This window comes from Emydura macquarii, unplaced genomic scaffold (assembly GCF_026122565.2).
Source record: "Emydura macquarii macquarii isolate MOO-44397 ecotype Brisbane River unplaced genomic scaffold, CSIRO-AGI_Emac_v2 contig_3348, whole genome shotgun sequence".
Taxonomy (NCBI): Eukaryota; Metazoa; Chordata; order Testudines; family Chelidae; genus Emydura; species Emydura macquarii.
In genome coordinates this window covers 2,403,474-2,662,995 of record NW_027133485.1, presented here as the reverse complement: position 1 = coordinate 2,662,995, position 259,522 = coordinate 2,403,474, and the positions used below count along the sequence as shown (strand labels likewise).

The 259,522-nt window shown below is 54.3% G+C and overlaps 6 protein-coding genes and 1 long non-coding RNA gene across 13 annotated transcripts; 6 read left to right on the top strand and 1 right to left on the bottom strand.

The window, feature by feature from the left end:
• Positions 1 to 68,247: 68,247 nt before the first annotated feature.
• TRAPPC3 (trafficking protein particle complex subunit 3) lies at positions 68,248 to 75,906 on the bottom strand. Its single transcript, XM_067533745.1, has 5 exons — positions 75,699 to 75,906; positions 71,690 to 71,787; positions 71,305 to 71,404; positions 70,674 to 70,856; positions 68,248 to 70,097 (listed from the first exon to the last, which is right to left on the bottom strand). The coding sequence occupies exons 1-5, from the start codon at positions 75,738 to 75,740 to the stop codon at positions 69,978 to 69,980; spliced, it is 543 nt and encodes a 180-aa protein (XP_067389846.1). The 5' UTR covers positions 75,741 to 75,906; the 3' UTR covers positions 68,248 to 69,977.
• A 17,962-nt stretch (positions 75,907 to 93,868) lies between these two features.
• On the top strand, positions 93,869 to 108,931 carry LOC137143739 (angiopoietin-2-like). Its single transcript, XM_067533696.1, has 9 exons — positions 93,869 to 94,174; positions 101,750 to 101,884; positions 102,574 to 102,695; positions 103,210 to 103,442; positions 103,990 to 104,114; positions 104,601 to 104,702; positions 107,023 to 107,189; positions 107,652 to 107,782; positions 108,410 to 108,931. Exons 1-9 carry the CDS (start codon positions 93,869 to 93,871, stop codon positions 108,568 to 108,570), a joined length of 1,482 nt encoding a protein of 493 aa, XP_067389797.1. The 3' UTR covers positions 108,571 to 108,931.
• Positions 108,932 to 112,117: 3,186 nt separating this feature from the next.
• Positions 112,118 to 121,437, top strand: LOC137143733 (uncharacterized). Its single transcript, XM_067533684.1, has 15 exons — positions 112,118 to 112,232; positions 112,796 to 112,971; positions 113,432 to 113,592; positions 113,848 to 114,007; positions 114,580 to 114,750; positions 116,019 to 116,110; positions 116,586 to 116,743; positions 117,238 to 117,341; positions 117,674 to 117,898; positions 118,414 to 118,499; positions 118,815 to 118,951; positions 119,158 to 119,247; positions 119,673 to 119,881; positions 120,274 to 120,480; positions 120,783 to 121,437. The coding sequence occupies exons 2-15, from the start codon at positions 112,825 to 112,827 to the stop codon at positions 121,068 to 121,070; spliced, it is 2,235 nt and encodes a 744-aa protein (XP_067389785.1). The 5' UTR covers positions 112,118 to 112,232; positions 112,796 to 112,824; the 3' UTR covers positions 121,071 to 121,437.
• A 10,868-nt stretch (positions 121,438 to 132,305) lies between these two features.
• MAP7D1 (MAP7 domain containing 1) lies at positions 132,306 to 166,040 on the top strand. Of its 3 annotated transcripts, none has more exons than XM_067533733.1 (18): positions 132,306 to 132,975; positions 150,933 to 151,838; positions 152,261 to 152,329; positions 153,935 to 154,098; positions 154,683 to 154,797; positions 157,016 to 157,126; positions 159,970 to 160,080; positions 160,296 to 160,441; positions 160,937 to 161,073; positions 161,231 to 161,502; positions 161,799 to 161,982; positions 162,275 to 162,410; positions 163,016 to 163,120; positions 163,562 to 163,615; positions 163,950 to 164,013; positions 164,400 to 164,514; positions 164,704 to 164,885; positions 165,217 to 166,040. In XM_067533733.1, exons 1-18 carry the CDS (start codon positions 132,933 to 132,935, stop codon positions 165,225 to 165,227), a joined length of 2,925 nt encoding a protein of 974 aa, XP_067389834.1. In that variant the 5' UTR covers positions 132,306 to 132,932; the 3' UTR covers positions 165,228 to 166,040. The 3 variants fall into 3 exon arrangements, with proteins under 3 accessions (XP_067389834.1, XP_067389832.1, XP_067389835.1); XM_067533731.1 differs by having other exon boundaries at positions 132,307 to 132,975; positions 159,970 to 160,092; XM_067533734.1 differs by lacking the exon at positions 157,016 to 157,126 and having other exon boundaries at positions 132,307 to 132,975; positions 159,970 to 160,092.
• A 5,072-nt stretch (positions 166,041 to 171,112) lies between these two features.
• LOC137143868 (uncharacterized) lies at positions 171,113 to 172,836 on the top strand. The gene is made up of 2 exons (XR_010917289.1): positions 171,113 to 171,223; positions 172,332 to 172,836. It is a non-coding gene; the product is annotated as an uncharacterized lncRNA (long non-coding RNA).
• Positions 172,837 to 173,261: 425 nt separating this feature from the next.
• THRAP3 (thyroid hormone receptor associated protein 3) lies at positions 173,262 to 235,998 on the top strand. 5 transcript variants are annotated; one of them, XM_067533862.1, is made up of 12 exons: positions 173,262 to 173,385; positions 197,527 to 197,614; positions 214,370 to 214,531; positions 218,235 to 219,140; positions 220,892 to 221,632; positions 224,855 to 225,027; positions 225,636 to 225,747; positions 228,147 to 228,231; positions 230,518 to 230,702; positions 232,258 to 232,450; positions 233,101 to 233,250; positions 234,447 to 235,998. In XM_067533862.1, exons 3-12 carry the CDS (start codon positions 214,395 to 214,397, stop codon positions 234,666 to 234,668), a joined length of 2,904 nt encoding a protein of 967 aa, XP_067389963.1. In that variant the 5' UTR covers positions 173,262 to 173,385; positions 197,527 to 197,614; positions 214,370 to 214,394; the 3' UTR covers positions 234,669 to 235,998. The 5 variants fall into 5 exon arrangements, with proteins under 5 accessions (XP_067389963.1, XP_067389961.1, XP_067389962.1 ...); XM_067533860.1 differs by having other exon boundaries at positions 173,266 to 173,385; positions 233,098 to 233,250; XM_067533861.1 differs by lacking the exons at positions 173,262 to 173,385; positions 197,527 to 197,614 and adding an exon at positions 203,185 to 203,361 and having other exon boundaries at positions 233,098 to 233,250.
• Positions 235,999 to 242,244: 6,246 nt separating this feature from the next.
• On the top strand, positions 242,245 to 258,203 carry SH3D21 (SH3 domain containing 21). Its single transcript, XM_067533768.1, has 17 exons — positions 242,245 to 242,481; positions 243,101 to 243,466; positions 244,448 to 244,508; positions 246,572 to 246,687; positions 246,882 to 246,963; positions 247,353 to 247,441; positions 247,853 to 247,928; positions 248,414 to 248,514; positions 249,161 to 249,259; positions 249,780 to 249,816; positions 252,303 to 252,371; positions 253,272 to 253,389; positions 253,513 to 253,577; positions 254,061 to 254,176; positions 255,132 to 255,292; positions 255,932 to 255,995; positions 256,470 to 258,203. Exons 1-17 carry the CDS (start codon positions 242,245 to 242,247, stop codon positions 256,563 to 256,565), a joined length of 1,953 nt encoding a protein of 650 aa, XP_067389869.1. The 3' UTR covers positions 256,566 to 258,203.
• The last annotated feature ends 1,319 nt before the right edge of the window (positions 258,204 to 259,522 follow it).

Here is a 259,522-nt window from a genome sequence, read left to right as displayed (position 1 = left end):
CAAACTGCACCCCCTTTTCAGCACCAAAGTGGCAAAAGTGTAGTCAAGGAGGCAGAGCGGGCCGGGAGGGATGCTGGAATTCGAGTGGCATTCCAGGGTGGTGGGACTGGATTCAGGGCTGTGGCAGCTGGGAGCTTGCCTAAGGTTCCCAGTGCTACAGGAAGCACTTGGCCTCCTGGCTCAGTCCAGTCACATAAGGCAGCCTGGCTTGGCGGGCAGGTGACGGCTCTGGGGACTAGCACTTGAAATCCAGGGAGCGGGGTTGTCGCTGGGAAATGTCTGGCTTCCTTGAGCCCCCAATTCCAAGAATACTACCAAACAAACAACCCAGAAACTAAATCTTTCCCAGGTGCCACAAAAAGCCAGCGTCAAACCAAAGCCACTGAGCTGCCCCGAACTCTGAGCTCCGGATCCGAACCTTCCCAGATATGCCCCCGGCCCCTCATTGCATAACGGGCCAAACTGGAAGAGCATATCCGGACATCCTCAAGCGATGGGGAATTTCGGACCCATGGGTCAGGCTCACCTCTGCTTCTCATCTACTGGAGCTATCCTGCCTGGCTCCCAGAAGTAGCTTAAAGAATAGCTTCAACTAGAGAGTTACGTCTACGTTGACTGCAGGAGAGTGCACGTCCGAAAGTAACTCATCGCAGCCTCCGGAGCAGCCTTTGGATGGTTCTTAGCCTCTCTAGGAACTGCCATTTTATTGAACTTTCCCAAGAGAACGCCCCTGGCCGATGGCAGCTTCCTGTGCGTCGGTTTAACCTTTTCGATCATATTTAAACTCCTCCCAAGTACTGCCATGGCCCCTTCAAGTAAAACCACCTTCAAAGAAGTATTTCTATAGTCAAGAAATGCTTCTATGGACCTCAGTGGGAGTTCGGCCGGAGTAAAGATGTCCGGACTGAATCCTGCAGTGACTCACACAACAGAGTCACCTTCCCTGCCTGGCACGGAGATTTAAGACACCACACGGTTTCTGGGTTTGTTTTTTTTTGGGAAGCATCAGGGGGTTTGCCCCAAAGCCATTCATCAAAACTCCCCACCCCACCCCCACGTGTAATGGTACATGGTTACAGAGGCAAATTACATCATTTAATGAACTACTCAAAGATGCACAGACATCACTGTGGTGGATGTGGTGTAAGAACCTGATGGAATGGAAGAGCACTGCAGTTTATTGTGCATCCTCTAGATAGCCTTGTGCACTTTAGGTTACAGTATAGTCCCTGGTAAACAAAAGAGAAAGCTGGAACTCAAGCTATGTGGAAGGCAATTTGTGACTGTAGCTGTTTTTCCTAACCACCTCCTGTTTAAGAAGGGTGCCGATGCCACATATTGTGACCGCCCACACAGCACACCTCACATTGCACAACGTTGTTTGATTGCTGCTCTCCACCTCAGAAGTGGTTGAATTTCAGTGGCTGTAGATAGTTGTAGCTGTGGGATGGGTCAGGCAGACAGGCACAATGGAGATGCAAGATGTGATTGACTTGTATTGCTTGAGTTGCATATTGAAATTGCTAACGAGCTTAGCCAGCAGCTGTTTCTGTAATTGATTGCTGGTAAGGTTATGTACGAACAGGGACAGATGCAGGCTGCAAGCTGATCCATGCAGATGCACCCCATTGACTCCAACAGGAAGCTGTGTGGGTCTGAAAGTCTCTTGGCACAGACCAGCTTGGGGGATCAGGGCCGAGGTTAAAAATATTCACCCCAAAAGAAAAACACCAATTTCTGATAATGCTGCTCGGAGCAGGAGGGGGAGTTCGAACTCCCCATTGGGAGAGGTATCCTAGGCAGCGTGCAGGATAACCTCCCCCACCCCTCCCCAGCCTGCGGTGTTTGTTTATCAGAGCAAAGCACTAAATACAGCGAGGGCCCTCTGCTTAGCCACACGCAGGCATTAAACTACAGGAAGATCGGCCCTTCTTGGGAGGCCAGCGTCCTCACTGCTGGCTCCTCGCTGATCTCCCAGGGCAGATGACATGCTTCCAACTGGGCTAGGTAGCAGCGGCCCTGATCCCCCAAGCTGGTCTGTGCCAAGAGACTTTCAGACCCACACAGCTTCCTGTTGGAGTTGGGCCTTGGCCAGAGACACGTCTACAGCCACCACCCATCCGGTGCCAGTTCCATGCACGGAGGACTTTAGTCTCCCAGTCTACCCAGCCCAGACATCTACTGACCCACCACGAGCTTTCCCACCACGCGCGCGATGATGCTCTCCGAGCCCCTGACGTTTGCCATCTGGAAACTTCCGTGTGCTCTGAACGAGCACCCGAGAAATGACGCAAGGTACTAGAGGGAACAAGCAGCCTGTGGGCGAGGGGTGGCTGGCCTCCCAGCTCCCAACAGGCAGAGCAATAAACCCAGGAAAATTCTCTGTTCAGGACAATTCTGGGGAAGGGGGTGGGCTCTGGAGCATTTCAACCTCAGGTCATCAGTTTAAATCCAGCCCAGGGCAACAATAATTGGGGGGGGGGGTGTCACACCATCGGCTCTTTCTGGCGTAACTAGCAGCCCAATGGTGGTTCCGAGACAGGGGCAGTAGGGGGTGCTGCAGGACAGGATTCACGTTCAGTGGCAGAATTGTCAGGGGTGGGGGGACTCGGAGCCCGTAGAGCAGGGGGCTGCGGGTCAGGATTGAGGGGCGCCAGCGGAGCTGCGCGAGGAAAACCAGTGCAGCGTCCGCCCCTGCGGATGCCCAAGCAGGAAGTGGAGGGAAGGGCAGTTCTAGTTAGAAGTTGCAGGTGATGCAGACTTGTTCCGTGTATTAAGAAAGTGCCTAGAGCCCCGAGGCAAGACCCGGGCCCCACTACGCTAGGTGCTGTACATGGATCTAGTAAGACTGTCACTGCCTCAAAGCTTATAGTGTCCCTCCCCCGGCCTCAGACAATCCCCTCCATCCCTTTGAAGGGCCACGCTCAGCTCTTTCACCTTGAGTGGCTCCCCCCGCATGGGCAGCCTATCTCCAGTGCAGTCAGGGCAGCACCCTGGCTGATTACGTCCCCAAACAAAGCTCTAAGAATCTGGACTAGCAAATGCTCAGGCAGCCACCGTCCAGCACCCAAAGTCCTGGTGCAGCCCCGTGCAGCCAGGTCGGTTTAGTTTGACAAGAAGAAACGGGAGGAAGATGAAGGCGGCAGCCCAGGCAACCAGTGCAGAGAGAATGAACGGCTGGATTGAGGCCTTAATAGAGGCATGCCCAAGGGCTTGGTTTTAGTATTAAGTGGGCTGCCGTAGGTTGCACCAGACAATTAATCCCCCAGTCGATGCCTCTCTCTAGACCGCTGCCATCCCAGAGACAAACCGGCCTCCCAGGAACGCCGATGTGCACCTGCCTCTGGCCCAGACCCGCAGAACCTCCGGGAATACGGCTAGCGCCCTGCTTTGTCCCGGTTACACTGGTGTAACTCCAGAGCAACCCCCATTACAACAGTGTAACTCGGTGTTGGGTGGGGCCCACTGGTAGCAGGGAAACAGAGTTGGAATGGGGAACTTGCCTAGTGCGGGTCCGGAGAGGAAGGAGAGTCTTGAGGCGTTAGCTTAGCACTCAGGAGATTGGAGTTCAACTACCAGCCACACCCAGAACTCCCTTAGGCAAGGAGTAAAGGGCTGAAAGGTATTTAGCTGCCTCATTATTTCAATGGGATTTAGGCACTTAATAATCTGGTCCTTACTCACTCTTTGCATCAGGTTTGCCTGCCTAAAAGGCGGACAGGATAATGCTTCTTTTCTTTGTCCTGCTCGTGTAAACTGCAAGTTCTCCGGGGCAGGGGCCATCTGTTGCTATGTGCATATACAGCAGCGGGCACAGCGGGACCTTGAACTCTGTGGGGCTCTGGAATAAATACTTCGGGATGCGTGTGGCGCTGTGTGCACCTTTGTGCGGTGTTTCCGGGCAGGCACGTAGGCGTGTTTGTGCGTGGCAGGAAGGCTGCAAATTGCACACCGTAGAGTCTGAGCTGAACCAGCCACACAAGGCCAGAAGCCAGTGGCCCTGCTTGGGAAAACAAAAGAGCAACACCCAATTTCCACCCGCTGCCATCCAGCGAGCCGCACAGGAGCGCAGCTGGGTGACGGGCGTTTATGCATTCGCATTTCGCTCCTCCTCTCCCGGCCCAAGCTGCCTTTCCCCTTCGCACATCGGGCCTGGGGAGGAAATAAAAAAGGCAGATTAATGGGCAGGCTCAGCGAGAGCCCTGAAGGAAGCACTTAGCAGGGGAAGCGGGATTAGCCTGGGTTTAAGAGATCAGCCACCGACGTGCTCCGAGACCTTCCTCTCCTCTGGCCCATGAGCAACTGGAGCGGATCCAGCGGCATCCACTTGGGTCTAGCCGAGAAACATACAAGGGGCTCTGCATGATGCCAGGAAGAGCCGAGCCGCTCAGCCGGCCTCCCCCGCAGACAGGGGCTGTTTTACCCAGCCAACAGACCAGAGCTGCAGAAGGGCCGTCTCACTAACACAACTGCCCAGGTGACAGCGGCTCTGCCAGCCCCACAGCGTTTGCTGTCATGTGTCATTGGGACTTTGGGCGCTTGGTTCCCAGTCACGCTGAGGCCCCTCCGTGCCGCCCCGGCTGGGCGAAGGGGACAAACAATCCCTGGGGACTTTCCTGTGCTGGAAGCACCTGCGAGCAGTGCAGAGTGGGGGTAAGGGGATAGATCGGGGGTGCAGCCAGAGCACACCGCATTATGGCTAGTCTTTTTTCCGGGGGGGGGGGCTCCCTTGGCCTGCAGCAACTCGCACCCAGGAGAAGCCTCCCCGGTGACCGTGCTGGACGCAGTTCCCTCCGCCTGCCAATCCTGTCCACAAGTCAGATCCCCCAAAGGGCTTCAGAGAATCCGGCTGCTGCTTCTGAAGTGGCTCAGCCCTTGCTGAAACGAAGCTCTCACTGGCAAAGCATTTCCTCTCCAAACAAACAGACTCATTAGAGAGCACAGACATTCCTCTGTCCCGCAGATTCCACCGTCAGCTGCAGCATGGTGGCGGTTCCTCTCTCCTGTCATCCCTCAATCTCACTCACGTCTCCCTGTTCCGCTCGCCGGCCTGGGCTGGGGCCTTTGGCAAAGCCTTGAGACCTTTCCAGCCATCGCCTTCCCTGCTCAGCTCCCGAGCTCCGCCCTGCGGCCGCGTCTTTTCCAGCCCACCTGGCTGTCTCCTTCCATTTGCTTTCGGCTCATGCCCCGGCTCTTGGTGCCCCCTAGGCTGAGACTGGCTCCGAGCCAGCTGCAAGAATTGCTAGTGAGTGTCGGTGCCAGTCTCCGGTCACCTGAACGGGGCCTGATTTCCAGAGGGGGTGGTCAGCACTCACCGCAGATCAGCAAGGTCCCTGTAAGGTGTCAAGCCAGGCACCCGCATTCACGGTCACTTCCGAGCAGGGTGACTGTTCGCTTTGGTCTCCAGTTTGGGCCCAGACGGCTCAGTGTCCCATACCTGTCCCCCAGGCTGGGAGCCAGGGCAAACACTTTGCTTGCAAGCTCTCTGGGGCGGGGAGTGCCTTGGCGTGCTGCGTTTGCAGAGCTCCTGGCAGCAGGGCGTCCTGGCACACCGCTGGTCTCCTCGGTGCCACCACAATGCAAACGGGCAGAACACTAGAGACGGGTTTCGTGGGGGCTGGATCGGTGTCTGGGGGTGGTAGCCGGGAGTGAGCTGGGGGCTCAGCTCTGCCGGGGGGGAGCTGTGTGTTGAGGCACCCCACACCCCTTTTTGTTACAACAGAATCAATCCAAAGAGAGACGTTCCATTCCCTCAGCAACATGATTTTCCACTTTGCTCAAGTGCAGATGATTAAACGGAGCCTTTGACTTCCACCCCCCACTGAACCAAGGTGTCTTCAGCTGCATTTCCGCCGCCGGCTCACGAGCTGGCGTGTGGAAAGCCGGCCTGGCGTGCACAGAGCAGGGCCAGCAAACAGCTGCTGGGAGAAGCACGTCTTTAATCAGGAGCACAGTCCTCCGAACTCGTCTCCTGACGTCCTGGCAGGTTGCATGGCTGACTGTCTTTTACATGAAAAAGATCCTAAAAACCAACAAATTCTTTTCCCTTCCCCTGCTGGTGCACAGAGCTGGCTTGCGCTGCCCGCCAGGGGCTGTTCTGAGCCCAGAGGTGAGCACACAGATCCGAGTGGAGTGTGGAATAGCGGTCCCATCCCTCTTCTGCTGCATGGGCACTGGAGAGACAGGCGATTTCTTCCTCGACCCACTGGCCAGAGAAATGAGCCAACTCATCTGATCGCTGCCGTAACTGGTGCGTGTCCGTCCACATGCACAGAGTGAGCTAATAGATAAGTCACTAGAATATGCAGCACTGCCCCGGGCTTTCTAAGAGCAGTAAAAACTATTGCTCTGCACAGCAAATGGCTTCTGCAGCGTGGCTCCTTACGGCTGCCACATAGCGGCTGCTCACGCGATTCTCCGCCAGGCCGAGCATCGCCGAGCAAGGCTGTTTCTCTTGGCACCGCAGCGTCCTGGAGCCAGGAGGCTCTGAGAATCCCAGCTCGCATTTCAAAAAAAGAGGTAGCCGGCACACCTGAGAGGGGCTGGGAAAGGGGATGCCCAAGGGCTCAGAAACCAAGAGGTAAACGCAAGGAACCCAGACCGGCTTAAAAATCATGAGACGCAATCCAGCACCTGGTGCGCTCTTCACTTGGCCAGCTGGGTTTTAAAAGCAGCAGCACTCCAAGCCTTGAGGTCTTGGCATCCTCTCCCCACAGACAGCGTAGCTGAGCCCCATGGGACACACTTCCCCAGGCACTGCACTCTCCCAAGACCTCACGTTAGCAGCACAAACGGCAGCCTGCCAGGAGAGAGAAACGAATGCTCTAGCAGCCTCTCCTCGGCGCCGCGCCGGGCGCTCCCCCAGAGCACACTCTTTCCAGGCACGTTCCATGCAGGTGAGGGTTTTGCAAAACCCAGCCTTGAAATTCAGGCCCCTTTCCAAAGGGCTGAGCGCTGGGGTCACAGGCCCGGTAGCGCGAGGGTGGCTGTGCACGTGGGGAGAGGGAGGTGCAGTGTGGGTCAGTGGGCAGGAGTGCGGCAGGGTGTTTGCGCACACACGACGTGCACAAAGGCGAGCAGCACGAAGGTGTCGTGTGTGCACGCAGCTGCAGGAGCGTGGGGGGTGGGAGGGGGAAGTGCAGTGGAGTTCTGCAGGCACCCATGCAATGCGAGTGCGTGCTAGCGTATGCAAGCGTGCGTGCATGGTGCGAGCATGAGTAGCACGCACGTGACTGGGTGTGGCACAATAGCATGCCAGGGCAGTGGCCTCTTGCATAGAATGACGAACTCATCTGCACCTCCCCCCCCCAGTTTCCACAGAGGCCACAGTTCCTGCTCTCCAGCAGCCCCAGCCTGCAGCATCCGGCTCTCCCAGACACACAGAGCAGCTCAGCTCCGACCCGCTCGAAAGAGAGGGATCTGCCTGCCGGGCTGCACGCTTTTCCCAGGGTGGCTGAGCGTGGAGCGTGCCAGCAGCCAGGTGGGTGGCAGAAGAGTGCGTGAAATGCTCCCGTCCCCGGTTGGGACAAGGAAACCGAGCTGCACCTGGGATTTACCGGCCCCTTGCCGCTAAGCGTTAGCAGTTTAAACAGAGCACGGTGCTGAGGCTCTGCCAGCTACTGACCGTCTCTCCTTGGGAAGAGGGTGAATGGCCAGAGTCCAATAACGCTCATAACAGACCAGATGTTAAATATCCTGCTCGCTGCCCCGGATCACCCGGTGCCAAAGGGCACGTGCAGGCCGATGAGGATAAGGAGCTGCCTGCATCGCAGGTCCCGTGGGACGCCGGATTCCAACCGGCCTTTATGTGCTACTGAAGAAACCCAGGCCCTTGGCCTTGGTGCAGCTGGCAGGCCGGGGACATCTGTCAGCAGCAGGGGCCACGGCCCAGCGGCTAAACGGCACACGCTGCTAAAGCCAGCACAGCTCCCGCTGCCTGCAGGGCTTAGCTCTGAACAGCCCCTCTGGCTCACTGCGTCTCCCAGCCAGCTGGGAAAGGGCAGGGATCTTGCCTCTCCCTTTGAAGCTGGGCACCGTCAGAGCCTGAATCCTGGGCGAGATGGACCCCAGGTCTGACCTAGCCTGGCAGCGCCGACGTGCCTATTGCTCACTCAACTGTACGGGACCACCCCGGAGAGCCGCACTGGCCCAGCAGAGGCGGTGTTGAAGTTTCCAGGGGACACTGTCCCAGGCTGAAGCGCTGCCCCCCTCGGAGCCGCGTTCCAGCCATTCCTGCCGCTCACAGAACGAGTTAAAAAAAATAAATCTAGCGCTGAAAACCCCGTTCACTTCATTGCAGTGGGTCACGCACGTAATCGAATCAGGCCCCGGCGCTCGGAATATCGGCTCGGTGTTTCTATAAGGGGGATAATTGTGCTCTGAAAACAAGCCCTTCATAGCTCAGCAGGAAAGACTTAAGACCGCGTGGGAGGGGACTGTGTGTCTTGGCCGGGCGGCCGAGCGCCGACAATGTTTCTGCTCATTCTGAATTCTTGGCCTTGTCAGCAGGCACAAAGTGCTTGATTCAGCGTCTCCCCCTTGCCCACCCAGACCCCGTCGGGGCGGGGAGCGCCTCCCAAGGAGCAGGTGAGCAGGGCCCAGTCCCTCCCCAGGAATGCTGGAGAGGTCTGGCCTGACCAGACACGCTCGGAGTGGAGCGCTAGCATTTTTTGCTCAGTTAAGGCACGGGATCCTGCGGTGTGAAAACCGAGCTCGGGAGGGGGGGAATAAAATCAGACTCTTTGGCCACAGCAGGGCCTGACCCCAGGGCAGGAATGTCTGGGACAGGTGCCCCTAACCTGCTACTGCATGTTGCTTTCCATCCTTGATACCTCCCTCCACCACCCATCCACACCCATCCCTTTTATGGGACACGCCTTGCATGACTGAAGTGCTAGCTTCCGGGAGCAGAGTCAGGAGGGAGAACGGAGCCACAGGACCCCCCACAACTTAAGGGCCAGCTGGGATTGCAGCCATGGCCCTAGCAGGAGCTCCCTGGCAGTGGTGGGGGGGTGGCCTGCTGGACCCTGCAAGGGTCCGAGCCTGTAGTGGGCGTGCCGGAAGGCACATGGCATCTCAGGTGGAACCCCAGGGCAGGGCTGGGCCCATCCAGCCCACAGCAGCCAGTTAGAAGAAGATGTAAACATTTTCATCTTCAAAGCACTATAGGGCACTAATGAAATTACCCTCTAGCCCCGCTGGCTGACAGGCAGGCCTCAGCGCAACCGTGTCCTCAACAGGGAAACTGAGGCACGGAGCCCTTATCCCATGACCCGTCCAAGGTCACACCACGAAGCAACATTAGGATGAAAACACAGGAGTTCCCAGCTCCCAGCTCAGGGCTCAGACCACTTCCGGGCAGCCACTTTCTACCCGTCCCTCCGGCTCTGACCAGCACCTCACCATGCCCAAGATTAACCCCACTTTACAGACCGGGAACGGAGGCAGGGTCCCAAGACAGGTCAGTGGCAAAACCAAGGCTTGAGTCCAGCCAGCTTCAGTCCCCAGCCAGTCCAACGCCTAGCCCATGAGCCCAGCCCTCCATCACACGCTGCCTTTGTGTGGCTGCTTTCCCCAGCCTTGCCTCGCGCCGACACCCCCCCGCCCCGCTCCTCCCAGCACAGCCCTGGAGCAGCCGCACGCAACAAACACCCCCCAGAGGAAGCTGCTGCACCACATCACGATCCAGCCCAGAGCCAGGCGCTGCCCCGTGGGGCTCATCACGTGCTTGGTACCTTTCAGGGCTGACTAAACAGAACCAAGCCAGCACTTTGTCCTAGGGTCACAGGATTGAAGGCCAGAAGGGAGCCGCTCACCTAGGCCGACCCCTATACACCACAGGCCCCCAACCCCACCAGCACCCACCCACGCAACCCACCAGGAGACCCGAGGCTCCCAGCCCCCAGGAGGCCAGACTATCACACAGAGCAGGCAGAGAAGAGGTGGGACCCAAGGACACCAGTGCCCGAGGCCCCCGCAGCCGCCCGGAGGGAGCGCAAGTCGCTTCCAACCGCAAGCACCTCAGAAAGTTCTGAGAGAAGTTCTGAGAGAAGGATTTAGGCGCCACAGCCCCGGTTCCCCACGTCACATCAGTAAGTGGAGAAGACCCCGTTGCCCAGTTAGCCAGCGCAGCCCTATCTCCGGGTGCAAATCAGGACCACAAATCGCTTGTGCTGTGACAATACAAGATGCAACCCCGTTGAGCAGTGAGGGGCCGGCACCACTCACCACGGGCTGCAGGGACTTGGCCTCCACCGGGAGCTGCTGACTTGAGTCCAGAACCTTCTCAGAAGATTCACTCCAGTCCAGCCACGAGTTCGCTGGCTTGATCGCGGCCCGCAGGCAGCAGGGCAGAGCTGCTCTAGCAGGCATTGGTGGGGCTATTCCCTGGCCTGGGTCAGGCAGGAGGTCAGACTGGATGGGGGGAGGAAGGGGGGCTAGTGGCTCCTTCTGGCTTTAAAAGCTATGCCCTGGGTCCTCAGCTGCCGGGAATTGGTGGGGCCATCTCTGTTGATTGCAGTGGAGTTATGCCAATTTACAGCACCTGGGCAAATGCAGCTCTGCTTGGTGCAGCAGGAGGTGGCTAGCAGGAAGTTGTAAGAAGGGGGAGGGTATGGGGGGTATGTACCCCCTGGCTCCTTGAAACTTCGCATTTCTAGTAGCGGGGGTTCCTCCACATTTATTCAGGGAAGTAAATCAAGAGCTACGTCACAGCATGGAGAGGGCGAGACGACAAGCGCTAGGGAGTGTGTGAGACTCAGAGGGGTTACATCCGGCCTGTCCGTCCAGGGGACCTCTGTAGAACTGCCACGCTCGTGGAGTTCCTCTCTACCTCACAGCAGCCTCCAAGCGTCTCACAGCTGTTGGTGGGTTTCATTCTGCCAACTCCCATTGCCAGGAAGGACCATGCCTGTTTTCCAGAGGGGAACCGAGGCACAGACTAAACAACTTGCTTAATGGCAGGCCCTAGGTCAGGAGCACAGAATGCAGGTCTCCTGCATCCTAGTTCGGTGCCCTACCCACGAGACCATCTCAGAGCCGGGAACAGAACCCCGAAGTCCAGACTCCCGGCCCCTCTGCTGTAATCACTAGACAGCACCTCCTCTTAATCAGGAGAAGAAAGGTCCCCTCCTGCGCAGCTCTGGAGAGCCATGTCTGTAAGAGGAGAACTCAGGACACAGGCAACCGGGAAGCAGCCCTCCTAAAAGCAATTTCATTTTCCAGTTCACCATCCTAATGCACCACCAGGGCAGCTGAGGATCTAATCACAGCGACTGGAACCCCACAAGAGCAAATCCCAGCACAGTTAGCACAGCAGCTTCAGGTTGGCCGGGGGATGGTACACATTCCTCGGGGGCTATAAAACGCTGTGCTGTGATTGTTTGTCTGCCGCGGGTGCACGTGAGGAGCTCCGGCTCCCCGCTCCTTCGGTGCTTGGCAGAAAAAACCCCACTTTCAAGAGGTGTGCTTTGCTCAGCCTTAGCGGGACCCGGCTGTGTATGCATCACCCCCACCCCCCAAAAAAGAAAGCGTAAAGGATCCTGGCTGGAGTTTTTTCCCCAGCATCCTTTACAATTCCTGGAGGACATTTCTGGAAAGGGCAGGGTTGTGTTTATATTGGCAGCTGTCTCGCCTTCTATATACATACGAACGGAAAAACTGCAGTCACCTCACGTTTCCAAGCCCTCCTTCCCAGCCCAGAGCCAGGTGGGAGCTGCCTACACAGAGGCAGCTGTTGGTAAATACCACGCTTAATTAACACTGACAAACATCCCGAGGCTGAGGCTGAGGCTCTCCCCGTCCCTCAGTTTGGAGTGGGAAGCGTGATGAAGGGGACGGGGATGAAGGACGAGCCTGTTGCAGTTCATGACACCTGGTCTGTAGCGCCCCAGTACCACACCTACGGGCCGAGCCATTAAACAAACACATCAATCACCTCATTGCACCAACATCTCGTCCGTTAACAGCCTGTCCCGTTCAGCGCCGGCTCAGCCCAACAGGCGTTGCTGCCTTAGGCGGCCTGTTTCGATGGGCTGCACACAAACTGTCACGTTCAGCACGTTCAGGGCCCAGGCACCCATCCCGCCACCGAAAGGCCCCTGTGAAGCCCGGCCCACTGAGGGCACCATGTCCCTTTGCATGAGTGTCAGGCAGGCAGGAGGCACCTGCTTGTTCCTCGTCAGTGGTGCACACTGGGTAACCTGGGAGGCTCCAGGCGCATCCAAGGCGACTTCCCCTTCAGGTGGGGGTTGCTCTGCCTCCAATACCCAGCTCTGCACTGCAGCGGAATTTCGCGATGCGTAATAATCCCTAAATCCTGCGTTTCCAGAACAGGATATTAATTTCCAGCTCCGACCCGGAGCGGGGTGCAGCGGAGAGCTCCTGCTGCAGAGCCGAGCCGCGCTGCTTGCACACAGGCCGGGGAGTCAGAGCCGGCTGGCGGCCCCGCGGCGGGGGGCCAGCACACCCACCCGACGGAGAGGAGACCGATGCAAAAGGAGAGGCGCTGAAACCGGAAGGGAAATAAAGGGAGCGAGATAAAGAAGGAGGTGCAGGGAGAGAGAGAAATACAACGCTAGGTACAACAAGAAAATAACGGCCCGAGAAAACGAAGGCCCGGAGGAAAGTCAATGAGCCATGAAGCAAGAACGCCCTGCAGCACCAGGGCACACGGCCCTGCAGGAGTGGGGTGGGGGGCTCAGTCGAGGGAACTCCCCCCTCAGTCAACAGTGTCACCAATGCCACAGTGCAGGGCTAGCGGGTGCTGTGCTGCAGGGAGCGGGTGGGGGGCTCACTAGAGGTGCTGTCCCGCTGGAGTCCGTGCTGACCTCCATGACAGTCACCCACCACGTGGAGCCTCTACAGCCACGCTGGGGTGCGGCCCGGAGGGTTAAGAGCACCACCGAAATGTAAAGGCATTGCTGCACTCTTACTGAGCCTGCTGGCCCCGGGATTGGACTTCCCCTCCAGTCCATTCCTACCCAGGCCCGAGGCAGAGAGGCCAGGGCTACCACAGTGCAGAGCATGCTGAATATGGGTACCACTGGGCAGCATGGAATATTTCGCCTCTGTGGAGGGACTTTGCCATCGAAGCACTTTACAGGAGGGGAAACTGAGGCACTGAGGGAGGAAGTGACTTGTCCAAGGTCCCAGAGCAGGCTGGGAAGAGGGCCCCTGAGTCCTGATTGCCTGTGCAGGGCCCAGTACACTGAGCCACGTGACCGCATTTGGCCCTGACATTCCGACCGCCTAGATAAAATGGAGTTAGCGAGAGATCCCAGGATTGGCAAGTGGCGCCGGTGAGAGGCTGCGCTAAAGTTCCTGAGTGAATATGCCCGAGTTCTGCAGGTCTGTAGCATGGCGGATTTCCAGGAGTGCTGGTGCCCAAAGGCCGGAACCCACTGGTCGCTGCTCCTTGATGTGGTGCTCCTGTGTATGCTGCTAGTGGAGATGTGGCTCATCTGCATGGCTCCAGTTTTCAGGTGCTGGGCTGGAGCAGAACTGGATTGTTTTCCAGGTCTGCTTTGGATGCAGCTCGAGAATGAGAGTGCAGCACCTCTCTCCACAGTGTGGTACTGTGCTGCAAGTTTATATATTCATTTATAGCGGGAGTTAGATAAAACCTAGGATGTGTCCAGAGATCCTGCAGTGACAGATTCTTCAGCGGCACGGAAGTCCTTCCGTAACTCTGCTAAATCGTTCTGAGAAAACCATCCAGTGCTGCAGCAGCATTCTGTGCAGTGAGCAGTAGGCATGGCAGAACCATGAAACAGTTCGCTGTCCTAATTCCCTAGGAGGCAAAAATCTGTGTCAGCTTCCCCAGGCACAGCCCCTGTGGGCTTCCGAGTGATCTGGAAACATACGCTGGTGGCTAGAATGCGACCCTAGAACTTCTTACAAAGTTCTCCCATTTGTTATCAAGCCAGAAAGTTCAAAATGGCTTCTTTTCTCATGGGAAATAATTTGGACTGCAATAAAACTGTGTGTGTTTGGTTTTTATACAGAGTCGATTAGTTGATGTCTTTTGACATAAAAAAAGGAAAGCTATGGCCTTTGGTGAATCCACTTTCTTTGCTCGGAGAAGCTGCCCCTTGCCAGCTCTCCAGGCCCATCCATCTCCCCACCAGTTTCCTGCTACAATCCCCAAAACGTTTTCCTTTGCTCTTGCTGGAGCCCAGAGATCATCGTTCATTTGACAGTGTCCAAGGCATAAACCTGCCAGGGCTGCCCCTGAGACCCAAAGACAGTGAGTGGCGGTGCTTTCACTGCTGGCTCACCCAGCTCTCCAACAAGGCGTATCACAGCACAGAGCTCTCAGGACAGTTCTCACTGCTGGGTCGGCTTATGACTCAGTTTCACCTACAGACAATGAAGTTTGGTGACACTCCATCCTTTAAGGCCCAGTGGAGTTGGTGGCAGTCTTTCCCCTGACTTCAGCGGGCTTTGGGTCAGGCCTTAAAGACAGATTTCTGGTTTCATTTTCTTCGCTGGATAGTTGTTATGTCCCATAGGCAGATGGACTTTCTAGTTAAAGAAACCGTTCTGTTGGATTGGTGCTGCTCTCTCCCCGCACGCGGGCAGGACGATGCAGTAAGGAATAAAAAGAAAAGCAAAAAAGAAAACATAATTGGTGTGGTTTCTAATTAGGCCCAAGGTCTCCATCTGGGTGGGGAGGGTCTGCAGAGGGAGGGGAAGACCCCAGTTTCTTGTCAAAGGCAATGTTAGTGAATTTGAAGTAAGCTGGAAAAACATGTTCTTCTCCCCGCTTCGCTAATTTCACCTAATTCAAACCAGCTCCCAAAAATGGCAGCTCCAAAAGACCATTGGAGGGGAATGGGCTGGCCTGAAATCCTCCCGTTACTGAAAACCAGGCTGCTTGGCCCCTCCTGGGGCGGCAGAGACAGTAGTGAGGCAGGATGTTTGCAACGTCCTTTTTAAGTTAACACGCCTCCAGCTGGCTCTGACACAGCCCCCGGCCCCCACCCTCCCCTCCCACATGCTCCTCAAAAACCCACTTCCAAGGGCTGCAGACGTCGCTTTGCATGTCTTGATTAATTCATTGACAGAGGGGCTGGCAATAAATCCACTCGCTGGCACACTGTAAATTCATCACATGCTTGGAGCACACATTCCACCCGACCATAAACACGCCTGGCGAGTAGCTAGTAAATCTGACTCCAGGCGCTGGCCTGTGAACGGAGACACTGTGTCCAAAGAAGCGTGGCCCTGCTTGTTCGGACACAGACCCTCCGTTCACAGGCCAGTCGCTCGCGCCAGATTTACTAGCGACAGACGTCCATTCATACTCACAGCTACAAATGAACCCACAGCCCCGGAGACACGTCTTCAGGTGTACGAGCAGTGCGCTGGTGACAGACGGTGCTGGGAGCCTGGGTCACCGTGAAAAGGGCTCTCTGGAGCGGATAGAAGCATAAGCTCCCCACGGGTCGTGGCTACATTTCTATTTATTTCTCCATTTGTTTGATTTTTGTAGGTGCTGTCCAGTGCTCCAGGTGCGTGTCCCCTCCAATCAAATATAATACACTGCCCACAGATATATTCATCTCAGCCCACAGCCTCCGCAAGGGCCAAGTCTGCAGGAAGGGCAGAGGGGTGTTTTGAACACGTGTTTGCTGGGGGACATAAGCCCTAGACTCTCCCAACCTGCTAACACCCGGTGCGAGTTCCCCCAGCCACACTGCGGTTAGCACAAGTTAAACGCGCACCCCTTTGTTCCTCATGAGGACCAGGCCACAGAGGGAAGGAAGATGGGGTCTGCGGCATGCCGGGCAGGACGAGGCTCTGGGCTCTGGCAGACCGAGAGGGGAGTGAGATCCAGAACTCAGGCGCTCACCCAGACAGTGCCCTGCGAGCAGGTCCCTCCTGTTTATATCGAATGCTTCTGCCGACCCCAGTGTGTCATGGGGAGAGAGGCATTCTGTATGGAGCAGACACAGTGGGTAAAACAGCCATCCCATCTGCTCAGCCATCATTCTGATGAGACACGAAGTCCAGAGCCGCTCCTCTTGTGGCCATTAAAGACCCCCTAGCACTTCTCAGAAGCATCATCCGGCTCCTCGTGTCACTGTCCTGGCCCATTCCCAGCTCAGGTAATTACATTTCTCCTCCACCAGTTTCAGCTGGACACAGTGTTCTTCATCACTGCTTGTCTTCATGCAGCCACATCACTGCCCAGAAGTGGCTGCATTTCAGTGCTTACTGAAATTACTGAGAGGCTGTAGAGGAACATAAGATGCTATTGCTTTTTGATGTGCAGGCTCAATACAGACATTGGTTAATACTCTCAGCACCACGGGAAGTGAGTGCTAAGTATTAACATCCCCATTATAAATATAGGGAGAGTGACCATCCCCTGCATCTCTGGCAGATCCTAGACCCTCTCGACCCCAAGTCCTGTGCTCATCCCTCCAGACCACACTGCCTTATTAGGACAGCAACTGCCATGGAAGGGGCAGTGGTTCAGAAGCTGCCCTTGTCTCTGCTGTGATGCCAAGAGCCCTTTTATGGCTGTATCCCAGCCAGGCCCTGTCAGTTTGGGACCATCTGTTATCAGCAGCAGTCTCCGGCAGCATGAGGGATGCTCTGCTTATCGCCTGGGCCACTGATGACATTTGGAAAGTCAACTTTTCTCCGCCCACTCACCCAAATCTGGCCAGGGCCCAGCTTCCCAGCACTGCATCTGCCGCTGCTCCACCCCACCGACGACAGACAGAACCAGCCTGGCCAGCAAGCGGAGCACGGCGCCCATTCTCTCCACTTTGCTGCGGCTGGAAGCAGAAATCTGTGTGTGAAGGGATATTCTGGCTGTGGCCATCCAAACCCTTTCCCCTTGGATGCCTGATGCTGGGTATTTCCTGTAGGGTTATATTTCCTGTGTGACGATTCGACTGGCAGCATTCAGTTCTCAGACCCAGGAATTTAACATTGTTTAAGGCCATAGAAGCTTATTACAGGCTTTGTGCTGGATCCTTAGCTGGTATAAATCGGTTTCACTCCACTGATGTCAATGCAGCTACATCCACTTACACCAGTTGAGGATCTGGCCCCAGACGTCCTTGGAGCTACGTCAGTTTACCCCTTGCAATGTGGGTATATGAGTATGGTCAATTCCGTGCCATGACTGTGGGACAAAACTGTCAGAGGAGCCTGTATCAGCCCAGCCAGCCCCGCCTGTGTTCTGCGAATGCCATACCAGTGGGACGGGAGTTTTCCAGGGAGTTGAGCTCTTTGATCAGCAGCACAGGCAAGTCTATCAATACACAAGCAGGTTTCGCTGCCTGAACTTCAGAGAGTCTGTGCGCGGAAGGGATCTGCAGTAAATTAGTTGTCAACAAAATAAATAAATAAAGTATTATTAGACGTTGAACAGCAGCTGTCTCATTGCATGGGGGCATCCGCCGGGGAAGCCCGACCCAACCAGGAAGAAGAACAAACTGGTAAGAGGCAGAGAACTGAATGGGATCGTTCTGGCCTGGAGCATGAAATCGGGCTGCGAAGCTGGGTCGTCTCCTCTGGAATGGTCCCCGTTGGGTTGTGATTTTTATCTGCAGAGTTATCTGTAGAGTTACAAAGCCGGGGTGCTTCTCTATGAATTCAAGGCGGTGTTATAAGTCACTGAGACAAGGAGTCTGAAGGCCAGATGGTAGGAGACTCCTCCGCAGTCTCTCCTAGCAGGCTACGAGGCAGGGGCACCCGGCCTTGGAAACGGGCAATTCCCGCAGGATTTTCTCCGAGCTTTTCTCAAACCCTCAGGCCGGACACCTCGAGGAGCCACCGCCGAGCCGGCGATGTTGGCGCCAGGCTGGCTGAAAGCCTGTGGGACGCAAGCAGGCCCGTCACATCTCGCTGGCTTGCCCTTCCTCACCTTTTCCTCAGAAAAGCCGCCCTCAGCTGCTTCCTGCGCACCCCTCCCTGCGCCTACACCCAATATGGCCCTCGGCAGCCCTCTTCCCCCACTGGCGCTTGCCAGGTGTTCCGTTCACCCAGGAAACGTCTGACGTCAAATACACCCAGCCCCAGGGAAGGGGCTTTCAAAATACCTCAGCAAGTTTGCGGACGACACTAAGCTGGGGGAGTGGTAGATACCCAATACTGCAAGGTAGGGATAGGATACCCTAGGCTCTGAGATTCCCAGCCAGCAGAGCCATCCCCATGCAGCCGGCGGAGGAGCAGCTCTGTCAGTCACACCGACCATTAGTCTGCCAGAATGCCTTGCTTTGCTATACGGAATTTGCCGCAGCGCCAAGCAACTCCATCTGGGACAGGGCAGGGCATCTGGGGACCTTGTCCACTGCCCATGAAAAAAGGAGAACAGCCAAACCGCTCAGTCAAAGCTACACTCCCTGCTCAGACTCCAGTGGTGCGCTGCAGCCAGGAAAGTGCTCTTGGCAGCGGCTATTCGCTATGAAATAATTTGTTATTTTAGTTGTAAAACAGTAAGTGGCCCCTTTCCAGACAGGCCCTCAGTGCAAGGGGAAAGCACAAGGAGCCCCCTTCCTTTTAATGACTGAACCATTCAGTCAGTGCTGGCAAGGACTGGCAAAGGAAACTATTCCGCCCTTCCTCTCCCTCTTCCCGACATCCACAGAGGGGAGGTATCAAAGCTGACATTTTAATAAGGAACGCAGTAATTATTAATTCCCAGGACCATCAGCTTTGCTTTCTGAACGGCTCAGGTGCAGGGAGTTAATGGGAGCCTGGAAAATCTACCAGGGCTGGGTGTGGTACTGGGTGCGTGTGTGCACATGCAGGTCTCTGTTTGCACAGCTGAGTGTGCACGTAGGGATGTATCTGTGAGTGTGCATGTGTGTGTGTGCACATATCCTGTGTGCACGCGTGTCTCTCTCTGTGTCAGTTTATGCATATTTGGGGGTGGTATTAGGTGTACACACACACGCGCGCACGCACGCACGCATGCACGCACACAAACTTCCTTACCTGTTTTTTAAAGGGAAGGATTCTAAAAATCTCACCTGTGGCCAGCTCATGAGTCGCGCTGGTGCCTGCCGTGCTTGTGGGAGACCAAGACAATTGCAGCAGATCAGCACCTTTCAGGATTTTCATGGCTGCATTTCACTCTGGATGGGCAAGGGAAAGAGTTTCACTGCTGGTTCTAGTCATTTCCTCTGTCTGGCTCTCACACGCTAGCACCAGAAGCAAAGTTACTGCTGAAAATGATGTTTTAATCCAAACAAACAAGCAAAAATTCCCTGTCTCCATTCAAGTGAGAATAAATATCATGAAAATTCCAATATTGGCTTTTGTGAGATGTTTTTATTGGGCCACAAAAGTTACATATTGACCCTAGACTACCTGGCAGTTGCCATTAAATATCTGCACTGACGGGTGAAGTTCACCCTGGACAGAAGGACCCATACAAGGCCCATGCAACAGATAAGTCCCACCCCACCCCTATAGACTGAAGCGAGACTTATCAGGTGCTAGTGTTGCCCAGGCTTTTTGCTGACCTCTGCCCAGGGGTGAATTTCAGCCGTCGTGCTTTGAGCCCGCTCTCGTGGAGTTCGAATTCGCCCAGGAAATGCTTGCAGGAACAGACAATGAGCATCAGATACGCCTGCAGGGGACTCAGGACTGTAACGTCTCCCCACAGAAATCTGGGGAGTCACGCTGATTGGTAGAAGCTGCCCCACCTGTTTGCAAATTGTTCGCCACAAAAGGGAATTGCTGGTTGTAGAAAAAATTATTCCTAACGAATTGTTCCCCCAGCTGTAACTTTCTGTGATTTTAGCAGCCTGGAGCCTGCGCTCTGCATGGTCTTGCACCGATGGGCATGTTAGTTAACAACCCTCTGAATCAGACCAACGTCGGCATCTCTCCTGTGACAGGAATCACAGAGAAACCCTTCACAGCGCCTGTCGATACAGTCAGTCTCTTCTTTCCAGGGCTGGAAAAATGGAAGAGCCCACAAAGGATATTTACATGATCCTTCCTGAAATTGCAATGGGCATTTTCTTCTTCCGATCTCTCACGGTACTGAAGAGCCCCTATATTGCATCAGGGCTGGTGGCCGAGAGACCACAATAGAACACCCGTTAGTTGTCTGAAGCCATAAATGTTTCATTGCCTAGGCACCCTACACGGTGCTAGAATGGCTTTGTAGTTCAGCCTGTTCTGAGTTAGATCCTTCTCCCCCACATCCCTGCATCCTCCTCTCCCATCCAATCCGGCTAGGGTGAATGCCAAGCAGTGAGGCCTTAAGGGATTCTTTTGGAAGTGGTGCACAGCCAGGTTCACTGCAAAGAAGTGGGATCCTATTGGCAAGCGCCGATTGCTGCGGAATGGTAAGGGAACTCTCCCCTGGTTCCAGCAATACGCCCGCCGGTTACTGCAGACCTGCTTAACTCCAACTAATCCTTAGCCCAAGAGTAACAGCAGGAGGAACAGGTTAAGGTTTAGTCAGAGAGGAAAATTGCTCTCACAGTTAAGGCCTTAGGTTGGGACGCCCGAGGTCTAGGTTTAATTCCCAGCTCTGCCACAGATCCCAGCAGGAACATGGGCAAGTCCCTTCATCTCTCTGTTCGCCAGCTCCCCCTCTGCACAAGGGGGCTGCTAACAATCTTTTCTCTGTCTATTTAGAGTGTCAGTTCCCCGGAGCTCCTGCACTGTGCGCAGAAAACGGGGGTCCCAATGTCAGTGGGCACCTTTAGGCACTTCCGTAACACACCTGACATCCGCTGGAAAGGTGCGTCAACAACGGGCCTGGGAAAGCAGCGATGCCACCCCCAGATGTGAAGCAGGGTGACCAGACAGCAACTGGGAAAAATCGGGCCGGGGGTGAGGGATGGTAACAGGCACCTATATAAGAAAAAGCCCTAAATATTGGGACTGTCCCTATAAAATCGGGCCATCTGGTCACCCTAGCACTGTGAAGCCTAGGGCGGGGGCGGAGGGCAGACCAAGTCAGTTCCAAGTCACACATCCGAGTGGAGATAAGGCTTGCTGGATTGCGATTGCTCCCTGCGTTTTATAGATAAGGACGGATCACACCATCTAGTGGAGGTGAGAAATTCAGCCAAGATGTACTCGTCTAGAACCAAATCTCTCCAGGAAATCAGGGGGAAGAAACCCTCAGCGAGCCAGGCACGAGAGCCTGTGTTAAAGCACCCAAAGTGGATTATGTAGCGAACGAATCTCGATGAGCCCGGATTCGGGCAGCAATCAGCCAATCTCCCACGCCCTGGTCCCTCCCTCCTCCTGTCCCAAGCCACTGAGCTTTGGAAAAGAAAGACAAACACAACAAGCAGGTGACGGGGAGAGAAGGGGCACAAGACAAGGAGGAGGGGAGGCAGTAGGAGCTAGTGGAATGGGAGCCAGGAGACCTGCATTCTATTCCCAGCTCTGCCACTGGCCTGCTGCATGGCCTTGGGCAAGTCACATCATGCTTCGTGCCTCAGTTTCCGCTCCCACCACTTGTCTGCCATGACTAGTTAGATTCTAAGCAATCTGGGGCAGGGACTGTCTCTTACTATGTGTTTGCAGTGTGCCCAGCGCCATGGGGCCTTGATCTCAATACGGTCTCTGGCAGAGGTGGTAAGGAGAACATGGTGTCTAAGCCTCCATCTTTATCCTTGGATTCCAACTGGATTTTCCCAGGCTAATGATGTTTGAGGAGCAGGGTGAGGCATCAGGGACACATTCCACTTCCCCTCCGCCCCTCTCCTCCGTTCCGTACGGCAACGCACGAAAGGCAGCCACTCCCCACCCCTGTGCTCTGGAGAACGCCCGTTCCCAGGAGGCTTGGCCCTAAGAATGTGCCGAGATGGGAAATCCCATGCAGGCCTGAGCCATTTTGCCCGGTCAATGTGGTTCCTAACAAAGGCTCTGCTGATTCTTCCACATTCTCTAGATTTTGCCTTCCCCATATCACTGTACTGGGAGGCACTGGGGTTCATTTGTGGGGGTTTTTTACCCTGTCTGCGCCCAGAGACAAAAGGCCCCATTCTCCACCCCAGCTACTGAAGAGTCAACGATTGTTCAGGGTGTTAAGCTGGGTGCTTCTTAGAAGAGAAAGTCACTTGTGCAGCAATGGTCGCTAGGCAACACTCACCAAATTTCTCCCGGGGGGCTTGAAACTCACCTCTGGGCAGAGGGGCTAGTATGAGGCCTGGTCACCATATAAACGCCACAAGGCCTGGGCACCCAGAGGCTGTGGGGGTTGGTTGCCAACAGTCCCCGTATTATATGGGACGTCCCTTATTTAAATCGAACATTGCCTGTCCCATCGTAAATCAGTGCAGGACACCTTTTAACCTGTATTTCAGCAGCAGGGGGCCAGTGCATCTTCCCACTCCGCACCCGACCCTTGAGGCCAGTGGTACAGCTCACTGCCATGTGCAGTATTTACAGGGAGTTTAGACTTGATTTACTGGACTCAACGTGTCATTCACATAGTAGAGAAGAAAAGTTCCACCCCAGCAGGAATCCCTTGTAGGATACGTTCAGTGGAGTAGCCATGTTAGTCTGCATACAGCAAAAACAACGAGGGTCCTGTAGCACTTTAAAGACTAAAACATTTAATTTCTGCAGGCATGAGCTTTCGTGGGCTGTAACCCACTTCGTTGGATGTAAGGAATAGAAATCAGATAGGAGGTATATATATATACATATCCCAGGGTAAGGAACAACAATGGGGAAGGTAGGTATAGATATAGGACATCCTGTCCTCATTATACAGGAGGTCAGACGAGATGATCAAAATGCTCCCATCTGGCCTTAAAATCTTTGAATTGAGGGGCCTATATCACCTGAGGGCTACTCTGAAAAATAGCGCACCAGCCTTTTGCACAACCACGTCTGGTTAAGGCCAGGGTGTGGAAGGCGAGAGGTCGGTCCTCTGCTTGGATTCCGCGAGGCAAAGCTTCCGAGTGACATACTGATGGTGAGGAGCTCCCTGGCCTTACTCTTTTGGCACCAGATCTAGCCAGTTTTCTGAAATCTCCTGTTTTCTTGCTACAAAATGTTTCTTTAGCCTCCAAAATCTCTCACTCCTGGTGGAAACTCAGGTTCTAAATTGGACCAGCAAAGAGGGATATTTTTTAAAAATGTCCCTAAATCACTGGCAGAAAGAGAAAATGGTCTGGGTTGGGTGTGGGGGTCATTTTGCTTCAGGTGTGAAGCTTTTCAGAAGGCAGATGAGCACCTGCACGTATCTCCAGCTCCTCCCATGCTCCCAGACACCGCTGCTTACTGAAAGGGAGATTACTAGCACCCAAGGGTGACTGACAGAACTAGCCAGGGCAATGGCGGCATTGAGAGTAACCACAGGTTGCATTTCTATAGCACCTTCCTTCCGTACAACTGAAAGCCCTTTGCACACCCCGGGGAGATAGACCTCACCGGGTTAGAGGGATTGTCAGAGGGCTGATGTTACTACCCCCATTTCAGAGAGGAGGATACTGAAGTGCAGAGGGGCGGTGACTTGCTCTGAATCACTGAGGAAATCTGTGGCAGAACCAGAGCTCTTGCCTTCTGGTCTCGTGCGTTCATCACGCTGCCTTCTATGCCCGAGGAGCTGCCTCCTTGAGAACACACACGCCCAGGTGGGGGCTGCTAGATCAGACATGAGCATTCCTAGAAGGCGGCTTGTCACACGCTGTCCTGCGTGGGGACTGAGGAACATTTAATAAATGAGCTGAAGACGGAGCCTCAAAGAAGTGTGACTTCTTTCTGGCGAGGGCGAGGGCTTCCATGGTAACTGGGCCTCTCAGGATTGCTAGGTGGTGCCTGGGCCGGGAGCTGGTTCTCTGCACAGGGGCGCATCTCACAGGCGGTTTTCCTGCATCATGTACCCTGAAGATTTCACAGTTATTAGTTATTTGTAAAGCGGCCCATTCGAGTCTGACTGCTATACCCAGCCAAGCCTTAACTTTAAACATGTGCTCGCGTCTAACCCTAGTCAGCAAAGCACTCGAGACAGGCTGAATCGCGGCCTAAAAAAACAACACCTGAATAACTCCCAAAGACCTCGCAGGCACTGAAACAAAGTGCTGCCCTTGTCATCACTCCAGAACCCTAATAAAACCCCAGCCACACACAGGAAAAGCCTGCAAATCTTCTTGAATTATCTGAGGCGAGTGGAACAGCTATGACACCAGACTGGCTCAACTTTTATCCCATCCCAAAATCAACACGACGACTCTTCTGTAGACACTTTGGGCTGTGAGGGGGGATTCTAGCTGAAGGATCCTTTCCTTGATCTGCTGTTACAATAATAAAGTTTAGATCCTGCTGGTTTGTTTTTATTTGAACTGTAAAAAGCAGCACACACATGTGAAAGGGGGTTTGATTTATGGCCCTGCCCTGGTCGCCTTTGTCTGGAGCTGCAGCATTCGGATGCGCCTCGCCATTGAGTGGAGTCCTAGTTAAACGCCGAGCATGTGGCTTTTGCAATTAATGGGGCTTTCGTTACAAGCTCGTGTTTATACAGATGTAGGCGGCCTTTTAAAATGGGCACACTAAAACCAGGGCCATTTCCTCCTCTCTGTGCAAGCAAACGCAGGCAAGAGCCACAAAGGAACAATGGCATTGCGGCTTTCAGCATCGGGGCCATGCCTTGTACCAACACACCACTGTAAAGAGAGAGGGGGGACATGGACATCAAGGGATGGATTCCCTGGGAGTATTGGTATCGCTTTGTCTTGGTTCTCCTTTGCCGAGACCGTTGAGTTAGAACCACTGCACGGCAAAGTCGCCACCGTCAGATCGACTTATCTGGATCCACTGAGCGGTCAGTGAAGACCCGTTCAGTCGATCCAGAAGTCGACGTACTAAAACCACCTTTGCAAGTGGTGTAGCGCTGCGTCGAGGGGAACGCGGTTCCTGTCTGCGCAGTGCAATGAAGACGGCGCGCAGAAGAGAAGCACAAAAGTTGACAGGAGTTACGCAAGTTCTTTGTGTACTCTGCGTAACTCCCGTCGACTGCTGCCGAATCGCCAAGGTAAGTGTAGACCAAGCCTTAGAAACAGAGATGGGCCAAAGCCAGGAGCCAGGTTCTAAATGCCCCCAAACAACTGGGGTGATTGAATCTGAACATGGGTCTGCATCCAAATGGCCTTCACTCTTTAGGAACGTAGGCACTGCTACATCAGAACAGACTCGTGGCCCATCTACCTCAGTGTCCTGTTTCCAGAAATGACCAGCACCAGCTGCATAATAGGAAGATGGAGAAAAGTTCCCATCATAGACAATTCTGCACTGGCACAGTACTGGGGAAGTGGTTTCCTAATCTCCGGTAGCTGATATAAGTTTTATAATGATCTGATCCAAATGTACCCCAGACTTCGAGTGTTTGAAATCCAGATGCACAACTTTTGACTTTGGTCCATTTTTATTCACGAATTAAAAAAAAAAAAATTCCTAGTAGTAAATCAGCGAAGAAGCGCACTCCTTTTCAAAGCGCTGATAACCTTGTTCCAGCCCACTCCAGCCCTTGGAGATGCACTAGTCTTTCTGACATATTTCCTACAGCTGTGCTTCAAAGGGAATTTAAACAAAAACTCTTACAGGTGTGGCTGGCACAAAACACATCTGCCATCTGTAATCCAGACCGTCCACTTTATGCTAGCACAGCCAAGAGGTGATATGGATCGAAGCAGGTGGGGAGAAAGGGATGAGACACATGTTGCTGATTAGAAGGGGGCTAGCCAGGCAAGCTGCTCTTAGATCCCACAGCATATTCCAACAGACGCTTCCTCTGGTTTGCAAAACTCTGCATGAGAGGAGCTATTTGCTATGGCAGCAGGCTGGGCCTGGCACTGAGCATGGAACAGCTATAAAAGTGCTTGTCCATATGCAGGTAGCTAATAAAGACCCAGAGATGTTGCCAGATTAGGTGGAGTTCCTCCCATCCAGCCAATGAGAAACCCGGCTTGTTGCTCAGAACAAGAAAGCAGCACAAGGAGAACTAAAAATACACAGCGGCTTTCTGAACAGTTCAGCTGCCTCGAGCAGGAAGCAGGTGGGACTTTACAGGGCAGTAAAGACAATAGGCACTTCCCCCGCCTCCCTGAAATCAGCTGGGGCTGGGATGGGGGCACTTTATCCCTCTGCCTCTTGAATGTCTTTCCCTGGGGGGGGAAGATAAGATGAGGCTGCAATTCTCCTAAAAAGGGGTAAAGGGGCAGCTTCTGCCGCTCACCACCGTGGTAGGGAAGGGGCAGCCTCAGACAAAAGGAGGGAGCCCAGCCCAGGGCAGGCTCCAGCGTGAAATAGCGAAGCCAGCGAGTACAATGCAGGCAAGTTCTGATGTGGTTTCCTTCACTCTGGGGCACGTCCAGGAGAGACATTGTTCTGTAATTGCAGCAGTGGGAGGAGGACGAGCTCAGACTCCAGGCACACATTCTGTTCTCTTTCACGTCGCTGCTTTCGCAGCGGGAATGCTTTTTGGCAGGGTGCTGCGCTCAGAGGTTCCGATTTCGCTTGCCACACGTGGGATCACGGCATGGGCTGGCCGTGCCTGCCTCGCTCCATTAGCACAGGTGCCCTGCGTGCATACGCGTGGTCAATGGCACTCTGTTAACGGTACTGAATGCAAGAACTCAGTGCTGAAAGAAAGGGTGGTCGTGTCCCCCCACGCACCAAGGACACTACCCTGCCCGTCAGGAAACCTGGGTTCAATTCGCTGCTCTGACACAGACTCCTTGTGTGGCCTTCAGCAACTCACTGAATCTCTTTGTTGCAGCTCCCCATCTATAACGTGGGGATAACAGCTCAGTCCTACCGCACAGGGGTCAGGGAGGATGGATACATTAGGAGACGGTGAGGAATTAAGGTAATGGGGGGATGGCAGATAAGTGTCTGAGATAGAGTTTAGGAGGATTCAGGAAAGGTGTCACACTGGCTGGATTAGGGGGGCCCTTGAGGTGTATTCAGGAGCTCTGATTACTCCCTGCTACACCAATCTCGCGTTGGGGGTGTAACGCTGGCTGGATTGGGGGGCGGGAGGCATTTATTATATTATTTAACATCAATGTGTCAAAATCATAATAATTTATATGAGATATAGATACCTTGACTTTAGCAAAGCTTTTGATACGGTTTCTCACAGTATTCTTATCAGCAAGTTAAAGAAGTATGGGTTGGATGAATGGACTATAAAATGGATAGTGAACTGGCTAGAGCATAGGGCTCATAGTGATCAATGGCTCCATGTCTAGCTGGCAACCGGTCACAAGCGGAGTTCCCCAGAGGTCGGTCCTGGGGCCGGTTTTGTTCAACATCTTTATTAATGATCTGGAGGATGGGGTAGATTGCACCCTCAGCAAGTTTGCGGACGACACTAAGCTGGGGGGAGTGGTAGATACCCTGCAAGGTAGGGATAGGATACAGAGTGACCTAAACAAACTGGAGGATTGGGCCAAAAGAAATCTAATGAGGTTCAACAAAGAAAAGTGCAGAGTCCTCCACTTAGGAAGAAGGAATCCCATGCACAGCTATAGACTGGGGACCGACGAGCTGGGTAGCAGCTCTGCAGAAAAGGACCTGGGGGTAACAGTGGATAAAAAGCTGGATATGAGTCAGCAGTGTGCCCTGGTTGGCAAGAAGGCCAATGGCATATTGGGCTGCATTAGGAGGGGCATTGCTAGCAGGTCACGGGAAGTGATTATTCCCCTCTATTCGGCATTGGTGAGGCCGCATTTAGAATATTGTGTCCAGTTTTGGGCCCCCCAATACAAAAAGGATGTGGACAAGTTGGAGAGAGTCCAGCGGAGGGCAACAAAAATGATTAGGGGCTGGAGCACAGGACTTATGAGGAGAGGCTGAGGGAACTGGGCTTGTTTAGTCTGCAAAAGAGAAGAGTGAGGGGGGATTTGATAGCGGCCTTTAACTACCTGAAAGGGGGTTCCAGGGAGGATGGGGCTAGGCTGTTCTCAGTGGTGGCAGATGACAGAACAAGGAGCAACGGTCTCAAGTTGCAGGGAGGGAGGTCTAGGTTGGACATTAGGAAAAAGTTTTTTACTAGGAGGGTGGTGAAGCACTGGAATGGGTTACCTAGGGAGGTGGTGGAATCTCCATCCTTAGAGGTTTTTAAGCTGCGGCTTGACAAAGCCCTGGTTGGGATGATATAGCAGAGGTTAGTCCTGCTTTGAGCAGGGGGTTGGACTAGATGACCTCCTGAGGTCCCTTCCAACTCTAATATTCTATGATTCTATGATTCTATATGCCGTGTCAGGTACCGTTAGAAAGGCTGTAATGTGCTAAGTAAGATGATGATGTTTATGTTCATGTGTTATATGTGCAATGGAAGTTATGGATATATCTGTATTTCAACTTGTGCTGTGTCTGGGCGACACCCCAGACAGGATGGCTGCAGCACTAGCCTGCTTAATGGCCCATTAAGAAATTCTCAGGTACAATGGACCCAGGGGGAGAAGCCAGGGATATACCTGATGAGTCACCAGGACTTACTCATGTGACTCTGGACTCCATCTTATTCCTGTAAAATTCCACAAGCAGCATGGCAAAGGCCAAAGGACATAAAAGGCAGCTGCACCACATCCATTTTGTCTTTATTCTGTCTAAAGTCTACCATCTACCTCTGGATCAACTCATCTACAACTGAACTGAACTTAAGCTGTGAAACAAAGGACTGAGACCCATCCAGGTATTGGGTGTACACCAGAGGGACTAAACAAGCCTGCAAACTCCACAATTCTACTAGAAACCTGATCTATATGGACTTTCAAATCAATTGTATGTATCTGATTGCTTTAATCCTTTAACATTTCTCTTATAGTTTGTTTCTTTTTATAATACTTTTAGTTACTAAAGCATTGGCTGGCAGCGTGGTATTTTGGGTACAATCCAAACTTATATTGATCTGGTGCTGTGGCTGACCCTTTGAGGTCAGGAGAAACCTTTTTGGTAAAGAGCATAGAGTTTTAAACAACTGATCTCTTTACTGGACCTAGTGGCTAATTGGGAGCCAGAGACTGAAATGCAGTAAAGGGGGCTGTGTGTATTTTTGTTTTAGCTTCTTGATAACCAGTGTGGGGAATCAGAAGCACGGTTTGTGGCTGGTTGGGAAGTCTGACTTCAGTGTCACCCACCAGTGCTGGGAGAATCTGCTCTGCTTTTACAGCCTGCCCTGACCTTGGCATTCTCAGGTGGCTGCCCTAGGCACGGATGAGTCACAAAAGTATGAGACATTTCTATGATAACAAGAATATCCAGAGTTAAATGGTGAAGAAGAAGAAAACGACAAGAAATGTGGCAGGGATCTAACGGCTCCTGCATCAAGGCATACCTAGCCTTGAATTGATGGTGGAAAGGGAAAATTCCCGGGGGCAGGTTACCCCAACAACACAGAGGTTCAGTTTCTTCCACCTTCCTCTAAAGCAGCTGGGGTTGGCTGCTGTCAGAGACAGGATACTGGGCCCTGGTCTGCTTTTAGTGGGGAAGCGTGCAGCTAGTGAATGTGATGGGCTGTTTTCCCCACAGTTAGTAGGACCATGGCATTAGCTCCCTTCCTGCCGACAGACTAAGCAGTGACCCCAGTAAGGCAGCACTGAATTGCATTTCCACACAGATCTCCTCGGAACATTTTTATCTTGGTTTGGGAGCGAGGTAAATTTCTTCTCTGGGTTCCAAAGGATCGCACCAGGCTGACATTTCAGGCAGCAAAGAGATTTCGCTTGTTTGTTTGCTTGTTTCTTGCGACGTGCTCCCCTCAGGAACCATTGGCTTCATCTTGGCATCTGGTTTTCAGCATGAAGTTTCTGCGTTTTGCCCAGTTTTACAGCTGCATTGACTGAGGGGCAGAGAGAGCGGGTGATATGCCAAAAGTCGCAGTGAGTCAGGGCCTCAGCTCCCTTTCAGAGACCTCTGGCCCTCCTGTCCCCATACCACCGGTGGAACATTTCGCCCTCATACAGTCAGTTAATAAAAGCAAAGGCATTTTCCTGCACCTCGTGTACATTTCACTGGGGGTCTCGAGTACAGACTGAAGGTGGCTGCAGTGCTTTGCTGCCAGTTGCATTTCTTGTAGCTCCCCGTCCATTGCAATGACGATCTCAGGGCCGAGAGCCCGGAACAATGCTGGTGAGCGAGCACCAGATATGAACAAACAAGACTGCCGAGCATTTCCTCGCGTTGTTCTCCAGGTGGCTCACTGTGGTTTTGCAAAGCTGCCAGCGAACCCATGTCAGAAGGGTCCTTGCACGGCTAGCGCTCCAAAGGCTTTCACGCCCCTTCCCTAGCTTGCCAGAGCTTCAGCAAGGCCGTGCCAAACTCTCCCTCGGCAGCCCAGACAGCGTCCCTGCCCCGATTGCAGACTCCAGGCCTCAAAAATCCGAGAAGAATCCAGGTTGCCCTACCTATTTTTGATCTTTTCACCGTTGCTGTAATCTGGCTCTAAATATGGCCACATGTCTGCAGACCACCCAGAGACAGTCACGCACACAGGGGTTGATGCTCCGCCTGCAGTCAGGCCAGCATTTGCTGTGAAACCCAGGGGTAGGCAGGGCTGAATGAGCCTTCAGGGGGCGGAGGGGAGGAGCCCTTTGAGGAACACCTGGATGCAGGGAGACGCATAGATGATTCCGCGAGGAGGGCTCTCCCCTCTGCGTCGGCACCGACCCAGCCCCCCAGACTGGTGGTAGGCAGCCCCTTGGAACTTATCACCCTTGCAAGCAGTTATGAATAACCTACCCACAGGGTAAGTTCCTTCCTAGCCCCCATGGCTTAATGGTTGGCTTATGACCTGACGCACCAGGGATCAGCCAGAGCTTTCGCACTGTGAGATAGACGGGTCACAGATCCAGACCGTCAGACACCGCACCGCCTGAGCAGAGCAGGCCAAAGAGGTTGGCTCGTGCCCAGAGAGGTGGCCGCTCCAGAAGGATGTTGGCAGGCCACAGCGCAGAAGGAGTCTGGACGGCTCTGGCTGGCTCGTGGATAGAAACCCCAGCCTGTTATCCAGCACTATCAGCTCCCTTCGTAACAAGACTACATCTGCGGTCAGGTAACTACAGCCCACTGGAACAAGGAGACAGAGGCTTTACCAGCCACTAGGAAACCTCATTGCGTCTTGTATAATCAACTATAAATCAGCTGTTCAAAACTGACTTTAAACACTGCATCTTAAAACGACGCTATGCCCGTTTGGCCCCCTCGCTCCCGTGCGACTGTGTGTCAGACTGGATTCCTGCCACCCTTGGTGACGTGGTTTTGTGTCTGACAAGTTGCTGCATTTTTTTTATTTTATTTTTTACAGGAGGCTTGGGAAAGCAGCAACATCAAACAGGAGGGAAAACAGTCATTTTAAATTTATTACAGGTTAGCGACCGCATCTCCAGAAAGCCAAGCAGGAATACGTTGGGATTAATTTTGTTTTATGTATTGCAACGGCAGAGCCAAGGAAGAAAGAGAGAGAGAGAGAGAGAGAGAGAGAGAAGCTGTGAGGCTTGTAAATAACATCTTGATAGTCTAGTGGCAAAAAGTGACTCTCCAGAGCTGAAGGGGGGGGAGCCGAGCCGAAGGAAGGGCTACACGTATCCAACGGGAAACAGTTGGAAAACCCTGGTAAAGACATAAAGAAAGAGACAGAGCCTTCTGAGGCTGGGTGCCTGCAAATAAATACAGCTGCAGCTTCCCAGCACATCCAAAGAAAGGAATCCGCAAGGAGGTACAAGGGGACAGGAGCGCGGAGCCTCGCGGACAGAATGAATAAATAACACAAGCCAAGGCAGCTCAGCCAGAAGGGTGAGAGGCACAGAGCAGGGAGGGGCCCTAGCCGGAGGGGGAAGCAGAGGTCTGAGGAGGCAGACAGGAGGGATACGACATCGTGAAGGGCACCGGGTGGCGTTCACCAATGTGCAGCAGGCCAGCATGAGGCCCAGGTGCTCCAGGGTGAACTGGGCCCATTTAGGGTCATTTCCCTGCCGCACAGCTTTAGCTCTGGCCTTTTCACCCCTTCTCACCTGGCCCTGGCCAGGACGGCTGTGACTGGCCGTGGCAGCCAGTTGTCCTGTCCGCACCAGGGCTCCCGGCATTGCTAACACTGGCAGAGCTGAACCAGCGTTCGCAATGGGGGGATATTTTGCCAACGATTTGCCCCCGAGTCCCTTTCCCCCTGCCCAGCACACGGGTGACAGCAATCATAGCATCGCCTGTGGCTCTCCGGGCACGTCACATGCATTCATCATCTGGCCTCACAGTGCCCACGTGGGACATGCCAGCGTGATGGGCCCCCTTTGATGGGGGAAACGGCGGCACAGCCAGGCCAAGCCCCTTGCCCACGACGGCACAGTGAGTTGGTGACTGACCCAGGACGAGGACCATCCCCAGCGTTAAACTCCAGACCACACTGCCTGCCCTTCAGACCCCTTCAGACCCCTTCCGATCGGCTCCTCCCCTTGGATGCAAGGTGCTCTGCGTCGGACACGTCCCAGGGTGGCAGCTCCAGGATACTCCAGTGAACACAGCAGCTCCTCGGGCATGGCTCACTCAGGCTCGGCAGCCCTGGGAGGCAGCATTTGTCCAGGAGCCACACTCCGACCATCCCTCTTCTTGCTCGGGCCGTTTCCTGTTTGGCTGCAGAGTTGAGGTTTGGGCCATAGTGTGTGTACGAGAGCGAGGAGCAGGCGCGCAGCAGGCCCTGGGTTTTACACTTCCCGAGGACAGGGGGGGAGTGGAGTGGGGTGAGGGGGGGTTAAATAGTTTCCTTTCATTTTCTACTTTTGGGGGGCTGAATTTTTAATGCTTGAGAGAGCCAGGGACTGACGTCAGCGGATAGTGTCAGGCATCAGGTGGGCAAATGCTGCTCACCCTCAGACCCCCAGCACTGGCAATGCCCTCCAGGCCAGGCTGCAGCGCCTGCTATTCCGCAGTCCTGCCCTGCACGGAGTCCCGGCTGCTGTTCCAGTCCTGGCCCCCCCCCCCGCCACTACACGTCAGCCCTGCCCTCTGCTATTCCACCCCTGGGCCTCTCCTTGCCCCAGGCAGCAGATTTCGCTCAATGAGACCAGAGCCTCGTTTGAAACCACCAAACTCATTGTACTTGTGCTGTGAGCCGGCCGGCTGGCAGCCCCGGGCTCCGGAAACAAGCGGCTGGTGGAGCAATCACCAGTCAGGAAAGCAGGGCTCGCTGGCTGGACCAAACCCGAAGGATTCGAGGCGCCTTCGCAACATTGCTGCTGAGAACCGTGCGGGCTGCCATGGGATTTAGATGCCAAAAGTCAGTGAGGAAGGAGAGAGGGAGGGTGTATTTTCCTTTCATTTAAGCTCCAGGCCACTCGCTGTTGACAGGAGGTGAGAAACGGCTCCATCCTGTGCTTGTAATTCATGGGGTGGAGAGGTGGCCCTCCATAAATCTGGGCGGTGGAGGGGGCACGCACAGCACCGCGGTGGAGCTGGAAGTGGGAACACAGTGCATCTGACTCAGTCTCCGGTGAAATTCACTCCTGTGCAAAGGGATGAAGTCCTACAAGGCCGAAGCCCTGTTGAAGCAGAACCCGCAGGGCCTAGGCCTCCGGCTGACCTGTCCTGTGAATTTAACCCCCTCATAATATACCTGTCGTCCCAAATCAGTCAGAGCACATTCTAATGCCACTTATCATGGCCTCAACCCAGAGTAACTGCACTGAATGCCGGGGAGTCACTCCAGATTGACACCAGGCCCTAACCGAGAGCAGAATCTGGCTCCAAGCTGACCTCTTAAAGCGTGAAAAGAGAAAGGTTTTCCTCTTACATCAAGTGCTCAGAACGGCTGTCCACTCCACTGGCTCCCAGAGGGGATGTCTACACTGCACTAACACACCAGCACCTGACCTGGGTCAGCTGCTGCGGGCTATAAAATTGCAGTGCTCAGTGCACTGGGCTCAGGCTTGAGCTTGGGCTGTGAGACACCCTAAGTGGGGAGGGTCCTTGAGTCCAAACGTCTACATGGCAGTTTGATAGCCCTGTAGCCAGAGCCCCACAAGCCTGTGTCAGCTGACCCGGGCCAGCCATGGATGTTGTCTTGCCGTGTAGACATACCCAACGTGATATCTGTAACTATGTCCTGGGTTGAGTCCTCCGCAGGGATTGAATCGGGGATCTAACAGCCAAGCACTTACTGCTTGGGCCCAAAGGACTGGGTCTATTCGGGCAAAGGCAGCAGTGGGCTCCAAAACCCAATGCGAGAGCTGGTTTGAAAAATATCCAGGTTTTTTGTTTTATTTCCACAGAAGTGAACATTTTCATTTCAGTTGAAAAGCCAAAAAACGTTTCGACCAAAAAGTTCCACCCAGCTCCACGCTCTGAGTGGTCTAGCCACTAGAGGGAGACAAAGCGCCAACGGAGGTCACGTGGGTGACCTATTCTCTACCATCAAAGCGCCAGTGGAGGTCACATGGGTGACCTATTCTCTACCATCAAAGCGCCATGGCTTCTGCAAACATCTCTCCAGTGACATGATCTCCCACAGTGAACTGCCAACACAATAACAATGCTTTGCACATAGCTGGGCATCTGGGGTTCTGCGAGAGCTTCACAAAACAGCAATTCATCCTTGCAGCAGGCCTGTGAGATAAGGAGCATTGGTCCTGTGCACATGGATGAGCTTGGATGTGGAGATTTTCAGCGGCTCGTGAGACATCACACAGCGAGTTGGCAAACAGAAGCCTGGAGTCTCAGGCCTCTTCTATGCCCACTAGGCATCATGGCTTCTCATACAATATGAATCACACATCAACGCCCTAACCGATTATCTGTGATATAACATCTCATTACCACGTTCACTATGGATTCACTGGCTCCTGAGACCGGACTTTCAAACACATCCTGTTTCTCATTCTTTTCTTCCATGTGGAAGATTCCTCCTCCTCCTCCCTTTGAAAAAAGAAAAGAACTCTCTCAAATAGGTGAATGGCTTTTTTTCCCCCCTCCTCTTACTGCCCACCAAATTGAGGAAGTCGCAACCGCAGAGCTCTTGAAAGCATTTTTTTTGGTGGAGACCACCGGTACTGAGAGCTTAAAATTGTTGTTGTTTCTTCCATTACTCAGCTTTCCTGAATTATGGGGTGTAATACTCAGGGAGTGGGAATAATTAGGGGAGAAACAATGGCAGGCTTGATGGCTTAAATACACTTGTGTGGTTCTCCGAACAAGTTGAGCCTGCTGTGACATTTCGCTAGGCCTCCATTTTCCATAGCTGTTGCCAAGAGCTTCACAAACTAGGTGCCCAGCCCTTAAGTTCCTCATTCCACAGGCTCCCATGGTGATGATGATGATGATTATTCCTCGCTTCCTGACTTAACCCTGAGTTCTCTGTTTTCCTCAGCGCTGAGGATGCCTCACCTTGGTTCTCGCTCCCTGACCCCGTCCCACATGCCTGGGGCTCAGGAGAAGCAGGGCCCGTGGTTCACAATGAGGTGGGCAGAAAGGGGCTGGGGGTGAGGAACTACGTGCACGCTCAGGGAGAAATTCCCACCTGTGCCGAGGACCATCTCAGGGGCCGCTTGAGGCCCACGGCAGCCCTACAAGGCCGAGGCGCCACTTCAGTCCCTCCTTATTCACCGGCTTGATATCAGCCATTCAGCTCTCGGGGTGAGGGTGGCACAACAGGCCCCAGCCATGCCCTCCTGCTGTACGACTCCCTCGGTTCTCTCGACCCGTGGCACAGGCCGCTCCGTTATTTGCTCCCCCAGCTGACGGAGAGGTTCAGGGGTGAAGAACCCTGCACACCTGCTCCAGCTCATTTTTACTCGTGGCTTAGCGTTTCTGGCCCCCGGATGTCCCCCCTCACTCCGAGTCCTGTGGCCTCCTGTTTCCACCTGGGTGGCGGGGAGCTTGTAGACTGGCTGTGGCAGCGGGTTTGCAGTCAGGAGTCCTGGGGTCTAATCCCAACTCTCCCTCTGAGTCACGTCTGTTCCCCCACTGTAAACCGAGGAGCATGCCGGCCTGCCCCTCGGGGAGCCCTATTCTGTTCAGGGTCTGAGCCCACCCACAGCACCTGAGCAGCTTCCAGTCCCGCACTGAGCGACGTGACCAACGTCTCTCACACGTGGATCGTCCTCTTTCACCCTCTCCTCCCAGGAGAGCTGCGTGTACAGCAAAGTGGTTTTGTTCCGGGCGCATTGTGTCTTCGAACACGCCCACGTTGCTCACTGTTTGTTAGGGAAAGCCAGTCAGAGAAGCCCGCCTGGCACTGGGAGAGGAAGCTGTGGAGGGCCGGGATGATCCACAGCTCCTGGGGGAGCTGGTTCCATGTTCTATCACCTCCACACACAAGCTTTATCCTGCTGGTAGAAAGATCCAGCCAGTCCAAGGAGCAGAGCTAGCAACCACAGTCCTCAGCCTGGAGCACAGGTGATCCTTTAGGAATGCGGGGCCCAGGCTGTGGAGTGCTTTGCAGATAAGGACAACCCCCGTGGACTTGACTCTCACCCATGAGAAGGCAGCATGAAGCAGAAGACAGGTCTGAGGTGCTGGTGGTAGCCAGTGCTGCTGAGGATGTGCTACTGACATACAAACAACACACCGTGGTTTGGATTGTGGCTACGACCCATCGTCTGCTGAAGGTCGCTGCAGGGTTCAGTCGGTATCTTTTCCTCCCATCACGCTGTGCGGGTTGAGTGACACGGTGCTGCACCGTCTCCCCCGGGGACAGGCCGGGAGCTTGCCTGGGATGTCTCTCTCCCAACAGCTTTCCCAGCAAGGTTTTAGCCACTCTGCTAAAAGCAAAGTGGGTGGGAGTATAAACTCCTCCCTGGCAGGGTCTCAGAACCCAAGCTCTGGCCTGCGCCCAAACATCTACACTGCAATTTTATAGCCCCGTGAGCCTCAGTCAGCTGACCTGGGCTAGCCACAGGCCTTTAATTGCAGTGTAGACATCCCCGAAGTGACTGGGGGACACAGGTCCCCAGGAAAGTCTCTGGGATATGTTCCTTGCCATGTAGGCCCTTTGGAAAACCCAGCCTTGATGCTTAGCAGTTGCTGGCTCCCAGTCCCATGTCCCTCCTCTGTGCCAAGCTGCCGCACCTACCCTTCACAGGATCCTCCCCCTGCACATTCACAGATCAAGCCAGGCCCCCACAACTCAAGAGATCAATTTTAAAAAAAAGACTTAAAAAAATAAGAAGTTTGGGGGGTTGTTTATTGGTCTTCTGCATGCTGAGCCTTCCAGGGTGACATTCTCAAGCTTTTCTCTGCAACCAAAAAGGGCTAGAAACTCACTTGGTTTGAAAAACTGGACGCTGAGATTTTCCCAGAATCATCTGACTCCAGGAGCTGGGGCTTTAAGAAAATATAAGACTCTCAACAAAATCGTGGGAGTTGGCAGCCCTGCCTCACCCCCAACACCCCCTGAACCTCCATTTAGTTCAATATTATTCTTAGAGCTCTGGAGTCACAGCCACTGTCACGGATGTCTCAGCCCCATTGACTGCTCCTTCCCGGGGCATATCTGCCCATCCCATCTGCAACCGCTGTGCCACATGCAGCTCTTTCCCATACAGACTCAGCCCTCAGGCCTGTGCTCTTCATTACCGTACAAGCCCAGCCCGCCAGCTTGTGTGCTAAATGGCACTGCACGTTCCCAGCCCCGAGAACTCCATTCACCCTGACGCAAAGAGAAAGCTCCTGACAGCCCTGTGCCGCCTCGCTGCCTGTTCTGTCTAAGCGCCAAACTGTGGCAAGCACATTGGAGTCATTAAATAACAAGGAAGAGCCGGCTTGGTTTTTGTAAGCAGGCGGGAAGGCCACGCATGGGCCATGGGGGAACACTCCCATGTCCGGGTTCTGCTGCAACAGCCGGTCAGCGAAAGCATCCTGCACACGTCACCTCACTGTTCTTAACTGTGACAGAGGGTGCTGCCCTGCACCAGACGCACCTGGTCCTGCACCGCATTCCCATGCTCCTTTCCCTGGGGTTGGAGCAGATCTGGGAGGCTGAGTTTTTCCTCTCTCCTTTTTCCCCCAAAACTTTGGGGGGAAATTTTGAACAAAACTATTTTTTTCCTCATTTTTGCAGAAAAAAGAATTCTTACTTTTCAAACAGCCTTCTTCCTACCAGCCCACCCGGTCCAGTTCTCAGCCTGGTTTACAAACATTAATGACCACCACTGGGGGGTGAATGCGGCATCATCCCCCACTTAACAATGGGGAAATTGAGACAACTCACCCAGCATCCCGTTCTAAGGCCGGGACAAAGCTGGAGATGGAACCCAGGAGTCCTGGTTGCCATTCCCCTGATCTGACCACAGACATGCTCTAAAGAGCTGGGAATGAAACCCACGAGTCCGACCTCAGATTCCTCGGTTCTAACCACGAGAGAACCCGGCTTCCTAATCCAAGAGTGTTTCACTTGCTGCTTTGCATCTGAGAGCGCATCCGCACTGCTGTGGAGGTGTGTGGCTGCGGGACATGGCGACACGCCGGAGCTAGCTTTCATCTAGCTGGCTCAGGTCCTGACAGCAGGGAAATGATGGCAGCGTGGGCTTCATGAACCGGCTTGGGATCCTGGGTGAGGATTTGCTTTGCTCACCCGCACAGAAGCCCAGGCTGCAGTGCTGCAGTGTCTCTGCCAGCGCTACACGAGCTGGCTGGATTATAGCTGGCGTGGGGACGTCCACATTGCTGCAGTCCCGCCCCCAAATGCGGTTCAGACAGACCTGGGGGCAATGCCTGAGGTTGCTCCCTGGTGGAGTGTCTGGGTTTTGCCAGCCACCTCGGGCAAACTTCGCTGGAAGCTCTGAGACCTGCAAAGCATCCCCAGAGGACGAGCGTTCAGGTGGGTGATGCTCCATCTCCCTTTGTCCTCTGGGGCCTAGGGAGCGGAATGCCCTCCATGCTTCCCCACATTAACCAGGGGCACCCGCTGTAAGGGCCCGTGCACTTCACCTGGGGGCGTTGCAGCTTTCTTGGCTCCCTCCTCTGCAAACAATTGCTCGAGATACGCATTCTGTCCCTCGAGTCCTGGCCTATGCAACCCCCGCCTGGGCACTTCCAAAAGCACCTCCCCACCTGTTCCCGGCTCAGGGTCCAATAGATGCAAAGACCCATCCCGACTCGCTCTTTGCACCGCTGCCCAGGGAACGACCAAGTGGACAAACCGGAGCTCCTTTCACAGAGCCAAGCGATGGCCTCTCTCCCCGCCACCCGCCTCCCCCGCTGTACTATTTCAGCTGCTGTCCAGATGTAGAGAGCAAACAGTGAGAAATACTTTCGAGACTGGCCAGTGTTCAGGCTCCATGCGGCCAGGGCCTGGGCTCAGCTCTTGTTTGCCAGGGACAGATGGCGGTTGGATTAACGGACAGATTAATGACAATAGGAAAAGAAGAAATCAACAAAAGAAGCCGAGAAGACTCCGTGATTTGGATTTGGAGAAACTACTATGGAAACAAATGGAATGAGTGGGGGGCACCAGGGGCAGCCACAGGTATCAGCTGGCTTCAGACCTCTTCAGAAGGTGTAAGTAAGCACCGATCAAAGAGTGAAGATACGAAGCCATGAAGCCAGGCTGTGGTTCTGTTACATGGTAGCTGCTGCCTACAATGCTGATGATCAGGTCAGGGTTTCTGGAAGCTCCCTCCCATTTTTAGCCACTTTTGGACCCGCTGGTCATTCTCTTTTTCCACCTCTTTTTTCCTGTTTTGGGTTCGTCTTCCAGACTCGCTGGTGGTTATAGTCACAGGAGAAGAAACGTTTCTACAGCAAGGAGGAAGAGGGCAGCCCACCAACACGAGGGAGGGCGGCAGAGAGACATGCAGGAGCCTGACAAATGCCCAGATCGGGATCATTCAATCCAGACAATGGGGTTTCAGTGTGGTACAATCAATCCCAACTCCTCCCCACCACAGAGCAACCTACTGGGGGCTGCAGGTGGATTCACCAGTCCTACCATACCAGCAAGAAACAGACCTTAGACATTATCAATATGCCAGTAGTGCCTACCGTTGTGCTAGGTGCTGTACATACACATAGCAAGAGACAATCTTTGCTGCAAAGAGCTTGTCATCTAAATAGGCAAGACAGGCAAAGGAAGTGTCGTTATCTCCATTTCACAGATGGGGAACTGAGGCACAGAGAGGTCAAGGGACTCACCCAAAATCACACAGTGGCATAGCCAGGAATTGAACTTGGACTTCTTGAATTCTAGTGCATCACCCTCAAGACCGTCCTTCCTCTCACAGTTAAAGCTGACACACATGGTAATACTCAGACTATCCCAGAATTCCCCTTCCCTGAAAGCCATAGCTAAAAAATAAACAAAACAAAACAAGAGTTTTAATGGAAATGTCTCTTGTCTGCTGCCTCATCAGCCTTATCACAGGCCATCTAGCTCTTCCCAAAATTGCTGTTGTCCAAACGCTTCCCAAATTGCTCCTCATCCCCCAGAACTATTTCTGAAAGCCCACTCCCTCACTATGTGCCTCTGCAGGTCCTTGTTGCATTTGCAAAGATGGCCTCTGAAGTTGCATACGATTATGTAGGAAATAATGGATTTGTAATGACTGCCGTGATCCTTCCAGGGTCTTCCAATTCTAATGAATAACATCTTCCATTTGCATCACTCCTTTCATCCATCATTCCAGCTCTCATCTTGTAAACGCGTCCACATCCGCTCAGCTTTCTCACCATGACTAGTCCCGTCACCCCGTTGCGCTACCCATGGCAGGACTGTACTGATAAACCTATGCGTAAGAGTTCAGGAGTCACTTCACGCTCCATTGAAGGGCAACTATCTCACTGCCAAAACAACGTGACACAAGGGTTTTAAGACAGGAAGTGGAAATGAAGATTGTATCCAGCTGAACCAACAGGAGGGGTTTAATTTCGGCATTATGCAATCACCTAAACTGGACCTGAGCTAGTGCAACATCCCCCATCCATCTGCAGGGCTTGACCCTGGCTCCTTCAGCACCAAAACACACTCCAGCCAAAGGAGGAACCTGGCCAGCTGGCAGTAGTAGTTGGTTGTTACTTTAGCCAGCGTAGGTAGCCTAGGCTCATCAACAAACGAGTGCACAGAACCTTGCTTTTGTGCCTCACCAAAGTACAGCACCTCCAGCAGCACAGCATCCCTCCTCACAGCACGTTGTTGTTAGCGCGGTACCGACTCAGTGCCATCAGCAGGGGCCCTCTTCCCTCTAACACCATGTCCTGTCGCGCCTCTTCCCTCGGCTCCCTCAACCACAGCTGGAGACTGGACACAGGACAGGGTATGGACCAGTGCTCTGAGGTGGTACAGAGAATCTTCCTTCCAGGGGGCTGGCTGGTGGGTCTCGCTCACCTGTTCAGGGTCATGCTGATCTCCAGCTTTGGGGCTGGGAAGGAATCTTCCCCCAGGTCAGATCGGCAGGGACGCTGGGCTTTTCACCTTCCTCTGCAGCGTGGGGCGTGGCTCGTGGATCGCCTGCTTGGATTATCTGGGCATACCTCACCTAATCAATTCCCTGCCATTGCAGGGCCTCAGGCAATGGTGGCACCTGGGTCTCTCCCATTCTCTGCCTCTGGCACACAACCACGCTGTCTTCCGAGGGCTGAAATGCTTTGGTCTTACTAGTCACTGGGCTTAGTATAGGGATAGCTGGGTGGCATTCACTGGCCCGTACAATATAGGTCAGACTAGCAGATCTAATGTCCATTCTAGCCTTAAACGCCATGAATGCTAAATTTCATGTTGCTGGGCATGTTTTTAATTATTAGCATTAATTGTGTCAAGCATGAGAAACCCAAGCAACGAAACCACAAGGATGGAGACAAAACCATTTCTTTTCACCTCTCGCCCACTTGGAGCCTTCTCATACTCAGGGAAGAGGCTGAGCTGCTTCCCTCCCATTGGAAAGACCACTGAATAGCATCCTAGGGGCACATGGAAGGGAAGACGACCTCCTGGCTTTGCGAGACGTAGGAATCCCTGGCATTGCACAGCCCGGGACATTCCTAACAAGACTTCAGGCAAAATGTTCAAAAACGTCCACATGACTTAAGAATGAAGCTCCATTTTCAACGGGCGTTCCGTGGACTGCTGGGCCACGGCTCTGTTTCTTAGGCACTTGGAACATTTCGCCTGTAGGCTCCGCAGCCACTTTTGAAAATGGGCCGTGGATTCTTCTAGAAAAGGTCACCACTCCTCCTGAATCGCTGCTCTGGACTGCCTTGTGCCCCCGCTGACGTGAAGGGACGTTCAGCAACGCGACCTCGCAGCGCTACAGCGGGGACGTCCGCGTTCCGCACAGCCTGAAATCAGATGTACCGGGGAACTCACACAGATACTTGGCTTCCCAGCTGCAGTGTGAGTCCAAACACAGAGGACCGGGGGGAGCAGCATAACTCTAGGACGGCGCTCTGTCCAGCCATTAACATAGCTGGTTTGGCTTTGTCTCTGGGGGTCAAATCGACTATTATTATTGCTGGCTGGAATTTCCAAAGGGGCCTAATAGGATTAGGTGCCCTGCTCCTACCGAATTCCAAAGGGATTTAGATACCTGACAGCCTGAGGCTCCTCTGAAGAGCCCAGCCTATGTTACGATGGTACCCAGAGGGTTCAGCCCAGACCATGGTCCCCTTGTACCAAGCACCCTGCAGAGATACAGCAACAGACAACCCCTGCCCAGAAGCACTTACGGGCTAAATGAAGGAGACAGACAAAAGGTGGGAGACAGGAAGCCGAGCAATCCTCCTGTTACAGACACGGAGCTGTGGCCCAGAGAAATTCAGTGACTCACCCAAGGTCACCCGGCTGAGCTCGAAATTGAATCCAGATCTTCTAAATTGCAGTCCAGGGCCTCAGCCACAAGCCCATCCTCCACCTCTGCTGAAGCTGCCAGGCTGATGGCATTCTCTCCCCTGCCCCTTCACAGCCAGGCCTCGCTTCAGACCAATCATGCAGGAAGGTGGGGTTTGAATCAAGTTTTCTGGGGCTGTTTTCTCTCAGCCGTTGAAGGCAGGTTTTGCTCTCTCTACCCTGCATGGTGCACACATCTGCCCGCCATAGCACCTTTTCCTCCCTACCGCTGCGAATTTCTGCAAGTCTCAAATTCTTCCAGCAGGAAGCTTGGAGGCAGAGCTAAGCAAACTTCATCATTCATGTCCTGGAAATTCCAGCCCCGTGCGGCGTTTGCTTTCCCTTCCAAACTGGGACAAAAAGTTGAACTGTCAAAAATGTTTGCAGAACAAAGTTCCAGAAAGCTTTGGTTTGGAAATGTCAGACCATTTTGTTTTGGTTTATTGAATGAATCTGAAATGCATCACTTCAGTCTGTTCAATATTAAACTGCGTTTTCCCAGAGTGGTATATTGCCTTATGGGAGTTGTCATTTGGGAGTCCAATGCCCCCATTTTCCCTAAGGGCCAGGCTTCCTGGCCAGACTACATCTCCCATAATGCACCCAGAACCATGCGACTCCCATGATACACCATTTAGTGCCAAAATCTGCATTGCATTATGGGAAATATAGTCATCTAGGGAGCCTGGCCAATGGAAGAGAATGGGGGCACCGGGCTCCCAAACTACAACGCCCATAAATAATAAACTTCCACTATGGAAAAATGCAGTTTAATGTTTTGTTGAACTGGTTTGAAAAGAAATATTTTGGGTCAGTTAAAAAAAAATGATATACTCTGATGTGGCTGGTTCAACCTGAATCAAAATATTTCATTTCCATTTCCCGATGGCAAACTGAAAATTGTCAGCAAAATTAAAGTTTTCCCAAAGAAAATTTTGATTTTGCGGAAACAGCATTTTCCATCAGAAAATCATTCCAAGGGCAAATGCCCAGCCAGCGCTACCCAGAAGCCACTGCCACTCCCCTGGGAAAACTTGGAGGCTGCCAGCTCCTCCCCCAACTCCTACTGCAGAGCATTAGCTACTTCGGCAAGGGGCACTGCAGACATACCTTAAATAGGGGGGTCGTCCCCCTTTGCCATTGGCTGATCCACCAAATATGCTGCCCCTTGGTGTTTGAGCATTTCCCAGAAGCACGTTGGCTTTGGATCCTTATCCCAGTTCATGCAGGTTCCGACTGCATAAAAACTGTGGATGGGGAAATGCACTCACTCTTTGCGTGCCTTGGTCATTCAACGCCAAACCCTGAGCTCCAGCCTGCCACCTTCCTCAGCCCTTTCTCGGGGTTAGTCAATGGACATTTTGCCCAAGTCAGCACTGGGTTAAGGAGTGAGCTTTGTGCGTGGTGACTATTAGACTGTGAACTCTGAGCATTGTACAGATGAGCAACATGAAGCCTAGGGAGGCTAAGGTCTTGATTCAGCCATCCCTCCCTTGTCAGAAAAATGCTTCAGTAGGACTTCAGCACATGCTTAAATGCTTTGCTGACTGTGGCTGCAGTGACGTGCCAGCGACAAAGAGCAAGTCAGACAGAAAAGGAACGAGAACCCAGGAGTCCTGATTTCGTGATTGGTAGGCAGCAGTCTCACCGGTCCTGCTCAACTTGCCAAGGCCCAAATGTGGGACGCAATGCGTGAGAGAGACCCCAAATGAGCACCACAAACAAATTATTCACGCAGGAAACTTGAATCGGGGCGTTAATGCTTCCTTTAAGGTAAATAGCTCTTCCCATAGCCTTACTCTGATGACTAATTACTGTAATTACTGCTGGCAATTATTTACAAGAGTAGAAGTGAGGGGACATCAGATTTATGTGCAATGGATGTAATTGGGGGACATTTGAGAGGTCCGACCCAACCTCTGAGAATCCAAATTTTAGATGTTTGATCTCCTGTCAGCTCCCTGAAAGAACTGGGAGAATTGAAACACACGTGATTAAATATAAAACAAAAACAAAACCCACGTACCAATCCCCTCAGCTGTTTTAGACAATTTTGGTATCTGATTTCACGCAGAGGAGATCAGGCACAGAAAACCGTCCATTGGAATTTCACTTCTGTTTCCTTTTTTGTTTTCCATGGAATGTCCCGCTTGCATCTGGGGTGATGGATGGTTTGGATGAGCTGGATTTCAGATGGATCCCCGTGTAGGCAGCCTCTTCCTCTGCTGGACAGCACACTGCAAAACTTCTCCAGAAGAAGTACGGCTTGTTTTCCAGCCACTCCACTTGGCTCAGGGGTTGACACTCATCTGAGATTATGAAGTCGTGGCCGTTGGGCTGGTTACAAAAGGAGAATGGAGCACGGGCTTGTGATGCTTGAGCTTGGCTAAGACTGGCTAAGACTGTTCCATGCTCACATAACCTGCTAGAGGAACATGGTCATCGTATTTTTTGATTGCTCGCTTGATAACCAGATAGATCCTGGACACTGAGGACCAGATTTTCAAAAAAGCTCAGCATCCAAAGTGCTGAGCACTGGAGAATCAGTCCCAGAGCTGTGTTCAGCTAAGGGGCTGTCTACGTGCAGAGTTGCCCCAGTTTAAACCAAAGAGTGATTTTAATCCAATTTAATTAGGACTATATGGACACTCTTATTTCAGTTTAAACAAGGCTTTTGTTGTTTAGTTTTTTGAGTCCCTGTCTACTTGGGAAAGTTGCACCTTAAATAACTTAAATCATTTGTTATCAGTTAACAATTGCAAACCTCTTTGGGGAGGTCCTAATTTTTGTTGAAGACTGGCTCATTGCAGTTTATCTTAACCAGATTCCTAATTCATGTAAACAAGCCTGAGACAAGCCTGAGTTAAATGGAAATCATAGCAAGTGCACAGCCGTCAGCATTGGTTCAACCGTTACCCGTTTAAAATCACACCCCTAGTTTACCTGCTGCCACTTTCTCATGGTGACAAGGCCTACCCTCAGAAGGGACAGGTTGAAGCTAAACCAAAACAGAGCCAGACACGAGTGCTTATACAGGGTTTGTGCTGACTTAACCAAACCAGAGCAAGTCTGTGTGTAGACAAGGCCTAAGCCTCACACTTACAGCTGTATCGGCACACCTGTGCTGCGGTAAGAGCACTTGTGTAGCCACATTCTGTCACTGGGAAAGAGCTCTCCTGTCGACATCATAACACCACCTAAACCAGCAGCAGTAGCTGTGCTGGTGGGAGATGCTCTGCCCCCGACGTAGCACTCTCTGCACAAGTGCTTATGCCAACAACACTTACGTTGCTCGGGGGGTGGCTTTTTCACAACCCTGAGTGTCAAGAGTTTTGCCAGCATAAGTGCTAGTGTAGACAAGGCCTGAGCCTCTCTAACCCACTGGAGGGAGTAGGAACATCCACTGAGCAGTGGGTTACACCTCCACTACAGAAACAGCCCGCACCCTTGTTAACAGCCCTACAAATTGACTTCAAATACGAGCTGTAGGAGAGCACAATAGACACTTCACCCCCCCAGGTGACTAAGACCCTTCGCACGTGGAGGTGATTGTGCAACGAGGACCCGGTGGTGGGAAGGTCAGAGGAACAGCATCGTTCTGTCTGAAGCTGCTGGTCCGACCTCTCTTTTCCTGCCTGTTTCAAGTGATTAAACAACAAAACCCTCTTCCCAAGGGGAAGCCGTATTCCCAGGTCAGTGCTGTCTGGTACTTTGTATCTGAGCAATTCATAGTCACCTCATCCTGTAGCCACCCAAATTTGAAGGGAAAAAAAAGGAGGGGAGGTGGAAGGAAGGCTCATTGTAGTGAAAAACCTGGGACATGTCATTGGTTTTCACCCAAAAACAATCCTGGTTTTGAGCATGAGCCTCAAAATTTCACATTTTGAAGCGGTGAATGGAATTTTTTTCCCACCCGAAGCTCAGTTTGCTCAAAGCCTGTGGCAAGGAGAATTGCTGCATGTTTCGAAAGAAAACCGGCTATTTGGTAAAATACGGCTCCAAAATGGCCCGGAGCAAAACTACTAATGTTCTCAATGAACCTTTGTATTTCCTTCGTCACCTTCACCCAACCCCGACGATTCCAGCTGCCTGAGACACCGGGCAAGTGACTTCCCCCACTGGCAAGCTGGAGTGTTGTGAAGGCACAAACTACTCGCACGGGCCAAGGTTATTTAAGTGACTAGAGATTTTGGGTGCCCAGCCTGAGACAACATCAACAGGCCTGGGTTTTCAGAAAGTGGTGGGTATGGAGTATCAAACTGGGCACCAAAAATCACTAGCCCCTTCTGTCTATCTTGGTCTTAGGATGACACTCACCCCTGTCAGCGTGAGGCATAGATACCACTAGCGAAGGCTTTTGTGGCACTTGAGAGCTGCACAGGCCTGGGGCTGGGATTCAACCACAGAACTGCAAAACCTGAACACCGGACTTCCAGACCTGGGGGCCCTGATAAATGTGGCCTGATGTTCACAGGTGCTGAGCACTTGAAGTTCTCAGCAACTTCCACAGGATTTCTTGATGCTTAGCACTTCCCCAGACCGGGCCACTTTTACATAAGAGGCCTAAATGCAGATTTAGGAGACTCACACAGGCAGCCAGCATTGGAATTTTTGCCCACACACTCTCCACGGCCTTAACAGACACTCCAATGCTCGCAGCAAGCTATGCAGCGTCCCAGTGGCACAGTAAACTCACTGCCAGCTGAGTGATGTGTGTTACTAGGGCAGCATTATTGAGCAAGACCTACTGCATGTTAGCGCAGCCTCCAGAGTGCATCAGAAACGAAGGCCGTGAGTAATCATTGTATATTCCAATGCCATTAACTACACTGGCCAACTTCTACATTCTTCTCCAGCGCAGTGGGGAGGTCTCCCTTTGAGTGGAATTTATTTTTCCATCTCCCATTCATGATGATCCTTACTATGTTCCTCTGAAATAACCACGCGGACGGGGGAAAAAGATAGGGTTCATTTTTTGTGTTCTTGAAAAGGTCTCCATGGGCTTTGTACTCTGCAGGGATTGTCGGCGGAACAATTTTTCCGTAACAGTGGGCTCATTTCTTGAAACGGTAATAACAACATTAATTAGAACTCTAATAATACCTTTCCTCACGCTGCCATTTCAACTCTTTTGGCACAGCACAGCCTGTGGAAGGATGCCTAGTTTTCTGAAAGTAAAGCAATAAAACTTGATGTAATTATCCCGTTTTGGTTTTGATCCTTTTGTGCTGGGATCTTCCTTTTTCCCCTGAGCAATGTTCAGGACAGCGGGCAAAGGATGCACCAATCCTATCAGTGCCAATAAGTAAAGTTATACTCCCTCCTGCCCCGCTGCTTTTTCAAAGGCTCTTGGAGTTTGCAAGCAGGAGCCTTGGTCGATGGTCGCTGGTGTTCACAGGCTTGACTCTTGTTCCCAGCCATGTGCACATTCCATTCCCTCGACTGGCAAGGTTGTGTTTTGTTGACGCGCACAGACATTGGATTCACAGAGGGAGAGATTTGCCCTGGTGCACGTGGCTTGCACTAGCCCTATGCACTACTTAAATGCTATCTTGAGGACTCTCATGGCACATGGGACCTCCCCATGGGGATGAATTCCACCCACACATCAACGGGAGAAAAGAAAACCTTCTTCTCACCTCCTACACCCACCACAGGAGTTCTCCCTACTGCAAGCTCTCCGTGGGCTTTGTCCAGTCTAGTTTTACATTCCCCAAGCCGTGACGCTCCCGCTGTCTCCCTCCAGAGATGCTCCTACAGGCTAACAGCTCTCACTAGCAGGATATTTCTTCTGATATTCATCCCAAATGTTTGTTTGTTCAATTTCATCCCCATCTGTTACGGCTCCAAACAATTCCTCTCCCACCTCAGGATTCACCCCTTCAGTTATTTGCAGACAATTATTTCCCCACCTCGTTATTTAGCTAAACTATCCATGCCTTCGTTATTTTGTACGAGCTGTTCCTATACCAGTGGAATCCTTGGGATACTTGCCATGGGAGCAGGATCTAGCTTCTAATCTTTCTTGATAAGCTCCCTGCCAGTCACTGTTTATCTGAGTGTATCCAAGCACTTCCAGTCATTCTTCCCCGCTTTCACTGATACTTCCTAGCTCTCAAGCACTGTTTGTGCACAGAACAATACGCAGCAGCCCTGCCATATCGTCCCTGCTTCAGTCTCCTTTATAGCTGGAACAGCAAGCACTGATGGCTGTTGGCTTATATGGTCTCCAACAGACTCAGCCAGGTACCCGACATTCAAGATGCAAAGGACCACAACAGTTTTTTATACAATGTATTTATACCAAATTGCCACATTCTAATCTAGCCAGAAAATATATTTGATAACCCCATCGATCAAAGTATTACCAAGTGGCTTGGTCCTGTCCCAGGACTAAGGAGCCAGGTACTTCTTAGTTCTAATCCCAGCTCTGGCACTATCTCCTTTACTGGCATTGGGCACGACCACGATTGGCGAATTCAGTCCTTCTAAACTAGGAGACGGTTATTAAAATAAGCAGCTCTGATCACAGACCCAGAGAAACAGGCTTCCCCACAGCTTGAGTTCCAGATGAGTCTCCCTGGTTTACCAGCCTCCACACTTGCCTGGAAATATACACAGCACGCAGAGACATCTTGTGACTGCAGGCACGTATTAGTACACCTACAAAGGAGTCAATCCTGGCCTTCATTTCATACGACCTTTTATCTAGACAAGGGAAATTTCCTGAAAATTTCCAAGCAGTTTTAAAACTGGCTCAGCTAATTCAGTGTTAAAGCTGGTTAGAGCCCCCTAATTCCTCCAAGGTAAAACAAGCCAACGGCTTACAGATTCTGACCTCACGCTAGTGCGACTCCATTCCATGGGTTGTTCTAATTTAACCCCAAATAGGTGGGATCAGAACCAGGCTTAGAGAAGGTAGAAATAGGAAAAGCCTACTGTGCCATCTGCTCCATCCCTGGGCTAGGGGAGAATCACCCTCTACTATCTATTCTCTAGTGCCCTGTCTGCTCCAGCTTTAAGAGACCCAAGCCATAGACAGAGCTTCCACCACTTGTCTAGGGAAGAGCGTTCCCTGGCTTAATAGATCCCAGCATCAGGACACAATAATCAGCTCACACTTCCCCTTTCTTCACAGAATGTCCCATTTAACCAACTAATCCATCAGTCCGTGTGTTTAAGGTTTAATGGGCCGTGACTAGAGGGAATGCCCCACCACAGCTGAACCTGACCAGGAACTCGCTGTCCGAGAGCATGGGGTGAAGAACGTCCCCACTCGGAATTTGGCTTCTCTCTGTGGCCCACATTTAAGCGCTGCTCCCTCTGCATTTGGCGGTTCATCCGCGTCACCCATGAACAAAGCAAACCGCAGTCTGGCCACACCACCAGAACAGGGCTTCCTCACCCACATTGGTCCCATCCAGCCTCCTTCCCCATAATCCGGCTGCTCCACCTTCTCTTGACAAAGCACTTTCAGCGTGGGAATGGCCAGGGCAGCCCACCCGCTGACGGACGGCCCGGCTCGGTTCCCAGGGAGAAGAATGTGCGTATTTATTTAAACTGCGATTCTATCAGATCCTGTTCCGTGCAACTGTTTTCATATTTATTTCATCTCGGGAACGAATGGGGACATGCGCCCAGTGCTGGCTGTCATGGAGCCCCATGCCCTCTGACAGGGACAGCTCATTTAACCCCGCGCTGGTGATTAGTAAGATGCAGGGCTACATGTGAAGGAAAGCGATGGTTGATGTCCTTCCCATTTTAGCGTGTTTAATTTCAGCTCCTGGAACTGGAATTCCAGCAGTATTATTAAAACCAGACTCATTACTTTATCGCAAAGGAGAGTTGGAAAGTATTTGGCTGAGAGCCTCTGGGGTGGGGTGGGGCCTGATTCAATAATGAGTGTGGAATGCATTTGGAGAGGCACCATTCCTCTCAATCACTCTTTTCACTGTGGAGCTTGGGGCTGGGGGGGCGGGTTCTTGGTTGACCCGAATGCAAAAGGGGAAGAGAGAACGTAAGAGCTACCTACTGGGTCAGACCATGGTCCATCTCATGCAGTATCTTGTCTTTGACAGTGGCCCCTACCAAAGCTCCAGGAGGAGTGTACAAAACAGGGCAATTATGGAGTCAGCCACCCGCATCTTCCCCTCCCAGCTTCTGGCAGTCAGAGGTTGAGCGCGAGGTTGTGTCTCTGATCATCTTGGCTAACACCCATTGATGGACCTATCCTCCATGAACTTATCCAGGTCTTTTTGGTACCCAGTTATGCTTTTGACCATTACAACATCCCACGCCAGTCAGTTCCACAGGTTAGCTGTAAACTGTGTAAAAAAGTACTTCCACTTGTTTGAATTAAACCTGCTGCCTATTAATTCCATTGGGTGACCCCTGGTTTTTGGTGATGGGATGAACAACATTTCTCTACTCACTTTCTCCACACCAGTCAAGAACTATGGCCAAGAACTATTTCTCCAAACGTCTTCACTGTTTGACTTTAACTGGCTCCTATTGATTGGGCTGATTGTGACTCCCTAAAATGTGAACTGATTTGCTTAGCTGTGATTGATTAGATAAGTCACATGGCATTGTTTCAATTTCCCTGATTGGCTGACATTTGGCATGAATTTATACATGCAGATTCCCGCAAAGGCACGTGCATCTGACTTTGAAATTCCCCCCATGAAACATTTTTTACATCAAAAGTTGATCTCTCAAACATTTGCAAAAAGCAAAATATGACACGACCGAAGCAAGATCACTTTAAAATGTGAAGGAATACAGGCAGAATGTCTTATTTTGTCTTCTGATTGCTTTCTACGAAGAGGTGACGGGCTCTGTGGATGTGGGGAAAGCGGTGGATGTGATGATATACCTTGACTTTAGCAAAAGCTTTTGATACGGTCTCTCACAGTATTCTTATCAGCAAGTTAAAGAAATGTGGGTTGGATGAATGGACTATAAAATGGATCGAGAACTGGCTAGAGCATAGGGCTCAACGAGTAGTGATCAATGGCTCCATGTCTAGCTGGCAACCAGTCACAAGCGGAGTGCCCCAGGGGTCGGTCCTGGGCCGATTTTGTTCAACATCTTCATTAATGATCTGGAAGATGGGGTAGATGCACCCTCAGCAAGTTTGCAGATGACACTAAGATGGGGGGAGTGGTAGATACCCTGGAAAGTAGGGATAGGATACAGAAGGACCTAAACAAACTGGAGGATTGGGCCAAAAGAAATCTGATGAGGTTTAACAAGGACAAGTGCAGAGTCCTGCATTTTGGATGGAAGAATCCCATGCACAGCTACAGACTGGGGACCGACAGGCTAGGCAGCAGTTCTGCAGAAAAGGACCTGGGGGTTACAGTGGATAAGAAGCTGGATATGAGTCAGCAGTGTGCCCTGATTGCCAAGAAGGCTAATAGCATATTGGGCTGCATTACTAGGAGCATTGCCAGCAGATCATGGGAAGTGATTATTCCCCTCTATTCAGCATTGGTGAGGCCACATTTGGAGTATTGTGTCCAGTTTTGGGCCCCCCACTACAAAAAGGATGTGGACAAGTTGGAGAGAGTCCAGCGGAGGGCAACAAAAATGATTAGGGGGCTGGAGCACAGGACTTATGAGGAGAGGCTAAGGAAACTGGGCTTGTTTAGTCTGCAAAAGAGAAGAATGAGGGGGGATTTGATAGCAGCCTTTAACTACCTGAAAGGGGGTTCCAGGGAGGATGGAGCTAGGTTGTTCTCAGCGGTGGCAGATGACAGAACAAGGAGCAACGGTCTCAAGTTGCAGGGGGGGGAGGTCTAGGTTGGACATTAGGAAAAAGTTTTTCACTGGGAGGGTGGTGAAGCACTGGAATGGGTTACCTAGGGAGGTGATGGAATCTCCATCTTTAGAGGTTTTTAAACTGCGGCTTGACAAAGTCCTGGCTGGGATGATTTAGCTGAGGTTAGTCCTGCTTTGAGCAGGGGGTTGGACTAGATATCTCCTGAAGTCCCTTCCAACTCTGTGATTCTATGATTATTCACCCAGCTCTAATGACCCCTACAAACCCTTGGTTCTTAAGCCCTATTGCTTCAGAAACATCAGCACAAGCACTGGAGAAAATGCTTTTCAGATTAAGCAGATATTAAAGATTTTTAAGAGGATAAAAATGAACAGAAAAATATTCCAGCAAAAATAATGAAAAAGTCCCCTGTGGGAGAAGATGGGCTGATAGCTAATTAATGTTTGTAACTTGTACAGAGGAGACGCCAGAGCCAAATGGGCAGGGTAAGGCAAGGGACTAGACTGGAAGTTTATTGGTCTTGGATTATTCACTAGGGATGTATACATTTATCCTGCTGCTCCCAGAGGATACAAAGACAGGGCCCTTTCTCAAAACATTCCTGGCTGACGCCAAAGAGAGCCTGAAACACACACCCTGCATGTGTGAAAAAATGCCCTGTCAAATGTCATGTTGGAGTGAAGAAGATGAGAAAACACACGAGCTGAGGGGATCTCATCCAGCTGCCATTCAGCCATGGGCCAAGCGGAGCACGGGAGGCTAGGCTGGGCTTTCACACACAGGAACTTTAATCACTTTGGAGACTTACTTAATAAACGAGCTGTAACTCTTTGCTGCCTGCTCCACTTTCCCTAAGCCTGAGCGAGGGTGGGCAGCTGCATCCGGCTCCTAACCTCAGACACTCGGGCCTCAGCCAGGGGACATAAAAACATCTGAGCCCTAAATCCTTCCTTCTCCCCCCGACCCGCTACTGTCAACAGGGCTGGGTTTCCTCCTCACCCATCTTGCTCCTGTGCTTCCCAGGCTGCTCAATCCACTCCTGGTTCTAACCACATCTGCTCCAGATCCCCTTCTACACCTGCTCTGGGAAGGACTCGACACCATGGGACTTCAACGGCAGCAGCTCCCTGCCATCCCCCGCCCCGCATTAATGCTCCCACTGCTCTACCGGTCTGAGACCTGCTCCTATGGGAAGATCCTAGCGTCCTTTCCAGACACCCTCTTGGTAACCTTCCAGGGCCCTCAACTGATTTCCCATCTTCTCACAAGGCCAAAGGCTCCATACCCTATTGCTAATGTCCCTGTGCAATCCAGCCCCCCCATCCTGCGCCTGAATCATTTCAGCATTGCTCCTCCAGGCCTGGACTGTGACCAGACCAAATCCTACTGCTCTCTGTGCAACCGAGAGCAGGAGTTAGTGCAGTGTCTTCCCCTTCTCCTGAATCTTCTTCCTCTGCTCCAGTCCGTTCAAGCCATGCCCGATCCCAGTCACTGCTTCTGCTGCACTGGACGTCAGGCTCCCTGCTCGCCCGGCTGCACTGGCTGCACCGCTCAGCATCGCTGCCCTCACTGTTGCCCATGTTCTTGACGTTATTAATCCCTTTTCAGGGATGGTTCCCCTGACTGTATCCTTGCCCATTCGGCCTGTGCTCTCCGCTCAGCAGCGTCTCTTCCATCACAGCCCAGCCCAAGCGCCACCGTGTCCATCCTCTCATGATGGAACCATCGCCTCTCTGGGTCTTTCCACGGCCAGTCATTGTAGCACAGGCTCTATTATGCCCAGATAATATTGCGATGGGTACGGTAGGAAAACTTCTCTAACAGCAGCCCTGGGTGGTCATCTGTGGGGATTGAAGCCAGGAGCTCCGGAGTTAAGACCATTAGTCCTTAACTGGCTGAGCTAAAAGATCGGATCCTCCTTTATCTTGGAGACAGTAGAAAAGCCATATACCTCTGGTCCAGCCACTGGAGAGGGACAAAGGCACACGTGGCCAGTCTGTTGATGGATGGATGGATGGGTGGATGGAGGGATAAACAGACATATAAGCATGGGATGGGTGGGCTAGCTAGACAGACATACTCATGTGACTCCTTAGAATCTGGTTCCTAAACTCTGGGGGAATCCAGCTCCGACATGGAATCTCTCTCATTCTAGTGAAACCCTGATTCTAGCCCATTCAATTCTTCCCACCCTCCTTTCTGAGGCCATGTCTACGGCCGTACCAATGCCACGGTGCCACTGCAAGCTCTCTAAGGGAGCTGCTCTAAACCGATAGGAGAGAGCTCTCCCGTCAACATAATGAACCTACCTCCAACCAGCAGCAGTAGCTACGTTCGTGGGAAAAGCTCCCCCACCAACATCGCGCTGTCCACACCAGCCCCTATGTCATTGTAACGCGTGTCACTCAGGGGTGCGCTTTTTTCACATCCCTGAGCGAAATAAGTTATGCCAATGCACGTGGTAGCCTTTGTGGGCAGCATGCCATGCTGATGTGTCTCAGATGCCCTTGGCAGCAGGTGAAAGTGGGTGAGTAGCTGACCTCTGGCCCCTTTGCTGCAGGAATATTTGCAGAATAAAAGAGCTAAATTCTGCAGCTAAATTATTCACTAGAAATGATTTGCCCTGATCTGTGTGTAACAAGGCAAATACAGGCACTTGCACCAACTCCACCAGGGCTAATTTGCCTGAGCATCAGGATCAAAGGCTCCAAGTGATATTGCAATAATCAAGTACCTTGAAGTCTTTCCACAGCCCCATGTTTGGTCTATCTTTCTACAGCCACATACACTCAAGCAGGATATTTTCCCAAGATTAATGTAGGATATTTTGGCAGCAGCGTGGACCACCTCCCACCACTTCCAGCAATAAGGAGTGTAAATCACAGCTCTCCGCGCCGGTCCCACGGCTCCATCCATGTCCAGAGCCACGCCTCCGCGTGAAAGAGCCGCTGGAGTTTCGCAAGGTCGCCCTTTGCAGGATGGGAATGTCCATGCCCAGTGCGAGTCCTTTATTGTTTCATGCCCTGAAAGGTGCAGATCCAAGGCCCTGCTGGATGTTTCGTCCAGCTCTCCCTCCTCACCCGTGCAGGGCGCTGGGCGGAGCACATTTAAGGTTTTATCATTTAGCTGCTGCCAGAAAATAAACTGGAGCCCAGGGGGACAAACTAAAAAACCACACACACACACACACACACGTGTCCTTTTAAAGCAGCCCGCCAAGGGCTTCTTCCTCAACCGTTTTATATCCACCGACGTTAAACCATCAGCGAGGTGGTCGGTTTCCCCCGGTGGGTGAACAGGAGCTGTGTCACACCACGCTGGCACTGGAGTTCAGTGCGGAGCAGCCCTGGCATTCAGAGCTGATGAGCGACTAGTGACAGTCCTTGCAGCCCAGCGGGAAATGGGGAAGCTTACTTACTTTCTTGCCCTTTTTCCAGTTGAAAAAGCAGTTTTAAAAAAAAGTGTGAACGTGTGAGAAATGGGTTCTCACCCCCCAGCACACGCACACACACATCCTTATATTGTAACTTTTTTCCATTGGGGAAAAAAGGCGGATTTAAAAAAAAATACAACCCTGAAACTGGCAAACCAAAACACTGCAGTTTACAAAAGGCGAAACAACACAGATCTATCCATTGTGATTCGCTATGGAATTTCTTGCAGACAACTAACATTTTTCAACTGAAAATAACTTCAAACATTGTGTGTGTGGAAAATGTTGGCGTTCCAACCTGCTCTGCTCTGCAGAGGGATGGATGGACAGATGCACAAAGCTGGACTGATTTGTGACCAGAGAAAGGGGCTGTATTTCTCAATGAATATTATTCACAGTGAATAATTCAGCCAGTCCTAAAAGGCCCATCCTTTTACCTGTTTTGAAGAGGGTGAAGGCAGCTGGTTATGGGGAGGGGAAATGCAAAAGTCCCTTCTGTTTGGTTACATTGAGAGGGGAGTTTTTCAGAGGCGTTGGAGGCCCTTGCTAGTTCTATTGTTTCCTGAAATAACATTGTCAAAGGAGGCAGGGAGCAGTGCTTAAAAAGCCTGATAAATCAAAAGGAACAGAGCTGAGACGTAAATAAAGATCGAGACACCACATGGTCATTGGATAAAGCACTGGCCTGGGACTCAGGACAATCTGGGTTCAATTTCCAGCTCTGTCGCCGACCCCCGTGTCTCCTTCGACACGTCACTTGATCTCCCGGTGTCTTGGTTCCCCAGCAGTACGCTGGGGACAACAGTGCCTATTTAAACTAACTCTGGGGTGGGGACTGGCTCTCACCATGAATCTGTACAGGGCCTAGCACCACGGGGCCCTACCTCAGTCGGCGCGACTGGGATAGAAACAACAGTATTAAAACACGGAATGCACCGGCCTCCCGGCCCAGCCGGCAGGAGACGGGGGTGGGAACGCAACTGTGGTTGGCACTGGCTGGCAAGGAAATTAAGGGGCGCACCCGGCTCCACAGTCAATGCAGCTGCAGCCCTAGGAACGCCAGTCTGGACTGCGCCATTCAGAGGTCACACAGCCAGGGCATTTCAGGCCAGAAGGGACCATTATGATCAGCTAGCCCAGCGCCGGCCAGAGAACTGCTGCCTTAAACCACTGACTAGTGTCTGGGCACTGTCTTCAATCCAGATCAGCTCTTTGGTACTGAGCCAATCACTTCAGTGGATGGATCAGGGAAGGGCACGAGAGAGAAACCCAGTGGGTGGGAATCGCTGCAGGGAAGGAAAAGCAGAGGGAAGAAAGGAGAGAGACAGAGGAAGGAGGATAGGAAAGGAATAGAAACCAAGGGCAGAAATATTAGTGGCTCATTTTCGCCCAAAATAGGACTAGAACCCAGCAGCCATGACGCCCAGTCCACCCCACTCTAGCCACTAGACCCTACTTCCCTCCTGGAGCCGGGAACAGAATCTAGGATGTGCCCAACTCCAAGCGCCTCCTGCTCTAACCACTAAACCCCAAGCCCTGTAACATTCTGGGATTCTTCTAAGCAAATCCATGATCAAGGGGATCAGAATGAGACACACATTCCACATGTTTCTGTATGTGTTACTGATCCACCTGAATATGATACTTTGAGATCAAGGGTAGAAAACACCAAGTGCCCTCATTATTAGAGTGTCTGGTTGACAGTCCATTATACTGGACCATATCATCCTTTATAGACCAGTCCCATATAAGCTGAATACTTCTTGTACTTCCACCAACCTCAGTTGTTCAGAAATCATGAATAAGACCCCCAAAATCATGGGACTGGCTTAATAATCCTGGGACTGGGGGCTCTGTATTTGCCTTCTGGCCAGGGAACTTTTCAGGGTCACATCCTCCAGGCCTAGAAACTCACCACTGGTGTGTAAAGGAAAGCGGGGAGTCTCCTGAATCCCCTGAATCCATGAGCTGGGGCTTTAAAGAAAGCCCCAAACAGCACATGAACCGGTGATTTTAAAAAATTGAAACCAAGCATCAGTCGAACCCAAGCGAGAGGATGAGATGGAAACACCGGCCCTGCCCCAAACAGACACCGGCCGGTCTGCAGGAGCGTGCGCGTTACACGCAGCCAGCCAAACATCCCACTGCCCCCCGCACGCAGGCAAGTCCTCCACAGCAACAGCAGGGCAGGGGTTAAAGCTTCCCAGACTCAGTCCCTGCATGGAGCTGTGAACCCGAACCCGGGCACAGCTTTCCCCAACCAAGCCAGCCCCTGACCCCACAGGATGAGGCAACGGAGTGAAGGAAGGAGGGCGGGGGCTCTGGCAGGGCTCCTGTCCGGGGGTGAGCGGGGCTAATGCGGAGTCACGCCCCGCGATTTACTTCTGCCTGGACGGGAGCCGTCCTGTGCGAGGGAGGACTGCAGGGGAAGGCAGGAGAGCTGGGGCCAGCATGGAGCAGGATCCCGGGGCTCCCACAGCCTCAGTCCCTCAGATCTCTTGGAGTTTGCGCCTTCATTTACTGGGGCCTGGAACCAGTCAGAGGCTCTCCCCCGGCCGTGCAGAACTCCGCCAGCCTGGGCCGCAGCTCCTGCACTCAGCAGCTTCCGCTGGGTCCTGGCCCACAGCACCTCTGCTCCGCCTGACGCGGGCTCCCACACAGCTCTGCCCCTCCACCTCCAGCCTCAGCGATGCTCAGGCTCAACCCACAGCCCCCTGCTAGCCCACAGCTCCCCCCACAGCTCTGCCAGTGCCCCTCAGTCCAGACCCACAGCCCCTTGCTAGCCCAGCCCGGGCTCCCCCCACAGCTCTGCCGGTGCCCCTCAATCCCGACCCACATCTTCCTTTGCAATTCCATGAAAAAGCCCCTTGGCACCCTGCAGTTCTGAAGCTCCTGCCGGCCAACCCAGTCCCCCCCCAACCCCCTTGCTGCATGACCCAGCGCGGAGAACAGCTCGCATCTCCGCCAAGCAGAGGGGTGCCCAGAGAAACGTACCGTTTGCAGGGCTTACTTTGTGACGACAGAGGGGCCGGGGGGCTGGTGCCACTTTTTGCCATTCATCCCTGACGCAGCAGCCAGAGGTGCCAGGGCTCGGACCCAGCAGGCCTGCAGGTCCCGGGGCTCAGCCCTGGCACTAATTAAGCACTGACCGTTTATCTCGCTGAGCTGCCTGGATGCCTCCTGGGCGCCTCAGGGGGCTGCAGGAACCCAATCCGCCTCCTCCCGGCTGCTGGGCTGGCCTCGCAGGCCGGGGTCTCCCATGCAACAGGCTCTGCCGCGGTGCAGGCTCCTCGCGGCCGGAGCACAGCACAGCCCACACCCAGCAGGACCATGAGCCTTTGACTCCCACGCCCCGGCCCCAAAGAGGCATCCCACAATGCCCTGCAAACTCGGTCCAGACTGAGGCTTGCAGCCGGGCAGGGCACCCTGCACCATGCAGCCTGCTATGGCTGAGAGAGAGACAGCATGGGGGGCACCCCGTATTATGGGGGGGGGCAGCGTGCTAAGGCGTGTGCATGTTCCATGGCTGTGTACATGGGGTATGTTACTGCGGAGGGTGTGTTATGGGGGAGGGGTGTGCATGGGGCTCTGTGTGTGCGTGCCGGTTCCATGGCGGTGTGTGTGTGCGTACAGGGTATGTGTTGGGTTTGGGGCAGAGGCCCTAACGCCAGGCAGAGCCAGCCCGCTCTGCTATACCAGCCCTGCGGTCAGGAGCCCAGCTGGCCCGGGGAGCGGGCCAACAAGCAGCAAATCAGGTGGAGTGGAGACAATTTATAAAAAGAACCCAAGAAGCAGCAGGTTTTGGCCAGACGTGGGGCTGGGCCCAGTGCAGGGAACCACTGGTTTAAAGTGACCAGTTCACAACTATTTCAATCCGCTTTTAATCCAGACTCGGCTTCTCTTTCAAGTTGGGTGTGTGAGAGGTTTTCGTGTGCTTGTGTGTTTCCTGGCTGCCTGCCTATGTAACTTTGTGTGTGTGTGTGTGTGTGTCTGGGTTTTGGTGTGTGCCTGTGTGTGGGTGTGCATGCGCGCACCCGTCTGTATGTTTGTGCTTTCCTGCGGGGTTGTACATCTCGAGGCTGGAGTGTAAGTTTGTGCGTCTGTAGAGGGGATTGTGTGTGTATGCACACCACGTGTTGCCGTCCAGAGGCAGATTTTTATGCATGACTCGGCTGTGCATTATACCCTGCCTCAGTCGCTCTCGCTCCGTTTCTTTTCTACATATTGCTATTGTCATCTTTAATATCAGGCCTGGATGTGAGAAGCTGAAAGTTACCTCTTTTCCTGCCAGGTTAGATTGTTCGCCAGGAATGTTTATTATTCCCACACGTCAACTTTCCCCTCCATGGTCTGTGTCCAGGGGTCAGGCCTGGCAGCACATGAAAGTGAGGGGTATTCAATAATCTAAAGCCGTGGAGAGGTTTCCTCCGAGCTCCAACCACGGATAAGGCTTTATTGATGCCGCATTCCAGTCCCCATTTGTTTCCTATAAACAGCACGTGGTAATATTTAGTAGGTTTCAAACAAAGCTTTTTGCATATTCTCCCTTGTTCACAAGGAGCTACTTGTTAGCAGGCACTTTTCATTTACTTCATGCAATTTCTGATTTTTGCTCTCCCAGCGGTCTGGGCTGCTTTTGACCCAGACGCCCCAGAACATTACTCCACAACTTTATAATTCCCGTGCGGGGTGAGAGTGAGATTCCATAATCTGCTTTTCCACAGCCCGGCTCCCTCCCCGGAGGGGCTGGAGGAAGCTCGCTCGCTTTCTCCCTCTGATGAAGAAGGAAAAATGAATTGGAGCAAATCATCCATTGCAACATAACCTCCCTGTGGTTGCAGCGACGTCAATGGACCAGGAACCTTGGCACTCCAGCTGGGCCTACATTTATAGGGGACGTTTAGTCCAGTCTTGCTTCCCCCCAGCCTCCCACGTAGCCTGGGGTAGTCGCATTCCTTGACGAATCAAAAGGTTATCTTAGGAGAAGCTGGGCGCGTTTCAAGGCTGCTGATGTCGAGGAGGTTCTGGCTGGCAGGCCCCGGTTCTATTGCTACAGGCTGGGTTGGAGAGCACGTGACTCCCAGCTGCTCCAGTAAAAAAGCCACTTTATTGCAAAAGCCTGTTCTCTCTCCGGGCTGGCGGGATAGGACCTGGGATGGCTGTGACAAACTGGACTGGACTGGCTGTAGGAAAACGTGACAGTCCTGCCAGAAGAGGGTAGAAATGACCCACAGCCATTCTTCAGTGTCTCTTCCCCAGAGCAGAAATCACTGCTAATCACTCATTAGTACTCTGCCTTTCTCATCGGAGGGTCTCCGAGCGCTTTGTAAATGCTAATTCATTCTCACCACCACACCCGTGAGGACCACTACCTCGCTTCTACACGTGGGGAAACTGAGGCACAGACTGGGGCCGTGACTGGTTCAGTATCACACAGTGACGTGTGTAGCAGGGCTGGAAATAAAATCCACGAGTCCTGACTCTGTTCCTTGCTCTAACCACTAGACCCCATTCCTCTCCCAGTGGCAGGACTCACACCCAGCAGTCCTGACTCCCAGCCCCCACTCTAACCCCTCATCCACCCCTTTGAGGCCTGTTCTGCAGCTCCAGCTTCGACTCTGCAAAGTAAATAAAGGCAGCGGAGCTCAGGCTTCTAAGCCGGGTTAGTAGCAAGGAGGGACTAGGCGCAGCCATCGCTCAAAGGTGCCGCAGTCAACGCCTGCTCTGGGGCTGCTGTAAGGGGCCGGGACGCCCAGGGGTCACTGAGCAAGGACGGGCCAGGAAGGTGACAGGAGGGATTTTGGCATCCGCTCTTCCCACGTTAAAAGCTCCCCTGGCCAAGTCAGGCCAGAAGCCACCCCACCACCAGCTGTGTCCGTGGGAGAGCCGACTGGGCAGTGTGCTGTGACCAGAACCCCAGGGCCCTGACTCTGACCTCACTCGTACTGGTGTAAACCAGGAGTGAGTCTGCTGAAGCCGATGGGCTTAGAGCAGTGTAAATGAGATCAGAATCAGCTCCCCTGGGTGCTGTGGGACTCTTCTCCTCTCCCTTTATTCTCAGGCGCTTTCTCTCCTGTCTTTGCAAAACCCTGCCAGCTCCCAGTGGGGAGGTTCCCAGCAGCTGGCCTCTGCCAGATGTGTCCTGGGCTCATCCAACCCAGCCCTGCAGATCTCCTCCCCCTGCACGGCCCCCACACCACCTCTCTAATGCCAATCGCCCCATGGACAGTCTCGGCTCCCATCCCAATCCCTCGTACCTGAAGGACCCCCCTGCCCCGCCACATCCCATTTCACGTGGACTGAGCATGCTCAGTAACACTGCTGGAGCCAGCCGCCCCCATCAGCAGGCATAGGCCATCTGCAGAACCCCCATGACAGGCACACGCGTGAATTCAGTGTGCATGCGGCCTGGCTCTTGATGATGCTCCAGAGACCCACAGCTGCTGCTAGTCCGTCTTCGGAGAAAGCTGCGACCAGGCCGCTGTAGGCCCAAAGCCAGGAGTTGCGAGTATGTTGGCCGTAACGCAGTGAGTGGGATGCTAATTCACCCTAAACAGGGGAAACAACTCCCTCCTGTACCTGGCATGTCCTCCGCTCGCACCACCGGGGCACATTGCTGCTGCTGGGATTCCTTGGCTCGCAGAAATACAGCCAGGATGGCTCAGCTGTTCCCGCGATTGGCACAGTACCTGCCTGGGTCCCAGATTCCCTTAGCGATGGCACTACGGATGCAGGCACTGTTATTACCGCAGCACCAGCACTTTTCACACTAACATTCAGCCTTTCGCTTTTTTCTGCTTAGAGCTCTCCCGGGAACGTCCTTGGCATTGCAGCCGGCCCCCTCAGCAGACAGATTAAATAGAAAAGGTTTTGGCTTGTTTTAATAGCTGTTGGCTCAAAACACAAACACTTTACAGACTCCAAGGCTGGCCCAGCGTTTGCACGTGTCGAGGGGATTTTGTCCAGAGCTCTGCAGCTTGCAGTTGCTTAACAAGGCAATGGCCATCATACCAAGTGCTGACAAGCAGCATGGCCTAGTGGCTAGGGCACTGGACAGGGAGATGACAGTTCCAGTTCCGCTGCAAGATCTTCAACAAGTCTCTGGAGCTGTTCTCCCACACTCTGTCTGGTCTAATTAGACCAAGCTCATCAGGGCAGAGATTGCCACTTCCTACAGGTCTGGCTCTGGAAGCCTCTGTCTGCTGGTCTAACAACATTTACTCTAGCCCCCCGAGCCAGGTTTGACTGATCGCTTTTCCCACCATGCCAGCTAGTGCACTGCCAGCTTTTACATTCTGCGTAAAATACCCTGTCTGACTTCGGATCTGATTACTAGCGGCCGCCCCGAATCCCATTACGACAGCAGACTCTGCTGACCAGCCCAAAACAGAACTGTGAGTGGACCTAGACTTTTCTCCCTGGGGAGTGAAGATTTTTGTGGTGTCACCAAACTGACTCTTCAAAAGAACTCCATAACTACCAAGACCTGCAACCCTGGGACAGAACTGGGTTAGCTCAGAGATGGTGGCTGGGCTAGCTACAGCCGCAGCACAGACGTGCTGTCAATGCCCTCTGCTGGCCGAGATATTCAGCAAGAGTTCTGAGCAGGAAAAGCACACTTCAAGCTAGCAAGGGGTACAACGGAGAGGGAGAGATCTCAACAGGTGCCTTTCACGCTGTTCGGCTGAAACGGCCACAAAGCAAAGATGAGGAGGTCTTAGCACTTAAAAGAGAGGGAGTGAGAGAGTTCAGACTCTCTCCTGCATGAGATGAACCGCATCTACAACAAACCCTACCTCTGCCGGGATGCCTACAAACTCCTCCCTCTGGAATTGCTCAGACAAGTGGTGAGCTGTGACTCCTGCCCCGCTTTATTCACCGTGCACTCTCATTCTCCCAATGCACCCTCTCCACAAGCGTCGGGTCCGTCCTGCCTGAGTTCTTTGGGGCAGGGACCGTCTGTTACTTGTCTGAGCTGGGCCTGCCACAATAGAGCCCGGCTCCTACACAATCCTGTCATTATGGGGGCACCAGGCCCAGCCCCATGGTTAGGGACACACAGAGCTTTACACTTAACTCTAAGCAGTAACCACCGGGGTATAACACGCACTGGAATTCACGTCTAGGGAAGAAATCTTTCCCCAGAAAAAAGTAAGTGCTGGCCTGAGCGTGACGGACAATGCAATTTGCTCATCACCAGGACCAGAAACAATTCGGAGCTGGCATTCTACTAAGCTCTGGAGGGAGTGTCACAGCTTAGTCACCGGGGGAAATGGACCAGAATAGCTCTCCCAGAATAGCTGCCCCTGTGGACACACATTCTGAAGTCATTAGTGGACTCTGTGAGAACACCCATTACTCCAAAATAAAGTGACATTTTAGTCCCGAACAGAGTGAGCTACTCTGCAATAGCTAGTCCAGTCCATCTTCCCATGTAGACAAGCCCTCGGTAATTCAAGCTCATGACAGGCTGGCTCCACTCTGGTATAAATCATTAGCAATTTCTACTCTCTCTCTACCAGAGCACAAACCCCAGCTTAACACCCATACATCATCTCCCAGGGCCAATTTAACCTCAGGATCCAGCTCTGAAAACCCTTAGCTCTGCCCGCTGTGGCAGGAGGTGAGAAAATGCTTTTTTCCCCTTTCAACAACTCAGCAAACTAACCCGGGGGACGTTTTCCTTTTCCTGGTTCTAGCAGCTCTCTGCTACTTCCCCACCTGCCAAGGCCATTCAGCAGGAGGCTGCCATGGCCTCCCTCCGCCAGGCTAAGGGGCTCACTCAGCTTTTCTAATCTACAGGGGAAACATACTTGAAAACTGGCATTTGGTGATGTTTGAATTGGATTCAGTCCCATGGGCAGCTGAAAGCAAAGGAGAGCTCCAGTGCTGTAAGAAGTGTTATGGCTACAATAGAAGCAGGCCATTCAAGCTTGCACACAGGGCGTTGTAATCTTAACACAAAGTGCCGTAATGGAGATCGGATCTGGCTATTCTTTGTGTGAAATGGGTGGGTGGGTTTGTTTTTTTGCAGGGAGCCAGCTGGCAAAGGAAGTCAGACTCTGGGCCTCTGGGGAGGCAGATTTGAGTCCCAGCTTTGAAGTATGGAGGAATCAGCTTGGAAACGTTGGCGTAGGCCCCAGGGCATCATGGAATCAAAGTCTGGCTCAGGAGAACGGGAATAGCTGGGGAACAAAATGCAAAGGCTGAGTCCTTTGGGGAGTAGAAGAGCTGGGGGGCTGCACTGAGAGGCATGAGAATTGGACTGGGTGGGGCACAAGATGTGGTCTCAAATATTCTACAATGATCTGAACATTTTACCTCAATTTTGATTTTGAAGGTAGCTACTGTCACACGATTTAAACTACGCCGGTTCTAGTGAAGGCCTAGCGTTCAGACTTTTATAGTCATTATCAGGTGAAATACAATTTTAATAACGATTTAAGAGTTTAAGGTCAGGGATTTACTTCCCATTGGCTCTTTAGTGCAGGGATTGTGTGTGGATAGTGATATTGCATCAGGGTTGCTACCTAGTACAAACAAACAGCTTTAAAGGATCTCCTCCTATGCACTGCTGCCGGTCAGGACCGAAATGCACTGGCAGAGCTGTATGGGAGCTCAGCTCAGGGCTACCAGCACGTGGGAGAAGGTGAGGATTGAGGTTCATTAGCAGAAAGAAGCTTGTATGGCACTGGGGTCCGCATCGCCCAGAGCTACTGGCTGTCACACAAGGTTCCTAGGCGGCCATTACAGAAAAGTGCAAGTTGAGATTTCTCTCTCAAGCTCTTTTTCTTTGTAGCTGCCGCGGTGATGGTGAATGAGGGATTTCTGCACCATGTCCCCCCGAGGCCATTCTTCCCATGCAAAATGGCTCCTGCCACTCTGCAGCTTGTCACCCGTGTGACACTAATGTACTATCCGTATTTGGACACATCGACACAGCCACGAGAACGCATGCTGAGACTGCCTCTGTGACCCCCGCCGGGCACATGTGCGCCATGGTTTCCATGGCCACCTTGTTACAGTTCGGCACTAATCTTTTCCAGCAATGAATCCTTCGCACAAATCCTACCTGATGAAGTATTTCAGACGAGATTTCCGACAGGGGCAAAGACTCAGCTGAGAAGAAGTGTCCATGCTGAGAAGGGGGGAAGGGTAAGCTTTTTTTAAACAGAGTATATGCAAAGTGAATTTGACAAACTGCTCAAAAGCAGAATTTGGATCCCTTGGTCACTGGGTATCTATTCCTGTTAAACCTGACAGCATTTTGCCCCTGCCAACCACAAACGCTGCTTTGGTTCAATCCCTTGCAAATCTCACGCATTTATAGACCCTCATTGGGAAAGAAATACAGGCCACTCCAGAGCAAATGAAAGTGTCTTCGATTTTTAGGCTAGTTCCTCTCGTAATCATTTACAGTGTACAACATTACTCAGTTAGCTACATCATCATCCCTGCAGCCTTCAGACTATCATCGTTGAGTTAGAAAGTGCATCACAACCTGCCTTCTGCTGCCTTTCAGGACCTGTGGCTCTGGGCACCCATTCACTCATCTCAGCCTTCTCTCCCCATTCCTCACATTGTGTCATTTAGTGTGGGAAAAAGTTTTCTGCATTGTTTCCAGGTGAAGTTACCTTCATTTTAGTTCAGCACATTCTATTTTGGCCATAAGCGTAGGAGCATATTGTAGGCAATACAGGAAGCAAAGCACTGAGCAGAGATAAAGTATCAAAGAGGTTGAACCAGGAATGAAGTTAAGCTGTTTAGTGCAGCAAATAGTCATGGTACACCTCCAGCCGGTACGCCTGGCATTTCTTTAGAGACCGAACAGACAGAGGCGGCGGGGGGGGGGGGGGGGGGCGGTAAGGACCAGATTATCTCCTTGCAGTATGACCAATGAATCTCACGATGGATCATATTTTCCTAGCATAAATTTCCAGCACATAGCAGCCGCTTGTGAAGTTAGTGACTGTTTTGCACACATGGGCCCAGGCACATGGAGTGTGTATTGGAGAGGGTGACTGTGCCAGAATGCCAGTTCTTGAATGTGTAAAAACAGAGGTTGTGCCATGCTCCTAATGGATCCGATGCCTTGCTGGGTCACACACACAAAAGCTTCTCCAAGCTACCATCCTTCTGAGCAAGAATTACTACACAGGCTTCCTTCAAGATAGCCAATCGTTACTGTTTCTCAATTGCCCATGGCTGAAATCCCTTCCCACCATACACACACAGCACTTCTATCACCTTGCCACCCCTAAGAAAGCCCGTTCCCCACACCTTACAGAAAGGATCAGGAGACCACTGACAAATCATCACTGGAATTTTTTTTTAATGTAATGGCTTTAAAATGCAGCCTTAAAATGGTTTACAAGGACCAATAAAGGGGAAAATGAGCGATCCTTACACAGCCTTGGAACACCAGAACACGTTGCAGTGCACACCCACTACACATTAACCATCAGCTCTGTCAATGCAACTCTTAAGTTTCATTTTAAATATAGACTCTTACTGCTTCCTTACGGGAGAATTGCAAAACTCCTTTTTGAGCATTCAACTCCTGTAGCTATCGGAATTCATTTGGGTGAGACAGGAATTCCAGAATGGGTGACATTCCTTACAGCTCTGTGTTCAGAACAGGAACTTGGATCCCAGAGAGAGATATAAATAAGACAGTAGATGGACAACACAAGAGCATTCACAATCTAGACAGTTCCATTTCAAACCCTTCTGCAACCCACTCCCTGACTGGGTGAAATGAATTTGGTGACTGTAGTTCACTTCATAACCATAACCTACTTTCCACCCCAGGAATCAAGTGTAAGAGTCAGGATTTGCTCAGAGTTGCAACTGCAAGGTAAATTGTGACTCAGATAAGGGGAGCCTTTCAGGGTCGCAGAAGTACACAGCGACGTGACTGAAGGGCATTTCAGGCTAGTGAAAGGTGACAGATCTGTAGCCTCTATCCCCAAAACAGACACAGCAGAGGTGGCAACACCTCAAGCTTCACTCACCCCATCTTTCAGTGTATCACATCTTCAACTTGGAGACACGCCCCAACTATGGATGAAAGGGGACTTGAGTCTGCACAGTCGAGTCCATGACTTCCTTGCTAGGGCTGACATTAAGGTAGTCATACACAACTGGTGTCCCAGAGGGGTTCATTCTGAAAACGCCGGCTACAATTTGTCTCTTTCAGCTTTGCACTTAAATGCTTTTTATCCTCCAAGCACCTTGCAATGTTCAACTGAATTTACCCTTTGAATAAAGTGTCAAAAGGAGTGAATTTTCCAGCCTCTTGGTTTATTTTAGACCCATAACACTACTTCAATGCATTCAGTTATTCTAAACAAGAGCGGATGATATACATTGCTGTATTTTACCATATAAAATAATGTGGAAACTTCTATTTTAATCTAACTATGCACATCAGAAACCACCAAAGCCTCATTTCACACTGTACAATATTTATACATTACAGGGGAGAAACAGAATTACATTGGCTGAAATGCATTTAGTACTTTGTAATGTTTAGATTTCATATCTAGATATTGTCAGAGAATGGAAATAAAATCCAGGCTGTACACACTATGAAATGTTGAATGCATTTCAGCCACTAGCGTTTATTTTTTTCCATTAAAAATATTAAGTGCATTATAATGCAATTTACCGGTCCCCCTATCAACCTTATCACATAACAGAGTCAGACCACCATGGCACAAGATACCCAGATGAAGACTGTTCTATAGCACCTGCTCTCAGAAAAATTGTTGCAGGAGAAAAAATTAAAATTCTTGCCTCCAGAAAGGAGGAGGATCCAGGTAATTTGAATCTCTTGAAATGCTGGGTAGGCTCTTCATCTTTCATACCATTCTCCTCTGAAGGAAGGCACCTAGCCTTCCCTGGCTAATCCTTAAGGTAATGATGAGGTTTGAATTTTATGTGAATTTAACTATTAAACTTCGAATTAGTTAGGAGTTGTTTGCTCTGAGTAAAAACAATGAGATCAGTTTAGTGTCTTTGGAGAACAGTATTTAACGACAAACCCTTCAGTACCAATTACCGATAGCAAGTTAACCACGGCTATTTCTTCAGCAAAGACTGGAAATGTTCTTAGGACTAGTGCAAAAGTGAGAGCCTCAGTGTTCAAATACGGCAATTGAAATTCTGTTCTGCTAAATGAACTAAGAGCCTGATGCGGCTGACCCTTAAATACACTACTGACAAACCAGAACTTTGCTCTGCCACCAAATCCCTCTCACCCAAAGAGCGCCATTATCCCAAATGGAAGCAGACCATTTGCACTGAAAAGCCTCCATGTTTTATTCTGGATAAAAAGGGCTGGTCTGAGGTGCATTGCCATCGCTTTTTCACTCAAGGAGGCTATTGCAGAGTTTTTAAAGAGACAGCGTGCCCTCAGTAAGAAGAGGCACAGCTGGAAATAATGAGACCTGGTGTGTGCTCCATTGGGCCCCCCCATTCCTTTCACTTCATATGCATCCTTTGCTGCTACATACAGTGTTTTAAGCCAGTCAGTCACATGCTTCACCCCCTCCATCTGCAAACACAGCTCTCAGAAGCATCAGTGGGAGCAATGCATGTGTCTCAAGAAGAAAACAGCTCCTGTGGTGGGTTCTCTTTGTGCTCAGTCTCCAATTTTGGTTATAAAACTCAGTCCCATATTTGAACCGCCTGGAGATCTTTTAGAGTTTAAGGAGCAAACTTTGCACACAGCCAAATATCCAACTAAAAACTGAATGTAAAAAGAGTCTCTGTGGGTCATATGAAAAAGTTATCCACCCTATGAACATTTTTAGAATGAACTGATGGGATAAGTAGAGTAACCCAGAGAGTTGTCTTCTATGCAAAATGGAAATATAACAACTTAAACAGTCAGTGAGTCCTTAGGAGTTGGAATTTAAAGGAGGCACTAAATCCCTATGAATCCGTGACAAGAGATACAGGCCACAGCCGCTGGTCCCTCCAGTCCCTTGTGGAGATTGCGCTATGACTCACTCCTCTCCAGCCGGGAGATTGTCTTCGATCCGCCTGACAAATTTCATCCTTATTTCTGTGACGCCATCTCCTTTCAATGTATCCTGGACAAATTTCACATCCACGGCCATCTGAACCTGGGGGACGGAGGAGAAGGAAAACCAAAAGGCAAGTTGCTATAAAGTTAACAGGGAAGCTGTTAGTTTAATTGTTCACCCCTTAAGATAGTGCATCCAGGACACAGGACAGAACATATCAGCTGGGGTCCTAGGAAGGGCACTGATTACTGTATCAAAGGTCACTGGCTTGTCCCCCCCATGCCAGAGGCAGTCAGATACTATGGTGACGGGGCCATATCGTTCCTTAGACAGAACGCCCAACAAGAACAGTGGTTGGGATTCCCTTCAGAACTTTGCATTGCTTCTAAAAAACAGAGTTCAGCTAACCCTAATCCCCAGGGCCTCTGCACACACTCCCCGCTAGGAATCAAGGCATCGAGGTAGAGACACAGCACAGACTTCCCTTTAGACAATACCAGCCAACTGGCTCCTCCATCTCTACTTCACTTTTGACAGATTCACAGCAAGAGAAGACATGAAGACTACAAACTTGCACAAGGGGGTTGAAATATCTGCAGAAGACTCCATATTTTCATTTCCAGCCAAGACCTCCACAACTCCACCACCCCTCCTGGGAGAGAAGTGAAGCCTCACCATTTCCAGGGCTCCTCGCAGCACCCCACACAAGAGGTTGGAGTAAATAAGAGATGAGTGGTTATCGGGCAGCTCCACAAAGTCCACCAGAGGGTTATTTTCCAGGACGAGGGAGAACTCATCGCCGGCTGGGCTCCAATTGGTGATGTTCGGAGTGACGCCCAGATACATTTTAAATGCCACCTATTGAGTTACATGGAGCACAGACAAGCAAGTGACCCAAATGGTAACATTTCCCCTTCAATGCTGTTCATCAAAGAGTCCTAAAGAGCTTTGGGAATATTTACTAAAGAAATTCAGTCCTCAACTCCCATTGAAAGGTAACAGGAGTCAGGCACCTGACTTCCTTAGATGCTTTAGAAAATCCAACCCCAAGCCTCATGCCAGGCCTGTGAATAGGTTAATTTTATCCACTTCTTATGGTGGGGGGTGGACTCAGGTGTGGGGAAAGGATTGAGGGACGCAATAAAGAAATCCAAGAGCACTATTTGAATCAGATTTTGCCTGTTTTGAAGCAGTTTCCATTTCCTTAGGTTACTTTCTCCCCGTGTTCAGGAAACTCTAGGTTGGATACAAAATGTCTTCAAACCAGCGTTAATAAATGCTTGCAAGGCTGTACTTGGATGATTACCTTTGCAATTACATCTGCAGTTTCTCGGAAATCATGGCATCTTCCTACACTGGACCGGGCCAGAAAATCTTCTATTAGCCGAACTCCTATGTTGTAGCCCCTGTCAATGCACCAAACAACAGCAAGCTATAGAATCCTAACAGCACAGCTCAGTTTCAGGAAGATGTTCTAAATCTATGCAATAATGTTGTTCTCTGAAATTAAACATGTACGGAAATACCAGAGGAGGGGAAAATATTTTGTTTCAAATTATGAAAAAACCACAAGTGAATAGTGTTCAGTCTGGCAGTTAGGTTGGGTGCAGGAAATAAGAAACAGCAGCTTACGCAGTTCTAATACAAACTTTCAGTTCCCAAAGGACTCAAACGCCTCCATGTTCACTTACATTTTGTCAAGCTGTTTGTTGACATCTTCGTCGTTCTCATAATCCTTACACAGCTGAGTGACCAAAGCTCCGTACGTCAGAGTGAAGAGCTCCGAGCTCTAAACAGATTCAAAAGGCATTTACCATCAGTTGGGCAGAAATATCCCTGGACACTTTGGGGTTTTGTTCCCACCATTACTTTGGTTGGCCTGGAGATGGGGCCAGAAAGCTTTGGTCTCAAAGGAATCAGTTGCTGAACCAACTATGTAGAAGTCCCAGATTTCATATTTTAGGGAAACAATCTCGTTGGAACACAGTAAACTTTAGTATATTTTAAAACACTTAAGGTACTGCTCAAAGGTGACAAGTTGACAATTCCAGAGACAGAAATCCTCCATCTCCAGAACATGAACAACATGGGCAAAGGCAAAGCACATTCCCCTTCTCCCCACCCAGTACACACCCCACTAATATGTCCCAGCTGTGACCTGAAGGAGCCATTTATAGGGCTGTTTAGCCTGCATTGTCATTCAATCCTTAGCCTCTGTTGGACTGCCAATTAGTGTCTCTAGATCATAATCAGCACACCCCAGTAAGATCTGGTGTGAAACCTCCAAGTCATTTCCTACAGGTCACTAAATAACCACTAGGACTGCAACAATTTACAACTACTAGCAATCTGAGCTAGATTTGGACTGGTGATCTAGAAGAGATACTGTACATAGCCCATAAAAGCCCTCAATCTCTGTAATCCATGTTTTATCTATGTCAGATGTTTGCACTCTATTTCTCAGACTCCACATGTAGTTCCTTTCATTAGAACATAAAACACCCCTCATTCACAAACTAATTTTTGTTTGTTTTCGGCCAGTATGATAGTTACAACCCAACCCCCAAAGGTAATTTGTCCACAGAGCATAATTTAGCACAAAAGGCTACATCCGCTCATAAAGACCAGGCCTGGAACAGCAGGGACTATGTCAGGTCAGGACTCAAGTTCATTGGTAGATCATTCTATGCAATGCATCTGCACTCCCTATGCCCAACGATAAACAAGATTCCCCCCCCCCCCCCCATAAGTGCCAGATTCATATAGAAGATGAATAAAAGAGCAGATGCTTTCTCATAGCTGCTACCACTACCATTTCCTGAGCCTGAAATGATCAAGTGTTTTCTCAATAATCTCATTAATCAGAACAGCAATTACAAATTCATTCTCTCCTAAGCAGCTGAAAAACAAAGGCAAAGAATCTACACCCAAGTTAGTTTTTTAGATTATCTGAAATAAATGTAATTACTCAAGAAGTCATGTTCCAAAGGGGTAGCTGTGTTAGTCTGTACACAGCAAAAACAATGAGAGTCCTGTAGCACCTTAAAGACTAACACATTTCTGCAGGCATAAGATTTCATGGGCTGCAACCCACTTCGTCAGATGCAACTGATGAAGTGGGTTGCAGCCCACGAAAGCTTACACCCGCAGAAATCTGTTAGTCTTTAAGGTGCTACAGGACTCTCATTGTTTCAAAGAGTCATGTTATTTTTAATATTTAAGGCTTTTGATTTCATTTTTTGCAGCAGTTAGAAACATCATGGAAAGTCTAATCTCAGATTATGAAACCTATCACCTACCATGAGATGCATAGATGCAGAAGGTGAAATGAATGGCAAATACCAATACTACAGAATGAAAGCAGCAGGCAAGCAGAAAGGAAGGGAAAAGAGACAACATCAGAGTTAAGTAAGACACACTGATCACACCACATTCTGAACAAGTTCACGCACAGCCAAGTCTGAAATACAGGAAGGAATCACTCCCAACATTCAATGAGCAGATCTTGGATTTGTTAGAAGTTATAGAGTATTCTGTCCTATCATTAAGATCTAGTGTTAATTAACATGCTCAACAATTGGAGAGAATACACATCTAGGGTCTCATGTTTGGCTAAGACAGAATCAGCAAAACCAGTAGGAAAGCCCCTAGAATTACAGTTTTAGAGATCTAGCGTTTATTCTCTGTTTAGCATTTACAATGCTAAATTCATCACTGAAAATCAAAAAAGAAGATCCTCTCAGTTTACTGTACATTACTCAAAAATGACAAGACAGAAGGCTCCTTTAACTCAACAGGTATAGTCAGGAACCTGGAAAATAATTTAACAAACATGTCAAAAAGGTTAAATTATTGTTAAGGAATCAAGTCATTTTAGTGAAGTCACATGCCTGGCAGCTGGACAGAGCAGTGTGTGAACAGATGGAGAAAATCCAGCTGTTACCAGTCCAAGGTGTTTTAATTAACTGCATCATGTCATCAAGCTTTAATTTACTGTTATCAATCTGAAAGAAGTGTATAAAAGGAGCAGGCAGTTGAAAGGAAGAATTTGGCCAGAGAATCCTATTTGGTAATGTTCATATGTTACAATCAATGCACCTACACAATTTTAAAAATACCTCACATCGCAGAGTTCTGACTGGTAGATCAATTCTTGGTTTTTAAGTAATTTGACAGAATCCAATTGCTTAGAAGCTTTATGATATTCTGTATTTCATTCTCATTTATATATGAAAGCATGGCAAAATAATCATTCATCCACGTTACTTGGCTGCTTGTACAATTTTCAGTACCGTTAACAAGAGTGTTTGAATACTAATTAAATAGACCCAATGCCCTACCCACTTGAGTAAAGCCCTGTCCACACAAGAAAAATGGAGTCAGTGGCTGACAATGGGGGTGTTTCAACTACTACTGAGTACAGACAAAGCAAATCCAGCATCTGCACCCATGGGAGAACCCTGCAAGCTGCCACAGATACTCACCCTAGCATAGAAAAAGCCAAGGAGGGAGAAAATAAAACTAATGGATGAAGTTTTATTTAAGTCAACAGGCCACATTCCCTTGCGACTTAAGGGAGTTATTACATCAAGGATGGAAGAGCGTGGCTCCATTTATCATAGTGCTGAAATGTAAGCGCTACACCTTTGTTCCTCATATCTTTTGCACTCCAAGGCTTATCTGGAGTGATAACACGGAGTAAGAATATAGACAGGTAAAACACAAACGTGGCAGAAACTTGTCCGAACAGCAACGTGTGGTATGTGCAGTACAGTCATTTCTATCAACATAAACCTTCCTGCGCTTAATCGAAGGAAGTCAGGCTCTTGCAGCACTATTACACTCAGCATTACTTCAGCTCCTTAAACTGTGGGTGTTGCTCTAAGAATGAGGAACAGGATTGTTTAAGACTGATAACGCCACACATAAAGGCTAGCACAAGACCCCAGTATATTGCACTGGCAGGACATCCACCCCTGCCAGATGATGCCAAGTTGCTAACACAGCAGCAGCCTCAAAGCTCCGTGGGGTGTGTGTCGGGGAGACGCTGCAGGGATGGGGGGTAGGATATTTAAGCTATCACCCATGTAAAGTTATGCGAGCTACTCACCAGCCCCAAGCAGATACAGGTCACTTCTGTGGGGAGCGGCCCTCCGGGGCTTTTCCCGGGGAAAGGGGCGTAGGAGCCTGGGTCGTGTCCGGGGGCTCGTCGGCAAACAGGGCGCCCCGAGCTCACCCCACGACCCTGTCCCCGCCAGGCAGCGGGGGGGCGGCAGGAGCGAGCTGTGCCCGGCAGGATGAGCCGGGCTCCCGCCAGCCGCTGCCGGGCAGTGGGCAGCGGGGCCGGTCCGAGCGCAGCGCGGGCCCTTCCCCGCACACAACCCGCGACAGCCAGCGACCGGGGCAGGGGCGCAGAGGGCCCGGAGCCCTCGGGGCGCTGAGCCACGGCTGGCGGTGAGCGAGCTGCCCGAGCGCCGGCTGCCGCGGGACGGAGCGGGGCTCCCCGCCTCGCAACGGCTGGAAACCGCCAGCAGCCGGCCCGGGCCGCGGCTCCCCGGTCCCGCCCCCCCACACCGCCTCTCCCCTCCCCCGCCCAGCCCCCCTCCGCCAGCCTCCACCGACCCCCCCAGGCTCCCCGGTCCCCCGCCCCGCCCCGCCCCCAGGCACCCCCCCAGCCCGGCCGCTCCCGCCCCCGGTTACCATTTTCTTGCTCTCGGTGCCCCGGCCGGCCTGGCGCGACATCCTGCCGCAGGCGCTGCGTGTGGGCCCGGCCCGGTCTGCTCCGGCCCAGCTCAGTCACTAACGGCGCTCGCTCGCTCTCTTCCGCCCGCCCGGGGCGCCGCAGACCTAGGGGGCGGGGCAGGGGCGCGGGGCACGACGGGAGTTGGAGTCCTCTCGGTTCGGAGCCGCCGCGAGCCCAGCGCGGCCGCTCTCCGCCCGGAAAACTGCCACCCCCACAATGCACCGCGCGCCTCCCCTCCCCCCCGCCGGAAGCATGCCGGGAACGAGAGGCGGTGGGGAGGAAAAACGTACCACTCCCAGCATGCCTCGGGAGAACAACAGGGCCGGCAGCCGCAGGCACTACAACTCCCAGCGTGCCCTGGGCGGGCTCAGGGTGCAAGGACTACCATCCCCAGCATGCCATGGGGAGGGGGGGCGGTGAGGTGAGCAAATCGGGGGCGCGTGCGGTCCCTGCAGTGCGGCTCGCGGGCCGTGGGGCGGCGCGCGGCCCTGCACGGAGCCGGCCTGGCTCGTGGGTGCGCGCGGGCCGGGGGAGGCCGGGCGGGCGCTGCGGGCTGCTGCCCACGGGCCGGGTTAGCGCCCTGGGCAATGCCAGGCGGCGCCCCGCGGCAGAGGAGCGGGACCTGGGGCACGCCTGGCAGCGACCCCCGGGGCCCCTCTCTGCTCCGGCCGGCTCGCCAGGGAGCTGCCCGCCGGGGTCCCTGCCTGGCCCCTGGCCCGGGTCCCCCCCAGTTGTTCCATGTATGGCCGAGCTGGGGCGGGCGTCGTGCCCAGCCTGCAGCCCGGGCGATGCAGACAGACAGACAGACAGACAGGGACACCGGGCCGGGGCACCGGGGTTTCACAGCGCAGCTGTCGTCCCCGTCCCCGTCCCGGTCCCCAGCGAACGGACGGGGCGTGGGACCTTCCGCCGGGACTGGTGCGGCTCGCTCTGAATGGAGGGGGCTGGGAGCCCTCCGGGTGCACGGCGCTGTTTGCTGTTCACGCACCGAGCAGGTCGCGTGTCGCCGTTTGCTGGGTGCAGGGCAGCCCGGGTGCGCGGCGGGAGTTGCCGGCGCACAGGTGTAAAGCATACGGTCCGAGAGCTGGGAGAAGGGGAGGGACGAGTCCAGGGAGAGCTTGGAAACCCCGGCGGCCCATGGGGAAGCGGGGTTGGGGACTGCTGGGAAGGATGCACTTTTCACGTGTGTGGCTGAATCTGAGACGTGGGAGTCGTCTCGGGAAAGTTACAGTGATTCACTTCAACCCAGAGCTGCTTCCGGGTCCTAGGCTCCCCAAACATCTCTCCCCGTGTACCCCCTTCCTGACCTGCAGCCTGCCCCTCTTCCAGTCCGCCGACCGTGCACAGCTCTGCCAGGGCGCCTCATTCCCGGCCTGAAACGCCAATTGCCGTGTAAGTCCCGGCTCCCCTGGAGCAGAGACTAGACAGACATAGGCGTGCGCACGGGGTGCGCCGGGTGTGTAATGCAAGGGTGTCACGTAGCAAGATACAGGGAAGCACCGCCGAAATCGGTGGATCAGCGCGTTTTTTCCCCCGGAGAGAAAGATAGGATGGGAAATTGAAATGTGAAACTGACAAGCTGCCGCAGAAATTGAAGGAGCTGGCAGATTTTGCAGCGGTGGCTGAAAAATTCCCTGGGTGCACAGACCAATGAAATGTGCTGCGCACGCCTATGTAAATACACCAGGCCAAGTTCTCTGTGGGATTTGCAATGTGAACCCTGGACGATAGGCTAGGAACCCACACACATATGAACTTGTGACCCGGGCTAGGGTTTGGAGTGTGATTTCTCAGAAAGAGAAGGCTGGTTTATTCTTCTATTTCCTGAAATTGCTTCACAGTCATCACATACCACAGCTAAATAACATCCCTGCAAGCTTATGGCCTGCAGGACTCCCCGAAGCAAAGCAGTCAGCTGCATCCAAGGAGCCCTATCACAAAGTATCTGATGGGTGATATATGCCATATGCGATATTTGGCCAACCTTCGGCACTCACATTCTCCACACTACACGTTAACAGACCATAACTGGCTCTTAGCAATACGGGACCCAAAGTGCCTGTGTTAATACTGCGTAATCTCATGGAGAAATAGTGTTAATAGTGCTAATGCCAGGGCTTTGGGGCACCTCTGCTTATTCTTTGCAAAGACTGTGTAATTTGGGTGATTATTTCACGCCTAGAAGTTTGATTCTGCTAAACAAAAGTTTAACCAAAATTAATCTGACCAGAAATGTCCCTGTCAGTTTGCATAACGATACCAGGGCAGTCCCATTTTCTTTGGTGTAGTCAGTTGGAACAATAATCTGTCCAGCCTCAGTTTTCTCTTAGCCACTCTTGAAGTCTAAAATGCAGGCTTCTCCCTCTCTGTCTACTCGACCCAACGTTGTCGGAACCATTTCTAACTTGTTATCGAAGTCTGATATGTTCTTAGTGTAACATACTGGCAACGTATGTACGTACATGTGTCTGTCTGTCTGTCTCCTTCCAATTCCTGAGCCACTTGAGCAGAGCAAGCTACTACTGCAGTCTGCAAACAGTTATTCCTTTCGTGTAAGCTGTAGATACCTGTGCTGCACTATAGAAGGTGCCAGGCTCATACTGTGTTGATGCCCCATGCGGAAGTGGAGGAGTCATTATCACATTACAAAGTAACGTTAAGGTATGAAATAAGTAGTTTTTTCTCTCCAGAACTATATAAAAAGACATTAACCAATAGCCTGAAGTTAGGTCAACAATGAAAGCAGATGGCTTGGGAAAAGCTCACTCCCCAGGTTCCTTTTCCATCTTGGCTCATCTCCCCTCTTCTGTCCCAATCTACTTCCCTGAGGCGTTTGGAAAGCTTTTTACCCAGATGTCTGTTCCTGCTGATCTCTTTGTAGCACCACACCACATCCGGCAGCACAGGTCACATTTGCAGATGGCTACCCCCACTACAGTGCCATGAAGAGTCCGGCCCTATCTCTTCCCGAAGTACATTTTCCAAGTCACAGCTCTGCAGGGCAGAAGGAATCTGGGCCAGGTTCTAATCCCCTTGCTCATCTGGGGTAGCACTGACTTCAGTGAGACTATTTTATTTGTGGAGTGAGGGCTTGTCTACACTTGAAACGTGCCACTGCAATGTAGACACGACCTGCATGGACAGGAGGGGTTCTCCCATCAGCATAGGTAATCCATCTCCACGAGAGGCGGTAGCTAGGTCGATGGAAGAATTCTTCCATCTGAATTCTGAAGAATTCTAGCGCAGTTTACACAGGAGGTTAGATCAGCTTAACGATGTTGCTCAGGGATGTGGATTTTTCACACCCCTGAGTGATATAGCTGGGTCGACCTAATTTTCTAGTGTAGACGAGACCTAAGGGACCATTCAGAAGGAGTAAAGGGATCAGAATCTGGGCCTCTCAGTGCAGCGCATCAAGACTTTTATTGTAATCACTCAGGTTCTTGTTTGTCAAAGCACCTGGACTGCAAGAGATCCCACACCCCCAGCCCTTGGCATCGGCAATGTTTTAACTCCTAAAAAAAACAACAACGGTCTGACCCCTGCTGAGGAAGGGTGGACAGGTGCACAGCTGTTTGTCCTGACGCCACCGGAATAACAGGAAGTTCTGTTGTAACAATGATACCTAAGGTCCTGGGAGAGTAAAATGCTTTATGTGCAGCTGGGGAGGACGCAGTGGGGTCTGGAGAGAAGTCAGTTACTGATTTTATATCTACCGAGAGAGGGATACCGGATACTGGACTGCAGCACACACACAATGGGCTACGGGACACGCACAATGGGCTACAGGACACGCACACTCATGAGCTCATGATAACCCCAAGTACAAAGCTTTCGAGGTGGCCGTTGTCCCAAGGGCGCTGACAGGTTGTGCGGGAGAGCTCTGTTCCTGGTTTCCCTGGCCTGCTAGGTTCCACACTCCATTGGCTGTGTGGCCTGAGCAAACCACTCCCCATGAAATGGGGTCAGTGACACAGGCCCTGGGAGAGGTTGGTCATTCATTTAACAAAACGTGTTGGGAGCCTCGTGTGAAGGGTGCCAGAGGGGTGCTACCAAGAGGCACACTCATTAATCTCCCTGCCACAGCTCCTCACACTCAGGGCTGGCATGAGGGGCCAAAGCCTTAGACCTCCTGCTCCCTACAGGTGCCTCTTCTTCGGGGCTCTGGGAGATCTCACAGAGCTCAGAGCAGCAGCACCAAAGAGATGGGGTGTGTAGTGGAAGGGCCCTTTACCAGGCTAGTTGGCCAGGCTTGTGATGTAGCTACGGCACAGCGATAAACAGGTCTCTGGACATAGCCATGGGATTTACACTTAGAGCGGCAGACAGAGCACTTTTTGCCCATAAAGCAAAGACACGTATTCTCTTTTCCTTACAGGCGTCAGGTGTGTCAGCCTACGGCAACAGAAAGAAGCTCCAGAAGCAAAGGTTAGTGGCAGATGCTTTTATTTCAGCTTCCAGCTTCAAGTGCCATACATACTTTATTCACTGCATGGAAAGCCTGAGGGCTTCTCATGGGGTTGAGAGCCAGGCAACCTGGGAATCTGTTGCCCACTCCACAGCAGTCTCACTGGGTGACCTTGGGCAAGTCACAGCCTTGCTCTGTGCCTCAGTCTTCCCATCTGTAAAATGGGGGATACTGATATTTCAGCAGGGTGTTGGAAGGTTCAGTTCATGAGTGACTGCAAAGCGCTTTGAGATCTGCTGGAGCACCAGGTGGCATTCAATGCAAGGTGTCCCAGAGAGCAGAGACATTAATGTATCTGTACTCCTGGGCCTATGACTCTAAGAGCAGCCAATTTCTGGAAAGTGTTGGATCAAACAGCCCAGTTGGTACAGTTAGAAGAAAGCTCAGTATATGTTGGTTTAATGGTGGACAAAGGCATCCCTCAGGCATGTTTGTCTTTATACCTGCAGGCATAGTGACTCGTAAATCTGACCTCCCCATTAGAAAGGTATTGTAGGTATTTTTTTCCCATTGGCTTTTGAGTTCCTGGAGTCTGCATGGGTGTTAAACTAAATATTCTTACATGATTCTTATGACAGCTAGGAATAGTCCCATTCAACATACAGAAATGAGAGCTGAGCTGTTTTCTACTGACGAAATTGCTAATGTTCCATGTGATGCTTTCCAGGCGTCTCTTGCAAATTAAGTCAAGATGGAAATGAGCAATCCATCAGAGCCCCAGCTTCAAATGGGACCAGCAAATATCGGAGTGACTCTGCAAAGACTCCTCAGTGCCCACTGAGTTTTAATTACATTTTTGCCTGATGAATAATATTGAATGGGAAATTACTAAATTTAGGGCCACGTTTATTAAAAATCAGAAACAGTCCCTCACACATACCTGTGCAGACAGGTTGTGTTCTCTCTCTGCCAATGTTTTTTCTATATCTCATGTTACACATTCAGTGCGTGGTTAATGATGAGAAATGTCGGGGGGTTACGTGGATCCATAAAGCATGCATGGCAAAAAGTGACTTTATATGCAAGTAGCTCACGCCCTGGTCTGAGCCTAGATCGATGTTTACTGCTACCGCACATTTCTCTGCGAGTTTCTTCCTATAAGTAACAAAAAAGATTCTCCAGATGCAACGTTTATTCTTAGGTTTTCAGCTTTTCAATGAACATGTGATCATTAAAAAGACGTGATAAGGATAATAAATAGATCAGAATAAATCCCTCAGATCCAAGAGATTCAAGGTGAATAAATCCCTAGCTGTAATAGACTAAGCTCCCACTGAACAGACCTCCCTTAGACCACTGAGATTCAGCCACTTGCCTGCCACCCACACCCCAGAAGTGGCTACATTTCAGAAACATTATTGGGACAGAGTTTAGAAAATGCTTGGGGTCCATATATAAATGTAAATCGTTCTTTTTATTCGCTCAGTACGTTTGGGCCCCAATCCTGCAAGTACTTAACTTTGCTTAACTTTAAGCCCACAAATAGCCCCCTGAACATGAGACCACTCATGCTCTTAAAGTTAACGGTTGCTTACTGAAGCCCAATGTTTCCCACACATCCCAAACACAAAATCTCTTGCATGCCTTTCCGACAAAATAAAACCACACAAGCTGTTCTTCACCCTCCCCGCCTCTCAAAGCAAAGCCTGCACCAGATGAAACTAGCGTGGGAAACACAGAGCTGGTAGCCCATGTGATCCCTTTATAAAGAACCATCAGCCTGCGGTGACTGGTTTAAACCTACAGAGACCAAGACATTCATAGTGGAGGCTGAAATTGTGCCCGGAGTTCTACACTTCGCATTCTCAGCAGATGTGGATATGGTACAGGACAGTGCTTATACATTTAGTGCCTTCTTGGCCTGGCCTGGTCGGGGGGACAGCGGGCGGTGTCAGAGAAGGATGGTTGGTTTGTCTAACGGATACATCTTGCAGACTCTTTGCCTTTCATGCTGCTTGGGGTGTTTGAGCAATGAGGCAAATTTGTTACATCTCTGGTACTGCCCTTTAATCGGGTGTCAAAGCTCTTCTGCTGGGGGATGGGGATCAGGAGCTGGAACTGAGATGCAGAGCTGTTCTGCTGACTCACCCTGGCAATCAGACCAGGTGGATCTCATTAGCACCAATCCAAGATATACAAGGGTTTGAGCTGGGAGAGGGGCAGCTGACAGGGCTACTGTGGGTTTGTAAGGAGCAGCCCCGTGCAGGAGCAGCAAGCAGGACATTTTAGACCCTCAAAGGAACCCCCAGGAAGGGGGTCAGTTTGGCCCTTTACCAGTGTGATAGAGGCTGGGTGGGAAAGCTACTTGCTTTCAGGACCCTTAAGTAAGTGGGGCTCAGGGTGGAAAGACTGGCAGATTCCTCCTGTAGCAGCAGCACCAGCCTCCCGAGTGCCTGGTGGGATTGCGATGTGAGGTGTTTGATGTACCCGTGTGAGCAGTCACAGGCTCCAGGGAGCAATGAGCTGGCTGCTGTGAGGTGGAAAGTCTCGCTGGGGGATTCTCTGCTCTTTGAGCAGAGCCATTTTCCACCCTCACTGCACGCCTTGGCTGCTCCTGCTTCAACGTAATGCCGTGCCTCAGACAGGCCAGGTGCAGGTGTCTGTTCTCCCTAGTCTCCCTGGAAATCACAACAAAGCTCAGATGCCTCTTTGCAGACAGCGAGCCAGGAGAGACGTCATCTTTGCTCTTCTCCAGAGCATCGTGGGGCAACGGCCCCTTCTGAAATGAAGGCAGGGAGAGGAAACCGCTGCAGCAACTTGCCCTAGAGGAAGGTTGAGAGTGGAGATTAGTGCATTGTGTCGTATGCTTTGTAAGGATTAAGGCTTTCGTGTCTCCAGGCATCTGCTGTGCATGTGTTTAAAAGGAAAACGAGTGCAGTAAGCATCCAAGGCCCACCTACCGTCATCGCCAAGTGAGGTAATCAATTGGGCTCTGACACCTACACAGCGTTTCCCCCTGATGGCAGAAGGTGCTGAGCACCTCCTGGGGGACAGCAGGGACTCTCCCCATCACAAAGGCGGGAGCTTGCAGAGCCGTTCAGCTTTAGCCAGTGGCTTGCATTTGCCCCACTGTAGGTAGCCATGGGTGGCTGCGAGGTGACTTCTAGGAGTTCTCAGCCTTGTTCCTAACCGGCCCCAGGCTGGGTCCATCTCACACAGCCACCATCCGGGCGAGCAGCCTCAGCTGAGACGCTAAAGGCCACATGGGAAACCTCGCCCCAGCCTGTAACCCCCACTGGAGGCATGTTCCATCTGGCTGTCGCGTAGCAGATCACCGGCTCTCGGCAGTTTCCTAGCTGCTAAGTTTTAACAACTCTGAATGGGGACCAGGCAGCAGTGCTGGGGCTGGGAGGGCCAGAGGCTACCCGGCGTGCTTTATGTGTATCCCCAAACTCAGCCCGGGCCTTCCAAGGCTTCACCATGATTTCTCTTTTTGGCCAGGCAATTTCACTAGGCTTTGAAGATACAAGAGGTGATGAAGAGCATGGCAAAGCCAGGAATATGTCGAGCTGGGCTCGGAGAGAGGCTGGATTAGCAGGTCTGGTCTACAATTTATGTGGGTTTTCCAGGGACCATATGGAAAACATCAGAATGGAGCTTTTCAAGCGAAGCATTGCAGGGAGGCAGCATAACTTCCTCCATCGATCAAAGGGGTTTGAAATCCAAACCAGCACGATGGAGGAGGGCTTCCAGCACAGGAATAGCAGCACTCTGCTGTCTGGGGCAGAAATGGGGAGAAAACCCCGTTGTAATGTCCGATCTCCACTGACATTGCAAATGACCCTTCCTGAAAAAGCTCTTCCAACGGCCTGTTAGCTGGCCTTCCCTTTATAACTCCCAGCGGCAACCCGTTTCAGCAGCCGTGCTGTTTATTAACCAGCTTCCTTCCCTAGTGTCAATAATAAAATAATGCTTTGCACTTGTACGGCATCTTTCTGTTCAGGAGATTTGTGAATTATCATCCCCGTTCCGCAGATAGAACACCAGAGGCTCAAAGAGGGACGGGGCTTGCCTGAGGTCACACAGTGGGTCAGTGGCAGAGCTGGGAACTGGTTCTCAGTCGCTTGTTCTAACCCCTGGCCCAGGGCCCCTCCCTCACGCTGCAGCAGAGCAGTTGCTGTCATGTAGCGTAAGCAGGAAGGGGCATGGATGCAATTCACCCATCGCTGTGGGGAATATGGGATCCATCCCACGTTCAGCGCTGTCACTGAAGCAGCAGAGGAGAAGGTCCACGATCTGTACCGCACTGTGACTGGGTTATGGTCAACATCGTGAGCGTCCGCTGTTCCCTTCCGAGCCGGAACAAGCCCTCGCCAGCCTGAACTGTCCCTTTGGAGAGTCGGGATTCCCAGCCCCGGAGCAGAAGGGAGTCTTTGCTGTCTTTCCACGGCTTTCTCCTCCCTCAGCTCCTCCTGCCTTCTGGCTGCGAAGGACACAGCCACAGCAGTGAACAGGGCCAGCCAGCCTTTTCGCCTGCCGCTACGCTGGGCTCTGTGCGCTGTGGGGCTTTGCTGGCCTGTCTGGAGCATCACACGGTGGTGCCATCCCAGACCCCTCCTCCTGCAGTAGCAGCTGCAAGTCTTTAACCCGCCCGTCTTCTTCAGGAGTCTCTTTCTTTCTACAGGGCCATTCAGACCCTGAACCCAGATTTCACAATTGGCCGAACCAGCCCCCATCCCACACCTGCGGACAGGATCCTCACCTTGCGGCCTGTGACCAGCTCTGCAGGAAGCCGAGAGGCACGTTGGACGTCTCGGCGAGGATGGACCAGATCAGGTGTGCAATAGCTGGTCCTTGCCAGGGTCTAAGGCCACGGGCCTCATCAGATGCCAGACACTGCAGCCCTGCCGGACCCATCTGTGCGGCCTTGTGCGGCTAGAGCCGAGGGAACCCTGCAGAGCTTCACGCCGCTCCTTTGTGTGTTCATCTGTTCTGCCTCCCCGACGTGAGGAGAACACAGATGAGGTAAGAGCAGCACCGTCCCACCTGCTCCGGACGTCTGTCTGGTGTGGGCCAGAAGACATAAGAACTGCCATACGAGGTCAGACATGGTCCAGCTTGTCCCATAGCCTGTCTCCAGCAGTGGCCCATACCAGAGCTTCAGAGGGAATGTACAGAACAGGGCAATTACGGAGTGATCCACCCCTGTCTTCCACTCCCGGCTCCTGGCAGTCAGAGTTTTTGGGTCACTCCAAGCACAGGGTTGTATCCCTGACCATCTGAGCTAATAGCCATTGATGGACCTAGCCTCCGTGATCTTAACCAGTTCTTTTTTGAACCCACTTATACTTTTGGCCTTCACAACATCCCTTGGCAATGAGTTCCACAGGTTAGTTGTGCGTTGTGTGAAACATACTTCCTCAGGATCAAATTCCAACCTGCGGATCCTCAGGTGTCCATGGGCATGTGCTCCAGTGAGAATGAATGGAATACAGGAACAATCACCTTCTAAACCAGAGGAATAGCTGCTCCGCTGGACTATGGTGAGTGTGTGTGTGTGTGATTGTGAGTCCATTCTCTGTTCCACGCCCCTTCGCCCAGGCCTGGAATCGGTCCGCACTTCCCTAAGGGTTTAGTGTGGAGCCCTCTATGCTGCCAGCCAGGTGTATTAAGGATAGGGTAGGGCCAAAAAGTTTCACAGCGCATAAAAGAGACCCTTTAAAGCACCAAGGGGCTATTTCCTCTCAGCCCCAGACAGGTTCCTGTGCTGAAAGGCTGGGACCTGGGGAGTTGCTGTCAGATTCCCGGGGGCTCATCCCATGCGGCGAATGGTTTCCAGGGTGCGTGAGTTTGAAGAGCAGGCCTCAGAGCAGGCGCTGACACTTGCTGGGGGTCTCCTCCCCCCGGAATGCTTCGCTGAGTGACTGGGCTGGATGGAGCCCGTGGGAGCAGGGGTTCCCCTGAAGACACCCAGGCCCAGTTGGGTGCGTATTTCATGGCGATGACAAAGTGAGACTCATTCCTCCAGACTCAAAGGGCCCAGGGATCTCCCCTCCCAGCAGTTCAGCGCTGAAGCAGCCCCCGCTGCGCCACGTGGCGTGTGAGCTCGGCATTAGCGCATGGTAAAATAACACCGACAAACACTTCCAGACCCATTTCCATCTCCCTAGACACCTTCAAAATACCGTAGAAGGAGAGAACTCCACATCCATAGCTCCCGCCACTCACTGCATCCCAGAAACACAGCCCTAAGTGCACCCCGGGGCATTCCCACCTTCCTTCCCTGGGCCCCAATTCAGCAAAGCCTTTATGCCTATGCTTTAAATTCAGCACGCAGCTAAGTGCAGTGCGGAAGCAGCTCTTGGGTGCTGGTGTGAACGGGACTTCAACATGTGCTTAAAGTTAAACGTGTGCTCAAGTGCGTTGCTGGAGCAGGGCTCTCCTGGGGTGGCTGGAGAGTAGCTGCCCCCCGCGTCTACACACACCGGCCCAGACTGCCTTCCAGAGGCTGCACAGCCCTGGCCCAGCTGCAGAAGATCTCTGGGGCTGGGTGACGGGAACATGTTGGCTTTGGTGTAGAAGGTGGTGAATGAGGGTTCACTGAAGAACCCTCAGTGTGCTGCACCCCCCTGTGTTTGCGGGATGTCTGGCAGGTCTTTCTGCTTGGTTTCTTGCAATGGAAACCTAATTAAACATCTCTTCCCAGGGGGTTCTTAGTGTTTCCCTGGCTATAAAACACCTCCCCTCCCCCCCCCCCGCACGCTACACACACACACTGCACCTAGCGAGGTGAAGAACCACCATGATTCTGATACTATTTCCCTGACACCTGGTGGAATATGAGAAGCTTGGTCTGAAGCTATATGTAACCTCCAGGAAATATGACGTTGTGTCTTTAATCAAGACTACATTTATCATAATTATGGTAGCGTTCCAAAGCCTCAGTTTGGCTGACCATGAGCCAGAAGGAATAAAATATACGTTGAATGTACATGACATAATTCCCCAAGCAGACTTTCCCTGTTTCTTTTTCCAGCTCTGGGGCTTGTCTTTTCTATGAAGCTCAGACAGCTGGCATTCTGGGCCAAGCTCCGGTTTTCCAGTTTGCAGCAACGTATTACACCTGTCGTTTCTAAACAGACGCCATCTAATTCGGGAAAGAGAATTCTCCATTCAACGGTGCTGCTTAGTGAGCATGAAAAGGGAGGAATCGCCCGTCTGGAAACTGGGAGCTGCTAAGGCCCCAATCCAGCAAAGCGCTTAAACACCTGCTTACCTTTAACCACCTGAGCAGTCCCATTGAAAGATCAGAGGGGGAAACGGGCACTCCCCATTAAAGTTATCGGGACTGCTCACGTGCTTAAAGTTAAATCTCTAGATCTCGTATTGCCCTGGGCTTTCAATAGCCGAGCAGCTCCCCATGCCCTGGTGGGAGCTGGGAACGCACACAAAGCCTTTTAGAGAAACACTCCATTAAAGTACTAGAAGTCAGGACTCTGCCACAGACTCTCTGTGTGACCTTGGGCAAGTCACTCCATCTCTTCAGACTAGTCCTGTGTGCATTCCTCCCCACACTGTCCCGCTGGCTTCAATGGACAACCCAAGATATGCCACTTTAGGAGCAAATCCAGTATCTGGGTCAGGCACAGGGCAGACGCCCAGAGGGAGGGATTCTCCTTCCAGGTCGTGGAGCCTTCCACTGCCTGGTTGTGCCCTGTGTCTGGTGGGACGCCTGAGTTTTATTCCTGTTGCTGCCACTGGTTTGCTGGCTGACCTTGAGCAAGTCACGTCCCCTCCCTGTGCCTCGGTTTCTCAATCTGTAAAATGGGGATAATGACCCTTCCCCCGCTCCCAGTAAAGCACTTAGTGATTTAGGAAAACTGCTAAATCAGCGCTAGGTGTTATTGCATCTCCCCCCGTTTGCAGTCTCTGCTCTCAGTCTCCGCAGCTGAATCAAGCCCAAAGTTTCTCTAACTGACACTTGCAGCTGAGGTGTCGCCATATAAAGAGAGAGCGAAAACCTGCCCAGAAAACATTTTTAACTCCGCCTGGCATCCGTGTGCGTCAGGCCTCGGGAATTCTCCACTGGCTGCCCCTGTGTCTGCAGGAGACGGGGGCACCATATACGGTAGTTCCCAGCTCAGTAACACGGGCGTGTCTCTGGCTCCCGCAGCAGCCAGGCCAGACCCAGCCAGGAGGAGCCCTGGCTCAGGACTCCGCATACCCACAGCGCAGTTTGTGAGCCGAGGCCTGCGGTCTCTGACAGCCATTCGGGTTGCACACACCGCAGCCTCGGCTCACCGCTGCTCTCACCAGTGGCTGCTGACTGGCAGACGCAGACCTGCCAAAGGGTGACTGTAATCTGCTCCGACGAAGCTCAGGATTGGAATGACACAGGCTGTCGTAGGGCAAGACTGAGGGCCACAGGCAGAGCTGTGGAGGGGGGATGCACAGAGTCCAGGCCTGGAGGAGCCGGTGTGTGGAGACTGGTGTGTGGAGACTGAGGGAGCTCAGGGCTGCAGGGCAGAATGTCGGCCGGGCTGCTGTGGGGCAGGGCTGAGCTGAGCTGTGTGAGGGACTGTGCCCCGCACCTAGACACGCTGGCTTGCCCCGACAGCACCCTCTGCCCTTCGCTTCCCGCAGCATTAGGAGCCTGATCCAACGCAGGCAGTGGGAAAGGCTCCTGCTGCCTTCAGCTGGGGGTTGGATCAGGCTCTTGCAAGCTAAAACCCTCAGGCGTGGGGGGCGCCCGGGTTCCAGCCTGGCTGTCAGGGGATAAATAGTCGAGCCCGGTGAGTGACGGCCGTGGCAGGGAGTTCGAGGCGCTGGCTGTGCCGTCCTGGGCAGTGGCTGTGCCGGGCGACGTGTTTACAGTCTGGCGTTGTTGCAGCGGCTCATTAAGAAATCTGCCCCGTTTACTGGAAGTGCTGCGCTCCCAGCCACTGGCTTGTGTGTCTGCGGCACGTTACTCATGGCCGGGGGGATGTGGAGGGGAATCAGGAGTTTCTTCAGATTCCTCCTTTCCAAGTGCTCGGCTCCTTCCTCGTGTCCCCCCTACCGCAGCTCCCATGGGCTGACGGGAGCAATGAGCGGCTCAGGTCGAGATGCCTCATGATAAAACACCTCGTCTGAGGTGACGAAGTGCCCCCCGATGCTGACCCTGCGGTGAGGGGAAGGACGATGCTGTGGTTAAGGGACCTGGCTGGGACCCAGGAGATCTGGGCTCCGTTCCTGGCTCTGCCAGACTCTGAGTCACTTGACGAAGTCACTGAGTCTCTCTGGTCCCTGTTCCCTGCCTGTGTCTGTCTGCGCTAGTTAGACTTGGAGCTCTTGGGGCGCGTTGTGGTGCCAGTCTTGGTCTGTGTCTGTAGGTGCCACCGTCAAACACATAATGAAACGTCTCCGTTTGTGGCATGCAGGTACCGCAGGCTCTAGGCTGCACCGTGCTGGGGGACTCAGCGAGCGTCCTGGCAAGGGCCTGCCTGAGATGCCGCAAAGGCTGAGTTTGGGGTCAGGGTGAAGCGTCCATTCACTCGCTTCCCCAGCTCAAACTGCTCAGTGGGCCCCAGCATCAAGAACCTCCCTCTGCGTGGCCCTGAACTGGGAATGCTGAGCCGCGCCGGCAGGAGCAGCCCTGCCACGGAGCTGTTGTTTCCAGGCCCTGGCAGTCTGCTCTCGGGGCTTTGCCATCACCAGGGATCCCCTGGAGTGTGCACAGAGCGCGCACGGATCCCTTGAGTATCGGTTAGCTCCCTGATGCACGCGTCCAGCCTCTGCTCTCTAGATGCAGGGACAGTGCTGGCTCCCATCCATCTCTGGGGTTAGACAAGCCGCTGGGGGGGCGGGGTGTGGGGCTGGGGCATTTGTTCTGACCAGGTTCCTCCTGAGAACTTGCCCGAGCAGGTTCCTCAGCCCCGGGCTGGCGGCTCTGCATCACTTCTCCGCAGACAGGACACACGCACAGGCCTCTGAACGGCGATTTGCAAGCTGCCTTCTGCACCAGAGCCAGATAACCAGACCAAGTGAAGCCAGGCTGAAAACCAGCCAGCAACGAGGCAGCGTCTCAGAGAGGAAGCAGCCTCTCTCGTGGGCGCTGCTTCTTTGCTCCTTGGAAAGCAGTCCAGACCTTCCCATGTTGCTGGGAGTTTGCCAGCTGGATTATTAATCGAAAGCAAAATAAATTGGAAGGTGAAAGAGAATTTGAAATGAGCTTCACTCTAGTCTCTCAAACTGGAGGTGCAATATTTCACACCAGGGGTTTTGCACATGAAGATGTTCCCTGGGGCTGGGCTGTCGCGGGAGGAAAGGCACCGAAGCCCAGCAGAGATCTGTGCACACACAGGCCAGGTGTGATAGGGGCAGCCCCACATGCACGGGAGAGTGGGTTGAGTCAGCGGAGAGTCTGGGTAACGCTGGGAAAGGACACAGCTGTACAGGAGTTTGATACAAGGTGGGACGAGGCAGAAGCTCCTGCTAGACGTTGCTTTACGTAGGCTGCATTTCGTATCGATTTCAATGCTATTTTTCTGCCCTTCCTTTGCACCTTGTGTGCCAGGACCTCAAAGCACGTCACAAACATTCACGCTTTCAGCCCCTCGGTGAAGTGGAGCCTGTCACCCCCGCCCTGATAGACAGGGAAACTGAGGCACAGAGCAGGAAAGCGACTTGCCCCCATTACATAGGATGATTGCAGCAGAGACAGGAACAGAGCCCGTCTCTCAACGCCTGCTACTTGGCTTTACTCTCAGGACCGTTCCTCACTCCCCCCCATCTCGTTACTAGACGGTGGGGAGCACTGAACAGATCTGTTGTGACTGACGGCACGTGGGGATCCCATGGAGGGCGACGTGCCACGCTCCTCTTCTCGGCCAGCCGGGGGCTCCCTGCGGGGGTGAGGCTGAGTGTCCCCAGGAGTGACTGCGCCGTTCTGTTGTTCGCAAGCACGCATCGCTGTCTTCACTCCGTGGGATGCTGGGGCCGTGGGACTTGCTTGTGAGCAGCCTCCCCTTGACTGCCCACGGCTGGGGTCCCTTTAGAAATGGGCAGAGCCTGGCTGGTGGGATGCGAATTAGCCCAGTGACTCGAGCGCTGTTTGCTCGTCCCAGACTGACCACTGCAGCGTTGGTGGCTACTTTGCTCTTTGGAAATACAGTAGGGTGCCTCCGCTCTCGTCAGCAAAGGCTACACGAGCAGCTCTCCCGACCGACGTCATCTGCCAGGCAAGGCGAGTGGTCTCTGACCACGGGCCCGGCGGTAGCAGTGCCTTTCCCAGCGTGGGGCCGTCTCTCCAGCGTGGGCCGGGCCGTCTAGCACTCCGAGATCAGACAGGGCAATGCACCGGCCACACTTCCCCTGCCGTGCCCGCCAAGCCTGCTGCCATCCTGGGGCCTCACGGGCTGCAGGCGGCCCCAGCGCACAAAGCTGCCTGAGACGCCCCCCCGCTGTCGGCCTGCTGTGCTGGAAGCTGTAGGGCACCTTCCGCCTGTCCGTCCCGGCAGGCAGGCTGGGCTCAGCTTCAGCAAGCCCTGAATTCAGGTGAGGGATGTCTGCAGCCAGGGGTTTCTTTCCTCACCTTCTCACTGTGCCACAGAGTGTGCCAGCCTGTCCTCCCTGGGCTGGGGACACCTGCTTTGGGCAGTCCCAGACCTTCCTTTTGTCAGCTGGCACCAGGCGCTCGGCTGTCCCGAGAAGGAGGCAGGGAGGTGGGAGCCTTCTCCTCCCGGGAAACAATCCTAGAGAAGACTCCGGCCAGCGCTGGCATCGGGGAAAGTCACTGTGGCTGCAGCAACAGACAGGGGTGAGCAGGAGGCATATTCATGGGAACTGGAAACATTCACATGGGGTTTTCCTCAGCTGAGACGCATGAGAAGCAAACACGGCCCTGCGGAAATGTGGCAGAGGGCAGGGGTGCTCCGGAAACGTTCAGCTCGGAGCTCCATGGAACTGCAGTAAATATTTACGGGAACAAGTATGCTGCGAGCGACCCTTCCAAGACAGAGCAACCCCTGCTAAATTCACAGGCCGCTCTGCAGGCGCAGGATGGGCGGGCGGGGGGATTTTTTTAGAAATGCTGCTTGGGTCACGAGTAGGAAAGAAAGAGCCACTTTGGAAAGTACACGAACCCGTCCTCCTTTCTAGAAGCTGAGCCAGTCCTGAAATGTCTGGGGAAGCATCGAGCCAGCAACTGGAAATGACAGAATCCCCCCAGAGAGCTGCTCGTTAGCCCGGCTCTGCGAGCGGGAGACATTTGGAGTATTCAAGAACCCAGCCTTGGGAGTTCCTCTGGACCACACCCCGAGTCTGAACCTTCGGGGGGGTCGGTCAAATGGCGCGGGTGCGTTGGGAATCCCGGGAGAGCCACCTTCCCCGGCGGAGTCGAGAGGTGCCTGAAACACGCCCCACGGCCTTCTCTGCGCTGCTGATGACACCGATGGCAGGAAATGGGTTCCCACGGCTCTGCGCGGCTGGCATCATGGCGGTGCCATTCCCTGCGCGCTGCCCCCTCTGCAAAGGGGCTCTGTGCACCAAGCAAAGCCTCTACTGCCCTTATGGGTCATCCGGGTACGACTCAAGGGGAGTCAGTTCTCGTCTCGCCTTCGGCTCACAGCCACGTCTGTCTGTCCAGCCCTGAAACACCCAGAACGATGGCTTCCAAGGGCCCTCCCGGCATCAGCCCCGGCGATTCTCCCCAGCAGTAACCCTCTCGCTCTGGAAACGGAGAGGAAGAAATCCGCGGGTCAACAAAGCACCTCCCTCCTGGCTGGGGGGAAAGGTCACCCAGAACCGTCATGTCCATACAGCAACCGGGGCTCCGGCAGGTCAGGGGGCGCGTCCCCCATCGCAGAGTGCAGTCCCGGGACCCTCAGGCGAGTGGGGAACGTTCTCAGGCCATGACATCCCCCTGGGGCCGGCTCAGCTCCTAGCCCCGAGAGCTGCATCCAGACCCTAAGCACGTCCCCTCTGAGCCTTCTCCTCACTGGGCCCAAGGGTCAGAGCTTCGCCCGTGTCCCGGCGAGGCAGGTTTTCCTGCCCCGTGGGAAGCGCAGCAGAGCGCTGGGACGGACAGGCCCCCGGCGAGCGAGCTGTGCATGAGGGGGGTTGCCAGGAGCTGAAAGCGGGGTGCTAGGAAGCAGTCTTGGGCCCCCGCTCTGCCCCCCCCCGGAACTGAGACCAATTTGTTCTCCAACCTCTGCTGGGCGAGTGAGTCTGCGGAGAGGGACAGGAAGGAGGCGAGGCCAAGCGGCGCAGAAAGCCCCAGGGCTGCTGACCCTTGCTGGGGGCTAAACCACATTCTTGTGCCTCATTATCTCCGCCGAGGTGCTGGGTTCCAGGGGACACAGCATCCTCCAAGCGGGCTGGGATGTGTTCCAAAGCCCCGCAGGAGGCGGGCGAGGAGCTGGGGGGGGTAGGGAGGGGAAAGGGGAAGGCTTAAAATAATAGTAATAATGATAAAACTTCCTGCAGTTGTCAGGAGAACGTGGGCCAGAGGCATAGGAAGCAATCGGCAGCCTTTCTCCTGGAAAGCCAGGCTCCGGGAACAGGGTTCCCGGCCAGCTGCACTCCAGCCGAGGAGCTGTCAGACGCCACATGTCAGCAGTGCCGGCCAGCAGCGGGAGGAGGACCCAGTGTCCTGCCGCAGGCCAGCAGCAGGGACCCGTGTGTGCGAAGATCAGAGCCGACTCTTCAGCCGGGTGGGAATAAGCCCACAGGCAGGCGAGGATGGGCGCCGGGGGAGCCCTGCCGTGGTTAATGCTGGCGGCCCGGGCCCTGCTGGCTCTGGGGCTTGGTTCCCCCCTGAAAGGGAAGGATGGCCTGGACAGACCTCAGCACCGGGTGCAGCACGGGCCCTGTAGCTACACCTTCCTGCTGCCGGAGATTGGGGGCTGTCACCCCTCTGCTGCTGAATATCCCGTCTCGAACTCGCTGCAGAGGGACGCCCCTTCCTTGCCTGAGCCCAAGTGGCCAGCCAAGCGGCTCCAGCAGCTGGAGAACGTCCTGGAAAACAACACGCAGTGGCTGCAGAAGGTAAGATCCGGTCAGGGCCCGCTTGGCCCACGATGGTTCTGATATAGATCGCAACAGTGCCCACGGCAGGTCAGGCGCTTTCCAAAGACAGGGCTTGGCCGGCGAACATACAGCCTCGCAAACCTCCCCCTGGGGTCTGAGAACCCAGCGGCGCTCCCTCTGCCTCTTGCACCAAGGTGCGACCGCTGGCACCTTGCTACCTTTCTGCTGCTGATGCATGAGCCAGATGAGAACCCAGCTCGCTCTCCCCTAGCTGTGCCGCCTCTGCCGCTCAGTAATGTGAGTACGTGTGACTCAGGGACTCACAGGGAGCACCCAGCACTACTGTGTAACCAGGTGGCGCTGGCTGCCTAGAGAGGATCCTGTCGAAGTCTGTACATGGGAACTGCTGTATAATTCGTTGGTTAAAGGGACCAAACAGGCTTCTCGCCTTTATCCAGACAGTTCCAGAGGGGTAGCCGTGTTAGTCTGTATACAGCAAAGACAAGGAGAGTTCTGTGGCACTTTAAAGACTAACAAGTAAGTTACCCCTACAGATGAGGAAGACAGGACAAGGGCTTGGATCATTTCAATGGGCAACTGATTTATTGATCCTGGAAATCTGTCATCCCGCCTCATATTAAAATACCCCTTTAAAACTGTTTAAAAGGTTCATCTCTGTGAGCCCCCTCCTGAGTGTGCCGGGCTTTGTCTCTTCTCAGACCCGGGGCGGGTTCTGCTGCTTAGCTGTGTCTGATGTCCCTTTCCCGGGAGAGCCAGAGCGGAGGAATTCTCTTTCTGTGTTTCTTCCCAGTTGCTTTAAAAGCCAGGAAATCAAAACTCAGTTGGGTTCATGGGTCTCTCTTCTTGAGCCAAAAGTTCGAGAGTGACTCTGCTGCCAGTTACACTGGTGTAAACAGGGAATAACTCCACTTACACCAGTAAGCGTACATGGAGGTAAAACCAGTTTAGGAGCAAGATGGGAATCGAGCGCTGTGGGTGAAATCTTGACCCCATTGCTGTCGCTAGGAGTTCTGCCACTAACTTCTTGGCCAGGATTTCACCCTGTGCCTGCAGGATACACATGCCTCCTTTCTAAAGCAGAAATACCCGTTGTGTAGAGTGCAGGCACCATTCACGCAGTAAAGGGGTGGCTTCCTTCCTCTTTCTTCCCAGGCTGCTATGGGGGGGCATCTGTATAATTCAGACCACATTGCAGCTCTTTCCAAATATACCATAGGGCAGAATAAACGTCTTTACACTCTACCAAAGCAAATTCTTGCACTAGGGCAGAATGTAATTAAAAAATAAATCCCTCTGAATAAAAAAACCCCATCAGATCAAAGGCAGGGGGCATCTGAGCAGCGCAGGGGAAAGTGTCTGCACGTGATTAATACTGCCCTTGCTGTTTAATAGATGTCCCTGACCACACAGGGCATCCGATGCAGCCCTGAGAGCTGTGCTGTTTGCTCTGTAGCGGTTTCTGGCTGAGACTTTAGCACCCAGGGTCCTGCTGGCCCGGTTCAGCCTGAACTCTTTCGGAAGGGTTGGGGATTTGCCCCAGAATCCTTAGCTGCGTCGCATCTCTCCTATCCTGCCCCAGTTGTGGCTCCTTCCGAGGCAGCTGAATTTTAGTGGTGCCACGTGCAGAATACGCTGCCGGCAGTTTGGGAATTCTCTGCAAGAAAAGCTGCTGCCGCCACATAACCTGTAGGATTCTTGTGCGTGTGCCATATGGCGGTACGAGGCCTCCTCAGCTGACCCCGAGTCCAGGCAGGCATAAAGCGTGGGTCTGGGCTGAGGCAGCGGTTTTGGGAAGCTGGGATTTGTCTTCAGGAGCTGGGGGATTTTGGTCGTCGGTGCTGCTGAATCCTGTCCGTGGAAAAGGCCCCTTCTGTCTGCCACCCCAGCAGCTCTTGCGGCAGCTTCTGCTTTTACAGACAGGCCAGGAGGGAGGCATGGGGACGGCAGGGTGGACAGAGCCCGGTCTGGTCGGGAGAGGGAGCTCCCCAGGCTGCCTGGGCCCTGCCGCCCTGCAGGGGTTAAATGGAGATGCACAGAGCCGTAGGAAGTGGAGGGGAAAACATTCATCTCAGCTGTTTCCTCTCCCTGGACACCCAGATGTGTGATTATTGCCCAAGGGGCCATGGATCATGCTGGCTAGGGTGGACAGCAAACAGCGCTGACATTTTCCCTGCGGAGTGACACACGTGCAGCGGGCAGAGCCGGGGCGCTCTTCTTTTCAGCACCAGTGGGCTCCCCCTGAAGGACACAGGGATGGGGGATTTTACAGCTCCCGTTGATGCTGCCTGCACTGCTGTATTGTGAATGACTCTGCTTGGCCGTCGCTTACTAACAAGAACGAAGGTCTCGGGGCTGACGCACAGGGCTGGGTGTCAGGAGACCTGGGATCTGTTCTTAGCTCTGCCACTGATTCAGCATGTGACCTTGGCCATGTCACTCAGCTTGTCTGTGCTGTGAAAGACGACCCTGCTGAATTACAGTAACGAGCAGACAGGGACGAGCCAGGTTTAACAGCAGGTTGCCTACTCCTGGCCAGCTGGCCCAGTGTTAACCGTGGAAGTCAGTACCTTAGCCACCTCCTCTGGAGATGGGGATCATGACCATTCATTGATGTCTGTGAAGTGCTCTCAGATCCGCCAGAACACGCCCCCTCGTACGATTGCCAGACACTCTGCTTCCTGTTTATAATCTGTTTTATGGCTGAGACCCTCCGCCGACTCTCCCCAAATAATCTCCACCCTGCCGCCGCGGCCCCTGTAATTCCTTCGCGCTCCTGCTCACCCCACAGCATGTCAGCCCTGGAATGCGAGGGGCCGGCTCCGTTGTTCCCACATGCCGCCTTGGGCTTGTTGTTATGGGATGCGTTCCTAGAAAGAATGGCCGAGCAGCCCGGTCAGACAGTGCTTTCCAGCCATTGCGACTCTTTAAACAGAAGAGGCCAAATTAGGGGGGGCATCAGAGCTAGACTGATGCTTTTTATTGACCAGCTCCTGTTTCTGGGATTCATTATCGACCTCAGCCCGTGGTCGAAAATCAGCTGAAATCTAGCCGGGGTTTTTTTTATGATGTTGCAGTTTTGCAGGACAAATCTGATCTGAATCAGGCGTTCCTGGCTGCTCGGGACTAAAACCCAGGGGGAGTTTTGCCAGTTCAGAATAGTGTTGGTGGGTTCGAGGAACATAAAACAGACCCAGGGTGTAAAATGAAAGGGCATTTGCCGAGTAATACGCCGTCTGCCAGGGGCGCTGAGGCCTTGTGGAGGAGGGAAATAACAGTGCAGCCTCCTGGGCATTGGCAGTGAAATCAGCCTGGCGTGTCCTGAGCAGCGTGGGAGGGGGGTGCGGTTAAGGCACTGGGCTGGGTCGCAGGAGCTCTTGGCTCGGCCTGTGTGAGCCTGGGCAAGTCTGTGCTGCCTTGTTTTGTCTAGTTGGACTGTGAGCAGTTCTGAGCCAGGGACTGTCTCTTGCTATGTGCCCGTGCTGTGTGCCTGCCGGGGGGCCCCGTGCTCAGGTGTGACTCCTGGGCGTGACCGTCCCGCGGGTGAGAAGATGGAGGATGCCGTAGGCCATGCAGTCCCTGCGAGCAGCCCCAGCGTACTGCCTGCCCACGGCAGATGTTAAATGTGCCTCGCTCTGTAATTCCCCTAGAGATTAGATTGGCCCCAAAGGTCAGTATCATCCCGGTTTCCAGTGGGGGTCGATGGCCTGGTTCCTAGCCTGCTCTCCAGGGCTTCTGTTGCCCTAAGAAAAGAGAACACGACGCTAAAAACCAGAAGATGCTCTTTAAACAGCAGCAAGGGGCCGGATCCTGCAGGCACGCCCTGCTGGGAAGTGGGGTTTTATTACCTTGAGCCTCGGGGGCTGTGACAGGAGAGACGGCTGCTGTTCTCTTCAGAGACGTCATTAAACTGAGCTGCCATCTGATAACTGCCCCAGCAGACGGCCAGGATCCCAGATGCACTCTCTGGAAAGGGGGGGGCTGGGCCAGCAGCCGCGTTCAGACACCTGAGACCCAATAGCCGAGCGTGCGCGTGAGCCGTCGAGGCACAGTGCGCCTGTCACAGCTGTTGCACACCCAGGACTGCTCTCTTTCTGGGGTAGGAGAGGTGCGTGGAGAACCTGCTTCCATCCTGAGGTGGGTGTGAGGGAGGGAATCACGTTCATCCCAGACCTGAGGGTCTCTGAGGCTCTCCCAGCGTCACCTGGAGCCCAGCAGGGTTCGTTGGTTTTATTTTCTTTTTTGAAATCTCTCTACAAGTTAAACCGCTCGCTGCAGAGCTGGCCCGGCCTGCGTCGCTGGGGGCTGGGCTCTGTGACTGAGGTTAGGGGTGAAACAAGGCCTTGTTTACAGCTGTATGACAGATGAACGCAAAGCGATGCAGTAAAACAGAGCGCTGGGCTGGACTCGGCATCGACCCTGGGCCACACAGGTCTGTGCCCGTGTTATCCTTTATGCAGCTGCTTCTCCCCATCCCAGGGCCCCTCCAAAACGTCGGCATCTCTCAGCACTCGGCGCTGTGGTCGTGGTTTCAAAGTGACTGGCCCTGGGGCGGCAGAGCTGAGCCACAGTGGATGTCCCCTCCTTAGAGAGCCTGGGCTACGAAGACTCGGGCCCAGATGGCAGGACAAACACAGAGCCTCCCTTGTGCCTGGTGGGGGGCCACTGACGCAGCTCAGCGTTGGCGATCCGGGCTGCTTCACGCAGGGGCAGCAGCTGGAAGCGCCACCTTGCAGGATATCTGCATCTGGAGACTCAGACCTGGCCAGGCCCTGGGAAGGCTAGCTTCTCGCGGCCGCTTCGGTTCTGGGACAGGTGACCAGCAATGCCTGTTTCCTGCGGGTGAGAGCTGCAGAGGAGTCCCGTGCGTGTCTGCGTTGGCTGCAGCATCTCGAGGGGAGCCGCCCCGTTTAGTCTGCGAGGAAAGCTGTGCTGCCCCCCCGACCAGACCCAGGCAGCTCAGCCTGTCTGCCCGGAGCAAGCTTCCCACGCACAACCTGCCTGGGGAAGAGGGGAGCTCAGTCCTTGGCCTTCTCCCACGACTGCCAGCCAGGAGCCAGTCAATACCCACTGGCACTACCCTGAGACCCGCAAATCCTCTTACACCTCAGCCACTGCTCAGCCACCGGCCGGGTAACAACTTCCAGTCACTGCAAGCGTGGGCCAAATTCAAACCACCGCCGCCTAGAGATAACCAGCTTCCCTCCCGACGGCCCAGGCCCCATCCGCCCCCAGGGAGCTGCCTCTGCCTCTGACAGCTCCGGTGCAGACCTGGGCTTGGCTGAATAACCAGCGTCCTAGGAAACCTCACAGAGCCACAGACAGCCAGGCCAGTGAGCGCCCCCAGCCGAGCGCTGCGGGGTCTAACAGCCAGGCGCTGAGCCCTCCTTCACCCTCGCTGCTGAACTGCAGCTTTCATGAGCAACCAAAGCGGCTGGGCGCTGCCCGGCTGCGACTGACCCTCTGCCATTGCCTTACGTGGCCACGTCTCCCAGGCCCGGGGCAGCAGCCCAGGCAGCTTCCTGTTGGTGCTCTGGGCTGGCCCGCAGGGGCTGCGGCGCCGACCCGTGAGAAATGAAGGCAGGTGCCATCAGTCGCGGTGTCTGAGCTGTCCCCTGGCGTCTGGGCCGGGGACCTGGCTGGCGTGAGGTGCACGGAGCCAGGAGTCGAAAGGCGCCTTTGCTCTCTATTTTTGTGACTGTTCCAAGGTGCAGCACAACAATCTCGTCTCTGGTGAATGAAGGGTTAACCCGCTGCGTTGTCTCCTCTACCCCTGCACAGGGCTAATGGAAATGGCTGTCTGGGGGAAGGCAGGAGCCGGGGGGGGTCCCCAGCTAGGGTGCTGGGGCAGCTTGAAACCCAAGAAGGGAATTTCCTGATTATGCTTGACTAGGACCTGATCCAAAGCCCCCTGGAGTCTCTGCACTGACCCAACGGACTTTGGACCCGGTGCTCCTGTGCGTTCTTGTTACAAACGTTATCCCCCGAGGGGTCAATCTGGCTGCTGAGCCGTCCCATCCACAGCTGGGACCCAGATCGCCCAGACTGCGCCAGGCAGCAGCTAAACAAGGCTGGGGGAAGGTTTCGGGGGGTTTTTTTTTTCCTTCTCTTCCCCTTTTAAAGCTGAACCCCCCTCCCCGTGAAAGCTCTTCGGGACGAGCAGCGTTTCGCAGCCGTTCCCAAGGCCATTATCTTCTGGCTCGTCTGCGGGTTCCTAGGGGAGAGTGAACCCCGGATCTCTGACGGTCCAGCGTGAGCCTCTCCCACCAGCTAAAGTGCCAGCTCCGGGGCAGGTTCAGCCTCACGCCCCCTGTGACCCTCTGCTTGGCTTGTGCCCTTGGGGTCAGGGACCGTCTCTTCCGTCACGGGTCTGTGCAGCGCCTAGCACCACGGGGCCCGGGGAGCTTCGGCGGCTGTCCTCGGTTTGTGAATGGGAGGGACGGCGTGATTTAGTGCTGGGTTATGGCCAGACCTAGGAAGCCCAGTGACGGCCCAGGACTCCAGCGTGCCAGATGCGGTACGGACGCCCCCCAAGAAGGCTGCGTACCGAAATGCGCTGCCCGCTATGGACCGGGTTGATCCCCTGCCCTGGCGCAGGCACGCGGAGAGGAGCCAGGAGCGGGCTGGTTGGGCGTGTGATGAGCAGGGTTCCCTTCCTCACGCCCCCGTCACAATGGAAGGAAGCGTGGCACATGCCCGCAGGGAGGGTCGTGTTTATACATGGGCTGGGCGCATCATCTGCATAAACAGTGAGGAGAGAAATATTTACACAGCGAGGCCCTGAGAGCAAAACACACGCTGCCCCCCACCTGGGTCTTTGGGGCGGGGGAGTCAGGGACAAAACAATAGGCAGAAAGAAGCGAGTGAGGCGTGTTCTCACGTTCCCAGCCCCCCCTTCGTTTACCACTTGTCCCCTCCGGTGGACGGAGCGCAGAGAGGGAGAGCTGTTTAGTGGTTAGCGCACAAGCCAACCCCTGAAACCCTCTCCCAGCTCTGCCATGCCCTGGTGGAGCATGACTGCGGGCAACCCCGGCGCACATCTCTGTGCCTGTCTCCTCGACTGGAGACCGGGGGATCGGTCGCCCTGCCTGGCCTTACCCGGGTGGGAAGGGAGGCTTGACCAAAGCGTGCAGAGCAGCTCGGGCATGTGATGCTAATGTACGTGCTGGGTGATATTATTAACCTGAAGACGGGGCACGTTTCCTAGAGTTCATGCTGCATGTTTCACAGACGGCAAGTGCCTAAATATCATGGAGAGGGACGGATGGATGGATGGATGGAGGTGTGTGTTGGGATCTGATGGCTGGCTGGATACAGAGGTGCGGCTGGGGATAGTAGAGTGGTGTGCAGGGGGTGGGCTGACTGGCTAGATCGAGGTCATGTAAAGGATGGATGGATAGGTAGGTAAGTAGGCATGCAACCAGGTCAGCACCCTAAGCTAACCTTTTTCTTATAGCTACAGCATGGCTTTTGTCTACCAGTGTAACACGGTTACCACCGTGTAAACCCCCCAGTGCTGGGGAAAATCATTTCCTACACAACCCTTTCCTTGGGTTTTTTGTGTGTTGTTCCCAGCTGGAGAACTACATCCAGGAGAATGTGAAAATGGAGATGGCCGAGATCCAGCTTCATGCGGTGCAGAACCACACCACTGCCATGATGGAGATCGGGAGCAGCCTGACCCGCAAGCTCACCGAGGTGGAGACGCAGGTAAGTGGCTGGCTGGGCTGTCTTCCGAGCTGTCCCCCAGGCCCTGAGCCCTGGAGTCGCCACGTGTGACTCCACGGACTTGACTGAGATTGCGTTCGCTTACACCGGCTCCCAGCAGAGAGCATGTTCTGCTGCATCTCGCTCGTCTCTGTGCGGTGTGATTTGTACGTTTTGCTGAAGATCTTTATAAGAAGCGGAGGGGATTTGATGCCATTTCCAAGGCAGACGCCTCAATGACAAGCACACACCTGAAGCTGCTGTGATTTCAGGCAGCTACTCCCTGATCCCTGGGGAGGGGAAGGTTTTAGAAGGCACCGCCCAGCTATCAGGAGCCGTAGGCTGGACGCTGCGGAATTGCTCAGTCGTTGCGTGCAGGTTGGGTTCTGGGCTCTTGTGAAAATCTGGCCCTTCATTTTGGTGCCTGAATGGGAGCCGAGCTCTCTGGGAAATCCAGTCTCGACCGTGGGTGCTGAGCCCTTAAAAACCTGCACCGAGGGCTCTACCGTGAGAGGAAACCTAATCCCCGAGTCTTCCTCATCACCCAGATTTGGGCCAAAATCCATTTCCCCGTGCAGGCTGCTCCTCTGGAGACTGGGCTTTGGAGAGTGTTTCCCAAACCCACATTCCCTCAGATCCCAACCCTTCATGACCATCCCGGTCTGGTTCCTTTACTTTCATTTCCCCTCCAGGTTCTCAATCAGACCTCGAGGCTGGAGATCCAGATGCTGGAGAACTCTCTGTCCACCAGCAAGCTGGAGAAACAGCTGCTGCTGCAGACACAGGAGATAAACAAGCTCCAGGAGAAGAACAGGTAAAAAAAAACCCTCTCTGGTAGGGCTGTACCGTGTTGGGATGGGGCTACCTGCCAGACAGAGCAGGAACAGGAGAAGCCAGGGTGGGCTGGGACTTTGCAGATCCTCAGCTGGTGTAAAGCCACAAAGTTCCAGTGACTTCACCTTCCAGTGGGGATCTGGCCCATAGGCCTTGACAAAAGTTCTGGGTTTCAGGGAACTCTTTGGCATGTTGTGGAACATTTTCTCCCTTTCGTTTCAAATATTTTCATGGCAAATTCAGACCAATCTCATTTTATCATGGTATCTGGGCTCCTCGCAGGTTTAGTGTGTTCCCTGCCACGGCCCCTCTGAGGTAAGGCTGGGCAATTGTCCCCAGTGTGTAGATGAGAACTGAGGGTCACACCAGGAGTATGGCAAAGCCAGGAGATGAAGCCAGGGCCCCCCAGGCCCAGCCCAGCACTGGTCCACCCCTCCTTGGCTCCCTCTCTGTGAGGCTCGTCTTCTCCACCCTTCTTGTCCCCCTCCTCCCAGCTTCCTGGAGAAGAAAGTCCTGGACGTGGAAGGCAAACATGCGGAGGAACTCCAAGGGATCCAAGCCGAGAAGCTGGAGATGCGGGGCCTTCTGTCCAAGCAAAGCCAGCTCATCCAGAGGCTGGAGCAGCATCTCACCACAGCCGCCGCCAACCAGACGGTGCTGCAGAGACAGCAGGCGTCTCTCCTGGAGACCGTGCACCGGCTCATGGGCCTGGCCTCTCAATGCAACCGTTAGTACGGAGGGGGCTGGGAACGGCTGCTCGGGTGTCCAGCCCAAACACACCCAGCTCACGTGGTGCAGGACCGGGGGAGGGCCGGGGGAGCTGCTCCCCGACTCTCAAGCTGCCCCACCCCAACTTAATTTGAGCAGCTCTGGGGTTGGCTTTGCTCACTATGGAGCTGTGGGCATAGCCTTATCACCACCATGCCCCATCCCTTCCCAGCATGCCCCTATGCTGGGCTTGGAGGCCTGGCCGAGGAGCCGGCTCAGCTGGATTTACACCGGTTGAGAATTCCCGGCCTGGCCGATGCAGGCAGATTCGGGGCCGTTTGCTCCGCTCAGGCGGCCGGAGCCTGGCTCGGTGTCCGTGTGGTCGGGACCGCGGGGTGTCAGCTGCACAACTGAGCAAGTCCCCCTGCAGCCGCCGCCTGGATGCAGAGCCAAAGGCTGTGCGGGGCTTAGAGGTTCTCAAAACGGGGGGTCGGTCCCCCAGGGCAGTATCTGGAATTGAAGCCGCTGGGGGAAGAGCTGAGTGTCCTCTGGTCTGCTCCACACAGAAATCTCCCCGGCCCCCAAAGACGAGCAGAAAGTGTTCCGGGACTGCGGGGCCGCATACAAATCGGGCCTCAGCGCCAGCGGAGTCTACACGCTGCGCTTCCCCAACTCCACAGCCACCACCAGGGTGAGTCTCCGAGCGTGGCGGCCGGCCGGCTGGCTGAGCCGGGCCCCTCGGGCCCCTCCCCGGCCCAGCCCCTTGCAGACGAGGATATGCGAGCCCATGGCTGCTGGCAGAGCCCCCGCCTTGATGTTGTTGTGTACACCCAGTCGGAGGGGAGTGGGGTAAAGCAGAGAGGGGGCCGGGAGTCAGGACTCCTGGGTCCTGTTCCCATTTCTAGGAGACGGTGGGAGGCCACGGCCCTGAAAAATGGTGCTTGTCAAACCGGAGCAACCCCCGTCCATTGCCCACTCCTCAGATCCGCTCTGCCTCTCCCGGACGCCACAGCCCGTTCCTCGCGGGGGCGGTTGCTCACCGGTCGTCAGCCACCGGGGATCACAGCCTCGCCCCTGCTTGGCCACGGGGCCCCGCACACGCAGAGGCTGGCTCCAGCTGGCGCGGGCCGCGCCGGTTTGCGGGGCGGCTGAATGTGTCCCACTGTCCCTTTCGCAGGCGTTTTGCGACATGGAGACCAGCGGGGGAGGCTGGACTGTCATCCAGCACCGGAAGGACGGCTCCGTGGACTTCCACCGCACCTGGAAGGAATACAAACACGTAAGGCTCCCCCATCCTGCTGGCAGCCAGCACCCCCCTGCCGGGCCCGGGTGTGGGACCACCGGCGTTTCCTCTCACCGGGGCAGGAATTGCTTCCCGGGGAGGCTAGGAATAGTCAGGCTGCTCCCAGGGGCAAAGAGTCTCGCTTCCCCGCCTGGTGCCCCCGGCGGCCCACAGCGTGTGGGGAGGAAGGTGAGGAGCAGAGGTTACTGGCCTGTTGTTCAGGGCATGACGCGGAGGCCTTGGCCGGGATACATGGGAGGCCGCAAACAGGAACCCTGCGACGGGGGAAGGGACGGAGAGCGGGGGACCCCTGGCACTGCAGGGCGGGAGATGAGCCGCTCCTGCTGCAGGGTCGGGGCAATTTTCCCTGGGGCGGAGGGTGCAGAGTCTGTCCTAGAGGCTGCAGGGTCCAGCCCAGACCCTTCCCCCAGCCCCCCTTCACCTACTCATGCTCCAGACCCAGTGCGGGGAGGGTCCCGCTGTGAAGGGTGGGGGAGAGGGCCGTGTTGTCTGGGTGGGGTCACAAAGCCTTGTGCTGGCTGGGAGGCCCTCCCGGAGAAGCTGTGCAAAGACCCTCCCCCAGGGCCAAGGCAGAGATAGTCAGACTCGCCACACAGCAGTCCCTGCTATTCTGCAAGCTGAGACCTCTCCACTGCAAGGGGCTAGCTCCCTGCTTTGTGCCGAGATCCGTCTAGAGCCGAGAGACGGCTGGAATCGCTCCCTTCCAGGTGTTTCTAACCCTGGGCGTCCCACACACACCACTCGGCAGATGCTCCTCGGTCCCAACCTGCAGCCCCCCCCCCGGGCTCCGCTCGCACACACAGTCCTGGCCCTGCTAAACCTGGGCAGGAAAATCCGAACAAGAAATCAGTGGCTGGGTGTCAGTGGAAAGGGCTTGGGGCTCTGAGCGAGCGAGGGAGGGTGACTGAGATGAAGATGCTCCAGGGGCCCGGCCCTAACCTGGCTTTGTGAGTCCCTGCTCTGCCACAGGCCGCCTGTGTGACCTTGGGCCCGTCACTTGGGCTGAGATTTTCAGGAGTGGCTGTCGTGATTTTTGGGTGCCCCACTCGACACCTGGCCAGAGCCTGATTTCACCACGTGCTGAGCGCCCGTCCTCTGCAAACGAAGCCCCTCCAGGTGTGACAAGTTGGGCCCCCACAGTCACCAGCTGCTTTTGCAAATCCTGGCCTGGACTCTCTGGCCCAGACCCACAGTGGTATTTACACTCCCAGCTTCCACTGAAATCCAGGAAGCGCCTCAATACCTTTGAGGCTCTGGGCCTGCACTCCCCGTCGGTAACGAGGGCTGGTCTCTAGCACGGCGCAGCCTCCCTGGCTGTTGGGATGGACATATGGGGAGGTGCTCAGCCAGTGTGGTAACGGGCCACATACATACCGCAGACAAAGAGCGGCCGTGACCTGGGGATCCTGCGCTACCCGGGTTATTGAATCAAACCAGGCCCTGCTTTCCATGCGTAGCCCAGGGGTCAGGGGTGTCAGACGTAGCTGCCCAAATTACGAACTGGCCGGAGGGGAGCGAGGGAGCGCTCTCCCCATTAGCAGTGGCTGGCCCCTCTGCTGGGATGTGTTGTGTGGAAGGGAGCACTGGAACCAATATCCTTGGCGTTTGGAAAGACTCCAGCTGCTCCCAGTGAAACCCAGACTGTGCGGCTTCTTCCGTATCGAGGGAGAGTTGTAGCAGGTGATATCTCAGCCAGCGCCACCCACAGCCAGCCCCAGGGTCTGCCTGCTGCAGCCAGCGGAGATGCATCATGGATCACAGGCGTGCACAGCCCATTTCATTAGGGTGCTCACCCGGGGAATTTTCATCAGGGGTGTCAAACTCACTTCCGCCGGCGGGCCACGGTTGAATTTCAGCCATGCACACTGCTGCTGGCACTCGTGGGGCTGTTAGAGCCAATGACGTGTTACAAAACCTTGGGTGCTTCCAGGTTCCCCCTTTCGACCCACCTTGGGCACCTCCTGGCCGTCGCCTGGCTGCAACGCAGCACTGCAGTGCCAGAGGCTTGGTCTTTGGACAGCCATTCGAGCCAGGGCCGGCTGCCAGGCAGCCCAGCAGCCCCGAAATGGGGTGTTAATCCCCCAGCGAAGCTCTACTTCCAAAGCTGTGCCATTCCCCCAGAGCAGAGCAGAGCAGAGCTGGCCCCTGTGACACAGAGATCACCAAGCAGGACCCCGGGGACTCTGTGTGCTCTGGTCGCAGCCACTAAGTGTGAAGCCAGGCGAGCCCCATCTCCTGAGCCGCTGGCTTTTGTCAGCCTCCCCCGGCTTCACTAGTTTCTGTTCTTTCCATGCAGGGCTTCGGGTCCCCCTCTGGAGAATACTGGCTGGGAAATGACTTCATCCACCAGCTCACCACGCAGGGCTCCTATTCTCTTCGCATCCAGCTCCGGGACTGGGACAGCAACGAGGCCTACTCCCTGTACGAGCACTTCCACCTGGCCGGCGAGGAGCAGAGCTACCGGTGAGTCGCGCGTCGCCCAGCTTCCTCCAGGCGGTTCTTTGTGCACCAAGGGTGACCCCATCCCTCCCGCAGTGGAACCAGGCGTTGCCAAATCCTCTCGCCCCACCTGCTCCTGGGCAGCAGGTTTCTAGAAGGAATGTGGAGTTTGCAGGCTTGTATAGTCCCCTCTGGTGCACATCCAGTACCTGGATGGGTCTTAGTCCTTCGGTTCAGTTGCAAGTGAATTGATCCAGAGGCGGGTAATTGTCAGTAGCTGAACAGGAACAAAGGCAAAATGGTTGCTGTGGTTTGATCTTATAAACCCTCTGTCCCTGGCCCTCCTGGGTCTGCTCCCCTTGTGCGGCCCGTTTCCCTGCCTGCCTTGTCCTGTGCCCAAGTGGCCGCCTGCGTCTCTGCTCTCCCGAGAGCCTGGCCCTGCCCCGGCAGCTCTGGTGGGACTCGCCTGTGTCTGTCTCCCCCCAGGCTCCACGCGTGGGACTACAGCGGGACGGCTGGCAGGACCAGCAGCCTCAGCCTGCCGGGGATGGCCTTCAGCACCAAGGATGCTGACCACGACCGGTGCAGCTGCAAGTGCGCTCAGATGGCGACCGGAGGTAACCGCCCCCGTGTGTGAAGACCCCTGGGCTCTGCAGCGCACGTCGTGGGGGGGCCGGTGGGGTTCTTAGCGCGCTTGGCCTTGAGCAGTGAGGCTGAGGTTGGTAGGCATGGAACTGGGCCGCTTCTGTCGTGCACCTGTTGGCAGAGCCCAGCTAACTCCCCAGGCAGGACTCTGATCCCGCTCGGCCCAGCTGTGTGTTCTGCGGGGTCTCGGCCCCCGGTAACATGCCGCACCTGCTGCCTAACCCCGGGCCTGTGTGAATTACGCTCCGTTGCTCTCCTTGGAGCTGCAGCCAGCGAACCATGGCCCTTCCCTGCCTGGCTAGCGCCCACTGCTTCTCACACCAAATTCTTCTCGTCTTCGCCCCACCCGAATGACCCCCGCTCTGGCAATGGCCTGGCAGCTCCCCCGTGGGCGATAGCACGGTACCGAGAAGCTGCACAAGCAGACACAGAACGCGCTGAGTTTGCAGCTCCAGAGGGGGGGCTTCTCTGGGCAATGCTGGGCAAGAGCCGCCCCCCGGCAAGAGCTGGAGCCAGGAGAGGAGGCTGCGACCCATTCCCCGCGTGGCCGCTCTGGGGCTGTGGTGTGCTGCCCCTCTGACCCCCCCTCTGTCCTGCAGGCTGGTGGTTCGATGCCTGCGGCCCCTCCAACCTGAACGGGATTTACTACCCCGCCAGCCCCACCACGGGCCGCTACAACGGCATGAAGTGGCACTACTGGAAGGGGCCCAGCCACAGACTCAGGGCCACCACCATGATGATCCGGCCTGCAGACTTCTGAGAGGCCCGAGAGCGGGCAGCCAGCTGGGGCCAGGCTGTCCCTGCAGGGGAGACGGGAGCAGCATCACGGCAAAGGCTCCTGCGTGGCGGAGGCTGTGTCAACGGGCTCCCGACTCGAAGGGCCAGCTTGCAGAGTGCTATAGACACCGGCTGAGCCCTGGCCTGGATGTGGGCCCTGCTCCCTGCGGGGCCGGGACTCCACGCAGCACCAGAGCTTGTTCCCGTGGGCCGGCCACCGAGGACAGGCCTTAGCACAGGCGGCCCCCTCCCGCTCGCCCAAAAGCAGCCTGCGGAGACGTCCTCATCTCCTCCCGGGTCCCACACATCCTGCTGGTTCCTGGGGAGCCAGGGCGGGGGCCTCACGATACTTGTGTCAAGTTGTTCGGCTAAAGCATCGCTGGAGGGCGCGGCTGTGCTGGAATGAGTCCTTGGGTGTGAGCGGGCCGGATGATCCCCCCAGTGAGGAGCAGGGTCTACATGACAGATAAAAGGGGGGAATGGGGTTTCTCTTATGTACCCACTGTGCAGATTAAACCCCACAGCTACTGCAGACTCTCCATCGGCCGCGTGCTGCGCCTGCAAATCCCATTGCCAGCATCCCGGCAGAAACCGCGGGGCTGGTGCCAAGCAGGGGTCCCAGGCAGGTCCAGAGTTAGTGACACGTTGCAGAAAGTCGCCCTGCCCTTTAGACAGGAGTCAGTCCTGGGCTCCACGCTTGAGATGGGGGTGAGGGAGGATGGGCAGATGCAAACGTGCATTTCTGTGCATGCAAAGGGTGTGCTGGGAGATTTTGTGGGTGCTTTTCAAAGGCCTCTTGGCCACTCCAGGAGGTTAGTTTCCGTGTCTTGGCAGCTGCTCTCAAGGCAGCTTTTTAATCATCCACGTGGATGGGGCTGGCGTCCTCAAGGGCACCTCTGACCTCCAGGCCCTTGGTCCTAGTCAGCAGGGAGAGGTGAGAGCTGAGCCAGGGCAGGCGCTGCTGGCCAGACTCGGCCCAGTGTCTGGGGAAGGAGCCAGCCGGGTGCGCAGGGCAGTCGCTGGCCTGTGGGAAAAGTGGGGCCTTTATAGGGAGGGGAAGGAGCAAAGGCACAGGCCGCCCTGGGAGCAGGTATTGGCACTGAGCCAGCCAATGCCAGACCTTGCCTGAGCAGCTACCCTGCCCACACACTGCCTGGGCCATGGTGCTCCAGCGGCGCCCCAGCCACACTCCTGTTCTCCAGCAGGGCAGCTGCTCTGCTCCAACGGGGAAGGGAGATCCAGCTGGTCGAAACAATGGGCCCGATCCTGCTGCTGGTTACACCCGTGGCGACCTGAGGCGACCTCACGGGGGTGACGCCGGTGTTCCCAGAACCAGCGTCTCCACCTGTGGGCTGAGTTGAAGGCAGTGGCGCTTCTCCAGTGGACAGCGGCTGTGCAGAGAGAAAGCCCAGGCTTCCAGCAGCCCCGACAGACCCACCCCTACCCCTTGGCCTTGTCATGGTGACGTTGGCATGACAGGGCCTATGCAGAGTCTGCAGTGACCCGGAGAGAGCAGGCGCCATCCTGCAAGAAGCTGCCTGGAGACCACCACGGTGCAACCAGCGTGTGCAGACCCCTGGCCCTGGCTCACTCCTGTCCCTCTTCATGACTCTGCCCAGGGTTTAAAACAAACAGACCTTCTTAGCTAACCGAGTTCCCCTCTCCCTGACTGCTTTGTCAGTGCAGGTTGGCCATAAACATGGCTTTGTTATTGCAGGGCTGCTGATGAACTTGGTTGGCTGTGGTTGCTCCTGCCACTTTATTATTGTAGGGTTGCTGGCAGGCCCGGAGCTGGGCCCACTCGTTATTGTGCGGCTGTTTGCAGGCACTGCTGCCAGTGCTGGTTTGGTGGGTCACTGGGTTTGTTTTTTAAGGACGAATCACATTGAAGCATCTGCCTGAAAACTCGTCGTGCCGGAAATTCCCAGGGTGCGGAGGCCCCACAACGAACCCCTCGGGGACCTGCACATTGCTGTCAAACAGGAAAGCTGGGTGTGGGCTGGAGTGCGGGGTATTCTCCTGGCCCGCTCCACACAGCAAACATGATGGCACCCGCAGCCACCCTCCAGCGTCAGCACAGCCCCAGCCGGGCAGCTCCTGAGTCTGCCCCGCGCTGCGCTCTGCTCTCTGGAGTCAGCCCATGGGCCTCCTGGATAACTGCCCTTCACGGAGGGGCAGGGGAGTCACAGGGCATAGCCTGAGCTGCCGGGGAGAGAGGGGGATGCAGCTCCAGAGGCAGCGTGTGCTGTTTCCATCCCATCTCTACGTCAGCCAGTTCAGAGCAACTCAGCCCCCACCTCCTCCCCAGCAGGTGTGAGCGCTGCCGGGCTGACATCTGGCCCCCATCAGCCCACACGCCCCAGGGCTGAGCCAGGGCCCCACAACGCGCCCCTTTAACCTGCTGACGCTGGACGGGGGAGGAGGGCAGCTTGGAGGGGTAAGGCCCGTAGGGCAGTGGGGCGTTCACTTTGCAGTCGCTGGATGTACCCTGGGTTCCGGGGGCTCCGAGCCCGGCACGGGGGGACGTGATACGTCGAGGGGGCGAGTGAGCCAGGGAACAACCCCTGCCCCCCGGTGTCACCTGGAGGCTGAGAACCCAGGCCTGGCCCCGTCACACCGCGGCTGTGCCCAGCCCAGGCCTGGCAGGGGCTGCTGGAGCCGAGAGGTGAGCATTGCCGTCTGCTGGCCACATGGGGCAGGGACCCCGAGCCAACACAGCCGGATACACGCCAACGGGATGCCCAAGGCCGGACGCCTGGTTCTCATCTCCCCTGGCGCCAGGTAGGGTGACCCCGCCGCTGGACTGCGTGCAGTCGCTCCAGCCTCCAACAGGCGTGAGACCAGAGCCGGGCCGGGTCTCCCCGTCCAGCTGGGGTTTCCAATCCACGTGGAAATTACCAGGACTCCGCACGAGGCTCCCCCCAATGCCCGCCTCCCCCTGCCGTTGGCAGCTGTACTGCCCTCGGCTGCCTGCCCGTGAGCAGAGCCCGGCAGGGCTGGGACCCGAGGGAAGCCGCTGGCCTGGCGCTCATTTCTTTGGGCCCAGTACAAACTGGTAACACGGGCCCCCTCACACAGGTGGTAATGGGGGCTGCAGCCTGGGCCGGGCTCCCCAGGGCCTCTGGACCCCAGGTAAAGTGTACCCTTCCCCCTCCCCATGTGGGGACCCTGCCAGGATGCCCTGCCAGCGCAGGCCCCCCGGATTGCGGGCACGGCCCCCTGCAGCCCAGCCTGCTTGTAAAGAGATGCCAGGCGCAGGCAGCAGCGAGGCGGGCTGGCTGAGCAGGGTCTGCGCCCCGGGGTATCTGCGCCAGCAGACGGACCCCGCCGGGCACAACCGAGAACCCAAAGCCGGGGCCAGGCGGAGCCCTCGGGGGAAGCGCGCTGCGCCGCGCCGCGCCGCGCCGCGCTGCGCCCTCCCTCGGTGCGGGGCTTCGAGCGCGGGCCTGGCCCGGCCGGGCAGGGCAAGTGACGGGCGGGCGGAGCCCTGGGCAGGGGCGGGACCTGCCCCCACCAGCCCGGCCCGACCCTGCGCTGCGCTGCGCGCCGCCTGCGCCCTTGGAGAGGAGCCGGGAACCCTCGTGATCGCTCTTCCGGAGCCGCCATCGGAGCGCAGGGGCCCGGCCGGCCCGCCCCGCTCTGCCGGTAACTGACCCCGCCGCGGGGCGATCGCTGGCGGGGCCCGGTGCTCGGCGCTGTCCCCGTGCGCCCGGGCCGTGCTGCTGCGGGGGACAGGGACGGGGCTGCCCTAACGGGGGCTCTGCGCTCCCCAGCTGGGGGGTGCTTTGGGAGGGGGTCCCTGTTCGTGCCCCGTGCCGTTCATTTCTGGGGCCCGGCAGCTCGATCTCCTGCGGCTTGGGCAGCCGAGGCCCCCCCCCCCTCTCCTCCCTGGGGGCCGGGCATCGGGCAGCGCTGACGGGGGGCGCTCCCCAGCGTGGCACGTGCCGCACGGATCGGGGCCAGGCACCCACTCCGTTGCTGCGTGCGGGGGTGGGGCCAGCCCCACTGGGAGGCGACCTGTGGGAGGCTGGGGAGCCCCAGAGGGTGGGTGCAGGATTTATGGGGGTCGGTGGGAGAGGGGAAGAAGGTCTGGGAGCGCCCAGCCCCGCTGGAACCAGCTGCCAGGGCGGCCCTGGCGCACGCTGTGCCTGGGCCCACGCCCATCAGGTGCCCTCTGTCCGGTACCGACCAGCGTGTTCCCTCCTCAGCCGGTGCCCTGGGCTGCACCCCCAAAGCCATGGCCTGGCTTGGCGCTGCCCCCCTGCTGCTCTGGGCTGGGCTGGGCCTGGCCCAGGAATACCCGTTCCAGGACCCCACCCTGCCCTGGGACCAGCGGCTGGACGACCTCATGGGCCGGCTCAGCCTGGAGGAGCTGGTGCTGCAGGTACGGAGAGGGGCCGCAGCGGGGGGTCTCTGCGGCCAGCAGAGCGATTGCACTGAGGGCTGCATCCCGTCTGCAGGGTGGTGACGGCAGCCTCTGCCCTCCCCACGTGCAGGTGAGGCAGGGACTTGGGGCCGTGGCGTCCCACTGCAAGAGGCCGGGCCTGGCAGGGCACCCTGTAAAGGACCCTGGGTCCTGGGAGTGAGACGGGTGGGGTTTCTGAATGGGTGGGTGCCCCTGGAATCTCCCATCGCACAGCTCCGCCTGCCCTGTCCATGGCTCCTGCTGGGACGGGTCGGAGCTCGAGGTCTGGCATGGAAGAGCAGAGCTGAGCAAGCCAGCGGCCCCACCCCTCTGCCGGGCCGGGCCAGGCCAGGTGAACACGGGGAGCCCCCTGGCAGAGAGCCTGGCCCCGCACGTCCCTCACTGCCCCCCTTCACCATGGGCGTCTCTGCCCCTGCAGATGGCGAGAGGCGGCGCTAAACGCAACGGGCCAGCGCCCCCCATCGAGCGGCTGGGGATCAAGCCCTACAACTGGAACACCGAGTGCCTGAGGGGGGACGGGGAAGCCCCCGGCTGGGCCACGGCCTTCCCCCAAGCGCTGGGCTTGGCGGCCTCCTTCAGGTACTTGCTGAAGCAGGGACTGGACGGGGCAGTGTCTGGGTGACCGACCCCCCCACCCCCCCGGGCCATGCTGGGGCCTTGTCCAACACGGGCTCTGTGCCTGGGCGTGTGTCTCCCTAGCGCTGCCCAGGGCAGGGGCAGCTGCTGTGGCACTGAGGGGACCTGCGCCCTCTCTGGGCACAGCTCTGGCTCATCCCCCCCGATCCTTCAGCTTCCCCTCAAATCCCCCCCCACCTCCCCCGCTCTTCTCCACAGCCCCGAGCTCATCCACCGCGTGGCCAATGCCACCGCCACAGAAGTGAGAGCCAAGCACAACCACTTCATGGCCACGGGCAACTACGGCGACCACACAGGCCTCAGCTGCTTCAGCCCCGTGCTGAACATCATGAGACACCCGCTGTGGGGCAGGAACCAGGTAGCAGCCGGACGAGGGGGCGGGGGGATCCCAGGGCTGGGATAGCAGGGGGCTGCAGGTCAGGACTGAGGGGCCCGGGCCCCGGAGTCCCCTCCCAACATAAGAACGCCCACACTGGGTCAGACCGATGGTCCAGCTAGCCCCGTCTCCTGGGGGAATGAAGAGGAAGCGATCCATCCCGGCCTTTGGCAAAGACAGCTCACACTCCCTGCCTGCCTGAACCCCGCTGTGCGGGGCCCCCAGCAGAGCCTGTCTGCTCTCACGCGCTCTCACTTCCCCGGGGCTTATGGCCTCTGGGCTGAGGCTCCCCTAAGTGCTCTCGGCGCTGGTGCTGTCCGAGATGTGGACACCTGCCCATGAGGGACTGGACTGAGCCCCCCCCCGCTGGTCTCATTTCCCGGGAGTCCCCAGGCGGTGGCAGCTCCAGGCGTCTTTGGAAGGGCAGGTGGGGAAATGGCAGCTGTCCCGAGCAATGAGGGATGGGGGCGGGGGAGAAGGCGCCGTGTCCCTACAACGAGTGCCCTGGCAGCTGGCGGGCGGCAGCAGCGACGCGTCTGTCGGTCTGTCCTCAGGAGACGTACGGCGAAGACCCCTTCCTGAGCGCAGAGCTGGGTGTGGCCTTCGTGCAGGGACTGCAGGGCGACCACCCACGTTACGTCAAGGCCAGCGCCGGCTGCAAGCACTTCAGCGTCCACGGGGGACCCGAGAACGTGCCCGTCTCCAGGCTCAGCTTTGATGCCAAGGCGAGTGCGCCACTTCCGGGGGACACCCAGGGCTGGGAGGCACCTCGCTACCACCTGCCCCTAGCGTGAGAGAGTCTAGTTTGTGCTTGCCAGGGGTCAGCCCCCCAATTCCACTGGCCACGGGCAGCACAAGCGCTGCCCTCTCGCCTCACAGAGCCCACCGGCTCTTTACAGGTTAGCCATAGGCACGCTCCAGCCCTGGGCCACTCAGCCGCTGGGCGCGTGCAGCGTTCACAGACGTGCGGCTCCCAAAGACGCAGACACAGCTTGCCGGTTCCACCTGGGCTCACCGCCCCGCTGCACAGCCGGCACTCGGACGTCTGCAGCGAAAACCAGTTTCTGTAACAAAGCCCAGAGAGTCAAGCGAGAGCAAGCAGCACAAGCGGCTTGGTGTGGGGTCAAATCAAATCCAACCTCCTGTTCTACAGCCGGCGGCAGGTCGGCACGGAGGCTCCATCCCTGACCAGCCTGACACCCAGATTGGCTGTTTCTCTGAAGATTTGCTCCAGGAATTATTTTTGGGGCGTTCTCTGGCCTGGGTTTTATAGTGGTCGGCGGGCGGAGCAGGGCAGACACATGATCACAATGGTCCCTTCTGGCCTTGGAAACTGGAGCAGTGAAAAACCAAGACTTGTTTAGCTAGAGACCTTCTGCCGGATAGGGCAACCCTGGCCCGACTTCCCTGCAGGCTTGGCTGTGATCCATTCGTGAGACAAGCCACGCTGTCAGCTGGCCTGCTGGGTGAAAGGTGCTGTGCGTTTCCTTGCAGTACCTGATCTGCCATGCTATTCCTTTGATCTGCCTCAGAAGCCAGACACCCCTCTTCCCGCCTGCCAGCTGGTTGTTTTTCCTGTAGGTTTTCGCAACCGTACGCCTGGTGCCGGGTTTGGCATGGAAATAGCCATCCACTGTAAGACGTACTATGTTCAATGCGCATGTGACCAAGCATCTGTCACCCCTGCCTGAAAGAAGCCTGGCCGAGGTGTGTCACGTCCTGGTGACCTGACTTACCTCCAGAACGGACTTTTCAGTGCAGATACAGAACTCCTGAAGTGTGACCGGCACACGCGTTTTCAGGAGAGACCTCACGGGCCACCCTTGGGGGAATTATCATGCAGACACCTGGTCTGGAGCATCCTTGGGCAATTCTATGGCCCCTCTTGCTCTATGCAAGTTGGCACCAAAAGCTCCCAGGGTCCCCGTGAGGGCCCAGTTGGGGGCCACGGAGGGTGGCCCTGACCGCGTGTTCCGTGTCCTGGGCCCTGCAGGTACAAGAGCGGGACTGGAGAATGACCTTCCTGCCCCAGTTCCAGGCCTGTGTGCGCGCCGGCTCCTACAGCGTCATGTGCAGCTACAACAGGTACCGGGAGGGGCGGGCACACGGCGGGACAAGCGCCAAGACAGGGCATGCCGCTGCGGGGCTGGGCGCTGGGTGGGCACCTGGGCAGGCCGCGTCTGCAGGCCGCTTCCGGCACATGCTCAGCCTGGGTGAGGTGAGGGCTGTCCTCTCCCATGTCCCCTGCTGTCTCTGTTGTGCCAGTGCCCTGCATGCTGCTTGGGCCGCTGTCCTCCAGCAGAGACGTCAAACCTCGGTCCTCTCCATCTGTCATCGCTAATGATCTCCCGGCACGTCAGGAGCCCCGTGTCCTGGGGTTCCCAGCTGGGCCATTGGCTTCTGTTGAAGTAAATTTGCCTGCAGTTTCACCTGGGAGCAGCATTCTCCTTCACTTCCTGTCCCAAACTTCCAGGCGCTGTTAAACAGCTGCCGCGCCCCACCCCAGAGGTGGCTGCATTCGGCATTGCACTAACCCAACTAACGTGACCCAACCCGGCAGGATCAACGGCGTGCCCGCCTGCGCCAACAAGGAGCTGCTGACGGACATCCTGCGGGCAGAGTGGGGCTTCCAGGGCTACGTGGTGAGTGACGAGGGCGCCATAGAGCTGATCATGCTGGGCCATCACTACACACACAGCTTCCTGGAGACGGCCATCGGTGAGCCTGGACGGACACAACCCACGGCCCAGGAGCCTTGCTCCACTGGGCCGGGAGCGGCGTGGGCTGGGAGCAGGGTGTGGGCCAGCCGCTGCTGGTACTAGAGCAGAACCGGCATCTGAGAGCACGTCCTGCTTACAGACGGGCACAGTCAGTGACGGGCGGTTGAGGGGTGGGGCACTGGTTTGGCAGCCAGCACTCCTGGGTTCTGTTCTCAGCTATGCCAGTGACCTGCTATGTGACCCTGGGTGAGTCATACACTCCGTGCCTCAGTTTCCCCTCTGTACAAATCCTGCTGCTCCCCTTCCCAAGGGCCTAGTGAGGCCGAGTTAACAAGGACGCTGGAGCTTCGGTTCAAGAGCTGAGCTCTTTGCCCCCCAACTGGCAGGCGTAGGGGCTGCTTGGCCACGTTGGGCTGGGGGCCTCGGGGTGAGGGGCAGAGGCTGAGCCCCGGTGATAACACGCTGTTCCCCCATCTCTCCGCCATGCTGCAGCCTCAGTGAACGCTGGCTGCAACCTGGAGCTGTCCTGGATGCTGACGGAGAATGTCTTCATGAGCATCAGCAAGGCTGTGGCCATGGGCAACATCACACTGGAGGTGAGAGCCTCCAGGGGCAGCACAGACAGGTGGATGGCGGGACACCCCTGCCACTGTGGGGTGACAATACCGGAGAGGGCACAAGGCAGGGAAACTCAGCGCTAGGGGCACCCAGCCCCAGGGCATGGACCTCAGCTGGCTCCCCCTGCTTGGGGCTGGTGGGATGTGGAGGTGAGAGCCCGTCTCCCCCAAATGTGAGCTGTAGCCGCCCCCGGGCCGGTGCGACTGGGATTGGTGGCAGCGGTGGGATGTGCTGCGACAGTCAGCCTCCCCGGATCCGAGCTCTGGCTGCCCCCTTCACCAACGTAATGGGCTCCCGCTGCCCTTTGCAGACGGTGAGGGCCCGGGTCCGGCCACTCTTCTACACGCGCCTGCGGCTGGGGGAGTTCGACCCGCCTGCCATGAACCCCTACAGCGCCCTCGACCTGAGCGCCGTGCAGAGCCGCGCCCACAGGGCCCTCGCCGTGGAGGCCGCCATCAAGAGCTTTGTGCTGCTGAAGAATGAGAGGGGGACGCTGCCCCTCAGCGCCCAGGCCCTGGCCGGCAAGCGCATCGCGGTGAGTGTCCTGCTCGTGGGGGGACCCGCTGGCAGCAGGCAGGCCGGGGGGAGCCCAGGGTGGGACTTCCTGCCCCGGGGTGCTGCCAACCCAGCAGAGGAGTGAGTGATGTCAGGGTGCCCTGCCACGTGGGCAGCCTGTCGGGGTCCTACAGCCGCACCCCACCGGAGCCCCCCCTTCAGTACCGAAGGGCAGCCCCTGCATGCACTGGGGCCTGGCCGAGGAGAGCAGGAGGGAGCGTGGCACAGTGGGGCCCGGCGGCCTGTGGCAGGCGTGGCACAGTGGGCTCCCCGGGTTGGCGGCAGGGCAGGTGCTGCATGGACGCTGGAGGCTGCCAGGGGCTGCGCTCGGCCAGCACATGGCCCACCCAGCTCGTTCCAATGCCCCCGACTGCCTCCCCGTGGCCCCCCGGCTCTTCTCCGCCCCGGCTCCTGTGTGCCGCCTGGGGCCCTGGGCCTGGCTGGGTGGAGCGGGCGGCTCCCATCCCACCCTGGGCTGTTTCCCCTCCTCTGCAGGTGGTTGGCCCCTTTGCCGACAACCCCCAGGTGCTGTTCGGGGATTACGCGCCCATCCCGGACCCCCAGTACATCTACACCCCCAGGTAGGGTAAGAGCAACCCCTCCCCCGCCCCTCGGTTACCAGGATCCCTCCAGCCTGGCTCCATCGTCTGGGGAGGGTGGAACGGCACATCCCTGCCCCGCGGGCTGGGCACACGGCACCAGCCGGTTCCTGGTCCGAGCCGTGCAGCGGCGGCATCGCCGGCTCCCTCGGCCCACCCCTGCCTGCGCCCCTCGGCCCCGCGTGGACCTGCCGGGTGGGGGGGTGTCTCGGGGTGGAGGGAGGCACCCGGACGGCGTGGCAACAGCCATCCTGCCAGCGGCTCCGCTGATGGCGCGCTGGTCCCGTCCCGGTGCAGGAGGGGCCTGGAGACCCTGCCGGCCAACGTCAGCTTCGCCGCAGGCTGCAGCCAGCCCCGGTGCCTGTGGTACTTGCCGGGCGAGGTGGAGGCGGTGGTCCGGGTGGCCGACGTCGTGGTGGTGTGTCTGGGCACAGGTACCGGGGCGGGGTGAGGGGCCAGGTGTGTGTGGGGGGGAGCAGCAGTCTGGGGGTGAGCTCAGAGCGTGGGCGGCTCCCACCACGTCATGCCCCCGCTGGGTGGGGGGCGAAGGTGAGGCGGGGGCTCGGCGGGGAGCGGGCAGGCTCCTGGCAGCCTGGGGCAGGGGTGTCACAACTGACTGGCGCTGGCTCTTCCGGCTCAGGGACTGACCTGGAGACGGAGGGGAACGACCGCCGGGACCTGTCCCTGCCCGGGCACCAGCAGGAGCTGCTGCAGGACGCCGTGGCCTGGGGTGAGGGATTCGCACTTGGGGCCCGCAGGGGGTGGGAATCTGGGCACCTGTGGGGAGCTGCCGGGGGGCAGGTTGTGTGGGCACAGGGCCCCCGGGAGGCTCAGCCTGACCCGCCCTCGGCGGGGCCCATCTACGCATTGCCCCTGCACCTGGATTGCTCTGCAGAAAGTGAGTTCATTGCCCTCCAGTGGGATCGTGCCCAGCCCAATGACCCCGGTGCTGGGCTCCCACACAAGAGCCCAGAGGGACAGGCAGTGGAGGTATCTGGAGCATCGCAGGCCTCAGCCCCGCCCGGTCCAGGGATGAGACCCCAGAATACGCTGCCCCACGGGCCACGCTGAGCCGGCGGGGGAGGGGGGGCAGCCCCTGAGCCGCGATGCCAAGGGGACTGGCTCTGGAGTGACGTGGCCTGTCGTCCCTTCCAGCGGCGGGGCGCCCCGTCATCCTGCTGCTGTTCAACGCGGGGCCGCTGGACGTGGGCTGGGCCCAGGCCCACCCCGGAGTGGGCGCCATCCTGGCGTGCTTCTTCCCGGCGCAGGCCACGGGCATCGCCATCGTCAAGGTGCTGCTGGGAGAGGAGGGGGCGAGCCCGGCGGGCCGGCTCCCAGCCACGTGGCCAGCTGGCATGCAGCAGGTAAGGCCCAGGCAGGCCGGCTGCTGGGGAGACTCAGAAACCTGCTGGGTGCCCAGTGGGGGAAGCCGGCTGCCCTGGTACGGCGACACTTGGTCCAGGACGCGCAGGACCTTTCGCCAGCCCCACGGCATCTTCCTTGGAGCCGCCTGCTGTGGGCGCAGAGCCCAGCCGTCCGCACAGCCCCAGCCCCACGGGAGAGGGCTGGGAGCCCCTCCCAAGGCTGGCCTGGCACTGCCAGTTCCTCCATGTGCCCATAGCCAGTGGGGCCCCAACCCCCAACTATTCACGTGGCTGGCGTGGCACCGTGACACCCTTCCCTCCCCCTCCCCCCCCCCAAGGCCAGCGTGGCACCGTGGCCTGTGGCTGACGTCTTCCATCCCTTCTGGCTGCAGGTGCCTGCCATGGAGAATTACACCATGGAGGGGCGCACGTACCGCTACTATGGGCAGGGGGCCCCGCTCTACCCCTTCGGCTACGGACTGTCCTACACCACCTTCGGCTACCAGGACCTGGCCTTGAGCCCCACGGTGCTGCCCCTCTGTGCCAACCTCAGCGTCTCCGTGGTGGTGGAGAACACGGGGCAGAGGGACGGCGAAGAGGTGGGAGTTCTCCCTGCCCCAGATCAGTGCGGGGAAGGGACGGGGGTGTAGAGGGAGGGGCCTGTGGCTTGGGGGGAACGGGACTGCCATCTGGCCCCTCTGCCAGCCTGTGCCCGCACTTCGCTCTGCCGGCTCCTGTCCTCAGGAGCCAGGAGAGGCTGTGCTGTGTGTCTGCCCCCGCCGGGGGCTCAGGCTTTCTGAGCGGTGGCACTGCGCAGGAAGAGGCAGCACCTGGCAGGACCCCCCCTGTCCCTGCTGGCCTTGCCCTGGGTCCTCCTCGCTTGCCTCTCCCCTCCCTGCAGGTGGTGCAGCTGTACCTGCGCTGGGTGCAGCCCTCCGTGCCGATGCCCCGCTGGCAGCTGGTGGGGTTCCGCCGGGTGCCCATTGCCGCCGGCCGGGCGGCGAAGCTGCTGTTCCAGGTGTCCTACGCGCAGCGCGCCGTCTGGGCCGAGCAGTGGCTGCTGGAGCCGGGCGCCTTCACGCTCTTCGTGGGCGGGCAGCAGCCGGGACAGGAGACGCACGCCAGCTCCGAGGTCCTGCAGGCGGAGTTCACCGTGACCGGCCCCACCCGACCCCTCAGCCGCTGCTAGGGACAGGGCCGCTCCGGGGAGCAGGGGGTGCCCTCGGGGGCCGGGGCAGTTCCTGGAGCACGGGAATGGGAGCTGCCACGCCGCGGTGGCGTCAGATGTTGCCTGTGCCATGGCCCGGCGTGCCCACACCAGGATCTGCAAGGGGCTAGCGCGTGGCCATATGCATCGGGGTTGGGGTCTGGCCCAGCAGCTGGCTGGCTGTACCAGGAAGCAGGGGCCCGTGGCTGGCTGTATCAGGGCTGGGGGGGCCGGCCCAGCACCTGGCTGGCTGCACTGGGGACAGTGGGCGCTCATTCACTTGATGCACAATAAAGTTTGCCCAGCGCTGACCCCCATGGAAGCTGCAGCTGGGAGTGGGGCACTGAGGGACTGGGCACCCCCATCTTCCTCCGCCTGCCCCTGCTAGGGCCTGGCGGCACTTGACTCCACCCGCAGCCACATGCCGCAGGCCAGCCGGGGGCGCTGGAGCCGTGGCAAGGGCTGTGAGGGTTCGTGGCAGGATTGCATGGGCCACGGGGCTGTGCACACTCCTGTGAGCACCGGGTCCACGGGGTGGGGCACCTGGGTGCTGGTCGAACCCCTGCTTTGCAGGAGCCTCCCCCCAGACCGAGCATCCCTCCTCTAGCTTCTCAGACAGGCCCCCAGACCTGACCCCCCCAGCAACAGCACTCCCAAGGGGGCCCTGTCTCACCCTCTGCGCCCAGGTGACAGGAGCTGCACAAAGTTCCTGGCACCAGAGCAGGGCGTGCTAAACCGCCCTGCCACCGGCCACTCTCCTCCCAGCTGCTGTGCAGCCCTTTCCCCGCTAGATGGAGCCCCCACCTTCCTTATGGGGGCTCAGGGCCGTGGGGCTCTGGGGGAGCCGGTGCAGGGGCTGGGGCGGGCGGCTTTCCCAGGCACTGTCGCTGGACCTGCGGCCTGCAAGCTCTGCTGGATGCTCGCTGGAGGGATCAGCCCCTGGCTTGGGCCCCTCCAGGGCCGGGGGCAGAGCAGGGCGGGTAGCCAGCCCTGGGCTAGCACCTGCCAGGGGGATTGCTCAGTTTGGGCCGGTCACGCTCCAGTGCCTGTCCCCGTGGGCTCTGCACGGGTCAGCGAGTCCCCTCGCACCAACGGGGCAAGCTGGGTGCAGAGAGGGGCAGCGACTCAGCGAGGGGCAGGCGGGCAGTCTGTAGCTGCGTCCAGAGAGCCACCCTGTCAGAAGAGACCTGGAGCCCAGCTCCCTCCTGCCCAGCCTGGCCCATTTCCCCCCTCGCCGCCCCCCCCCCCCCCCGCTGCGCCCGGTTCTGCTCCAGAGCCCTCGGGCTGGAGCTGGGCTGCAGGGACAGCTCGGTTTCCAGACCGCGGTGACCAAGGGGGCATCTGAGCGGCAGCTGCTGGTGCACGTGGTTGGGGGGGATGGAGCAGGGCCCTGTCTGCGCCCGGGAGGATGGGGACGTGAGCTTGCCACGCCGCGAGGCCACGAAGGGGCCCTGGTGGGGCCCTTGCCAAGGGCTTGGGCCTGCCCTGTGTGGGCTCTGCTCCCCGAGCCATGCTGCAGGCAGGGCCGGCTGGACGGTGCACGGTGGCACTCACGGGGGTGCTGCTCTGTGCTCCCGCCCCCCCAGGAGGTGCAGCCCCTTCGTGGCAGGAGCAATTGGTACTAGGCGGTGGCAGCATTGTGTCCTGCTCCATGGGTGCCCCCGTCTCCTCCGTGCCAGACCCTGTGGGGACAGGTCTGGGCTACCCCCCATCTCACTCTGCACCAGCCCCTGCCCCAACCACAGGGACTTCCCCGAGGGATGAGGGCTGCGTGTGGACGTGGGGCTGAGCTCTGAGGCCTTTGCTGCCCCGACGCATGCTCTGCCCCTGCGGCTTTTCTCATGCCAAACAGCTCAGGTTTGGGGGTTGTAGGCGTTGATGGGTGAGGACGGGGCTCCTTGCCCAGCTCTCCCCAGACTCCCCATAGGGACACAGTGCCATGCAGGGCTCAGTGGCACGGGTGGCCTCGTGCTGGAGGCAGCACACTCCAGCTGAGCAGGCCGGGTGCTGCCCAGTCCTCTGGGAGCGGTCAGAGGCTGCCGCGGATCCTTTGTCTCCCCCCGAAGTGCAGCTGGCTCTGGGATCTGACATGGAAGTTCCCTACTGGTACCCAGCCCATGGTGCACAGCAGGGTGGGGCGGGAATGGCGCTTGGTGCTGGGTCCCCTGGGAGCATGCCTGGGAATCACGGGCAGAGCAGACTGGGTGGCGCTGGGGTTTGGGTGGAACGCTGGGTGCCCGACCTGAATCCTACCTCTCTGCTGGCGGGACACGGCTCCCAGGGAGGGTGCAGGAGGGGCCTGGCAGGAGTGCTGGGGTCGAGGGCTGGGCCCGTCCTGCTGCCAGCACTTCGGCTTGTGCGTCTGCTGGGAAAGGCCCAGAGGTCCAGCCCGTGCCCGCCCGGCAGCTCAAACCTGCCCTCGCTCCAGAGAAACCAGCTGGCCAAGCAGGAGTTGGCCCTTGCCTGGGTGCCTGAGCTCAGGATCCCCGTGACAGCGCAGTGACGGGGCATGGGCGTGCTGCGCGGCCGTGTCCCGCGCTGGGTGGGTGGGGCTGACTAGGACCCTGCGTGTGCATAGCGCTGCCTGCGGGCGGGTGCACCCACGTTTGTGTGCACATGAACATGCACGCACACGGCTACACAAGCGTGTGGCAGGATCTGTCTCTGGCTGGGCGTGTGCGTCTGTGTGTCATTGCCCCGCCCCTGCCGCCAGCAAACTCACCATGAATCCCGAGAAGCGGGCGGAGCTCGGAGCCAGCATCCTCTCTCCCAGCCCGAGAGACACCCGGGCGCGCTGCAGAGAAGATGAGAGGACGTGGCTGGAAATGGCCCAGCAGGTGTGGGTGCCCCTCAGGCAGGGCCGCTGGAGCCTGGGCCGGCTCCCCCGCCCGCAGGCCAGGAGAGAGATCCCAGCTCCGTGGGCACGGCGGGCGAGACGCTGGCGGGGCTAGTGCCATGCCCTACGCCTTGCCCAGCGAGGCTGGCACGCTGCTCTCCCACGCCGCCTTGATGAGCTCACCCTGAGACACTCGTTACAGGAGCCGCCCCATCATTGCAGAGCTGGGCGTGTGGCCACGCCGGGGCGGGGTAGGAGCAGCCAGCCAGCCACTGGGCCCTGGGCCCCCCCCTCCCCGGGAAACTCACACCAGCCACACCTGCCGCTCGGTGCTCGGATCACGGCCCTGACCGAGGATACGGCAGAGCCGAACCCACAACACCAGCCGCCCAATGACAGCTGGGTCCCCCCCCACCCTCTCCATCTGTCTGTCTGTCTCTCTACCCCCACACACAGCCCATCTGGCTATCCATGCTCACTACCGTAATAACTGGGTATCAGAGCAGTTTATCAGCTGCCAAGAGCAGCAGGCTGAGCCGGGAGCCCTAGTGGGGTACACCACAGTGGTATTCTTGGGGGGCCCCCTGCCCCCCTGTGCCGGGACGCAGCTGGCGGATCTCCTCGCAAGTGACATCCGCGGGTGTTTCTGCTCCATTGGGCCATGTTGATTCTTGAGGCTATCCCGGAAGCAGGGGTGGGGCTGGCTGGCAGTGGGGGCACCAGCGGGGCCCCCCGCCCCCCGGGGACAGGCTTGTGTCTCGTGCAGCTCACGCTGAGCTAACGGCTTTCGGCTGCCACTCAGCGCCGTCCTTACACCCAAGGTCTGGGGTTGGGGTTGACCATCCGTGGACCCGACATTCCCCTCCCCGCACTGCTGTGCAGTGGCTGTTCGCCATCCCCCACCCCAGAGGTGGCTGCATGTCGGTGGTGTGGGGTGCACAGGTTCTGAAAAGCTCTGGGATGAAAGGTAGGAGGAGAGCTGTGACGAATGGGCTAGAGGGAGGGACCCGCAGGCCAGGAGGGAGGCCAGAGCCCTGTGTGTGGGAGAGAGGTACCGGGCCAGCCAGCCTGAGGCTGGGAGCGAGGAGCCCCGGTTTCAATCAGCGATGGCTTTCCTGTGCCGGACAGGCAGGCCGGAGCTGTGTGTGTGTGTGTGTCTGGGTGGCTCCGGGATGGCGCAGTCGGCAGGTCAGCGACTCAGCTGGGCACAGACTGGGAGAGGAGCGTGACCAGCAGCCCCCGGGCACTGGCAGGCCGCAGGGGGAGAGCCCCGGCCAGTACTTTGCTCGATGATCTCAGCGCCGCCTGATGTTTGCCTTTGGCTCAGCGCGCAAGGCCGGGGAGCCATCCGCACACGGCCAACGTGCCCAGCTCCTCGGCTGGCTTGAGACTTTGCTCGGAGGCCGATGATGAGACAGCGCAGCCCTGACAGCGGCAGGCTCCTGTGGGCGTTGGGGTCGTTCCCGGGGCGGCTGCGGGGAGGCTGTGAGCCAGCCGCCCGGACTGCTGGGGACGGGGGCCCTTTGCCCCAGCCCCCCTTTAGGAACCTGTGCTGGTGTCCCAGGCTTCAGCACGCCCAGATCCTGAGGCTCACGGGTGCATCGGCCAATCACGGGTCACCCCATTGGCACACGCTCTGCCCAGCTGACTGGTCATCCTGCGGTGCTGGGCACCTTGCACCCACGGATTAACTCCTGTGGGCTGGGTGCCAGGAGTGCTGAGCCCCCACAAGGCCCCCTGAAGTCAGTGGGATCTGAGCACCCGTGCAAACCTCACCTCTGGCAGCGTGCAAAGCTCTGGGGCGCAGGGTCGGAGCCGCGATCCACATGCACAGCTGCCACTGGCATCCTTCCCCCTCTTCCCGGTCAGATCCCGCTGGGAAAAGGTCGGGGGTGGGGGGACTTTGCCTGTCACCCCTACACACACCCACACACCCCCAGAGGCAGCTGTCTCCCAGGTCTCAAGGTCGAGCATGCCTTGTGACCGGGCTGTGCAATGTGCACTCAGCGCAGAGAACGAGGAACACGCTGTCTCTGCCGGGAGCACCAGGGGCTTTCTGTAGCGGGGCCAGTTTATCCCGTGCGGTCACAATCATAATTAACTCATAGATTTTTCCATAAGGCTGGGCTGGCTGTTTGCTCCCAGGTCGCCAGGACCCAGCCGGCAGGAACTCAATCTACAGAAGAGCCATCGCTAGGCAGCGAGGTTATTCTATTAGCCTATTGCCTGTCTCCACGTGCTGCAGACTCCATTGGGGAGGGAAGGAGACGCTTCCTTGCTGCCTCTTTCCTCCATGTAGGACTGAAATTGCCAGGCTGAGAGCAGAGGGTCCTTAGCTCGGGCTGCTCCTCCGTTCTCATGCGAGCATCCCAGGCAGCCGACGGGCTCCCTTCCGGGAGAACTGGTCTGCCAGGAGGCAAGGCACATGGCAAGGAAGCCTCCTGGTAGGGGTTGGTGATCACTGGTCCGCTCTGAGCAGGAGTCACTGGACCAAGGGACTGAAAGGTTATAAAAGGACGCGATGAGGCGTAACCCCCATTACCTGCAGGGCAAGGGAAAAAACTCTAATTAGTGATGCTCTGCACCTGGGGGGGCTGGGTAACTAAGTGCCTCTGGGCCTGAGGTGGTGGCGTTAGGCTCCACGGAGCTGGGAAGGCAGCTGGCTCAGAACTGATCCCTGGAGTGGGCCCTGGAAAGGGGGTAAGAGATTGCAGAGAGGGCTGGGCTTGTCTGAAGAGCAGAGAGGGGTTGCAAGGGGAAGCAGATGAGACAATTGCATAGCCCCAGGGGACAGAGGAATTATTCGGCTTTGGTTGCATTGTCAAACCCCAGAAGGGGATTGAGTTTAATATGTCTTGGCTGGCGGGGCTGAGCCCCGGTGGATCTGGCAAGGAGCAGGAGGCGCTGCCGTGTGTCACTACCTCACAAAGGACTTATGGGGTGAGGGGGGCAGCTCCCCCCAGGAAGGGTGGGGCAGGAGAGGAGAAGGGGTGGACCAGCAAAAGTCTGAGAAGGCGAACTGGGGGGAGAAGGCTCCGTGTTTCACAGCCCAAGCCGCACGTTGCCACAGGAGGACCCTGGCCCCAGCCCAGAGGATGCTTGGGAGTGGGGAGGAAACTGAGGCAGGGTTTTTTATTGTTGCATCTCCCTGGATAGTTCTCGTACTACTCAGTACAGAGCAGTGGTGGTCCAGAGTCTGGTGCAAAGCGTGTGTGACCCCTGCCCCGTGCCCGGTGGGAGAGGCACTGCCCCAGGCTCGCCGGTGGGGCTCTGGGCGAGGCTGGGAGGCATCTGAGGGGCCAGCGTTGGCTCCGGGGGTTGGGGCAGTGCCAGTGACCTGTATGGCTGCAGCTCGTAGGACGAGGTGCTGGCTAGAAGATCCGCACCCCAAGCGTGTGCCCACCGGCCCTAACGTGGGAACAAGGCTCGGGCTCTGCTCAAACCACTGAGGAGCTGGTTCCTGTCCTCGCAGGCTGGTGCGTGGCTAAGGGGGGCGCCCGGCTGGCACTAAGCCCTTTCCGTGGCCCAGTCCCCCCTCGCCCAGGCGCCTGACCCCATGGCATGTGGAAGGAGGCGCCGGGGGGCTGCTAAGGGAAGTGGGGCTGGCTGAGGCCTGAGTCCAGCGAGAGGAGCTGGCCCAGGCCTGAGGGAGGAGGGTGTGGACGAGCGAGGCCATGGGTCAGCCGCAGGGCAGGCAGATGAGGCCATCCGGGGCCTGGGAGGCAGAGGCAGAGGCAGAGGGGGGTGACGGCGCTAGGACAGGCCAGCTCTCCTGTCCTGCTCCGACGGGTGCAGCGACACCGAGTGTGAGGCTGAGCCTGCCCCAGCAATCGGCCTGCACCCGGGAAGGGGCTGAGCCCGTTCCTAGCGGGGGACGGCCGCCTCCATGATCTGCTTTGCTTCCTAGCAGACCCCACGTGAGAGCCGAGCCATTGTGGTTTGAACACCCTCCCCCCCGCCCCCCGCTGTCCCACGGGGCTCAGCAAAGCCACGTCAGCCTGGCAGCGGAGGAGGGGGGAGGAGGGACCCCTGCCCCACTGCTGGAGACTCCCAGGGCACCACTGAGCACTGCTGGGAGCAGCCCCTCTCCCTGCCCCTGCGGCTGGGGAGATGCAAAGCCCCATCCCAGGAGCCTGGACGGGGGGGGTGCGGGGGGAGTTATCTGGAGATGCACAGGGGGTCTCCTTGCCCCCACTGTGCCCTGGAATGACCCCGCCACAGGTGCCGTTGCGTCACCGAGCAGGAATGCCTTGGAGAGCTGCCTGGTGGCCTTGTCTGGGCCGCCGGCGGGTCTCTGCTGGGGGTCCCTCGTCCGCCGGCATTTGTCATGGAAATGGCAGAGCGTGGGGCTGCCAGAGACCCCGGCAGGGCCGTGACAATACAGAGACTCACTGAGCCACAGTCGGAGCAAAGGCTGTCGCTACCCAGCCTTCCCGCAAGCCGCCCCCGGGGCCATGGGGGGCGGGTCCGCTCGAGCCAGGCTGGGCCCAAGGAACAATCCTGCCCCCCTCGGCCTGGCGCTTCTCTACCCCTGTGAGCCACAGCCGGGAAGTAGACGGCAGAGTCCGCCCCCCCCCCCCCTCGCTGCTGCTGTGTGCCCCCCTGCGCCGCCAGGCCCCTGCTCGCCCCCAGCCGGCGTGGGGCTGGATGTTTGACTGGTGGGTAGGGGATTGGTTGGTAACAGGGCAGCTGGGAAATTGGATATTTGGGGCCGATTTCTCCTTCCCACTCCGCATGGCAGCGGGTTTATTCCACTGAGGCCAGCACATGGCGAGGAAGGGTCCTGCCCCCTTCTGCTCCCTGCTCCTCGATGCTGAGAGAGTCCCCCCACCCCCAGACACCACAGGGAGGGGCTCTGCTGGGGGCACAGGTTGGCAGGGAGCTGCCCAGCTCCCCCAGGCTCTGTGCTGAGCTCCACGTGCTCCCGGCACGCGGCTGCCCTCGCCAGGATCAGGTTGCGTGGCTCTTTCCTCCCCGTCTGTCCTACAACATTCCCGGGCGCGGAGTCAGCTGGGAGGGCAAGGCCGGATGGGGTTTCGGGGAAACCTCAGCACTGTGCTGAGCTGGGCGACACGCCCCAGGGCTGGGAACGGGGGAGCCAAGGGAGCTGGAGCTGGAGCTGGCCCTGTGCTAGGAGCTCAGCTCAGTCGTCCCCGCTCCTCCCCAGCCGTGGCTGCATCCCTGCCTCTCCCGCTTTTCAATTCACTCCTCGGCGTCAGTGTCGCCATCACCCGGCCGGGCACCAGCACAGCAAGACCCGACGGACTGTGCCCCACGCCAGCGTTTCCTCCGGCGCAGCCGCTCGGCCCTGGTGCGCCAGGAAGCTCTTTGCGTTGCCCTCTCCCGGCGCTCGGCTCTGCGGCCTCCTCGTCCTTGTCATCACGGAGGGGCTGGGGCCTGGCATGCTCTGCTCCAGCTGGAGCCAAACAGTTGGCCAGGGTGGAGTTGGGGGGCTGGGACAATTCATTCAGTGGGAGAGCCACTGAGCCCTGCGTAGGATGCAAACCACTGCAAGGCCGTTCCAGCACCTCGGGGTGGTGTGCCGCCCGCGAGGGCCGCCCGTGGGAATGGGTGGCTGCCACACGCTCCATTCCAGGTGTGGCCCTCCACTTCCTCCTCCTCCCCCCGCTTAGCCAGCTCATGGGCCACCCGCCCCGAGTCACTCCCGGCATTCCTGGAGAGGGCAGGGCTGGGCGTTTTGGGAAGCCCGTGTGGCGGTGGGTTGAGCCAGATCACCTGTAATTTGATCTCCTGTCCTCATCCTGCCAGCACCCCGAAGAGGCGCCTTTAAATACGCCCCACAGAGAGGCACCGTCCATCGAACAATCCCACGAGCTCTCTGCAGCTAGCTCGGAGGGGCAGGCCAAGTTCTTTCTTGCTAAGATGCTCCCAGGTGATGGGACGCTCGCCTACGCCTCGGCTACAGGAAGGATGCGGTTACTGGGAATGGGCTGATCACAGAAGCTAGAGACTGGGACGGTTGGGCCCCTCTCCCAGCAGGGACCGTTCCCTACAGCCTGTTCCCAGTGCAGCTTCAGACCATGGGGGTGAGCGGGCGATGGGGTGGCTGCTGCCCCTGCATTTGCCGATCGCTTGGGGGACCTGGCCCCCAGAGCAGCACCGCTCACACGGAGCACTGCCCTCCCCTCCCCTCCCACGCAGCAGGAGGCCACGTCCCTACATCTCCTGGATCGTCCCCTTGTGCACATTGCCCCATCTGCTTTGGTCAAGCCTCCTGGGCTGCTCTCCCCATCTTCTCCCTGCTGCCGGATTGCTGCCTGCACAGGCAGGCCGAGTGCTGGCCCCAGAGCCCGTCCTTAAACATGCCACCGGGCCCCAGCCCGCTGCTGCCCGTTGATAACCTGACCTCAGACCGCCACAGGCAGTTGAGCTGAACAACGTAGTGAATCGAACATGGCCCTGGGCCAGGCAAGTGGCTATCGAGCTCAGCTCTAGCCCTGCAGCACAATCAATGGGCCGGCTGATCCCAGCGAGCCACTGGCTGCTTCAGAACACACAGGGATGGGGCTAGCCGGGTTTTTGGTTTTCATCTTTCACTTTATTCCGCACGTTCCCGGCTGGATTCCAAGGGGGGTAATTCGGTTCTGCTGGCAGAATGGAGCAAAGGTGGCTTCTCCTCTGGCCAGCTGTTATACGGCGCCCCTGAGCCTTTGTGACAGCACCATGGCTCCCCATGCACAAGCCACAGGAGGGCACCCAGCAAGGCGCAGGCTCAGCTGGTAACACGACCCAATGCCAGGCGTGCTGCACCGGTTGGCACTCCAGCCTTTGCAGGAGATACTAGCCTGAGGTCCCTGCTGCTAGTCCCTGGGGGCTGCCCCAGAGGTGGCTGCATTGCAGTGGTGGGTGAGAGATACAGGCCCTGATCCCCGTCACCTTCTCAGACCACAGGTGTTTTGTGAGAATAAAGGACTGAGTTTAGAACGCCACTTGCCGGCCTGTGTAGCACCCTGGGGGATGGAAGTTGCTGCATAAATGTCCTAGCGCATTGAGGTGGGAAGGAAAGGTCCCCCTCATGATGAGAGAAACACAGGGTGGGCTCAGGGTGTGTTAATGAACGGCTATTGGTCAGAATCACCTGCAGGTGGGGGAAAGGGAAGCCGTCAGAGGATGGGAACCAGCAAGTGAGAGACAATCATTAAACTGGTGATTATGACGCTGGGCCAGGAAACCAATGTCTTGGCGGGATGATTCCAAATCCAGCAAATGCAACTAAATGGCAGGTGCTGTGTGTAATAGAGCACGGGAGCCCCCCCCCCTTGCTGCTGGGGCCGGGGCCAGGGCCAGAGAGTAAAGACAGGGCAAGAGTGCAAGGCCATGCACAGACTAGGCAGGGAAACTAGTTTACCAAAGAAGTCCCCTCGGGAGAGCTGGGTTCAAATCCTACCAAAGATTCAAACGGAGGAGTTGAGATTAGAGCCCCTTCAAATATTAGGGGGAGGTCAGATTGCTCTGGCCCCCCACAGGCTGGGCTCTGGGTTCAATCCTAGCCCCTCAAGGGGCTGCTTCCCAGTTCAGACACAACTGGAACCCCCTGAAAACACCCACCCTTTTGGCTCCAGACAGTGAGACTACCCTAGGATCAGCGCCTGGGATTCTGGCCCCCTCAGATCTGAATCTCAGCCCAAAGCCAGTGAGCCTGACCCGAATGAGACCGACCCAGTGAGCGTGTCTCCCCCCGGCAGCTGGCTGAGATGAAGGGGGTTGAATTCCTTCCCAGCCCCGACTGGGCATTTGTCTACATCCCTAAATCTCCCTGCACTGTCTGGACAGCCTGGAGGGAGGGGCATGTGGGTCCCATTGCAGTGGGGTGGCGACCAGGCAGCCGCCGCAGTGATGCAGTCCGAGAGCACTGCTTCGAAGTGGGGGGGCCGTGTCTTTGAGGAAGTCCAAAAACCTTGGGGCGGGCGGGGGCCTTCCTAGCCCCCCAGCGGGCACAAACAACCGGACCCACCGGTACCGCGCTGGCACAGCGGTAAAACAGAGTCTGGCCAATGGCTCCGAGCCAGAAAAGTGGGGTGGCCCCCGGTAAAACCGAGGAGGAGCGCGGGCGGGCCAGTGAGTGTTGCGGGGGGGGCGGGTGCCCCCCGGGCTGCCCCCCAGCTCTGCAGCATCCCCCTCACCCACGTGCACCGGCCTTTCCCTGACCTTCCCCAGTATTGTCATGGGCGAGCAGCCAGCCCCGGCCCCCTACCCCCAGCCTGCTACCCCCAGGCCTGGGGAAGACTGCCCCGCCCCGCCCCCCGGCCGGGCCCCCCCCCCGCGAGTCCCTAGCCAGCCTCCAACTTTCCCTAGATAGTCTGAACACGCGGCCGGGCCCAACCAACAGGCGGGGGGGGGGGAGGCTGGGCGTCCTGGGGCCCCCCCGCCCTGCTCCCCGGCTGGCTCCCCGCGACCCGGCTGGGTTGCCCCGGTCCGCGAAGAAATCCGCCCCCCGCCCGGAGCAGGGGTTTCCCCGGGCCGCCGCCTGGCCTGTCCCGGGCCGAGCCAGAGACACCGCCCCCCCCCCGAAGTGGTAGCGGCCGCTCCCGCAGGCCGCCCGGGCCGGGCTGTACAATAGCGCCGCCGCCCAGCCCGGCCCGGCCCGTCCATCCGCTGCTGCTGGCGCGGGGCCGCTGTGTCCGTCCGTCCCCCCGCCCAGGCCGAGTCCTGCCGGGTGCTGGGCTCCCCCCTCCCCTGCCGGGCGGATACCGCCCTCCACCGCCCCCCGCCCGGCTGCTGGCGCTGGGGAGGGCTGGGGGCGCTCGGAGCCGCGTGGGCTGGAGGAGCCGGAGCCGACCGCGGCCCCCCCCCCGGCCGGGAAGGGGCTGGGCTGGATCCGATTCCGGGGGCGGGTCGGGATGAGCCCGGCGGCGGCGGAGCAGGGGCAGAGCAGGGGCAGGGCGTGATCCGCACCCGCAGCCCGGCCACGGCCCGCCCGCCGCGGGGGAACCGAACCGAACCGACCCGAACCGAGGGCCCGCGAGCGGCGCCCGGCCCGGCCCGGCATGGAGCGGCGGGAGGCCGCGGAGCTGCGGCACCGAGACCCAGGTACATCTCGGCTGGTGTGTGTGTGGGGGGGTGAGATACTTTGGGCCCCCCCCCCCCGGCGGTCTCCAGCCCGGGGGTGTTGGGGGGGGGGGGAGCAGCATCAGGTGGCAGCCGGTCTGCGCTAAGCGCGGGGGGCGGGCAGGCCCCCTCCATTGTCTGCGCCTGCCCCCCCCCCCGTGCGGGGCTGGCTGCCCCGGGCCGCCCTCTCCGAGCCCGCGGGCGGCTCCCTGCCGGCCCCGGCCCGCTCCTCCTCCCCCCACCGCAGCAGGGGAAGCGGGGCCCGGCCCGGCCCCTCACAGCGCGGGGATGAAGCTGGCGGCGCTGCCTGGGCGCCGGGGGTGGGGGTGGGGGAAGAGCCCGGGGTGCGGGGGAGGCTCCCGGGGGGAGGGAAGTTCCCGGGGGGGGGGGGGTTCCCCCGGCCCGGCTCGGCTCGGCTCGGCTCGTCCCCGAGCTCCAGGGCAGAAGGAGCCGTGAAGTCATCGGGCCTGAGCTGCCGGGTCCCGCCCCAGCCGCCTCTCCCTGGCCGGGCAGCGGGCTGGGCTGGAGCATCTCTCGGGCACGGCTGGGCACGGCTGGGCCGGGCCGGGCCGGGCCGGGCGGGCGGGGGCTGCGGAGCTAACGGAGTGTGAACTGGGGGGGGCGCTTCCCGTCTTTGCGCCACGCCGCTGCTGGGGCTGCGCCGCCCAGACCTGCCCTGGATGGGCTGGGGGGGGCGGCCGGGGGGAGGGGGGGAAGAGCAAGAGGAGCGTGGAGGGGGGAGCTCCGACCCCTTCCCTGGAGGAGGGGCGGTTGTGGAGGGGCAGGGCCCCTGGTCCGGCTGGGAATGGGAAGAAACCCCTGCATTGTGCCCTGGACCCGGGCTTTGCGCGGAGTGTGCGGGCTCTTCCCCCAGCGGAAGCAGGCGCTGCTGTCTTGGAGAGCCCGGTCCCAGAGACTCGCTAATTTAGGCCAGGCCCGAAATGTCCGCCTCGCCCTGCAATGTTTGCAGGACAGACGGGAGCTGGGGGCACAGGGGCTCTGCGAATCAGGAGTGACTCCTGCAGTCTGGGACCCCCCAGCTGGTGTGAAGGGGTGCAGCTCCCACTGGAATCGCTGCGCCAGATCCACTGCCCTCCGCCGCGCTGTGGTGAGTTCACACCAGCGGATTTGTGCAAGGCGGGAGGAGGATGGGCAGCAGCCTTGGCCGCCCGGCTCCAGCATCCCACATGATGGAAAGGAAACCCAGGAATAGGCAAGAAACGGGGCCAGGGGTTCTAGAAAAACGTGGGGTTGCTCCCAGCTGCTGGGGTGGCAGGAATTAGCGAATAAAAATAGAGGAACTGCTTCAGCGCTCGCCCGACCCAGTGTGAATCAGGAAGGAGACGCTCCGAGATGGCGTCGGATGGAGAATTGGGCCCCGGGGGGGGTACGACTCACTCCAGGCAGTGAGACCGGCCCAGGATCTCCGAAGAGGCCTCCTCACCATGGCGGGCGGGCCAGTCGTGAAGGATGCGCTCGCTTCCACGGGTGGGAGACACAGGCCCAGCTGCGCAGGCAGACCCGGTGGAAATGGAGGGTCGGGGGAAGGCAGTGCCCCCTCCCTGGGGTTTTAGGGAGCAGGAGGGAAGGCCCGCACAGAGCCATGCCTGCACCACTTAGGGGCTAATTAGATCCACTCAAGTGGCTGCAAGATAGAAGTCGCCCTTGACAAGACCTTTCCAGATAGCAGCCGCCTTGTGCCATGGACTTTGTTTCAGGGTGTGCCCGGCCCCCCACTGTACAGCCCTCTGCCCGCTGAACTTAGGGGGCATTGGGGCTGCTCACGGTCTGGGCTCCTCTGGGCCAGGCCGGTGTCCCCCCAGGACCTGCCTGCTCCTTCTCTCCCTTTCTCCCGGCGTGTCGCTGGCATGAGTCCCCAGCCCTGCCGCACGGTTGGGGCATGGGCCAGACCTGAGGAGGGGTGGCACTGGCACGGGTCAACATGAGTCTTGTCCTGCCCACCGGCCCCCTTTCTTCTGCAGAGTTGGGGTGGAGGGGGTGTTAATTTTGTCCTCCCCATCTCTGGGTTTCTCCCTACCCCAATGCCAGGCTTCAGCTCCCCCGCACACGGGTGCAAGAGCCACCTCTGCCAGCTCATGACATCTGGAAGCAGGCACCAGCAGGGCATTCTGTGCCCATCTTGCCCTGTCTGGGTCCTGGCTCTGTCACTGCTCCTCAGACCCCAGCTGTGGGGGATGGCAGAGCTGAGCCAGCCCCACTCAGAGCTTGGTTGGTCTCTGTGCGGTTAGTGGTTGGATCTCTGAGCGTCACAGCGCCCATCTCTGCGGCATTCCCAGACTGTCTGCAGTGTCGGGTCATCCTCAGACACTGCTCCATCTTGCCGTGGAGCCGGCAGTTAGCTGTGTCGTTGAGCTGTGCTACAGCAGCTCTGCTTATCCAGATCCTGGTATGGTTTGGAGTCCTGATTAAAAGGCTGTCAGGTCTTGTCTACACCATACGGTGCAACAGTGTGTTAGCTCGTGACCGGGTCCCGCTGACATGGTTACCTGTGCAGCATAGCCTCCTAGATCTGAGTGAGGCAGGCAGAAGGCTGGTCTCATGAGTGGGAAGGCAAAAGGCCTTTCGTGATGGCTGCATGGCAGGAGCTGTCTGCATGAGAACATAGAGGGAGGGATGCTGAGAATGCAGCATACATGGGGGCTGGGCTGGCTGCATTTCCGGGCTGGTTTGTGGCATTCTCAAGTGCCGTGCTGCTCTCCCTCGGTCCCAGAGCGGGTCACGGGAGCAGCCTGGCCTGAATCTGCAGCTTTGCCCAGGCTTCCCTCTGCTGAGTTCTCTTGCCCCCGTGCAGCCGGAGGATGGGCAGCGGCAGGCTGGAGCTGCGTCGTCTGGAGCCAGGGTTTGTTTTGGCTCTGGGCCTCTCTCGGGGACCCAGCCAAATGCTCTTTGGCCCGGGCTCTGTTGGTATCTCTTGGTGCAGGCAGGGCAGCGCTGTGACTAAGCATGGCTTTGTGGCAGGCCTGTGTCTTTCCACTGATGGAGGAAGAGGCAAGGCCCGGCAGTGTGTCGGGTGTCGTCGTCGGCCCCCCCCCCCCCCCTCCCCCCCAAATGCCCTGTTGCTGGAGTGGGAGGGACAGCTGCTGTGATTCATCCAGGCCTGAGTCTGCCCTGGCCTTTCCGGGGAGGGGAGGACGACGCTGGCAGGGGAAGCAGACGAACCGCGGCCCGTTTATCAGCGGCGCTCGCTGCTCCTGGTCGCCGGCGGGCGAACCGGCCCGGGACGCCGGGCTGCAGCCCTGGGATCCTGGAGCGTTTGATAAACAGGGTGTTTAAAAAGAAAACTGCAGCCCTATTGTGTCTGCCCGGCTCCTCCGCTCGTCCTGGCTTTCCATTGTTTAGAGCGGAGCACAACCTTTCTTTCCCTTCCGATGGTGTCCTGTGCTGACGGCGGGCGCCTAAAACGTCCATGCAGCTCAGGCTGGGCTGTGGTGGCAAGTTCCCCGCTGTTAGCGGGAGGTGCCCGTCCCTGGGAATAGCGCCCCGCTGCCGGGAGCGGGAGCCCGCGGACACCCAAGGGATTTTTAGTGTGTCCCACCAATACGTTGGGGCGCTATTGTGTTGGTGGTGGTGGTTCTCCTAGCAAGGAGACCGTGGGAATGGGGGTAGGGGTGCGAGGGGAAGAGAGAGCCAGATGCGTAGCAAGCGAACTCCTTTTGCCTTTTCAAAGGGATGCTATCAAGTCGTGTTGGGCCCCGCTTTGTAGAATGGGTCCCTGCAGCCCGGCACCAATATAAACGGGTTTGTATTTTCCGTGGAAAGGGGTTTGTTTAAACATCTCCCCCCTTTTTATTTCGTTTCGGTCAGTCCAACCCGCCTGGGAAGTGGAGCCGCCCAGCCTCTGCCCATTGCTGCAGCTGGGAAACAGCCTTGAGCCCATGGGGAGGAGTGAACGCGCGGTGAAATCCGGCCCCAGCTGAACTCGGTTTGCCATTGGCTTCAATGGGGCCAGGACTTCACCCGCCCGAGGTGTTTGCGCTTCTCCTGGGGATGGTCTCGAGCTGGCTGCCGTGCAGGGAAGGGCGTTTTCCAGTGCAGCTGGACAGGGTGTAGGGGAGGAACAAACGGGTGCGATGTGGCCCCTCGCAAACCAGCCAGGACGCTTGTAGCACAGATTGAGGACTGGGTGAGGAGGAACGGCTCTGATGTGGCAGTAAATGCAAGTGGCTGGCCGAGGCTGGGGCAGAGCAGGCCCAGGCCTGTTATCTGTACGGGTCTCTTTCCTGGTCACTGCAGCCCTTCCTCCCACTGGGGCTGGGGGCCCAAAATGCAGAGAGCTTGGGTCAGCCGGCGAGGCAGCGATTCTGGAGGAAGCCAGGTCCAGGAGAGGAGGGAGGAAGAGCTGGGCTGGGGTGGAGTCCTTGGAGGATTGCTTTGAAACCTTCTGAGCGATGCAGCTGGAGCTGCGGTGTGACAGCCCTGTCGCGCGTTGTCCAAAAGACTCACTGCAGCTTTCACTCCGCAGAGCTCTGAGCGGTGCTGACTCCGGGACCGAGCAGCCCTGAGCAAGAGCACAGCGCCGGGGAAACGGCCGGCCCAATCGCTGGGAGAGCAGCAGGACGTGTGCGCTGCATCCTGCTAGCAATCTAGGGCTCATGCTTCAAGCTTACACCCATGGTCTCCTTCGCAGAGACGCTGTCCCTGCTCCAGCTAGTCAATGGCCACTGCAGATGCTCAGCACCTCCGCAGATTAGGTTGTGAGGTCTGATTTTGGACGGAGCGGAGCGCCTAGCGAGCACTTGGAGAAGGGCAGCTGTGTGGCACTGATGGGCCGGTTTTCTCAGCAGCTCAGCACCTGGCTCGCCGAGGTCGGCTGGAAGTTCTGCTGACAGCCGCTGCTGATGGCCTGCCCAGAGCTCAGGCACTTCCTGACCGGCGGCTGTTCCGTGGCTGGCCCGAGGGGGGTCAGGGTGAGGAGCGTGCCCAGGGACCGATGCGGACTCTGGGATGGTCCAGTTCAGATCTAGCTGCGCCGTGAACCCAGGTTGATGGGAAATTTGTGATTGGGGGCCATGGGGCTTGAAAGCAGCTCAGGTTCTCGGGCCCGTTTGCCTTTAGGTCTATTTTAAATTTAACCATAAACAACCCGAGGCCCCATCCCAGGACTGCCCTGAGATCCTGCCTCCCTGATTGTCCCCGTCGCTTCTCGCTCCTCCTGCCATGGCCAGGGCACGGCTGTGCGGCGTGGCTGCTCTGCCTTGCCCTGTGCAGTGCTTTGGGGTTACCAGCTCCTGCCCTGCAAGCAGTCCTCCCTCGCTCCTCCACGGATTGCTTCGCTGCTTCACGAACTATGGGGATGCAGCAGGGTATCCATCGCCCAGCGTTCCCCAGAGCGTCCTCCTGTTAGAACCAGTTCTTCTGGGTTGGTCTGTGGAGCAGTTAGCCCCAAATCTCCGCGATAGTCCCTGGCCACGCAGAGACGGGCCCCTTGCTGCGGTGCGGCCTCCCTTCCCCGATCACGGGGCGGTTTAGCCCCAGAGGGATAGGAAGGTCTTTGGGGCAGGGTCTATCTCTCCTCTGTGCTCGGTGACAGCTCTGCAGGCTTCTGTGCGCTGGGTGACAGCTTCCGGCTTGGTTCCCAGTCTGCTTTGTTTTCGGGTTCCCTGGCTCTGATCCCTGGAAAAGTGGCTGCCGACGGGCTCTGGACCCTGACGTCTGCGCTGAAAAGAGTGCCGGGGAAGGTTTAAACCCAACCCCTGAGAAATCCCCGGCGCCCTGTCTTCCCTGGAGGGATGGATGAATGCCGGACCGCGTTTCTGTGATACTCCTCAACCCAGCTGCAGCTCCCCTGCAAGGCCGGGGCGTGATCAGGGCTGGCCTGAGCTGCTGCATCCCCCTTCACGCCCCAGGGGAGTTGGGAGCCAGACCTGAACGGGAGCAACTTAGTTTTCATTTCTGAGTTTTGGAAGACGGTCCTAGGGGGATGTTGGCTTCCTCTGGGCAGGGAGCCCGGCTGGTGTGGGATCTGGCTGCCAGCCCATGCCAGCTGACAGGGACGGGTCACACTCTGCTTCACCAGCCGCCCTTTGTGTGGCATCTGTCCGTGCTGGGCCTTGCGGGGCTGGGGGTGGAGAGGCACGGAAGGGCAGCGGTTCTGTTCAGCTCTTTGCCCTCCGGCTCATTGTGGGTGCTGTCTGGGTCGGCCGCAGGTCCCCGCTGTGGGCAGGGCGTCTGGGCGGCGCTGCAGGTGGAGTCACAGTTGTACCTGCCAGGAGCTGCGCCGCAGGGCGTGCGTGGGGGGGCCGGGCTGCTTTGTTGTACTCAGGTGCTGTCATCCAGGTGTGATGGATACAGTCGGTGGTGCTAATCCCCCGGAAGCGGCATGTGCGTGTGTGGGTGGGTGAGCAATCGGGCGTCTGAGACACGCTCAGCCGCTCCTGATAATCCTGTGGGAAGACGGCATGGCTGCAGACTGGGGTCTGGGGGCTTTTCCCTCTAGGGGTGCTGGCTCTGACCCCGCCCCAGGGCAGGGGGCTGGCTGACTGAGAGGCAGGGAAGGCGATGGGGGGGCTTTTCCCCTCTAGGGCACTAGTTCCAGTCCTCCTGATGAGGGGCTGGTCCGGGCCTGCGAGGTGCCTCAGGTGATGGTGCCTGGCCGGCCATGGTGGTGAGGAGGCCCAGGACTGAATGTGATCCTTGCCAGCTCGAGTGTCCCTCTGAGCCACTGAGGCACGTTGGCCGAGTGGGGGCAGAGGAAGTGGCCCTTGGCTGGACCCTGCTGGGGATGAGTAGAGGCATCAGGGTGCTGTTCTCCAGCACTGCCTGCTCCTCAGTGAGGGGAGAGCCCGGGCATGTCTGTCCCACGCAGGAGCCGGGTGCTGATGGCCTCAGGCCTGAGGTGGTCCAGTTGCTTGGCCTCCGCCCAGGATCCCTCCTCTCAAGGGCCAGCAGCTCCGCGGGGCTCAGGGAGGCGATTGCCGCTCCCCGGGCGCTCAGCGTTGGGCTTCTTCGTTTTATTCCCCCAAACAAACCCTGCAGCCTGTTGTCCCGGAGCAACGACAACCCTACGATAACGAGCCGGCCCCAGGGGCTGGGGCTTCTTCCAGAAACCAGCTGGCCATGCAGCCCGGCTCTGACCCGAGCATCTCGCGGAATTCCCGGCTGACTCGGGCCCTCGGCTGCCGCATCCGGCATTGGAAGGATTCAGCTGGAAAGGGGCGTTGACAGGCTGCCCCCTCTCTCCACCCCCCCCCGCCCCCATGGAAGCCAGCCTTGGGGCTGGGGATCCCTCTGTGCGTTGCATGGTCCTGGCTGTCGGTGTTACGGCCCGGGGGGGCCGGGAGGGAGGGCAGCGAGGTGGTTTGGTGTGCCGCACGGCTGGGCTCTGGAAAGCCACCCGTTCACTTCCTTTGCTTGACTCAAAGCCGGGGCTGCCCACCTGCCGCGCTGTGACAGGGACCCTGCTGGAGCCTTCCCGTCCCGGCCGCTCGCGTGCCGAGACCTGACGCCTCGCCCCGCTGGCTGCCAGGGGCCCCCCGAGTCCTCAGCGGCTCGTGGAAGGAGCCGGCGAGGAGCTAGGCGCAGTTAGGAGTCGCTGCGCGGAGAGCTGAGGTCAGCAGCAAATCCCGCAAGACTCTCCCAGGAAAGCTGTGCCCTGCCCTCCGCCCGTGCGTGCGCTCCGGGGCGGGCAAGGATCGGCTGCCCTGTATTATCGCTTGGGAGGCCACAGGTGCCCTCGCGGGGGCTGCTTTCGCACTCGTGACCCCCAGGCCCTGCAGTGTCAGCCCCGCACAAACGGCCAGGGCAGCTCCGAGCCGCCCTGTGGGATGGAGACTGGGGAACCCCGAGCAGGACCTCGCTGTGCTAGGTGCTGTACAGAGACGACGAAGCGATGCTCCCTGCCCTAAGGAGCTTCCAGTCCGAGACGGGCCCTGACGGACGAGCGGGGGAGCACAAGGAAGCGGGGAGGCAGCGTTGGTCCAGGTGAGAGGCAGTGGTCTCGTGGGTGTTGTCGGCGTTACAGCGAAGGAGTGTGAAGGAGGGCGGCAGGGCGGTCTGTGGGGAGCATTGGCGCCTGCGTGAAGGGGCTTGTGAAAGGTAACCCGTGGGTGAGGATGGCTGGCACCACTGACAGACGGGAATGGGAGTCTGGGGGGCAGAGGAAGATGAACCAGGCCTGTTCTGCTTCCCAGGACTTCGGGGAGGTTGAGGGAGCGGCTGGGACTGGACTTGCAGGCTGGGCTTTAACAGCTGCCCTGGATGAACTGTGCAAAGGCCCCCTGGCTCCAGGGCGAGGGCTGGGCTCGGAGGCTGTGGCTGGCGCCCGGTGCAGAGGGAGGCCGGGGCTGCCGTCTCTTGGGGATCGGCCGCCTTCTCCTCTCCTGGAAGCAGGCCGGGGCGATGCAGCCCCCTGGCTCGGGGCCAGGCCTGGCGTCATGCCAGGCCTCGCCCTTCCTGTGCTGGGTAAGGGCGTTAGCCCAGAGGGGCCTTGGCGCGTGTGAAGCCTGGATCTTCCCCTGCGCAAGCTGCTGACGCTAGAAGAGACGCTGGCACAGAGCAGGGCCAGGTGAGGGCGCAGGGACCCCGGCCTGGCGTGCTGCAGCCTGCTGGGGCCAGGTGACGTCAGCCCGAAGGCCTGGGAAGCGGCAGGGCCCCGGGACGGGGGATGCTCTGGATCCTTGGTGCGTCTGGCAGCTCCCTGCCGGGCCCTAGAAAAGTGCCTCCTCCTGCCGGGCCGAGTGTCCCTGTCCCCTCCGGTGGAGGCCCCGCTGGGGCAGAGCACTTCGCTCAGCACCCAGGCCGGGGGGCCGCGCCCCTCCACCCCCAGAAGGGATCCAAGGCCCCTCCTTGACCCCTGCGAGGGTCCCAGCAAGCATCCAGTCTGTTAGCAGCGAGTGTCCCTGCCTCTCTGAGCACTGCCCCATCTTACCAGGCTCAGCTGTGCCTGCCATGGGGCCCAGCGCTGGGCAGCGTGGGGAGTGCAGGCAGCAGAGGGGCGTAGGCACCCTTAGCCCGAGGGCCTGTGCCCAGCTCCGTCTCCCTGGCTGGGGCCCTGCGGGAGGGCACCGCAGCCGGCGTTCATCAGATGCCGGGGCGACGCTTGTGCACGGAGCTGTGCTGCGTGCTGGGAGAGAGCGTGGTATCCCTGCGCTCGGCTTGTTGCAATGCTTTCTTGGTTAGTGTAGATGGGGCCTGGCCGTGAGAGGTGTTCCCAGCCTGCTTGTGTCATGGCAACGGCCAGGTTGTGGGCTGGCTGCCGGGGAGGGGGGTGGGGGGCGTCCTGCCTCACCCCAGCAGCTTTGCCAACGGCGCTTTGCCTGCACCGAGCATCCCTCCTGGCGCCACCAAGGCATCCGGCGTGGTTGGGAGCGAGCGGGCCCCGCCATTCAGCGAGTGCTGCCCCCCGTCCCGCTGGACGCCAGCCGCGGGAGCCGTGTCGCTGTGGGCGCAGCAGGCAGGGGGTTGCCAGGCTGCGTGAGGCAAATGGGAAGCACCTGTGTTTGCGGGGAGTGCACCCGGTGGGGGGAGGCACGGGGGGGGGGGTGGGGGCTGGCTGGCTGGCTCTGGGCTTGCATGGGGGAGCTAATCCCCTCTGGAATTCCCACTGCTGTCCCAGCAAACACAGTGTTGGGTTTCAGGGCAGCTGCTGGGACGAGACAGCGACAGCTGGCGGCCGGGCAGGGGCCGACACGGGCACTGCCCCGGCCGAAGAGATTCTGGCTCCCTTGGTCACCTAGCCACGGGCGGCAAGAAGGGTCTGGCCTGGCCGGGGAGATGGCCTCGCTGGGCCCTGATGGCTCTGCCTTGCTACCCCAGCAAGAGGGTGGTTTTCTCCGGCTGGCATTGCCTCGCTGACGCCCTGCCCTGCCCGCTGGGAGGGGAGGGGAGGGGAGCTCTCTGCAGTGTCAGGTGCTGTTGGGGGGCCAGGAATCCCCCCCCCCCCCCCCCCCCGGCCTGTTCTCCTTGGGCTCTAAGGGAGGTTGAGCTGAAAGTGAGGGAATGGCAGGTCCCTAATGGGCACCCGCAGCCTGGTCCCTGCCCTACGTGTTATCTCGCCCGTGGCCTGTATGGCAGCGTGGTGCAGTGGGTTCAGCAGTGGCTGTGAGGGGAGAGCACCCCGACTGCGTCCCCCCAGCCTGCCCCCCCCAATGCACTGCCTGGGCTTTCCTGGGGGGTTCCCCTCCAGGGACCCCGCCCAGCCTGCTGATCCGGCAGCCCACAGAGGTTTGGCTGTAGGTCCAAGAGGCCTGAAGGGGAATCTGTGTGTGGGGCACCCTGGTCTCGGTGTCAGGCAGGGACTCCAGCGTGTTTCTGTGCTGGAAACCCAGGGACCCCCCACATTGCACCACGGGCCGGTGTGCCCTCCCCCCGCATAGCTGCTGCTCCCCTACCCCAGCGAAGGGCCCGTCACCAGGCCCTGCCCCGCACACTTAAATGTGCCCTCCTGGCTCGCCCATGCCCCGGCCTTGCCCTGGGTAGCTTTGCGGAGCTGGCAGAGAATTGCCAGCTGTTCTGAGGCATCATCTTGGGCTTGATGCTTTCACTCAGCTGGCGGCTGTGGGCCCCGGGTGGGACCCGGCTGCGTCTCAGAGAATCTCTGGTTCGGCCGTGGAGGGCCGCTCTGTCCATGCCCCCCCCCCGCCTGCATGCAGTAGGCCCGTGCTGGGCTGGCCACTTCTCTGAGAAGCGCTGGCGCCTGGTTCTCTGCAGGCCGGGTCCCTGCCGGCGGGAGGGCTCGGGGAATCAGGACAGGTCAGACGGGAGCTGCGGAAACACGCGGGTGTCTAACCCGTTGGAGCAGCCAAGCTGGTCTGCGCCATGTGCAGCGTCCGCCAGGATTGCAACACAGGAGCCCCCTGGCGTGTGGGGCGCAGCCAGTCCCGGCCTGGGGGACTCCACTGTTCTCCAGCCTGCCCGCCCCACGCACGGTCACGCTGCCGGGCATTGCTGTGCTGGCATGGAGGGCCTGGTGCTGCGGGCAGAGGGCTGGGCAGCTGTTACACGGCACAGCTTGTCCTGGCCAGACAGCCAAGAGCCCAGGGGGCTACCAGCTCCAACCTGGGGCCTTCAGCTCCTTTCCCCCTCCAGCCGCTGGATGCCCACCCCTGGCACGGGCCGCCCTGGCCGCGGCTGGCGGGCTGGGCCCAGCTGCCAGGATGCCTCCCGGTGGGAGCTGCAAAGCTGGTGTGGTGTGCGCTGGGGAGGGAGGGGGCCGTGCAGGCTGCGGTAGGGGACACGGGTGGGGGGCATGTTGGGGGAAGGGGGCGTGTCACTGGCGGCTTTTCCACCGTGCCCCTCGGAGCTGTGAGCCTTGACCTGCTGGGCTGGGGGCAGCTGGGAGCCGGCTGGAGCCCCCGTCTGTGTCTCAGCCTTTGCTCCCCCCATCATTCAAATGACGGGCCAAGCCCTAGCGGGAGCAGTTTGATCATGGGGGGTGGGAGCTAGGACACGTGGTTCTGGCATGGGCCCCACGGTGGTGGTCAGGTGGCATCCTCTTGCCACGGCCGTCCTGGTGCCAGTTTCCTGTCGCCTCTGGCACAGAGGGCAGGCTCCCCGAGGGGACAGTGGTGAGGGAGGGCAGCCCTTCCCACGGGCCCATTGCAGGGAGAATTGTGCTCTCACCGGTGACTGCGGGGCTGGCCTGGCCATGCGGCCACCTCTGGGGAGAAGCCCCCCGCCATCCTGCTCCCCTGAGCACCGGCTTCTCCAGCCGCTCCTCAGAGCAACTGGGCCCCGCAGCTGCTTCCCGGGGCAGCTTGTGAAAGCTGAGGGGCCCCTTGGTTGGAGGAGAGGCGGGTGGGAGACGCCCCCCCCTGCCTCGTACAGTCTGGAGGCTGCGCGGCGCGACGGGCCATGGCACTCAGTGCAGTGATGGCCCCACGCCGAGGGACAGGCCAGGACCCTGGTTCCTGTGTCCGCAGAGCCAGCGTCCCCCTGGATCTATGCAGGGCAGGGCTGGCTCTGCGGGGGCATGTGGGGCTGGCTGGAGAGCTCTTGCCCCAAGACTGAGCTGTGCAGGGGAGGGGGCTTTCTGGCTGGCCGTCCCCCAGGGGTGCAGGTCCCCATGGGAGCTGTAGGGTAGACAAGGCTCTGGCTCCCCAGCATCTGTGCCTGGGTGGGTACCAGCATGGGCTGGGAATGGCGGCTCCGAATACCCAATGCAGGCAGCTGCTGCGGCTCCCTCCCTGTCCCCGCCAGCGTCTCTGACCAGCTGGGCTCTGGGGCTGCCAAGGAGACTGTAACTGAGTCCACCCACCGTGGCTTCACAGAGCTAGCCCCGGCCGTGTGCGGCACAGCCCCACACCCTCTGTATCCCCAAGGACCCTGTCCAGGACCCAGCAGCGCTCTGGCCCTGGCGACTTGCAGCTTGCTGCCTTTGAAGCCAAAGTGCCAAGACAGCAGAGGGAACCATCCTGGCCTGGCAGCCCCGGCCCTGCCATCGGGAGCTAGCCAGGGCTGGTCCCTGGGTGTTGGGTTTTCTCTCCTGTCCTGAGGCAGGGCGGGGAGCGGGGCTCTTGTTTATACAGCCCCTGCATTGTCCGTCTCGGGCCCGTCTTGGGGTGCAGGCAGAGCTGCTCTGGGGCCTTTGATTCCACCAGGGCCTGGCTTCTATTGGCTGCATCCCCATCCCGTCCTGGGCACGCTCTTTGGGGTTCATGGGATCCCAGGCCAGATGAGGGGAGGGAGGTGCTCAGGGGCTGGGGCCCCATGGGGCAGGGGCAGCGGCGTCTCCCAGCACCATGACTGGCCAACGCTGGCACCGCCGCTCTGATGTCTAGTGTGCACACCACATTTCCCCCGCGCGCTGCCCCCGGGGCCAGGGGAGGGCTTGGCACTGGCTGGGCCTTTGGCTGCAGGCACACCAGGTGGGGAGGAGACGAATGGCGCCAAGGATGAGATCGGGCCGCCCTGGAGTGACCTCCCCCTGCCTGCACACGGCTGCCGGGGCTGGGTCTCCTGCCCCTCGCTGCAGCGTTCACTGAGCTGGGCAGGTGGGGGGGGCGTGGCTGGCGTTTCCTGCTGCTCCCTGCTGGTTTTAGTCCAGGTGATTATTGCGTAGCCGCTGTCCGAGGGGCGGGCCGGCTCCGGTGCTGTGCGTGGCCTGGCAGGCGTGTTCTCCGGGCCAGCCTGTGTGTGAGCGAGCGAGCCCCTCTGAGCTGGCAGCCCTGGACGTGGAGAACGGTCACACGCCCTTCCCCAGACGTCTCCACGTACTGGTAGTTTCCTCCCTCTCCTCCTTTGGCCCCGGCCCTGGCGAATGGGTGAGCGGGGGCCTGCGCCCCTCAGCTGTGTTGCCCTGGGAGCACGTTCTGGCTCTCCTCTCCCGCGGCGCTGCCTGCTGCTCCGTACCGGGCCGGGGCAGCCGAGCGCTTGCACTGTTTGAGCAGGGGCAGGGAAGGAAACCGCACCATGAGCTGTGTCTGGCGTGGCTGGGGATCCCGCTGCCTGGGCAGCCGTCCCCAGGCCCAAATCCTGCCAGAGCCGAGCCGGGGTGCCCCAGCCGGGCCCTGGTGCTTAGAGGGAGAGGAGCAACGGGGGCAGCCCCCATGGACCCCCGGGGGTTGGGATGTGTCACTTTTAAACCTACCAAAGCACCTGGGGTGAAACAACAGCTGGAGAACCTAGTGCAGCCACGGGGACCCCCGGCCTGGCATCACATTGTGGGGGGTTTTCTACCCCACGGCAAGCAGGGGCCGTAGGTCTGGCTGCCCCGCTGGGCTCACAGTGGGAGCTGGGTTCTCCGGAGATCCTGTGTCCCCCGGTGGAGCAGCTGGGGCCTGGGCGTCTGGCTGCGAGCGGAGCCCTGTGGGAATCCAGCCCCGTGGAGGGGTGCTGAGCACTGCACGTCCAGCCCAGAGCTGTGTGAGAACCTGGCCCAGCCCAGGCCCCGATTCTCCGGGTGCAGCTCCCACTGCCTGTGCTGCAGCGGTGCTGGGAACCGGGTGCTGTGACGCCAGCGCTGACACCCCTTTGATCCTCTGTGGGACGCGCCCCCGCTGCCGAGGGAGCCGCCTGGCAGGGGAGGCACCTGCATGAGCAAGTCCTGGCAGAGGCAGCGTGCCAGGGTGGGCCGGGGGGAGTGGGGAAATGGCAAGTGAGCCGCGGGGGTGGTTCTGGGGGTCGGGGACGTCCCTGGGCAGGGAGGCTGGTTGGACGTGCTGGGGCCAGGCCAGCGCGCTGGAGCAAAGCAGAATCAGTCACTGATCTTCCCGCCCCAGAACCCAGCACCCCCCCCCCCCCCCAACTCCCTAACCATGAACTCCAGTGTCGCAGCAGGAGATGGCGCGTGGGGGGGTAGGACCGACTCCCTCCCTTCCCCCAGCTCTGCCCGGGCCCCCACTCCAACCCCACGCAGAGGCAGCCATTCCTGAGGTGACAGCTCTGTGTGGCTGGACGGGTCCTGTGCTGGGGGAGCCCGTCTGGCTCCCCCTCCCGCCTGGGGGGGCCGGTGCTGGCTGTCCTGCCCCAGCTGAGCTCTGGGGCAAGAGGGGAGAGCCCAGGCGGGGAAGCGAGGGCCCTGCGGCTGCCTGCACGAAGCAGAACCGAGCCAGTCCCGGAGCAGAGCTCTAGGCACCAGCGCCGCGGGGGTGGCTTTGCCTCGTCTCGGCCGGGAGGGGGTTAACACGGGGTCCTCGGCCCCCTGACTGCCATGGAAACCGCCCGAGTCTTCGGGGGGGGGGGGACAGGGACAGAGGGAGAGGTGTGGGGAGCAAGGGACCAGCCACGGACAGCCCCTTTCCCTGGGGCGTTCTGGGGCCTTCACTCGGCCGGGAGCCATCACGCTCTTCCCGGTCGCGGCCGGGTCCCACCAGGGACCAGTCTTTTTCCCCACGGCATCACAAGTCCCCTCAGCCCCCAATCTGTGGGATCCTGGCCCCTCCCAACCTGCCCAGCTGTTGCCCACTCCTGGCCCGCGCTGCCGTGGCAGGGGCGTGTGGCGAGCTGCTGCGTGGGCCGGCCTGGTGAGCGGTGTCCGCTCGGCCCAAGGGCTGGACGCACTTTTCCCCTTGTCCGTGTCACCGAGGGGTGTGTCCTGGGAGCAGGGGCCAGCCAAGGGTGCTGGTTTGTCCGGGGGGAGGGGCGTCGGCAGAGCTGCTTCTGTGTGTCTGTCCCGTCTGTCTGACTCCTCTCTGCAGGGATGCTTTGGGGCCTGGCATTCAGGCTGCACTCCCAGCAGCTGGGGTCCCTGCCCCGTGTGCATGCGCCGGTCTCCTGCCCCTTTCCACGCTGCCCCACGGGGATGCGGCCCTGCTCCCCGCCCGGCCAGCTGCTGGCTCCAGGGCCCAGGCTGACCGAGTAGGGTTTGCAGGCGACCCCATTCCCCAAGCACCCCCTCCTCCGCGGGGGCCGGTGCCAGGCTCAGCCGCGCCCCGGGCCCTCTGCCTGCAGGAGCACAGGGGCTCGCTGTGGGGCAGGGAGAGGGGTGAGGGCGGATAACGACGTGGCCCTGCTGTTGCTCTGGGCCCTGCCCACCCCTCGCTCTTGCAGGCCCATGCGGGGGAGCCCCATGCCCAGCAGGCCTGGCCCGGCCCAGTGCCAGGCCCCAGCAGAGCCCAGCGACTCCTTGGCCCCGTCTGCTCCAGCACGGCTCTGCCCAGCGCCTCCTGCCCGTGTTTCTGGTCTGTCCCCCGCAGGCTTGGATTGACCCCCCCCAAAGGGCGCCTCCCCGTGTGGGTGCTCCGGAGTGACACCCCAATGCAGCACCCCGGGACCCAGGCCCTGCCCCACGGGCTGGTGTTATTCATCCCTGCCTGGCAGCCCTGGTGCCGGGGCTGGAATAAACTGCACCCCAGGGGACGCGCTTGCCAAAGGTGGGCGCCTGCTGCAGCGGGGGGGGGTTCCCCTCACCCGTGTCTGGGGGTGTCAGCGGGCAGGGGCCCCGGGCTCCTCCAGCGAAGGGGGAAGTGTCCCGAGCCCCAGGCGGCAAACGAGTCGTGGCACCCGAGCTACGGGTGACCTCTGGGGTCCAGGCTCCCCCAGGCACAGCGGTGCCCCTTAGTCCCGACCCCCAGCTCGTCAGTAGCGGGACCGGAGCTGAGCGAGCCGGCTCTGCCACGGGCTCTGAGCTGCCCTCTCCGCACGCTCCCTGCTGTGGCCGGGGTCAGCCCCAGTTCTCTGCTGACCCCCGGCGACCCTGTAGTGGGGGGGCTTGCCCCAGCTTTGTCTCGCTGGCCCTGGACTGGGAGAGGCCTGGCGTCGGGCCGGATCCCATCCGTCGCTTCCTGTGGGTGCGGGAGGCGCTGGGCGGCCCGGGGGCTGGAGATGCGACGGCCGCACGGGGACATTCTTGCAGCATTAGTTCATGGCTGTGTGCCGGGCGCTTGGCTCTCGCTGGCCTGGTTACGTAGGGGGACGTCACTGCCCTGCTTTCATCAGCTGGTGGGGAAGGGCGGCTCCCTCTCCAGCCCTGGGACAGGACAGGATGGGGCGCTGCACCCCGGGCTGGCCGGGGGCTGTTCTTTGGGGGTCCTGCCTGCTGCTGCGCAGTCTGTCCCACCCCCGGCCCTCCCCTGCCCCACCTGGGAACCCTTCACTTGCAAAGGGGCAGGCTGGGTTCTGGGAGCAGGGCAGGCAGCTGCCCCCCGGGACACAGGAGGGCTTTGTGCCCTGCCGGCTGGCAGTGCCTGGCTGGGCAGGCCCTCGCAGACGGGGGCTCTGTGCGTTGAGAGAGCGGGCCGGCGGGACGCGCCGTGCCTGGCACCTGGAGCATGGGGCTGTGTGACTGGCGGGGCGCGTGAGTGACTGCTGAGCGCCGTGGGGCTCTGCCGTCTGGGGGGGACACAGCTGTATGGGGGGGCTGAGCAGGGCCGGTGGGACCCAGGCCCTGCGATGCCCTGTTGGCCAGTGCTGCCCTTGGGGGTCATTCCTGTCCCCTCGGAGGCCAGTGTCTGCAGCTGGCGAGGTCGAGCCTCCGGCAGGGCCCTCCCGTCTGCCTGGGGCAGCAGGGCCTCTCTGATTCCCACCCCCCAGCAGTGGCTCTGACCCCCACCCTTCCCTCTGGGTCAGCGCTGGCCGTGCCGATGCGGGGATGCTGTCCATGCAGCCCTTGGGAGCAAGCGCCTGGTTTCCCGCACCCAGGCCCCCTTCGCTTCCTTCCTGCCCCCCCCCTCCGACTCACCCCTTGGCTACTCGGGCTGCCCCAGCTCCTGCAGGGGTGGGTGCCGGGGGCTTTGTCTCCCACGGTCTCTGGTTCTGCTCCAGGTGCCCCCTGCGCATCGCAGTCCCACGGGGCTGTGGGGCAGGGCACAGGCCAGGTGGGGTGGAAACTGCCACGGGGTGTGGGCCAGGCTCGCTCCCAGGGGGCTGGGCTGGCTGGGGTCCCCCTAGCCGCCCCACTAAGTCGCTTTGGCCACCTCCTGTCCTGGTATGTGGCCGTCTTGTCCCGAAATCCGCCCTGCCCCACTCCTGGGGGTGACCGGGGGTTTGAGGCCCGGCCCCCTCTGCTGGGCTGTGAGCGCAAGCCTGGGGTAGCCCTTGTGTGAGAAGCATGGGGGTCCCTGGGGCTGCCCCCGCCTGGCAGGGTGGAGAGAGGTGCCCGGGGAGCTGGGGAAGGGGAGGGGGCGCAGGCCACAGGCCCGGTGCTTGCGCGGGAGCCAGCAGCTTTCGGTGCCGCTTCTCAGGTCCCCCCTCGGCTCTTGTTCGAAGGCTAAAATCGTCCCTGGCCGTTGGGTAGGCAGCACCAACCGGCCTCCCTGCCGGCCTGGCCCAGTGCCCCTGGGAGCCAGCCCGATGCCAGGACAGCCTTGTCTGGCCACTGAGCACCCCGGGCTTTGCTGGGCCTGGCCCCCGAATGCTGCCCCGTGCAGATGACAGGGCTGGCTGCTGCGTGACGCCCCTGGCCGGCGCCGTGGGGGGGGTGTGGGCAGGCGGGTGGGGCTGTGGCATGGGGACCCCCCCAGCCCAGCTCCCTCGTGGCTTGAGATCCGGCCTGGGCTCTTGGCGCGGGAATGACCTTGTTCTCTTCCGCTTCTGTATTTCAGCCAATGCAGCAACCCCTCCCCGGCCGAGCGTCCCCCCCGGGAGTGACCAGCCAGCACCTGCCGCTGCCCCCCCACCTGCAGGAGACACCCTGCCCCCCAGGAGTGACTGGCCTGCCCCTCCCGCAGTGACCCCTACGGGAAAGAGCCTTTCCCCCCGGCGCAACCAGCTCTCCCCTGCTCCAGTGACCCCTCTGGGAGACCAGCCAGCCTCTGCCCCCCCACCTGCAGGAGAAGCCCTGCCCTCCCAGGGAGACCAGCCAGCCACTGCCGCTGTCCCCCCACCTGCAGGAGAAGCTGCTGTCCCCCCACCTGCAGGAGAAGCCCTGCCCCACCAGGGAGACCGGCCAGCCTCTGCCCCCCAGCCTGCAGGGGAAGCTCTGCCCCACCGGGGAGACCAGCCAGCCTCTGCCCCCCGACCTGCAGGAGAAGCTGCTGCCCCCCGACCTGCAGGAGAAGCCCTGCCCCACCAGGGAGACCGGCCAGCCACTGCCGCTGCCCCCCGACCTGCAGGAGAAGCTGCTGCCCCCCCACCTGCAGGAGAAGCCCTGGCTCCCCAAGGAGACCAGCCAGCCACTGCCGCTGTCCCCCCACCTGCAGGAGAAGCCCTGCCCTCCCAGGGAGATCAGCCAGCCTCTGCCCCCCAGCCTGCAGGAGAAGCTCTGCCCCACCGGGGAGACCAGCCAGCCTCTGCCGCTGCCCCCCGACCTGCAGGAGAAGCCCTGCCCCACCAGGGAGACCAGCCAGCCCCAGTGGTTGCCCCTGTGGAAAGGACCCCTACAGGAGCAAAGAGCGCAGCAGGAAATGCCCGGCTTTTCCCAGCTGCAGCCACCCCCCCCAGAGAAGCGCTGCCCCCCAAGAGCGACGGGCTGTCCCCTGCTGCGGCCGGCAGCCCCAGGCCCGAGAAAGGTGCGTGTCTTGTGTCAGGCCAGCGCAGCGCCCGGGGTACCTCCTGTCCTGTCCCCCGCGCTGGGGCAATTCCTGCTTGGCGGACAGGCCCAGAGCAGGGGCTGGGACAACCTGGGGGCCCCTATGTGAGGCCTCCCCATCCCGTGGGGCTCCTGCAGCCAGCTGACCCAGCCAGGGGACTCCGCAGGCTAGCCGGGGACTGGGGCGGGCGTGGGGCCCAGAAATAGCGGGAGCGTCCTGGCCGGCGGGGGCTCGTGGCCCAGCAGCTGCGTGTGCTCTCATGCTGGGCTCCGGCTCTTGGCTGAGGGCGCTCGCCCGGGGCAGGGAGGCCGGAGGGCTGCGGCTGCGGGGCGGGGCCGGCTCGGAGCCCCGGGGCCGGTGCAGGGCCCTGTGCTGAGCAGATTTTCTCTCCTCTCCCCCAGGTGCCCAGAAAGCCGAAGCGAGGCAGAGGCAGGCCAAGGAGCGGCGGGAGGAGCGAGCCAAATACCTGGGTGAGGAGCCAGGGTGGCTGGTGTGGCCCCTGGCAGAGCGGAGCTGGGGGGAGCGGCCGGCGGGGGGGGCATTGCAGGGCCGGGGCCGGGATAAAGACGCCCAAGGAGAGGAGCCGTGCGGGGTTAATGGGGAGGCTGGTTCACTGGGGAGTCGCAGGGGCTGCTGGTGAAGGGGACGTCTGCGAAACAGGGCCCCTCGCTGTGCCAGTCGTCGTCACCCCCCCCCCCCCCCCCCGAGTCCCACCGCGCGGGGGGCAGCAGTGTGTGGGGCCGGCAGCCCCGAGGAGCAGTGTTCCCGCCTGCGAGCGAGCCAGGGCCTCGTGCTGCGTCTGTCTGTGGCGCTGCAGGGCCCCCCGCGTCCCCACACAGCAGCCTCCTTGTCTCCCAACTACTTCCACCCTCATTCCCCCATTGTTTCCCTGAATGTGCTTTTCAGGCCGGCTTCCCGCTCCCTTTTGTGCCGGCCCCAAACTCCTCCCTCCGCGCTGAGCTGCGCCCTGGCCCCAGAGCCGCTGCTGTGGGTGCATCTGCCCCAAACCCTCCCCTGACGCCCACCGGCCTCAGGGAGGGGGCTGGGGGCTTCTGCCTGTGGGGCAGAGCCGGGCTCTTCCATGCACCTGACCCCCCCTCAGCAACGCTGCGTCCCCTCCCTCCCCAGCTCTGGGCCTCTGTAAAGCTTCCCGCGCCAGCACTGCCTGGGGGACCCTGAGGGAGGGCAGAGGTGCTGTGCCAGCTCTTCCCAGCCGTCCTCAGGCAGCGCCCCAGGCCCTGCCACGCCAGCGAGCCCTCGGGTGGCCGGCGGACGGGGGAGAAGCCCGTCGTGCTGTGGCCAGCAGTGTGGTGTTGAGGGCTGTGTCCCGGGCAGCCCTGCCTCGCTGTATCCGCCTTGGGCCATGACGGGGCGCCAGACCAGGTGGAGGACCCCCGTCGTGCTTGGCACTGGCTGGCCCCAGGAGCCGAGCGGCTCAGGGTGGACAGGGCAGAGTGTGGGCAAGGTGCCCTGGCGCTGCCCTGCACCATGTGCTGTGGAGGCAGCTCTTCGGGCTGGGTCTCCGAGTGCTTCCCGCGGCAGCTGGCTCCGGGGACCTGCGCTGCGTGGCCTGGCAGAGGCCGAGGTTCTGGGCCAGGGGCCGGGGCCTGTGGGCAGCTTTGTTTGTCCAGAGCAGATTTCCAGCGAACGGGGCAGGGCTGGGAGCAGGGGGAAGGGGCGTTGCTGGAGGCCCTGCACTGCCGTGACTTGGGGAGCTGCAGACTCTGAGCCCAGCCACCCGACCCAGGGCCCGCTGCGAAGCCTGGGGGCCGTGGCAATGGGCAGATGGAAGAACGAAGGCCTCTGCCCCAGCCGGGGTTTGGGGCCACGCCCGGCCGTGTCCTTTCCCTTGCTGCTGCCAGGCTGTGGGTGTCCCATGGGGCAGCCCCATTCTCCGTGCGCCCCTTTAGCATGGTGCAAACTGGCCCATGGGCCCTGCCTGGCCCTGGGGTGCGGAGCGTGTTGGGAAAGCCAGCAAGGTCCCTGGGCAGGAACCAGGCCGAGCCTGCCCCTGTGGCCCAGCTGGCCGGGTGCTGCAGGCTCCGGCCCCTCACTGCTGGCCTCTCTCTCGGCAGCCGCCAAGCGAGCGCTGTGGCTGGAGAAGGAGGAGAAGGCCAAGCTGCTGCGAGAGAAGCAGCTGGAGGATCGCAGGAAGCGGCTAGAGGAGCAGAGGCTGAAGGCGGAGAAGCGCCGGGCCGTCCTGGAGGAGCGGCAGAGGCAGAAGCTGGAGAAGAACAAGGTGGGTGCGGGGATGGGCCGGGCAGGGGCAGCCGCTGGTCGGCCGATAAAACACCCCTGGGGACGAGATCTCCAGGCGCAAACCGGGCGGGAAAACAGTCTGCAGCCCTTAGGAGAATCCCCCCAGCCCCCAAGCCCCCGGGCAGCTGCACCTCCCCCCCGCGTGCCCCCGACCCCCATGCACCTGCAACCTCCCGCATGTGCTGGAGCCCCAGCCCCCCTGCACCTTCCCTGTGCACCTGCAACCCCCCCCCCCCCGCATGTGCTGGTGCCTCAACCCCCCCGCTTCCCCCAAGCACCTGCACCCCCCACATCCAGTTGCTCCCCCGCCCCACAGACCCATGTCCTGCACCTCTCTCCACGTGCCCTGGCAGTGCTGGGTGCAGCCAGTGGGAGGCGCTTGTCCCGGCTCGCTCTGGCTTGGGCCCACGTCATGGCTCCGTCTCCTCCCCAGGCACCAGTTTCAGAGCCAGTCCCTTGCCCCAGTCCCTAATGCTGCCCCCCCTGCCTCCCGGCCAGGCCCTTGTGCTGAGATGCTGCTGCTCCCCCCCCCGGCCCTGCCCCTCACCCCCTCCTCTCTCGCAGGAGCGGTACGAAGCCGCCATCCAGAAGTCAGCCAAGAAGACCTGGGCCGAGATCCGGCAGCAGAGGTGGTCGTGGGCTGGCGCGCTGCACCAGAGCTCCCCCGGGCACAAGGGTGGTGAGTCGGGGGCTCAGACGCGCCTGTGGTCGGGTACAAGCTGCCTGGGCCCCCCGCTGGCATGAGGAGATGAAAGAGGAGATGGGGGGGGGGGTCCTAGGAAATCTCCGCAGTCGGCTGTGCCGGGCCTCACCCACCGAATGGCCGCGGGAGGGGCGGGGTGGGTCTGCAGTGTGCCCCCCTGCCCCCTCGCTCTGCGCAGGGCTGTTGCTCTCGGAGCCCTGTGTGCGGGTTCGCAGTGTCCGTGCGGCCCGTCGGGTCGATGGCTGGTGTCCTGTCCATGGGGGGGCGGCTCTGACGGCTGGCGCCCGGTCGCTCCCCGTCTCCAGTAGCCGGTCCCGGGCAGCTTGCCACCACCCTCTGGGCGGGAAGGGAAGTGACGTCGGCCCGGCCGGTCGTTTGTGGACGTGCAGTTGTCGGCATGGCGGCCGGTCTCTGCCTCTCTGGGCGTCCGGCGCGAGCGCAAACGGCAGCACGTCTCGGTCCCCACGATGGCCCTGGTGGAGACCGGGCGCGGTGCATGTCTGCTCTGCGTGGGGGAGCTGGCACGGCTCAGCGCAGAGCATCGTCCGGCGCATTCGCTCCGCCTTCCAGGGAGCCCCTGGCAGCCAGCTGGGCCGGGCACTGGCCAGGATTGTACCGCCGCCCCAGGGCACGGGGTTGAGCAGGGGTTGTGTGGGGGGAGTACATCGCCGCTCCGGGTCGGTGGGGCAGAGTGACGTGGGGCGTGACCGCGCCATGGCTCGCCTGGGATCAGCTCCTCTTTGACGGTGGGGAAAGGCATCGCCCCAGTTCCCCCGCCGGCGGCACCATAGGTGTGGCAGTGCTGGCGTTTCGGTGATTGCCGCTGGGCAGTGGAGGGCAGGGGCGGGTCGCACCGCTCCGAGCTGGGACTGCAGGCTCCAGCGTCTCTGCCTCAGTTGCACGCTGGCCACGGGTGTGGGGTTTTCTTCGCCGGCCGCGATGCTGGAGAGCCAGGCAGCGGCATGGGCCGGAGGGGGTGCGTGCTGGCTGGGCCAAGCCTCGTTTGCGGGGACCCCTGGGCTCCCAGGGGAGCTGGGGTGGATGGCTGAGTTTGGTTTGGTTTCTGCTGGGACCCGTCGATGGCGCTGGGTGCCCAGGCAGGGTCCCGACCTGACCCTGCCCAAACTCTGCCAGGTGCTCGAACAGCCTTCAGCTACCCAGCCAGCTGGGGGCCCCGTCGCTCTGACTCTCCGCCCCCTGGTTCTCGGGAGCCCAGCTTGGGATGCCCTGGCCCCGATTCTCCGAGGGGCTGTGCACTCACAGTGGGGCAGCCCCTGGGGCATCTTGGACCAGCTCCGCAGCCATTCCGGCCCTGGTCACTTAGCTTGCCTGCCACCCCGACCCTGCCGCCAGGGGTCTTGCGTGCGGCCAGTGGGACGTCGGGATGCACCCGCCCCTGCAGGAGGTCTGCTCCCTCGGGCTCGCCTGGCATCTGGGCAAAGGGAGATGCCCGTACCTCCAGGGAGGCTGCCTGCCCTACCCGTGGGCGCTCCGCCAAGAGGAGACTTGCAACACCCTGGAGCCCCGGGCGGAGTGCTGCATCCCAGCCGCTGGACCCCGCTCTGCTGCCCGCCTGCGCTGCCCAGCGGCTGCTGGCTCCCACCTCCCATCCACGCTCTGCCGCTCTCCCTCTGCTGGCGCCGGAGACGCTGCCCCCGCAGGATTGGGATTCGGAGGAGGCGAGCCGCCCTTTGACCCCAAGCTGGCTTTCGCAGCCACCCCTTTCTGAGCCACAGGCCCAGCTGTACAGGGCCCGGGAGCGCTGCCCACCAGGTCCTGGCAGAGGAGACCCCTGCCCGATGCGCAGAACCACTCACGGGCCGTCCCGCCCCAGGAAGCCAGAGCGCCATGGAGCACGTGATGTTCAGAGCTCCCTCCAGCGGGTGCTTACCCTGGGCAGAGGGTCCAGCAGGTGCCAGCTCTCAGTGGATTCCAGCAGCTGTCCCCCTGCCCCCTGCGTGCCGCTCCCTGGCCCAGGGCTCCGTCTCCCGTCTGCGCTGAGCTGCTCCGGCGCTGCCTCTCCGCACCTGCAGTCCAGACTTCCTCCCGGAGCCCCTGCGCCGCCCCGTGCCCGTATCCCCAGCCGAGGCCAGCTCCGTCCTGGCACCCGAGGGGAGCCCAGTGCTGCATGCAAGGGACCCCCGGCTGCCAGCCGCTGTGACCCTAATGCCCTTGTGTCTTTTCCCTCCTTTAGGTGCGAGCCGGTGCTCGGTGTCCGCTGTAAACCTCCCCAAACACGTGGACTCTATACTCAACAAGCGGCTGTCCAAATCCTCCGCCACTCTCTGGAACTCTCCCAGTAGAAGTAAGAGACCTTTGCCTTTCCCACCAGTGCATGGGGCCAGCGGGGAGAAGCAGCTGAGGGAGCTGACCCCAGCCCAGCACTAGGGAGGTGCCCCCTTGAGTGCCAGGGAGTGCCCCCCCCCCACCGCCCTTCCTTGCCCTCGCAATGCGCCGCCCGCAACGAGGGGAGAAGCCGTTTGCTGATTTCTCTTGCAGGGAGAGACTGGAGCCCGCGGGCATCGCCTCGCCTGCTGGGCGAAGCGCCCTGCCCTGGCATTACCTGCCCCCCTTGCTCTGGGAGGGGCCCTGGAGGTTCCAGGTGCACCTTCCCCAGCCGCAGGGGGCAGGCCGGGAGCACGGCGAGATGTGCCCAGTGCCGCGGAGGCGCCTCCAGCAGCCTCAGGGCCTGTGACCCCCCCACTGGCGTCAGGCTGGAGCTCGCTGCGGACTGGAGAGCCCCTGGGCCTGGCCGCTCCCCGTGGGCCGAGGGAGGCAGAGCCGTCGGGGGCGTTGGCCTGGCCTGGCAGCGCGGAGCTGTGCGGGTGGCGCTCGGCCTGTGAGCGAGAGTCCGTGCCCCCGGGCATGGCTCCCCGGCGAGGGTCTCTGTGTCGCCGCTGGCTGAGCGCAGCCTCCATCCCGGCGGGGACGGGCTGGTTCTCGGGGAGACGTTCGGTGGGCACTGAGGCCCTGTTCGGGCACTGCCCCCCGTCGTCAGCGGGAGCCCTGGGGAAGCTGCGCGGGGCTGGTCCCAGGTGTACTGGGGTCCTTGGTGCCCCTCAGGCTGGGGGGCGAGCAGGTGGGCTGCTCGTACCGCCTCTGTTAGTGTGACAGGCATGGGGGACGCAGCAGGGAGGGAACCCCCCAGGGCGCACAGGGTTGCATGCATGTGTGACCCCGGGGACGGGGCACAGTGTGCTGGGCTCACGGCTGGACTCCATCAGCTATGGGGCGGGGGGGAACCACAGTGCTCGTTTGGGAGGGGCTAGCTCGTGGTCCGGCTCCACCCCTGCCACAGGGGTCTGGCGGGACGGGACGGGGCCTGGGAGCTGGCCTGGGCCATGCCCCTCCATACGGGCTCCCAGGCACGGCGGCTCTGCTCAGGAGGGCTGCTGCCCGCCTGGCTCTGCAGGGAGCTTGCCCCGTGCCCGGCCCCGTGCCGCAGCCCCCAGGCTATTTATAAGCCCCTGAGCGGCTGCTCTGTTTGCCTGGTTGCCTAGAGATGGGAGTTTGCAGCCCAGCGGAGGTATAAATAGCCCGGGCAGCTGATGGGGGGGCAGGGCTGGCTCGGCTGGTCTGAGGGGACCTGGCTCTGCCCCCCTCCTGCGGGCACACCTGCGCCGGGCCGGGCCGCCCTCCAGGCCTGTGGGTCCGGGCGCAAGCGGCAGCTGCAGCAGCCTGGTGGGGCGTGGGGCAGGGTCTGGGTGTCGGGGCGCAGTGGGACAGGTGCAGCTGACCCCTGCGTTCAGGACTTACTGTCTGCGATGGGCTGAACCCAGAGCCTGACCCCCGGGAGCCGTGGGGCTGTGTTAGCCGGGCCTGGGGCAGAGAACGCAGGGGGTCCTTGTCTGGTGCCCCCCCTTCCCTCTCTGGCTCAGTCACTCGTGTCCCTGGCCTGGAGGGGGTTTGCTCCTGTTCCCCCCCCCCCATGAGAAGGGATTCCCGGGAGGGGGTCTGGCCGGTGTCTGAAGCTGGTTTGGGGGGGCGGTGGTTGTGGTGCAGGGACAGATGGATCCCAGCCGGGCCCAGGACGGGGGTGGGGGAGGGGGAGGCTCTTGGAGCTGCCGTGCCCGCCCTGCGGAGCCGTCGCAGGGAGAGCGTTGGCCGTCCAGGGGCAGCTGGGGCAGGAAATGCAGCTGGGAGGTTCCCCCTGCACTCTGAGGAGCCAGGAGCTGGGCCCAGGGTCCGTGGGGAGCCAAGGCCGGTGCCCCCTGCCCCACAGCCCGGCTGGTGCAAGCCGTGGGTCTGGGCCCAGAGCCAGCGCTGCTCGGGCACGGTGTCGGTCTGCGCAGAGGCCTGGGGGATGAATGCTCTGGGGAGTTGGCTGGGCGCTGCCTGCCCCACTGCCATCCTGGCGGCACCTTTGCCAGTTGGGCTCCTCTACCTGTGCATCTGTCCGTCCCTGGCTGCCCGTCTGTCCCCCACTTCCCTGGGGCTTCCCCCAGGCGAGCGCCGTGCTGGGGAAGGTGCCGGCGAGGGGCGAACCGGGCAGCAGCGGCACCAGCTACCCCAGCCTGGCCTGGAGGGGCCCCAGTGCTGCAGGGGCGAGGGCTGCATGCCGGGCTGAGTCCTTGGCCCGCTGCTGAGACCGGCCTGGCTGGTGACGGTGACCCCAGCTCCTTGCACCGGCTGGGCCTGGCGGCGCCTCGCCCAAGCTGTCCCCTGGAGTGCGATTCCCTCCACAGCCGGCCTGCCGGGGCTCCCCCTCCCTTCCCGAGCCACGGGGGGGGGGTGTCTGTGGGGTGCCCGGCTGAGCCCCCCCGGAATGGCTTCAGCCGGGCTGACGGGCTGGGGCCGGGGAGAGCAGCTCCCCAGGGCGCTAGCGAGTGGGACGCTGGGAGGGGTCCGGCCCAGCTGAGCCCATCCAAAGGCCTTGAAGCCGGGACTGCCACCGAGGGGCGTGGGCAGGTGTCCGGGGGCCCCGATCCAGGCCGGCCGGAACCTGGGCCCAGGGGTGGGAGGAGGGCGTGGGGCGTCGCTTGCTGAGGCGTGGGACTGGCAGGCAGCAAGGAGGCCAGGGAACAGGGAGGGCGGGGAAGGGGCGAGCGTTGAGCCGGCCGGCGCCAGCGTGGGCACGGCCTGAAGGCAGGGGCGCGCCTGGGCCCCGGGAGGATCTAAGGTCACCCCAAGCCTCTGTTTTTTGGCCAGACCGGAGCTTGCAGCTGAGCCCCTGGGAGAGCAGCATCGTGGACCGGCTCATGACGCCCACCCTCTCCTTCCTGGCCCGCAGCCGGAGCGCCGTGATGCTGGCCGGCAAAGGCAAGGAGCCGGGTGAGCCGGGCCCCGTGGGGCAGCCGGGGACGCGTGGCACAAGGGAGAGCCAAAGCCGTGGCGCTGGCCGCAGCCCCCGCAGGCCCCCTGCTCCCACCCATCCTGGGGTCGCCTCCGTTCCCCTGGACACGCCCCACGTGCTAGGGTCCCCCCGGCCCCTCCCGCCCTGCAGCCCCCTGACCCTGTGTGCTCTCTGCCCCCAGCCGTGCCGGTGTGCCCCCGCTCCGCCTCCACCAGCCCCCTCAGCCCCTGCAACAACCACCGCCTGCAGCACCGCTGCTGGGAGCGCCGCCGGGGGGTGGCCAGCAGCTCGGACACGCCGCCGCGCCGGAGAGCCGAGTCCTCGCCCGTGAGTGCTGCCTGTCCCCGGACGCGGCTCGCCCTGAGCACAGCTCCAGAGTGGGGGCGGGAACCGAGCCCATCGCCCCCCGACCCGTCCGGGATGGTTTGCCAGGCAGGGCCCTGCTGCGGGCTGGCCTGGGCCGGGCGCTGACCAGAGCGCAGAGCCAGCCGGAATGGATCACGTCACGTTCTGGGCAGACGCCTGCCACCCGCCAGGACCCAGCCACCCCTCGAGGGACCGGCTGGCCCTTGGTCTCCCCTGCAGAGCAGGCCTTGCCCCTGGGGGGAGCGGGTCTCAGGGCCGGCATTCAGGCTGTGCCCCACAGAGACACCCCAGTCCTGAGCTGCTCCCAGGCCCTGGGCAGGTCTCTGTGCCTCGGTTTCCCATCTGTGCTGGGGGATGACAGCCAGGGGGCTGTGCGAGATTCGCATGCCCCGAGCCGCCCAGGCCGCCCAGCCCCTCGTGACGGTTCAGCCCGTTTCTCTCCTTCCCCCCGCGCAGAAGAAGAAGGAGAAGAAGGACAAGGAGCGGGAGAACGCCAAGGAGCGCAGTGCCCTGTCCCGCGAGCGGGGCCTCAAGAAGCAGCCGCCCCTGCCCGGCAGCCAGCCCAGACTCCCCCGCCCGGCCGTGGACAGCAGGTCAGGAGCCCACGGCTGTCGGTGACCCCCCCCCCCCAAGCCTGGGCGCCGTTAGCCGCTCCACAGCCGAGCGCTGGGGCCGCTGGCTGCCTGGGGGGCCGGCTCACGCTGGGGGCTCCTCAGTTCCCCTTGATGCCTTGTTCCTCTTCGTTTACAGCCCGGGGCCAAAGAACCGGCCCTTGTCGCCTGCCACCCCCAAGCACCGGCCGGCTTCCCCCAGCCCGGGCCTCGGCTCCCCCCACAAGCCGCCACTGCCCCGCAGCGCCCACTCCTCCCCCAAGGGGCGGCCCCGGGCCAAGGAGGAGCGCAAGGAGCGTGAGAGCCAGCCGAAGGCGCGCGAGCGGAAGGAGGAGGAAGAGGAGAGGGGAGCAGCCTCCCCGGCCCTGCCTGACGTCCCCACGCCCCCCGGGCCCGCCGAGCAGCCCCCAGGTCTGAGAACACGCACCCTTCTCCAGCCGCGTCCCCCAGCGCCCCCCACCGGTCCCCCATGCTGTCAGGGTGGGAAGTGGCTTCCGGTCCAGCACCGAGCCGCGGGCATCTGGACGCGGGCTCAGGTCTTCCTGCATCCAACAGCCTCACACCTCCCTGCTCGGGAACGGCCCTGCCACGCCGTGGGGCCGGGAGCCAGGACTCCTGGGTTCTCTCACTGCCCCTGGGGACGTTTTGTGTGTGTGTGTGTGTGTGTGTGTGTTGAACTTGTCGGTGAGGCTGTGCGCGTTCTGCAGGTGCTGCTGCCCCCCCGGGCACTGCCAGCCCCACGCCAGCTCCTGCCCCGCCTTCGGGCAAACCCACGGCGGGCACCACGGATCGAGAAGAAGCCGCCCGGCTCCTGTCAGAGAAACGCCGGCAAGCCCGCGAGCAGCGGGAGCGTGAGGAGCAGGCGCGCCGGGAGCAGGAGGAGGGGGAGAGGTGAGTGGCCTGGCCCCGTAGGGCGGGGGGGGGCGGCTCGTCTCTGCCTGCCGGGACGGGGAGGCGAAGCTCATCCTACAGCCGGGGGCCCCCACACCCTGCCGGGGGCCCAAGAGGTGCCACTGGAGCCTGACCCTCGGGGGTGCCGACCGTCCCCGGGGGCTGACCCTGGAGCAGCAGGGCCCTGTGCCCGGGCTGCCGGCCCCACCCAGCTCCCTGGGGAGCCCCGCGCCGTCCCACAGGCCTGTGGGGGGCCGGCGGGCAGGAGGACTGAGGGGGCCCTGTGCCGTAGGCGCCAGAGGGAGGAGCAGGCCGAGCGGGAGGCCGAGGCCCGGCGGCTGGAGGAGGAGCGGCTCCGCCAGGAGGAGTGCCAGGCCGAGGAGAGGGCCCGAGCCGAGCAGCAGGAGACGGAGAGGCTGCAGAAGCAGGTGCGGGTGCCCGGCTGGGGCGGGAGGTGGGCGCATGGGGAGTGAAGCAGGATGTGGGGCTGGGGGAAGGGGAGGGACAGGACGGGCACAGGGTGGCGCCGTAGGGTCTGTGGTGGCAGGGGGTGAGCGGGGGCGACTCTGGGTCTTGGCCAAGGATCCCTGAGCCCCCAGCGTGGGCGGGAGCCACGAACGTGCCCTGCCACCTCGCCCTGGAGAGCAGCGTGGGGGGCCTGGAACTGCCACGTGGCAGCCGGCGACGCCTGGCCCTTCCCGACGGGAGGCTGGGCCGAGCCGGGCCAGGCGCCGTGGAGAGCTGGGGTTTCTGTCCCGGCCTGCGCTCCCCGCTCGGCGCTGCCGGTGCCCCTCACTCCCGGCCCGCAGCCCTTGTACCCGGCCCGGCCCGAGCGGCTGCCGGCCGTGCGGCCCTGTGAGGTCCCGCGGCAGAGCCAGAGCTGCGCCCGCGCCCTGCACGCAGACCCGAGACGCCCACTCCAAGACACGGGAGGGCGGGCGAGGCCCCGCGGAGGAAGACGCCCCCTCTCCCGGCGGGGCAGGGCCCTTGGCTGCGTGCTGACCCCGGGGGCTGGCTCCCCCCTGTCCCGCAGCGGGAGGAGGCAGAGGCCCGGGCGCGCCAGGAGGCCGAGAAGCAGCGGCTGGAACGGGAGAAGCATTTCCAGAGGGAGGAGCAGGAGCGGCTGGAGAGGAAGAAGGTGAGGTGGGGGGAGTGCAGGGGGGGCCTGGTGTGGGGCAGGTGGGGACGGAGACGGGATGGGGAAGTGGGGCAGGGTGGCGGTGGAGCGCAGCGCAGGGCAGGGCAGGGCAGGGGGCGGTGAGAGGGGAGGCCAGGTGGGTCCAGGCACAGTGGGGTAAGGTGGGGGGCAGTAGGGCAAGGCAGAGCCGTGGGGATGGGGAGCAGCTGGGGACAGAGCTGGCGGCTGGGAGGGGGAGAGCCCCTGCCGGAGAGGGGCAGCTGGTTGTCCAGGGCCCCCTGCCCTGCTTTCCCCACGGGTGTCTGGCGCAGGGGGGCAGCTGCCCCTGAAGCCCGCGTTGGGTCAGCCAAGCAGGCTTGGACCCGGCCTGCCCGGGCCCAGCTGGGGCAGGTGTGGGGCGTCAGGCGAGGGGTGGGACTGACTCCCCTTCTCGCTCCGCAGCGGCTAGAGGAGATCATGAAGAGGACGCGCAAGTCGGACGTGGCTGACGCCAAGGTGGGGGCCTGTCGGTGCGGCGTGGGGGGCTGCCCGCCCTTCGGGAGCCGCGGTAACAGGCCTGGGGGGAGATTCTGGGCCCAGCCCTTCCTGGTTCTTCGGTGGGACGGGGCTGGCGGCTGCCCGGGCGGGGCGGGAGGGGAGAGGGCGGGGGCCGGGGCTGTGGAGGTCTGCGTCCCGTGCGGGCTGCCAGACTGGCCTGTGTCCCAGCAACCTCGGGCTCACACCCTGGGCTGGGGCTGGAGGAGTTGGGGGGCTCCCCCCCCCAGCATGGGGTCCTGGCTGCAGGGCGTTTTCCTTGCCCCCGCCCGTTCAGCGCTCCTTCCCCCCGCAGAAGAAGGACGAGAAGAAAATGGTGAATGGGAAAGACCCCAGCCAGGAAGCTGACGCCAGCCCAGGTAAACGCAAGGGCCCCGGGGCTCTGCAAAGCTGCACCCCTCCCACCCCCCCCAGCTCGCATGAGAGAGCCCCAACCCACCCCCTGCCCCTCCGGCCGCACCCCTCGGCCCCATCCTCACCCTTCCAGGTGACACCCTCTGCCCCCAGCCCAGGCAGCCCCCTCCCCAGATCCCTCCCCACCAGGCCAATCCGGCCGGGCCCTCCCCTGACCCAGCCTAGCCCGCTGGCCCTGTGAGACCCCCCCAGACCCGCACACAGCAGGGCTCCCGGGCCAGGCCTGTGTGGGACACCCATTCTCCACTGGGCCTGCACATGCCCCTTCCCCACCCCCACTCCTGGGGGCCGGTCCGTGGGGGGGCTGAGCCGTCTCTGCTCTGGGCCTCAGGCTGCGGGAAGCGAGCAGGGCCGCTGGCGAAGGAAGAGGAGCTCCCCGAGTCGGCGACGCCCAGCACCGAGAGCCAGGGTGTGCGGAGCCCGGGGCCCGAGGGGCCGCAGCCAAGGTATGTGCCGGGGGGGAGGCGCCGGGCAGGGCAGGGCAGGGGAGCTGGGCCCACGCTGGGGGCCAGGGCGGCTGGGAGCGCCCAGCCCCGGGGCCAGGGGTGGCTGCAGCTCGGCAGCCCCTGAGGGTTGGAGCAAGGGGGTTTGGGGCTGGGATCTGTGAACCCCGATTCCCCCGTGTGTCACTGCAGCCCCCCCAGCAAGGAGGCGGCGCCCCTGGTGAATGGTTTGCAGTCCGGCAAGGAGGCGGGCCAGGCCCTGCAGGGCGTCCTGGAGCTCTCGCAGCACAGCGGGGGCAGCGCTGACCCCCTCATCTTCCGGGAGGAGGAGCCCTTCCTCAAGAAGGCCGTCGTCAAGCCCCCCCAGGTCACAGGTAGGAGCCTCCCCTGCCGTTTGACGCCGCTGCAGGGGCGTGGGGCGCGTGGCTCGGCGGTGGCGGGTTAGAGGCCCAGCAGGGTGGGGGTGGGCTCGGCTTGGCCCTGGCAAAGCCCCGGAGCAGCAGAGGGACAGCATTGGCCTGCAGCAAACCTGGGCGGCGCCGTGGCCCCTTGCGTCCGGGCTGTCCTGCTGGGCCTCCCCCCGTGGGCGCTGTCTGGGCCGGTGGACGCTGGGCCCGGCTCTCCTCGCCGGCCAGGCTGGCAAGCGGCGTCCGTGAGCCGCCCCGGCTTAACCTGGCTCCCCGTTGTCTCGCCCTCTGCCTGCAGAAGTGCTGTGAGGGGCAGGGGCGTCTCTCCGGGCCGAGCGCCCGCGCCGCGGCTGCCCCGGCACGGGGGCAAAGAGAAGAAGTGCCAATTCCGGACTGTCTCACCGAACTGTAGCTGTTACCAGAAGTAAAACCACGTCGCCCCCACCTAGCACCCCCCGAAGAGGATGAACTGGGCAGGGCGGGGGGCCGGGGCGGGGTGGGACTCGCCCGCCCGCCAGCCCCAGGGACTCTTGGTTTCTCTTTTTGTTCGTTTTTAACATGCACCTTATCAGACTGACGCCCCCCCGCAATTCCCAGCCGCGCCGCCCCCGCCGTGTGGTGTAATCATGTAGTTATTTAACTTGCTGGGTACCGTGTATGTGAATAATGTAAATAAAGCTCCGTGTGACACCAGAGCCGGCAGCCAGGCCCAGCTCTCTCCGTGCAGCAGGCCAGGCCCGGCTTGTGGCCTGGGCCGCAAGGGTGGCGGGTGCAGGGGGCTGGATGGCAGTGTGTGCGGGAGCCCCGGGGGCTAGGTCTGTCCCACTGGCACAGGCCGGCTGTGTTCATGGGTCTCGGGCGATCTCCTTTAACCTCCCATGGCCGGTCCCAGCCAGCCCCTGCGTGTGTGTGTGTGTGTGTGTGTGTGTGTTGCGCGCTGGCTCGGTGCCCCTCTGACAACTGCCGCTGTACAACGTGCCACGCTCCTTGGCCGCCGCGGGCGCGGGTCTCGGCGCTGTGCGTGTGGGAGGGGCTGTGGGGCTGCGGCCGCCTGGCTGGGCGGCGTTGTGACAGTGTTATGCCTCTGAACAACCTTCTCAAACAATAAAACGGAAGAGCCGCCCCGCCTCTGCCTCTCTCTGTGCACTCAGCTCCTGCCAGCCGCTCCTGGCCCCTCGCTGCGGCTGCGTCCCACTCTGCACCATGGGGGGACGGCTGCGGAGCCGCCTGGACGGAGGGGAGGGCTCAGCAGTCTCTTAATACGACGCCGGCGCCCCGACCCAACGCTGAAGACAAATGCACACGGCCCATCCCTGCCGCGTTGGGCCCAGCAAAGGGAGACAAGGGTCAGCGGGGCCTGTCCCAGCCCCTCACCCTTTGTTCCCCTCCCTTCGAGCTGGGCTCTCCAGGCACAGCAGTTCCTCCTGGAACCTGAGCAGGGAGATGCTAACCCTGGCCCCCCGGGATCACCTCGCTGGGAGCAAAATCTGGGCTCAGCAAACCCAGCGTAACTTACGGAGGATGGGGCGGCTAATGGCTCTTTAATCTTTTTGTCTGTGAGAGATTTTGCTGCAGGAACTGAGCTTTCCTGACACGTTACCGCTGCAGGCCAGGAGATGGCAGCAACTTTTCTGCTCTTCCTTCTCTGCTGACGGGGAGGCTGGATCTCAGCAGGCCCCGTCTTCTCTCCTGGGCAGTTGCCAACATGCGCTGGTGCCTGGAGGTGCATGAAGTTAGCTACAGGATCCTGGGTCACAGCCCTGGTACAACTCCACTGAGCCCAGGAGATGCCTCAGAGGAGCAGAGCAGGCCCCTGGAGATCCATCCAGCCGGAGCTGCTGGACCCAGCCGCTGATGAGGCAGGCCCGCCGTGTGCAGCTGCGTCCCTTTCGCAGAATTCGCCCCGACCCAATTTTTTGTTTTTGTGAATTTTTTTTTTAAACAGTCACAGTTACTGAAAAACCTTCCTGAGATTCTCCATCCACCTGAAAGCCCCTAAATGTCCCTTTAAACCGTAAACATGGGCTTTCAATCAAAGGGGGGAGGGGAGGCAGATAGTTTTCTGATACTTGAATTTTTCACAAAACACAAACTTTCAATAACGACCAAGTTGCTTGTATTTCTCCCACCACCGTGAGCAACTGCCTGCGACCAGCCCGGCAGTCCCAGGGCTAGAGATGGGAGTCCGGTAGTTCTTTATGACGGAAAGTTTATTGCAAATACCCGGCAGGTCTGGGCCAACCGCCAGCGTAGTGGGTCTGCGGGCACAGCCCAGCCAGTCCTAGGAAGCCTCTGTTATCCAGACCTTCCTCTTAGCTGCAAGGTCTGTCGGTTATAGTGAAGGTCCCTTGGATTAGCGGGAACGTGGCGAACGCAGTGGGTGGAGATGCACCGTAGACAGCATGACCTCGCTCCTGCCTTTGTGTGGTTTGGGGATTCTGAGGGGCAGACCAGGCAGCCTTGGGCTGGGCAGACGCCTCCGCTACGTGCTACATACATTACCGCCGGTGTAAGCTCTTCGGGGCAAGGACTCTCTCGGTGTGTGGCCGTGCAGCGCCCAGCGTCTCGGAGCTACGCCAGTGCCAGTAAAACTAATAGCAGTGCTGCGAGGCCGTGGGGAGGTTTCACCTTCAGCCTCTGCCCTGTGTCGCTGCCTCCCTGCCTGGACCATGCAAGCGGAGAAAGGGAGCTTTCAGGGCCAGGGGGTGTGTGAATCACGGAGATGCTGAGGCGCAGTCATTTGTGCCCAGCTGTGGCTCCTGGCGGGGGAGCCCACCCGTCCCCATCGCATCTCAGAGTGGGGGGCTGTGGGGTCAGCAGCCTGGCTGGGGCCCCGTGAGCCCACTGCTCCCTCCGAGGAGCAGATTTTCTCCAAGGGTTACGTCTACTTCCTAAGCCCTCCGCCCTGCCCCCACCCTGCCCCTCCCCTTCTAGCTGGCTGCTCAGCTGTTGTTCCCGTCTAGTATGTCGATGACCCCTGGGACGCTATTTTCGGTCCCCTCCTGGCACTTCCACCATGTTCCCTGGGAAATCAGCAGATGAAGGTCAGCCTGGCTGGCCCTGGCAGGGCTCCCACAGGCTTCCTCCCCTGCCCACCCCTCGAGCTGGCCGCGGACCGGAAAGGGGCCTGCAGGCGCGTTCTTTCTGCGTGTCATTGGGCTGGAATGCGGCAGGAACGGGCACGGCTGGTGCTGGCTCTGCTGATGCGATGCCAGGAGCAGAGCCAGGACAGGTTCGGCTGCAGTCTAACGCTACAGCAACAGTGCTGCTAATAATACCAGAAGAGCGAGTCCCTTCCATTCAGCGGGCCATGCCCCCATTGGGGGGGGGGGGTGGAAACTGAGGCACGGAGAGGGTCCAGTGTCACACAGCATGGCAAAGTCAAGCACACAAAGTCCAGCTCTCCTGGTGCCCAGGCTCCTGCGCTGCTCACGCTCAAAAGCAGCGGCAGTGTCTCCCAGGGCAGGGCCCCGCTGTCCGAAGCCAGCCCAGGTGCCTTAGGAGCGGACGCAGACCCAGCGGAAGCCAGGATCCATTCCCAGCTCTGGCAGCTGGAATCTGACCTTCCCAGTCAGCTCCTACCAGCCCTAGGTTGTTTCTTAAAAGGCCGGAGCGCCCGGCAGCTCCTTGCCAGGGGGCCGCATGTTTGATCCTCTCTAGCAAACTGCATGCATGTGCCTGCACAGGCCGGAGAGGAAGGTGGCGGGTCACAAAGATCAATGGTGCCCTCGGGGGAGGAAGTTCTTGCCCAGGCCCACCCTGTGGGTCATATGATGCACCCCTGCCCCACAGAGCCAGGCAGGGAGGTGACCAGCGGAGTGCCAAGGCTCTGACTTCCGCAGCAAGGCACCTACGCTCCCAACGCTTGTCTGAGGTGCCCCAAGAGCGCTGCTCTGCTGCTCCCCGGGGGGCAGCGCTGCCCCGACCTGGGAGCGGGTCCCCAGGGGCCTGCATTAAGTCTCCAGCGTTGCAGACTTCCTTTGGGTGTCTGATTTTAGCCATTGCAGCAGGGATTGCTCCGGCGCCCGGCTCAGGGTTGCTCTCTCAGCTGGGCCTGCTCCGCTCCGGCATCTGTCTAGATCAAATGGCCCATCCACGTCACAGGAAGGGAGGGGGGGTTCTCCCATCACTCAGACCAATCCTGTTGGCAGAGCAAGGAGCAGTGCTGGCCTGGCTCGGGCCCAATGCTGCTGCTCCGGGAAGCTGCTGGCAGGGACAGTGCGGCGAGCTGAACTCCCCCCCCGGCCCCGCGAGTAGCAGGTGGGGCAGGAACCATGGGCCAATGACGGGTTTTATCGGACACGTCTTTTATTGGCCCAACTCCTGGGGGTGAGAGATGCTTTCGAGTGTGCAACAGGAACTCGGGGTGTCACAGCTAAATGCCAGGCGGAGCAGCTTGGCCAGCGGCAGGAGTTCGCACACGTTCTAAGAGACCTGCCGAGGTGAAGGGACCCGTTACCACTTCTGCAGCCATGGGACAAAACCAGGACTGTTGTTAGACCTTGGCACAGCCCCGCAGGCTGCTTTACACCCAGGAACGACGCTTTCTAAGGGGACTGCAAATGACTGAATATTCAGTGTATAAACAGCACCTAGAGTGAGGCCCCAGCTGAGATCAGGGCCCCATTGCGCTAGGTGCTGCCCAGACACAGAGACAGCCCTTGCCTCAAAGGGCTTAGAACCTAAATCGACAACACAGACAAGGGCTGGGCGATAGCTGGGGAAGTGAGGCACAGAGAGGCTGGTGACTTGCCCAGGGTCACACACGGAGTCAGTGGCAGAGTAGGGAATTGAACCATGGCATGTACTCCAATGCCCTCCACTGTGCCTCTGGGAAGTCCTGTTAGTTCTGTCCCGACAGAGGACACAGCAGGTGTTATGCTGGATCTTGGGGAGAAGGCTGGGAGGTGAGTTATTGCCGTGCTACATGAAGACATTTGAGGTCTTGATTTTAGCACCACGTCACCAATCCAGCCCTGATGACGACGGCGCACGGGCTTCCCGCAGCTCTTTGAGGAATTAAAACAATCCCCTCTGCAGGTGGAAAAACCCACCAGCTGTGCTGGCAAGCCCTGCCATGCTCGGCAAAGCCAGGAAGCCTGTGAGTGCGGAAAGCCCCAGATTTTCCTTTCACACATAAATACCAGGGATCAGTTGGGTGTGTCAGTCCAGTGAAGGGAGGGGAACAACCCAGGCACTGGCTCCAGGGGCGGAGCAGCATTAAGTGCAGTGCACGGCTCACAGTCAACTCAGGGATCGTCAATGGTTTCCCACAACTTGTCCTTCGCTTCTGCACCTGCCTGTTGGCTTGTCCCTAGGAAGGGCCTGGCTGCTCTGGCTGCCCAGGGAAGGGACAGGTAATGCTTGGACAGCTGGCTCTGCTGCAGTTAGCTGGATCCTGCAATATCTGCGCAAAGCAGGCTGGGCAGCGACGCACCAATGGGCCCAATCCAAGTCTGCTGCAGCCAGTGCCAGACTTGCCCTTGGCTGGCTTGAGCCCTCAGTGCACATAGCTGGGTTTTACCGGGTGAATGCTCAACTGGGCAATAAATTAACCGGGTCCTGGCTCCCAGCAAAACTCCCCTGAAGCTCCACTTAGCCCCACAGCTGTCTGTAAAGGGAGTGCTGGGGCAGCTGAGCAGGTACTAGGCATGCTCCTGAGATTTCAGGCACCAACTGGAGTCCAGCTGGAAATCGGCATCAGCTGAGCTGTGCTGGGCCTTTGTTTATTTTGTTGTTTGCTATGGGAACATTACAGCTGCCCTTCAGCATGACTAATCACAGAAATAACATTCAGCCCCTTCCCCTGTCTACACACACACACACACAGGAATCCAGCCTCATGCCCTTCCCCCTTGAAGAAGGCAAGTCATTCTTATCCCCATCGGACAGGTAAGAAACCTGAGGGACAACGAGATGAAGAGTCTTGCCCAGGCCCTGATGGTGAGTCAATGGCAGAATCCTGAACCCAGACCTTGTTCTGCTCGCCAGACATAAAACCCCCTGCAGGCCAGCCAGGAAAGCGTCGTGACTCAGGTGCATGGCACAGCATAGGAGCAGCTCAGTGGGGCAGCAGCGGGGCCCTGCGGTGGCCACACATCTTTCCAGGCTACAAGGCTTATGAAGAAAGAAACAACTGCTTGGGCTCCTGCTGCTGTGGTGCCCCTGTCCCAGGGCAGCTTTCTGACAGGGACCATCCCTCACTGCCAGCAGGCCTAGGAGGGGAGGCAACTCCCAGCTGTTTTCCCCCAGCTGATAGTTTGGGGTCCTGTGACTCATACCAGCAGCCCTGGTTAATTTCAGAGGTCAGTGGAAAACAATCCAGGCTCCTCTGGCTTGGGGCCTGTGAGCAACAGTGGCTGTTTGCTTAATTGCTTCTGAAACCAGCTGCTTTTTGGAAAGGAAGGCAGGAGTTCCACACCCCTTGTGCTGCCCCCCCAGCTCCCTGCCCCTGCAGAAGGCAATGCCCTGCTGCCCCCAGAGCCAGACTTCCTGAAAGCCATAGGGACAGTTCTTAAAACTGCAGCATGCAGCAAAGGCATCACTAGGAGTAGGCACCTGCATGGGGAACTTCACAGCTTTGGGAGGGGAGAGGTGGCTTGGAACAAGCCCAGCCCCTCCAGTTGCCGCCCAAGGCTAGAACTGAACTATAAATACATACTTGCTCAGTTTCCAAAACATCAGGCAAAATGGCCTGATTTCCAGTTTCAGGCAGAGGCAGGAACCTGAAGGCTGAAAAACCGTGAGTCAGTTCTCAGGAGATTCCCAGCCTGGTTTTGCAGACCTAGATTTGGGAAGAAGCCTGGGCAGCCCTTTACAAACTAACCCTCACAGCCCTGCTAAGGGGAAGTGCTCCGTTACTGCTATCTCTATGGTGAGAAAACTGAGACAAAGAGACCTGCCCAAAGCCACACAGTGAGGAGTCAGGAACAGAACATGAGAGTCCAGACTCACTATCCTCTGCTCTCACCCAGCCTCCTAGCCGGACTCCAGTCCCGGGAATTTGCCCCTCACTAGGCCACTTTGCACATTCCCAGTGCCTGTTGTGAAAGCTGCCTACATCAACACATGAATGTTTAGGCTGCAAGAACATAAGAACGGTCATATTGGGTCAGACCAAAGGTCCACCTAGCCTAGTATCCTGTCTTCCAGCCATGGCTAATGCCAACCCATAATTTGGGTTTCTTGTTTTGTCCTATTTTAGTGCAGGGATGGCTGCAGAAAGGGCTGAGGAGGACCCTAAACAAAGAAGCAGCGTCTGCACAAAGTCAGCCACAGCTGCTCAGCGCAGGCCTGTACTGAAACTGCTTACTCATTGGACTTTGGCAAAAGACTGCCTGTGTTTTCTGCAGCCGACTGCTTCATGTGAACTAGCTCTTTCCCTTTTAACCTCCTCTGTGGCTTCCTTTCCAGATTGGCATGGCTTCCTCCCAGCTTCGGTGAAGGTGCCCTGCGCCGCGTGGCGCATCGCAAACCCCTGGTGGAAAGGCCGGATCATGTCTTGTGGCCTGACATTTCCTTCTCTATCACATGGGGAATGAATTTAACCCTGCACGGGCCAGAAGCAGAGTATAGACTTCTGGATCTTCTCCCTCTAACATCCATGATTCCATGGCTCTCCGTGCCCTGCAGGAGGGTCTGGACCACTCACTGAGCCGCCAAATCCATTCATAGCGGGTGGATGGCCTATTCTCTAGTAGTGAATCTTCCCAAGTCCAAGGGCTCAGGCCCCTGCACAACGAGCCCTTCCCGGTCACATTTAGTGGTTGCCGATACACTCAAACAGAACGTGCTCTCGGGTGTGTCAGAGGTAAGAGACGGTGCAGTTCTGGCTTCAAAGGGACAAGCCGCACTTCGCTCTGAAGGCTTTTCATCACACCGGTGCTAAGCAGCACCTCAGACGGCTGGCCACTGAGAAGAGATTGTTTTAAAATCTTTCTCCCTGCCCCATTCAGGATCCAGAGTAGTCACACGGGTTAGCCACCCCCCTCTTCCCTTCCCTGGCCATATCCCCACTTAGGGGGTTTAACACCCCCATCCACTCCATTCCCCATCCAGCCCCACTTAGGGGGGTTTAAACCCCCCCCATCCAGCCCCAGCCCCAGCCCCACAGAGGGGGTTTAACATCCCCCTCCCCCACCTAGCCCCACCCTCTGTTAAGGCACCTTTGACCCCCACCAGAAGCACCACCCCCTCCGTCCTACGTGCCGTGCGTGCTGCGGAGGAGGCAGGCTCTCGCGCGGGTCCTGCCGGGAGTTGTAGTCCCTTCCGCCGCGGCGGCCAATGGGCGGGGGCCGCTCGGGCACCGCGTCTCCCAGCAGCCAGCGCGCGCGTGTGCGGGCGCGCGCGCGGGAGGGGAGTGGGGCGCCGTCGCCGTGTCCTGCGTGAGGCGGCGTGACGCGTAGGCGAGGCCAGGCCAGGCGGCGGTAGCAGCAGCGGACGGAGGCCGCTGGTTGAGCCGGAGCCGGTGAGTGACCGGGCCCAGCCTCCCCCCCCCCCCCATGTCCCCGTCGTCAAGGCCGAGCCTCGCGCGGGCCGGCCCTGAGGGGCGAGCCCCGCCGATCCCGGCCCGAAGCGAGCCCCCTTCCCGGGCGGCTGCCCGGCGCCAGGCGCCTCGTGTCGGCAGCTCGGGCCCTCGCCCCCGCCTCAGAGCGGCCCCCTCCCCCGCGGCTCGCAGGTCCCGGCCCAACCGCGAGCTGCCGGCCTGGGGCCCGGCCCGGCCCGCCCTGCGCACGCGGCTTCGCCCGCGCTGCGTCAGCCGGCCGCTGTGCTGGGCCCGGGCCGGGGCCTGGCAGCTCGCGGCTGGGACGGGCTCCGCGGCCGGGCTCCGCCTGCATCCGTGACCGGGGGGGGGTCACGCTCCAAGTGGGGCGGCCCCCCCGTGCACTGGGGACGAGGTAAAATCGCTGGGGGGGCTGCAAGCGGCCGCGGCGGGCTGGGGCGGAGGTGGCGGGCTGGGGCGGCCCGAGCGGCAGCGTCTCAGCCTCCCCCTTCCCAGGAGGCCCGGGGGGGGGCGGATCTCTCCCCCCTGACGGGAGATGGCCAGCAGCAGCAGCCCCAGGGTATGGTGCAGCCCTGCGTTGCACGCCCGTGCACACGCCGCTGGTCCCGTTCGCTGCTGTAACGGCATCTGCGCACAAACTTCAGGCGTAGGTTGGGCCCGAGGAAGCCTATCGCTTTAGCTGTCCCCAGGGTGACCGGTGTGTAGCTGTGACTCCTGGAGAGGCGGACGGCTGCCTTCTTCGGCCGAGAGGGCAAGCCCGAGCACCCGTGTGTACCCCCTTTTTAACGTTTGTCACGTGGCTCGTGTTCAAACACCGTTTACTCGGCCAGTGTTGATGGGGCATGAATTGGTCTAGACCAGCGTTTCTCAGCCCACGGGTGGCCCCCCTCCCCAAAGGGCAACCTGCTCCCCCTCCAGCCTCTTCACTGGGTCCTGACAGGCCATCAGTGTTTGCAAATTGGTCCTGAGCCCAAAAAAGGCAACGAAACCACTTTCCTAGAAGATGTCTCCCTTTGCCTGTATCCCTCCAAACATCTCAGGATAACGTTTATAGCCAGTGCCAACATAACCTTATAATATTTGACACTTACGCTGCTGTATAGTCTAAAGGCCACAATAAGGTTAGACCTCCTTGTGCTAGAGACACTGTTTTGAACACCTGGTAAAGGACTCCTGGTGACATGGATGTGAAATGCTGTGTATTGCACTTCCAGTCTCTTGAGACAATGGGGTTCCTCGGAATAATTTAATAACCTATTGTTTAGGGAGACAAGGTGGGTGAGGTAATATCTTTTATTGAACCACTACTGTTGGTGAGAGTGACAGGCTTTTGAGCTACACAGAGCTCTTCCTCTGGTCTTCTGTAAAAGCTAGTCTCTCTTGTCAACAGCAGTTGGTCCAATAGAATATACTACCTCACCCGCCTTCTCTCTAACATTGGGACTGACATGGCTGCAACACTGCATATAACCTGTTGTTTGGACTCTGGTATTCAATAATATATACTAAATTCAGTTGCTGAAGCAGGATGTAATTATGCCAAATATTTATCCTTTGAATTTTCCCCACCGTGTTTAGAAGTCAAGGATCTGTAAAACTGCAGAGAATGTGATAATTGCATTGGAATTTTACTCTAAATGACTCTGTCTCATGATCACACTCATTTCTGTATAGGAGGACTAAAATGGACTAGACTTTTATCTAAGACTATTTAGGATAATTTTTAATAACCCACAAGGGGACATCACATTGTTATGATTTGCTCAAAAATGAAATCTGGTCCCCTTCTAGTCAGTGTTATTGCGGGTATGGAATGATCTAAAACACTGAGTTGGAGTCCAGCAGTTGAGTATATTGTCACTAGGCTGTCTGACTATCCAACTTTGCCATTTCTAAAAGCAAAAGATTTAAAGTTTGATTTCACAGTGACTATAAGGTTTAATTTGGCAGATGTATTTAATGTAATCTGTAAAAATATAAACCAGGCTAGAATCCTGTGTAACTGGGCTTGCTCGTATAATTTAGACCTGGAACTTGATGCTTCCTGAAGCTGAGTCTGGTGAGGCTAATACCTTCACCCTTTCTCTAAATATAATAAATTATATATATATTTAAGTCCATTCTTCACTGAGAAGTGCCTAATATGGGCTTTGTCCTCACTTTTGCTTTCTGCCAAGTACCCCAGTGTTCCCTTAAATTGAGGGTGATGTGACAGCCACTCTGCTAGGTAAGATCAGAAGGAGTGCTGCTCTGAATGTGGCAGGTACTGAAGGTTCACACCACCTCAGTGAACCTTTCTTATGGGGTATCTTATCTGCCTGTGCCCAGATAATAACTGTTTATAGGCTCAGGAGCATGAGGTTCACCACTGCTTTGTATAGCAGCATATCTCACTAGCCTACTGCAGGGGTAGGAAACAAATGTTCCAACATAAATCTTTTGATATGCCCCAGGAAAACTGTTTCTACTCAGGGAGAAACATGGGCAAACTCTCTGAATAGAACAAGGAGCAAAGTACTTTCTGACATAATAGATTATCAAACTACAACAGTTTGCTCACTTCAGATATTGAACAATTTGTTCCAGTGCTAAAACACTACAGTGATGGGTGTTGTATACTAACTTAAATAATTAAAAGCGTGGACAGAGTCCTCTGCCTCATTTTGCTGCTGCTTTTGTGGGAGTGCCAAAACAGTGCTTTTGGGAGTGAGTATTGAGTCACAATAGCAGATGCAATGCCTGTGCTGCTCTGATGTGCTTTTCCTCACATGATAATCAAATCTCACATTATTGTTCGGCAAAGGCAGTTACTTTTTTTCCCTTCCCTGTGGCACCAAAATCAGGGAGCTAGTGTGCATGCTTCTGGTGATAAGCATAATATATGTACTTAGTAAGATAGTATGCACATTATCATGTTAAGGCATGCTGTGTATGTCTACAGCCATCTCATCAGTCAGATACTGCTGTCAGGAGAGACCGTCTTCTGTTTCTCCTATGTGTTGCTTTGAATTCTGACCCTTTTTGCAGTCCAGGAAAAGGGTGCATTTCTCCACTGTTGGCTTATAAATCTTAGCCATTCAGAATTTGTTGAAGGAATCTAGGGTCTTCTTTCTGTGATCTAGTGCTTAGCTATCACAATGATAAGGTACCTTAGTGATACCTGAGAGAGAACAGGCAAGAACTGATCCACTGGGAGAAAGCAAAGCAGTGTGAGGAAAGGGCTGAGTAATGAAGGGCATTGTCACCTGCTCTAAGGTCAGCTGAAAGGGATGTGAAGCAAGGCAGTTATTTTGGAGAGTCATATGAAATGCATATTTTGAGGCACAGAATACTTCAAGCAGTTTCTGGTGCCTTGGCATAGTTTAGCTTTCCTTGGAAACTGTTTTTCTTCCTGTTCCAGGATATCTACAGTAGTACGAAAGATAGTGCTGGTCTCTTTTTATCAGGTACAGAAGACACTGCTGAGAGCCAAGGAAAAAAGAGGTGTCTCAAAAAGCTTTGGATACTGCTATTATAGATGCTTCTGGTTATGAGACTATTGTCTTAAAGCAGAGGGACTCAGTGACCTTGGTCAGTTTTTGAATCACACTGATAGTTTTAACATCTAGAATCACTGTATTTATTTATCTCTCAACAAATCTTTTCTGGTCCTTTAAGGTTAAGAACGTGTCATTAAGCTATGAGGAGTAATTCTCCTTGCACTGAGGGGAGAATGTTCTAAAGCTTTGGACTGATAGTTGTGGTATTATATAGCTCTATCTTCATCCTGGGTTTCTCTCTGCAGGAGGAGGCAAAGTGATTGTTCCACTGCATTGCTGTACAGCATGCAAAAAACAGTGAAGATGCAGAAGGTCTTATTACATGCTAACTGGAGTGCCCAAACTGGTGTGCCGGGTACCCAAAGTGATTTCCTGGTAGCCCTGGGAACTAGGAAGGAATAGCAAGCTTGAGGAATGGATAATTGTTTTTCTGAAGGCAGAATGACAGTGCAGAAACATTTTGCCAAGCTGTCTCTCCTCCTGTCCGTAGCCCTGTGCTTTTATTCACCATCCAACTCTCTGTAAGGAGACCAAATCTGATCCTGTAAATATGGGCATATATCACTACTCATCTTGTGCCTTTTTAAAATATTTGATGCTTCATGTGCTCCTGAGTAGTGGCAAATTATACAAGCTATCTGGTAGTCAGTGGCTTGCCGTGCATTGGCAGCTATTAGATACAAGTTCTAATGTTGTGTGGCCAAATGTGGTGCTCTGTACTTTACTCAAATGGTTATCTGCTCTTAGAAGTCCTGTCCATGTTCATGCTGAGATATGATGTGCAATTTCTGCTCATCTTACCTTCAAAATCACCCTTATCTCTAAATTACTTTACATCCCCTACCTCCCTTTGCATCTCTGCCCTGTTCTTGACAGTCCCCACATTTTGGTAACCCATTCTGTGATGATAAGCATTGTGTAGAATAAGGAGGATTGCTTGAGTAGTGCGTCAGGCGTTGTCCTCCTCCCTGAGCTGTACACACTGCCGGTTTTGGGAACTTGAGAACCAAATTTAAACATGCCAGATGGCAGCCTTGCCTATATGGTGAAGTAGGCCCCTTGCTAACTTTTTTAAAATTGCTTTGCTTTAGTGGAGCTACTCTGTGATATTGGTGTTTCTAAATGAAATGTGCATAGCCTGTATTATAGTGCTTTAGTACCAGTTGGGTGGGCACAAAGGCCATTGAGACTCATCATTATAATCCAGCTTGGTTAATTCAAATAGTTTTACAAATTCCATTTTAAAATCAAGGAGTCAGCCTTTCAGGTTAAATTAGAGCTGTATTCTATAGGTTTGTTACCAGTCAGGTGTTTTGAAATCGGGTAACTGGATAAAGAAGTGGGTGGATATCCTGTAATGTGGTCAGTCTGTCAAGGGTGTTAGTAGAAGATAAAATGTGAAATTTGCCACTGTCATAAAGCAGGTGCAACTCTGCTTAAGTTAATGTAGTTGCACCCATTCACATCAGAGACTGATTTGGCTCATTTTATGTAATGGAAAAGAAAGCATGCTGTTGGAGGCCATGTAAGTGTCTAAGTGAACAGATTAAGAGGGTGTTTTTGGCCATGGCATTCCTTGTGCACTCACACAACCAGCTGTGTAAAATAATAGTGGCCAGTTGCTGGATTTTCAGATCTTCTGGTTTTGTCTTTACAGAATGACAGTTTGGCTTTTCAGAACTTGGTAATTGTTTAAGCAGCCATATAGCTTTTTAATGCTTTTCTGTAGCTGGAAAAGATTATTTATTTTGAGCTGTTTTTAATAGCTGCGTGTGTTACATAGTAGCTGCCTGGCACAGAAAACGTGTGAGATCATCTAACTCTTTTGTTTCAACATTAATTATGGTGGTGACCGTCAGGTTGTTATGTGTGAGAGAAAATATTTTTGCTTTACTTTTATATAGACTAGTGTAGGTCTGTTGGCATTGACAGATGTGTATCTGAGAGATTAATGGCATTAGGTTTCAAAAGCTACTGTGACTCCCTGGAAAATATTTGGAAGATAGCTGTGTTCACAGTGTCTCATGAGTTAATTGTAGCCATTACAGCCATGGTGTAGCGCTCCTTGTGATCAGTATGTGTGTCCTTCAAACATGCTGCATACTTAGAAAAACGTATTGCTAGAGTCCCTCTTTCAGCAAAGATAGACTGACTGGTCTCACCACTCAGCAGCCATGTAGGGGTGATTTAGAAGCTGGTCTGTACATTTTGATGGCAGATCCCTGAATGAGGATGTAAGCACGTTTAAGTGACTAGAGGAGCTTATCTTGGCCTACTATGTCAGTTTTTTTTACTGCTCTGAAGTGGTGGCTGGAGAGAAATAGCTGCCATTTTGAAGGTTCTCTGGGTGACTACTTCATTTTAACTCCCTGGGTCTCTTATGCTGAGCAATGTCTTTCTGGATTCTCTCCTTTGGTGAAGAGCATTATTGCATCTGAAAAAGAGGGGCAGGGTAATGAAGGTGATCACTGCCACTAGACTTGAGGAAGCTTTGAATTTCTACTTCGTTTCACTTTGTGATGTTGGAGTTATGAACAGTGATAACAACATGGGGTTACTTTTTAGCTGGCATGAGATGCATGCTTACATTGTTTCACACCATGGTAACCCAAAGCTGCTGTTTTAAAGCACACAATGGCAGTTGAGAGAACACTGAAGTAGTGGGTAGTGATGGGCGGAGTACATTAATCTCAGTGAGACAACATTTGTTTTCTTATCAGTCTTTCACTGACCTTTTCTTTTCTTTCAAAATGAACAGGTTCAGAAAAATTCAGGCCTCTTCAAATATGAGAGAATATGCAGGCTTCGTAGTAAATAATTTATGATGTACTGACCGTTCTGGTCAGTGTGAATAGAGCCATGTAATTTTATCCTAGAATAATGCAGCATTGTGAAGGGATGATTTGCAGTTTCTGGAATTGTTCTCAGGAACACCTTCTGAGAATGAAGTTCCATTCTGGCTCTCCCATGTAATGAGTCAGGTGTGCGTGTGGGTTTTCCCCTTAGGCTTGTGTACCAGCTAGTAGCGTGCATTTTGATTTCAGCTCTTTTGTAGCTGTCTACAAGTTTGCTAGGACCTTGTTTTGTATCATGCTGTGGCTAATTTGCATATCCCATTTAAAGTTTCAGCATTGTATAGTCTCATGGCAGTATAAAGAGAGATTAACTGGTACCTGGTCTGACAGGAAAATTTTAGAATTTGTTCACTATAATAATGATCACCCTTCAGTTTTCATTACCACAGCGCTAGTGTATCCTCAAACCACAACGCCCATCACACAGTGCACTGTTGCTGTAAGAGGAAGAGGGAAATATTTGTGTTCTTGAAAGTACCTATAAGCCCCAACCAAAGTTGGGGACCCCCTTGTGCAAAGCTGTACAGACATAGAAAGCAGGGCCCTGAAGATAAGGACTTAAATGATAAGACAAGCATACAGGAAAAACAACAAACTTATCAGAAGTTACAGTGCAGTTTCTCTCCACTTGTTGCTCCATAACAACCCTCCCTCTGTCCAGCCATCTCTACCCATTCCACATAGGACACTCGGCCTGTCTCTGGTTGTATTTAACAACAACAACAAAAGTTAGAATTGCTCCTGGTCATTTCGAAGGGTCCTCACTACTTCTGAGAAGGGGGATGTTCAGAGGACCAACATGGTCTCTTCCTGCTCCCACATGTGTCAGTTGGCAGCCCTGGTTCCCAACCACTTCGATCATTCTGTTGTGATTTCTAGTAGAAATGTGGCTGTAAGAAAGTATTGGATATAAGGAGAGAGGAGCTGTAGTTTCCAGAGTGTGTGTCAAGCTCGTTCTCATTTGTATTTCACCTTAGTAGTTTTGCTCTTCTCCCAGCAGAAACTAAGCTTAATGAATAGGCCTCTGGGTTTCCTATTGTGAACATGGAAGCATAGCTTTTCTGCTCCTTGTTTCTGATGTTTAAATTCTGCCCCCAAGGGAATTAGATCTGTTATTAATGGAATCAGTTCCTATGTGGGGGCAATAATTATAAAATAAATTGGCAACTAGCTTCATTTATTGTTTGTTTGTATAGTGTCATAGATGTGATCACTTACTGACTTAGGGCTTTATATCTAAACTGCTGTGCTGATGCAATTGAATATTTGAAACTTTTTAGTGCTTTGTTGGGAGTATGGGATGAATGACTTAAACTCAGTATTCTGTCTTTCTTATCCCAGCAAATGTACATTGTTGCTTATAATGACTTCTTTTCTTTAGAAATTGGGGGAGAGTTTAACCATTTGCGACAAAGATTAAGTGTTTAAGAGCTAAGAACCACAGTTAATGGGAAGCTTACATGAGGTACGTAAATACATCCATGTGTCTGGTTAGTTTTCAAATGTAACCTGTTTGCAAAGAATATGTGCTCTTAAAAGTGTGAGTAAGGGGTGTGGTGCTGATACCAGAATCTCACTGAAGGCAAAACCAAACAAACCATTAATGTAAATAGTCATTTTTAAGAGGTAGACCTTTGGAGAGTCCTGAATGAGTATCTCACTGCCTGAAATGGGACAACTTGGGTATTTTAAATCACTACATGGAAGTTACAGTTGTTGTTCTGCTAGAGGGTATAAAAATTAACTGCAAACACTATTCCTAGGGCTTCTCTACTCATTGAGGCTATCACACCAATAAGAAAATAATTGCTTTTGACAGTAGGGTTGGCAATTTCCCAGGAAAAGCTATTTTAGGACAAGATGCTGGTAAATACCAGCTTAACACTGGGAAAAATTGCCTCAGTGTTCAGTAAGTTCAACAGGCATACAGGGAATCTCTTCAAACTTCAGATAAGTCCATTCAAAACTCAGGAGTGGGGTTCGTCTATCCACTGCATCACAGATGGTCTGCTACAGAATGCTGTATGGCCAAATGGACCTGGATTAGTATCTACAACTCTGTGTGCTTCTGATTGCTCGATGCTTCCAGCCTACACTCTGCATTATTGTTGTTTTCATATAATTGAATGTTTCCATCCTTATTTATGTAATACTGAAATATGAATCATGACATAAATTACAATAAATACATAAATACAATCCTAAATTAAATCTGTGTATCTACTGCCTTACGTAACCTCAATTAGAATATTTAACTAAAGCTAAGTGTGATGTGGTGTGCATTAATTAAACACCTTTTTAAATAGACAGTTCCTTAAACAGGTACTAACTAGTTTTTCCTGGGATGGTAGAGACCATGTTTTACTCGGTAAAGACCACCTGTGGTAAATACAATGCCATCCCTGCTTGGCAGCCAAATCCCTTCTCCAAATGCACTTCTGCTGCATTTCCATTCAGTGAGCCTCTTATCCCTCTTGCTTTCTTCATTGAGAACTATGTAAACAAAAAACCACTCAGAAATTGACATCTTCATTAAGACTTGTTTCCTGCGTGTATCTGAGTCAGTGATAGGTGCCCTGTAAATATCTAAAATAAAAGATATAGATACAGGTATAAGTATAAATGCACACATAGTTCTTGTAAAAACATAGGATTTGTTTTCTTTCTTTTGTTAGTCCTACAGAGACAGTACAGCTTTGGGAGAGTGATCTGGATTCTATAGTGGCTCATGCATCATCCACTGAATTATACTAAATTCCAGACGCAGATAATTTTTATCACTGGTGTCTGCATGAGCCAGAAAGAACTCATCTTGACTCTGAAACACTATAAGCCTGAAACAGCACATGGAGCTGCATAATCTCATTTTTAGAGTCACTTTTCAGAATATAAGAGCACTTTGACAGAGTGGAGCAGTGGGTGGGAAAAGAGTTGCAGCAAGAGAGGCTATCAGCCGATATGTCCCTTCTTTCTCTATAAGAATGGGTTTATAAAGAGTGCTTTAAAATAGCAGTGGGACAGTCTGGAGTGGAGTCAGTTTTCCTCTAGCTCAAGGGGGATGGGAAATGAAGTACTTAAAATGACCTATAACTTCTAGCAAAAACAGGAGTATGGTATATTCTGTGGCAATAGACCATACTCTTAAATATGTAGTATAGGATTACATCATTAAAAGATAATCAGTGCATAGTTCAGGACAATTGCATCTCTATTTTTCACCCTTGTGGTCCACCAAAGGCACCCACTCTAGTCTCCCGGCTCCTCAGCCATCACCTCTTTTGGGAGGAGACCTTCATGACTCTCCCTCTTGGTCAGGATTTTTCCAGTCTTCATAGTTTCCAGCCTACACTATGATATCCCCGTCTAGCCAGGCTGCCTTAACTGACCCAGCATCTGCACTTTGGTTCTCTCTGAAGAGTATAAACAGCATAATTGCCAGCAGTTACAAGTTACCAGACAGGTAACTTTATAAGGAAGCACATTTATTCTTAAGGTGGCAACGTTACAGAGAAAACATATTAAAAAGACATAAAAGAACGGACTCTCATACTAAAAAGCTTACCATCGGTCACCCCAGCTCCGACCTCGGCCTCTCTTAGCTGTCAGTCCTTCAAAACCTGCAACTGGGTTTTCCCCATGGTTACAGATTCATAACTATCTTATTCAAAACCAGAACAAGCATGAATTGTTCACTCTTTCCTTTATACAGCTTGGGTCTTTGATCTTGACCTCATATAACAGGTGATTAGCAAACAATAACCATCTCCTCAGGGCCTAGCTTCAAAAGGCTTGCTTTCTGCATAACCAGAGACAGAAAATTTTCATTAACCTCTCCCCAGGTGTTCCCAAGGAATTCTCTTTTACACATATTGTCCCAAAAGTCAGTTTTTGGTACATTTTCCATATATTCCTTTGAGCCTGCCCCCAGATCTCAAATCTGTCATGTTTTTCCAGTTTGAGAGTTTATATACGATCCCAGGTCACAATAATACATAAACCATTAATTTAATACAATGGCCCCAAAGATACTTAAACTTGTTTCAGTAAGGTCTTCTAAGGATATTGCAGGGAATTACTCTTCTGTCACAATCTGAAACCATTTTGGCTTTCCCCTTTTGCTGATGGGGAGGGTGGGAGTTAAAGTCAAGGTTCAAATAAGCAATCAAAATGGTTTTGGGAATAAACATTTGAATAGTTTTACAGCTTGTAAATAAAAGCTGTTTGGTTTCATCTTTTGTAGTCTGAATGCCTACAGGGTCTTAATTTTCCAATATTGGCTGTAACTGTACAACATATGCATCAGAAAAAACCCCAAAGGGATTGGGATTCAGTTTTTAGCATTACTCACTATTTCTTTGGAAACATAATTTCCAGAATATTGCATGTAAAGTTGTGCAATTTTAATGAGGTAAATGAGATGATTATGTGGAGTCTGCTGGTTTCCAGATTACACTGGAATTAGTGACCTGTGGAGGTTGGGAACTTCATTGGCAGTCACACAGTTTATTCTTCTTTGGCTGGATAGGGAGTAGCACAGTAACTTGAATTATGCAGGAGAGTCTGGTCTTCCTTTCTGTGAACTGATTGGTGACTTTGTTTTCTTATGCAAAACAAAGGGGATCTTTTTGGAGCATTTCCTGCTCCTCTTATGGAGTGTGAAAATCTAAACAGAAGGATTAATGGGTCCCCAACTGCTTCCACATGGGTTCAAGTCACTCTTAGCTACTCAGTATCAGCAAGACATCACTATGAGGAAACTATTAGTTGTTTTGAAATTAGAGATTTTGGTGGCAGTTCTTATTGCTCATTCACCTCTCTGTTCCCTTGCGTGTGCATTTTTTGTTTGCATGTCTGCAAAATCCATTTTTTCCTCTGTATTGTGTAAACTTTTCCTTTGTTCACTTTTACTGTTGTAAGCAAAATTCCAGGTCTCCAGCTTCGTATTACAAATATCCAAAAGTTCTGGACACCTGATTAGGTTTTCTGTTGGATGTGTTGGTATGTTTGGGGACCAAATTATTTAATGTTTTTAATGAAAGCTTAAGGTTTCTTACTCCATGTGATTTATTCAGTCTTCATTTAAAAATTGCCAGTGATGGAGAATCCACCACAGCCCATAGTAAATTGTTCCAATGGGTAATTACTCGCTCTGTTAAAAATTTACACTTTATTTCCAGTCTGAATTTCTCTAGCTTCAACTTCCAGCCATTGAATCCTGTTATACTTTTCACTGCTAGACTGAAGAATCCATTATCAAACATTTGTTCCCCACATAGGTATTTATGGGCTGTAATCAAGTCACTCCTTACCCTTCTTCATTAAACTAAATGTATTAAGCTCCTTGAGTCTGTTGCTATAAAATATATTTTTAAATTCTTTTATCGTTTTTGTGACTCTTCTCTGAACCCTCTCCAGTTTATCAGCACCCTTTTTGTTGATAGTAGAACTGGGCACAGTATTCCAGCAACAGTCACACCAATGCAAAATACAGAGGTAAAATAACCTCTCTACTACTCAAGATTCCTCTCTTTATGTATTCAAGGATCACATTAGCCCTTGTGGCCAAAGCATTGCACTGGGAGCTCATGTTCAACAGATTATCCTCCATGACCCCAAATCTTTTTCTGTCTCATTGCTTCCCAAGATAGAATCTCCATTGGATAAGTATGGCCAACGTTTTTTGTTTCTACATGTATACATTTAGCCATATTAAACAATATATTTTTTGCTTGAGCCCTGCTTACCAGAGGAAGACTCTTAAAGAGAGTCTTTAATGCTCTTAATCAGTGACCTGTTCTTTTCATTATTTGCTACTCCCCCAGTTTGTGTCATCTACAAACTTTATCGGTGGTGATTTTATGTTTTCTTCTTGGTCATGGATAAAAATGTTAAACAGTGCAAAGCCGACAACTGATCCCTGCAGGGATCAGAAAAACACCCTGTTGATGATTCTCCATTTACAGTTACTTTTGAGATCTAGCCAGTTTTTAATCCATCTAATGTTAGTTTTTTCATCTTTCAAGTGTTTTAATCAAAATGTCATGTGGTACTAAGACAAACACCTCACAAAAATCTGAGTATATTATATCAACCCTATTACCCTTCCTTATCAATCTGACTTGTAATCTTTTTTGATGAGATTACAAATTCTACAGAATCTATTTTCTGTGAACCCACGTTGATTGATATTATATTACTCTCCTTTAATATTTTATTAACTCATTCCTGTATCAACCACTCCATCATCTTACCCGGATTTGACATCAAACTGTGACAGGCCTTTGTAACTTACACTTTTTAAATATTGACACAACACTACCTTTCTTCCAGTCTTCTGAAACTTTCCTAGTGTTCCAAGATGTATTGAAAATCAACTTTAACAATCCAGAAAGCTTCTCAGCCAGCTCTTTTAAGACTCATGGATGAAAGTTATCTGGACCTGCTGATTTTAAAATGTCTTATATTAATAGCTGCTGTTTTAATATTCTCTTGAGATACTGGTGGGATGGAAAGAGTCTTATATGATATGACTACATCATTTGTTTTTCTTCAAGTAGAGGACAGAAATTTATTGAACACTTCTACCTTTCTGCATTATTATTGATAATTTTACCATTTCCATCTAGTAATGAACCTATACCAACCATTGTTGGGATTCTTTGTGTTCCTAAAATACTTACAGAGCTAAGCATAAGAATGTAAGAATGGCCATACTGGATCAGACCAATGGTCCATCTAGACCAGTATCCTGTCTTCAGATAGTGGTTGGTGCCAGATGCTTCAGAGGAAGTGAATAGAACAGAACATTTTATTAAGCGATCCATCCCCTGTCATCCAGTCCCATGTTCTAGCAGTAAGAGGTTTAGGGACATGCAGAGCATGGGGTTATGTTCCTGACCATTTTGGCCAGTAGCCATTGATGGACCTATCTTCCATGAACTTACCTAATTCTTTTTTTAACCCAGTTTCCCCTGATGAGTTCCACAGGTTGACTGTGTATTGTATGAAGTACTTCCTTAGATTTGTTTTAAATCTGCTGCCTTTTAATTTAAGTGCGTGACCCCTAGTTCTTGTGTTACGTGAAGGGGTAAATAATACTTCCTTATTCACTTTCTCCACACCATTCTTGATTTATAGACATCTATCATATCCCCCCTCAAGCATGTCTTTTCTAAGATGAACAGTCTGTCTTTCTAATCTCTCCTCATATGGAAGCTGTTCCATACCTCATTTTTGTTACCCTTCACTGTACCCTTTCCAATCCTCCTTATAGTCTTTAAGTCTGCTGGCCATAGTATTTGCCTTTGTCCCTTTGCTTCCCTTATCACTTTTCTACAGTTCCTAGTGTCTGACTTATATTCATTACTATCAACTTCCCCTTTCTTTTATTTGTTATATATATTATTTTTTTATACCTGCCTTCACTTCCCATCTAAACCAGGGTTGTTTTTTTTTTAAACCTGAACTGCTGCCTGTTTGATTGTGGCTTTTGGGGCATCTTGTAAAGTGTCCTTTAAAATTTACCAATTGTCATTCACATTTTTCTGATTAAATTCTTCCTCCCAGCTGATTTTTAGCTCCATAATTGTTTTCAGCTTTGTGAAGATAGCCTCTTTAAAACATCAAGTAGATATATTACTGGTCTGGGCTTTATTCTGTTTGCACATTATAAATATGATCAAGTCTTGGTCATTTGTATTCTAGTTTTGGATGCAACACTTCTTGAGTTAGGAAATTGTCATCTGTAATGTTTAGAATTTCCAAGGATGTTTCAGTGCTGACAGCATGAGACCTTCAGCATATCACTCAAATTGACATGCCCCATGATCATGCAGTTTTTTCCCCACATTACTTGTGTAAGGAACCAGTCATCCTGTTCTCAAGTGTCATTGGGGGTCTGTAGCAAACACCAACTAATACCTCATCTCGTGCTTTATCTGTTAGGACATTGATCCAGGAGCATTCAAGATCATTTTCTTCCATTCTAAAATAAACATATGAACTGCATCCCATGATGTGTTGTTTTATCATCCACTTTATTATGCAATAGTAACTTGCTCTCCATGAAATTTGTATGATAGTATGCCTGTTTGATTCCAGAACCTGTCTGTGAAATGGCTATTTGGAGTTATGGATGGAGTTCCTTGTGTAAACATGAGTTGTGGCTATCTAATGGAAGCACACATCTACAACCCCTGAAATTAGATTATAAACTATTAGTGGAGTGTGATGTATGTTTAGGAAGGGTGGTCTTGTAGTTAAAACACAGGACTGGGAGTTGGGATATTTGAGTTCTGTTGCCAGCGCAGCCACTGACGTACTGTATTACCTTGGGCAAGTTGCTTGACCTCTTCATTCTTTAGTATCCCCATATACAAAGTGGGGATAATACATCACCACCCAGCAGTGCTGAGGTGCTACAGTACTGCAAAATATTAAAAAACGTGTAAGTTTTATAAGGAGCTCATGTAAGTCACAGAAAATTGTTTTCCAGTGTGGAGGTAAATTATATGAGGGCACAAAAAGGGGATAATTTGGGTGGGAAACAGAAAATGTAACTAGACAGTATGTCTAGTGAGAGCCATTGACTTTGAGGGTAAAAGCCAGGGAATTTTTTTTCCTGGCTCTGCAATTGATTTTTGATGTATGTTTGGAGAGCTCTTTTTCTGGGACTGGCGTTTTTCTGATACATAAAATGGCATTGATTAAAACTAGTGGTGTAACTGGTACAATTTATGGATCCTACTTTTTGGTAATCTAAAGATTTTGATTTATAATCTTTAAAATATGTTGGGTTTTCTTTTGTTATAAAGCATTCAATTGTGAAACTCAGTCTTTTGTATTTGTCATACCTTGGACGCAAATTTATTTTCCAGTAATCAGTGGAATTTATGCTTTTAATTATTTTTTCACTCTCCATTGTTTGTCACACCCTTTTGGGAGTTTGAAAATAATTTTCCCCTGCTGCTTGGCAAACAGCTTCTCCTTCCTATCCCCATATTTTTAGTGGTCTGTGTTTTTCCTTTGATAGGGTCAGGTTGGCTTTAGGGTCAGTTTTTTAGTTGCTGCAGCAGCAGGAGAAACACGATCATGTTTCTCTTCTGTTGGCTGCTCTTATTTCTTGTATAGTAATAAGTAAAAAAGCATTTAAAATCTAGAGGCCATTCCCAACTGGTTTATGATAACTAGGACACATTTTGAGAATGTTCCTTTTAAAAAGAGCCAGCCATTTGTTTTTTTGTTTTGTGTTTTCTAATATAAATTTGACTTTCGAGTATCAGTCCGCCTTCAGCTGCTGTTTACTGCTAACATTCTCAGTATATTAAAACCATGGATACGATTTTGTCATGGTCAAATTAATCAAAATTCATGGAACAGTGATAGGGAAAAAGGAAAAAATAAGATTATGGCTGTGGCAGAGCTGACAGCTGGAGTCATGGAGATTTGTTAAAGTCACAGAATCCATGACCTCTGTGGCCAAATCATATGCTTAATTACAACCAAGTGATTGGGTAAATGGGATTATAATTTGCCCTTCCCAAGGAGGTTCCTTTACTTCTCACTTTGTGTCTAGCCTTATGAGAGTTCAACCACAAAATTTTCCCCTCCTTTCTCCCATTCAAAGCAGTTTTAAGAGATGCCAGTTCAGATAAGTTCTTGGGGTTTCACCATTCTTCTGTATGGGTCACTGTTACACATCATATTCTACTTCCCAGCTAGAGATTTTGCATGATATTTTCACCTATTTTCCAGAAACTTTATGTATTGCAGCATCTTTAAACTGTTGGTGAACTTGGCTACTCAAGTGCTGATTTAGCTTTCAGGAGCTGATTTTTTAATTATACACAGCTGGTAAAATACAATTAACCACCATTTCCTTGCTTCCTGAAAAATAAGATGAAATCTGTCTGTACAGCATGGGCGACTTTAAATTAACCTTACATTGATTTTTAGCTTAAGGCACCATGCCAAACATCTAAGGGAGATGCTGATGTCCTTTTTTTCCAAACCAAGATTAAGAAGAAATAAAATTGATTAAAGTAGGTGCTTTTAACAAACAGCATCTTTCAAGCAACCTTTGGAATAAAATGCATTAGCTGTTATAATCAGCATTACACATCCAATCAGACATCATATGATGGCTGTTGTAGTTAGGTGAAGTAATAGATGGAATTCCTAACCTGGAATTTGCTAAGGGCTTTTAGAGTGAAGGTTTCTGCTTCCAGGAGGCATCAGGGGATATTTGACAATTGAGTGGTCAGGACATCTGCTCTGTGTCATCCAGAATGGCACTGCCAGAAGCACAGTGCTCCCAAATACCATTTTTTGTAAAAAGAGGGTGTTGGATAAACTGGATTGCAATGCATAGAAAGTATTTGTTGTTGGGATACAAGTGATCTTTAGTTAACTGACTTTTTGAGAATGAGACACTATACATAAGTATTAATTTATGCTTTTGGATGTTCTTCAGATATTAAAACAGGGGATCCCCCTCTGCCTTGGGATAAAAATATGTGATGCCTAAATTCTTGCTATGCCAAGACATTGATTTATGCTATCAGCATCATAGACAGCAAATACTTAACCTTAGAAACAGAAGTTCAATTCCAGAATGCTTAGCAACACAATCTTACAGCAGGAAGTTATCAAATGATAAATCATATGATTTTTATTGCTGTGCAGCAAGCTGTTTGTTGCTGGAGGCTTTGTGTTCTGCATTTCATGTAAGCTTGCAAGCATGTATTTTCTCACCATGTTTGTAGATGTAAAATGCAATAAGATTGTAATGGCAACTTTTCCAAATCAGTACATTCCATTGGTTATGCATAACGACCTTGCTCAGCAGTGACACCTCTTGCAAAACAAACAATTAATATCCTTAAATAAGAGATTGGACTGGATGACATTTACTCCTTAGGAGGATTCTGCTAATCTCATAGTTCCACTTTTCAAATGCAATTTAATTGCTGGAAAAATCTCTAGTGCTTTGTCTTTCGAAAACTATTTACCACTAAATATCACAGAAATAGGTGAATTTTTAGTAGAATGAGGAATTACACTAAAAGAGGAACAGACATGTAAGTGGTGGCAATACCTGAATTGGACTTGTTTTGTTCAGAGATGTTCATTTTTCATGAAACAATCGCTATATATGTTGTGTAATGAAAAGTAACAAGTATTTGACAGTGTCCAGCAAATCCAACGAACTCAAACCAATTAGCTGTTTCTATCCTTGTAATTTCACTTGCGGGGAGGGGAGGAGGAAAGCAGTGCATCAGGCTGCTTAACAAATACATAGATTGTTCTGTTCCAATGTTACATCAAGAGAACAAACATACTTAATATCAATAAAATAGATTTATTCTGTTATTTCATAGGTTTAGAATACAGTTGGATGGGGCCCCAATTTTATTGTGTCTATAATATAGACACAATCCCACACTATTAATCCAGAGAAAAAACACTGTTTTGCTTTATAATATGGAAGAGGCTGTTCTAGAGACCATAGAATACTGACCAAGCAGTTCCTCAGAGCACCATGTAAATTCATAATGCATTTTTTTAAGGCTCATTGATGCCACTGCTTAAAACATACTTTTTTATAATACTTTGTAACTGCGATGCAAAAATGTACTTCTCCCCTTGCTTGAAGAAGGGTAAAACATTTGTTGTGTGAATGCAGTAGTAAGAGTGGGCAAGTGTATAATGATTATATCCCTCTTTTATTTGAGGGGATGGGGCTGATTCTGCAAGTTACTGACTATCTCCATTATGATTATAGGCTGTCAGGAGGTACTCAGCAATCAGTGTTTTGCAGGATCAGGGCCTTTGTGGCAGAGCTGGTAAATTTTCAGAATAATCTTACAAAGTATCTGTAAATCACTTTTCTACCATGCTGTGCACCAAATTTTTGAAGGCTTAATGCCCTTATACCTGTCTTAAAAGTAGGTTAGTTACAATGTTTCATATAGAAAGAATCAATCTTTGAAAGTGACTAGAAACCAGAGTCAGTGGAGCTATATTTGACAAAGCTGATGTTTCATTGCAGTAGGCAAGTAATTAGAACCTTGTTTTCAAAGCAAATTTGGCATGAATTAAAGTGGCAGTGTTGTCCAGGAAAGTACCCTTTCAAGATGGTAGGGCAGGTGCAATTATTTTAAACCACTGAGTACATTACTCTGTTTCTCTCATTAATCTCCATTACGTATGCAGTATTTTGCTTTTATTCTAATCTGTAAAATGGAATTGCCACGTTCTACTCCCTTTGGAAGGTCTCAGTGATGATAAAAAGCAAAGTCTGATTTAACATTGCTAAGTGGACAGGTTGTGTTTGATAAAAACAAAATTCTCTACAGAATAATAACATTAAAAAAAGACTAATGTGGGATGTCTGAAAGGTCAACAGACACTTGTATAGTTATCTTCTTAGAAAATTCTTAAGATTTCATACACCAGTAAGGCATTACCTGCAATACCACTTTTTCTTTTTACTTTGGATTTACTGAAAAATGCCAACTGTTTTTAAATTGTGTTTGAATTCTGTTGTTGCTAACGTTCCTAACATTTTTCCCCCACGCTTTCAAATAATGTCACATTTTTAGTAATATGTATTAGAAGTGTTCAGGCTTATGTTGATCTATTCAGTCTTTAGCGATGTCTGCACGACAGGTGCTACAGTGGCACAGCTGCAGGACTGCAGCTATGCCATTGTAGTTTAGACGCGTCCTGTGTCGACAGAAGGGATTTTTCCGTTGATGGTAGTCAGCTCTCTGAGAGATGGTAGTTACATTGATGGAAGAATTATGTTGATCTAACTATAGCTCTCCGGGCATGAATTTTTTCACAGCCCTGGGCAATATAGCTAGGTCAAACTAATTTTTAAGTGTAGACCAGGCCTTAATGAAGTTTGTGGACTGTGTGAATGGAAGGTCTTTTAATTATGCAAAGATCTGCATAAGAGGTCCATTCTGCTGACTTCAAGGGGATTCTGCCTGCATGGTTTCCATTGTAAGATCAAGCTTTAACTTAGGAAGTAAAAACCTCCTAGAAAAGTAAAATAATACTCAGACTTCATTTTCTGAAGTAACAAAACCAGCTGATGCTTTCAGTGTTCTGTAAGATTTAAATGTTTTTTGTATGCTTCACAAATAAGAAAAGTAACTTTGACATGTAGTTAGCTAGCTGTCTGTGCCTCTTGAATTTCAGACAGATTTTACTGTTGCCTTATCAGAGTTGCAGAGTGACACTTGCTGGTAAATAGCTTTTATGCAGCTGTCACACATAGCAGATATAATCCTTTTTTTATGAGGCTGGACTGCTCATTTAGAACAGCAACTTTCATTGGCTTCGTGTCATTAAATTTGACAACTGTCTAGGATACTGAAATAAGACCTTGTCTTTTCATCTTTTATTTAATATTATGTAGATAATTCAAGCTCGTCAAAAACTGTTCCAATAATGTTTTTCTTTCTTCAAACTGCACTGAGATGGAGGCAGTGATTTTAGTTCAGCTTTCATCCACAATCACTAACGCAAATGTAGCTTTGGTTAAACACTAAAACAAAAAGTACCCATGGCAGACTCAGGGACTATAGTACGTTCTGTCAGAGTAAGGACACTTCTCAAAGATTCTGAGCAGGATAAATGGCAGTGCAGTCAGTACCTTTTGAAGATTGCAAACGATCACTCCTTGCTGACATGCTTACATTCTGTGGGAATGGGCCAACAGGATAAATCCTTCTTTGAGAAACCTGGTTTGAATCCAAATGTTGCCTTTGGGATTCCTTTCTCAAGATTGATATGGAAAGTTTCCCAGGTCTTGATGGGGGAAGGGAGAAGAGGAGGCAGGTATCATATTTCTTAGTGTGAACAGTGCCTGTGGGTTTGAGAATGCAGGAGAGAGTCCAGATTTTGAGTGTTCTCTAGACATTTTGATGGTTGCTCTGAGTTTGACTCACAACTGGTCATACAGCAGACATGACAAGTGCAAGTGGCAAATGAGCCTTGGACTATAGTTTCTTTCATTCAGGGAGTATGAAAAATATCCCACTTGGGCACTAGAGTAGAATGGGAAAGAGTGCCCCCTTCTCATTCCTTTGGCTATTCTGTTTTAATATAATCTGATTCTTATTCCATGCCCATCACAATGGTATATGAGCTAATACTTCTCACTCCTACTGCACCTTCCATCCCAGGATCTCAAAGCACGGTACACATGCAAAGTACATCTCTGATCCCTACCCCTCCTGCGGCCTCTGTAGAAGGCACGTAAGTGTCACCATTTTTTTACAGATGGCTAACTTGAGGTACAGTGTGTAAGTGACTTGTCTAAGGTCAGATGAAGAGTCAGTAACAGCACCAGAAATAGGGCCCCGGAGTCTTTAATCATTTGATCAGATGTCCTCCCTCTGCTAGTAGTTGGTTGTTGAATCCAAAGCCTGTTGTTGCAGTTAGTTACCAAGTTGGCAAACTGAATGTTTTCAAAAAGAACTGAATGGCTTAATTTCCACTCATGTCAGCAGTATAGAACCCTGACTCCTTTGTGGAAAATACAGGTCGGGAAATTGTGGCAACCAACAGTAAGTGAACTTCAAATGATAAGGATGCAGCTCTGTGGCTGTGGGCAAGGACTAGATGAGTTGAAGCAATATAAGCTTTTCAAGTCTGTAATTTGGACATTGGAAAGTTGCTGGTTTTCAAAGAAAATGAAGTTTCAAATTATCTTCCTTTACTCTGAAGTTTTGTTAATTCCCTGTTTAGGCAAGTGACTGCCACTGCTTAATTATTCAAAGTACATTTTGTACTTAAAACAGCTGTTTTTGTGGTTTTCTATTTAGCATGTTATTGGAGTTCAGATTTGCAGAGTACAAATATGTTAAAGCAGAATACATTTTATCTTCACTGAATATGAAGTGAAGGCTAGCTTAAGCACATAAAGTTAAGTTTAACAGTTGCTGCTAAAAGTGAACACACTTTTCTGGCAGTGAACCTTTTACTTTATAATTAAGTTGTGAGCTGTTTGGGTGAGGCAACTGCCTTTCTCTAGGCAGCATGTAGTTCATTTTGGGTGCTATTATAGTATAAACAGTCTACGACTTTTCTTTATTTGCTAAATTGGTAATAAAATAGAACTAGCCAGACAGGGACCAAGTAAAAATTAATTTTTCTTTCCTAAATTAATCGTGCATTCCTACAGAAACACTACAAAGCTTTATTCTTTTTCTTGATCTCTGACAATGCAGAGCCTAATTGGTTCTTGTCATTTTGTGGCCATTTGAACATTAAGGTGAACATGTAAGCTAATTTTTTTTATTCCATTCATTACTGAATGTTCCTAGCTTTATGCTAGTTGCTTTACAAACAGATATGAAGACAAATGAAGTGTTTATTTTGGTAGAGACCAATATGCTGTGCTTTTGCTTGTCAGACTTGGCAAAGTATGGTGATCTATGGTATGGCAAATCTCTATTGGATTCTTGAGTCTGTCATCTAGCAGGCTGAGTGTTTTCAGCTGTGATAGTGTCTCCAGAGTTTGCCTGGATATGTAGAGATTCACTTCTGCTTCAATACTTTCACAAACGTTAAACTTATAATTAAAGATTCCTTGAAAGACATTCCAGAAAAGGAATTGGGGGAGGGTGGGAGAATTCTAACAGGTAATGCAATAGAGGAAAAAAAGAAGAAACAGTTTTTCTCTCAAATCTGTGATTCTCTATTCTTCTGTTTTTAAGAAGTAGGCAAAAATGTGACTTCACTTCTAGTTATCAGATGAGTCTGTTTTTCCGAACAGGTGGTGCCAATGGGAAAGTTATACACAGCAAGACTTTCTTTAATGTGCATAGCTAAATATAGACCAGAGCAGAAAGCAAGCATTGTCTGGTGGGTAAGGCACAGAACTGAATGTCAGGAGATTTGGGTTTTATATTCAGCTCAACTACTGACTTGTTATGGGACCTTGAACAAGTCATTTCACCTCTGGGCCTCAGTTTATCCATAGGTAAAATTGGAATAACATCCTTAAAATGGAGTTAAATTTTAATTTATTAATAGGTTGTAAAGCATTGTAAAGTGTGAAAAATACTATAAAATGCAGTATTAATATTTCCTGGACAGATGACTATTTTGTTGAGTTTTTCTTGCAGCTTTGGTCCTATTAGTCTTTATTCAAAATGAAATAATTAAAATGTATAACTTCTTATTGAAAAATCTCTACTGTTATGTAACTTCTTAACAGACTTGGTCCCCAAACAAAACAGGCCTTCACAACTTAATCTGTCTTGTTACTCGCATTGATGTCAGCAAAAGCCTTAGGTAAAGAAAGTTTTTAGTAGATTTCCAATTTAGATTTAGGATCCAATTCTAACTCTAGTTACACTCATTCAACTGAGGGCAGAATGGGATCTTAATTGGGTGCGGAAGGGATGGATGTGTCTGTGTCAGGGATGTCATTGACACAGATGTTTTGTCTTCTAGTCAAAAGACCTTATTTCACTTTGAATAAATAGCTAATCTAAAATGTTGTCCCAAAAGAATGCTTGTGCCTCTGAATTTTTTTCTCTCTTGTAGCTTTAATGTTGTCCTATTGTCTCTTGTAATCTGTCTTTATATTGGAAATAAGACTGAAATGTAAAGAGAATAAATCCCCATGGCATTCTAGAATTACAGGTACAATAATCGTTTGTGCCATTTCATGGATTAGCATGGCTGTGGTAGTGATCAAGTGTGGTGCATCCTGCTTTTTCGCCTTCCCAGGAGACCATACGCGTCTCCTTTACAGCACACCTGGAGGGGTTGGATAAGTGCAGAGTCAGGCTACTTCTTTTCCCTGTTTGTTAATGCTTAGTGCAGATAGTGTTTTTTTTTATAAAGAGCCTTAAAGATAAACATTACATTTGAAATCTCTCTTAAATTTGTACCTAGTAATCTGTGTACCTGCTTTGGTTTAAAGCCAATGTTAATTCTGGTTTGTGGTGAAAATAGCAAGAGTCTGAAAGTGGCACCATGAAATAATTGCCACAGTTTCTTATGCGTGAAGCAATGATCCATTGGTAGTGATGTTGGATGGCTGCTCTGTGGGCAAAGGGTAGCAGCAGGGAGTGTCGTAGGAACAAAATACTGTTCTCACTGAGGCACAAGCCATACTAGTTACAAGCATTTTCACATGTGGTTGTAACCAGCTCAGTTTGGTGCTTCAGTGTGAACAAGGATTGTACAAAAACAAACAAAAAACCTACCCACATTGCACTGTGCTGGCCAGAACCAGGCAATTGACTTCTAATTCAGCTTGAGCAAGATTCTAGCACCGTTTATGAGCAGTCTGTTAATGCAAACCAAGTTACGATTTTGTTTGAAGACAGAATATGAATATTTGTCTAGAAAGAGGCTGTATCTACAGTGGTTGCCAGAAGTCAGCTGTCCTTGCATGCACTGGCATGTGGGGAAGTGTGGTAGAAGTGACCACTTGAACAGTTGTAGCTTGGAGTTTGGGATTAGAAGAGAGAAAAAATGGTGACTCTGAATGAAGGTAAATGGATTGACCTCCCAAATTCCTTTTTCAGAAGGTGAGCACTTCCCATGTTTAAGCTGATTATGACACATCCTTCAGTTTTGTTTATAAAACTTCTTGCCACAAAATAAAAAAAATAAGATAAAACCAATGGTGTATAGCTTAAATATACAACTGCTTCAATACAGTTTTTTCTTTTTTGCAGAATTGTTTCCTGATTTCATAATTACAGAAGCTGAAACAGTGACAGGTTACTGTTGAGGGGTGGAAGGTGTGAGTGTTCCAGTAACAAGGTAGGTTTATTACAAAAATAAGACCTAATGTGGGAGGAGAAAGGGAAGGGAGTGCCTCTCTTTGGGACTTGGACTATTCCGTATGGCAGGGCTTTACAGCTCTAGCATTGTTGCCTCACAGTTTAAGCGCTGACTCTGTAAATTGAGTTTGTTTTGCTCTCCAGCATTGTTGCTGTGGAAGCAAGGCAATGTGTAGTATCTTTGAACCTGCAATCTCTTAATCAGTATAAAAAGGAAAATTTGCATCTCCTCTAGTTACTGTATTGGGAATGTACTTGGCTGATTCTGTACTTCCTGCTCTTGTTCGCAACTGCTTTACAAGGTATAAACTCATTCTGCAGAATGTCCTTAAATGTCCTAGAAATAAAATATTTTTTCATAAATGTTTGTAATGCTTGTTTGAGTACTTACTACCCACCAATATTTGCTGGGTTAAAGTCCACGTTTTCCCTTCCCTGGGCCTTATTTGGGCATTGTGTCATCAACTTAGGTCAGAGTAGCATCTAAATTATTTTCCCTTCTAGAAACTTGGCAATTATTGTGTTAATGCGTCATATCTTAAAATTGACTGGAAGTCATTGTTCTTTGAAAAGCAGAATACAAAAACCTGTAAATTAAGTGACAAGGATATCCTGAAAAAATTAAGTCTAAAACATTGGCAGCTAATGGGAATGCATAGCAGTGGTAATCTTTTGACAGTAGAAAATTCTCTGGGTTACTGGAAACTGTCCATTTAAAGATGAGGTCACATGGGGAATAAAAGATGGGGAAAGTCTTTTTTGTTAATGCCAAAAATCTCTAAAATGGTATTGAACCACAGTAAGGCTTAATTAGTTTTAAAGTAGTTTACTCCTACCAACAACTTGCTTTTCTTTTAGATTGAGGATCCTGAAGAAAAACTAGTTGCTGTTTAATTGTATTAATCTGCCTACCGTGAGCTGTGAATTTTGTAAAAGAGCAGCATGTTCATGAGACCTCTTAGCAAGAAAAAGGGGATCAAGATATTTCAACCACAAACTCAAATGTTAAGGGGGGAGAAAATAGCTACAATGTGTGGGGATATCTGAACCATGGGGCTTTTAAAGGATTAAGTGTAAAGAAGGATTTGCCTTTTGTCACTGAAAAAATTTTCAGCTGTCTAAGTTCAGTTGCAAAGTTCAACACTTGTAAAATATTAACCTCCCTTACAGAGTGTACATATTGCAACAGCAGTTCTCTGCCTTCTGTGCCAAGTTTTGATTAGTAGACAATTGAAGCTCTCCCATTTTTTTTTAGTTTGAATGCTGTGGTGTCCTGTAAATAAAGGGCCTTATTTGTGAGCTGGGACACCAAAGGAAATAAAATCCCTGATTAAATTATGAAATGTGAAACAGAGCCTCCTAACCCGAGGAAAATGTCCCCAGTTAATGGGCAGAAGGCATTTCAGACACAAAAGTTAATGTTGTGTTTTTAAGTAAAATTTTGCCACACAGTCAGTTTGAATTGTACCAACATCTTCATTGCTCAATAAATCTAATTCTGTGAGCAGCACACAGTAAAAGCCAATGGTTGTGTCCGTTCAGTACAACTTGTAAATCAAAGGATAATTTTTTAAATAGGATAAAACTTTGATAAGGGAGGGTAGTGTTTCTTACATATTTGGAGGGACTGAGGCAAGTACACATTGGGAGTTAGGACCCCCTGAGTTCTGATTTTGGATCTGATGCTTTTTGTGATAGCCGTTGGCAATTTCCAGGATTTCTCTCTGCCTCTGTCCTTAATCTGTAAAATGGGACTATTGACCCTTGTCCCCCATTATAAGGCACTTTCCAATATATAGAAGTACTTAGTATTATTGTTATTATTAAAATAGTATGTTTTAACATTTCCCAGATTAGCTATTTTTAGTAGACGGCTACCCTAACTTTTGTTCTAGTTTTTAATAAAGCACAGGAATAGCTACCTGCACTCTGGAGAAAGCTGCCCACAGCTGTTGTTTTGCCGTAACCTTTAGTTTAAAATAGTCTTCCTGGGACCTCCTTCAAATTGCAGTTAAGATTGACTCTGGCCTTCATCCTTCCATGGTAGATTAACTGAGTTCCATTAACTCTGTGGTGGGGAACAACTCTGGGACAGGACCCTTAGAAAACAGGCTTTGCTGCCTCCTCTTCATGGGTGTTAAAGACCCTGTGACATTTTTGTAAGAATAAATCTTTGTCTCCTACCATCTGGCCAAAATTTGTTCTTGTTTCACTCTTGTGTACCCTGCAGAGCTCTGCTTGTCTCCCACCTCTGAGGTAGCAGCATTTTAGTGGTGCTGTACCAAATGCATATTGTTTTTAGCACTTCAGAATCCTTTGGGATGTCAATCTAAATAGTATTAGAGCTGCACACAGCACTGTGAGCAGCTTATGTTTGCTTGCTCTCCAAATACATTTTTTGTGGAAGCATGAGCCCCCAGTGTGTGCTTTTGGTAAATGTGTGAAATGAAGTTGAGCTTGATATGTGGAACTTTGCTGCTAAGATGGAGATAAAATCAAGTGCGATGAGAATTACTATTTCTGAGAAGCCAAATTCTAAGAGTCACCTCCAGTTCTGAGCACCAAGTGAAATTTCCATTGTTCTGGAAAACACTAACTTAATTTTCCATATAAACCCTTACCAGGGGAGAGCTTTTCAAAAGAAAGTTTGTTCCAACTGGAGATTATTGCCATCTGAATTTCACAGTACAGAGAATTTCTGGATGCAGCTCATTATTTTCAAAAAAGTGAATGCGTTACCTAGCTTAGCAGTACGCATGGCACCAAGTGAAAAGCAGGCTTTAGCTGATGGCTTTTTTATACCTTCTGCAGAATGACATAAACTACACAGAATAAAAAGGTAAAATAACCTTGCCTAAATACAAGTTCATTAAATGCATTTTACTCACATTTTTGGGTATATACACACTAATGCTTTGTTATGGTAGCTATACACATTTTGCTTTGAATTATTTGCAGAAGTGTCTTAATATGGAAATAGATGAATCAGATGCGGTAATTGAACTCAACAACTAAACTTCATGTTAGTCCCTGGAAAGCCAGTGACTAAGTAAGTTTGGCTTGATTATCATGAACTCAATGATGCAAAGACATACCTGAAATATTTCCTTCTAAGTGCTGCTGCTTGCAAGCATTTACATGGAACACAAAAGGAATGACTATTGGAGATACTGCAACTCCACTCTCACTTGGCCCCTGGGTAAGTCCTTGAAAGTGTCCTTATTTTATTTTCCATTTATGCAGGAAGTATCTAGTTCAAATTGTTTGCCTGCCAACAGAATGAACAAGAATTCTTTTCAACAAGTCAAGCAAATAATATTTTGACCAGATCCAAGGAACTTCTGCTGTTTAGCCACAAAAAAAAAAAGACAAAGTAGTGCAATTACTACATAGAATAAAAACTTTACTTGAAGTTTTGAAAAGACAGTTAAATGGCCTGTTTCTGGAGGTTTTCTCTCTTTGTAATCTGTGGTAAAGTAGAGGGGAGCACCTTTTCTCTGAAGTGTATCTTGAAATCAGAAAAATCACAGCACTTTTTTGTTAATTTAGCAATGCTAAGTAATATCTACTTGATTTTAAAATTCTATTACTGGAAATGCATCATATTTCATTTAGGAACTTCTCATTTTCCCTGTGCCACTAGCTGAAAAAGAGAACACCTTTCATCAACACTACAAAGTGCAGGAAGGCACGGCCAAAACTTGACCATACTGCATTTTTGTTTGAGCTTTGGCCTTCTAGAGTGGAATTTCTCAGCCATCTTTATTAGAATTGTTTTATTTAATAAAATACAGCATTAGTGTTTCACCTCCAAGACCACGTCTCAGTTTTTTCTTGTGATGGTTGCTGACTTCATTCGTTATTGAGGTGACGGAGTAATCAGACTTCTAATGGCCTGTATAATCTCCCAGTTTCTGCAGTTCAGGTGGAGACCAAATAGATAGACACAACCGGGAATCTCCGTTGCATCTGCTTGATTTATAAAGGTTCTTGGCTTGCAGATAAAAGAACTCTGATTTCAGATGTTCAACATCCTTAATCTTGCTCAGAATATTTAGCCAAAATTAATAAAAATTCCTAACTCTTTTCAGACACGTGTTTTTACGTTTGAGAAGTGTATTTAACTTGGGGTGAGCACATTTTATTGAGATATAGCAACTGTAGGTGCTATAGAAATACGCAGACTACAAGATAATTAGTCTAATTGGTCAACAAGTACATGATGTATTCCAGGAGATGTTCTCAGCTGAAGCATTGAGGAACCAGAGGCTGTGGACCATCTTGATGATCAGAGGCTAGATGCCATCAGTGGAGAGCGATGTGGCAGTAGCTAGTTCTTTAGAGTGCTTCCTTTCTCCACCAATATCTGCTCTATTTTACCCAAGTTTAGCTTCAGCCAGCTGCTCTTCGCTGAGTTGCTGATCCTGTCCACCTGTCACAGTACATTGTAGATGATGCTGACTGCATTTGATGTAGAACAAGTTGGTATCCGCGTATTGATGTTCATCTGAGCATATCTCCACTAACCCGTATACCTGCAAGGTGGAGCCGCATTCTTTGATCAACAGGATCAAATACCACATACAACAGAACTTGCTGCTACTTTTAAATACTTTGAGAATGTGAAGTACGTATGAACCAACTAGACAATTAAGCTGGCTGGTTCCTGTTAACTAATTATTCCGATTCCTTCAGCAGTGTCAAATTCATTGGTATCAGAATTTGTCACTGTGGAAGAAGCTGTTATGTTTTATACCACTGAAACATGAATGACTTTACTAAGTTTAGCTAACTCTAAAAGAAAAAGCGGTTTATATTCCAAGTTAATTTGGTAGTTGCTGTTCATACGGTGCCAGAAGTGTGTATGGCGCTTTACAGACCAGTAAGCCAAGGTCCCTGTACCAAACATTTACTACAATAATCAGCAACAATTATCAGAAATGAAATGTCAAAAAGTTCATGATATATTTTATTTTAATAAAGGTTTTATTTAAGATTTCCAGTGTGGCAGTAGTATTTCAACTCATTAATACTCTAACTGTGCTGTGGAGTTATTGAGGCTGCCAAATGTGTTGACATGAAGCCTCTGCTCCGATTTGTTCTCTCATATTGAAATAGTTACAATCCATCAATAGAACTACTTTAAAGTTTGACTCTGAAAGATAGCTTTGGCTGTATCCTGTTCCTAGACATCAGACTAAACCATCATTTGGGAAGATGCTTTCAACATTTAACAGCTTTAACATAAGGTTGTAGCCTGGTTTCCAGACAGAACCAGCAGCTTTGGTTGAAAATAGGCTGTAAAACTGGCTCCCTCTGTGTGAAAACAGTTCTAAGTGCTACACACAAGTCATGGTCCAGCCTTGCTCTCTGCAACAGATCAGGCAGGATCACCAAAGCTTTTTTCTGCTGCTAGATGAGACCTGCTTTTCAATGGAGGAAAACAATCCTGGCCCTTTAAATGTGGAAGGGGGTGGAGGTTGAAGTGTCATGAGGACTGAAAGCAGGAAGGAAATGTGACCTCTCGCAGACTGTTTGCTAAAGAGGAGCCTCCATAGTTCTCTGTGCAACCCGCTTCTGCTGCCCTCTCCAGTCGCAGGGCCAGGCAGGTTTTCATTTTCTATCCACTCCCAGACCTGCTTTCCTCTACCAGCTGTGTCAGGCATTGTGTGTAGGTTTCCTTTAGGTGGATTGCCCCGTATCCAATCAAGAAATCCAGACAATAAGGTAAGTGAGCAGCCAGGGCCGTTTTCCTAGTTGATCCCTCTCTTCCATTTTACAGGTAGCTCTTTTCATTAAAATCAGAGTAAACTTCAGGAGTCTTGTGTCATGGTAAATTCCTTTGAAACATTTCCTCAGTCAAGCATCTGAGAATTTATTTCAAATTTCGATAAAGAACAGAGAGAAGCAACAACTTATATTCATAGGATTTTTGTAGCATAAAGTTCAGAGGCAATCTCAGTAAAAAATCATTAACTCCTTTATGACAGAACTCCAGGTTGAGCTGTTCCAACCTTACAAATGCTGTGTTAGCATGGGGAGGTGAAGGAGTCTCCTGTACTCTTCTTTTGTTTTAACCCTTTTAGTACAGACGGGCTATTTAAAAAGCTATATCTAGGAACCAGCTCACTTGCTAGGAATAAGTTCTGGTTTCTGTTTTTATTACTTGTAGTTACATTGATGGTCAAAGAAGCAATCAAAACAGCTCTTCAAGGAGGAGCGTTTCTGGCACTTAAGCCAAACAAAAGAATGACTAGTAAATGCTGTAGACCAAAGTAGACTCTTGGTGACATTAAACAAAACAAAACAAAAAAAAAAACCCCAAAATCCCTAAAAGTATTTAGTTTGATTAAGCAAATAATACTCAGCTCTTTTAAGATCCTGTTTTGTGATCATCTCGGGTCGCTTCATGATCTTGTGCATGAAAGAGAAGCATAAACTTAAAATCACTAAACAGTTGAAAGTAGCATCTTCCTGTTTTAAGCAGGGCCATGTTCCTGTTCCTAGTTCTGAGATATGAGAGGCTGGTATTTCTCCAAGTCTTGTCAGTAGTAGTTTGAGGAGATGGTAGCGTTTTCAGACCTTCTAAAACCTGGTTTTGTTCTGGGTAAAAATTAGTCTTTTTGTAATCAGGACTTCATTAAGGCTGGCTTCCTAATGAGTGAGTCTAGCATGTTATAGATCGGGGTAGTCAATTATTTTTTGTCAAGGTCCAGACTCCAGAAAAAATAACAAAAAGCCCCCCAATAATGATAAGTAAAAAGATTTTGGGGTCTGCTGAAAAGCGACTGGCAGTGCGGATTTGACCGGCGGTCTGTCTATTGACTACCACTGTTGTAGATATTAATATTTAAAGTGAATTAAAAAAACAGGGAGAAAGAAAAATAGATTCAAGTCCTTATTAACATAAGGAACTTTGAAGGTGAAGAGTGCTAGGAAGTACAGAGCATTATCCTTACTCTTCAAGGACCATTCTAGGTTAGAGGCTTGGAGTAATTTGTCAAACTTTTTTTTTTACTTGTGTTAGCTTTGTTTATTGAGTCAAAATAGACTACAGTGTGACTTAACCCTGTTGGAAGCAATCTGCATTTATGCCAGAGTGGGTGTTGGGTGAGTGAGTGGTGTTTCAGCCATTTGAAGTGAGCTCTGGACTATAATGGTGCCTATTATTAGCTAACATAATCCAGAAAAAAAGGATGCCTAAAATTACTGTTCTTCCATCCCACTCCTGCACCTAAAACCTTAGAGAATTTATTTTCTATAGGGGCCTCATACCCCAAATTTCTGCCTTCATGCATGCAATTAAGCTTCCATGTTAGTATTCTGTCATTGCATTGTAAATGTTCAGTAATCTCTGCCTCACACTGTATCTTAGTTAATGTCTGGTGAGGGCACACCCAATTTACTTGCATGATTTGTATCAAATTAGTGAAATGATGATATCAGATGATAAAACACCATGTCCTTGCATCTACTCGGACATTAAAAAGGTATCATATATGACTCATAAGATTACAATTTGAACTGTTGCATAACTTCCATTTTTGTAAAGGCAATAAATTAATCATGACTAGGACATAAACATCATTTATGTAGCAGTTTTAAAAATAATGTAACAGAAATGTGTTGATTATTAATTCAATAGTGGTGTGTGCCAGGAGTGTGTTGTGTTAAAATGTTTCTGTTGTTAGGGGCTTGTAAAAATGTGCCAGGCTGGTATGATATATAGCTAAAATGCAGAAATTGGACACTTCAGGTGTTGTCTCCGAGAGAGACTGGGGAAAATCTCTTACACAATGTCAGTTTTCCGAGTCTAAATGGTAAGCTATTTCTTCGGCATGTTGTCAGTTCTTCTAATGCATAGTGCAGTATGCTTGCACTTGTGACAGTTAGAGGACCAGCCATTTTCACTTGTGCTCTGTCTAATCAGTTTTTAGCCATGTTTCGTTTACTCTGTAGAAGGGACATAATATATTACATGAGAGACTTCATGAAATTATTGCAGTATTGACTAATGGAATGATAGCTTTTGTAAAGACCTTGCATTTTACTGCTAATCCTCTTCAATAATTTCATTGACATATTTCTACTAGTATAAAACAGTTTATAAATATAATTTACAGATCTTTATACATTTAATTATAGTTTAGTTCTTGAAATACTGCATGGTAAGTTAATGGAAAACAGTTCTGAAGTTGCTAAAAATGTTCCATAAGTAGGGTAACTTCTTTGGACAACTCAGGGCTTGCCTGCGCTTGAAATGCTACAGCAATGCATCTGCAGCTGCTTCAATGTAGGCACTGCCTACGCTGCCAGGAGGGCTTTTCCTTTCAACATAGGTACTCCATCTGCCCAGGAAACAGTGGCTAAGTTGAAGAAAAAATTGTTCTGTCAACCTCCCACTGTCTATACCAGGAGTTAGGCTGATTTAATTACGCCACTTGGATGTGGATTTTTCACATCCCTGAGTGATTAGTTGGGTCATCCTAACTTTTTAGTGTAGACCAGGCAATAGCTTCTTGTTAGTTTCCTTATATATATAAAATTAATAATTAATTATAAATTATAAGTTATAAATTATAAATAACTATAAATAAATAATATAATTATGTGAATATATGATTATAATGTATTCATGAATATACATCCATTCATATATTCATTACACATATATTCATTATATATTGTTCATTAGTTCTGTAAGGTGCAACTTGGACAGTCTCTTGTGGCTTTAATATCTTTTTAAACCCTGTGGCTGTTTAATTCCTTCCATTTCTATATTTTACTTACATCCTTTGTTTCCACTGTGTTTTGAGTTTGATCCTTTAATCTTTGGTCCACATTTGGCTAATGGACATTTGAAAAGCTGCCAATGTCTCAACATAATTATTTTATAAAGATTTTTTCTTTTAATTTTTATCTAAAAACTGCCATCACAAGTGTTCTCTCCTTGAAAAGTGGCCATCAGTTGGAGCTTTCCTACTGTGCTGATAATGCTTCTCATCTGTGATCTCTTACTGCTGTATTTTTCGGCAGCCAAGGCAAAAAACAGGAACAGTTAATAGGCAGACCGTGGGCCAAATCTGGACCGCCAGACACTTTTCAACAGACCCCGAAATCTTATTATTTATCATTTTTTAAATTTTCTCTGGAATCTGGACCCTGACTATACCTTGATCAAAAAATTTGGACCTTGACAAAAATAATTGACTACCTCTGCTTTATCATCTGGAATATTATAACCATTATTAATTGATTTACCATTACCAGATTTTTTAAGGAGGAGGGGCAGAGTCTGTCATAATTTTAAAAATGAAATAACCAAAAATAACTTCTGTCCTGATAACTTAATCTGTTATTCTTGAGCATGACCTGTGACCCATCTGTGCCTAAGGTAGCCACCTGAAAATGCCAAGGTCAGGCAGGCTGCAAAAGGAGAGCAGAATCTCCCAACATTGGTTGGTGACACTGAAGTCAGACTTCCCAACCAATCACAAACAGTGCTTCTGATTCCCCACACTGGTTATCAAGAAGCTAAAATAAAAATATACACAGCCCCCTTAATTGCATTTCAGTCTCTGGCTCCCAATCAGCCACTAGGTCCAGTAAAGAGATCAGTTGTTTAAAACACTATGCTCTTTACCAAAAAGGTTTCTCCTGACCCCAAAGGATCAGCCACAGTACCAGCTCAGTATAAGTTTGGATCTTACCCAGAATACGATGCTGCCAGCCAATGCTTTAGTAACTAAAACTAAAGGTTTATTATAAAAGGAAAGAAACAAGCTATAAGAGAAATGTTAAATGATCAAAGCAATCACATACATACAAATAATTGGAAAGTCCATATATATCAGGTTTCTAGTAGAATTGTGGAGTTTGCAGGCTTGTTTAGTCCCTCTGGTGTACACCCAATACCTGGATGGGTCTCAGTCCTTTGTTTCACAGCTTCACTTCAGTTCAGTTGTAGATGAGTTGATCCAGAGATAGGTAGGTAGCTGAAGACTGAAGAAGACCAAATGGATGTGGTGCAGCTGCCATTTATGTCCTTTGGCCTTTGCCATGGTGCTTGTGGAAATTTACAGGAATAAGATGAAGTCCAAAGTCACATGAGTAATTCTGGTGACTCATCAGGTATATATCTGGCTTCTCCCCCTGGGCCCATTGTACTTGTGAATTTCTTTAACGGGCCATTAAGCAGGCTAGTGCTGCAGCCATCCTGTCTGGGATGTCACCCAGACACAGCACAATTTGAAATACAGATAGATCAAACATATTCATAACTTCCATTACACATATAACACATGAACATAAACATCATCATCTTACTTTGCACATTATAGCCTTTCTAATGGTACCTGTTAAATAATATAATAAATGCCCCCCATCCAGCCAGCGTCACATGACCCACTTTGTGTAGTGCTGTTTCTGTGACTGCCATAATGCTGTTCCTGCAAAAGGTGTTGGTGCTAGGGGTTGATGGAGTATCCCTCAATAACACCCATACTTTGGACTCAGAGAGAGCAACTGGAAATTAAAACATTTCAAGTCAGTCCATTGGAATTCACTTTAAATGGACAGGAGCAGCAGAGAGAATAATTTCTTCTCTGATGATTAAAAATAGAAGCATTAGCTTATATAAACAGCAGGTGAAGAAAGAATAGGCTGTTAGCTGTGTAGTTCCTTTTTTCTTGTCTCATACAGCAAGTTTTAATATTTTAATCAGATCCACAAAAAGGTTACAGGAGCTTGTGTTAAGTGGTCAATCTTCCATATTCAGTTAACGTTATTCTTAGCTTTAAACTACTTGCTTATTTTCCACAACCCAGAAGTAATATTGTAGTGCACACATTGCAGGTGTATGACTAATGAACCCAATTTATTTATAGATCAGTTTACTATGCAAACAAGTTTTAAATGCACTGTTTTATGTCATACTAACATATTTTCTCATCATTTACTTTTAGTTTTTAAGCATCTTAATTTCTTGTACTACAAGGACAACTATGTGATATCACATGTTTAAAAAATAGTCATATCTCATATGTTACTTGCTGCTATAATCTCCACCGCTGTTTACATTTTTCTCACCATGCTACAATGAAAAATAATTGAAATTGAATTAAATAAATGAAAGAATTCTGACTAAATATTTGTTTCACCAACACCCAATTTAATAATCAATTTGAAAAGAATTGCTTGTTTCTGATTTGAAAATTTTAGTGCCATTGAACCATAAAAATAACTAACTAGATCATAACTTGTTAGTCCTTCTAAGAAGAGGCAGCTGCATAATGACACCTGTCTACATGTGCTGTAGAGTCCCGGTAGTATTGTCTTTTGCCACCCTAGGGACATCCCAAAGCTGCTTTTAATCTTTCTGTTCCATTTGCCTAAGAAGAGCAGATTTTTGAGTCTCAAGACTCTGAACAGGTTCTTAGTTTTGTATTGTAAGTTTTCAAAGCAAATGTAGGCCCAAAGACACACAAGCCAATTCTGCAAATTGTGAATTTCTGTTGCAGCAGCTCTTTAATGAATATTTAACTGCCCGCTAATGATAGACCGGAAGCAGACTTAATTAATTGGATATTTTTTAGAAACCTCAGTTTTTACATATGAATGGTATTCACCTCTAATTGTCCTTCCCTTAATGACTTTTTGGTATATTTTTAGCCCTGGCAAAATACTTTTCAGTCTAGTTTTATTTTTGTTAATTGCACTGAGTAAAGTCTCAGTTTTCATAAGTTTTGAACAGAATATCTTTAAAGCTGCATTAACATCTGCTATAAAGCAGATAAGTTTTTTTTGTTTCAGAATTTTAGTTTCAGGGTTAACAACCTCTGATTTCTATTTTTTTCCCCCTCACCATTCCTGTTCATTTTAATATTTTCTGCATAAACACCATGTCTGAAAGAGCCTTTGGGTTGTACATCAGTCTGCTGTTTGGTTATATTTTAAACTGAAATCAAGTAATGATTAATAAGAACTTTGGTATTAACTATGCTATTTAAGTCCCCTGCGGTAATAGTCTACTTCTGCGGTGTGGCTTGTCTTGTTTTAAGGATGTTGATAAATTGCTCATACTCAGTTGTCTCAAACATTACTACTTGTTCAGATGATTGTGGAGAAAATCACTGAAAATAAAGTGGATGTAAAACTTTTTTTTTTATAAAACAAGGCCAAGGAATAAGGATTTATAAAACTTTTCAGGTGGCTTTCAGCAATGAAAACCTATTACTTAATACTGTGAGCACTGGCAATATATCCTAGTAGAACAGTGTAACACAGATTGATTCCTTGCACATTACTGTATGTACTTCCAATTAAGATATTTATTTGATGATCTTGAGAAGCAGGTATATGACTGAATGTTTTTGGAAATGTTCTGGATGACTGGTGTAATCTTATTGAGTCAACATGATCTGGTTATGTAGTGACGTAACTTCCACTGATCTTCCTCCAAAACACAGATTTATTTCTGTGTCCGAAGTTCATGAGGGTGTAGAGTTAGGTTTTGTATGTGACTGACTGACTAGGGAATTGGGTGATTTAAAACTGAATATTAAAACATGGCAGTTTTATTTTTCCTACTTGGTTAACATTATTTACTTCTCAGTCTTGGTTATTTTTATTATAAACTGATATTTTAAATTGTGCGGGGAGATTGTTTATGCAGTTTCACCTCATATTTTAATAAACTGAAAAATATTTGTTTTAACATGACTTGAGAGACAAAAATTTCTTCACACAAATATATATAAAACAATGGTGACAGCTAAGTAAATACATGTGTTGAAGAGACTGCATGCATAAATTTTAAGTAATACAATTATCCTTTATTGTAATTCAATCTTGGCATATTGTGCTCTCATATTTTATAGCCAAAGCAATTAATGGAACACAGTAGGGAGCTTTTCCTGTAACAAGATCAGGTAATGCTACCATTATTTCCATATGTTTTTGCCATAAATGAAGTAAACAGGTGATGCCAGCCTGTCCTGAGACCCAGCTTGACTATCTATGGGCCAACACAGATTTTAGAAAGAGGTAATCTTAAAATATAACTGGTAACACTTAAAAAGAAATTCCAAGTGATTATATTACTTTTTATATTGAAATTACAGCGACAGCTGCCACTGTCCATGAGTGGTTTTGCTTAGGGAAATGGATCCTATAATCTGTTCCTTGTTTCTCTTAAGAGGCATTTTTATTTTACCAACGTTTTCCATCCCTGTATCCCAAGCAGTAGCCCTTGCAGTAGCCGCAACCTTTTTGTCAGTTAAGAAGGTCAATTCCCAGATAGTTACGGACCATAAGCCCACTTCAAAGTAGGATCATAGAAATTGAGCAAGAGTTCTACTGTAGGAAAGACTGCTAGAAAGGGTGATCACTTTAAACTAAGGTGGCGAGATTCTGCTTATAGATAGCGAAGAGCTAAGTCTTCTACATTGAAATATAACTGAACAGTATTCCTGTCAGACTGTCCATGACCTGATATGGGAGACATGCTTATTTTGAATCCAGAATAGAATCTTTCCAAATTCTTCACTCCTGATCACTTCTCAGTTTTCCTGGGGTACAAATGGAGAAATACCATGAATGATTTAAAAACATATTCTGCTTCATTTGTGCCAAGTGTGAAACTACAACCTTGGCTCTACTTTGGCCAAGTTGGCAAAAAGGTCACCATTTAAGTGAATAAGAAGGAATATGTAGAATAAGAAGTAATACATGGTAAAATATTGATGATGTATCACAGGGCTTATTTTGTAATCTGATTCAAAATAAAAATCACTGAAATCACCCAGGTGTGTATACGGTCCTTTTGTGAAATCCTGACTGTAAAGATAGAGATGACCTTCAAAAAAAAATCAAGAATTATAACTTTAAAGTGTTTCATGCTCTGTAGCCAAATGTCAAGTAATCTACAATGTCTGCCAGCCCCCTGGATAATACATTCAAATTCTTTAGTCTTGATTTTATAGTACTACATGGCTCAATAAGGAGAGGACATGCTGATTTTTAGTTACAGAATAGGTGTTAATTTAATGGAATTAAACTAAATAAATTGGAATAAAACTAAAGCATCTCATTAATCTTCATTCCAGCTAAGAATTGTAACTGATTGTGGGGTACTGATGATTTTGCTGGAAGGCTTCCTGAAATTCTCAGGTCTCTATTTTGAGCACTCTCTGTTTTTTAGGTGGTATGGGGTATTGAATCTTCAGACATCCATTCTCCCAGTGCTGTTTAGATGTTAAAGTGAAATAGGTGCAAACAAAAAAGGCCCAGTATTAAATTAAATTAAATTAAATTAAATTAATCCCTCCCCTCTTGCTTCTCATGTGATTTCATAATATCACTAGTGCTCTAGTTGCCGTAGGATGTGCTTGAGTAAGCAAAACTTGAATTACTAATGTAAAAAAACCCCCCAGAATATCTATTATACAATGAGCTTTAGGTTATGTATCATAAAGAAGCAAAAAGAACAAATCAATTTTTTTTGTAGGGAGGTCACCTTTAATGGAAGCAATTCAGGCTTAATGATAGAGGATTTTGTAACAGATTGGGAAATGAATACAACTTGGTGGCAACCCTCTCCTCCTCCACTCTCCCCATCACTAACACAGTTCACATTAACTAGTGTCTCAAACTGACCTGCCTGTGGCATTTTGAAGAAGTGAGTATAATAAATCAGGGTCTAAAATAAAGGGAAAGTTAATAGCAAATCACTTTTAAAATACACTGATTTAAATTAAGGTCAGGTTTCCTTAAAACATCAGTGACAGCTCTGGAAGCTGCCTCTGTTTTACTGGAAAGGGTTTTGCATTCTAAGTTTCATATGAGGATTAGCTAATATGAAAGAGTCCTGCTTTGCTGTCTCAGATTGCCACACACTTAAAGTGTATGTGTGTGTGTCTGACTGTATTCTGATTGGCACAAAAAAGCAAGAATATAAAAGCTACCTCAGTTTTCCAGTTGGTAAAACTGGGGATGCTTCTGCCTACAAAGCCTCTGGAAAAGATGTACATAAAATCTGGAGAGAGCTTGTAATCTAGAGATGCATGTAGGTGTGATTTTATATTGTTTTAATGTTTAATTCTTCAGCAGCCACCTTCTTCACACATGAATTCTGTGCAACATGTTCCAAAACATCCAGAGACACCAAAGACACAAACCTATTTCAAGTGACGAATCAGCACTAGCATAAAGAATGTGTAATGAATTTGTAATTTTGCCATTGTACTCACATTGGTGCAAGAACCCAATTTCACATTTATAATAATAAAACTGTATGAGGGATCAAACGGTGCACTGGTTTTTTGCTGCTATCTGTATCTAAATCTAAATACTTTAGTTACAGTTGGGGGAAACACAGTAATTCCAAGATATCCTGGAGAGAATGTTATCATACCTGTCATATGGATGCAAATATTTTCTAGTGTTCCTCAGAGACCTAAATGGTTCTTTCTTGCCTGTCTGTTCTCTTAGGGCTCCCTCACCCTCCCCCAAATGCTGAACTACGTCTTAATACATTAGAATTCCAAAGTAGAGTGTGAGGGGCAAGTGAAAAAAAGAAGAGGCAGGAGGTTGTTGAAACTAATCCAAAATCTCTTCTCACTTTTCAGACAGAAGTTGAGTTACATATCCCTCTGTGGTACCTTTTTCCAGTCTCACTCCCATTAAAGTTCCACTTAATGGGGTCTGCATTCCACCAGCTGAGAATCAATGTCCTGTTACATGCTAAATAATTTGGTGCTAGTTCTATTACTGAATGAAATGTAGAGCTTGTTGAATGACACACAATCCAGTTTTCTCTCTCAAACTGGGAGCTCTTGTTTTCAGTTTTGCTCTGTCAGTTGGAGGTAAAATTTAACTGCTTGATGCCAAGCACCAATGCAGAATACTTAGACATCCAGATACATTAGCATTTAACACTTGTTTCATCCCAGTAAGAGCTAGCTGAGAAGGAAGAGAGCAGAGGGAAGAATAAGAGAGTTTACCTTGAGGACTGGAGGAGCAGCACTTTCTTACTTTCTTCCAGTTACTGAGAGGCTGGAGCATTCTCACTTTGAGTGGGAAAGTTTGCTGAAGCCAGTCAGAATTGAAAGTGGTGTATTCTTTGCAGCACTATGGAATTTGAGTTGTAAAGATTTGCTTTATAGCTGAGCAAAATGATGAATGAGACTGACTGTAGCATTGGAGCAGTATAGATAGAAATGGTGGTAGAGCTTTTGTGACCCATGCCTGGGGTATGCTTAAATTGTTTCCAGTTCTTTTTGGAAACGAGTATACAAGGTAGGTCATTTATAACTTGCACGATTCGACTTTCTCAGATCTATATCTGGGCCTTGCAAAACATGTACCAAGACTTTGTGACTTAATTGGGTACTAATAAAGAAAAATAGTTGATCAATTTTAAATAAAAAAAAATCACATCTGAATTCATCTGAATTATATTGGTAATGACACGGGTGAGATTAAATAGCTCACTTGTCTGGAACAAAAGGATGCTGTAGCAGAAGGATGCTTGAACAAGCCCCTTTTGCTTCCTGTTTCTGCGCTAACTTACTTCTCCAGTTTTTCTTTTTTTCAAAGAGGAATCAAAAGGTTTCATAGTTCACCAGCAACTGCATGAGTCTCTGGAAGTGTCAAAACTGCCAGAGAGAGAGGTTAACAGAGCTGTCAGCTATTTGCTTACCGGTTTTTTTATTTTGCTTCCTCCATATATCAACAGGTGTAACTGAAAGGAGCTTGCAAAGATGTCGAAAACTAACAAATCAAAATCTGGATCCCGCTCGTCTCGTTCAAGATCTGGATCGAGATCACGCTCCCGATCTTTCTCTAAATCCCGTTCCCGCTCCCGTTCTGTCTCACGATCAAGAAAACGCAGGCTCAGGTAATGTGTTACATCCTTTAACTGCAAAGAGTTTTTCTTTTCCCTCTGTCCTGCTCAAATGGTGGCTGCACAAACACAAGCTCTTCTGTGAAAAACCTTTTGTTAGACTCTAGAGTAGTGTAAGTGTTCTATGTCTTGGGTTACTGATTTTGTTTGCTCTCTGTTCTGTCTTGCAGCATTCTGTTGATAGGGCATCCTACCAACAGGCATGTTTCTTGCATTCTTGTGCACTTTTTAGTAATCGCTGATCATATTAATGTAACATTCCCAGGAGTTTGATATAAGTAGTTGCAGCCCCTCAGAATGCTTTGCTGTTAGTGAAGGAATGTTTGCCCTGTATTACTGACCTGAACTAAGTGGAGGAAAGGTTAAATTTTATTTTGTTATGCAGAAGATAACATCTGTACACAAGACTTCATTTTAAATCTCTTAACAGACCTAAGTTGTTCTTGATACATTTTTTGTGAATTATTCACTTTTGATGATTTAAGGGGCTGACATCAGAAAGAGAGTTGACATTTTTGGCATCATTTCTTGTCAGAACTGACAAATGGGAAAGACAGCTGAGCATTTCCACAATAAAACACACCCCTTTTTTCATTTGTTAGCTTCTCAGTTTTTTTCCCCTTAGCTTTATTGATAACAGCTTTAAAAAAGATCTGTAGGAAAAGTCATTCATTTCTTAGAGTTGAGTTCAGAAGGGTCTCTTCCAGAGTGTCACTCTGAGCCTCTGATGGGAAAGCTAGACATGGGGATTTCTTTTCCCTCATAAGGAGAGTCAGTAACTGAATTCTGCAATGGATCTCACTGCTGAGACCGAAGGTGAGAAATCGTCAGTGGGCATGAAAGTTGCTGCCTCTGAATTACTTTTGCCTGGACCAATTTAAGACTAAATAAAAGAAAAGCATGCATTTCCATCACCTAGAATCCTAGGTGATTCGTTAAGGCTTTTGTATCTGGCAAGGCCACTACCATTTGGCAATGTTACTTCACTTAAAAAAAAAAAAAAAAAAAAAAAGAAAAGAAAAACTAAACTAAAAACACCTCTATTCCAGGTGGGCTGGATGTTATGATATCCTTCTGCTTTTTCATGAACCTTAATGCATCGTGAAGATTCGGAAACTGATTCTAGGCTGTAAACATACGCAACAGTTAATTATTAAACAGGATTTTTAAGATGCAGAAACATAACAATAAAAACACAATTGGAAAGAGGAGGAGACCAGGACAAAACCAAATCAGAGATGGAGACTCAAGTGGAACTGAGTTCTTTGCAGAGAAGCTGAAATGTTAGGAAGGGTGCAGTAGGAGCATCTGACCTGCTTTGAAGTAGATATGACAAATGGAAATCCAGATGCATTATATCAAATATGGCAAATCTCTCTTGTCTTGAGTTGCTGCTGAAACAACTTGGGTGTTGTAAATAACTTGGTAAAAAAGAATTGAAATGGAGAGGATTAATACAGACAAGTCATCTTGCAAGGTTTTCACATACTCACTGAGGTATGTCTAGTGTGATATCTTTGGGAGAACGGACTAGAAAATTAATCTGTTTTTTTTTAAAAATTGGGGACATCATTTTTCTTTCCATGTCCCTTGGTGGCTTGACTTGTATTCCATGCTCTTTTCCCAGGTTTACTTCTCGTACTTAACTTTTGTTTGTAGGATCAAGTATGTTGCAGTTTCTTTTCCTACAACAATACTGTTATAGGAAAAGAAACAGCAACTGTTTCTTCATTGTTGTAAAAAGAGAGGAATTGTCAGAACTTGAGAACAATGTATATTAAATTAGCTGGCTAACCACGTAGTCCAAAAGATTTGGAGAATAATTATAATTTCTGGCACATGTATATTGTATTTCACATACTGCATCCTTTTAAAAATGATTTCTTGTAAACAGGATCTGCAGATTTTGGAGTGAGATTTTCATATTCCATGCCTCTATAAAATGACAATGGATTTTGGAAGCAGCATGCAACAGGTCCCTCACTAGTAATTGGTAACAAATGCAGTAGGCGCCTGGGGATGGGAGCATGTGTATTCTGCTTAGAGCTTTCGGAGCACCTCTCTTAATCAGTTCATTTTCACTGGCTGTATTTGCATGTATCTTTTCTTCTTTCTTGTGTTGATACTGTTTTCAAATGAGAAAATATCTAAGGTAAGTTGCATTGGTTTTTTGTTTTGAATAAAGGAGCACAAATTTTTTCAGGAGATGATTAAGCAATTTATATTAACACAGATTCATAACAGATGTTGTTAGTGCCGTAACACAAGCTGTTGCCTGTTAAATACTCGTGTATTTGATAATTGAACCAAAAAACCTCATTTAAATCTCACTTCAGTTAGTTTAGTTAGACTGTAATTAAAGCTTTAGAAACTTCAGCGGCAAAGTATTGTGTACAGTTACTAATATTTGTGGGGGAAGAGAAGTAGAAACTGATGCCAGTCAGGATATCTAAATATTACTACTGCAAGAGTCAGCCAACTCTTTAGATTACTGGAACTTTATTAATACAGTAGGAAAAGCGTCTTAATGTTTTCAGTAAATATGCATCATTATAAGCAATCAGTGAAATTTTCTATAGGGATTTTTTTAATCCTGTGTAGTGTGGGAGTTTTCTCCATATTTTACAAGAACACAGTTGCTAATACCCTTTCCGATGAGTACAACTTTGCAGTTTCTAATATTCATAAAATACATATATATTAATCTGATTGATACTGAGCAATGATGCTACTTTATAAATGGCAGCTACTGTGTTTTTTTAAATACTTGATAAAACTAAGGGGAATTCAGTTATATTGGAAAAACACCTTGTATTTCTCCAGCTCTGATCAGCACTTACATACCCCCTGAAATGTTGTGTATTAAATTTGTAACTCCAGATATGAGTGCTCCCATTTGGTCCTATATTCCATTCTCTTCTTCCACTAATGACCTGCACGCTCATATCTGCCCCTTGAAAATCAAGCTAATGTGTGTTGATAAACAGTGCCATCATGTGGTATCAGGCTAGAGATATATTAAATGCTTTCAGCCATCTTTTCTTGAAGCTCTGTCTTTATTTTACTTGATGAAGATCAAAATTATGAACCACAGCAATTCATGTATGATTTGAGATTAGAAATATAGAGAAGTCTGTCACTGGTTTTTCTCTTCAGTGCAACCATTTTCACTCTGAAGTATTGAAGTGCATTTAATTTCTCTGGCAAGGAAAGGTTTTTTCCACTTGAAATCCCATTTAAAATTAAAAGCATATGAGATATTTGGGGGCTGCAAAGAAGGGAGAATTCAGTCTGTTACAAGAGTCAGCGCTGCCCTTATGAGCTGTCCATGCAGGAGACCAAGGATTAGGGATAGCCTTGGCATTCTTTGAACTGTTGAAGACTGGGCATCTGAGAAACATGCCACATTAGTCCAAGCACAGTCAGAACCAGCGTATCTCTTTTGTGGTCTTAGCAGTGATTCTAAGGACGTTGCTCACCTGTCCAGCTGTCATGAAATTACTGCCAGTGATTGTGTGAATGGGGCAACGGTGCTCACTGGGAGATAAGGTGTAGTGTTCACTTGAGCAAAGGAAAAATCACTTAAGGAGGCTGTGAACCTTTCACAGAACTAATAAAATAACATTTAAAACACTTTTTCAAATAGAAGGCTGCATTGAGAGAGAGAGATTTCCAAATACTGTTTTTTCCTTTTCAGTTCTAGGTCCCGTTCAAGATCATATTCTCCATCTCACAACAGAGAAAGGAACCACCCAAGAGTGTATCAGAACCGGGATTTCAGAGGTCATAACAGAGGGTACAGGAGACCATATTATTTCCGTGGGCGGAACCGAGGATTTTATCCATGGGGCCAGTATAACCGAGGCGGCTATGGAAATTATAGATCAAATTGGCAAAATTATCGCCAAGCCTATAGCCCTCGTAGGGGGCGTTCACGCTCTCGATCGCCAAAGAGAAGGTCTCCGTCACCAAGATCAAGAAGCCATTCTAGAAACTCTGATAAGTCATCTTCTGATAGGTCAAGGAGGTCTTCATCTTCCCGGTCTTCTTCGAACCACAGCCGAGTTGAGTCTTCCAAACGTAGATCCATAAAGGAAAAAAAATCCTCTTCCAAGGACACGTGGGCATCACAGTCTGCGGGAGATAATCAAGGTGATGATTCAAAGGAACAGCCATTTTCAGGAGGAGCTGCTCAAGATGTCAAGGTGTCTGAAGGGTCAAAGCAGTGGCAAGACATGACCACTTACAGCACAAGTTCAGTGTCAAGATCATCTGCTATGCCTGAGCTTAGCCCAAGAGAGCGCAGTCCTGCGCTAAAAAGCCCTCTCCAGTCTGTTGTGGTGAGGCGCCGTTCTCCTCGACCGAGCCCATTGCAAAAGCCCAGTCCTCCACTGTCAAACCCCTCACAGTTGGGGTCTGTTTTACAAGGCAGTGCCTCATTTCAGGCAGGCTCACATCAAGGTCCGTTTGACCATGGTTCATCAGGATTGAGCCCAACGAGGAAGAGCCCTGTGTGTAAAAGTCCCACGGCAATCAGTTCAATCTATGGTGCCTCTCAGAAGGAGGAAGCAGCAGCTTCTGGTGGAGCAGCCTTCTCAAAGAGGCAAGTTGTGTGTTTCCTTTGTGTTCAGTCCACATGCTGATACTCGGAAGGGCAATTGGGTGTGAGTGTAACACTTATTGATTACTAGGCCTGATTCTACGTTCTAGGAAATAGTTATCTAGTTTTGTTTTCTTAATGTCATAATTTCGTTAGTGTTGTAAAGATGACACAGATCCCCCAGAATTCCTTTTTTAGCTTGAACCGTTTTTTATAAATTTAAGTGCCCAAGGAGCTTTTCCAGAAATGTGATTTTTTTTAGTCTAAAAATTCTCACATTCCTAAGGCACTGTGCATATAACTTATATATATATATATATATATATATATATATATAAAAATTAATTAGTGGTTGTATATTCCCTAGCTCACTTATGGTTAATTACTTATTTTGGGGGCATTTCCCAATTTTAGATGGACTTTAGATCATTAAAAATTCAGTTGGTGCTGCTGATGTTGGACTTACTGATCTTGGGGGAAGAGATGCTGATGTAGCTAAGAACTTCCCTTACAGAAGTCTTGTTTGCTTGCTTTTGGGCACTGTCAAGTTTAACAAACAAAATATTGATTCCCTCTTGAAATCTATCCCAGAAGTGTGGCAGTTGGACTCCAGTAAATGTTACAAATTTGCAAAGGCACAAATTTTGTTTAAAAAACTTCAACACATCTTACTGGGTATCCTAACAGAAACAAACCAGTACAAGCACTGAGAGAGCCATGGTGCGCGTGCATTGGAATAAATATCATATATGACTAGAATCAGGAAAGAAAAGATCTTCTGTATAGTCTGGTCCAGTCAGAAACTCAAAACCCCTGACAAGTGTTCCTCCTATTAATTTAATTAATAGGAACTCCTCATTCAAAAGGGTACTGTTGTGGTCTCAAATGCTTCTTAATAATTTTGATTTCTCTCTTGTTAATTTAAGATTATTTGGGGCAAATTCTATTAATTATCAGAGGCCTCTGATGAGATTAACAGAACTAGTTCTTACTCCACTCTAGACTTTTAAAATAGTGTGTTGAGGTGCTTCAGACTCAATCCACATTTATCCCATTGAAACAAATGCTGATAATCTTTCACCAGCATAGTTTTACACTTTAAATTGGCTTGGGGAATTGTCATTCCCAGTACTAGAATAAAGTGTGTCTGTTCTCCCAAGAGAAGAAATATTTTTTTACCGTTAACCTTTTTTTTTGCTTTTATTTGTGTTTACAGTATATGAAATGTTTAGCTTTCCTAGGAAACTTGCATCCAAAATGTGAAGTAGCTTTTGAGGCATTTATTTCCAGTGTGTTGTTTAAAGCAGAACAGTCCAAGTTGAAAGTTTTGATGTATTAATTCTCCTGAACCAGGTTTGTAAGTGACTAAACAGATTGGGTAAGACCTTAATATTTTCCTTAGAAAATGTAGGTAAGTCAGTTCTCTTTTTATTTGCTCAAAAAGAGCTTTTGCTGTTCCACTTTGCTCTTGAACCTCCCATCATCCATTTTGCATACCCATCTTCCAGCACATTCGCTAAATATATTAATTTATTTATGTCTTCTAAAGTAAAAATTGGGGTAGCCTGCTTTACATTTTACCTTATTTATTAGGGATTAGAGAGAGCCTTCCGTATGTTTTTAAGTCTGGGAATTTTTCCGACTTGTTTGCTTGCTTTGAATTTTAGGAATTAAAGTCTCCTGTCTATAATTTAATAAGAGAATTGCTTAAATGTGTGTGTGTGTGTGTATGTGTGTGTTTGTTTTATAAATAGGTATTTAGAAGAACAGAAGACAGAGAATGGGAAAGACAAGGAACAGAAACTAACAAATGTTGAAAAGGAAAAAATGAAAGAGAAGGGAAGCTTCTCTGAGTTGGGTTTAGCAGATGGCAAGACAAAATCAGATCCATACACCTCCAAAACGGACCCTGAAAAGCCTTATCGCAGCAGCCAGTCACCTAAACGCTATAAGCTTCGGGATGACTTTGAGAAGCTGAAGATGGCAGAGTTCCACAAGGAAAGTCATTATGGCAAAGAGGAGATGGATGAGCAGGATAAGAAAGACAAGGCAAAGGGCCGAAAGGATTCCGAGTTTGATGATGAGCCCAAATTCATGTCTAAAGTGGTAGCAACATCAAGCAAAAATCAGGATGAGGATAGGCCAGGTAAATGGGAAGGCATGGTGTTCTTACCATCTGCAAAGGAGAAGCAAAGGAAAGCTGAGGAAATGGAGGATGATCCCTATTCTGAAAGGTCTAAAAAGGAAGAGAAGCTAGCATCCAAGAGAGCCGAAGCTGGTCACAGGGGGTTTGTTCCCGAAAAGAATTTTAGAGTGACTGCTTACAAAGCAAGTCAGGAAAAAAGTACTTCACCACCTCTGAGAAAGGCATCTGAGAGTCGGGAGAAGCCAGGAACCAGAGGAGATGGTTTAGCCACTGGCAAATCCTCCTTTTCCATTACCCGGGAGGCCCAGGTCAATGTTCGAATGGATTCCTTTGATGAAGATCTTGCACGGTAAGGATTTGCCTTTTAAGTAAAATCTAGGTAGTGGCTTCACTAACCTATTTTCCCCCAACCCTAACCCTTGTGGATCTCTATAAAACATAGGTGGGTTAAATAAAGAATAGCATACAATCAGCTACTAATACTTCATTTGTCACAGAAAGCACTTGCATCTCTAAATGTTAACACACTAATATGACTCTCCTATGTGGAGGTGAGTCGTTATCCCCATTTTGCAGATGGAGCAAGTGATGCATAAAGCTTAAGTGACTTTTCCTAAGCTACACAGGAAGTCAGTGCAAAGTTTATAACTTGGGAGCTCTTGGATCCCAGTCCTTCATTCAAACCACACCATTCTGTGTTCAAAAGTAATCAAATTCTGCTCCCCACTTAGAGCTACTCAGAAGGTTGTGATGTCAGTATTACAACTTTAAAATGTATGTTTGCAGGGCGCTTTGCTCCTCTTCTCAATGTATGGTAACATTGCTAGTGAAATCCTCCGAGAAGCCCCAAAAGCCACTTACAGAAAAGTTTAAGGCAGTGGCGCTTCAGGAAACTAGTAGCGGATGCTCAGAAAAGTTTGTTCTGCTAAAGGGAAGAGCTGGCAGTCAATAAATGTCAGTGTGCTGTATGGAACACTAGAGGGAGTGCTAAAACTCAGGAGGAATGAAGAGAAAGGAACTAAGATGGCTGCTAATAGTATGTGAGTCACATGAGGACATGCAACATGGTTTTTAGGGATTAATATGTGAACAGCACTTTGAACATGCAAATAAGAAGTGATCAGAACTATCATTACAGCGTTATAATACAGTTTAAATATGCTTTAAAAACAGCCTTTTCGAGCCACAGGATTTGCTTTTACTAAAGCAATTCTATACATTGGATGTGTGCTGTGGAGATGGGTGGATTATATTCTGCTGCAGAAGGGTGGATGAAAACCTTCACAAAATTTAAAAATCAGACTTTAAATTAAATACATTTTTTTCTTTAAAAATCAGCTTAAAATTAAATGTGAAATTGACAACCTATGTTAAGCCCTGAACTTAAGTTAAAATAATTTAAATAAACAAATTACTACATCAGTGAGCCCTCTTCAATTTTAATGAGTTAAAGGGTGCTGCTTTTTTACAATATACAGAATCGGAGGGAAACAATGTTGTGTACTATATTTTCATTATTTTCAGTTTGGAGTGAATGTTTTCAGCAAGTGCTTTTGGTTTCTGTGGGGCCGGAAAGCATTTACTTTAATTACTTTTGATTTCAGTGTAGCAAGCAGGTATAGCGAAACAATTGTCTTCATTTGGACTAGTTCATTCAAAGATGAGAAACCCATTAAGAGACCAAAAAATAAAAAAAGGAAAGCTTGTTTTCCTCTTCTAGTCTATGAATAAAACCCTGGTGGGAGAGAGTAAGATCTGCTAGTTCTAAAAACTTGAAAACATGGGGCCAGAGTTTCAGAAAGATGTAAGTGCATACTGGGATTACAAAAGCATTTAAGCATGTTAGGTATCTAACTCCCATTGACTTCAGTGGGAGTCAGGCATCTAACTCAGGTGCTTTTGTAATGCCACTACACACTTACTACATCTTTGAGTACCTTTGAAAATCTGGCCCATGGTGACCATAAGCAGTCAGTTCACTAACTACAATTAATGCTTCCTTTATTTAATCAGGTTTAAATGCAGAACGTGTTTTGATAAACATTTTTCTTATGTATCCAGCACAGTTAAGGTAGCTTTATTTAATAAAAAAAAAAAAAATTCTAAAATGCTGGTTTTGTGCATTTTAATTGAATTTCTGTTTTCATCCAAATGCAGCTTGACACAAATCACATGTAAAAAATTATCATCTAGTATATAGAAATGTCAGTCACCATTTTATAACGTCACAATGTAAAAATGTGAACACATGTAAGTAATACTATATTATTGCTTAAATTTGTATAGATACACTGTGTCCTCCTGGATAGCAAAAAGTACCAAATTTAATGTCAAGGCTATATTCAGTTCAGGGCTGACAAATTTGTTTTGGAGCAAGGAGCCAGCCCAAAAATGAAGGAGCCAGACAATGTGGGCTCAGCGGCGGGGCGCCCTGGCCAGAGTGCAGCAGCCGCCCTCCCCTCCCAGCCCCGCCCCGCCCCACTCCCATAACCTGGGCCCAGCGGCGGGCCCTGTCAGAGCACGGCAGCCGCTCCCCCCCGGAGAAATATTAGGCACCAGACTTAAATTTCTAGGCACCATGGTGACCTGGCACCCGGGGTTTGTCAAGCCCTGATTTAGTTGCAAATAAACCTGTTTTAATGGTTCATTCTCATTGGTTAGTATAACCTTTCTTTAGGAAAATAACTCAAGTACAAATGTAAAACAAGATTAAAACCAAAGTTTAAAGTTCCTGCTCGGTGCTTTAAATCACTTTGGTTTAAATCAGTCTGTGCTGCAGCAGGTTGATGATGACTTCTGTTCTGTCCCAGGGATGTAGGGAGAAAGCAGAGAGTTGATATCATGCGTGTTGGAGGCGGGGGTATCCATGATGTGATGACAAGGGATTGACTTACATACAAGAACTGGGATGCTTGTTGAGCAATACTGGACAGTCCGTTTCTGAATAATCTTTTGTTAATGCTACTCTCTCATCCTCAGCGTGGGTCTGATTGCCCATTGAGATGAGGCATGTTTATTGTTAACAGATTCAGCTTTCATTAGATTTATTCTAGGGCAATATTAAGGTCTTACCCAACCTTTTTAGGGCTTTGAAGTTCCTTCTTCCATCTTCTGTGGTTGCCTCTGCTGGTTTTTGAATACTTAAGATACCTGAGTGTCTGAGATGGGCTTCTGGCCCTGATCCTATCCAGTTCTCCCTCCTGCTTCTGAGTTTAAAATCTAGCCCTAGATGTCAGGGGAAGGAGAAAGGTAAAATAAACTTACTCCTTTATCAGGCTGATCTAGACAGCCCAGCATTTGCATATCGCAACAAGATCTGGCTACAAATAGAGAAATTTATGATGAACCTTGGCAGAAAAGAGGAAACCATAGCTCAGAAGCCATATAAGGGGGCAAACACAGAACCATTGAAAATGGTATTGCAGATGACTTTCTAGTAGTACATGAAATGCTGTGGCTGGAATAAGTCCAGTTTATTGCTTTGAAGGCTGTCAGTTTGCAGCTTGAAAGCTGCTTCTGCTTCGCTTGCTTTTACGATGGTTCTATTTTAAAAATGTGTGTTCTTTTCTAGTCCAAGTGGTTTATTGGCGCAGGAGCGCAAGCTGTGTCGCGACTTAGTACACAGCAACAAAAAAGATCAGGAGTTCCGCTCCATTTTCCACCATATACAGTCAGCTCAGTCTCAGCGAAGCCCTTCTGAATTGTTTGCTCAGCACATAGTGACTATAGTCCATCATGTAAAAGGTGAGTCAAAAGTCCACGCGTTCTTGGTTGAAAGTTCACCTCTTGCTTCTACACCCCACTATGTCTGTCCCTTGGAACAGTGTTGACAAGCTTTACACAAATTTCATTCACACTAGTTAGTTACCCAAGAGAATTGCAGACCAACAGGGCAAATGATACAGTAGAATAGCAACTGTGTGGGATGTTTTCCCCTAAGTTCTTGCATTTAGCTCTAGGAGTGGAAGGGGGAAAAGCAGTCTTGCCTACACTTGAAACAGCAAAAAGGAATACTCTTGCAGTAGTATAGTTAGGAAGACTGGCATGGGATCTGCAGATATTTGGGGGTATTCTAATGGATTTGCATACGTTTTGTTTGTGTTTAAAAATATGTTCATTGTTAAACAAATTTGAAGACGAATTCATCACTGACCCAAGAAGGTGCCATTTCTTTGATTTCAAGGGAGTGGCCTCCACTTTTGCTAGACTCAGTGACTCTCATCTCTTTGTCCTCTAGCTGCACATTTTTACTTTCTAAACCCACTGCAGGCCCATGGTAGAGCTCACTTGCCTTTCCCTAAAATATGACTTCTTTTAATTGTGTGATGTTTCTTCACTGAAAACTCCAACAGAGCATCACTTTGGGTCTTCAGGAATGACACTGAATGAACGCTTTACAAAATACCTAAAGAGAGGAATGGAGCAAGATCAAGCTAAAAACAAGAAGAGTCCCGAAATCCACAGGTAGGAGGCACATTATTTCAGTGTTTTTCTAAAGCTCTAGTGGTATTTTTCTAGTATTTAATAGTTAACTGTGGGGCATAAGCAGTCATGGGATAAGAGGGAAGGTCCGTAACTGGTTAAAAATAGGAAACAAAGGTAAGAATAAATGGTCAATTTTCAGAGTGGAGAGAGGTAAATAGTGGTGTCCCCCAAGGGTCTGTACTGGGACCTGTACTGTTCAACATATTCATAAATTATCTGGAAAAAGGGATAAACAGTGAGATGGCAAAATTTGCAGATGATACAAGACTACTCAATATAGTTAAGTCCAAAGCAGACTGAGAAGAGTTACAAAGGGCTCCCACAAAACTGGGTGACTGGGCAACAAAATGGCAGATGAAATTCAATGCTGATAAATGCAAAGTAATGCACAATGCAAAACATAATCCCAACTACACACATAAAATGATGGGGTCTAAATTAGTTGTTACCACTCAAGAAAGATCTTGGAGTCATTGTGGATAGTTCTCTGAAAACATCCACTCAATGTGCAGCGGCTGTCAAAAAAGCCAACAGAATACTGGGATACACTAGGAAAGGGATAGATAAGACAGAAAATGTCGTATTGCCTCTATTCATCCATGCTACGCCCACATTTTGAATGCTGCATGCAGATCTTGTTGCTACATCTCAAAAAAGATGTATTGGAATTGGAAAAGGTACAGAAAAGGGCAACTAAAATGATTGGGGTATGGAAAAGCTTCCATATGAGGAGAGATTAATGAGACTGGGGCTTTGCCACTTGGAAAAGAGACGACTTAAGGGGGGATATGGCAGAGATCTATAAAATCATCACTGGTGTGGAGAAAGTAAATAAGTTGTATTTATTCCTTCTCATAACAGAAGAACTAGGACTCAGCAAATGAAATTAATAGGCAGTAGGTTTAAAACAAACAAAAGGAAATATTTCTTCTTAAACACACAGTCGACTTACGGAATTCCTTGCCAGAATATGTTGTGAAGGCCAAGCCTATGACGTGGTTAAAAAATAACTTGATAAGTTCATGGAGAATAAGTCCATCAATAACTATTAGCCAGGATAGGCAGGGATTGCTGTTTTCCAGAGGCTGAGAATGGCTGGAGGGATGGATCACTTGATGATCACCTGTTCTTTTCATTCCCTTTGAAGCATCTGGCATTGGCCACTGTCAGACCACAGAATACTGGGCTAGATGGACCATTGGTCTGACCCAGTATGGCCATTCTTTGTGTTCTTATCATTCAAAAATACGAAAGAGGAGCCAAGAGTAAACACAACTTACCAGCCATCTTCTAGTTAGGCACATTAATTGCCATGCTGGCTTCTGGGCCAGGTCAGTAATTTGTCTAGCCTGATTTCCAGATTCTGATTGTATCAAATGATTCAGAGGAAGGTATAAAAAATCCTATGAGGACAACTATGGAATAATCTGTCCCATGGAAAGGTTCTTCATCCTTGTCATTTAGTTGGATGGTTTACACTGAAGCATGAAGGCTTATATCCCATATCAAATTGTTTTGATTACATCTAATGTAACTGGGTGTTCATGTCACAGAAATGCCTAATTGTCTTTGAATCACGCTAATTCCAGGCTTCTATTTTGAGGAAGTGAGTTCCACAGGTTGATTAGTCATTTAAAAAAAAATCACATACAAATTTTTCCTCTTTATCACCTTCATGTTTCTCCTCTTTCAATTTTATTGAATGTCCTCTTGTTCTTGTTGGTCTTGTTTCTCACACAGTTTTAATCCACAAAAGTAGGTGGATAGCCTCTGTGACATGGCTATTCCAAAATGGTATCATTTTAAAATAGACTCTACCCATGTTTCTGTCTAAGTATTGTTGTTTGCACTGTACGTGTGATCATCCATGCTATTAGCTAGGCACACAGAAGTGTCACTCTAGATTTTCATTCCAAACCCAGTTTAAATTTGCCAGTCTCTTTTTTTGTAAATAAATAAACCTCTTTACCATATTTGCAATATGCTAGATAAGTGTTTATTTGGAAATATTGGGGTTTGCCATTGAAGTAGGCTGTGAAATATTATACAAGAGACCTGGGATTTGTGGGGGCCAGCACAGCAACACGTGCTCAGCAGGTTCCCAGTCAATCATGGGTAAGAAAACCACATTATATAAGGACCTTTAACACACTATTGATCAGTTCATAACAGATGCATTACGTTGGTGGTCTGAATATCAGATTGTGTGCGCAGCGTCTCACTTTCAGGGAGTAATGGTCTGCACAACTTTGCTTTAAAAAGAAGTATAGTATGTATATTTATAGTGGAGGAACTATCTGTTTTAAAATGGGATCAGGATTATTGGAATACTGTATATGGGAAGGCTATAATAGCGTTATGCTCTGCTTTATTTTTAGGAGGATTGATATTTCTCCCAGTACTTTTAGAAAACATGGATTCACTCAAGAGGAAACGAAGAGCTCCAGAGAGCCTGGCAACAAGGTGAACTGTTGATCTGATCAGTAATTGAACACAATGAGTGCATTGGGCATGAACTTAACAGTGATGTTTTTGTTTAAATTACTCTCTACTTAAGTTTGTGTTTTTCTTTTAAGGATGGGCATAATTCTAAAAATGAACTACAAAGGGTTAATTTTTATTAAAAATGTATCAACAACCTTTGTGAAGTGGTTAGAATATGGTAAATGACCCCAAAGTCAATTGAGGTGAGCTTGAGAAAAAAAGAGAGGATATTTGGAACAAGTGCCCATGATGAGAGAAGAGACTTTTTGTGATATTTTTCTGCTTGTAAGTATTATTAAATCAATTGTATACATGCGATATTTCCAACCATGTTTTCAAAAGACATGCATGTCAAAAAGGAAAGTAAAACTAAATCCATATCTAAACCAAATACACTATTTCTAAGCAGATAAGTCTTGTTCTAACACTTTGCTGTATCATTTCTGTTGATTGCTGTTACTTTAACACTCAGCACCTGTTTTGGTAGAACAGGCCCTTGGGAATCCAGTCTATTAGCTATTATGAGTAGAACAATGTTAAGCCATTGTACAGTCTATAAGCAATCATAAAAATGGTTTAACCTAAAATGTTAGATTTTGGAATTTTTAACCTTTGTTTGTTCACCTTCATACATATTTACAGTGAAGAGATTTAAACAGTCCTGCTGAAACCTTACTTGTTTCATATATTTGTTTCTGATTTTTTCCAAACACACTTGTGGCTTGACATGGAGACGATGGTGAGATGAATTTGATGGGCCTGATCTCTGAGCACCAGCTTGGCAGTGTGTATAAAAACATGGTTTTCAAACAGCTCTTCAGCCCTCCATGAAACAGATGTGATCTCACAAATGCAAATAGTTGTCTGCTGCACTACATAAGGGAGCTGCTGCTGATTTTGTCACTTACCTATCAACCATCGTGTTGGGAGCATTTTTGCTCTGAGTAGCAATTAAAGCCCTTTGCCTGGGGAAAGCAGAAGAGCAAACAATACAAACAAAGCACCAACTCCCACTCCTGCTGTTAATTGAATTTAATCTTTATTTAAACAAAAAAAGTGTTTAGAAACTCATGTAAGTAAAAATTTAATAGCTAGAGAATTACTAATACCTCTTTTTTATTTAATTCAAGACAAATCTAATCTGGTGCATGCTGTGAATCAAGTCATGCAGTTCCCAAGCATAGCTCTGTGTGCAAATACTCCAGAGCCTATTCGGTTAACCCAGTAACTATTTTCATTTTCCAAAGGAAAATTTCTTAATTGGAAATTGATATTAAGACAAGTGTTACATGCCCAGAAAATTTCCTCTTATTAACTAAATTTAAAAGATTGTACCTAGTGTTGAAGATTTTTCTGCATACAATTGACTGTACTATTCTTGACTATATCTTTTCTGGTTATTGGCTATTTTCTTTTCATGAAGTACCATATGACTTGAATTAATAAACCTGTTAGACACATGGAGGGGAAAATCTTTTGAAGAATGTCCCCTGGTTCTGTGAAGTAAAGTGCAACTGGTGTGTCATTCAGAGAGAAGATCACTGCTAGTGAGGATGTTTGATTTCGATTGACAGAGATTAAAACAAGGTTTCAAGAATGTTCATGATATTTCCCAGAATAAATTCAACAGCTACGTTTCTCTGGCCTCTTTGTAACTCCACCACTTGAATCAGTGACCATAATGTTAGCATTACATCTCCCAAATGGCAAACAGCTATTGCCTCTTTCTCCTTCAGTGTTTCCTTCAGGCCTAGCACTCTAAAATTGCTTCTCTCCTTCAGGGAGATGTCTGTCTGTCTGAGGAGTGAGAGGATGGGGAGGAATTCTGTTGTTTAGTGGCAATCCCTTGTGGGATAGGAGAAACATAAAATACTAGGACTGCAAATGCACCCCAGTTCTGATACATAATGGTCATACTTGACTTCCCATTAGAGGACCGTTAGCCACTAACATTCTCAATTTTCACTGGCTGTGTTACATAACCCAAGTTAGGCTTTGATCTCCCGATGTGTTCCCTCCTGTTGTAGTACCAAGCTAGGCTTATACTATTTTAAAGGGGAAAAGTGTATCTATAAATAAAATATGTAGGAAAACTGAAGCCATCATATAAAGGTGTTACATTCTTGTAGTGAAACATTCTGCATTTTTGAACGGTTGGTTTATAAACTCATGCCCTCCAGAAGTCTCTGCAGACGTTAGCAAAGTAATGGTGCTGAAGTCGCTATACCTTTCTGTTAAACTCTCACCCATTCCCTGCCTTTGCAGGCTGAAGGGAAATATAAAGACGACCCAGTTGACCTGCGCCTTGATATTGAACGTCGTAAAAAACATAAGGAAAGGGATCTTAAACGAGAGAAGTCAAGAGAATCAGTGGACTCAAGAGATTCAAGCCATTCAAGGGAAAGATCAACTGAAAAACCAGAGAGAACTCACAAAGGGTCAAAAAAGAAGTATGTGAGAGGCTAATCTTCACTTCCTATTGCGTGATCCTTGCCACTTTTACTGTGATTGGAGACAAGACCTTGCGTTATGAAATTGGTAGTATTCCTGCTACTGTAACTAATGGAGCTGAGCTGTGCTTGCCTTCTGTGATGAGGAAGTGCAGCTATTGTGCATTGTGAACAATCAGGAAACATTGTGTCAGGATGAGCAAATTACCTTTTTTGTTGTTGTTGTTGTCTGCACACAGAATGGAGAAATGCTGTCAATGACTGCACTGATTTGATCTTAGGTTCATTTTAATACTTTCCCATTAGTTCCATTTTTCTTTTAACCAAAGCACAGAGATTATTTTGGCACTGTGATTTGTTTGTAACCCAGGAGAAACCTTACGCTGTGTTTTTGAGTTCACCGGACCAATAGATTACTTAATTTTTAAATAAAAGATCTTATTGCTCATCTATAAGCCGCTGGCTTTTAAATGACACCATGTCTGTCAAAATTGGCGAAAAAATAGCCTTTTAGTGCATATTCATAAATTCAGACAGAACTGGCAGGCTGGGCCCTGATCCAAAAAAGCTTGTGTTCATCATGAATAATCGTGAGTTTTCCCATTAAAGTCAATGGGACAATTCACGCACTTCAAGTTAAACACATGCTTAAAAGTGCTTTGCTGGATTGAGGCCCTAGAGTAACAGATCAGTCTCATGGAATGGTTCTGTAATGTTCTACTAGCCATGCGATTGCTGACCATTTTATTTCCTTACGTAAAGGTACAGTTTGCAAATCTGGTCAGCGTCATAGAGTGGCATTACCTTAAATATAGGTTTCTCATATAACACAGAATGCAGCTGGATTTCTTTTACAAATGTGTCATAACTGGAATCTCTAAACAAAAAGAGCCTCTTGATCTGAGTGGATTTTTTTTTCTCCCATAAAGATGCAGGTTGAGGTACCTACTGGAGAAAGGAGGAATAAATTAGTCCTGCCTGCATACTCTGCTCATGACTGTACAATAGGTTTAAGCACCTCTGTGATCAGATAGCACGGCAAGGTGGACAGGGCCCTGGACTGGGGGGTCAGAAGACCTGGGTTGTCCTATTCCCAGCTCTGTTAACTGACCAGCTCTGTGATCTTAAGCAAGTCACTTCCCATCTCCTCTCTTCCCCGTCTCATCTGTTTAGTCTGTAAGCTCTTTAGGGCAGGGACTGTCTGACATGTATTTGTGCAGTGCCTAGCACAATGGAACTCTGTTCTCAGTTGGGCTTCTGTTTACAGCTTTATTACAAATAACATAAGCTGAAAAATGTTAGATGCCTCCTTACGATTTGTGCATGGCTTTAAGAACAAATCCTGGGAAGGGAGTTACCTGTGACGTCACAGAGCTGCATGTTGTAGCTGATCCTGAGCTGCTAGCTAACTCTGTCTTTGACTGTGCACAGACATAAGGGAGGAGGATAGGGGGGAGGAGTGACAGCAGGATTTCACAGCAGACAGGTCAGTACCCAGTTAGTGACTACATTGGTGATTTTGTCTCCCCCGTCCCCCTCTCAATCCCCGATACAGGAAACACAGGAGACTGCGTGAGCGATCCAGGTCCACTTCTTCATCTTCACAATCTTCTCGTTCATACAAAGGGGAGGATTACCCGGAGGAGAGTGAGGAGAGGGAGGAGAGTACCACGGGCTTCGATAAATCCCGGCTTGGGACAAAGGAGTTCACTGGCCCAAATGAGAGAGGAAGAGCTAGAGGGACCTTCGTAAGTTATCCCTAAAAAAACCAAAAAGCCTTTGCATAATCCTTAGCGCAAATTGCTGGTTTTACCAAGCAAAGTGTGATCTTAAAGGTCACTAGAAGTACAGTAGTCTGGGTGTGATTCTACACTCCATGGCTGCTCCTGGCACCAGCCCATTATAAGTTCTGGAAATTGAAATTGGTGGTCTTGCTAATGATGTCTGAGACTGTATCCAATCGAGCAGGATCTTGTGTGTCAGTATTTGCTCACCAGCACTGACAGGAGTGAAGATGCGCTTGTCAGTTAACTTATGATGAAACCATTTTAATGACTCTTCTGGCTGTAATTGCACTAGTTATTTTTGAAATACTTCATGTTTTAATTAAATAGCCCTTCTCTTTGCACATTGTATGTGTGAAATGCCTTCCTTTGCTCTTTGCAAATGCATATAGACAGATAGTTGTGTACTTCTAGGGGTAGCTGTGTGATCAGGTAAAGTCAAATATATTACCAATAGGTAATGAGAGTGTAGGTGTTTGACAGTCATCTTGTGGCTAGGCTAGAGGTATTCTTGAACAGCTTGGGCTACATGAAAGTAAAGACTTAATGCCGTGTCTCTAAGCACTTTGCTCCCCACCCCTCTTCTTTTCCTCTCCTGTTTGCTACTACAGCAGTTCAGAGCGAGAGGGAGGGGATGGAGCAGAGGCACCTTTTCAGGAAACAATAACAACAATAACAGCAGCAGCAGCAACGACTTTCAGAAGCGAAACAGGGACGAGGAGTGGGACCCAGAGTACACACCCAAGAGCAAAAAGTATTATCTGGTATGTTTCTGAAGAACCAGGATGTGTATGAACATGTCTTGCCATGCGTTCTGTCTGCTCTTACAGGTTACATGCAGTATTCAGGGGAGAGAGAACCAGCAACCCTCAAACCATCTAAAATGCCAGTTCTGAGGTTCTCAAGTCTCTGCCTCCCCACAACAGGCTTCTAGAAATATTTCCTCAAAACTGGGTAGCGGTCAGCTCTGATCATTGTAGAACTGTTTGCCACTAACCAAAATCTGAAAGGCCCAATAAAAGAACATCTGCTCCATGGCCAGTATAGAAAAGGCATCTTAATCCAGTTAGAATCCATCTCACAGCTCTGTACAGTGTACTGCTTCTTCTGGGATTGGCTAATGTGATTCACTTTTATTGCTGTCTGTATGTAGCATTCTTCAGTTTTCCAACGGTTAGCCTGGCAAAATCCTGCATGGATTTCTCCCAGGGCTCCTCACTTTTGAGTTAGTGTCAGCTTTAAATGGCTTATTTGTATCTTTCTCTTACACGAAATGTTCCCAGAAGTTTACAATGTGTTGCAAACATAACATGCACTGTTAAAAGAGCATCAGAAAATAGGGAGAAACTGCTCAGAACGGTTAGGTGGGACAAACATAACAGCATGTACAATGAGTCCTGTAGCGCTTTAAAGACTAACAAATTTCTGCGGGCATAAGCTTTCGTGGGCTGCAGCCCACTTCGTCAGATGCATGAAATGGAAATCACAGATAGGAGGTGTGTGTATATATATACACATCCAAGGGTAAGAAACATGTAAAACCCTCTATAAAATAACTTCCTAGCCGTAAGCGCAGAATCAGCTGCAAACCCAGTTCGTCTGGAGTTGGTGACACCTGTGCCCAACCTATTCCTGAAAACTGCTGAAAGCTTTGTGCCAGAAGAAGGAATACACATGCCCAAAAACCAGGGGAAAGCATGCTTAGCGAGCATTGCCCTTCCAACCGCAACTGGAGAGCACCTACTCTCAAACACAAACATGTACTTGCACTCCTTTTATGTATTGAATTCAGGATTCATCCGACTTGACACACGTGGCCCAGATAATAAGGGGATCTGATCTGTGCTGCTGTATTGCACAGAATAAACCAGAGGTGGTGATTTTATGGGATATTAAGCCTATTAATGTTTTTATTGATGAAAATGGCTCATGAGTGTTGTCTGACTTCTTTCCTATGCAGCACGATGACCGGGAGGGTGAAGGTGGTGAGAAATGGGTGAACAGAGGCCGAGGCCGGGGTGCCTTCCCCCGGGGGAGAGGTCGTTTCATGTTCAGAAAATCAAGCACTAGCCCCAAGTGGGCTCACGACAAATTTAGTGGAGAAGAGGGAGAAATCGAGGATGATGAAAGCGGGACAGAGAATAGAGAGGAAAAGGACAACCTACAGTCAGCTGCTGACTAGCCAGGGAGTCTGCATGTCTCTGAGAACCCTGGCAAGGAGAGAGAGGATCCAGCAAGGCAGTGTTGGCGTCTCTGCCAGGGTAATGCTAAGTGCTGAACAGAGCTCTGCAGAGGAGCTTTGAAATGATACTAAGTTAACTGCATTTTTAAAATTCAGCCTCCGTACATGTGGACTGGGACTGATCACTTACATCTGGATCCACTCGTGGAGTATATCTTTCTTCCCAAAGACTACCTTCTGGACTGAATAAGGTCCAACATTGAGTGTGATCCTAAATTTTGTCTCTTGTTTGTGACCGTATTAGATGGTCGGATGTTTTTTTGGCAACAGTCTTTGAAGACTGTGTGGATTTCAGTTTATGCCCATCTTAACCCAGTATCTTGACTTTTTTTTGTTTCTCTTTTATAATTTGAGGTAGAGGTGGGGATTAACTCACCAGCTTAAATTTTTCTCTCCTGTTGTGTATTCTGTTTTTTAAATTCATACTCTACTTATTTTAGGCCTTTGCATATGTAGTAAGACCAATTAAAGATGGCTAATTTTGGAAACTATTTTTGGTTCTTAATAAGAAAACAGTGAAGCACGTGAATAAACATCTAAATGTTAACTTGGAGTTGGGACCAAACTGCTATGATTATTTTTTAAAACTAATTTTTGTATGTATCCGTTGAGTTTAGAGCCTTTTTAAAACCAGCTTTTTTTTCCCCTTTTATGCTGAAAGTTAAAGTTAGCATGGCAAAAATGAACCCTGCTCTTCACCAGTTTTAGTGTGTGTGCTGCTAGTCCTGGTTCTCGTGTGCTGGAATCCCAACCCGCTTGTAGGCATTGTGTGTATCCTTGCTGCAGCTGATAGTGAACTCGAATGCTCTGTCCAGGGTAACATAGTTTTCTATGAAACTTCTGAATTCTACTAGGTTACAAATATATAAAAGGAGAAGAATTTTTTCAATATTTTTATTAATCTTTTTCTAAAACAAAAAAAGCAAATCCCTCCTGTGTTGGTTAAGGAAAGTTGTGGTTTCTTTTACCTTCAGCTTTAAATTGACAATGTTCTGAAGAGATTTAGCAAATAGTGCTGTGGTGGCCGAGTTGGTGAGCCTGCTGAGAGGAGAGGCATATTCATGCACAGGGATAGTGTGTGCACATGTTGTAAAAAAGACATCAGCCTCCTTCCCCCTCCATCTCTGCTTTCCCCAGGGTTGCTGTGCCCCCTCCCCCTCTGCACTCCCCGCTGACTATCAATCAGTTTGTTTGACTCGAACAGTTCCTGTTTAGTAAATCCCTACACTTTGTTTCAACTCCTCATGCAAATAAAAATACAATAAAATAAGCCGTAGGTGTAACTCCAATTTGTTTCTCATGCTGAGTACGGGGCCTCCCCTTGCACCGGACATTTGCTGTCCAAGCGGAGAGGGTAAGCCAGAAGTAGCAAACGCTGTGTCCAGCAGCAGGGTAGACTCCTCCAGCAATTGATACTGCTGACTGATTTGGAAGAGACAAACTGGAATTGACCAGAGTGACACAATGTGGGGAATTCTGAACTGATGCACTTGTGATTGTCTCCATTGTTCAACTGTTTGCACAGGCTGCACTTAACTCCAGGTTTAATTAAAATACAGAACAAGATGTTTCTACACCAGCTGGTTAGCTAGGTGTGGATGGCTGTACTTAGAGAGAGACAAGAAAATGGACAGCATTCATGATAGCTGCTCTGAGGAATACAGCAGGCCTGCTCCATGCACTTACTGTTGCCTGTATTCTTTCAGATGTTACTTTGGCTCAGTACTATAGTAACACATTAGTAAAGGATTATTTATCCCATAGATGGTACCATACAGATTAGATATAGTACTCAGGCATTATGTGGTTATTTAAGAACATAAGAACAGTCTTAGTGGGTCAGACCAATGGTCCATCTAGTCCAGGATCCTGTCTTCCGACAGTAGCCAATGCCAGGTGCTTCAGAAGGAATGAACAGAACAGGTCATCATCAAGTGATCCATCCCCTGTTACCCGTTCCCAGCTTCTGGCAGACAGTCCAGGGACACTTCAGAGACCTGCCCATCCTGGCAACTAGCTATTCAGGGACCTATCCTCTACGAACTTGCTAGTTGTTTTTTGAACCCCATTATAGTCTTGGCCTTCACAACATCCTCTGGCAAGGAATTCCACAGGTTGAGTCTGCATTGTGTGAACAAATACTTCCTTTTGTTTGTTTTAAATCTGCTGCCTATTAATTTCATTTGGTGACCTTTAGTTCTTCTTTTATGAGATGGAATAAAACTTCCTTATTTATTTTCTTCACACCAGTGATGATTTTATAGACCTCTGCCATATCCCCCCTTAAGTCGTCTCTTTTCCAAGCGGCAAAGCCCCAGTCTCATTAATCTCTCCTCATATGGAAGCTTTTCCATACCCCAATCATTTTAGTTGCCCTTTTCTGTACCTTTTCCAATTCCAATACATCTTTTTTGAGATGTAGCAACAAGATCTGCATGCAGCATTCAAAATGTGGGCGTAGCATGGATGAATAGAGGCAATACGACATTTTCTGTCTTATCTATCCCTTTCCTAGTGTATCCCAGTATTCTGTTGGCTTTTTTGACAGCCGCTGCACATTGAGTGGATGTTTTCAGAGAACTATCCACAATGACTCCAAGATCTTTCTTGAGTGGTAACAAGTAATTTAGACCCCATCATTTTATGTGTGTAGTTGGGATTATGTTTTGCATTGTGCATTACTTTGCATTTATCAGCATTGAATTTCATCTGCCATTTTGTTGCCCAGTCACCCAGTTTTGTGGGAGCCCTTTGTAACTCTTCTCAATCTGCTTTGGACTTAATTATCTTGAGTAGTTTTGTATCATCTGCAGATTTTGCCATCTCACTGTTTACCCCTTTTTCCCGATAATTTATGAATATGTTGAACAGTACAGGTCCCGGTACAGACCCCTGGGGGACACCACTCTTTACCTCTCTCCACTCTGAAAATTAACTGTTTATTCCTGCCCTTTTCTTTCCTATCTTTTAACCAGTTACTGATCCAGGAGAGAACCTTTCATCTTTTCCCATTACAGCTTACTTTGTTTAAGAGCCTTTGGTGAGGGACCTTGTCAAAGGCTTTCTGAAAATCTAAGTACATTATATCCACTGGGATTACCCTTGTCCACATGCTTGTTAATCCCCTCAAAGAATTCTAGTAGATGGGTGAGGCATGATTTCCCTTTACAAAAGCCATGTTAACTGTTCCCCAACAAATCGTGTTAATCTATGTGTGATAATTTTGTTCTTTAGTATAGTTTCAACCAATTTTCACTGGGAGGGCAGCTCCATTTAAACTAGGAGCGGTGATGTTAGAATATCGGTGTAGGCAGCTGGAGAGAGTATCTGCTGCACCCATCTCATCACCTGTCAACCAATTTCTCTCTCTACCGTCTTTTTAGTGTCTGCAGCAGCATCTCACCAGTCCAGTTCTTGTCTCCTGAGTTTTACTGGAGTGATGAGATTATCCGAGCTGCAGGCTGAGGAGTGTAAAAGTCCAAAGGCTTTCTTTTCAGGCTGCAAAGCTGCTCTTTGACTTGCTGGGAGTAGTAAAAAGCCCAGTAGCTGTGAGAGGCACTCAGCACGTGTTGTAATATTTTGTCTGAGAGATACTTATCACTGGGAGATGTGGAGGAGAAACCATCCACTTGCATAATCCAAAAATGGGCTTCCCCAGTGGAGAGAGACTGAAGCTATAATTGGCCCCACAGTTCACCCATCCACTTTGCCATCAATAAAATGAACAGCACAGATTTATAGCTCCATAAACTGGCAGAGAATAAACAGGTAATTCCACTTCACTGGTATCAAAGTTGAAATATTCTCACTGATATTACTTGAAAGGAGGGTTAATTTAACCTGTTGGTATGTGAACCAGAGGGGTATGGTGCTAGGTGTGCGCAACAGCAGCACTTGTGGTTAACTTAGAACTGTAACATCTCTGAAAGCAAAATATTTACACAGGGAAATGTGGTTACCCCCAAAATATGGGGCGAACACATGCCTCAAAGTTCAGATCAGTCTGAATCTGTCACCTCGTAGAAGCTGGGCATTGTAACACTTAAATAGGAAAGTGTGAATTTTCATCCCAGATCAACTATTGGTCCAGTGTCCTCAGAGGAAGGTGCAAGAAAGCTAATGTACAACTATTTAATTACCTTTCTGTGCAAATAGAATAATTATATATACACTGGAGGCTTTAAAAGGGCCAATTCCACAAAGCTGAAAACAATTGAGCCAAATCAGCAGGGGGAAATTTAATCAGAAAAATCTGAATGATGATTAAGAATTGTTGAAGAACATTTTACAAGGTGCCCCAAAAGCCACAACTGAGGAAGAAGGTGGTATCAGTTAAAAATGGTATAGAGGGGAAGTGAAGGTAGCTATTAAACTTCTATATAAAAAGGGGAAATTGATGATGATGATATAAATCAGAAGCCAGGAATTGTAGAAAACTGATAAGGGAAACAATGGAACAAGGACAAATCTGTGGCCAGTAGAGACAAGGGCAAACAAAAAGTTTAAGTATATTAGGAACAAAGAGAACCCGAAGTGTGGTATTAGTCCATTACTAGCACTTACCAAAAAGGCAGAACTGTTCAATAAGTATTTCTGTTCTGCATTTGGGGAAAACATCATGTAGTCATATAAGAATTTTTCCATTCTACTAATATCCTCAGGAACACTTTGCACAGCTGCTACTAATGTTATTTCAGTGATTTAAAGTTATTTTTAAATCAGGCGGTCCAGAAAAACCCGCTTCCAAGAGCTGGCTGAGGAGTTTCCTAGACCATTAGTGTTGGTTTTGAGTCAGTCTTGGAACACTGGGCAAGGTCCAGAAGATTGAAAGAAAGCTAATGCTGTGCCAATATTTAAGAGGGTAACCGGGATGCCCCAGTGAATTAGAGACCTGTCAGTCTGATCCTGGGCAAGATAATGGAGCAGCTGATTACTCTACAATGAGAGGGTGATAAATAATGCCGATCAAGATGGGTTTATGGAAAACACGTCAGACTAATCCTTTCTTGGGATTACCAGTGTGGTTGACAAGGTAATAGTGCTGATAGACTAGATCTCGCCTGCTGCATGGCATGTGCTGTGCTATCACGGGACATTTGATATAAAATGACCATGGCAGATGTTCAATGGTTAAAAGCTGGCCAGCTGAGAGCTCTCAAAATGTCCTTGTAAATGGGAAACCACCATGTGAACTACTGCCTTGATCTTCTGTCATAACTGGTCAGTTTCTGGCCTGACCCCAGCCTGCGATCAATAAACAGGCGTTGTGCACAGCCTCCAGCATGTCGATAATAGTAGCTCCAAGGGGGGGCGGTGCAGTGAAGTGGGGGGAGAACCGGGATGAATTGCTCTGGTTATCTGCTCTCAGCCCACAGAGGGAGGATACGGTCTTGATGCTAATTACTCTTTGGTCATTGTGGAACGTCTCTGCTCTCACCTGCAGTGCCTCTGACGGATAGATGGGCCCGGCTCAGTCCTGACTCCTCAGTCAGCGGCAGCTGCTGGGATAGAAGGTTCTGGCATCTGAACCTTCATCGGGGAGCTTCCAAAGGAAAGTCAAAGGCGATTCAGTGAGCTTGGGAGAGGGGGAGACCAAATTCCCCTCTGCCACTAAGCCCATAGGTCATGCAAACGGGGTAAGGTGCAGGTGTCAGCAGGGAGTGGTGATGGTGACGAATAGGTTCTCCCAGCCCTTCTCCCGGTGCCAGACAGGTTCAGTCATCCCAGGTATGGCATCAGCTGCCCTTTATTGTCCTGTGTTTCCTTCCAGCCTTTGCTATTTGCCTGTCTCCCCGTGTCCACAACACGCCTGTCTCCTTTGCTGATCGGCCGGTGTTCCCTGCTCTCCATTTATACCTAGCCCAGACTTGAGCCCTGCTGTCGGAGAACTAACCGGGGGGGGGGACAGATGGGCTCTTATCCTTACAAAGTTTCTTTAGAAAACAACCAGCAAAAAGACCAACCAACCACCAACCCTGAGAGCAACCTGGCTGAGAGGGAGCATGGCGGGGCCTGGCCCCGGCCCTCCACAACCGCCAGGGGGTGACACCCCAAAGGGGGTTTTCCGACTAAGCCGCAGAGCAGACTCAAGGGCTCCACATCCCAAACTCCCAGCTCAGCGGGGCCAACCCCACGTACCCCTACAGCTCTCGGGGGGGGGGGGGGGGGGGGGGGGCTGCTGTCGAGTTTGAGCCCCTACTAGGGACAAGAGAAGCAGCCAGACAGCATCCCCTGCCCCCGTGTCTCCGTCTGGGGAGACGCACCCCCAGGAGGTGGGGGTCTTGCACGACTAGGCTGTAGCCGAAGGCACCCAGCACAGACCAGCCGATGGGGTAACAGCCTCAGCGAGGGTGAGGCCTGCCCAGGCCAGGCGCCTGCCGCCTGCTTGGCTCCTGGAGCGGGACCGAGCGCCCAGGGCTGAGAGCTGCTCTGTCAGGCCGTCCGGTCTCTGCGCCCGGCGATTGGCTGAGTCCTGCCCAGCGCCACCGTGGGACAGACGCTGCTTGAAGGACGGACAAGCCGCCTGCTGCTGGGGGCTTGAGGGAGGTCGCCAGCGAGCGCAGCCGGAGACTCTGCTTTGCTCCGGCACCCCCAGCCTGCCCCTCCCCCTTGGAAATGGGGAGCAGAGCTCTGCTTGCCTCTAGCTCCGGCCTCGCTGCCTGCCGCCCCCACGCTGGGCTCTTTGCCCCCGCACGGGCTGGGCGGGCTCGGGGACTCAGGCCCGCAGCTGTGCATGCACCCAGCCTTCTCCGCACAGGGGCCCAGACCCCCAGCACTTCCTGGCAAACGTGCTGCCTCTTCTCCAGCCAGGAATCCCCAAGGTCCCCCTGCCCGAACCCCTCCCTGGCACAGCCTGGGTGCGTGGAGCCCAGACGGCCGCTCAGGCCGTGGCCCGGGCTCCATGCCATGCCCAGACCCCACTGGGAGAAGCAAGAAGGGGCTGTGGAGCTCAGTGCTAGGGGCAGAGCCAGTCACGGGAGCTGCCTTTCCTTACTAGCGTCGGGGGACGGCCCACCAGGGCTCCCTGGTGCCCAGGCTGCGCGGCGAGGGGGGCAGCTCATCCGTAGGGAGCAGAGGGGCGTGCCCTGGCTCAGCGGGCGGCTGGCAGGCTCTGGCTGGGGCACAGCATGCTTGGAGCCAGGGGCTGCTGGATTCTGTTCCCTGCTCTGCGCCGGTGAGGCTCTGGCCCCTCTAACCTGCGCCACGGCCTGACTCTCCTCACCAGGGCGGCGCTCGCTGGTTCGCGGCTAAAGCGTGGCTCTGCTCTGGCCGCAGGCCCTGTGGAGCACGGCACAACACTGGCGGTTTCCCTGTTGCTTCCCCCCTCCCCATGCACACCCCCCATCTGCCCCTGCTCTGGGAGCTGCTTTCCCTCTTCTCCTTGCCCTGGTGTCTGGGCTTCCTTCCCGTGGCCAGTGGCAGGGTCCCTGGAGGCTCCCGCCAGTCACTGCTGCAGCCTGAGCTGGGACCCCGGCAAGTGTGGCCTGCAACCGGCCGAGCCAGAGCCGGTCCCGCCATGCTGCTGCCCTTCTCCAGGTTCCTGCAGCTCCGGCTCTGCTCCCGGCTCCTCCAGGCTGTAAAAAGCCTGCGCTTATCAGAACCGGCCTCGCCTGTTTGCCTCCCAGAGCCCGGCCCCCACGCCGGGCTTGTCGTGACTGGCATTTCCCTTCCCCGCTGCGGGAGCCACGAGTCTGGGGAAGCACAGCTGCTTTTCCTGCTCTGGGCTGCAGCCTGCCACCGCGAACCACCATGGGTACGTAGCCGGGGCCGCTGGGGCTCGTACGGCCAGGGCCAGCGCTCACGGGAACCGGCGGGCCAGGCGGCGGGGGCAGGAGACGAGTCTGGGGACACGTGGGAGGCTGCCCCCCCCCCGCCCCACGGGCACTCAGCCATCAACCCACAGGCGCCACCTTCACCCTTGTCCAGGACACCCAGGAGCGAGCCCGGGGCCGGGTGCTGCCCTTCCCCCACTGCGCAGTGGCAGTGAGTTACGTGGGCCATGGGGCGGAGAGCCTGGCTGCCCCCCAGCTGCTCTCAGCGTGTCCCTGGGGCTGGCGAACGAGCTGAGCTTCACGGCTCGTCTGGCTTCTGCAGGGACCCCCTGCCCGGCCGGCTCCATGGGGTGCTCGCCCCGTCCACACGCTGCTGGGGGAGAAGCCAGACTACTGCCCCGAAATGCTCAGTAATCTCCTGGCTGGGGGAATGCGCCCCCTTCCCTCTGGGGCCCGGGAGCGTGGTGCCCCCTTCCCTCTAGGCCTGCGCAAGTTATCCCCTGCTGCAGTGCCAGGCCCTGGACATTGCTCCGGCTCGAGGCCCTGCCCCCCTAGCCCCGGCCTGCCAGCCCCCAGACTCAGCCGGTCCCTGCCCCGAAGGGTGGCCACGCTGACCGAGGGGGGAGGCACTGCCCAGGCGAGCTCCAGCCCTGCCCCGCGGGCCCCAGCGGGCGGCTCTTTGAGAGGCTCCAGCCCCCTCTAGACGTGCCGGGTGGTGGCTGGGCAAAGCGGGGGCTCAGGGCCAGCCTCGTGCAGGACGCGCCGCTCTGCCCGGCCGTCTCAGCCACCTCTCTCCTGGCCCTAGGGGAGGCCCTGGTTCTGGCGGACTTTGCCGGGCAGCGGGGGGACGAGCTGCGGCTGCGAGCTGGGGACATCGTGCAGAAAGTGGAGCCGGGCCCGGAGGAGGGGTGGCTGCAGGGGGAGCTCGCGGGCAAGGCGGGACTCTTCCCCCGGCAGTTCGTGCAGGTGAGGGGGGGGGAGGTCGTCGGATCCAGCCGGGTGACGGAGGAACCCGCCCTGCCATCTCCTGCCCACCGCCTGGGCCCATCTCGCTGCTCCCGGCTGAGTCCACTTCCTGCGCAACGCGCCGGCCTGCAGAGCTGGCTTGGCAGCTTCCCAAAGCAAACCTGAGCTGGGTGGGGGAGTGTGTGCAGAGCCCCACGGCGGTGCCGCTCCCACGCCCTGCAGCCGGCTGGAACGCACGCACGCACAGCCATGCACGGCCATGCACACCCACAGGAGGTGCAGTCCCCGGCCTCCCACCGCTGGGCCCCGGGAGCAGGAATCGAGACAGCCCCCGCAGCTCCCTGCACCGTCCATGCGGGGGTGGGGGGAGACACTCAGCAGCACTGGCCATCAGTGGGCAGGTGCAATTCTCCAGTATCCCAGCATTCCCCTGGGTTTGCCTTCTCTATGGCGGGCAGGGCAAAGGGGCGTGGTTCCCTGGGCCACCCCTCCCAGCTCACCTATATAAGAGGAACAGCTGGCAGCTTTCCGCCTTCCGGGGGAGCTGCTGCCCCGATGGCTGCCCGGTGTGGGGGCTGCCGAGCCAGATGGGTGAGAGCCAGTGGGGGGAGCCGGCTCCCTTGGTAACCCGTGGCTGGAGGTTGCCCCGGGAGCAACGCTGTGTCCGAGGGGGACGGAGCAGCCTGAGCCCTCACCCTCCCTTGGGCAGGGCCTGCTCTGGATGATCCCGGTGGGGGTACCTCCAGCTACACGCACCCCATGAGCGGCAGAAAGCCTGGGGCTGAGGCTGGTTGGTGCTGGCTGGGTGGGGCTGCGTGTCTGCTGCACCGGCTGCTTTCTGCCGCTCATGGGGTGCGTGTATCTGGGGGGCCTCGGGGACGGGAATCCTGGTGTTTCATTGTGGGGCGTTGGGGTGTGAGAAGCTGTGGTGGGCTTCACGTCCCTCGGCTCCTTACCCGCTCTCTGCTCTGCCCGCCCCAGGAAATCCCAGCGTCTCTCCTGGCCGACGGCGGTCGGAGATGCCCCCGCTCCATCCGCAATGGTGAGTGGCTCGGTCGGGCACGAGGGGGCCCCCCCCGGGCAGGGCGTACCAGAGAATCAGCAGCTGGGGGGGCAGCGTAAAACACACCAGGCTCCCTCGCTTGCCAGGACCCTGGGGCCTGCCCCGCCAGGCGGGAGGGGGACTGGTGGGTGCCGTGGTAACGGGGGGGTGGGGGGCCACAATCTGAGGACGCAGGGTTTGGGGTTAGTGCGGATGCGCACTTGCAAATGGGGCTGTACCGGGAGAGGTGGGAGCTGGGCCCAGCGCTGGGTGCCAGGACGCCTGGGTTCCATTGTCAGCTCCCCAAAGTCTGCAGAGTCTCGAGGTGCTTCTGTTGGGGGGTTCGGGGGGGGGCTCGGTTGATCCGTTGGCCGTGCTGGTGGGGCTCCCATGCCCACTGCCGGCAGAGAGAGCATGGCCTTGGCTCTGCCTTTTTCACTGATGCAGCGTCAGCTGCCCGCCGCGGTCGCCATGGGGGGTGCCATGGTTGCCATGGGGGGGCGCCGTCACTCAGGAGCCTTCACGCATCAACCCCTGGCACCGCACAGGGCCCGCCCATGGCACTGTTGGTGACGCGCCGGCCCCTGATTGGCTGAAATACACAATGGGCCTGTTCTTCGAGCCAATGAGAGCTCACACCTCCCAATGGGGCTGGTGGGGCGGCAGCGTCTCTGCTGCACTAGGACTGGGAGGGAGGGAACCAGGCCACTGCCCCCTGCCCTGGCTGAGCTCCCTGCAGTGCTGCCCACCACGGGCCGGCAGCAACCACCCCCCAGTTCCTCAGCTGTGGGGCGCATTCGCTGCCTTCCCCGTAAGGGCCTGAGCCAATGACTGCACCTGCTGCCTTCCTGCCTTGCGCTCAGACCCTGCTGGGGGGTGTGGCTGGCTCCTGACGTGGGGAAGCAGCAGCACCCCCTGTTCATGCCCCACCACTGGAGTGTGCCAGGGCCTGACGGGACCCCCTGCCCTCCTGCTGGCAGGGCCTCAGTGCCCCTCCTGGGCTGGGAATCGGCATGGGGGGTGGGCTGGGGGAGGAGCGGAGCCCATGGGGGCTCGGGCAGGCTGTGAGAGGGACGGAAGTGGGGGTGGCCGGGGGGCAGTAGGAAGGCAGCCAGGTTTCTTGCTGGGGGGGGGGGGGATGGGAAATGGGCCTCCAACGCCCACCCCTGAAGGCTGCCATGGCCCTTGAGCAGGGAGGGATCTGCCTGGGGCACGGGGGCAGCAAGCGGGGTCCAGCCGTGCCCGGCCCCAGCACCTCTCTGGAGCTCAGCCCCTCTCCCATCCCTGCAGCCTGCTCTGCCTCCAGCGCCCGGCCCGGGGGGGGGAGGGCGCCTGCCCTACACGGCAAAGCAGCGTGCCATGGACGGAGCCATCTCCTGTAAGGGGGCTCGAGCTCCAGCTCCCGAAGGGGGGGGGAGGGGAGGGCTCGAACTGGGGGGTGGAACTAGTGGTGGTCTCCTGAGCTCCGCCCACAAGCCGAGCTCCGCCCACAAGCCAAGCTCCGCCCCCATGAAGCTGCAGACGAGGCTCCCACTCCCGACTCCTTCCATCTCCCTTCGTTGTCCAGCAGGCACATGGTGCTCAGGGCTGGGGGTGCTGAGGCCTGAGGAGGGGGTTCCCAGGAGCCCCGTCCAGGTGCGCCGGGCAGCCCCCCCCCGCGCTGAGCGCTGGTTTCTGGCTGCCTGCAGACTCCGGCAGGCTGCCTGCCTGGCTCCACGCTCGGCTCAGGTTTCCCAGCTTTCCCGGGAGGGCTGCAGACCTGGTTGTTCAGAGAAGGCTGAGATTGGGGGCAGAGGGGCCGGTTGGACAAGCGGCTGGGCGGCCCCAGGGTTTGCAGGGGGGCAGTGGGAGGAGGGGGAGTCCCCGTGCAGGCCAGATCCCCTTACAAGCTGGGACCCCAGCTTACCCCGCCAGCTGAGGTTGTCCATCGGGCTCCTGCCCACACATCAGCCCTGCGGGATGGGGCCCAGTCTCTGAGCTCTTCTCCCGGCAGGGCCCGGTGCAGCCCGTCCCGCAGCCTCCCCACCCCGCATGACATCTCTCTCCTGCTGTTCTCACGCCAGCGAAGAAGCCGCGGGTGCCAGGACAGCGCTGGTGCCGGGCGAACTTCAGCTATACCCCGGAGAAGGAGGACGAGCTGCAGCTGCAGGCCGGGGAGCTGGTGCAGATCCTGGAGGAGGTGAGCAGGGGTGGGGGGCACCTGCCGGAGCCAGGGAGCAGAGAGCAAGGCCCACGTGCCTGGGCATGGCAGTCCAGGGGCGAGGGGAGGGAGGCTGGAGCCGTGGGTCGCGGCTGGCGGGTTATTTCCAGCCATTGGCACCCGCTGTATGGCTGGGTGGGGCTTGGGGCGCTGAGCCTGTCTCCCCCCCGCAGATCGAGGACGGCTGGTGGCTGGGCAGGAAGAACGGCCGGGTTGGTGCTTTCCCCTCCAACTTCGTCCAGGAGCTGCCCCCAGGTAGGAGGGAGCTGGGAGCAGCCGTGGGGCTGGGGAGCTGGGGCTGGGGAGCGCCAGGCCTGTCTCCCTTCCGCTGCCCTGACCCTCCCGCAGCAGCCGATGCCCTGTTGGGGGGCTGGTCTGGGAAGGCCCCAGGGTGCTTCCGGGGAGCCGAGGGGCTGGTTTGCGCTGTGCAAACCCTCGTGCGGCCACACCGGGCACCAGCCCAGCTCGCACTGGTGTAAGTGGCTCCAGCCCAGGGGGGGAATCCCCTGTGCCCGGGGGAGCTGAGCCAGCGCTGGCAGGCTGCCGGGCGCTCTGGGGTCAGGTCAGTGTCTGTGCCCCCGGCAGAGGGGCCGTGGAGCCCCAGGAGCCCCGAGATAACCCGCCCCCCCCCTTGCTGTGTGCAGGGCCGACAGCCCCAGAGCCCCTCCTGCAGACAGGGGCTGGGAAGCAGCGGCTGAAAGTGACGGATGAGACCTGCCTGGAGAAGGAGAAGGTGAAGGGGTGGGTGGGACTGTCCTGGGATTCACCTTCCCCAGGATTCCCTCCCCCCCAGCCTCGGAGAGCAGCCCCAGAGACAGGCTAGCTGGGGGCCGGACCTGGGGTTTCCTGGGCCCAGGCCATGGCCGGGCGGGCTGGTGCTGGTGGGAGCTTGCCCAAGGGAAGGGTGCAGGGAGGGTGGGGTCCCCGGGCCCTGCCAGGCACTTGCCGGCTCCCCCAGGCTTGCATGGGCCCAATGTGCTGCGGCTCTGGGAGGCGGGGGGCAGTGGGGGTGTCTGTCCCCACTCTGGGGTGTTCTTGGGGGTGGGGCGTGTGGAAGCTCAGTGCTCTGGGCACTCCCCTTCCCCCCAGTCTGCGTGAGCCCCCCACTCCCCAAATGCTAACGAGCCCCACGTCTCCTCCGCAGATGGAGCCCCCCAAGACGCTGGAGAAACCTGGCCCAGCGGCCCAGAGCCCCCCACCCAGCCGCGCCCCGCAGCCGTGTGAGTGACTCTCCCCCATTCCCCCCCCCCCGAGTCTGCTGCCCCTCAGCTGTGTCCCCCGTGGGGCCCTATCTGCGGAGGGGCTGCCCCTGTGCTGTGGGGGATGGGAAGGGCCCCCACAACCCTCAAGAGTCCTCCAGGAGTGAGTCCCAGCCGTTGCTGGGGCAGGACCTTGCCCCCCCCCCCCGCTGGCCTCCAGCCCAGGGGAGCTTCTTGCCAGGGCGAAGACCTGGCGTCCAAGGCCCCCAGGCCTGCGCGCCCGCAGCATCCGCAGGGTGGGAGCGTGGCCCCTTCCCCGGCCCCCCCGAGTTTCTGCAAAGCGCCAGGCACTGGCTGGGTTCGCTGGGCTGGGTCGCAGAGCTCCCCGGGGGGGGGGGGGGGGGGGGGGGGGGGGGGGGTCCTCTCCCCATCAGCAGCACAGCGCCCACCCCCCTTCGCCGGCGACCCTGTGGGGCTTTCCTCTGAGCCCCTCCCCTCCCGCGCAGGCGGCGAGTTCGAGTGCTGCCAGGCCATGTTCGACTACGCGCCGGAGCTCCCGGACGAGCTGCGGCTGAAGAGAGGCGACGTGGTTCTGGTTCTCCGCAAGGTGAGTGTGGGGGGGCGGGGGGTGAGCCCAGGGGAGCCGGGGTTGGTGGGGGGCTGCCAGGCGAGCTGTAAACCCCCCTGGGGGGTGCTGATGTTCTGGGTAGCTCACAGCCCCCGCGCAGCTGCCTGCCCCCCAGCCAGGGAGCGGCTCACTAGTGTGTCACTTGCCCATCACGGTGGCCTCTGGGCATGACACCGGGGACAGGCAGCCGGCAGCCCTGGCCCCTTTGCTCCACCGACCCGATGGGGGAACCCCAATGATGGAGCCTGGCGCTGGGGTCCTCTGGGTCTCAGCCCCCCAGCTCCGTTGTGCTCTGCCCCCTAGACGCCCCGTCCTGGCCAGCACCGCCAGAGGGGCTGCGAACCCCCCGACTGGCTGCCCGGGATTCACAGGGAGCCCGGCCCAGCCGCTCTTGGTCCCGGCACCGCTGGCTGCGGCTTCTGGGGGAAGGTTCCAGTCCCAGCCCTCCGGCAGCGCAGGGACCCGCGGCATTCGGGGCTCTGCTGGGTGCGCGCGGGAGCAGGGGCAGGCGGGACTGGGGCCCTGTGGCCTGGCGTTGGCCCCCTGTGCTCTGCGGTGTCTGAGCCTCTGCCCGGGCGCTGGGCCATGCCCTGCCTGAGCCGGGCGCTGCCTGCCCCTCTTGCAGGAGACGGAGGACGAGGGCTGGTGGGAAGGGGAATGTGACGGCGCCAGGGGCTTCTTCCCCGATAACTTCGTGATGCTGCTGCAGCCCCTGGGGCCAAAGGTGAGTGGCAGGCGGGCGCCCCCCGCCTCGGGTTGGTTGGGGGGGGGGTCTGGGGGGTGGGAGGTGCAGGCCTCGGGGCAGGGGCTGTGACGCAGGAGTTGGAGACTTGGGCAAACAGCTCCTGCCCCAAGTAGGAATCCCCCCAGGCCATGGTGCAGCGGTAACAATCCACCCCCAGCTCGGCTCTGCCCTCCTGACCTGGGACCCTGGCTCCCCCCTGCGCCTGGCAGCACCCCTCCCCAGAGCTGCCCAGGGGGCAGGAGCCCAGGAGGCACCTGGCTGGGCGTGAGCCGGGGCGGCGGGAGGGAATCCTGCCCGGCTGCAGGGAAGCCAAAGGCCCGTCTTCCCACCCTGTGCGAGCGCCTGGCCTCGGCGCGATCCCTTGGAGAGCCCCGGGCGTGAAGGAGCGCCACGCCGCGCCCGGCTCAGTGAACACCGGGGCAGAGAACGGCATGCTACAGGACGCCGGGGGGCCATGTTCACCCCCACCCCCAGCTCATCGTGCTCTGCTCTCTTGCAGATGAAGGCTGCGGTGCCCGCGCGGAGCCAGGAGTCCAGTAAGTCGGGTGCCCGCAGCGGGGGGGGGATCGGAGCTGGCAGGGTGCCCAGCGGTCAGCCCTGCCCTAGCGAGGCAGACACCACGGAGGAGTGCCTGGCTCCCGCCCGGTGCCATCGCCAACCGGGGGCCGAGTCGGAGGCAGGCCGAGGGGCCGGCATGGCTACCTGGGGTCCTGCCAGCCCCGGAGGCCGGGTTGGCCGTGGGCTCGCCAACAGAGCAGCTGGGGTGCCCGAGGCGGCTCCGAGCAGTCTGCGCGTGGCCCGGGAGGCTCAGAGGCTCTGCCGGCTGCGTGGCGCGCCAGGCTGGCTGGCTTTGGGTAGCGGAGCAGGGGCGCTCGCCGGGCCGCGCTGCTGGCAGAGGCTCCTGAGCTGCAGAGACCGGTGCGCGCTGCCTCTGTGGCTTCCTTTCCCCCGAGGTGCCGGTTTCCTCCTGCGTCACGTGCCCCGGGCACCGGGGCCGAGCAGCAGCCTGGGGGCGGGGGGGCTGGCTGTGAGCAGCGCGCCAGGGAGCAGCGGGCAGGTGAACGTGGCGGGCGGGCGGAGGCTGGGCCCAGGAAGTCACCCTGCAGACAGCCGGGGAAGGTCCCGTGCGCGGCGGTGCTGGGAGGTACCCGCGGCCCCTCGGCTCGCCGCGCTGGCTGGGGCATGTGTGTGACGCGGGGAGCGGAGCCGTCCCTCCGCCGGGCGAGCCAGCGAGCAACCGCCGGCTGGTGACAGCCCTGTGCCCCGGGGGATCCCGACGTGCTGGGCGTGGAGGAGCTGCCTTGGGGGTGGGGTGCGCAGCGGCTGCCCCGGGGGGGCCCCGGCAGTCTGCGTCCCGGCGGCTCCCAAAGCGTTGTCTCCTCTCGGCTGGGCCAGGAGCTGACGGTGGGTGGGCCCCCTGCCCAGCCCGTCCGTCGGCCCCGCTCGGCTCCCTTGGCGCCTGCCTCCGTTCGGCCGCGCGGGTTGTTGCTGGGGGTGGGGGGGTTGCGGGGGGCCGGCTGCCCCAGGCTGGCATCTGCTGAGAATTGGCAGCTGAGCCCCACTGCCGGCCGGGATGGTTCTGGCGCCATCCCGTGGGTCTGCCTGGAGGGGCTCGTATCGCCCCGGCCCCGGTGGCACAAGCCCCTGCGTGGGGGCCAGGCGGGAGGCGTTGGCGCGGCTGCGTGGCAGGTGCTGCCGGGCGCCCCAGCGGGTGGCTGTGATTTGTGCGAGCCCTCTGCGGACAGGCCCTGGCTTAGCGGCGGGGCTGGCTGGGAGCCCAGCCGCCCACACCATCCTGCCGGGGCAGCTGGGGTCAGCGCGGCTCTGGGGAGAGCCAATGGGGCTGCCCTGCTCTCACGGGGTGTAACCTGTCCCCAGGGCCCAGCGGCCCCTGAGCTCTGGGGGGAGGGGCTGGGGCTGGCTCGTGTGGCGGGGCTGGCGGGGGCCGGGGGGAGACGCTGGTGCAGCAGTTCGCGGAGGAAGTGCAGGCTGCAGACACCAGCTCTGGCTGGGGAACGGGGCCTGCACACGAGGGCGGGTGGAGCTGGGTTTGTAGCTGCGGCGGGAGGTGCTCGGAGCTGTCTGCGGGCTGGGCTGGCCTCCATCCCACCATGGGGGGGGTTCAGACTCTGGGTGTACTTTGGGGGCACCTTGGGCTCTGAGATCCCAGCTGCTGCATGCACCCCCGGGGCAGTGCCCGGCTCCCCATCCTGGTGCCCCGGGGCACAGTCCGTCTCCCCCGGCCCTGCGCTCCCGCCCGGCAGGGGAGCATCCACCCTGGCAGTGCAGCCCAGATCCGAGCCAGCACGGAGCCCGGCTCCCGCCCCGTCCCCTGCAGCAGCTCGGGCCCCTCGGGCTGTCGCCAGCCCTGCCCCGCCCAGGTGCCGGGTGCGAGGCAGCTTCCCGGATGAGCCACGCTGAGCTGTGTGGGCGTCAGCCCCGGGCCTCTGACTCGCTCGCCACCCGCCGACGGGGAGCTGCCGGAAATGCTCAGCCAGCCTCTCGCCGGGGCGCCTGGGCCCCAGGGGAGCTCGAGACGCCCTCTCAGCCCCAGCCCTGAGTGGACCGGCAAGGGCCGTGCGTGCGAGCGGGGCTGACCCTGGGGGCAGGGGCGCCCCCATGTTTGGGGCCAGGTTCAACTGCCCCGGGGGCGAATGGGGAGCTGCGCCGGGGCAGCCGGTGGGACTTGCTCTGGTGTAACCGAAACACCCCGCGCTTCCCCGGCGTGACTGCGGGGTGCCCCGTGTAAAGGGTGGAGGTGGCACGGGGGCAGCCAGCCCTGGCCCGGCAGGAAGCGATGGGGGCCGGGGGTGGATGGAGCTGGTCCCAGCCCGGGAGGCAGCAGGGCTGGCTGCCCCGCGGGGTCCTGGCGTCTGCTTAGGCCAGGGGGTCCCAGGCCCAGCTGCCCCTCCAAAGAAGGGCCTTGGGCCAGACCCGGCTGGGGGTTAGCAGGGCTGGGGGTGCAGGGGTGGTGCCCCCCAGTCAGCCAGTGCATCATTCTCCGCTTGCTCCTCTCCGCCAGTCTTCAAGCTAGAGAAGAAAGTCTCCAGCGCCAGCAGAGCGGAGCAGCAGCCCCCCCACGAGCCCAAAGGTAAGGGCGGGCAGCGGGAGGGCAGGGCAGGGCCGGGTCAGGCCAGGGAGCTGCCCGCCTGCCTGGCTGGACCGGCCGAGGGTGCTGGGGGAAGAGCCACGTCTCCGTCCTGGGTGCGTGACACCTGCCAGGGAGTTACCCACCTCCACCGCTGGGCTGCCCCCCATTCCAGGAGGGCCTGTGCCGTGGGGCCCCGCTGGCTGCCAGGCGCCTCTCGTAGAGGTGGGGCGTGAGGGACTAGCGCTGATACGGCAGCTGCGTCTGCCCCCTGCCCCACGGGGTGCCCCGGGCAGCAGGCCGTAGCTTTCCCTCCCCTGGCCCCGGGCAGGCGGCTCAGGATCCCCCGCTCAGATGGGAGCTGAGGGGAAGGGCACTGCCCCGGGACGTGCAGAGCGGGGCAGCTGGCAGCTCTGTGCCTCCTACTCCAGGCCGTAGCCCGCCCGCCCGCCTCTGTCCGTGCCCCCGGCCTGGCTCCAGGCGTCTCCGTGCGGCTTCCGAGGCAGCTGGCCAAGGGCTGGGTGAGAGGCCAGGGCGCAGCTGTCAGTGTGACCTGCCATGTGCAGCACCTGGCGCGGGCCGGGGAGTCACCGCGGCTTGCTGCCAATCTGCCAGCCGGGCCCAGGGGCTGAAACGCTCTGTAGCTGCTTGGCACAAACCAGGGCTATGCCAGGCTCCACACTTACACGTCCCCAGGGGTCAAACGCCACCGGCCCTCGGCTGAGGATGCGCCTCCGCGGGGGACCCAGCCGCTATGGGGCCACGGGCCCTCGGCCTCTGGGAGCCGTCCTGGGACCCAGGCTACCAAATGGCCTCCCAGCCACGATGGCTTGTGGTCAGCCGTGGCCTGGGAGTGGTAACTTCTGAGCCCCCCTGACCGCCCACTGCTCCCTCTGCCCCCAGAGCCCAAGCCGCAGAAGAAGACGGACCCGCCCAAGATGAGCCTCCCGGCCCCCAAGAAAATGGCTCCGGCCCCTCCCGTTCCAGCCAAGTCCAAACTGGCCTCCAGCCTTGTCAGCAGGTGAGAAGCCCAGCGCCCCCCAGGCAGAGGGCAGGCTTGGGGGGGGAGGGAGGGCGGCAGGAGGCCCTGTGGGCTGCTAGCCAGAGCCGCTCTAACGTGTGGGAATGTCTCTGCCGTCGCTAGGCCCCCCTGCACCCCGACGCACTGTGCCGCCGCCAGCGGGGAGAAGAGCAAGCCCAGGGACCCAGGTAACCCTGTTGCACATCGCTGGGCAAGTGGCAGCCTCCCCTCGGCACCGTCTGCCCCAGGCGAGACGGAGGGTGTTTATTGGGGCAGGACTGGTACCTCCAGTGCCTCCAGCGCGCCCTGGCCCGGGCTCCTCCTGGCCGCTGGAAGGGAGGAAAGTGCTGGGGTTTGTGTGTGCGGAGCCCACCTGGTGCCATGGGGCCCCTGCGCCGGCTCGCCCGGCCGAGCCACTTTGGGGAACCCAGGAGTCCTGACTGCCAGGCCCTTGAATCTCCCCTTCCCGTCGGGCGCCGGGGCAGGGCATGCCCGTCGGGATGCGGCGCGCGTCCGTCCCCCGGCCAGCACAGCTTGGACATGGCGGAGTCCTAGCGCCCGAAGCCTCCCCCAACCCCTGAAGCTCTGGGCGTCCCCAGAGTCCGGCTCCATCTGCATTTGCTGATTTGAGGGGGACGGGGGACGGGGACTGGTGCCTCTTGATTCTGCAGATGCCAGTTGCTTCGATGCCGTCCTGGTCTCCAACGCCAAGCTGAGCCACCCCACCGCGGCCCGTCCCAAAATGCCAGGCAGGAAGCTGCCCAGCCAGCCAACCCCTCGGTCTGTGGTGAGTGCCGGAGCAGTGTCCTCGCCGGGGAGCAGGGGACGGGAGGCCAGGCCAGACTCGTGCTGAGCTGCCAGGCGTGCTCTTCGTGCTGGGGTTGCTGCCCACAGCGGCTCCGCCCGGATTGCCTTGTGCCCGCAGGGGCCCTGTGCCGCTCCCTGACCCGCAGAGGTGGCTACGTGCTGCAGGCTGCACCTGCCCCGCTGCGCTGGGGGGCAGGGGGATGTCCCCCCTCTGAGCCGGCAGGGGCTGGTGTGCACTCAGCGCTGGGTGGGGCGGGGCGGGGCGGGGCGGGAGGACCCCCAGCCTCGGCGCCGACTGGTGTGAAAGGCACTGGAGAGCTGGGGCGGGAAGCCATGGGCCAGTGCCAGGCGTGGTGGGATGGCCGGCCCGTGGGAGCGGGGTCGGGTGAAGCGAGGGAGTCGGGACCCCTGCCCCAGCGTGTAAACAGGAGCCACCCTCCCAGGCTGAGCGGAGAGGGAGAGGAGAAGCCGGAAAGCGGGGTGCCAGTCAGTCCCGCCTCGCTGTCAGGGTCACTGGAGCATGTGGGGCAGCCAGGGCGGGGGCCATTTCCTGGGTGCCGCGCTAGGGGTCAGGGGAGCTGCACCTGAACCACCTCTCTGACCCCTCTGGGGAGCCCCCCACTTGGGCCGGGTGCTCGGCCAGCTGAGCAGAAGACGCAGCGTGGGCGGCACCAGGGCCGGCTCCGCGCATCTGTCATGGCCTGTACGAAGCACCCAAGGGCAGGACCCGGTCCGTCCTGGGCCTGGCAGCCGAGGGGGCCGGCTAGCCCCTGAGGGGAGGTGGGTGCCGGCGACCTGCCGCGCTCCCCAGGCAGTGCCTGCCCAGCCGCTCGGGGGGTGGTAGGTGTGGGGTGCAGGGCTCCGGCTCCCCACTGCGCAGAGCGCCTGGCTGCCCCGCTTGGGCTCATTCCCCGTCCGTTCTGCTCCTGCCGCAGGGCAAGGAACCGCCGGTCTCCACCAAGAGCAGCGTGCAGGCCAGCGAGCCGCAGCCCCCAGCGGGCCCCCCCAAGGAGCAGGAGAAGCTGTCTCTGGAGGAGCTGAAGGCCGAAATCCGGTCCCTGCAGATCCTGATGGACCTGATGAGGGTGCAGCACCAGTGAGTGGGGCTGGGTGTGGGGCAGGTGGGGCCGCTGGAGCCCTGGAGATACTGATCCCAGTGGCTGAGATGGCCAGCCAGAGACCCCCAGCCGCCTGCTGCATCCCCCATCCCCAGGGGACGGCACCGCCGTGCTGGCGGCGGGAGGGGAGACGTCTTCCTAGCCATGCTCAGAGCTGCCTGTCTCCCGGGCAGTCGGGCTGGTGGCACTGCCCACAGCGGCCTGGGCCCCGGCCTGCCCTGCAGCCTGCGTGCACGTCTCCCCTGGCTGGGAGCTTGCGGCCGGCGACGCAGCGAATCGGCCCAGGGCGCTGCGGCTGGAGGGGGCGTGATGTCCTGATGTCACCGCCCTGCTTGTACGGAATCAGGTGGCTACTGGGACCCTCCTCTGGCCTTGGGGAGATCGGGGGTTGGAGCTGAGCTTCATGGGGGTCCCCCCTGCGTCTCCTGAGCCCAGCCCAGCCCCTGGACTCTGGACTCAGGCCAGCTCCGTTGCTTCTCGTGGGCTCGAGCGACAGCCGGAGGAGCTGGGTGCTCCTGGGGCCCACGTGCCTGGGGTGAGGACTTGGAGCTGGCTGAGGTCCTGGCCCTGGGCCCCTGGAGAGCCAGCCCCCGCCAACGCCGCGCTGCCCTTTGCAGGAGGGACATGGAGGAGCTCCGGATGGAAATGAAGGAGGAGCGGGCCAAGCGCATGGCGCTGCAGGTGAGAGCAGTGCTGCATGGGAAATTTGGACCCCCCGGCCCTCTCTCACTGGGATCCCACAGACCCATGGCCTGTCATCGGGGTGCTGATCACTCCTCCCCCCCCCGAACCTCCCACTCGCCTGCTGCTGCTGCGGGGAGCTCCGTGATAGCAGCTGGTCCATGGCCAGCAGGGAGTGCCAGGCCGGGGGCGCCCAGCGCTGGAGGGGAGCGTGTCCGAGGGCTCTGAGCTTGGGGCTGGATCTAGAAGTGTTAACAGCTGAGCAGGGTAACTACCTCTGGTGCCAGATACCGCTCGGCTGGGCGCTGGCTGCAGAGCGACCCTGGCCGTCCCCTCCTGCACGGCTGCCACCAGTAACCGGGGGCCCGGCTGACGTGCTGCTCTCCACGAAGGGCTCGGAGACGCCCCTTGCGAGCCATGGGCCGGGGCGTGGGGCTGGGCTTTGCCCTGACTTCCCTTCGCTCTCCGTCGCAGGTGGAAATCCAGAGCGTGCGGCAGACGCCTGCCCTGGAAGGAGCGGGGGTGGCTGGGCCGGATAGCGACGTGGAGGAGCCGCCGGCCGTGCTGTGACGTCCCCCGTGCACACGCCTCGCTCCGCAAACTCTCCCGGGGCTGTTAAACTGGCATGAGAATCGCTGGCTGCTGATCCCCCTTGGTGTGTCTTCACCCCGAGGGCCCGATCCCCGCCCCAGCTCGTGAGGAGACGGCCCAGCGCCCCGCCAGCTTGTCTCCTGCTGCGTCTGCTCGCTGGCCCGGCAGGATCTCCGGGCCACGCAGCACCTTTGCCCCGGGGGGTCCCGTTGTCCCAGGGGCCGCGCCAGAGCTCAGCTGACTCTCTGGAGGGTGTTGGCTTCCTGCTGGGCAGCACAGGGGGCCCTGCCAGTGGAGTCAGTGAAGCCCTGGCAGGCCCGGGGCATGGGTGTTAGCAATGCCCGGGGCCTGGCCCTGCCAGCGGGGCTGGCTGCTGCCCGGAGGTACCCCGCACTGAGCAGTCCTCTCCCTCCGGGCCCCGGCACCTGCTCACCCTGAACCTCCTGCACAAAGGCTGAAGCAGGGCCCTCCATGCCCCCGCCCCATGGCCTGGTAGCATCAGCCCATCCCCAGAGACGCGTCCTGAGCCCCAGGCTCCCCCCGCCACTGGACCTGTCCACGGCTCGCGCTGCGCTCGTCCACATGCTGCTCCATTGTGACTCCCCAGCGCTGCCCTTTCCGGGGGGTGGGGGCGGGAAGTAGCCACCTGGAGCCCAGCCCTAAATCCCCCCATAACCCTAGCCCTGAATCCCCCGGGGGCTGCTGATGCTGACGGCACCAGCCCTGTCTGCCACGCCCAGCCCTGGGGTCACCTGCCTTGTGGGGCCCCGGCTCAACCCCATGCAGGGTCTGACTAGACACGGCTAACAGGGTTTGAAACTGCTTCGCCCTAGTGCAGACAGCACTCTGCGTCTTCCCTGGGGAGCGCCCCCCCCAGCAGCATGTGTTGCATCTTGCCCTGGCCACACTAGGATGCTAAATGTGCTGGTGGAGCCAAGCCTGGGCCAGCCATGGGCCCTGCAATCCTCCTCCTGCTCACCTGTGATAACTCGGGCGGGCTGGACCCGAATGGCCTCGGAGCAAACGCTTGTGTCCTGTCTGCACTCGGACTTAGCCGCGCTAGTGAACACGTGTGACAACACGACCGAGTCGGTGTCCGTGGAGCGGCTCTGCCCTCTGCTCAGCCCCCTTCCCATCAGGACCCGTCCACCCTCTCTGCCTCTGCTAATCCTGAGAACGGGGAGTTTCTCCCTGCACTGCCCCCGGGGGCTGTTCCTGCTCTGCTTGTCTGACGGGTGAGGTGGGGGAGCACGTGCCTCGCCCCCCCACACCGGCTGCCCCACAGCACCACAGCCTGAGTTTTAAAAACCATTTTATAAATACTGTGTAATATTTTAATAAACTATTTTTATACAAATCGTAGCCGCTGCCTGGCTGGTGAAGCGTTTGTTAGGGCAGCACCTGTGCTGTGCAAGGCGCTGTACGGACTGGAGGGGAAAGCCGGTTCCAGCCCTGATGAATTGGAACAGGCTGGCCAGAGGCGAAGTGCTGGGGCCTGGAGCGCGGGAGCACGCAGGTTAGCTGCACTCGGTGCACGTCCCAGGGCTGGGGGTCGGGGGCCAGGCGACGTCAGTCGGGTTTTCTTTGCCTGGTTAAAGGGCAGGCTCTGGCCTAGCGCTTTCCCGGCGCCCTCCTGGCAGGGCAGGTGGATCAGCTCTGATCCAGGAAGCGCCCCAGGAAGGTCTGGCAGCGGCTGCTCCGTTGCCTGCAGTGCGACCGCTCCCGGTGTCGGGGCCTAGTCGGCGCCGGCAGGGAGAGCCGAACCTGGCCCTGGGCGAGCGGGTCACGTTCTCTCCAGGAGCCAGCGGGGGGGGGCCCAGCCACGGGGCGCCATGCACAGCTGCCCTGGGCTGGGGTGCAAGGGCAGGCGGCTGGCTCCAGCTCCTGTCCCCTCCCTCCACAAAGGCACCCGGCGCCCCTTCTAGCTCCCTCCTTCCTCCGCAGCGAGCCGCTTACTGGATCCTGGCCGGGCGGCCCCCATCGCCTCCTAGCTGTCAGCCTGGCACCCCTCCCCTCCCCCCGAGCCCTCATTCCTTGGGGGTGGGGGGTCCACCTGGCACTCAGCCCCCTCCCCGTGCCCTTGTTTAGCTCGGCACAGGTCCACGCAAGCCTTCCTGCATTCTTGGCAGCCTGCTTGCCTGGGGGCCAGGAGGGCACATCTGGAACACATCTGGGTCCTGTTACAGCTGGAGGCCAGGGGCTGGGCCCTGGGAATGAGCTATTTTTATACAGTGGCTGGGGGAGGGAGGGAGGAAGGGGGGGAGACAGGGGGCTGGGCAAGGTCTTGTTCTTCTCCCACTTGCAGAAATGGGGGGGGGCTGCCCCGGGAACCCCCAGCAGAGCCCCCGGGGCCTGGGGGAGGCAGTGCCAGCCTGGGCCGGGCTCAGCACAGCTGCGGCTGTTCGGACCGGGCCAAAGCCAGGCTCTGCTCACGCTCCTTGTTCCCGGGCAGGAGGCGGCGTGGGCGGCCGGTGGTGAGCGCCCGCCTCGTGCCGCCATGTGGCAGTGCAGGGGCCACGGCAGGTGTGAGCCGCTGGCAGCGAGCGGCACACGGCCCTCTCCCCACCCGGGCCGAGGGGCTGACGGGGGGCAGGCCAGGGGTGCAGGGAGCCTCCTGCAGAAACCCTGCCACCTCCTCGGGGGGCAGCGCAGGGGAGGCCCTGGCCTGGGCTTACAGGAGGCCCTGAGCAGCCAGCAGCGCTGGCCGGGACGCGGCGCGAAGTGTGAAGGGCAGGCTGGGCGGGGGGTGACTTTGCCATGGCCTATGAAACCAGCCCCAGCCCCGGGCGCTAGGAGCTGCTCAGAGCTGGGGCCAGCTGGATGAAGCCCTGCCTGCTGGGCCTACCCCCGCTGCTGCCAGCCGGCCCAGCAGTGGCGGGAGCCCCCCCCCCGGCCTGTGCAGGAAGCAGGAGTGACGGATGGGCCGGGTCAGCGGC

Bases quoted from the DNA above. Each gene is read 5' to 3' on its own strand.
- TRAPPC3 (XM_067533745.1), bottom strand. From the start codon at position 75,740: ATGTCGCGCCAGGCCGGCCGGGGCACCGAGAGCAAGAAAATG. The intron at 71,405-71,689 runs GTAAGTGAACAT...GTGCATTGACAG, and splicing joins AACAAACAGCTTGACAAAAT to GGGCTACAACATAGGAGTTC. The intron at 70,857-71,304 runs GTAATCATCCAA...GTAACTCAATAG, and splicing joins CTGCAGATGTAATTGCAAAG to GTGGCATTTAAAATGTATCT.
- LOC137143739 (XM_067533696.1), top strand. From the start codon at position 93,869: ATGGGCGCCGGGGGAGCCCTGCCGTGGTTAATGCTGGCGGCCCGGGCC. The intron at 102,696-103,209 runs GTAAAAAAAAAC...CCCTCCTCCCAG, and splicing joins AAGCTCCAGGAGAAGAACAG to CTTCCTGGAGAAGAAAGTCC. The intron at 107,783-108,409 runs GTAACCGCCCCC...TCTGTCCTGCAG, and splicing joins CGCTCAGATGGCGACCGGAG to GCTGGTGGTTCGATGCCTGC.
- LOC137143733 (XM_067533684.1), top strand. From the start codon at position 112,825: ATGGCCTGGCTTGGCGCTGCCCCCCTGCTGCTCTGGGCTGGGCTGGGC. The intron at 114,008-114,579 runs GTAGCAGCCGGA...GTCTGTCCTCAG, and splicing joins CGCTGTGGGGCAGGAACCAG to GAGACGTACGGCGAAGACCC. The intron at 117,342-117,673 runs GTGAGAGCCTCC...TGCCCTTTGCAG, and splicing joins TGGGCAACATCACACTGGAG to ACGGTGAGGGCCCGGGTCCG.
- MAP7D1 (XM_067533731.1), top strand. From the start codon at position 132,933: ATGGAGCGGCGGGAGGCCGCGGAGCTGCGGCACCGAGACCCAG. The intron at 132,976-150,932 runs GTACATCTCGGC...TCTGTATTTCAG, and splicing joins GCTGCGGCACCGAGACCCAG to CCAATGCAGCAACCCCTCCC. The intron at 152,330-153,934 runs GTGAGGAGCCAG...CTCTCTCGGCAG, and splicing joins GGAGCGAGCCAAATACCTGG to CCGCCAAGCGAGCGCTGTGG.
- THRAP3 (XM_067533860.1), top strand. From the start codon at position 214,395: ATGTCGAAAACTAACAAATCAAAATCTGGATCCCGCTCGTCTCGTTCA. The intron at 219,141-220,891 runs GCAAGTTGTGTG...TTTTATAAATAG, and splicing joins GGAGCAGCCTTCTCAAAGAG to GTATTTAGAAGAACAGAAGA. The intron at 230,703-232,257 runs GTATGTGAGAGG...TCCCCGATACAG, and splicing joins CACAAAGGGTCAAAAAAGAA to GAAACACAGGAGACTGCGTG.
- SH3D21 (XM_067533768.1), top strand. From the start codon at position 242,245: ATGCTGCTGCCCTTCTCCAGGTTCCTGCAGCTCCGGCTCTGCTCCCGG. The intron at 243,467-244,447 runs GTGAGGGGGGGG...TGCCCGCCCCAG, and splicing joins TCCCCCGGCAGTTCGTGCAG to GAAATCCCAGCGTCTCTCCT. The intron at 249,260-249,779 runs GTGAGTGGCAGG...GCTCTCTTGCAG, and splicing joins TGCAGCCCCTGGGGCCAAAG to ATGAAGGCTGCGGTGCCCGC.